A 237581-nucleotide genomic window follows, 5' to 3' on the forward strand; every position below is an offset into this window, starting at 1 on the left:
GGCGTCATTGTGTTGCTATGTCAGGTATTATTTGTGGCGTCCCGCCACGTTCCCATACAGAGCCATTATTTGTTAAACATAAGATTTTGAAAATTAAAGATTTGTATTTTTTTCAACTTGGTCAGTTTATGTTTAATTACAATGTAAATGCACTTCCCAGTATTTCTAATTCAATGTTCCCACGGAACCAGTCTTTTCATGATTATCCCACTAGACAATCTAATGAGTTTCATTTACCCCTCCTGAGAACTTTATTGGCTCAGAATACATTTATATACACTGGTCCTAGATTTTGGAACTCACTGAGCCGTGAAATAAAAAATTCCCCATCTTTGTATTCTTTTAAGCGCAAGTTGAAACTTTTTTATTAAATCCTCCCTGATATGTTTTTTTTTCCATAAACAGCTATAGTTTTTGTTAACCTCAGGGTTCATCATCCACCCACCAATCATTCAAACTCTGAATTCATTATTACGTAAAGAAGTAGCCATTACAATCCTTGCTCTGCTGCATGCAGCACCAACTCTATGAAGCATATTCTCTACCATCCTCTGTTCCATTTCCCTTGTTCAGCGTGTAGGTATTCTCTCATTCTCTCTTTTTTCTTTCTTTCCTTCCATACTTTTCATCTATTCTGGCAAGTTGTGTCATGTTGTTGTGTTGCTTCTGTTTTGTCCCGTCCTGTCGTATATAATATTCGTCACAAGTGTTTGTAAATAAGTAATTCATAGGTTTTATGAGTGGTTCACAATCTACAAGCTTTGCTTTTTAGTGGACCTCTCTATTCTTTCTTCCTTTCTTTTTCAACCGAAGCATGACTTTGTATTATTTTTTTTTGCCAGTATGCACTCCTATGTTTATTGATACCATTTATTAATTAAGACAAATGTTCTTTGTTTATGATGTAAAACTTGATCTATCTTGTGTTATGTTTTTGTTGAAAAAGAAAAAAAGAAGAAGAATGAAAATAAATGAATTGAATTGAATTGAAATTGAATTGAAGACCAACACAAGCCAGGAGCAGCCGCTGTTATTTCGTGGAAGAAGACAACACAAGACAAGTGATTAGAAGTAAAGGCAAAAGAACAACGATGGCAACAATAGATTATACAATATGGTCAAAGGCCAAAAAACCCCAACATTATGACTGCTGGATGAAGAGAATAGAAATGAAAAGAAGAGATATACAAGTATTACTTCCTGCCTCAATGTACCTGTCCTACTCCTCTTTCTCATAAACGAAGTTCGTCGTTGTGCAGTTTCTTTTTTTAATTTTGTTCTTGTTAAGGATCAACGTTGATGGAAAGGAGAAAATATCGTTAACAAAAACAAATAAGATGTCATGTTCAATCAGTTAACATTAACTTCGGGAAATTATATATACATATATATATATATATATATATATATATATATATATATATATATATATATTGTAAATATATTAATATATAATTATATACACACACACTTGGTGATCTATCCTACCATGAAGAGTGCTCGATATTCTCAAAGGAAGAGCTTTAGACAGAAGTATTGGAACAAGTTCACGCGGTTGACTGCAGGTTCATCCGTATTTATTGCAACTCTAAGTTTCATGCAACCTCCGTGAGGTGCAATCATCAGGCAATTGTTATTTCCTAGAAATAATACCATTGAACAATCAATGGTATTGTTCAATGGATTGTTCAATGGTATTATTTCTGGGAAATAATAATTGCCTGATGATTGCACCTCACGGAGGTTACATGAAACTCAGAATTGCAATAAATACGGATGAACCTGCAGTCAACCTTGTGAACTTGTTCCAATACTTATATACATGATATAAAATATGAAGAGTTTCTTCGCAAAAACCAATATGTCCATATTTGCCAAATGGAGATGTTTGCGATTAAAGGTCAAGAAAACTAAAGAAAATAATGAGAAAATTTTTGCTTCTTTTGACCATAACTTCATAAATGTACCTTTATATGTAGTGACTAATATAATCCAAATCATTAAAAGGTATCATTTTGTACTTTATGACAGAGACCGTACTTCAAAATCTTCAAATCTTCTTCAAAATATCTTATTTACTTATCGGTTTTTGCGAACAAACTCTTCATATATATATATATATATATATATATATATATATATATATATATAATATATATATATATATATATATATATATATATATATATTATATATACATATATATATATATATATATATATATATGTATGTGTGTGTGTGTGTGTGTGTGTTAAATGGATTAAGTGAATCCAGAAAGATTAGTGAATCACTCAGTCGCAATTTCAGGAAAATAAGGCAATCAATATCAAAATGCTACTGTAATGTCCCGTTCTCTCATGTATGGACTCTATAAGCTGTATAGGGTGGATATTATTATCGTTGTACGATTGATTTCACATATATTATAAACAGAATTTCATTAAAAGATTATCTCAAGACAGAAAACAACACTTGAAATGTATTACTCCTCACGCACTGGCGTAGCCAGGGGGGGGGGGCGATGGGGGCGGTCGCCCCCCCTAAGATTTGGACCGGGGATTTGGGAGGCGGAAAAAAAAATGCGTGTATACTGTATGCATGCACATGAAGCGGGTCTTTGCAACCTTTCATCAAATAAGATATTTTTTTGAATATTTCACTCAAAGTGTGCACCAGATCGTTGAATTTCAATTCAAAATATGCAAAATCTCTCGTGCTTGGGAGGGGGATACCCCCTCCCAAACCCTCCCCCTCTGTGCCTCTTTCCCTAGCTTAGTACACTTTTTAGATTTGCACAAAAATTATGAATAATTCTGAGTGCACAAGACTTATCACTTATATTCCGAAAACTCAAGGTTCCCTCATGTATAAGGGGAGTTTCCCCTTTTAATCAACCCTTTCCTCCCTCAGTCCCCCCCCCCATCAGTTGTTTTTTTTTTTTGTGTGTGTGTGATTTCCCAAATGTTGATTCCATCAAATATGCGTATACGAGATATCTCAATTTCAACCTTAAAAAGGCAAAAGCTCCATCGGAAGGGAAGGGTGGAGATAACACTCGCCCACGCCTTCTTCCTGCTCGCCCGCCCCTCCCCCCCCCCCCCCTCCCCTTCCGCCATGCATAGAAGTAGACTGTGGCTATACCCAGATCGCTTTATTTCAATTCTAAAAACGCAAAAGCTCCGCGAGCGGGAGGGGAAATCCCCCTTCCCCTAAGCTCTACCTCACTAGACTTTATACATACACACAGATGGTGCACATTCGGAATAAGAGCTAAATTCCGTGATTTTAACACTTCGATGAAAAAGTATTGCACCAAAAATGTGCACCAGATCGCTGAATTTCAGGTCTGAAAACGCAAAATCACATTCGTGTGGGAGGGGATATGCCCCTATATCTACACCCTCGTGTGCATGCTTTTTCTGTTTGATTGCTGAACAGACAGCGTTCATGATATTCAGTGAAAAGAATTAATACAAGAAGATTATTTAAATGATACCATTTTATAGGCAAATTGTTCAATAATAATCTACATCAAAATACACTGCTACCAAACAAATGTTACTGTTTCACGTCGATAAAACGCGCAAAAACATGCATCAAATTGCACCATTTGCAACATCAAAATGCAAAAAGTTCTCCCACACCTTCCCCTCCCCCTCGCTCGCTCCGCTCGTTCGGGTTCAGTCGCGTTCATGATATTCAGTGAAAAAAATTAATACAAGAAGTGTATTTAAATCATGCCATATTACAGGCAAATGATTGTTCAATGATAATCTACATCAAGATATACTGCAACCTTAAACAAGTGGGACTATTTCAACTCGTTAAAACACGCAAAAACATACATCAAATTGCACCATTTGCAACATCAAAATGCAAAAAGTTCTTACCGTGGGAGGGGGGACACCCCCTCCCACATCCTCCCCTCCCCCTTCGCTCGCTCCGTTCGCTCGGGTTCAGTCGCGTTCATGATATTCAGTGAAAAGAATTAGTACTAGAAGTGTTTTTAAATAATACCATTTTATAGGCAAATTGTTCAATAATAATCTACACAAAAAATATACTGCTACCTTAAACAAGTGGGACTGTTTCACATCGATAAAACGCGCAAAAACATGCATCAAATTGCACCATTTGCAACATCAAAATGCAAAAAGTTCTTACCGTGGGAGGGGGAACACCCCCCTCCCACACCCTCCCCTCCCCCAGCGCTCGCTCCGTTCGCTCGGGTTCAGTCGCGTTCATGATATTCAGTGAAAAGAATTATTAATACAAGAAGTGTATTTAAATCATACCATATTATAGGCAAATTGTTCAATGATAATCTACAGTAAAGTATACTGCAACCTTAAGCAAGTGGGACTGTTTCAACTCGTTAAAACACGCAAAAACATGCATCAAATTGCACCATTTGCAACATCAAAATGCAAAAAGTTCTTACCGTGGGAGGGGGGACACCCCCCTCCCACACCCTCCCCTCCCCCTCCCTTGCTCCGGTCGCTCGGGTTCAGTCGCGTTCATGATATTCAGTGAAAAGAATTGATACTAGAGTGTATTTGAATGATACCATTTTATAGGCAAATTGTTCAATAATAATCTACACTAAAATATACTGCTACCTTAAAGAAGTGGGACTGTTTCACGTCGATAAAATGCGCAAAAACATGCATCAAATTGCACCATTTGCAACATCAAAATGCAAAAAGTTCTCACCGTGGGAGGGGGGACACCCCCCTCCCACACCCTCCCCTCCCCCTCGCTCGCTCTGCTCGCTCGGGTTCAGTCGCGTTCATGATTCAGTGAAAAGAATTGATACAAGAAGTGTATTTAAATTATACCATTTTACAGGCAAATTGTTCAATAATAATCGACATCAAAATAAACTGCTACCTCAAACAAGTGGGACTGCTTCACGTCGATAAAACGCGCAAAAACATGCATCAAATTGCACCATTTACAACATCAAAATGCAAAAAGTTCTTACCGTGGGAGGGGGGACACCCCCCTCCCACACCCTCCCCCCCTCGCTCGCTCCGCTCGCTCGGGCTCGGTCGCTTCGCTCCCTCGCAGACTAACCGCCCCCCCTAAGATGAAATCCTGGCTACGCCGTTGTCCTCACGTGGGACAAAATAATTTGCCTGAACATAATCATATATCCCAGTAACAAATCAAAGGAAGCTGCAATTTTAGTGTAATAGTCTTTATTTGTAAAAATCATATGATAATATAATCTGTATAACTACAGTGTATAAAAATATAGGGACATAATATCATGAAAACGTTGTGAGATGGCGTTCCCGTCTACAGAGGGCGGCACATTATCTTTAACCCAAATCTGAAAGAAAGAAAGAAAGTAAGAAAAAAGGATTGACCGTTCTTGATGAAATCCTTACCAGCACTTCACTGCACTCATTTTAAATTTACTGAATTTACTCGTCTTAAAGGGATCAACAGTTTTGGTTGAGACCTAACTTCAGGATTCTAACACTTTGGGGTGAGATAATGAAAAACTTCTTGTGTATAATATGAAAGAGTGTGTAATTCCAAGAGGGATTCGATGTTTATTTGATGAAAATTGGTTTGAAATGGTTGAGATATCCAAAACAGAGCAATCCTAATGGAAGGTGGGACCCAGCTGTAGGATCTCTTTGTTTTACTTCGTTTTTGGATGTCTCAGGCATTCCCAAACCGATTTTCATATTCATACACTTTGAATTCCTAATGGTATGATATATGTTTTACAGTTTCTTTAAAAAAAAATGCAATCAGATTTTCGCATTGATAACACCCAATATGATTATAATGTCCAAATGCTACTTCAGGGTCTTAAGATATAACATCTAAACTCTAGTTTGCAGAAAACCCCATTCAATTTGGATAAGCGGTCACAGAGAAATATGGATTGTTGAAAAGCATGTCATGAGCATGATTCTTCCAACTTTAACACTTGAATACTCTTGGAACTGCTCATTATTGTGTAAACACAATAGACCGAACTTGGAGGGAAGAGATTTCTGACATCGTCTACAAAATTCCTCATTTCTCTTTGACCACTGGAGCAAACCGAATGCGGTTTTCTGTACATGTGGGCAATGAGTCATATATTTCATACCCTGAAATTGTATTTAAATCGAGTCACTATTTATAAATTTATCATTGTGGAGAGTCCCGTTGTATTTCTGTTTCCGGGGGGGGGGGGGGGGAGAGCATACGATATTTTATATATTAATTCAAAAGTGGTTTATTGGTATCTGGCAAAAAGTTCAAAGCCCAATCCTCATCTCCACCAATACTATTCCATCCCTTTAATGTTTAAAAGTAAGCTCTTCATCTGCAACAGTGTTTTATCTTTTCAAGTATAAATATTTTGCATTTTGTGCCCTTGCTGCCAAACTCTTGCTCCGTTATAACCTTGCTTGATACAGAGTATAGAAGAGACACACATTCTACGAATATAATAATGGTATAAATTTGTTTGTCTTATTATGTAGGCCTGCATAGGCCAAAAGCATGTTTATCGGTCCGTTTCGCAATCTATTCTGTTTGAAAGACGTGTTCTAGCTTAGTGTCTAGTTATACAGCTCTTAAGATTTGAATATTTAACTTTTTTTTTCCGTTGGTCATTAACCGTATTGTTTGATTTGCAGCGGTGTGTTAAACATCGCTTCTTATCTAAATCGAAGGATTTCAAGAGGTAACAAATTTCTCGGAAACAGGAAGATAAATCTTCGAGGAAGGTCGTTGTAGATGTACTTTGCAGAATTCAATCACTGTCTCATAACGGCAAGACATTTTTTGTTAATATTTTTATCTCTATTTTTTTTTTTTTTTGGGGGGGGGGAACTGACAAAGTAAATACAAAAACTTGCCAAGCTTAATAATATGAATCAGAAGAAGTCTGTTCGCGTCTTCTATAAATTTCTGTTTTTTAATGTTTTGTTTTGTTTTATTTTTGTTTTTGTTTTCGTTTTTTTTTTTAATTTCCATTTCATTTCATCGCATGTGTTGTGGTATTGCGATGCAACTGCGTCAGAGTACTGGGTAGTTCAAACCAGTGCCGTATCTTAATATACGACACTGGTTCAAACAACTGAAAAGCGCCCTCTTTTGCCCGTTCTGCATATTTCAGGCCAGGGACCTGAATTTTTATACACGCTGTTACTCGTTGAACGGGGATACTTGACAATGCTTGCATGAATTCGCAATTGTTACTATGCATGCATCTACACACTACATAAAGCCTGATTTTTTTTTTACTTCTATGCTAAATTTGAGTGTCATTTTTTTATGGTTTACAATTTCCGTTAGTCAATTAAATTATCGGAAACAGATTTTTTTTTTTTTCAGAAACAATATTTATGATGGAATATGCCCAGTTATGCCTTGAGCAAACTTTCATGTATATAGGCCTACCCGGTTGAAGCATATCATAATAACGTGTATATAAGTATGTGCGTGTATGTGTGTGTGTGTGTGTGTGTGTGTGTGTGTGTGTGTGTGTGTGTGTGTGTGTGTGTGTGTGTGTGTGTGTTTGTGTTTATCTGTGTATGTTAACCCCTGCAGTCTTGGAAACCATAATTTCTGGATTGATTATAAATATATTTTGGATATGTTATCATAATATTATGGTACAATTTAAGCTATACAAAATGTAATGTCGCCCCACATGGTGCTTGATGTCACATAAGATTATCACACAAATGATATTTCTTACTCCTATCATTTGTTTTTGTTATTTTCATTGTTGTCATTATTATATTTTCAAAAGAATTAGTAAACATCTGTTTTTATTCAAGAACATCTTGTTCATATAGCTTACTATTGCATGAATTAAAAAAAACCCTTAATTGCTATATAGAAGAAAATAATTACTATTCTCTAAACTTGCAACACTTTTCTTTTTTTTTTGAACTCTGGAAAGTTAAAGGTATAATCCTACATTTGTCTTCAAATTTATATTGAGACATCAAGGTGTAAACTAATTTACGTTTGGTATGACCTCTATAGCCTCAATGATTACGTCCTTAATGATGGGAATGCGAAAAAGGGCTCTCACCTTTCACGAGCAAACGGGAAAAGGTCGTTGCATGGTTAAATTGTCACTTTTTTTTAAAGGAAAGTATATCCACCTCACTGTGTGAAAAGCCCACCATCATGGCTCATGATGCTTTGTTTTGTTTGTCTTGCTTTCAGTTCTCATTCATGGCCGTGGTGGAACACCGCAGACACAGAAAACCAAACAAGGATATTTCCCCCTCCATTGAAACTGCTCAAGGTAGATGAACTACTGTCAAACATGATATATTCGTGGCATGATTTTTTTTTTTTTGCGAATTGGAGCTGATGGCCTTTTTTGCGGCATGAAATTTTCGCGAACTGCCACTGGCATTCAATGTATATAGTGTAGACAAGAACTTTCGCGTGCATTTTAATTTCGCGAATCTCGGCGCTCGCGAAATTCGCGAAATTAAAATGCACGCGAAAATTCCTCGTTTTACAGTATTCACTATCTCATTTTTGTATTTGTTTGTATAGGTGCACTACAAAACGTAATGGCCCGAATTCACGAATTAGGTGGTACTAATCTTGTCCACGGTTTAAACCATGGGCGCCAAGTGTCGCAAGGAATATTTCGTTACGAAATCAATCATTTCGTCGAAGAAATGACCATTTCGCTAACGAAATTATCATTTCGTCGACGAAATGTCATTTCGTTACAAAATAATGATTTCGTCGACGAAATGACTGATTTCGTAATGAAATATTCCATGCGACACTTGGCACTCCATGGTCTTTGTTCATGGTTTAAACCATGGACAAGATCGTCCACCCTTCGTGAATTCGTGCCAATAAGTAAAACGTCCTCTCCATGGGGTATTTAGTGAAAAGTGAAAACACTTATCTCTTCTTTCCCCTCTCATCTCAACTTGTCTGGTATATTCCCTCTATATCTATTATCCCCTCTTCCCATCTCTCTTTCTCATATAATGAAGAGCTTCAGTTTTTGTTGCTGTTGTTGTTGTTGTTGTTGTTGTTGTTGTTTATGCCATTCTGTTATATGCTCTCTTATTGTTAATCACTGCATGTGATTCAATTTTCGGGAGCCTATAGGTAACACATATACTGTCCTTTTGATCTAATAAAAATGAAAATCTAATTGATATGCTCTCCACTTTGGTTCTTATGACTACTACCTAATTACCATTTATTGCAAATGTATGTATCATTAGAACATTTTATTTGTGCATAAAAAATACAAATTTTATTGAATAGTGATAACCATTGTTACTCAATTATACGCTCAGCATTATACACTCAAAAAAAGAAAGAAAGAAGGACGTAAACACTTTTTCCAGCACATATTTTTCATAGAAGATTTAGATCAAAATAATGGTGTCACATACCATATAAAAGATCATTTAATTGGCTATTGATCTGGTAGCTTAATACAAAGGGAAATTTCATGCATGAGTGAACACATTGCAGGGGCGGATCCAGGAATCCCGTAAAGACGGGGGGGGGGGGGGGGGGGGGGCGCAAAAATTTCTGATGCTACTTTCTTGTTTCATCTCATGTTTTTCTTTTTATTTCTTTTGTTTTAACAACAAATGAAGAGGGGGCACGCACCCGGTGCCTCTGCATTGATTTTTGTCCTTCGAGACACAAAAGTATAAATTCCAGAAATTGACAGTATGTCGCTCATCATTCTGCAAACGCCCTTCAAGATAACATTGATAACAAAAGACCAGTTTAAATGAGAAACATAAATGAAATAGCAAAAATAAGTTTTCGACATCTTGTTTTTCTTTTTAGCCTTAAACACTATAAAAGTGGGAAACTAAAGGGGAAAAATTAGCGTTTTCTGTTCAATCAAACTTCAAATGATACAGGGAGTAAGCCGCAAAGGTGATAAAATGGACAGACTTTCTTTACTTTATTCTTTTGATTAGGAATTTAAGAATTCATGAGACAAATTCAAGAACCAAATATCATTTTCAAGGTTCTTAATTTGAAATAACATTTGAAGTGTCTAACATGTTTGTTAATATTGCCTTTTGCATGTCATTTTAATTTTCTCTATCATTATTCGCCTTTCTTATCTTTGCGGGCTACAAAGTCATTATAGAGATCTATGATGATTTTTGATACTTAATTTGTATTTTTTATTGTTTTAAATTGTCTTTTTTGTCATTGTTACATGGATAAGCATATAGGCATGGATGACAACTTGTCCATTTTTGCAATTGTTACTGTTGAGCTTTGGAATAGAAAAGCAAATGTGTTCACTCATGCATAAAGTTTGCCTTTTTACATATGTATATAAAACTTTAATCAGCCAACATAATCCATGAGAAATATAAACTTTTTTTTTTGCTGAGTGTATGTGTTTCTTTGTTTATGTGAACACAAAGTGGAAATCAATCTAAATCAATCAATCAATCAATCAATCAATCAATCAATCAATCAATCAATCAATCAATCAATCAATCAATCAATCAATCAATCTATCAATCAATCAATCAATCAATCAGTATAAAAAAGTCAAAAAATGAATAACAACGGGCATGCAAAATAAGATAATACTCACTGGATTCTGAAGTCTCACGTGTTACATCAAAACGGCACTTCCGCGCCCAACAGCGCCTATACGTGTTGATACAGATGACGTGATAAAAGTGTCCCATTGGCAAACACAAATTTGCACTAATTTGTAATTAAATAGTATATATAGTAGAGCCTATACTAGATTTAAACATAACGATCCTCAGAGTTGCATTGAGAGTTTTGTAGATTCATGTGCACGGCAGCCGTAACCTTTTTTCTTTTCGAAGATGACATTTATACACAGTAGTTCATGTTGTTTCTATTGGCACAGTTTATTGACCGAAACCAGGACACAACCTCTTATTTACACATTCTTACGCTTGAGCAATGTAGGCCTCATTGTTGTAATGCCTCATTAGGTACCGGTATAAAGTATACTTGGCTGCGGTTGATATCTCCTTTGTTCAAAACAGATAATAAAACGCATAGTACGATCCCACAGCTTCAATATAGCGAATTCTATATCTGATACTAATTATTGTGAGCACTAATGCTTCCATACACCGTCCCTAGTTAGTCATAGTGAAATAGAGAACTGAAAGTTAGGCTCAGTCTAGGGGAAGGCACATTATCTATAAAGTTAATTGTCTGTCAGCAATTAATCAACATTAATAACTAAGCAGTAATTGACTAATGATGTCATTAACAGAATCTTAGTTTGGAAGCTCTTTTTTTTTGTGGGAGGATCAAAGTAAAGTGAAGAAAAAGAGAAGAAATATCATTATAAACTATATGATACGTATCTATTCACTTTGTCACCTAAGTGATGATCAGGCTACAGGTACATATAGGAGTATAAAAAATCATCACTTCTAAGTCAACTTGATACATTATTGGATTGCAGTAATGACTCATGTTTTTCAAGAGTGTAGGGCCTATTCACTTTGAATCATTTTTCATGGAATATCACGCCTGTAAACACTAGTAGAATTTGTCCTGTAGCTACCCAGACGTTTGTGAAGAATACAGTACACCATTTCAATTAAACTTGATGCAATGTCTGATTCAGCCAAAAAACAACAAACAGACAGAGACAGAAAAAGGAGATTACAAGAATAGAAGTCGTCAAACAAAATACAATTAATAATCAAACAAAATTCGGACGTGCAGTCTGACAATGAAGACTAGGCACGACCGACCAGCTACACAGTAGTACGCCACAGACTCTGTAGCAGTGTGTGTGTGTAGCTAGCATACGAGGCTTCACTGTGTGGAAGGCCAAGGACTGACAAAATAAAATGAAATGCATGCATTTGGCTCGTAGTGTGGTAATCGTATGTCGAGTAAACAGAAACCTGCACATCCCATCGCGTGCATGGCAGCTAGATAGTTACTGCCGCGGTAGACTAGCGAGCGTTGCGTTGAGCTGGAGGTCGTCGTGGCGAGTCAAACAGCTGTTCCAGGTGTTCACGGTAATTCCGATACCGGGAGAGAGGGAGATCTAACTCTCTTTACGTGCCCCATCACACCAACTATATCCTAGGAGGTGCGATACAATTTTAGACTTGGAGCCTCACTTCTGCTGAATCAACCTGTTTTCTGCATCCGACACTACCAACTCAGTCAAGACAGGTAAATATCACCAATAAACGAGATAATGAAAAATTGCAAAAGCATGACTGCAACCACGTTGATGACAGTATCGGGTGTCCGGCGTTTTCGCCCCCAGAGATTTGGGGGAGGTTCCGCCGTTGAACACCCCTACCCTCCCAATTACTTAGTGGCATGTTCGTGTTTCTGAAATGCCTTTCTGAAACGTAATGATGCATGGCCATGGTTTGAAAACGCATGATGCTGTAATTGTTATTTTTTCACATTTGTACTTTGTTTGATGTTTTCTATCTCACAACAACATTACGTTCACATGTTACTTTTTAGGTCATGGTACTGGTACAATGTAGGTCGGTGAATGGCACAAAGTGAAAATTGTGATTTTAATAATCGGCTTCCATCGCATGTTTATACATTATGAGTAAATGTTAGTAAACTTATAAGTTATAAGTGAACGTTCGGTGTTCTTTATGCCCATGCAAAAAAAAAAAAGACCTTGGTTTAGCAGATTGGTGTTAAATAACTAATGTAGTAATGTAAATTTCAGGATTAAAACTAAAAACTAATGCTATCTGTGAGGAATGCAGTGTGAGGATGTGTGTGTGGCATTTAATTTTTAATTGTGAATTATTGAATAATGAGCTGGCGGTATTGTATCAATAGAGGCCTATAAAGCCAGTAGTCTCGGTGAACTGCTTTTGTCGTTGGGACATTTTTTTTTTCTCGAGTCCTGTTAGTACTAATTGTTATTATTTTTGTTTGAAGTTTAGTATTTTACCAGCTTTGATGCATCTTTGAATAAATGCAAAGGTTCCTGCACTTTCTATTGTAAATAATCCCAAACGTCACTGTCGGCCATTGACTGCACATGCTTCCCGTCCCAGTTTAGCTTCCAGAATGAGCTGCAAAAGGGATTATTTCTTCAATGTTCAAGGTTCAAGGTTGGATGCCTGTCATCTTATGTACGGACGAACTGTACATGTAGCAGTTTAAAAGACAGTAATGTAACAGCTGTGCGTGTAGCAGTTTAATAGACAGTACTGTAACAGGTTTTTGTATTTGAACCACATGTGCACCCGCTAACATTTAAACTGTCAGGTGTCTTCCGAGACAAATCCAGATGTGTTTCAGGATATAATGGATTTTGGATTTTGGATTCACAGAACAACAAATAAAGCAACTAATTTTGCTCTATCAGCTAGCAACTCATAGACTGACAGTTTCACTTCCCTTTGCTGAATGAACAAATAATGTCAGTGAGTGCAGAGTACATTTAAAGGCAAAACATGCACTTGTAGTTTTTGTTTGCCTGCCTATAACAATCTTACACTAAAATTGAGACATACTGTACATTTTGTACGGAAGTCATTGTTTACATCATTGGAAAGTGGGAAATCCTGTCTAGGTATTTGCACAGGTCAAACTACAATTAGATAATGACAGAGTTACGCATTGCATCTGATAATGCAAACGCCCAGCAACACGTGTGCTGACAGTTTTTCAAGGGCACTACTATCAATGTACTTCCCGCCAATGAATGGATTTGAATCAGGGACGTCAACATTGAGACTCTGTCGTCTTCACCACTAAGCCATTTAAAGGAAGTAGATCCACTGTAATGTGATAATGTGTGCATTCACAGAGATGTCAAATACCCCTTTCAGGTAATCGCGGTTCAATTATCCGCATCCAAATAATGCGGATGAAGTAGTCAAAATCGTGTTCATATATCCCATGAAGTGCGCACTACTTTTACGAGCACCCGTTCATATAATGGTGCGAAGGACGGAGTTATTTGTCATGGTCACGGCGCACGCCTCTATAATGACACATGCACGTGCGTGTACAACTGCAAAACTGCGTATACTATAATTCACGTGTATGCACACCTCTCGCGTGCTCAAGCTCAGCAATCAGCGGTTGTGCGGGAAATCGAGTGACCTTTGACCGAACTGTGGAATGTTAGTGCGGATAAGTCGTAAAACGCGTTCATGTATTCTCGATCTACTCCTCATGCTGCAATTATGCGCATAATAGCAGCATCAAAATAATGCACACTTTTCTACTCCTCTCCCGTTCATGTAATCGAAATTTTACGACTTAGTGCTCCTATTATCCGCATCCACGATTACCTGAAAGGGGTAAAAGATAGAGAGCAGTAAGGTATGATATTTCGCAGTGCATCAGCGTTGCCCAAACAACCAAGAGAACAGGGATGGTATGGGAGGGGTTATCCCAGAGCATTGATCAACAATAGCGGTGGCCCAGTGCCACTAAAAGTTGATGTTGGGCCACCAAACTTTCTATTGTACTGTTATGTTTCCTTTTATTTTGGGCCACTGATTCAGAAGAAAGATTACTGTCGAGCCCTGCCATGGTAAGTAGTTTGATCTGGTGCAGACTAAATGTCATATTTTGGCTTGTTCTGATGAAGAATGTACATATCTCAAAATGTGACTCTTTTGGTGATTGGAAATCCATGTTGTGTGTGTGTGTGTGTGTGTGTGCGTGTGTGTTGGGGTTTATTTTATGAGGCATGAGAAAAAGCTTGATAGACATGTGAGGGTGAGAAAGACTCCTTAGGTGTGAGACCTGGGGGGTGTTTACTGTCAGCACTGACAACTGTCAGCGCTGACAATTTCAGCAAAATCCTTGGTTTTGATTGGCTGAGATGCTCTGGTCACTGACTGTTACTATGGTGATTCAATTTGTCAGCGCTGACAAACGTTGATGAAACACCACCTGATGTGTATGTATTCACAGCAGCTTTTTGTAATTTATCTTGTTACTTGGATCTCCCACAACTGTGCACAGTTGATGAGGAAGTATAGTTGTAGTCTTATGGAGCAACAGGCACTCTTCAATTTCCTGTAGAACAGTCGTCACGATAAACACTGCAATTTATGCGATAAGGTTTTTATGCATGGTATGATTCTTCAACACTTTCCCATGAATGTATTTGTATAGATCTACAAACTACAGCTTGGCATCCTACACATCCTTCCCCTTAAATAGAGAACACATTTCTGTGAACAATGATACAGAAATGTTCAAGTTGGGTCATTTCCTTCCAAAAATATCTATGCTACAGGTCATTTGATTCCAAGATGTCTTCAAAATACAGCAGATTAAAATATTCACATTTCATTAACACTGTGTCATTTTCTCTGCTCATGATTATCGTGTATCTTTTCAAAATGTGTACATGTACCTCTTATTTTCTACACGTGTACTTGAAAGTAATATGATAAGAATCTCCCATATTTGAGTCGATCGATTGTATTTCACACCAGGCTCATATCATATTGTCAGGGTTAGTTTCACAAAACTGAATTTGTGCTATAAATCAATCATTCTGTACAGTCAGGAACCCCATCATACTGTGTAACTGTATACCTGTGATCAAATGTTTGGCCATACATCAATCTAACACTATCATGCTTACTTTCAGGATGTTGATATACAGTGATATGGTTACATGGTTCTCATCCATTCTGTTTGTGTTGAATATCACTAATCTCATGTTTTCATGTCAGATATAATAATGTACACCCCAGCTCCTCCACAATAACAAAAGAGTAAAGTCACAAAAATATAAAGCCATCAACACTAATATAAATAAATATAACAATCTGGGTCTTACTATTTTGTTTTCTTTTAGATTTTGCATTTCATTGAAAAATAAAAACATTCATTATAATACAATCTTCGAATGTTCAATGATATGCGAGGCTTCCTTGGACATTAATTTGATCAGATTGCTTCTTTGACAAATTCCTGGACAACAAATTTCTCAAACCGTACACAGTTAATGAGGAGGTATGTCAAGCAGCAGGCATTCTCCAGTTTCCTGTTTAAACAGCTGTTTTGATAAATTGTGATTCTCAGGATAAAGTCTGTTATGTTACTGATAGATTATTCATTTTTCCCATGGATGTAAAGTATACCTCCCTGAGTATACACTTACACTGTAATACAGAGACATCAACAAATCTTTCCCCTACAAACAAGGAGCAGAAAGCACCATTTCAAATTGAAATGAAGATCTATGAAAATAGTATTGTTGTACACGTACGCTCACAATCTTGTCTTCAAAAGTCTGACTTTAAAAGCAGGAAATGTGTTCTCTGGGACTATTTGTGTTGGTTTTGTGATGCAATGTCACAGTTCAATGGATACCAGACATCACTATACATTGCTGCCACATTGGATAGAGGAAGTGTCCTTGCTTGCTCAGCATCTCTCAGGAAATCTCTGCTTTCAAGTAGAGTCTATCTCTAGATTGATGGTAAGCATGAATTACAGTACAAACAGATGTTGCATACAGTCTCTCTTTTAACCCATTGAAGACGGATTGATTTTCCTAAAATACACATTCCCTATTTATATGTACCCCGGCCCAAGAATACTCAGGGCTAGTCTTTAATGGATTAAAGACTAAATAGAGAATTGAATTTTTGTGAAACAGATTCTCAAAAATCCCTCTATCTTCACTGATGTGTGAACTACAACTTGTACTGTACTACTAATATTTCTGCAGCACGTTACACAATCCATTCATTATTCATTTGGGTGTCATTTTTCTGTAAAAGATGGTCAAATGCCTTGCGCTATGGCTGCTGGAATTGCAGGCAGTTTAGAGAACATTCTACAGCAGCATATTAAAGCTGGCAGGTCTGTCACACATCACATTGTGCTTGAAGAAGCTGCTGTGGTTCAGTGGAGAGGGCCACATACTGTCAATCATAAGGTCCCTGGTTCAAATCCACAGGCCTCAGGGGCTGTGCCCCTACTCTATAGGCAAGACACTTTATCTGCCTTGCCTAGTTTTCCAGAGAGGCCTAATAAAGCTCTCCTCCCATGATTGCTTGCTTGCAGGCATTCACCGCTTGAACTGTAGTGACCATGTTTGATAAATATTATGATTCACTTTCGATATGTTTTATGGTACTGCCAAGAGTGTTATATAGATCTATCACTACCCCCTACCCTCACACTGTCTGCCTCACTGTGATTTATCTTATGAGGTTTGATAGTTTTGAGTGTTCTGTTTCAAGTATCAGATAGCTAGTGCTGCCTGTTTTTCTGCTTTTATTTTCCCTTTAAAGGCATTGGCTTGTTATGTCCCCAATAATTTGAAAACCTGAGCTGCATGATTCTACATGCTGCCATTTTTCTGTGATGTCACATAGAAATGAAGATAAAAGCAAACTTAACCGAAAGTGATTATAAAATGCTTTTTCAATTAAAATTCATAAGAAAACATGAGTGGTTGTTTTAATAGTGTAATCAAATTTTCTTTGTTGGAGAAGAGTTCAGTGTTCATCATTTTGGAAAGTGAAGTGGTTTACTGGCATGTAAATAATCATATTTGTTATTTGCACAATAAATTGCTATGAAATATCTATTGGATATACAGGTAACATAATTCTGAAAAACTTTTGTGTTTAAACATCTTCAAAACAGAGTTGAATAGTGGCTTTTTAAGACAGGTTTCAGCTGACTTGTTTTTCTCTCCCCGTCCTCATCTTTGTCGACTTCATCCTTATAGTGGATTTTGTTTTTCTTTTCAAAATTTCTTCTCTTCTTTCTACTAGCTCTTCTCTTTCAGCTCCTCTAAGTTCTTCCTTCTTAGCTAATGAACTCCATTCATTTCTTGAGCTTTTAATTTCCTCTCTTTTTTTTCTCCTAGTGATATTTGTCTAATCAGTTCTTAAAATCTAGAGGCCTTTGTACTTTGCTACTACTGTGGATCATGTCTGGTTTTTTTTGCCATACAGAAAAACAAGTTTTTTATTTTTCTTTTGGAATGCGAGTCAGTGATGGGGGCATGAGTATTAACCCGTTGAGGATGGGCTGATTTTGCTACAACACACATTTCCCATAGACACCTGCCCAAGTATACATGTACTTGGGACTTGTCTGCAACGGGTTAACAGGCAGCCTCCAGTCTAAATGCTGGCAACATTTCGTACAGGAACTAATAGTATGATATTTTTTTTTAAGGAGAGGATTAAGGAATACTGGCTATTGATTGACAGAGCAAGACTTAGGTGAATGCATGGTCTATTGACTCAGCGAAAAGCTTGTAATCCTTCGATAATTTTTGGTTCAATACAAAAACAGCAACTACAACAACAAATTTTTATGAGTAACTGACTGAATTTTGTGAAGTGTGTTGTTGTCAGCAGAAACTAGACATGTTCTTGGTTACATTGATGTTGACTAGCATATTTTTAGCAAGATTGAAATACAGACCTAGGAAATACTTGCTGCAGACTAGGGAAGTCATCTAGGCATTTGTTGTAATTGAACTGGGGTACTCTTCATAAAATGTTTGACTATATACGCTCAGTTGGACCTGTGCAAACATAAGTGATGATATCCTACTAAAAGCAGGTGGATGCTATGAACAGGTGACTACTGCTATAAAGGTTGGTTTTACTGTAATAAGCACATATGCAAATTTGTACTTCAAGATTAAATGTAAATATGTCAAGAAAGAATCTTCTTTTTGGTGATTGTTGTTATTATTTGATACTACTAGAATATAGTATTTCTCTCCACGCTGAGAATACCGATTTGCAATATTTATACTTGTACATGTAGTTGATTTTCCAAGACTACACCCAAGCTACAATAAGTATTCAGAGGAAATCATGCAAGTGAATCTGGTAGTGATGTTGGGTCAGTTGCCTTTTTGTTGTATGAAAAACAAGGAAGAAAATTATGTTTTCATTCAGTCTCGAGTGATTTAAAGATCTATGCTATAGATGACTCATCACCCAAAAGCCTGGTAGGTGGTACTTTTGCTTCACCATAAGTTCTTAATTTGTATTGTCAAATTTTCTAGACTCTGAAGCTAAGGACACAAGGCAATTCTGTTCAGAAAAAAGACAATGGAGTTTTGATAAAAAATACAATCCCAGATCTACAATTGTATGCACTTCAGTGTGCAAGAGATTAGGCATTATTTGATAGAGTCTTTACAGTATGTAATTTCAAAATGAAGTCTAAATTTCAAACCATTCTCATAATTTGAAATTTTGAAACTAACGAGTTTTTTTTTTTTTTTTTTTAGTCTCCAGCGAACACTTTAATAGATGTCATGTTTCTCAGCCAAATCACTATAATTTTCAGCTCTTTCAGGGTCTTTGTCTTTATCGGGTTAGTTTATTAACTGGACACACAAGTATAAATTCAGTGCAAAGGATGTATTGAATCGACCACTGATTCAAGCAATAAAGCAATAATTTTTTTTTCTTTGCTGGAGAGCTTTATTGTATGAATGGGTATTAAAGATCCGATGCATGCATCCAAGGTTATGGTCTTTTTTGATGATGTGTGAGAAGAATGAAATGATACCACAACATTTAATTTTTTAAGACTATTTTGGTAATGTATTCACACTCTCTGCATGTTTTATCTTTAAAAGTTGCTCAGGCCATAACAACCACAAAGCTTGCTATAGGCTTGCCCTACCTAGCAACAACTAAGAGAATTCCTAGGTGAATTTGATGGAGCAGGTGAATGAAATGCTTTGTTACCTGGCTGTTAAGGAAAAGAAATACAATGTATCCATGAATTGTGACAGTCCATTACAGAAAGAGTCTCTTGTGGAATTATGGATTAAATTCATTTAAGAGGACCCCTTGCTCTGCGTAAAAAAAGAAGAGAGGGAGAAAAAAAAAAAGGAGAAAGATGGAACAAATAAATAATACCAACCCCCTACCTCTAACAAACAGTTTTCCTGATTAATTGATGTGGGTGTCAGGACAATCACTTTGCATTTAATGGAAGAGAAAGGATTTTTTAAGCACAGCAGAGTGTGTCTATCGAGAGTAATTCCAATAGAGTTGGAGAGTTGGCCCCTTGACATTTTGATTTCGTTGTCCAAACAGCCCTCCTCAGTTTCGGGACGAGGTCCAGATGAAAACAGTGACCTGTTTGGTTTCCCCATATTCATGGACATAGGAGTCCGGAGTTGACAGAATAGCCATGATGCCATTTGCATTTGCGCTTTGTTATAAAACGGGAACCGTGTTGATCAAAAAGTGGTGAGGCCCTACTGATGAAAAAAAGGACAAATAATGCACTATTTACTTGAGAATTTACTACCCCCCCCCCCCCCCAAAAAAAAAAAAAAAAAAAAAAAGTCTAGGGCAAAGTTTGCAAGAAAATAGCACTTCTTTACACACACACAATCACAAACACACACTGCAAGCCCCCTCAAAATACTGATAAACAACAACTATTTGTACAAGAACCAAATAAATCTAATCCTTGTGTTGAAATTCTTTTGGATCACCCCAAATGCCTATTTACCATGAGCAGTCATTTTTTCTTTTGAAGGCAGCTGAGTGAAATGGAGAGTTTGGGCTAGCTTCATGTATGTTTAAAAAAAGAACGAGGCAATTTTTGCCAGTTCCAAAATTGTTGTTGCAACCCATTCTTATTTAGCTTTATATCACTTTACATACACTTCAAAATATTCATGAATGTACAGTACAAAGCTCTCTTAAAGGCATTATTTACCATTTGCAGATGAAACAAAAACCCAGCTTTAGTGCTTCAAAATAGTTCTAAAATGTGAGTTAGGCATAAAAACAACCACTGTAAAAATTCTAATCAGGATGACCAATGTTAAGTATTGTCGAATATACAAAATGTGAACAATAGTTATAATAAAATTGTTTCCAGGCTAAACCGTCTACAGTTATGGTTTAATGAGAAAAACAATGATATCTCCCTATATTTTAGGTTTTATTGCAAAATTTGTATTTGAGAGGATGTTTTATGATATAACTGACCTATGTACACGTATGCTTTAAATGTGATAACTTAAGATTTTTTAAAATCACTGCTCCCAAAGGTAAACTGTACCTTTAGCCCACATCTTCTGCAAACTGCATGATATGCTGGATATTAAAATAGATCCTATGGCAGGCCATAATGTCTGAGAGGCAAAGGGTTTAAATATTTGATGCTTCTTGCCATGGTGATTACGTGAGAATCCGCTTGAATTATCATGGACAGCTGGTCCTTCAACCCTTTGATCACAGATTTTTTTTTTTTTCTTTCTGTGGTTCAGTTTATTGGAACTGGACACAAAATAGTGGGAAGTAAGGAAGGCCAGGAACTCAGAATGAGTCTATTCAGCCAAAGGATTTCTATTTGTCTGTCCTGTACATAGTCTGCATGGCTTTGCTAGAGTTCAGATTGGAAACTATACTTCTATAATACCTTGAACTGTGCAAAATCAATATTGTTAGTCATTGCTTCATACCCATGGTTTACACTGTATGTACCAGGTATTTATTATTAACTCTGTGTGGCATGGTGTTGTAAATGTCCTGTTTACCACATTATTCTGAGACTGCAGTGCATTCATCATGGGATTTTGGAAAACATTTTGTTATTCAAATTCATTTAACTTTTTAGATAAATAAATGTCAGACATGCATGCAATGAGAAAGTTGTAGAGAAAATTCCAGTCTTTTCTGCACACTGATGTAAAATTTTATGACAGTTTCTCTTGCAATCTAATGGTCAGTAGCTACGATATTGTCCAGGTCGGGGAGGCATGACGTTTGCAGATACAACTGTGACAGAAAATTAGAAATCTCAGGACCCTATTTGCAAAAAGATAGAAAATCCTTGAAAAAGCCATACAAATTCCCAGATCACTGTACACAATTTAATCATCTGTTCCTTGTGTCATTATCAACTTTTCCTGCAATTTCATCCAAATTCATCTTTTCCTGCAATTTCATCCAAATTCATCCACAACTTTTTTGAGACAGACAGACAAATAACAACAAAAAACAAACAAACAAATGCTGATGAAAACTTACTTCCTTCCTTGGTGGACGTACTGTAAAATGAGGAATGTTCGCATGCATTTTGATTTCGCGAATTTCACGAGAGCCAGGATTCGCAAAATTGAAATGCACGCGAACGTACTTGTCTACACTATGCGCATTAAATGTTAGAGGCAAGTGGCGAATATTTCATGCCAAGAAAAAGGCAGTCGGCTCCCATTCGCGAAAATTTTATGCCGCGAAAATATTGTGTTTTACAGTACACAGCAATTAGAAATGTAATGTCTAGACCTTGGGCTAGTAAAGGTCTGAATGCATAAGACTATCTTAGAATTGTCACATTGCAATTTGTGCTGATTTCCAGACTACCATGATCCTGACAAATTATTCCTAGAATGTTTCACAATACAGCTGTACCATGCTGAACTCACCCTTGTTATGCCAGTGGTTGTAGGTGAAGGCTGTTTCCTTTTTTTTAGCCACTCCCCCCCTCAATCTTTATGAGAACAGGGGAGGTAAAAAAGAAAAAGAAAAAGAGAGCATAGGTTTTCTTATTGATTTTGCAGTTGTTGCCTTATGGTAGCAATAATAGCATTTTGTTTCTAGTAATAGCATCAGGGTTAAATTGTCGTCCATTGGGCCAGGGATATTTACTTTTGTTCAGATATTACACTTACCATATGTGACTGTGCATCACAAAACCAACAAAAGTCGCACAACCTGATTTTCCATGAGGACTTGAAATGGGTGAAAGAGGAAAACCTAGTCAATCTTTTAATCAATTTTTAAAATGTTTTTTGAGAGAGCAGTTCTTCTCCAATATGTATTAAAGTTTGGGATCATAAAGCAAATAGGAAATTGTATTTTCCCCCTTTTTTTTTAAACTAAAACACTTTGGTTCAGTCTGGCATTAAGCCTTTCTCAGATTTACGAATATGGAGTACAAGAAACCCTGCAAACACTTTTCACTTTGAACAGTAATAACTTTTGAAAGGATGATGCTGTTGCATTTGAAGTGAGTATCAGTCATGAATAGAAATGTGCAAACTTTCAGTTTAGGTTAATAATCCCCTCATTGTGGTTGCCATGGAGTTTTATATATTGTTCTTTGTGTCATTAATTGTAGAGAGAATAGCTGAGGGAAATTACGCACTTGATAGACCCTCATCTTCAAAGCCTCTTTTCTCAGTACACACTTTTCCAGAGTGTGTGCTTTCTTTCCATTTTTTTTTTAAATGGGTGTGGAAAGTTCATTTGCATTGAATTGTTATTTAAATGTTATATAATTTCAAAGCGTGGAGTCTGCTTTTTCAGAATAATATGCTATTTGCTATTAATCCATGTCTGGTTACTCCAAACGGGGATTTGTGATGCAGGGTTATCATCATATATAGAAGGGCTTTCTATGAATGATTACTAGTACATTGAGACTAGTTAAATCAAATGATACAACCTTCTGGGACAATCACAAAACCTGCCAGAGGCTTGCCTGACATAGCAACAACTAGTGGTCCGTACGAACAAACCAACTTCACACTTTTTATGTGAACTTGAATGAAGGTATGTGAACATGATCCGTGTGCAATTTGCCAGAACCATACTGAGAAATGTAGACACTATATGTTGGCATACTGCACTTGCATGCCAGCAGGGAAATATCAATCACTTCATATACACTCCTTCCCTCCCCCCCCCCAAAAAAAAAAAAAAAAAATGCATTTCTCACCAATATCGACACGAGATATAACAAGTGAAAACTGTAGGCCCTAAATCCCGCAACTTCCACATTTTATGTCTGATTTTGATGAAACTGCTGAAAAGTTCTGCTCATCCGATTCACCCTAAATTTTTATATGAGTCAAGCTGAATACCAGCAAATAGAATGTGGAGTTGCACTGTAGCAAGTTCAAAAAAATTTAGCTTACAATTTATGTCAAAATGAACTATTACAGTCACTTTGTGAAAGAGTGGAGTCAGCCCAGTGGACTGCACCAGTGAACTACATTAGCTCAGCGGCATGCATCATTGGATTGCATGTACTGTAGTTGAATTGCTTTAAAGGGACTGTGTAGTACAAATGCATGTTGCTTTGTATTGATTCATGATGATACAATCATCACTTATATGTGCTATAGATTTCATAAGAATTTACTACTATTTTTCTTCAGATTACATAGTACTTGGATATATACCAGAAATTTTCCAAACCAAGATTCTGTCAGTACCATCATCTGTCAGTCACTGGTCAAATACAATGTACCCTGTTACTTTAATGTTTGAGTAACAAAAGACATTATTTTGGAACGCATTCCCCCAGACTGAGCATAAATTTAATGTTTCCCTTTAATGTCTTTTGTAAATCATAATTAGAATTAATATAGAAACATGCAAGTTGTGCTCAAAAAGGTGTTTTCCAATGTCTTTATGTTCATCATATTAATACTTAATACTTTAAGCAACAATTGACAGATGATGTCATTAGCAGAATGTTGGCTTGGATTTTTTTTTTTTTGAAGAGGGGGGGGGGGGGGGTGTATCCAGACAATCTGGAGAAAAAAAAATGCAGGGAACATATCGTCGCTGGGGCGACAAGACCTCGTATAGATCTACAAAATATCAAATGTTCAGGAGAGCAAAACACCATGGCAGCCAAATCACTAGCAAATGGGAGAGCCTTTCCTTGGACATGCCATGGTGGCTTCATTATTGGGGTAGGACAGCTAGGATTTGGACAGGACATCACTTAACTGATTATCTGACCATTAATCCAAAAAAGTCATTTTCACCAAAATTTCAGATATGAGGTCTTGTCGCACCAGCGATGATTCCTTTGTCCACATCAATCCACACAAGTCAACATGCATGCATGAATTTGCATTGCATACTTTTCCGTAGTCTCTGGTCTTGGCTCTATAATGGACTTGAAAGCTGTGAATGGAAGATAATACCCACTTCTTTTTCTTTGTATGACGTGTATGTTGGTATTTGATATCTGTAGTGTTGTTACGAGCCACTCGATAAAGCAGAATTGGATGCTGTGAAAGCAAATACAAGTGTACAATCCAGTCATCATTGTTCCTGCTGGCTTGGTTATGAAAGTAGATTTGTTTTTGGTTTCTTTTGCCCTTCCTTGTGCTTACATTGTGCTATTGAGAGGCAATTAATGCAAATATGATCTCATGCATGGTTACTGATGGTTTTGTTTGGCAGATAGCTTTCTGCCAAAGTGAACATGTCGATGACCCATTGGGAAAAGATGATTAACCATAAACACTTAACCGCATTTGGCATGTCATACCATGTTATCTGTTTTTGGATTTCATGGCAATATCGTGTACATTGATGTCTGCACTCTGGAAATGCTTTGATTTCTAGCACTAAAGGCAGTGTTCATGGTATAAGATAGTACAGCTGCTACATGTATGTGCTCATGTTGCTGGAATTTGAGAGGTTCGATTGTCTTGACGTCATCAAAAATTTACCAGTAAGTTTACACCTCCATGACTGAGAACATTGTTGCTTCCACCAAATACAAAATGTAGGTTTTACAATTTTCAGGCTTGGTCTGTTGTAGTATGGAAGAGGTGGTTGTACTTTCATTGTGATCAAGATCATGATCTGAATCCAGGATTTGTTCAATGGATGCATTCACAGTTCATAATTTTAATCCAAAGTCTGGAATGTGTGTTTGTGGGACAGGGGGGGGGGGGGGGTAGACAACATTCTTGCTGGTACACTTCATTGTTAAATAGACAATAGCTACAGTCACACTGGCAAAAGATTGCTAAGTTTACAGGGATGGTATCGTTTTGATTGAGACCTGGCTTCAGGGTTTTTTTTTTTTTTTTTTTTTTTAGTGAGATAATAAGAAACCTCACATGAAATATGAAAGAGCATGTAATTCAAAGAGGAATTCAATGTTTATTTGATGAAAAATTGTTTTGAAATACACCACTGAGATATTCAAAACAAGTGATCCCAATAAAAGGTGGGACCCACCTTTTATTAGGATCTCTTTATATTACCATGTTTTTGGATATCTCCTCCATTTCAAAACCAATTTTCATCAAATAAACTTTGAATTCTTCTTAGAGAATGGTATTCTCCGTATCATTTCATAAGTGGTTTTTTAGTATCTTGCAAAAAGTTAAAAGCCCAATCCTCATCTCCACCAATACCATACCGTCCCTTTAAAGATTGTGAAGTCTTTGTGATCTTTGCTCATCTATTTCTACTAGCAGCCAAACTTTTGAATTTATTAATTTCTTGAAGTTTGGGTCACCAGTGGGCATGCACAAGAAAGAAGAGAGAGTATATACGCTGTCTGACAGCTAATGCTTGTAACAAAACAATGCACACAGGTCCATCCCACTGAGGCACCACCCATAAAACCATCGTTAATCTTTGTTGCAAACAGGTGGTAGACTGGTCACGTTCCAAACTTTTCAAAGTTTCAGTCACGAGCGTTTAAATAGTTTGAGTGGTAAGTTTACAAGAAGTGTTTTGAGAAGTTTCATGGAAATTTTCCAGTCATACTGACAAAACTTCAAGATCTTAAAAATGTCAATTTTGAAGGGATGGACAGTTTCAGTTGAAGTGGGGTTTCAGGTTTCCAACGGTTTTTGACGATGATTTTTTGAGATAATTTGAATCCTCTCCTGAAATATGAAAGACATAATAATTCTAAGAGGTATCCAAAGTTTATTTGATGAAAACTGGTTTTGAAATGGCCGAGATATCCAAAATAAAGCGATCCTAATAAAAGGTGGGAACTACCATCTATTAGGATCACAGTGACTTTGTTTTACTTCGTTTTTGGATATCTCAGCCATTTCAAAACTTATTTTCATCGAATAAACTTTGAATTTCTCTTAGAATTGTATACTCTTTACCATTTCATAGATTGGTTTTGAAGTATCATGCAGAAAGTTAAAAGCTGAATCCTCACTGCAACCAATACTGTATCATCCCTTTAAACTTTCTGATGTTTTGCCAGTGTGACCGCAGCTAGTGTATAAGAGTGATTTCTCTAATTTTGGCCAGAAAATTAGGGCCTCTGACACACAACTTAAAGGACAAGTTCACCTTCATAAACATAAGGATTGAGAAAACGCAACAATATTAGTAGAACACATCAGTGAAAGTTTGAGGAAAATTGGACAATCGATGCAAAAGTTATGAATTTTTTAAATTTTTGTGTTGGAACCGCTGGATGAGGAGACTACTACAGCTTGTGAGTCATATGCGTACAACAGTATAAAGAAAATATAAAAGAAAATTCAACATATTTTTACTTTTTTCGCATAATAAAAGAGCAATTGACTTGCCTCTTTCTAAAGGCAGGGGGAATAATATTACCCATAACATTTATCGGTAACGAGTCAGGGGAATGTGTACTTTTTTCAAAAGATGGAATTTTGTGAAATTCTCTTCATATTTTCCTTATATTGTTGTACGCATGTGACATCTAAGTTATTCATACACTGCAGTAGTCTTCTCATCCAGCGGGTACTGCACAAAAACTTCAAAAATTCATAACTTTTGAACGGATTGTCTGATTTTCCTCAAACTTTCAATGATGTGTTCTACTAATATTGCTACATTCTCTCAATCCTTATGTTTATGAAGGTGAACTTGTCCTTTAATAGGATTACTGTTAGAAGAAGAGTATCCCTTGCTACTAATGCTAGTCTTTGCTCTTGCAGTTCTTCTACACTAATCAGGCAATGTCAACAACAGTCTGATGCCACCTATACAAAGGAAAATCATCTGTCATAAACTGATAATTCACTGATGATAGGCAAAGACATGACTGAAGCACGCTGGTCTATGAATAATTCACAAAATGTTACTTATGATATGCTGCTCTCCTCTCGATTTGAATTAACCCTCACTCTGCCTTGTTTTCCATTGGCACATTGTATACAATTGTACAATGTATGTCTCAGGGAATAATTTTCCAACTCAAATTTGATTAGCAATTTCATCTGATGAATAATATTTTAAATGGTATTCTGTACACTTCTATGGAAGAAAACTGCTACACAAAAGTTAGTTTGTGTAGCAGTAGTATCAAAATGCATAGCAAATTGCGATGCGATACCAGGAAAATTATTCCCCGTGTCTGAAACTAAATGTCACTGAATAAAGATTGAATAGAGATTAATAATTCCCCTGATCCCTGTTTTGTCACCATGGCCTTCCCATTGGACCGAGGCACATTGCTACACCTGAGTAGGCTTGGTAATGACTTAGATCAAGTATGGATGGATTGCTGTCTGCTGTTGAAAGAGCATGGCTAGTTAAGTTAAATAAAAGGTTATAAAGACTGGATGATACGTACATTATCTTTCATTTTGCTCCTTGCTCCATTTCACAGGCGGTGTGAAAAATGAGAGTGATTATTGATTGGGTTTATGATGCTGAGTACAGAGTATGGTTTGTGGTTTATGGGCCTCATTTTGCCTGGAAGAATGCTGCATAAGAATGAGAACATGAATTTGATATGATGGGGGGGGGGGGGGGGGAGGGGAATCAAATGCTTCAATTTGTAGTTTTTACAGGGTGTGCGTGAAGACATTTTCCCAATGTTCATTGAAAGATGTGTGTACGTATTCTAAACATGTGCATACCATTACAGATTTTTCCCCCTTCACTCTTCTCTTACCTTGGATGGGTTGCTTATAATTGAAAAGTGTAATGTGCGAGCACTCCCTTACCCAATGGGTAGACGTCTGTCGATCGATTCGTGAGAGGACTGTTTACGATGCACCCATCGCCCACGCGGGGCTTGGCCTCGGTAGAAAAATGCCGAAAGATGAGGCACTCACCATGTACGCTATTCTCTCCCTGCCCTCCCTGCTTCCCCCCCCCCCCCTAACTCTGCCCTCGCTTCCCCATCCTTTCTTTTTCCACTCCTTCCACGATGCAATCTATCTGATTGAGAAAGCAATCAATTTTGTACCCCTTTGCTTTTGCCCTTAAGAGTATCAAGTGAGGTGAGAAAGGGCGTGTCCAACCAGGAAAAGACAGCGTTTAACCCTTTGAGGGTGAGTCCCAAGTATACTCGGCAAGTGTCTATGGGAAATGCGTGTTGTAGCAAAATCAGCCCATCCTCAATGGGTTAAGTACAGCTGCAATGTAACTGAAGGAAGAGGCTATAGATAGGATTGGGCAAAGTCCATACTGCAAGGAAAATTTTAGTTGCGAATGTACCTCAAACACTTTGATATTAATCGCTAATCTTGTAATAATGGCTAGATGTGGGAGGGATACTGAATGATCTTTCCAAAGGGTTTGAGATGCTGGTGGGGAAGGTTAAAAGTCCTGCAAAGGGATGTACTGTGTGTAGCCTCTGTAAAGGCATTTCAGATCCAGAGGTCAGCACACAATTGATAGCTTGACAATTATAATGTATTAAGTGTATAACTAAAGTCGTTATCTGTCATACAACATTATGATATATTAAATGGGTTAGTCAAATACCGGTTAGTGATTGGCTAAACAGAGTCATGTGATGGAGGTACATTTGTTATGTTCGCCCATGGGTGAACATTCTTGGTAATGTTCTCCCATGGGAGAACATTTTCACGTAACAAATGACAGAAGGCCTAGGACCGGCAACCCACGCGCGCACAGTGAATTTGGCTCTGCGCGAGCGAGCGATCGAGTGCGTTGCTGTGATCTGCATATCGCATGCATGCTGGTTGCAAAGATCGTACACTGTATGTACAGCGCAGTCGCTGTGTAGCGCACTGGTCGGGTTACGCTAACTATGCGTAAGTACACTGAATCTCTACGATCTTTGGTGGTTGACGTTGACGTATTTGACTAACCCATATAATATAACAGATGATGACTTTTGTTGTCGGGAACATACCAAACGTTCCACCCTCAGGGTTTGAAATGCTATTTCGGGAGGCTATAAGTCCCTCGACTTCGTCTCGGGACTTATAACCTCCCTCAATAGCATTTCAAACCCTTCGGGTGGAACATTTGGTATGTTCCCTCCCCCGTCAGTCATCATCTATATAATACAGTACTTATTAATCAAATAAGTGCCTCAAGGATGCCTGCTATCAGTTTGAATTTGCCATGCTATTCATTCTTGCAGTATCCCTGACAGTTCCACTGCGTGGTACAAGTGCAGTATTTGCATACAGTGTGTAGGCTGCCCAATTTCTTAATGTGTCACTGCTTCTTGAAATCACATCAAATTTGTATGTTACAGGTAACACAGTATTGGTCGCTCAGCTAATAACGTTTCATAGAATATGAAAATTCATTTGTTAGTTGCGCTGGATGTATGACCATTGCTCTATTATTTGATGTCTCGTCCTTGTTTCTATCATGTGATAATGTTGATCCAATCATTGTTTAGTCTCTCGAGTTACTCATTTATTGTATGTAAATATGCCGTATATTTAATGAGTTTTCCGTGAATGGTGATTTCCTGACAATTTTGCGTGTGGTTTAATTTGTGAATGTGGAGTACAGTAATGAATGAATTTAAGTGTATGAGTGCATGCACATTGCATTCCTGCCAGGACGAGAGTAAAAAAAAAAAAAAAAATGTGTGAATTGTTAAATTCCTCAATAGCACCCAACCTGTGAAATTCACAAAAATAAAAACCCTGCAAAATATACAGGGTTTGTACATGTGTGACAGATACAGTAGGCCTACTGTTGTACAGTGTACAAGTGTATAAAGTTAGCTTATAAAGTATTGCCCACATCACCTGCTATGTACTCTAAGATCACAGATTTAACCACTCGCAAAATATATCGAAGGAAGTCATCAAGCCAGGAGAATTGAAAAATTACATTTCCATAGTGAAAATTATAATGAAGAGCCACAACTGGTACCAATCGTACACATACATAGAAGTGTGGTGTTGCAACTGGGTTTGAAAAATTCCTCAATCCCAAACCTACATTTTTGTACTGCAGAGATCTGTGAAGATATCATTTTACCTTCCTGTTCATTGAGGCAATTACTGTAAAACCAGGAAAGTTTGCATTCATGAAACTTTTGCAAGTTTTGAAAGAAGCCAAGATTAGCAAAAGTAAAATGCCCTAGACATGATTTTTTGTTGCTGTACACGATGCAATGAATGCCAATGGCAATTCACGAAAGTTTTATGCCGTGAAAAAACACCATCAGCGCCAATTGGCGAAAGTTTCAAGCTGCAGAATATTTCTTTTTTTTTTTACAGTCGTATTGACTCGAACACCCATTTTCAGTATTCCCATTTAAAGTTTAATTTCAAAGTTTATAATTATGCTCTTGTGACCATCATTGGTGAAGATTTATTACTCTGCTTTCGTGTTTAGCCGACAATATTTGTTTGTCAATCTCTATTTCTTTGGATTACATTGAAATGTGAATGTGAAACAAGGAAAGAAGTCCGTGAATGAAATAAAAACAAACAAAAAGATATTTTCTTCCTTTCTGCTTGATTCAAATGCAAGTGGCGTGGAACAAATGACCCAGAAATGATTTCCCCGCAGACGTACAGTAGATGAGGCAGGCCGTAATCTAGAATGGCATGGCTAGTGGAGCGAGAGTATGAATTATGGACACATTTTCTCAGCTCAATTCTGTCCACATAATGAGATTGGAATGCTTTTCGGTGCATGCCTTAAAATTCTATTTCCTCAAGTGAGACTCAGTTTCTTTGGCAGGTCAAAATCATTTCTCATTTTCCTCTCAAATTTATTTGAGCTACATGTATCGCTGAGCAGCATTTTCTGGTACAGTTAAAAACCTGCACAAAGCTTTACATATAGTTGGCAGACAAAAACAAACAAACAAACAAACAAACAAACAAACAAACACTGTAGACCTTAGACAAAATTAAAATGATAAGTAATTCATAGAGGAGATGACGGACTGTTAATGTTGGATTTTCATACGATTGTAAGGGTCATTAAAGAATTACATTTTTGAAATCAAATTTTAACAAAGTAATAAGTGCTTTATTGAAAATTAATTGTACTCATTTCAGATACACTTCTCTCATGTATGTTGGGGATGTGGTGGGGGTGATGACATATTAATGACCACAAGTGCACAGTGAATCAGAATCATCCAAATACCAATTTATGGCGGAATAGTGCATGAGGCAACATTTTCTGTGCCTTTAGTGCATTAGCCATACTACTGCAAGTTTGCATGCACATTTTCATCAAATAGACTGCTTTTTAAATGGATACTCTTCATGACAAGGTTGATCAGGCCTGACAACCGCAGAGCTTTCCCGAGGCTTGCCAAACTGAGCAACAACTATTATGCAAATTGGATGGTTCCCAAGTATTAAAATGCATCATGTATCTGTGCAGGTTGATGGAAAAATATGTTACTAAGACGTCAGTGGAAGAAATCTCCATACATTTGAATGCATTGTAGGTAACAGGACATTGTGTTGTCGTTGCAATTGAAGCAGAAGAATTGTACAGTACTTTTCATCAAATGCATCCCAGATTGTAATCTGCTTCAGTAGGTACATTATATGACTTCGGAAGATGAGACATTTTTCCAGAATTAATGAACAGTGGGCTTTGTGTTACATTTTGGTAGATGCCACACCCCAGTTCATTGCACTTTAATCAGTGACTGGCACTTCTTTCTTGTGATTTGTGTAATCTTTGTGTCAACTAGGTATTGTACAATTTGTACTAGATGCTACAACTGTAGGATCTCTGATTAGATCACATTGAAACAGGTAATATAATCTTGTGACTGTTAACATGAAGATTGAAGATCTTGAAGATTAGTTTATGATGAAAACCATTACACATCTAATCAGGTTTACTCTCTATCCACGAGTCGGGGAGGGGGGGCACTCATAGTTTATATTGTTGCGTGAACATGATAATCAATGAACTCCAAAGTTAGTGTGACCTCTCCATGAACCCTATTCCTCCTCATCTTTTGGGTCAATTGCCTCCAGTTCATGTTGTACACTACTGCATTTTTGCACATTATCAGATTTATTGTGAGTGCTCCATCTACATATTTCTACTGGTTCTGTGCTTTAATCATCAAGTTAGGGACCCTCACTGAAAAATGCAATTTTAAGATTAAATGTCATATGGACGTGCATTGCAGTTTAAAATGGCAAGTTAGCGACTGAAGTTTTAAACTTCAAAGAGTACAAATGTTGTGTGAATGCAACCGGAGTGAAAGAAATTTATACATTTTTATATTACTGTAGACTTAAAGTGTGTTCATTAACTCACTTCTGCCATAGAATTAAGGTTTCCAAACAACTTTCAGGGAGATTTTGGGCAGTTGAAAACTGCAAAGCTGTTTCGATTCTGGGGTTAGAAATGCCATTCTGAAACCCTGAAAAGAGTGCGATCGCAAACGGGTGAGAGCCAGAAATGCCCTTCTGTGAAGATGAGAAATGCAAAGTTGTTTTGAAACGCATTTATAGCTCGGACCTGCCCACGCACCTACAACTGCCAACTGCACATGTCTGTTCCTTGGGTCAAACTGCACAATTAATGGAGCTGTGCAGTAACAAGGCCTTCTTCTGGACTCATGATAAACATAATAAACACAACAACACAAGAGACGCTATCCGAAAAGCCTCTCCAATGTGCATTTTGATAGTTGGTATTGAAACGTGTTTCAAACATGGGAAAGATGATAAACACAGCCTAAATGAATCCCCATAGGCATCATCAGAAACAACCCTACACTGAAGAACCAAGGTCCAACAAATGCCCCCAGTTTCTTCAGCATTTTCCAGCGTCTAGCACGAATCCAGCTGTATCTTGTCAGGGGCCGAGCAAAGCCATCAATCAGAGTGACGAACTGCCCAGTTCGACAGCAGCTTTGCACATCGCGCTGATGAGGTTCGTTAGGAAAATGCTTTACTGCGCCCCTATTCTATCATGGAGAGAGGACATCCACAACTGCAAGACTGAAATAATAAGAGTTTACGCTAATGAGCATCACCTCAAAATTCATGACAGTGTGAAAATGCTTTGTGCAGTAAAGCAGCTTCTAAAACTGATATCTGTAATGATGATTCTTCCTGTTAGACATATTACCACATACTGTACATTGTATACAAGAAGCTTTAAACGTTATCTGCTCATTCCTTTCTCCACTTCTATAGATTTAATCATCTATAGATATGAAAAGTGTAGTACACCTCTCTCTCTCTCTGTCTGTCTGTCTTGTCTACATGGCTACATTTACATGTAAGACTCTATTGCAGAGTGTGGTGTGTTCCACCAAAGACATTATACATGTACGTGTACATTCCCTTTTCTCATATTAAGGGCAGATTTCATGTGTTCTGCACTGACTTCACGTACATATGGTGTACCTTTGAAAATCATGATGTATAGTGCCAGTTGTGATGGAATACTTTAATACATTTACATGTAGGTTTGTTGCCATACACATGATCCAAGATGTAAAAGTGGCTGAGGACTTCATGTGTATGTGTAACCAAATCTTCCACATGACACATCATCTGTGAATATGATCAATTATTGTATGAGGTTATTGCATCAATATCAGAAAATCATTTACAAGATAATTTATGTAGTCAGCTATTATATTGATAATGATAATGATACAAACATTTCAAATGTGTCTGTATATCCATCATGAATAGATGCTCTTGGCACAGATAAATGCAGATAGAAGAAATGAAGAGCGATACGAGAAAAGGGATGAAAAGATTTTTTTTAAAAACAAAAAATGCTTTATAATGTATAGATAACATGATTTTGAGTGAAATCTTCAAGTTACTATGAGAGGACGGATTATGACTGTCTTGTGGGAGTAATATTCTATAGGACTAGACCAACATATACTGTATGTGCTGTATATTTAGCGAGCATATTTTTCATGAATCAGGACTTCCGACAATTTCACAAGTGGTTAAATTGTGATCATAGAACACAGACATAAATGGAGTAATGTACGTGTGCATGTCACATTCATGTCAAGAACAGAGTAAATTACATATTTCGAATGTTGTTAAATTCATTAAAAGCGCCAAACTCGTGAAGTTAGCAAAAATGAAAAATCCTCGCGAAATATATGGCATATACTGTAGATTCTTTAAGTAGCGGAGGATATCGTGATGTGTTTCTGTACAGTAGAGAGGGAGGCAAGAGGATTGCTCCCTGTACACACATGTGCTGTAAGATATTACAGCATAGCTCTGCATGCACTCTTCTTCGGGTCACTGCGACTACAGTAGGCAAAGATGAAATGTGGACCGGGTACGGATGATGCATGCATGCATGCATGCAGCCTTTGAGCACACAGTCCCTTTATCTTCAGCTATCATCATGTGATGAGGTGCCAAGCAACGCTCCGCTGTTCCGCCCTTGTATCATACGCATCACACCAATCTATCCATAGTTTGCTGAGGTAGAGACGATGATATCTTGGGATATTGCAAGAGACGGAGACGGAGTGTGTGATGCAAGAGGAAGACAGAGAGATGATGATGAGAGAGAGAGAGAGAGGGAGAGAGAGAAGGGGGGGGGGGGAGGGAGGGAGGAAGGGGGAGATGGAGAAAGAAACAGAGATAGTGAATCATAGGAAACAACAAGGGAGGAAAAAATAGGATGGGGAACAAGGAGATGGGAAACAAAATATGACAAAACAGAAAGAGAAGGAGAGAAAAGAAAAATGATATAAGAGAGAGAGAGAGAGAGAGGGGGGGGGGGGGAGAGACAGAGAGAAGCATTAAAGGACAGGTTCACCTTCATAGACATGTGGATTGAGTAAATGCAGCAATATCAATAGAACACATCAGCAAGTGTTTGAGGAAATTCGGACAATCCGTTTAAAAGATATGAATTTTTGAAATTTCTGCTTAGTCACTGCTGGATGAGAAGACTACTACAGCTGTGATGTCACATGTGTACAACAATATAAAGAAAGTATAAGGAAATTTCAAGATATTTTCACTTTTCGCATAATAAAAGAACACTTCACTTCCCTCTTTCAGAAGGCACGGGTAAATAATATTACCCATAATATAATGTCAGTGACAAGTCAAGGAAATGTGCACTTTTTTCAAAAAGTAAAATTTTGTGAAATTCTCTTTATATTTTCCTTGTATCGTTATATGCATGTGACATCATACACTCTAGTAGTCTTCTCATCCAGCAGTGACTGTGCAGATACTTTAAAAATTCATAACTTTTGAACGGATTGTCCGATTTTCCCAAAACTTTCACTGATGTATTCTACAAATATTGCTGCATTCACTCAATCCACATCTGTACTGTATATATGAAGATGGACTGAAAGAGTGTGAAAATGGAAGGCAGAGATAGGGAAGGGAGAGAGGGGCGAGAGAAAAAAAATATCAGGCAGGACAGAAGAAAGAAAAAGGAAATTAGAGACAGAATATGACAGAGATAGGTGGAGGGGGGGGGGAGATAGAATATAACAGACAGGGAGAGAGAGTTAGAGAAAGAAAGAAAAGGAGATTAGAGAGAAAACATAACAGACAGAGATCGTGAGGGAGATGGATAGGGTGGGAAAGGGGGGGGGTAGGGGGAAGGAGAGAAATGAAAGCTCTCGAGCCTGTCCTCTCCAATCTCCCACGAGCTGTTTGGTGGCTTTTTTTCCTCCCCTCCCACTACCTAAATAATGCATTATGAATGTTAGCACCGTCGTTTGAAATCATGGCGTACACTTCAATGTTATGAGAAGGAATGGGCTGTCACTGTGGATTCAATTCTCAGAAATATTAAGTGAGTATCTGATGAGAGCTGGATTGGAATGTACATTTGTACTTGTGTCGTCACGGTAACTTGTATATTAGGCACAAAATGTAAAGATTGATGTGCATTTATGTTGTGGTGTAACGAGTGTATAAATGTGAATCTGTGTGTTGCGTGTTTTATCTCGCCCCAAAGTGCTCTCATGTCTTTAGTAATCATGCAATAATGGTTTCGTACCAGAGCAGAGCGGGCTCTGAAAAATTCGAACGAGCCGTTAGTTTGACTCGACGCGGTACCATGACAATCAATATACACGTATTGTACGAAACCATTATTGCATGATTACTAAGACATGAGAGCACTTTGGGGCGAGTAAGTCTCACAGTGTTAGTTATATGAAAGGTACTTTAACCTGAAACACAAACTAAGACAAGGAAACTCAGGGAAACTTTTGAGGTACCAAAACTTTATAGTATCTTTAAGCATCAGTGACCTACATGTAAAATGGATGATATTTTGATTATCTATGTCAAGGAGTTTCTGTTTAGCCATCTTTTGTCTGCTAGTCTGTGAGGAGTATCAGTTGAGAAGTTGCAGATTTCTAGGAAATCATCAGAATAGATCTGTTGCAATTTATGAATAATATGTAGACTGTATTAATTAGTTTTTGATGGGGATTATTGTTAAAGGATGTGTGCTCAATTTAAATTAAATCTTTTAATTGTCTGTCATATTGCATGAAATAATCTTATTTATAAAATACACAATTGCCAGAGGGTAGTAAGTGAGTGCCTTGAGCACCATTGAGTGGATATGTTGCGCATTATAAATGTCTATATTATTATTATTATTATAATTATACTAAATGCCTTTGTCTCAGCACGATTTTGCTGTTAGCAATTTTACTGACAGTATCTCCATTGTGTGCATGCCATATGCAGTCATCTGCACTCATCTGCACTGAGACGCTGTACATGCCAGCAAGATGTGTACATGCATGGCATGCCGCCTTGTCTGTCCAATCAATGAATTATGGATAACTCTCTGTGATTTGTGTAATAGTCTTGCCACATCAACTTCTCTACTCTCTTTCCACTCTCTTTCACTCTCTGTCTTCCTTCCTCTTTTCTGCTTTTGCTGTTGTTGTTGTTGTTTCTGTCTTCCGTGATGAGGTTGAGGAACCTTTGCCGGAACAGTGACAATTATATTACAGTCATCCAGGCACAACGGTGGTGGCAAGAAGTATGTTTATATTGGAAGGTGAATTGATGCATTTCTCATGCACTGATCAAAAAGAGACCTGCGTATGGTGAAGTTTCCATTATGTGCATTCACATTTTAGTCCCATAAATATATTTATTGTATGAGCTGCCCTGGTACATGAACATGAATTAAATGTGCATGCATGGGCAGAGCGTTAAACAGAGCATCAGATATTTTGCTCGGTGCATGAATATTGCATTAGTACAAGCCATCAGTTGGTCATTACAAGGGGCCATAAACTAGAGAACAATATGATTGTGAAAGCAGCAACCTCTATAAGATTCTGCTTACCCACTGCATGCTGTTCTGAAAATATTTGACAATATTTTCATGGCAGTACAGATCGTGTCTTTCACAGATACTATGTATTCCCAGTGGTACACAGATATCTGGGCCCTGTTTTATGAAGAGCTTTAATTGATTAAATAGTTAATTTCTATCATAAGTCTATGGCAGCCTGTGGAATTTTATAATCGATTATATCTTTTGATAAAACAGGGCCCTGAAGTGATGTTATATTTCTGATATTAATTTAAAAAGGGAAGTCCTGCTACAGACGCGAACCTTTTCTTGTGAGGAAAATTGAATTTTCGATGTAACATGGCTGTCCATTGGTGTGCTAACCTTGTCTGCATCCGTTAAAGTGCTCAACAACTGAGTTTTCTGGGAGAAATTTTGAGCTGTTCTCCTCTGTTTAGTGCAAGTTTCCATGGCATTAATTAGGTGCCAAAATGTTTAAAAAGCTATGTCACTCCATTCACTATATGAGATTGATGGAGGGAGATGTGGCATGGACACAACATGCCCAAACCTGTATTGTGGCTACTCTAAGTTTCTGTGTTTGTTCGCTCCGTTGGTTGCGTGGGGAAAGATTGTGTCAAAACCACGTGTGTGAGGTTCACCACTCGTTGATGAATTATTGAATGCTCCTGTTTGCTGTACAGTGAATTGATTTAGTGTTCACCAAATGACCCATACTTAATGTGACTCTACCAGAAAATGGACAAAATATATGATTTTTTTCTAGAAATGCATGATTTTTTAAGGGTAATTTATATGAACTTGTCAAATTGTATCATATACAACCCTAGCGATGTTCTACAAACCTCTGCAGCAATGGGAAGTCATACCTTTCAGCTTTCTAATCTGGAAAGTAGCTGTAGGAGAAAAAAAAATGTTGCAAGAATTAATTGATATCATCAGAGAAACAGGTCTAAGGAAGTGTTGGGCAAAACTGGGGCAGGTATTAAAGGGACTGTACAGTCCTGGGTGAGGTGAGGATTCAGGTTTATAACTTTCCTAAGTGAGATAATGAGAAACCTCTTATGAAATATGAAAGAGCATGTAATTTTAAGAAGGATTCAATGTTTATTTGATGAAAATTGGTTTTCAAATGGCCGAGATATCCAAAAAAGTGATAATAATAAAAGGTGACAGGCCACAACTTTTATTAGGATCTCTTTGTTTCACTTTGATTTTGGATGTCTCAGCCATTTCAAAACCGATTTTCATCAATTAAACTTTTGATTCCCCTCAGAATTGCATGCTCTTTGACATCTCATAGAGTGGTTTCTGAATATCTCGCAAAACGTCAAAAGCTAAATCCTCACCTCAACCTGAACTGTACAGTCCCTTTCAGAGAATTGTACAATTTGAAATTTTTTTTTTAATGTGAGAATAAATTTGAGCAATTTTTTTTCACTCTTTTGTCGCGTAAGATGAATTTTGCTGGTTTTTAATTCTGCAGAATTAGAATGAAGAGTAGTGTTACATACAACAAGCAAAGAGTTCATGTGTTTTTACTTTTTGCATTTTTTAGTCTCATGTTGCATGAAATGTGCTATGGCTGTACAATTTCCACACTATGAAACTTTCCATTTTTTGCAGTGCATACTGTACCTGCAAAGCATACTTGAGCGTATTTTTTATTGATGCTTGTACTATGTGTGTGAGTGTATGGATTGGCAGTTTCTTAACCCGCTGGGTACTAATTTTGCTACAACATGCATTCCCCATATACACCTGCCAGAGTATACTCAGACTAGTCTTCAACGGGTTAATTAGCTGATACCTATGAATATAATTGTACATTGTGCAGATGAAAGTTTGCTGTGTTTTAAGACATGGACTCAATAGGCGTTTTCACATCAGCCCGATAAAAATCCAAGCTCGAGATATTTTTCGCAGAAAATAGTCAGCAAAATAGTGTGCTATTTCGAAACATTGGGCTGATGTGAAAACGACTAATGTATACTATGTGAGTCTGCTTGTGTGTTTTATAGTCTGTGTCATATTTCTTCTCTGCATGCCACCACTGCTGTGTGTGGAATACAGTTGTAGGTGAGTTCACATCAGGTGTAGATAACATACTAACAACTATTACTAACACTATCTCTTGTTTTTCCCCCTTTGTTTGGATTTTCATTCTGTCTCCATCGGAAGGGTAACTCTCGTGTACCCCATTCACACACGAAAATTATCCACGGGACTGTCCTCCAACTAAATGGCCAGATCGATGGCAGTGTCCATGTTCAAGCACTTTAACGACTACAAGGCAAGAGTGTGAATCTTCTATGTAGCACAGTGATGCGTCCCCATGCCCACCACACTGCATGAATCAATGGTGTGTTCATACCTGTACTTTCCATTGCGTTTCATTGTCTCATATTTTCTCTGTCACAGCAAAAGCTCTGTGCTCTGACATCATGGCATCTTAAGATTGAAATTTTCAGATGTGAACAATGACAATGCTACATGTATTTTATATCAATGTCCTGATGTAATTTTGTAATTTTACTACATGTATGCCTTCATTTTATTTTGTGTGTGTATGTGTGTGCAAGAGAATAGTGAATAATTCAGTTACAAAATATAAGTTTTGCATATGATGGAGTAATATATGATTAATATCTCTTGCATTTTTGTTTACAGTCATAAAATGTATGATAGCAATCAGTTAAAATAAAACAAACGTGACAATAGATATAATCAAACAATATCAATTAGGAAACATTCTTTGATTAAGGTTTTTGTCTCAATCAATCAGTGCCACAGTATACATACAACGTACAACTGTCTGTTGGCTGAACTACACACTGTAATCCTGTGCTCCTACAGTGTACATATGTATATCAGATGATTTATTTACAAGTGTTATGTTGTACAGTGTATGTATTAATTGGGAAAGATTCTTTCGCGTGACCTTGTGTGTGCCAGTCATGCAAATGCTAACTTACTACCAAATGGGCAAACAGTGGTGGAACAGCGTGTACTTGCTTAACTGTTATTTAATTTATCTTGAAATATCATCTTTGATACACTTTTATATTTGTGTACAGGTATGTGCATGCGCAACTTGTTGAATCAAATTACTCGATTGTCTCTTGTGCCATGTTGCATGATCTAAAAGAGTTGTCATTCTGCTCATAATAGATTGTTCAATACCTAAAAGAAAAAAAGAAAGTCTGTATCTTCATTTTTTTTCATTCAGTGTACACTTGTTGTGGTCCTCCTTTGTCTACCATTTTCTTAATTGCTCTATCTGCTGGTTGTATACTGTGAGCTACATTTGTTGAGACTCATCTGCACTGTGTTGTAGCGAGACACCACGAACAAGACCTCAACTGCAATCATTTATTCCCCCTTCAAAGCTACCATGTGCCATTGTGATGAATGATCATACATCAAACATGTCTGTGTGTGTGTGTGCGTGTGTGTGTGTGTGTGTGCGTGTGTGTGTTTGTTTGTGTGTTTGTTTGTGTGTTCTTCATGTCAAGCTATCAGTCAATAAGTTTGTGAATCAAAATGCTCAACATCTATTTTTGAAGTTGAAATAAACTAGTGTTGATTTGACATATAATGTAGGTGAAAAAAAATGATGGAACAAATTCATGTCAGGCATCACAAGTTGATTATAACTCTAATTCTCTCCATTTCATTTGACCTGAAACAAGAAAGTAATAGAATAGTTCAATACAAGTCTAAGCACCACGAACCACAATTGTTTTGAGCAATTTATCAACACCTGAAAAGCAAACTCACAAACATGTTTCAGACTTGTTTTGCCAGAATCTTCCCCTGTGAACTTTAAAATTGTCATAAAATTATGATGGACATAATTTCAGACATCAAAAGCTTCTGAAGTCTTTGTATTTGACCGTGGACTTTGTAAAGAAAGAGACAATAGTATAGGTCATTTTATGATTCATTCTAAACAAATGCATACATTTCTCATGAGAAAGGGTCAGCAGGTCATTGAAATATACCTTAAGATAACATTTCTTCCTAGACATAGAATACATGTGTGTCATAAGTTCACACCATCAAATGCCCACAAACGCAGTACAGTTAGATGTGGAATATTTCACACTGAGATGAAACAAGTCTGAAAATAAACATGTGCCAATATTTGGTTACGCTTTGTTTTATTCATGTGGATTTATATATCATTACCACTAAGATGAAGCTGGACAGTGAAATCAAAGTAATGGAAAATCTTCTTGCGAGAATGAGCACTAAAGATTAATTACATGCAAACATCACCTTTCTGGCTTTTAAAGGTCAAGAAACCTTTCTCTCTCCCTCAGTCCTTAGTCCTACTTTGACCTTAGAAAGAAAAAAAAAAAGTTGTCATGCCGTCTTGCCCTTTTCGTGGTTGTTAATGTATTCTTATTCGTGGGATGTTGCCAAACATTTTTTAATGTCTCTATACATTTCATGTTCAGCGTGTGCTTCGCATGTTGTGCTGCAGAAAGACTCTGCAAAAACTTAGTAAGCCCGCGAGCTTTGGATGACATTTCACGAGCAGACTCCCTGGTGTCATATCTCCTTGTTTTGCTGTCCCAAGTCGGGCCAACGGGACACCCTTTTAGTGGCCGACTCACACGCTGCCCTTCGCTATTTTGTCCAGCAATCAGGACACCACCTGCGCAGTATTAGAATCGACTACCCTGGCCCCCTGCTAAAGTGATGTTGATGTTTATTGCTTATGGCTGGTCATTCCCTTCATCACTCTAAAGTTCAGAAATATATCAGGAAGCGAGATGCAAATGTTAGAAAATTCAGACATGTTGGGAAAAAAAAGAGTCACAAATGGGCAAGGAAGGAAAATATCAACATTTGATACACACACTGTGACTGGTGGAAGTATAGTAAGGAGGTGTATGGAGTCACAACTGTTTTATTTCCTTTGAAACCATGTTCGAAGCTGACACTCAAAAATATTTGAAGTAGATGTAGGAAGACAGTTGATTTGTTTTTTATTGCATAATGACTAACCACTTTCTACGGAAGATATGTCTTTATGATGGTACGTACGTATGTAGCTCCTTTTCGCCTTCCCTACTTATGAAAGATGGGCATTGTGCAATGGTAAAGACATGGGGATGCATGTATAGAAATAGCATAAAAAATGATGAAATTAAAATAAAAATCACTCAACTGTGCATGCCTGGGCACTAATCTGACATATTAATATGTGAAGAACTATATTTGAGGATTGTACCATTACATCAATTTTATTTGTCAGAACTATAGTGACAAAGAGATAAAAGTGTCTTTCCAGGAAAGTAGAGTTTCAAATACTTTCACGTGAAACACCTCTGATATATACTTATGCACATATTTCTGGACAGGATTGACTTTTGTTTTATATGTTTTATCATCTGGTGAAATCTCATGTCACTTGATTAATAAACAAGCAAAATATCCCAGACATTATGTGAAGAGCTCAAAATGAGTCTTCAGATTTCTCAGAAAGCTGGCGGCTTCAAACTTGGGTCATCAAAGGCACACATGCACCTGTGAAATTCTTTTGTGTGTGCATGGAAAACTGAAAGCTCTTTAAATAATTAAAGCCAGTTGGAACTCCAGCCCTTGAACCTCCTTAGGGGATGCAATAAATTTGATAACAAACATTGCCACTCTTAAGAAATAGACCATAATACTAATATTGTTAAAACAACAACAACAACAACAGAGAGCAAACATGAAATTGTCCTTTTCCTGTTACTGTATTCTTGAATATCCATTTTTTTGTACAGTAGAGCAAAACAGAGAGCAAAATTGAAATTGTTCTTTTTATGTTTTCTTGTATCCACGTTCTTGTATTGCTGCAATGTCAATATAACCTTCCACCCAAACAATGCAATTACATACTGTCTCATTTGCTTCCTTCTGCACAATATTCTTTGCTATTACTTTTCCACGTGGAGAGCTGATGAAAAGACACTTTTGATATGCACAATCTGTGTCTTATGCAGTACAACAGCTCTGACCGATTGATCATCTCAATGCTTGCTCATATTTTTCTTGTAGAAGAAAATTATACATCAAAAGTAGAAAAGTGATATCACAGGTGTTGCTGTACTGTAATACCTTGACATGTGTGTATGTACATGTATATATACACGATGCATATTCAGTTGTATTACATTTTTTTTTCCTAAGTTGTGATTTATGTGAAAACAGAAATTAATTGCATGATAAGCTGTTTTATTATTTCACCTGTGCCAGTGGCGAAATCTAATCAAATGTGACAATGTGGTAAAGAGAAGGAAAAGAGAATGTGTTAAAACAATGTAAATAATCTTTGTTTATGTGTCAAAGCACATAATTGACAAATGACTGCAAATCCAGCATGCCCACAATGTTTGTCGATAGTGTACCATTGTGTGTGCAGTCGAGAGCAAGGTTTTGATGTTTATTTCATTATGCTGTTTGTGTGTATGTATGTGGGTGTTTGTGTGTATGTGTGTGGGTGTGTGGGTGTGTGCACATTTGTTTCTAAGTATTCTATTATTGACTTAGGTATATTCTGTAGCAGACACTATCCAGAATATTTATACGGCAATTCACAACATTGACTACTAAAACTAAGTATCAATGATTATGCTAGATGAAAGACAAAAAAAAAGTATAAATAAAAAAATCATGGTGAAAATGATACAGGGACTAGTCCAGTAAAAAGTACTTTGGAAAAAAAAATCACCCACAGGGAAGGTGAAATGTTTGACCCATAAAACAATTCAGGCAATTTGCTTCACCAGCCGAAGGGAGTGCTGTAGCTTATTTGATGTGAAATTTGCATCTGCCGATTTAATGTTATTGCTCTTTGGAGGATTTTGGAAATGGGGTTAATGTCTTTTTCGCATTAGGATACCCTTGAATCATTGTCTAGCTGCTGTGTTTTATCTGACAGACTCGGGGCTACATGAAGTCTCTACATCATGGTACGATAATGATGTTGTATACACTGCAGTAAAACCTGTTTTGTGACCACCTGTAATAGTGGCCAAAAATTTGAAATACATGATGTATACAGCCGATATATGTAGAAAGATAGATAGACATAGTACATAGTAATATCAGGTGGTGACACATCTAAAAATGATAAAGAAATAGACAAGTAGAGAGAATCAGGAAGAGAGAGAGAGAGAGAGAGATGGAGAGAGGGAGAGAAAATAAGAAAGAGGGAGAGAGAAAATAGGAAGGAAAGAAAGAGAAAATAGGAAGGAAAGAAAAAAAAATGGAAAAGAGAGAGAAAATAGCAAAGAGAAAATATACATACGGGAGAGAGAATATGAAAGAGAGAACATACATAGGGGAGAGAGAATATATGAAAGAGAATATACAAAGGGGAGAGAGAATATATGAAAGAGAATATACAAAGGGGAGAGAGAATATATGAAAGAAAGAATAAACATATGGGAGAGAAGAGAGGAAATTGGAAAGAAAAAAGGAAACTGAGAAAGAGTTAATGGAGGATTGGGGAAGAAAATGGAAAAAAAATGGGAGAGAAAATGAGGAAAAGAGAGAAAAAATGGGAGGGAAAGAAAATGAGAAGAGGGAGAGAGAAAGAGAGAGGGAGAGGGAAATTTGACAATCCTGATTTAGTACACAATACAGTAATCCATCTGCTTATCTCACTGGATTAGTATTTCCATGGAAATGAGATCAGAGTGCAATTTGTAATGGTATATACACCTGCAGATGTGGGTCCATTTTCGATGGCATTTGTAATGAGAGGAATTCACAACGAGATAGATGGATAGACCTATTAGTACTTTCACTTAAATGTATACTGCATGGTGGTTGTATTTATTTACTAGCAAAAGTGTAATGACAAATCTTTTTTGTTGTTGCTTTTTTGTGAATTCTAATTTTTGCTAGAGAAGGGATGTTGGAAATCCCTGCACAAAGTATATCTTGTATAACTAGTCATTTTTTTTTAAAATGAGGTTTCAAAATGTGTGTTTATTTGCTAATAAATTTGCCAGAAGATGTGGTTTCTGTGAGAAACTTTGAAAAGACACAAAAGAGAAAATTTGAAATGAACCTTATAGGCCAATCTTAACTTATAATACACACACACACTCAAAAAAGAAGAAGAAGAAAGAAATCTAAACACAATAAGGGTAAGATTTACATGCTCCTTTTTAGCTAGGCAAGATATAACTTGACTGAATGGAATGCCTTCATCTAATTGTCATTTCCATTCTTGGCTAATCAGAATCCATACCAATCTATGACCTTCTTCCCTCTCGCTAGATGGCAGCTAGTGTTGCTCCATAATGAGTGAGAGTATGAAATCAAGAAACATTTGCATTTTGCGGCTTGCAGCATACTTGCATAGATGTACGAGTTGTATTATTCTGTGTATGAAGGCAAAGCAGTGGGTACGTGCACATTATGCATGAGACATCACAGACCCGAGTCTGAGCATTCCCCCAACACTGGGCTATTTTCGAGCATGATGAACAGAATTTAGCATCTTATGTCTGAGCATTCTCCAAGCACTGGAATATTTTCGAGCATGATGTACAGAATTGAGCATCTTATGTTATTGGCGGTAGCAATTCCCTGTCTGTGGGCTCGGTGTCCACATATTAATGCCGATTGTGCTAAATTTAATTCTTGTTAGCATTAATGAGAAAGTAGTCAGTGTGCCAGAAGTTATCATGGCATGGGGATTGATGTTCGTTTATATCTGTCCAGAATGATTCCGGATTGGTAGCATCTGTTCTAATGCAGGATGTTGTTGATGTTTTTTTTCTTTCTTTTTCTCTCTGACGAAGGAAAAGGAATGAGTGATGCGGGTAAGGAAGAAGAAGGGAAAGATGAGAAGTCTGTGGGTCGAACATAGATGGGTTGCAAGTCTTTTAACCAACGGGCATCTGGCTGTATTGACGCACTGTGTGGGCGTATTCAGGGCCAGTATGTGTGCACACTGCTTAAAGGGGGGAACCTGGATATCCTATACGGCTCACAAATAAACATTAACTGGTATTGACATGCATTGCAACCCTGCACTGTTCTTATTGCATTGAATCAGATTAACTGCAGCAGAGTGAATTACATGTAGGTCTGATGTTGTCCCATGGCTCTTTCCTGATGAACTCCTGTAAATATCGAGAGGTTGAATCCACTGCAGTAATGAATAGTGCCTAATATGTCATTTATGGGTTTATGCTTAAGAGCAGTCACACTTTTTTTTCTTTTTTTTAAACCATTCGTTAATAGTTTTTTTTTTTAATGTAAAATAAGTACTTTTGCATATAAGAGCCCTAGTTTGGTCATGAGCCATAGATTATTTTGGTCACAGAGTAGTCAGCAGCCTCTAAATTTGTACATGAATATCTGGTCCATAAATTGGCAACAAAGTTTAATCCAAGTTCGTGTTTTTGTCTCAAGCATGCAAATTTTCAAAGTTCCATTTAATCCTCCATATGTGGATACCAAAATGAGATTCAGAGTTGCCAATTTAATGAGCCATGGATTATTTCAGAGTAGTCTGTAGCCTCTAAATTGCTATGTGTATATCTGATCCTTAGATTGGCAACATACTTTAATTTCACTTCATATTTCTGTCTCAAGCATGCAAAGTTTCAAAGTTTTATTTAATCCTCCGGTTGTAGTTACCCGGAGTGACATTCAGAGTTGCCAATTTGATGAGAAAAAGATAACAACTTCTGAAGAAAATTATACCCAGAAACTGATAGGTTTAAATTGAGTACAAGCCTTATGCCCTGCCCTCTGTGTATTGTATGTAATGTATAATGCAAGTTTTATTTACTAGGTGAGGTACTGTACACTAGGGCACAATCTCATGATTTTTATCAGTATGGTGGAAACTTTAAAAAAAATACCATGAACTACCGTACCAGAAATTCCTGTTTTGCCATTTAAGGCATTGGTGCCATTTCAAGAAAGTCTAAACCTTGAGCAGATCGATGACAAAGCATCTGCGTGCAAACCCTGTGGGAGCTCCAGCATTCGGTAGAGATTTCTCATATGAGATGTGTAGTTTTGTCCTGTAGGATATTTTTCATTATCAGACCTGGCACTTGTGACAGCAAGGGAAATTTTCTTTCAAATGTTTTAGAGAGTCTCTTTCAAATTTTAGTACGATAACATCGATAGAAGAAGAATGACTATTTCAATTTTGAAGTTAAATGCAGCATTCTGTATAAAGCATATAACTCTTCAGGGGATTGATAGTCCCACGCATGCATATTGAGTGTGGTGCAAGTTCTAATTGATCAGGCCTTACAAAGAACCACACGTTGCCTTGCATGCTGATTGTGATTTAATATTAGTTATTCAAGTATGGCAGAAAGGTGGTATGTGTAGTTTTGGTTTGGTCATAATAACAGATGATTCTACCAGCATACCGACACTAAAGCTTTAAGTCATTTGGTGCAAAACCAAATCACCCAGTGTTCATTCAAATTCAGTTGAATTTATACTTGCACTACAAACAAAATGCATGCATTGGACTATGTATCACCTGGAGCATTGTACAATGTATGCTTCATGTAAAACACTGCATTTAAAAAACTAAAATACATTGTAGTTGTTCTTTTTCTTTCAATGCCGTTGTATTTACACTTGAAAGTTGTCTTTCCCTTGCTGTTGTAAGTCCTGGGTCTTAGAGAAAATGATTCCGCGAGACACAGAATGCACATTTTGTACAAAAGATATCCACCAAATGCAGGAGCTCCCATTTTTGTAACACGCAGATGCCTTGTCGCCTGCTTGCAAATAGACTTTTTCTAGAGGCCATCAGCCCCACCCCCATGTTGGTACAGAGCCACAACGTGAGCATCTTTTGTACATTTGCATGTCATCAGTTTAACTTATAAATAATAAATGTTTGCAGGTGAGAATTAATTTGAACCACCCATTTTCCCATGATAAATGTGTTCCATTTGAAAGGCAAATTCTGCAGACTAGTTAATTTTTGTCAAACAAGCCATCGCAGAATTTATATTCTGGACCTCAGTGCACAGGGTATATAATATTCGTGAATGATTACCTCATTAAAGTCAGTTACATTTTCTTATTCTACTCCTTTGTCTTTCTTTTCATGTTCTTTTCTTTTAATTATTACTTATGATTGCAATTATCACAGAGCTACCAAGTCTCACGCGTCTCACGCATTCTGCGTGAGACTCAAGCATTTAGGGGCCATCTCACGATCTCACGCATGGCACCCATTTTTCTCACGCATCGTGCGAAGTCTGCAACTTGGGCCTATGATAATGAGCATAGCTCAAAAGATTAAAGTGATAGTTGCAAATGAAGGTATATTTCCCTTTTGTCTTTCAAAATAAGTAAGAAATAGTCACGTAAGTATGCACCTGATCGCACCATTATGAGCTAAAGATTGAAAAAGCTCCCTACCGTGGGAGGCCACAGGGGGGAAAAACCCCTCCCACACCGTCGCTCGCGCGCACATTCGCATGCCAAGATGCCGAGTCAAGAAAATCTCACTCATAAAATTGTTTTGAACTTGGCATCCCTGTTATCATTACATTAGAATTCTCCAGTGCTGCCACAGTAGGATGTTGGTGATAATGATCATGATCACTGCTAACAAGTGTTATTATTTTGTGAGACACAGTTTTCTCTTTTTAACTTCTACTACTACCAGTGCTCTGGAACTACAGGAAACTTATTCATGAAGAGACAATTACAGGACGTATTAGTGCCCCATCTATATTGTTACAACTTGCATACTTGTATTTGCATGTAATATCAGAACTGGTTGTGTCAGGATTATGTTGAAAATGCTATAAAACGTACTGTAGCTTCCATCTTAGATTCTCCTCTTTCTAGGTTCTTTTGTTGCCAACCAACCTTGCTTTTAAAGGGGAAATCCAGTCCAAATATAAGTTAGTCTGATAAAAAAGAGTAAAATCTTATGAGTTCAACAGTAAAAATTTGTCTGAAATCAGATGAAAAATTAGGAAGTTGTGACATTTTGAAGTTTTGCTAATTTCTGCAAAACAGTTCATGTATAGTGGTTATGAATATGCAAATGAGTGAGCTAACCATGGCATAACCTCATAATTTTCCAATGATCATGTACAAAAAAATGATGAAAATTCAATATTTCTGTCATTGAAGTCTGAAAGATGATGCTATTCCTGGTTGAGTAATTAACTTCAGATGATTAGATAAATGAGGATATGAGCCTCGGGCATAATTGCATTTGAGTAAAAAACTGGAAATTTCAACATTTTATGTACAAACTATATGGTAAGTTGTGAGGGAATAACGTGTTCACTTTGCCATGTGCATATTCATATTGACCGTTCAAGAACTGTTTCCAGAAAAAAATTGTGAAACTTCAAAATGTCATAACTTCCTTATTTTTCATCCTATTTTGATCAAACTAATACTGTTGAACTCATAACATTTTACTCTTTCTTATCAGACGACTTATATTTGGTCTGGATTTCCCCTTTAAGGATTACATACACATGGTGTTACCACAAACCTCTCTTCCTCATATTCATCACCATGCAAACTTTCACACAACTCAAAGTGCTAATCATTTGTCAATTACACACTTAAAAATTGCATCATCATTTTGTTGGGTTTAACTCTTCAGGTATCTGAGGAATATCTGTTATTTACCTGATGATAATGCTGACATTCACAGAATCAAATTCTGCAAATAACTGATACCCATCGAATAAACCAAAATTTAACTTAGTATACCTTGTACAGTCTTACATTCATTTTATGTTTTCTAAGATAGCATTAGTATAAGAGTTAATATGTAATGTCTTTGAGGCATAAGTGGACTTTAGAGACTAAGCTGCGTCTACTAAAAGGCTATTTAAAGGTTATCCAATCTATACCAGATGTACATTCTGCTACGGGAGGGATAAAAAGAAGACTGCACAAGCAGACTACCTCATTTCCAAAACACAAGGACGGCCTGGATACTATATGTTTGAATCAAACGAAAATAAACAGGACATTAGGTTAGAGCTTCTTAATGAGGACTGCTTGAGAGGGGAAAAAAAAATGTTTTACTCTGATTAGGCGAAGGTTAATGCATTTTGGCGCAAGCTTGCACAGTCGTTAACGATTTCTTCTCCATTATGAATGCTGTAATCGCTGCTGTCGCAAACCTTTTTTTTTTCCTGTTTGTGGCTTTCAGCAACCCTCCCTACATCTTTATGGTGAGATTATTTATGATGTCGTTACCGGCAGGAGAGACTGCAATAACGCGTAAATCACGTCAGCGTGGTTGTTTCGTTTGGTGGCTGGAATTGTTGCTCCCCTCAAATTGTGCACGACATTGGTAGCTGTCTGCGGCTCCGTGGGCAAATTTATTCATCACGGGTTTGGACGTCGGAACGCTTCAAGATGCTTTCAGTCTTCAAAAAACAAACTTTCCTTGATTTGTTTGCAATAAAAAAGCAATAAGCAATCCAGGGGCCCGTTGCATAAAACGTTTAACCTGAGAAAGACCCTGGTAAGAACTAAAAATTCAGGTTAGTATGATGCTGCCATTGACTTTAACAGATGAAAAGTTCTGTTGAAGATCAATGTGAGTTTTTCTCAGGAAAAAAAGTGTTATGTATCACGCCCCAGGAGTAGTACATCAGCGAATTTATTTGTCATGGGCCTGGGAAACAAAAGTTGGAGATGTTATGCTTTTTGTCATGAAAAAGAAAAACAAACTCTCCTTGATCCGTTTGCAATACAAAGCAATAAGCAATCCATAATTGAGCATCAGCAAGGATGTGCATGTCTTGGATGTTAATTTATATGATATTCTTATGATAGTCACACCATGGAAAGACATTTCTGGTATACTTACCATGCTAGCATCCCTTCCTCCATACAATTGTAGCTGTAAGCCTTGACTGAGGTTTACAGCTTCTCATTTTCTTTTTCTTTATTTTCTTGTCCTTAAAACCTAAAAGTGCCTTGGGCATCTCTTTGATGGATAGTTGTGTTATAGTGTTTGTAAGCATGCACTATTATTGTTGTTATTATTATTATTATTATTGTTGTTGTTATAATTATTGTTATTATTATTATTATTATTATTATTATTATTATTATCATTATTATCATCATCATCATTACAGTTCTTTCCATGTGGGTTGATCAAGGTATCACTTCTCACCTATTGTATAATACAGGAACTTGATGTCTGTGCAGTCTATTGGCATTGCAGCCTACTGCAAGGAAAGGGTTAAAATGACACCACACACAAGTGTTAATTGTAGGGTTTAGATGAGGTGTATCTCCAGTCGATGGAGATGGAAGCTATTGGTTTGAGGAATACTGTATAGTGTATGTGTCTGTGTTGAGTTCCCAAAATTTTTATGCATGAGATTTTCATGACTCTGCGTCCTTGGCGCGGGCGCATGTACGCGAGTGAGGGAGCGAAGCGACCGAGCGGCGGTATCAGGAGCACGGTACGGAGCTTTTTCAATTTGTAGCTCTTAATGGTGCGATCTGGTGCATACTTAAAAGTGACTATTTTTTACTTATTTTGAAAGACAAAAGGGATACATACCTTCAGTTGCAACTATCAAGTTAATCCTTTGACCTATGCTCCCGATGTATGAGAAAAATGGATGCCATGCGTGAGATCTTGAGACGGACCCTAAATGCGTGGGTCTCACGCAGAATGTGTGAGACTTGGTAGCTGTGTATAGATGGAGTTTGATATGTGTATATATGCTTGTGTTTGTGTGTGTGTGTGTGTGTGTGTGTGTGTGTGTGTGTAACTATCAATATATTTGTGTATCAAGTTGTGTGTGTGGGTATTTGTAGGTCGAGGGTGGCATGATGTTTCTTTGGTTAGGGAATAGAGTTAAGTTTAAGATTAGTACGAGGGAGCTGGAAGATAAAGCAGGAGCGGATCTAGGAATTCCGGGCGCCATTACAAAATTAAAGGGGGGCGCACGGCACCCATTTTCTTCTTTTTATTTCTTTTGTTTAAAAAAAAGACAATAAAGGGGAGCGTGTGCCCGGTGCGCCCCCCCCCCCCCCCCCCCCTGGATCTGCCACTGATAAAGGAGGATGCAGGAGGAAGGGGAGGAGGATGAGGAAAAAGGTTTAAAGGAAGAGAGAGGAATTAGTAATTTATAGGGAAGGGAGAAAAGTTTGTTTGATTTTACTGATATTGATTCCTATATTTTTCATTTTTTTTTCCAAAAAAGGAATATTTTATTTCAGTCAAATGTGTATCATATGATATCATAAGGGGTAGTTATATTTGTTATATAAGATTTCTTTCATGTCTGTTTATTATATTCTTTGACATGATATATGTTGTGTTTTGTATGTTATTCTTTTTTAATTTAATCATTAAAGTAGAATATACACTAGTGGGTGAAATAGAAATTTAAAATGAAAGATACGGGGAAAAATGTATATTGAAGATCAGCACAAATGCATGTGGATCTCGATAATTTTGCATCATAGCAGATATGATATAATTATACAGGATAATCTTTCTTGTGTTTGTAATGTGTCTGCGATAGTAATTCCTTGCAGAATTTGACGATTTTGCAGAACTGGCATACCGTCTGCGCAAAGTGTGATATTGAACTGTGTGCCCTTTTCATTCTTAATACCAGTGTTGATGACAGTGCATTAACAAAATGAGTCTACCAGTTGAATCCATGTATAGTAACCCTTGTAGAGGGGAAGATCAAGAAATGTACAGCTATTGATAGATATGAGAGAGAGAGAGAGAGAGTGAGGAAGAGGAGGAGGAGGAGAAAAGGAGGAGAGAGAGAGATCAGAAGAAACAGACAGACAGACAGACAGACTGACGTAGGTACAGAGCAGGAAATACAGTACACTATAAAGTAGAAGAGGTGGAATGGAATGATTTCCAGTCTTGCGAGTCCAGAAACAGCTGAGATAAAGGTCATCTAATGCAGATGTGAATTCCTTTTCCATGTACAGTACCTCCCCCTCCCCCCCCCCCCCCATATAGTGCTCTTCTATAAAAAGACAGACACACAGACATACATACACACACAGCCATGTTGGCAGCACTTGAATTTTTTTTTTTTTTGAGGTGGCAGGCACATAAAATGTGGCACCAATGGCTCTTTACCTACTGTAATTAGGTGAAAAGATATGTTTGTTGCCGATGCGTTATACAGCAGACTCTGGGCAGTATATTCCCCCTGGCTTTGTCTGTGACGAGTGGCCGTGAGTCGATATTGAGTAGGGGATGCATTTATTATTGCTGCCATTGCAAAGGAAGCCTACATGTATTTTTAAGCACGGAAGTCGTACGTGTAGTATATAATGAGACATGTCTCAGGATTATTTGGTTTGAAGGGTGTGCTCCAGTTTCGCTGTTACATATAAGCGTATGCCCTATATTTTACATGTTTCTTTTTTTGTGTGTGTCTTTGACAAGTTGAGACAGAACGGGATTGAATTAGACAGAGCTGAGCCAAATGATCTTCACTGTCTGGAATGAGGACATTTTGTGGGATAGAAATGCTAATCAGTTTCTGCACAGTCTAGACTCTGATTGTTCCTTGATTCCTTGGCTAATAATAAAGCCATTTAAGTTTACATACTAGTACTGCAGACATTTTTTTCTTTTTTCTTTACCCTTCGTATTTCTTTTTTTTTTTGTCCATGTGGCCAGTTATTGTCCATTATGCCCATGCATTTTGTAAGTGTTTAGGGGTAATATATGCAGAGCTACCACACTTTCCCAATTGATAGGAGGCTTTCTGAAAACATCTATGCCTCTTGTTGTCTAGATAAGGGATTATCTAAATCTCCCTGTCTTGGGAAAAAGTACTGCCCATCAAAATGCATGTAAAATGTACTCGAATATCTCCTTAATGGCACTACATAATGTGATTATGATGCGTGAATGCTGACAGCCCTGATGTATGACATGTAATACAAATCTACTTTAAATTGGATGTCTCATTATGAAGCTGATTAAATGACTTGTCAATGACATATAAAGATTAAGTTCTATTTTTTTAGGGGGGGGGGGGGATAAGTGCCATAGTGCTAGATACTTTAGTATGTGAATCTACTAGAGTGGACATAATGAACATATATTGGTACTTTTCCCCTGCACAAATTTTCTAACTCCAGGAAGGCTGATGTTTCTCAAGTTGTGCACATGTTTTACACATGTGTGAATTCATTCCATTTTGAGCTTGTTGCAAATTCTTGAGGATGTTGCATAGTATGTTGTTGGCTTTTGAGGATGGTGCAGAAGAGTTGAGCATGTTGCAGTGACGTACTCAAACCCCTTGTGGACCACCCTGTGTTTAATAGAAAGTGGGTGAAACTTTACCATTTTGTGACTTTCTTATCTCAAGTCTGATTGTGATGAAACTTATAGATGTTATTTTAGATTAATAACTCGTTCCAAACCACCACGTTCCCAGTAGGATTGATTAATGCAAGCAAACTGGCATGGACACTCAGAAAAGCTAGCTACCAGTTACCTGCTTCTTGCAGTAGTTGGACAATGACCCATGTGCTATTAGCGTAGAGATGTACATTGTAGCATTCTCTTTTCCCCCCTTTTTCCCCCCTTGGGATGTGGGCTGGCTGCATTCTTTCTGACCTCCAATTATCACCCGGTCAGTGTTGCAAAGAGATGGCCATGGTGGCTGGAGCGTGTCAACGTGGCTGGAAGCTTTCATTCTGCGTACATGTCCAATAAAACCTGGGGTGTAAATAGGGGAAAAGGGGGGGGGGGGGTGTCTTAGGAAAAAGGATAGTTTGTCTGCGACACCAGGGTGACAGCAATTAGCGAATGATTTGGGAGAAAGCCTTCATTGGCTGACGTAGCAATGACACCCCCCCCCCCCCCCTTCTCTGGAGGTGAGAAAAAATTACATTATGCTCGGAATGTGCAGAGGCGATGCCACTGAATGACATGAGCGCAAACAGTGTCAGTCGACCATTAATTGATGTCATAAATGATGCTGCCACCATTCAGTGTGATTTTTATGACCATGACGATAATGATGTTTCCATCCATTACACACTGGAACCAGATGTACCATGTTTAGCCTACAGGGACTTCTGTACTTCTGAGATTACCACAGCTTTCTGCAACAAAAATAATGAATGTAAATTACAATACAGATATTGGCTGCTGTTAGGGGCATTGTTATTACAGAGTTTTAAATTTGCGAAGCAGACGTTTGAGACGATGATTGCGTTGGATGTTCTTCTCTCTCCCTGCGTCGTGCTGAAAGGTAGCTTTAGATTGCGTGGAGATGCAACCTTTTAAAAAATAAAATGGCACTCCCATATGATCAGTGCATCAAGTACGTAGCTCTCTGCATCGTGAATTGAGCAGATAGAAAAATAGCCCAGAATGTGTAGTGAAAACTCAGATGATGCGAGATATAAGTAGATCACTTTTGATAAGCGATTTTGCACATGCTCAGAACAGTTTTTTTCCTCTGAATGTCCCCATCATGAAAATCTAAAGCTCCCTAATGTAATTGTTGTGAGGGAGCATGTAATCCATGTGAGTTTGATATGCTGAATAGAATTAGATGAAAGATTTTACATGGTTGATCGTGATTAGGCTAGTCAGTTTACACATTAAGTGCAGCCATGGTCTTTTGCATGGTGATGCAGTTGGACAAGAGTCACCTTTGGCGCTATATGGAAGCCAAAACATATATGTACACACTTCCGCATACAATGTACAAAAAGAGGTTATGGTACTGTGGGTCTGAAGGCACGTTTTGAGCTTATGCCCCCGATATCAACCAATCAGAATTGAAGATTCATCAAATGAGGTATATATGAAAAAATGTATAAAAATATGGGATGTCCTTTAACCCATTGAGGACAAGTTCCGAGTATACTCGGCCAGGTGTCTATGGGAAATGCGTGTTGTCACAAAATCAGTCCGTCCTCAACAGGTTAAATGAAAAAAAAAAAAAAACCTTTAAGGAGACCATCATGTGATGTTGTGTTGCCTGTATACCATGCATTTATAGATCATATATAAAGTTATAAACCTAAACCCCATTTAGAGTCCCCTGTCTGGGAGAGCCTCTGGAGGACATGCCGGATGAAAACGAACATTTCTTTTTGATAGTAACTCAGCACGGGTTGAGAGAGAACCCCATTTAGAGTTCCCTGGTCATCTAGCATGAGGTTGGCATATGTTTCTATGGAAACCAGTGAGTGCGCGTTTCTCCTCGAGAGACAAAAGAGGAAGGAAGGCATGCAGTTTCTTGTGTACACATCTTAACCGGTTGAGGACGGGCTGATTTTGTTGCAACACACATTTCCCATAGACACTTGCCCGAGTATACTTTGGACTTGTCCTCAACGGGTTAATAGGAGCTTTAGATTTTTGCGATTGGGATGTTGAGAGGGGAAAAAACCTACTGTAAAAGTGGTTTCTTTCGCGTACAGAAACTTTTGCAGTTTCCATCGGTGCCAACTTTTTCGCGTGTGTTTAAATTCGCGGTCGGGAATGATAGCATTGTAACAACCGACGAGTTCAAAACATTTTCGCGTGATATTAAATTCGCGGTTCAACCTCAAAGTGCGAAAAGCGCGAAAATAAAACCACTGCAAAAGAAACCACTTTTACAGTATTCTGAGCATGTGCAGAATCACGTATCAAAGTCAATCTATTTATAGCTTGCGTGCCTGAGTTTTTACTAAGCGTTATTGGCTATTTTGGCTACGTAGGGAGCTACTTCATGCAACGATCATAATACAATGGGGGCACTATTTTGTTTTTGATAAGTTGCGTCTCAGTGCAATCTAAAGCTTCTTTTCAACATGACGCAGGGAAGAGGAGAACGTCCAGCTCAAGCGCCGTCTCAAACATCCGCGCCGCAAATTTTAAAGCTCCCTTTTATTGACAGAGGACCTACAAGTGTAAATCTAGTCCACTCAGGTATAACAATGTGCCTCGCAATCCAAAAGGAATGGGGGCCATTGTGGTGAAACAAAAGGGATGGAGGCACTTTAATAGGTCATTTGTATTCAGTGACAGTTGGTTTCCAGACATCTTTGCCAATCAGCGAAGAGAATACTCCGGAGTGTTTGCCAGTTAGCGAACTGAGCACATTATGGAATAGTGTGCCATATTTTACCAGACTTTTATTCTTTTCGATGAAGAATATTTTGTTTCTGCTTAAACCTGTTACCCAGTAACTGTCCTTTTGTCTCAGCTCTGGCCATCTTGACATTTTGTTGTCAGTAGTCATTATGTTCATACCTCAGAGTTAAACATTAAAAAACTGAAGAAAATAAAAGAAACAGTCCAAATACTCCAAAAGACATCGTTAAAAGAAAATAATCTGATGGCATATGTATGTTTTGCAAGATACTTGGTAAGATTACAGCAAACATTATAAGATGATGAAATGTATATCGGTGAGATATGGGAACTTTTTTACCTCTTTATTACTTCCATTTCCATGTTTATTTGAAATGAGAGACCAAATGTGAATATCCATTGGGATGAGTTAAACATTATGAGCAAATCAGTATTATTTCTTCATTCTCGTATATTGTAAGCTATCTCTTATTATTCAACATCATAGGAAAAACAGAGAAAAAATTTCAAGTTCATAATATGCCATTTGCCAAGAATCCAGGCCAGTTCTAAAAGGTGATCATCATTTTCTAATGCTGCATAAAATCTATGTACAATCTGAAGATAATCATATTTTGCGCGATGACGGCGGTGACATTTGTGGCTTGCACTTTGATGTATCATCGTCTAGGCTCGGTCTGACAGGCAGTGACAGCTATCTACGGTTTGATCACTTTCTTCATTGTCAGCCCTCGGGGGTATTCGGCTGTTGATTTACATCTCACGTTACCCGCGAAAAACGCGATGTGAGGGGCGGGCAGGGTGGGTGTCTGCGCAGAATTTTTACCATTTTTAATGCCCCACATTGCATCCATTTCCTTTTAAAAGTTGTGCAATCAGGAGCACATCTGCCCACATATCTCTTTGGTTTTGTAGTTGCTCCATCTCCCTAATCATTGTGTCTGTGCTGCCTGTATCATATGTATGTATGCATACCCTATTCAGGTCCTGTGTGTGTGTGTGTGTGTGTGTGTGTGTGTGTGGGGGGGGGGTTATGACCTTGAATTATTCTCACTTTTCTTTCTCCCTCCCCTCTCAGCAGATATCAACTAGCATTTTGATTCTAGATGTTTCTGCATTAGGTTTTTGTTCCTTTTCTTTTTCTAATTTCTTGCCAATTTCTCTGACCGCATTGGTTTTTTTCTGTCCATCCCACCTGTCTGCTGCCCTCAATGTTGTATAATCCATAGTGTTTTTTCCCTCTCCATTGTCCTTGTGTCTCATACATTGTATGTACTGATCAGAAATGAATGCTATGTCAGTCACAATTTCTTGAGTTGCAGAAGGAGGGGTTTAGAAATTTTGTCACGCATTGACACGTCTGTGAGTGTGATGGTGCTGCACTGCAGAATGGAATGTGATTCTCCCGAACATTTTGAGGTGCATTCTTAACCCGTTGAGGATGAGTCCCGAGTATGCTCGGGCAAGTGTCTATGAGAAATGCGTGTTGTAGCAAAATCAGCCTGTCCTCAATGGGTTAACCCATTGAAGATGGACTGATTTTGCTGTGACATACATTTCCCATAGACACCTGCTCAAGTATATGCGGGACTCATCTTCAAACAGGTTAATAGGTCTGTTGAATACATCTAGATAGTTATTCAAGGTGTTTCAATTATTACTAGAATAATGTCTGTCACTTTAATCTTACCAGGGAATGGTTGGCCCCATGTTTGATAGCACTTTCTTTTTTATTGGGCTATCATTTAGAATTAGCAGCATCAGAATTTTGTAATTCTTGTTAAAGAGCACCTACTGCCTTCACAAGTAGATGATGGTAATACACCAGATTACAACATAGCTTTGCTTTTAATACTGCTGCTGTGTTTATGCTGTTTTTTTCCTTCGTCAGTGTTTCTTTCGAATATCAACTTCCTAAAAGCAATCTCCTTGGAATATTTATTTGATTTACATCTACAATGTGTACCTATTTTCATATTTTTGTTTTCTTACAGTAGATGTGTTCTTCCCAAAACTTAAATCAGTGTATTATGCTGCATGATACATTACCCCTTAATGTAGCATTGTAAAAAAAAAAGAGTTTATGCACATTTAAGCCTCAGTAACCATGGTGATAATGCTGTCTAGTCAGAGCCCATCACTTGATGAACTGAGCTGTGCTAGTCAACAGAGACGTTGTGGCGAGAGAGGCCCCCACTGAGCAATTTAAGGCAGGCAAGGGAGGGCTTCATGCGTGGCTGCGAGTCAATCGGCAGGTCCGCCTATACTCCCCACTGTCTCGCGGGACTCATCTCTGGTTAATTTCTTATGCAAGCCAAACTGCAGCTTAGGTTTCTACCCTCACCACTGCATATATCCAGCATTGGTTTTGACCCCAACCCATCTCCCTCCCCCCCCCTTTCTCAAATGGAGGCATCTTTTTACAATAGTGGGAGCTGCTGTTACGTGGTCAGTGTCATCTACAAACTCTACGTGCCAAATGCCGGCGAGTCGTGGATGATGAAAAAAGCTAATAGTTCACTTGCAAGAAAGTGATTAATGTGGTTGGTGTCTAGCACATTTGATCATTACTGAACCAGTCTAGTAACGCTTCTGATCAGCTATTGCACTCAGCAAGCACACCCCTCTGGAAGCATGATGGAGACTAGTCCAAATTCTATTAGTGCTGCTTGAAAGTCTGTTATTTCTCAGTTATGTATGGCAGAATGAAATATTCATAGACTTGATGGAGTAGTTGAATATGGAGTGTCATACAAGGTTGCCTTCTGTTCTTCTCTCTCTCTCTCTCTCTCTCTCTTCTTTCGCTTTGTCTCTCCTTTTTCTCCATCTCTTTCCCTTCCTCCCTCTCCCTCTATTATAGCTTGCTCTTCATACCAAGAAGCCCTCTTCTACATGTACAAGTACAGTGTACATACTGCCTTTCATGTGTACACATCCACATTATAATGTCATCTGCCAAGTTTAGCCCATTGTCCTTGCTGTGAACCAGAGGAAGGGGGAAAAAAGATAGAAGAAGGGAGTACCATAAAAAAGAAGACAAAAAGAATGCCTCTTGAAGGTGATGCATTAATAGTACCAGCTGCACTTGCACTGTATCCCGGTTGGGAGTCCAAACATTGTTTGCCTTTTGTATCTATACCAAGACAGAAATAGATATAAGGAGAGATAGAGGGAAAGATATAAATATATACATGTATATATATATATATATATATATATATATATATATATATATATATATTTTAGATTCTTTCAGTGATATTATTTTTATTTTTTCTGATTTTGTGCAGATTTATAGAATCTAACATTTTATTAATCTAATCTTTCTGCAATTTGAAATATAAAGTCAAATTCAGATGTGTCAATGAAATATGATGAAAAGAAGCACTTTCTTCATTTAAAGTTATCCAAAACTAAATGAGTTTTAAATACTGTGTAAGCTGCTATTGTCGTGTACAGATATTTTTGCAAATTAGAAGGTGACAGACACGCACACACACAGTTTACGCACACGCATACACAAGTCACATAATACGCACTTACAAATCACACACAGCACATAACATGCAGCCCCCCTCCCACACACACACACACACATACGCATAACTTACTAGTCATACCTACCCCACCAAAGCATAACACCGGAGCAACCACCCCAACCACACAATTCACAGAGCATGGCCGGCGACAATTTGTGCAGCTACGTTTCATTTTGACATCACAAATTGTCGCCATCGAGGTCAAAAATTGGGAACTGAACAAGCATCACAAACTGTTTCCAGACAACAACTTGTGAGGGGGCAACAATTTATGCCGCCAACACCATCATAAATTGTCGGGGGGGGGGGGGGGGGGGGGCGACAATTTTTGACGGGGCAACAATTTATGTCGCAACACATGTGCTGACATTTAGGCAGATGGATGGCATATATGAATGTGGCTGAACAGGTGGTCTAGCATTTGTGTGTGTGCTAGGTTTTTTTTTCTTTTTTTTTTTGGGGGGGGGGGGGGGAATGGTGGAGGAGTATTATGCTTGCCATGTAGAAAACATTAATTGCATGCCAGAACTGTGACCCAAGCTGTAATGGACATCAGTTCAGACACCTCAGTGATGAAATAATATGATGCAAATTTCAGCTGTGTGGCCGCGACACAGTTAATATGTTGTACTACAGTGTACAGGGCTAGCTTGCGATATGAGAAGACTTTAAGCATGCTCTGCTATGATATGACGTTGTCACACTGGTCTTCTAAGTGTTATAACACTATATAGGGGTTTCCATATCCACTAAATATGAAACTATTGATTTATTTATGCTGTAGATCTTGTTGGATTTTGAAACATAAAAAAAAAATGTGTAATAGTCAGGGTTGTAAGGTAATGGAGATCTCCAATCTTGATTGCAATGGTGTCTTCAAAAGATGTTCTTGTTTTGTATTATGAGTGCAGAATCATTGAGAAGATTACATTTTCTCAATTTGATGGTGACCAATACCTCAACAGTTTTTAAGATGTTTTTAATCTATTTTTTTTTTTTTTGCATCCAATCTCTTCATACAATGATAATGATAAATTGTGGTTACCCAGCTGGGCGAGTGATCCATCATATCACTTGCTCACGATGTATAGTATGCTGTTCAAGTTTGTTACAGTTTTGATACTGAAACCTAAGCCATGCTTGTGTGTTCCAATTACATTTTGATTTGCTCAAAAATCTATACAGAGGAATAATTCACGGAACTCTGTGAGCAATATGCATGCCCACACAACTTGTAGAAAAGGTTTTTGACCAGCTCACGCTTTGCTACTGGCAAGGACAGCAATACTAATCCCCAAAGATATCTAATGTCAGAAAGAAAAAATAACTGCAGTGTTTTGATATGGAATGATTGTGTGTGTATGTGTGCGTGTGTGTGTGTGCTCATTTTGTTTTTCTACATCTAGTAGACAGAAACAGTCAACTGATCAGCTCAGTTGTATGTCCCTGGTACGATAGATTTTTAGTAGGAAAAAGTAATAATACTTTTTCCTAGGAAAAAGTACATGTAATAGTACATAGTACTATCTATGTTAGATATGAACGTAGCAAAGTGTGCCAATGAAAGCACAACATATTAACACATTAATGTAGGACTGTGCACTTGCGTAGTTTCAATATTATACCTGTACACCATCTACATCCATCTTTCCTATTCCCCTCTCTTTCTTGCCATGCGTATATAGTTTTATTAAAGGACACGTTCACCTTCATTGACATGTGGGTTGAGTGAACGCAGCAATATTAGTAGAACCATCAGTGAGAGTTTGAGGAAAATAGGACAATCCGTTCAAAAGTTATGAATTTTTCAGTTTCTGCTCACTCAAGGCTGGATGAAAAGACTACTATAGCTGTGATGTCACATGTGTACAACGATATAAAGAAAGAATAAAGAAAAAATCAACATATTTTCACTTTTCTCGCATAACAAAAATACACCTGACTTCTCTCTTTCAGAAGGCAAAGGAATGATATTACCCCTAACAAATGTCAGTAACAAGCCGAAGAAATGTGCACTTTATTCAAAAAGTGAAGTTTGTGAAATTCTCCTTTTATTTTCTTTATATCGTTGTATGCACATGACATCATACACTGTAGTAGTCTTCTCATCCAGTAGTGCCTCCGCAGATACTTTAAAAATTAATAACTTCTGAATGGATTGTCCAATTTTCCCCTAAACTTTCACTGATGTGTTCTACTAATATTATTGCATTCACTCAATCCACATATATATGAGTGGACTTGTCCTTTAATGTTACCATAGATTTTCTTTTTGATTTGTCCAGCAGATTACTATTTTTGTCACCATTTTATGATACATTGCCAGCTGAGAGCCAGAAGGGCGCTTTTGCATTCTGAGATTTTGAGCATGAATAGAAATGAAACAATCAATTTTTATAAAATAAATGGTTTACTTAATCAAAAGTGAGTAGATTTTTGAAGCACTGTCCAGATATTACCAGGTAAAAATTGTGCCCGTGTAATTAGATTTTTACTGAAAATGAAAATACTTCAAAATTGACACCATAATGCACATTTGTAGAGGAAATCAAGATCTACAAAGTGATACCAATAAATAAATACCCCCCCCCCATTTGTGATACTTAGTAGTGCCCTTTTAGTTCTCAGCCGATGATATTGCAGTGTTCTCAACTATTTTTATTGTTTTACTTTTAGGAACATCTGCATTAGTTTAGGTGATAGGACTGATAAGAATACTTGTGCATATATATGAATCTTGGCTGATGGATGGTGCTGCTTGTGATATGCTGCAGAATATAGAGATCGAATTCAGGTATATCAGCATCATTACACATCATTAAATGGATATATCACTCCAGAGTCATACATTCAAGCTGTGCTGTTGTCAACCAATTAAGTATATTATGGTGAAGATGGTTATCTTGGATGTTGGATTTCTTTCTTTCTTTCTTTTTTGAAGAAGGTTTTTTGTTGTTGTTGTCGGGGGGGGGGGGGGGGGGGGGGGTTAGAATTGCTCCCCAAATTTATGGAAGGCATGGTATTTCATGTAATTCTGTCTTTGTAATGCTCAGTTTCCCCAGAAATTGATGATGATGATAAAAATGATAGTAGACATCACCATAATAATCATTGTGACTACAATGATATCAGTTACATTGATCATAGTGACGATGATGACAATAATGCCAATTATACAACACCTAAAGAGAATGTAGCCATCTGATTGGTTGATTGCCCATCACGTGACTTTTAGTCAAAAGTTCCATTGCACGCTGTGGCTGTCAGTTGTGTAATTTTGTTTGAGCAAAAAATGGATAGTGCATGACTGTCACCCATTTGCATTGACTCCGTGTTAAACTCCGGTTGACCTGAAGTTTTTGTTCCATCGCACGGCTCTGATGTCACAATAAACAAACTTTTGCCGCGCGCACTCAGCAATTACAAGCTCGTGCTTTTGTCACTCATTTTTGTCAACAACTTCAACAGATGGGCTTCGCGTGTACCGGTGTACGTACGTACATGGTGACTGGGACTGTGTGGCTACTCATTTGTCCTTCATGGAAAATGGTTGCCATTTCTGTGCTAAATTCAAGAATCTGTGTAGACCATATCCGTTGACTTTCAAGGTGTTGTATAAAACAAATTGTGTATGGTGGAGTAGAATAGAGCGCCTCTATCTTTCACCTCGTGCCAAAGCCCCCGTTCCACTATCACGATTTGGATCCCAATCTGTCCCGATCTAGCAGATCGGGAGAGAGCGGCAAAAGCGTACGGGGATTGGAAGCATCGTAGCAGCAGCATGTGGAGGTCGGGGTTGGAGCGGGCATTTTTTCAGATCGGAAGAAATTTGAACCGGTTTCAAAATTTCTTCCCGATCTCCGCCGATCAAATTGACATATTTTCTAATCATACGGCAAGCGGGGAGAGCGTAGTGACAGCGTAAACGCAGCGGGGAGAGCGTAGTGACAGCGTAAACGCAGTGGGATGAGCGTAACAAGGTCTTTCTGAGCGTAGTACATCGGCACAAGAACGGGAAGTAATTTTAGCTGTAATTTTCAAAGAAGAAGAAGAGATGAAGAAAAAGAAGAGAAGAAAGCAGCGAAGCAGCTACCCAAAAGGCTAAGAAAGAGAGACTGCGCGTGATGCTGAAAGAGGAGGAAGAGGACATAGCAGAATTTTGAAGAATATGAAATCATCTATGAAAACTGGAGGAAGACGGACTATAAAAGCAACGACATCAAGAAAAAGCCTTGGAAAATCAGCACATCTTTGTTTATACAATGCATTGCTGCAAAAGAACCGTGAGTTGAGGAGCCTCTTCGAGGTCCACAGTATATTTCTTCGGTTCTGCATGCTAATAAATTGACTGACTGCAGACCGACAGTCGAATCGGGGTACATCGGGCACATCGGGCACTTTTCAGCTCTCTGAACGGGGTAACAGCGTGATAAGATCGTATAGATCGTTCAGAGCGTAGATACAGCGTGCATCGATCGGATAACATCGGCAACATCGCACTGACAGCGTAGCTACATCGTTCTAAAGCGTACCGACAGCGGCAGAGATCGTAATGTCTCATTCCCGATCTTCATAGTAAGAGCGTAGCAAGCACTTGGTAGTCGTAACTGCAGCGTACTTAGAGCGTTCTAACATCGTACTGTGTCCAGATCAGCTCAGGTTTTACCCGATCCTTCCCGACCTGAGAAAATTGTCAAATCGCAGCGAGAACGGCATAGTGGAATGAGGGCTTAAATCTTGTACCATCGCACTCATGACCGACCATTCACTATTTATATACTATTCTATATTAGGTGTAATATCATTCATACTAATGATTGTCACATTCTTGCCCTTATTAAAGGACAAGTTCACCTTCATAGACATGTGGGTTGAGTGAATGCAGCAATATTAGTAGAACACATCAGTGAGAGTTTGAGGAAAATCCGACAATCCATTTAAAAGTTATGAATTTTTAAAGTTTCTGCTCAGTCATGGCTGGATGAGAAGACTACTATAGCTTGTGATGTCACATGAGTACAATGGTATAAAGAAAGTATAAAGAAAATTTACCTTATTTTTACTTTTCTCACATAACCAAAGAACACTAGACTTCTCTCTTTCAGAAGGCAAGGGGAATAATATTATCGTTAACATACATCAGTAACAAGTCCAAGAAATGTGCACTTTATTCAAAAAGTAAAATTTTGTGAAATTCTCTTTTTATTTTCGTTATATCGTTGTACGCATGTGACATCACACACCGTAGTAGTCTTCTCATCCAGCAGTAATTGCGCAGATACTTAAAAAATTCATAACTTTTGAACGGATTGTCGGATTTTCCTCAAACTTTCACTAATGTGTTCTACTAATATTGTTGCAGTCACTCAATCCACATGTACATGAAGGTGAACTTGTCCTTTAACATCAATATCATGATGTCTGTGTCCATCAGGGTACATTGTAGGCAACACACATCACGACATGTTCACAATGCTTGTCTTGATTTACTTCAATGTCTAACACTGCCCAGCAAGCTTCTCCTCAACCCACACACTCATCAAGACATTACATACCAATGACTTTAATGACTCCCAGCTATTGACACAATACTAAGTGACTCGGCACAACCATTTCCCCGTGACATTTAAGGCGAGCGACTCTGCGAGGCACGCCGGTTCCAGCAAGAAAACAAAGAAGAAAAACAGTTTCAGGAGAGTGAGAAATGTCAGCCTCAATGTATCACCTTGAATTCCGCATCAAGCAGCCATGAAAATTGCATCGATGTAAATTACATTACAATTTGTCAACTGTCACTTACCATAACACCAACAAAACAGTGTGCACTATCTTGATAATAAAGCAGAATCTCTCTTTATAGGAATAACAGAAAAGCATTAATTTTTTTTTATTCAGATCAACAAAGTGGGAATACCAGTAGACTTATTTGCCATGCAAAAAAATAAGACCAAACAAATAAATAAAGCACATTGTTATTGTAAAAGGATTTTTTAAAATGCATGGATCTTGACAACTTTCCATATCATCACAGAGTTAAAGTTGTTTATTTCTTGGCACATTTTTGATTCCCTTTGCTATTCTAGGAGGGTCGATCAATAGGTGTTTGGATTATATTACTGACCAACCGTAGAAACAAACAAGTACAGTGTGCTGGAAATAGCATCATCTCCTCTGTCTTTAGGATAAAATAGCAAACTAGTGAATTGGTACACACAAGATTCACACAGCACAGGTGAGAAGAGGGACTTCAATAAATGTTATTAAATTCTGTCCATATGTATCAAAGGCACAAAGCAACATGCACAGGCCATTGTATAAGTGTTATGCCAAATAAGCACTGTGCCATGGCTGTAACCTGTCGAAATCCAATCAATGGGAAGGGTCGTCTTTGCAGTGGCGGTTGGCTGACCCAAATACATCTGACGTCCGTGATCGAGGCATTTAGACATCGCAGGCAATTGTGTTAGGATTGATGCCGAGTGGGTGAGTGTGCATCATATGTGAACGTAGGTCATCAAAAACAAATGAAGAGTCAGTGGATAACTGGGGGCAGGAGGGGAGGGGAGGGGAGGGGGGTTGGGAAGGGGGTGGATGAGGGAGGGTAGTGTCCCAGAGATGGAAGACGAAAACATGGTGTGCTCAGCCATAGCAAATTTGCATGTATTGTCTCTTGCCGGGGCTCTCCATACCCCCAGGGGGTGTATACAGGATAGGTGGATTGGGGAGGAGGGGGATGGGGCGGGGGAGGGAGATGGGATGAGAGAAGGGAAAAGGAGGAAGGGGGAGGTGGCTGTGGGAGGAGACAGATACTATTTAAAGCTTCATCCGTGTCAGTGCAAATTCATTCCACTGCCATAGGTTACATCAGCAACCTGTGATAGCAAAGTGAGGATGGATTCAAGATTGATACCGTAGGTAAAAATATACTCTCCAGAGTGATGTTATGGTGCTGAATGCTTTTTTGTCCCCCTCCCCCACCGCAGATATGAAAAAAAAGACAACCTTCAAACTCTTCTGAGTGTTGAGAAAGAATATTTGTGACCTGCCACAACAAAAGGATCCGAAAGTCGCTGATTGCCGAGCCGAGAAATCGAGTTTGATGTCAGACCATCATAAATCGGTCAAAACGAACAAATTTTTGTTTTGGGCATTATGTTGTAGTCTAGTGTTTCGTCTGGAATCATCTGCCAAAATTTCGCAGCTAAATGATCAAAGGAAAGGCAAGAAACTAGCATTCTTCTTGGCCATGAGTTTCCGACTTTCAACTGAACAGAAACGTGTCCGTATATTTGGATTGATAGACTCAGCCCCTAGCAACAAGGGAGTGATCTTATTGGTCACTCGGTGGCATCCTGGTTACTGATTGGTTGTGTGTAGACAGCTGGTGCTAAGCTTGAGTAAACATTGCGGAGGTTGCTATGAACGGACCTTTCGTTGTCAAGAGGTGAAAACTGTCTTACCTCCCCTTGATCAGGGTTGCGTCGGAAAAAAACAAACAACAACTTTGAAGGCGGTTTTCTCGAAATGCTGATTTTCTGCACCACTCAACATGCTCTTATAAAATCATCAATATCTTCTCTACTGTGTTCTTTTGTGAGTCATGTTATATATGAAATTAAACCAGAAGAGTAAGGAAATATTGTCATTTCATTTTCAGAAAATTGACATCCCTCGACTTTCGGATCCTTTTGTTGTAGCGGGTCACATTTGTATTGTAAATGAATGGGTCTTCCTTCATGCTGTCAGTGATGACCTTGACTGTCAGTGTCATGTCTGCCATATGATTTTGCCATGTCAAGCTGTAGTGATGTCATTTCCATTCATCACAAGATCACAAGATTGCAAACATTTCCCAAACTCCTTTATAATAGCTATGAAACATATATATTTCGAATCCACACTCTAGCTCTGAGCAGGTATTACTTTTGCCTCTAAACCTACTTTGTGATGTTCAAATGTGGATGGAAGCGTGCTCAAATATTTTTTTTTTATAATTGATAACTATTCAAAATTGTATTACGTATCATTCTCCGTGCAAATTTCTGTTTTCAAAGTTTCAATTTCTGTAATTTTATAAGCACCCAAAGTCTTGAGGGAAGAGTGTACTAAACATAAATTAAATCGTATTGTATGGTTGTATTGTATTGAACTGTATGGTGAAACCATTCCAAAACAGTCTCATAGCAAGAATTCCCAGTTTTCTTCCACCACAGAGGTGACATACTGCATGAATCCAAATGCGGAACATACAATGTATTGATGATTTTGGGAAATATTCACCATTGTCTGCAATTGTGTATCTCATACAGTAGCTAGTCTTAGTAGTAGCAGCTCTTCCCTTTGAATATGGGGTTTGTATGACTGTGAAGACTCCTCATTAGAAAGAGAGGGTCCCTTCAATTCCAAAAGTCAGGATAAGGCAATCATTTTGAAACATTCATGTCCATGACACTCCCTCTCTTGCATTTTATTCTTTTTATAGCATGAGGAAGGAGCCACTCGACTTTATAGTAACTTGTGAAGCACTCCAGATTGAACTGCAATGCACACATACCTTGTACAATTGGGTAATTTTTTATTTTTATTTTTAAAGAGAAAGTATCACATCATGAGACAGTTTGGTGCACACACTGACACATTATAAAGCTTGTTTGCAGAGCAAATGTTTGAGGAGATGTTGAAATGTGCACCTAGCCCAGCATTGTATACAAAGTTGAGACAACTGCCTTCCATGTGGGAGGAAATGGCAAACACAAATAGAGTAGAAAAGTCAAATTAGATCATGAAAGGTAAATCTGTTGCCCATGTTTATAAAATCTTTAATAAAAAGTCCTACTTATTTGTCTTTTTTTTTGGTTGTTCCAAAAAACATTGGGTCTGCAGCCATCTAGGATTTTGTTTAGCAGGAAGTTATACAATTTCAAAAAACAAAGTCAAAAGTTTAAGCCCATATAGACAGTTTGTAGGTGGCACTGCAAGATATCTCAACATGGGCACTAGAGGGAGGTCTCACGCAGATAATGCCGCATGGTAGCTGCACCGTTACTGCACTGTCCCCACAGATCTACCCCGGCCCGTCCCCAAGAGTTTGTGCAATGAATGGCACGATGCTCCTAGATGAAGCTGAACACATACACTGTATCCCATATGTCACATATGATCCACCCCCCCCCCCCAAATAAAATTGGAAAAATGTCGTAGACAAATTTATTGCATGGTCTGAGGCAGAAGACAATGGGGTATTACTAAGAATCATGTATGAAGTTAAGGCAAATGCACTTTCATTTTGCCATTTCTGTCATTTTTAATCTAGGGTTACTTATGAGAATAGCATGGTCGTGTTCTCAATCAAGTGCTGAAAATCATTTTGTGTACACGAGTGTACATGCAATGCACATTTCAAAGCGATGAATGCTTGGGTTTGTGGTCCTAGAATTCTCTCATGAGATGTATACAAACCTGGGCTTACTGTTTAACCATGCTGAATCAAGTGTTGTTAGGTGGCATACAAATATTAGTTTTTTCATGTAGTCTTCTTGAAACAGCAATTACTTGTTAGTGCTAGAAAAATCATTTCACGTGCTCATTTTGGGGATTTCCAGACATTCATTTTTATGCCACAAAGATATACAGCTTTGGGATCATTGATACAAGTATAATTGTATCTGTGTAAGAATACACACAGCCAAACAATCTTGACTGAAGTCAATCATTACTGATGAGCGTATGCTTTGATGCACATACTGGTATTCCAAATGTATTTGCTTGCTGGTGGTGTTCAAAGTTTTCCAGTGCCACCTTAGTGGGCAGTGAATGTATCGCATTGTCTTTCCTATCCCATTCTATGACTGTGGGTAGCCAAAAACAAGGTCATTATGTGGTGTGATTACTTTATTTTTAGGCATTAATCATCAGAGGGGTAATTCTGAATATCGTGTTAGGGTTATTTTCTTTTCTTATGTCGGACAAGTTCTATTCCATAGCACTATCCTTACATGGTATGAATGAAAGCAATGTTGTTGGTCATATCAAGTGGCATGCTGCCCTCTATTGGCCGGAGGTAGGTAACTCTCCAGGTGTGGAGCTTCCTAGATTGTGATCCCTTTGTTGTTGTAGGTTCATCTTGTGATTAAATCATGGCTATGGAAAAAAGTGACGTCTGATTTTCAAAGGAAAGTAGTATTTCAGTATATGGTCAGTTTAGCATGGCCAGTATAGCATGTACAACTGTGTAAATTACCCGTAGCAAGATGCTAATTGTGAAGTTATAAGTTTGTGAATTACCACTGATAAGATTATAATGAATGTAGGAAGTATGGCTGAAGAGGGGTCTCAGTCATAGATCCTTGATCACTGCTCAAAATTTGTTATGCCTTGACATTTCCTTGACTCTTACTTTAGTTGAACAAATGGAAGTAAGCATACATACTACAGATCCTGTTTGAACCATGAAGTACGTGTGTATGTTTTGTTGATCATCTTTTGAATCCTTATTCTACTTACTCTACATATTCATCGGATCACTTTCTTGGCTGATCAGCATAAATATCTTGAGTGCTTTCTTCACTGATTGACATGGCTGACTTGGAAGTATCGTCATCCTTGCCTAACTCGAATCTGTTTGAAGTGCCAAAATAACTTCAACTTAGAGAAAGATTTGACTTTTGAGGGATTAAAATCAATAGAATATAAAGAGAAGAGGCCTTGGAAAGACCTTGAACTTCGTTGATTATTCGACTTATGTGAGGTCAACTTACAAATGTAGGTGGTTGACTGTAATTGCCAATGAAAGGGAAATTGTCTGATCCTCTATAACCTGTTGAGGATGGGATGATTTCACGACAACACGGATTTCCCACAGACACTTGCCCAAGTATACTCACAGGACTCGTCTTCAACATAATGGTCGAGTGGAATGCAGAGATGCCAACTTTTTGCATTATTTCCTTTTTCTTTTTGGTGAAAAATACTCCAAGCCTTATAGAAAATACTGTTTTTCCCAAATTTAGCTTGTATAATATGTCTATCGCAAGAAAGGTTAAAATACTGTTTTGGCAACATAAATTCTCTTTTTTTGCCCTCAAAATGCTGCAAGGCTGTTATACAAAGTTGGCATCCCTGGGAATTATGGCTAACCTAGGTCAGATTTGGAACAATTGACTGAATGCTGATGAAAAAGCATGGCAAGTATATAACTGAATGCCAGGGCATGTAAAAAGAGTTATTAAAGGTCTTGTGTACCTTTGGGAGCAGTGATTTAAAAAAAGTGTTCAAGATATCACTTTTGATGCATATTTGTAGGTCAGTTGTATCACAAAACATCCTACCATATAAGATTTTTGCAATAAAGTCTAAAATATAAGGAGATATCACTGTTTTTCTCATTAAACCATAACTGTAGATGGTTTGGTCTGGAAACATTTTTATTATACCCCCACCCACACATAGTGTGTAGGGGGGGGGGGGGGTATATAGGAATCACCCTGAGGTCGGGTGGCCGGTCGGTTGGCCGGTCGGTCGGTCGGTCGGTCGGTCGGTCGGTCGGGCGGTCGGTCGGGCGGTTGGGCGGTCGGTCCGTTGCAAAATCTTGTGGGTCGAACTCCTCTCTCAATTTTTGAGCAATCAACCCCAAATTTGGCATGTGTGACCGCTATCAAAGGTAGATGTGCAAGACACCTTTTTCGTTAGTATTGCATAATGCGTTGCCATGGCAACGGCATATTTTCGTAAAACTTGTGGATCAAACTACTCTCATTTTTTGAGCAATTATCCCCAAATTTAGCATGTGTGACTGCTATCAAAGGGAGGTGTGCAATACACCTTTTTCGTTAGTATTGCATAATGAGTTGCCGTGGCAACGGCAAATTTTAAAAAAATCTAACAAAATGTTGTGGATCGAACTCCTCTCTCTTTTTTTGAGCAATTGACCCCAAATTTGGCATGTGTGACTGCTATCAAAGGTAGATGTGCAAGACACCTTTTTCATTAGTATCGCATAATGCGTTGCCATGGCAACGGCATATTTTCATAAAAACTTGTGGATCGAACAACTTTGTCATTTTTTGAGCAATTAACTTCAAATTTGGCATGTGTGCCCGCTATCACAGGCAGATGTGCAAGAGACCTTTTTCATGAGTATTTCATAATGTGTTGCCATGGCAACAGAAGATTTTCATAAAAATCTTGCAAAATGTTGTGGATTGCTCTACTCTCTTAGTTTTGTAGCAATTCAGTTTTAATTTGGGTTATGTGATCAATATAATGTATATTTGTGCAAAACACATTTGATATGTGTGGTAATGAATCTGTTGCCATGGCAACAGTATTTTTTTTTAACCAATCATACAAAAATGTGTTGATTAGCCTAACTCCTTCAGTTTTCAAGCATTTGGCTGAAAAATTGGCACATGTGACCACTATTGTATGTAGATGTGCATACTTACTCTTTCGTCATTGTTGATCAATGTGTTGCCATGGTAACAGCATAGTTTGAATGAAAATCATACCAAAATATTGTGGATTCAGTTAACTCCCTCAGTCTTAGAGCATTTGACTTGAAATTTGGCACACATGACCACTATAGTGTATAGATGTGCAAACTTAATCTTTCGTGAGTGGTGAGCAATGCGTTGCCATGGTAACAGCTTTTGTTTACCAAAAAAACACAAAAATATTGTGGATTCTGCTAACTTTAGTCTTCGAGCATTTAGCTAGAAATTTGGCACACATGACCACTGTGGTACGTAGATGTGCAAAGGTAATCTTTCGTCAGTGGTGATCAATACGTTGCCATGGTAACGGCATATTTTGAATGAAAATCATACAAAAATATTTTGGATTCAGTTAGCTCCCTCAGTCTTTGAGCATCTGGCTTGAAATTTGGCAGATATGCAACCACTATAGCATATAGATGTGCAAACTTAATCTTTCGTCAGTGTTGAACAATGGGTTGCCATGGTAACAGCAGCTTTTCACTAAAATGCATACAAAAATATTGTGGATTCAGGTAACTACAATTTGTACCTCAGTCTTTGAGCATTTAGCTTGAAATTTGGCACATCTGACCACTATAGTATGTAGATGAGCATACATAGTCTTTGGTCATTGTTGATCAATGTGTTGCCATGGTAACAGTATATTTTGAATGAATATCATGCAAAAATATTGTGGATTCAGTTAACTCCCCCAGTCTTTGAGCATTTGGCTTGAAATTTGGCACATGTGACCACTATAGCATATAGATGTGCAAACTTAATCTGTCATTATTGTTGAACAATGCGTTGCCATGGTAACAACATTTTTTCACCAAAAAGCATGTGGATTCCGCCAACTCCCTCAGTCTTTGAGCATTTAGCTTGAAATTTGGCACACCTGGCCACTGCGGTACGTAGATGTGCAAACTTAACCTTTCATCATGGTTGATCATTGTGTTGCCATGGTAACAGCATAGTTTGAATGAAAATCGTATAAAAATATTGCGGATTCAGGTAACTCCCTCAGTCTTTGAGCATTTGGCTTGAAATTTGGCACATGCAACCATTGTAGTACAGAGATATGTAAACTTTGTATTTCATCATTGTTGAAAAATGTGTTGCCATGGTAACAGTGCATTTTAAATGATAATGATACACTAATGTGAATTCAACTAAGTCCCTCATCCTATTACTTGTAGCATTTGGCTTGAAATTTGGCACATGTGACGGCTATGATGTATAGTTGTGCAAACTTCCATTTTTTTCTTAATATCCAACATTGTGTTGCTATGGTTACACAATTTTTAATAAAAACCATAGAAATCATCAATTTATCTTGCTCACTCAGTTTTTGAGCACTTGACTTGAGATGTGGGACATTTGACTAACAGTGAGCAATACATTTATTTACTGTTGGACAGTACATTGCCATGGTATTTTTTTTTTTTTCATTAAAAAGTAAAAAAAAAAATCCTGGTTGAGCTAATTTCCTCAGTTGTGGGTGGGGGTATATTAATCACAATGAGTGATAGTTCTAGTTATAACTGTTGTTCACATTTTGTATCTTATATTTAACAATACTTAACATTGATTATACTGGTTCAAATTTGTACATTGGTTGTTTCTATCCTTAACTCACATTTCAGAACTATTTTGAAGCACTAATGCTTGGTTTTTGTTTCATCTGCAAATGGTAAATCACGCCTTTAAAGCTTGATGTATGCTGTTTCCATCAGTGCTTGAGCAACACTCAATCTTGCCTGTCGTGCTTAAGTTGGAGGGCGCCACCTGCTGGTAGTTCCAGTGCAACCATCTGCCCCTTCTCTTTTCTCTCTTCCTCTGCAGTCTCCATGTCTGTCTCTTCCTGTCCCTCCTTCTACCCTACCCCCCCCCCCCCAACAATCCAAACTGCTTTCCACCACCTTGTGATTATTCTTGACAATTGCACCTGTCTGACGGTTTGTTTGTCTTCCTGCGAGCCGATTTCTGACCGAAAAAACAGGGCGGCGTTGCCTGCCCGGCAAAACTGGCTGACAGATATTAGCTCGCAGGCAAAATCCCCATCTGTGGGGCTGCCCTGGGCGTGCAATGCTAGGAAGTGAAAGGTACAGGACCACGGGGTCTGTTGTTGAAATTTGTTCCAGGGGGAGCGGGGCGAAAGGTTAAAGAGATTCTGCTGAATGACGGGAGGTCACACATGAAGTCAAAACAGTCTATCCCTGGCCTTTATTTACAGCTCCGAGTGTGGTTGACTTTGTATTTGAGATGTTGATTTGTTTGCTTGTGATGGAAAGTTGTGAAGTGGGGGTAGGGTTACACTTGGCGGAGAAGATCACAAAGCAAACGACTATAAATTTGTGATTAAGTTTTCATAAGATATATTGCACTGAAATAAAGAAATACAAATTGTGGTCTCAAAGTTTTGTGGCATTTGAGTAAAAATTGTACATTCTTAAAGGGGAATTACAGCTCAATCTGAAAAGAAAGAGTGAAAAATTCGTAAGTGCACAACCATTAGAATTTGATCAAAAGGGGATAAAAATTAGGGAAGTTATGAAATTGAAAAGTTTTTATGATTTTGCAAAAACGGTTCTCGGACAGTTTATTTGACTGTGCAAATGAATGAGCTGATCATACCATCACGTCATAGATTTCTGTTGATCGTGTTAAAAACCTGTGTAAAAATGAATCTTTCTGCCAGAAAAGAATGAAAAATAATGTGATTCCTGGTTGCATAACTTCAAAATAATGTTCAGTCAGATATGTTATGATTTAAGATTGTGGCATGATATAGGGCCTACAGGAGCTGCATTTAAACTAGAAAAATAAAAATTTAAAATTTTGTGTATAAAATACAGAGCAAGTTGTGAGGGGATTACTTCATCAACCCACCATTTGCATATTCATATTGACTGTTCAAGAATTGTTGTGAAAATCAGTGAAACTCCACAATTGCATAAATTTTCCTTAATTCAATTTTAGTCATTTTTGTGCTTATCAAGTTTACTCTTTCTTATCAGGCTAACTTTTAACTGATCTGGAATTTCCCTTGAAATTCAGGAAAAAAAAATTGTCTTCACTGGCACTGGTGTCAGTGAATACTAATTCTATTATCATCATTCCAAGTACATATTGGCAATATTTTAGAACCTGTTGCTTGACTTAAAGTGCCATTTTGTTGTATTATAATGCAGTGATAATGACAATTCTTATCACAGGAAATATAGTACAATTTTTTTAGCAGCTATATTTGTCAGAGTTTTGCTTTGTTTCATTTTCAATATTATAGATGTTGTTGGGAATCAAAAGTTCATCTGCATGTCACTGTCATGCATAGTATACAAGATGTGATATGCAGAAAACTTTCCTCGATGATTGGGGGAAAGATCGATGCAAAGATAAAACTATTAAAGTTAAACATCACCCAACCATTATTCTCAAGAAGAAAGATTCCCTCACACCTTCTGGAGTATACATGCAGATGAAGAAAGTCCACGGAAGTGGACAAAAGCTGTAAAGCCAGTCAAATATGAAGGTTGACAGAAGCTTAATTTTGCTGTGGTATATAAAATATATTTTGTGAAATATAATGAAAACTGGAGTCATAATTGTACTGTGTGATAAGCACCATCAAGAGTACCTCTTTGTCCCTTTTTTATTTTTAGTCATGTTTGTGCAAAGATGAATGTCACTTACATCATTTCAAGATGCAGTACGTGCCGTAGTGCAAGCTTTGTGGATCTTCTATTGATCTGTGAGTTAAGATCTGAGAGAGCAACCCTACCATTACCGATCCAAAACGTGCATTAGAGGGGGTTTTTGCGTAGCTTACCTGTCTTGCCTTTGCCAATGCTGTTGTCCATTTGATATGGAGCCACATGTATATTTATATGTGTTTGACATTTTCAGCTTCTCTGCTCTTGCAATCGAGGCTTTCCCAAAATACATATTTCTGATTGATTTAAGCCTTTTTTTTTTTTACTCGAGTAATTCCAGCCCATGTAGCCGTGTACTTTTTTGAAAGCCTATTGAATGACAGGACCTGACGTAAATTGTACATTTGATGAAGCATTCCAGTCAGCAACTCCACACAGCATTTTCTCTAATAGTCCATTGTAAGAGATTTCAAAGCTGATTGAAAAAAACAAAAACAAATACACAGCAAATCAAGATACCTCAGCATTTATATAATACATTTTTATTGAAAATACTTCTGCCTATCAAGACTTATTGAGCATACGACTGAAATAAACCTCTGTAATGTCTAAGACAAATCAATTTAGAGCTTGGCTGTGTCAGGTATACTTAACCTGTTGAAGACTAGTCTGGAATATACTTGGGTAGTTGTCTATGGGAACTGTGTGTTAATGTGAAATCAGTGCATCCTCAGTGAGTTAAATCTTCGTGGGTATGGTTTCTTTTCTTCTTCACAGGTAGATTATTTGCAGCAGGCAATGTAAAGTGAGGCAGCGGAATTCATTTTGATTAACGCTGTTTGTGCCAAACGCTTTACTTAATCTTACCAAGATTTTTTGTGAGCATTTCTAATCGATCAAAATTTGACCTAGTTGTAATATACATAAGCAGGCCCGGTAGTGCAGTAAATGCTAATGTCTGTGTCACACTGTTCCCATTTCAACTGAGATTGCAGCAAAATTCATGCACATTTCCAACTTACAATGTAGCACATGTTTTAGTAGAAAAATGAGTGATGTGTGAGGTGAAAAACTTGCTTTTTCATCATGCAGGTCTGTCCTACATTAATTTTGATATCATTGCTACATTCAGTTAATTTTGTCTGTCTCATTCGATTGCACGTGGTATTGGAATTTCCATTCATTCTGTGACATTATTGTAGCTAGTAGAGGAGTATCTTTGGGAACTTGTACCCCTTTCAGTAACTTGTGCATTTTTTGCCAGTTCCTGGCCCAAGCTAAATTGGCCCGCGCCAAGCAACAAAAATTGTGTTCAGTAACTACAGCAGAGCCACGCTACTTTTAATGATGATCCATTCACGAATTCGGCCATGTAAGGGATAACTACCATGGTAACTGAACACGTGCTCCGGCGGAGGCACAACCAGGTAATTGTGACCTTTGACCATGCAAGTAATTTTGGCCCGAGCCTGGCGCTGCTACCAGTCATAAACTCTTTGATCAGCACCAGGCTTGAGCCTTGCCCGCACCTGATACTAGGCTGCAGCAGCGCCAAAATAGTCCGCGCCTTGCGCGGACCACTTCGGCCCAACCCATTCATAAACTCAAAATTTTACAACTTAGCTCAGAACAGCAGGAAGGTTACTGAAAGGGGTGAAGAGTCTCCTATTGAATCACTCAGTCCCAATCACCTTTAGACTAAAGAGGTGAACTTTTATCCTCACATTTTCACTGCTGACTTTACGTTGATGTTTCAATGAGGGCGAAAGTGCAGTCAAATGTGGCACTCCATATTCAAATTAAATTTGATTCATTTCGATGCATTTATTGAGCAGCAAGACATGGAATCATCAGCTCACCCAGTTTGTGTAGTGAGATTGTGACTGAAAAAAACAACGACAACAACACACACACACACACACACACACACACTCACACAAAATGTCTTAACCCATTCCATACTGAATTCTGAAATCCTCATCATAGACTAAATACGTAGGCCACCAGGTTCCAGTGGTAATGGGTTAAGAGTGCCACAGATTTCTTTTTTTTTTAATGTCAGATTTTGATGAAACCTAACCTGTTCCATACTGGATTCTGAAATGCCCATAGCCTTCATACATAGGCCACCAGGTTCCCGTGCGGAATGGGATAATGATTATACTACTCTATTTAGTTGACTTAACTCGGTGTATCAAAATCAGCATGAATGTGGAGTGGCATTGCATTTTACTGAGCGTGACTTTTCAGAAATTTTCAAGGACTTTTGCCTTGGTGTATCCGTTTAACCTGTTGAGGACGAGCTGATTTTGTCATAACACACGTTTTTAATAGACACCTGCCTGAGTATAGTTGGGACTGGTCTTCAACAGGTTAATTTTGCCCAGTCTGAAATGGGTACCGTAAAAGAGATATTTCCTTTCTTCCCATGAGAGGAACGGTAGGAGTGTCCTCTGAAAAGTAACCCACTTTTGCTAATAGTCTATGTGAAACAGACTCGGGTTGGATGTCCCTCTGTCTTGGCTCTGATTCTCTCCGGTGGTGTTGTTGATGTTGTTTTTAGTTTCATTGTTATTGCACATTTACATATATCATTTGGGGATGGGTTTGGTGTGTAAAATGTTTTCTGATATACATGTACTGATAGTCACCTATTTAAATGTGAGCTGCCGAAGCTAGTTTCTTTTTGTTGCTGTTTTGATGTGGGGGAGTGATATTTGGTCATGACAGAGTTTGGACCCCAGGAGCTATAGATGGGTGGAGTGAATGTGAGATACGATGTATTGATCTGTGTGTATTTGACTTTTGTAACAAGGTTCAATGGGCTGCATGCTACATACGCTGTAAGTTGATGCACATCTAACACTGTTTCATGGACATACGTGAAGACCAAGTCTTACGCCATTTCTGCTCCAGTTTTGCTGAGTCCCAAGGAGTTGGGCTGCGTGTCTGAGTCCAGTGGAGGCTGAAAGCAACTCTTGACTTTTTGTAACAAGGAAGTTTGACCACGAGGGAGCCCCAGCAGTTTGTTTGGCACTGGACACCAGAAGCCAAGAGGGCATTTGAGGAGAGTGAATACTGTACCCAAAAAGGATTAACTGGGGTTTGCGATTTGACATATTACGAGAGGTTAGCCATGAACTTACTACTGGGTGTTGTATGTGCATATACCCACTACTAATGTCATATTTTTCATTGGACTTGCTTAACCTGTTGAAGAGGAATCCCAAGAATACTCGGGCAGGTGTCTATTGTAAATGCGTGTTAAAGCAAACTCAATCTGTCCTCAATGGGTTTAACCATAAGTAACATCGAGTTGATTTGTCTCAAAAGTGATCGCACCCATAGTTAAATACTTTTTCTTTGATAGTTTTGGTAATGAGAGGACATTTTTCAAGGAAACCACTTCAGATTTTGCACTAAATGATAGATCATGTAAATTCTTGATAATGCGTTCTAGCGAAACAACAGCAGTAGTGTAACTTACGTTGTGTGCACAATTGCTGTACATGTGACATATTTTGCTGGTGTATATGCAGACTCTGAGATTATTTTCCCGCCCAAGCTGAAATGACGAGAGTTTGTCTCTAGTCTGTATCTAATTCCTAGCCCTGAACTCTTTCTGTGCCACTGTATAGTAACTGCCTGTGTGCCACATCATTTTTGTGACTGCAGCGCGTGAGTGCTGTGTATCAAAACATTCATTGTTTCAAAGCCATATAGCTTTTCACAGAAGTGTTTTTGCTTTAAATGCAGTGCAGCAAAGCTGTAGAGAAATCGCGAGCTTTGCTGTGATGTGAATTTTATGCAGAGCTGTGGCTACGATGCTTTAAAGGGGAAGGCTAGTAATCACTGATCAGTGGGAATCAGTGGAAATGCTGGGAGATGATTGTTCCAATCCCTATGGGATTCATTCAAGAGTTCATTGTATATCTATTGTTGTGTGAAAATGATTTGCTTCAGAATGGTCTCATATTCAAGTAATGTGCAGTTTAATGCTTCCAGGTTAGCGTCCCTGGTCAGTGACGGAGCATGCATCTGAACATTACTTGAATATGAGACCGTTCTGAAGCAAATCATTTTCACACAACAATAGATATACAATGAACTCTTGAATGAATCCCATAAGGATTGGAACAATCATCTCCCAGCATTTCCACTGATTCCCACTGATCAATTGCCAGCCTTCCCCTTTAAAGGACAAGTTCACCTTCATAGACATGTGCGTTGAGTGAATGCAGCAATATTAGCAGAACACATCATTGAGAGTTTGAGGAAAATCAGACAATCCATTTAAAAGTTATAAATTTTGAAGTTTCTGCTCACTCAAGGCTAGATGAGAAGATTACTATAGCTTGTGATGTCACATGAGTACAACGATATAAAGAAAGAAGTAAAGAAAATTCAACATATTTTCACTTTTCTCGCATAACAAAAGAACACTTGACTTCTCTCTTTCAGAAGGCAGGGGGAATAATATTACCCTAAACATATGTCAGTTACAAGTTGAAGAAATGTGCACTTTATTCAAAAAGTAAAGTTTTGTGATATTCTCTTTTTATTTTCTTTATATGGTTGTACGCATATATATGACATCATACACTGTAGTACTGTAAAAGTGGTTTCTTTCGCGTACAGAAACTTTCACGGTTTCCATCGGTGTGGACTTTTTCGCATGTGATTAAATTCGCAGTCGGTAATGATAACATTGTACGAGCGACGAGTTCAAAACATTTTCGCGCGATGTTAAATTCGCTGTTCAACTTCAAAGCGCGAAAAGCGTGAAAATAAAACCACCGCAAAAGAAACCACATTTACAGTAGTCTTCTCATCCAGCAGTGACTACGCAGATACCGGTACTTTAAGAATTCATAACATTTGAATGGATTGTCCAATTTTCCCCAAACTTTCACTGATGTGTTCTACTAATATATTGCTGCATTCACTCAATCCACATGTATATGAAGGTGGACTTGTCCTTTAAGTATTAGATACTACAGTGTATGTAGCACATTGCGATTTTTCAATTTGTTTATGTGTGGCTGTGCATTTGAGAAAAACGTGCAAAGTTTTTATAGCTGCCACCTGAGACGAGTGTGGAAATGTGGCACACAGAGAGTTGATGTGCATTGTTCGCTGATTGGTGCATTTGCTTGAGTGCTTTTGTGGCGTATTGACACAAGTATCTGGAAACTTTATTGTCAATGACGCACATTTCTACATGCGGGTGGACTTGCTAACTAAAATCGTTGGGTCAAGTTTTGAGGAATTAAATGAAGGCTGAAGTGAAAGCGCAGCAAGTTACAGTTTACAATTTGTATGTCTGACCACATATGGGGTGATGTATCAAGTTTTTGAAATATAGTAGAGTATGCCAAGGTCTTAGAGATTGTGTTAATTTTTTCCCCTGATTTGGAGGGAGACTATATTCTCGTTAAAAAGTACCGCTTATGTGTATGCTCTTGTGCGTAATCACTGCCTTTAAATTTTTCTTTGGTGCAACTTGGCAAGAAAATTGATGCTCCTCCTCCATGAATAGGCCACATCACTCAAGCTCTTGCCAGCTACTCCACTCATTCGCGGTGATGCATGTGTTGCCATGGCAACTGTTTCAAGCCCAAAGTGAGAGTGGGTTAAGCTCCAGTGGATCCCGATTTGAAAGTTCACCCGAAAACAAGGCCATACGCCAAGCCGTACTGTTTGTCAACCTTGTATCAATTCCCTCGCCGAACCGTAAGGAGCTAGCGGCGTGTTGTATCGTGTAGATAATGCTCGGCCCACGCCTCATCTACCCTGCTGCTTTTGTCACCACAATATTTTCTCTAGTGACATCGCCTCTCGACAAACAAATTTTCGACCGCAGCTCGCGCTAATCAAAGGTACGCCACAGTGTATCTCGTTCGCTTCCATTCGGGAACGGCAACATAAAATGTCGAATTGCACAATCCTTGATTCATTCCGCTGAAAAAGGAAACCGGCCAAAGCTTGACATTTTCATCATTGGGAATATAAACACGTGCAGCATCTTGGCATGTCTTTCCATCCCAGCAATGTACAGGAAATGCAGTAGCCATGTTTTTGTATTCTTAGAGAGATATTGGAGTTAGGATTGTGACTTTCAAGCAGCATCTTCGTTTTGCGCTGAGCATCTGATCCAAATCCATTGAGACATCCACTTTTCCTGCTGTGTGGTTTTCCTTGGCAGGAGTGCACTGACAAAAGGCCATCTTACCTCAAAAACTGATTTCTCAGTGGTCAAGAAATACCAGTGCCAAGTGTAAGTATAACAAGAAACAGAGAGAGAGAGAGAGAAAGAGAGAGAAAGAAAGAGAGAGAGAGAGGGAGCACTTGAGAGGGAGAACTATATATGATAAGAAAGAGAGAGAAAATACATCATGGTGATTACAGAGGTACATATCGGAACATCGTACTCTGTGTCCACTCAACCGAGAGCTGATTGCCGTTTTGTTAGATCGGTGCCAGCTATACGAGTCTGACATTTCTCGTCCACTTTGCGTGGAACCCAGCATGGGAGCTACCCCAAGCCGCAGACTTCAAATGGTGGTGATGCCGCGGATGGTGGAGATGTAGCCATACATGCAGCACAGAGGCGAAAATTAATATGAGTGAATTAATGTTATGCGATGAAGCAGACGAAATTGTTCTTCCATGAATGAGCAAAGTGTGAATCAATGGGGATAAAACAAACAATATAATGTACGATGGTGGGTAGTGGAATATTTGATTTCAACATGTACATGTATTAAAGCTTGTGTAGGTGCAGTGGCGTAGAAAGAAATCCGTGTACTCATACAAATCAATTGTCTTATTGCAAGTGTTGTGCAGTTGTGTAGGCCTACATTTTCATACTCATTATTAAGTGTGCACTTTAAGAAATATTGTACTTTTTTTTCTGTAATTTTACTAAAATATGTTACGATTCTTGAATAACAAAAACTATGGTGTAAATACTTTGTAATGTAGTCTTTGTTGTTATTGTTGACATCGCTATTCAAAACTATTGCTGTGATTTAATATTATTGTTAATTTTATCTATTACTACTACTACTACTACTACTACTACTACTACTACTACTACTACTACTTCTACTACTACTACTACTACTGCTACTACTACTACTACTACTACTACTTCTACTACTACTACTACTACTACTACTACTACTACTGTCATCCGATCATCATTGTTATCAATTACTGTAGTAGCAGTAACATTATCCTTAGTAGGCATGGTGTACTATAGACTTCACATTCCATAAGTGTTCAAGCACTTAAGCTGAAATCTGAAGAACTTTGTGGTTCTAATTCTCCTCAATATATCACCTCAGTTGCTTTGCAAGATGAGTGCCTGAATATCTCCATATTATATTATTTGTAGTGACAAGTAATCAGACACATGCACCTTGGCCTCACGAACTCCACATGTCCTCAGGATAGTCGTAGCTAAGACTTGTCTACTAACATTCCACGGTATCATACAATCGTAGTTCAAATGGGATTACAAATAATGATCTGGAGGTTTGCTGGGGATGAGGCTGGTGAAAATGATGTGTGAAGTCAAAGTGTGAGAGGTCACAGTAGAAAAGCCTAGTGTAGAAAGTTACAATTGTGGCTGTGAGTTGAATATCACAATATGAAAATTTTGTGCAGACTGTAGAAATATTGATTTTGGTGACCTGACTGCAACAGAATGTGTTAAAGATGACTCACGTAATGGATTTATTATTACGAAGATTGTCTTCAAATTTCTTTGCTATTCTATTTTATGAAGAATTGAATCATACAGTTATAGATGATATGTGTTACTTTTTTCTAATCAGTCTGGTGGTAAACCAGTCTATAACAAGTGGGAATTAGCTGTGAGTAGTACAAATGGTGAATGGTCATGAGTGCGATGGTACAATATTTCACACGAGGTGAAAGATACATCTCTAGAGGTGCTGTATTCAACGAGCCGAATAGGGTACCTCATCTTTCACGGAGTGTGAAATCTTGTTCCATTGCATGAGGTAAGACCATACACAATTTGTTTTATACAAACACCTCGGACATCAACAGATGTGGTCCACACAGACTCTTGAATTTAGCACAGAAATGGCAACCATTTTTGTGAATGGCAAACGAGTAGCTGCACAGTCATATTCAGCCGTCAAATGTACATGTATGTATGTACCTACATACGCGATAAACCGATCGGTTGAAGTTGTTTACAAAAATGAGTGACAAAGGTATGCGCTGCAAGCACGCTTGTAATTATTGAGTTTGCGTGGCAAATGTTTGTTTATTGTGACATCAGAGCCGTGCAGTGGAATACATGCACTATCCATTTTTGCTCAAACAAAATTGCACAGCAGACAGCCACAGTGTGCGATGGTACTTTTAACTGAATGTCACATGAATCAACCAATCAGATAGCTGCATTCTTATAAGGTGTTGTATAAATGGAAATCTGAATCACAATATAGAAAAGTGATTGAAAATGCTGCTTTTATAAAGCTGCCACAACATTTGTTTGTGGTATCATTTTCATTTTTTTTGCCTCAATACTTTGATAAGAATGAGTTTCTACAAACTCTATTAATCCCTGGAAAAACTTAAACAACAAATCTGAGAATCTTGAAGAAAACAAAATCAGACAAATAATCAGACATTAAAAACAACTTCAATATAAAAAAGATATAAAATAAAAAGGCATCAAAATGTATGGCTTGCTATCCTTACCAAAGACATGACTGTAAGTGCAGAAATATTTGCATTCCATTAGTTGTTGTTTTTTGCAGCTTTCACGCTACTTTTGGCTAACAAGAATTCCAAAAGCTGCGAAAACTTCTTAATGATTTTTAATGCAGATTTTGAATGAGTTGAATTTTGTGTTTTGTCATATGCTGACAAATGCTTGATATGCATAGCATGTGTGTATGCTAGTAGCTATTGTAAAATGGATTGTTTATGTGTCTGTATTAAATGAAATGTGTGTACTTGTGTAATTAAAGTGTGATGTGCTTTACATCGGTTTGCATGTTACGCAGTAAAGTAATTGTACATTGTTTTTCATGCATGGAAATATCAGAACAAATTGTTGGTAGAAATCATATGTTTAGGCAATTGCAGAGTGCTAATTTAGATAGCTGCAAATATGTTTTTGAGCCACTCAGCGTGAAAATGTTACCATGCAAAAGTAATGATGTGTACAGTAGATTGGAAGAGGCAGCTTTGTTTCCTAGCTGTGATGATGTCATTCTTGCGATTCTCTTTTGACTACCATATGTCTTCTGGATGAAATTTTAATGGTGGTATTTTTTTTTTAAGATTGTTTTTCTTCATCATTCCAATTATATTGGCTTCTCTTTAAAAATGACACTAAAAAACAAACAAACAAACAAACAAAGAAGAAATAAGATGTTTCCCATGCACCCAAAGTTACAATGTATCACTCCAAAGCAGTTGTGTACATGATCCAGGTAGATATCCCAAGACTTTCCAACATTAGTATTTGAATATATGTGACCCTGCACCTCAAAACAAACAAAAAGTCGCCAGATATGAATTTTTAGTCAAGACCATATTCTGAAAGAGCAGACTTTAAGCTTTAAAATGATGTATAACTCAAATCAAATGGACTCTCCTAACCTATCTAAATATTGGAAAGAAAGCACAAACTCAGGAAAAGTGTGAACTGAGAAAAGAGGCTCTGAAGTACAGTGTCTATTCAAGCGCTTAATCTTTACCAAACCGTGCTGGCTGTGCGATGAATGGGACAAAAAACAGGAAGTAAACCACCAGAGTAACAACAATGAAGGGATTATCAGATTAAACTGAAATTAAGCATGCCTCATTAACACATTCTGTCCATAATCAATGCCAACTTTCAAAGCAGTAGCACTATCCTTTCAAAAGTTATTAGAGTTGAAAGTGAGAGTGTGGACAAGGTTTTTCAGAAATGAAAAAGGGATTCTAAAGACGCACCTAATCACACTATTCTACCAAAAATGTTCGAGATAAACTGCTAAAAAAACACACTTTCCTGCCCGTTTTATGATACCAAATTTAAGCATAATGTAAAAGAAGACCCGCTCTTTCAGAAAATATGAAAAAGTCAAGTTCACCTAGGTTAACCCATTTCACTTATTTTCAGTCCTCACGCAAAATCAGTGTGTGCGACTTTATGTTCGTTTTGAGGTGCACGGTCACATATGCAGTAGTAGTCGCTCTTATGCCAAAAGGGCCTTAAACCACTTCCACTGTTATGCCAAAAGGCCCTTAAAGGGTGTGTACAGTTCTGGTTGAGGTGAAGATTTAGCTTTCAATTCAATTCAATTTATTTGTTCAATTCCACCAAGAAAACAAAGTACAGAGATTGTAATACCTCAGTATTGGGTGAAGACAAGAAATCAATGATTACACAAACATGACATAGCTAAAAAAGAGTTAACATATACTAGTACATGAGGTGGAAAAGATAGGAGTCCTGCTGAGAAGCAAAGCTTGTTAATTGCAGAAAACTCCTATTTACAAATACAAAACAAAACAAAACAAAGCTTTTAACGTTTTGCGAGATATTCAGAAACCACTCTATGAGATGTCAAAGAGCATGCAATTCTAAGGGGTATCAAATGTTTATTTGATGAAAATCGGTTTTGAAATGGCTGAGATATCCAAAAACAAGGTGAAACAAAGAGAGCCTAATAAAAGGCGTGGCCTGTCGCCTTTTATTATTATCACTTTTTTTGATATCTCAGCCATTTGAAAACCAATTTTCATCAAATAAATGTTGAATCCTTCTTAAAATTACATGCTCTTTCATATTTCATAAGAGGTTTCTCATTATCTCACTTTATAGGAATGTCATAAACCTGAATCCCTACCTCAACCAGTGCCCTTTTGGCATAACGGGAAGTTCTTGAAGGCCCTTTTGGCATAAGGCCGACGATATGTAGATACATCTTGTATGTTTGCATATGAATCAGAGGTTAAATACAGTTGTACTTGTGCACTGCACGCCTTGAAAAAATAAGCAAAAGACACACAAGAGCAAGCACGCAAAAAATGATAGAGAAAAAAAAAAGAGGCAGAGAGAGAGAGAGAATCTCTCTGAGAACATCTGATGTTCGGATGCATTAGAAGAAATGAGCAACCAGTGACATAATTCTCCCAGTTCATTTGACATTGATGAATAAGTACAAGGTACTATTGACCATTTAAAAACTACAGTTTTAGGATGAGCAGAGATGGAAGATATAGTCATCAGCTTCCTGTCTCCACTTGTGTGTGTGTGTGTGTGTGTGTGTGTGTGTGTGTTTTAGTGAGTAGTGGACAGAGGGAGATAGGGAGAGAGAGAGAGAAAGGAGCCAGGTACACTGTGGGAGATGTAGGATATCAGGCCAGTGTTAAAGTGGTTGCCCTGAGTTTACTCTCACTCAACCACTCTACCACACACCACGCTCTCTCTCTCCTGAGAAGCCATGACTTCACCCGGATTATTCCATTATTCCCAAGGGGACATTGATGATGGCAGTAAAGTCTCCAGAGGGAGGGAAAATTGATCTGCATGGAAAATTGCTCCTTTCAATATGAAGTCTCAGGCATCTGCTTGCCAAATGTTTCTTATAGATGCTTGTGAGAGCACCCTGATGTTGCATCAAAAGACTGAGAAGCAAAGGTAGGGAGGCTGCATGTACCCATATTTCCATATTACTAGTAGCAGTTACATGTTTGATTCAATAATAACAGAAACAGAAGATGTGCTTGTCCAGTTTGATTCTTTCCCATAACAGATTTTTGTCACTCCTCTTCCCCTCTCTCACTCTCCTCTCCCCTCCTTTGCACAGATGGTGAAGTATGAGCGCTCGTCGCTCAGCGGGGGTGACGATGAGGATGCAGTCGCACACACCGCTAATAACGGTGCGGCGGCCAGCTCCGCCACTCGCAGCTCAGACAAGATGGAGGTAGCATCCAACGCCCCTCCCGAGGTGCGTTTCAGGCACCTGAAAGGGAAAGGGGCCCCCGATACCAGGTGGAAAGGTGCCTCGATTGGGGTCAAGCTGTGGTGGGACCGGAGCACGCTGGAGCGCCTCCTCATCGTCTTCTGCATCATCCTTCTCCTCTGTGTCATCATTGTCTCTGTTGTCTTGGCAACCAGCAGAAAACAAGGTCAGTGGCATCCTTACAAGTATATCTAACAGACACTTTTGGTCTTTTTATTTATTGTTTTTTATCTTGAAGGGGATGATATTTGAACTATCAAAAAGAAAGAAAATAACACTACATCTTTTGCCAGTCATATCAAAAGCTTTATTCAAACATGAAAAAGATATAATAGATGACTCATATTGGGATGGTGAATTATGACAGTGATTGGATGCATCGTTAGTGGATCATTCAACTGAATCTGACCGACAAGAAACTTTGTAATCTGCCAGACAAGGATATTGTGTCATCTGTCGAGATGGATCGAGCTCGGATGTAAATATAAACTGTGTCTGGATTGGATCTGCGACTACACTTGAGATAGAGATTGATGGGTGTCCCATATTTTACATCCTTGCTAAGCTCTCTTTGCTATTAAAGGGACATTCCAGACGATTTTCATAATTTCACATCATGTAATACATAAATTGACAACTTCATCTTTATATTTGTGGAATTTATTGTGGTTCTTGAACAGAGAAACAATAGTTTGAAAAACCTTAAACAAATTACACTGAACAAGGATGATGACATAGGAGGTTCACATATTTCAGAAATGTAGCAGTGTAATTCTATTACAATACCGCTTGCTTGCGAGTTCACCTGTGTAGAATCTTTGCATGCCTTCTTCTTTTGTTCTGCTTCCTTGAGCCCCAACTCATGCATTCTTATGGTGTCTCTGCCATGTCATCATCCTTGTTCATTGCAATTTGTTCTAAATTTTGAAAATATTCTTATTCTTCATCCCAATTATCACAAATTCTGAAACTCTGTCCTCAGTATAACTAATTTATAGTTGTTCAAATGCAAAAATCTTAAAATCATCTGGAGGTGCAGTGGTGTCCTCTGGTTTATGACCTACTCATTTGTTTCTAGTGACTTTCCTTACCATGCCATGACTGTCAGTTCAGTTTAGACTCTCAGTTGATTATAGTTATTTGAATACATCATTAATCCCAGTCAGAAAGTATTTGAATGATTTAATGGCAACATATGCTTCAATCAATCAATAAGCCTTCAAATGTTTGAAATAATGTTTAGTTTAAAATAAATGTTAAAATGTACCTTGTTTTATACCAAATTTAGTCCTTGTGTGGAAATTCTGCTTTCTTTTACTCAATGTTTCTGCACTTCAAGAGCTGCCTTATGATATTTGTAGTTTAAGAGATAAATAGGTATTAGCATGACTCTTTATTCTTATTTTTCCTCACATGAATACAATCAAGGCCCTTTGTGGTATTTTTATTTTTGTTAAGTCTATTAAAGATTGCTGAAAGTCTGATAACATACAAGATTACCCATGTGAAGGCTTTGTGTAATGTGCAGAAATTTCAAATAATGGGTTTCTCTGATCATGGTTTGATTTTAATATCTTGACATGGAGATAGATTGCCATAGAAAGTAAAAGATTCCATCAAAAATTTAAAAAAAAAGTTGTGTTTTTGTCCCATTTCAAATCTACAAATACACAAACACAAGCTGAGTCATTCTGTTGTATTCACTTTTTTTTCAACGTTTAATGATAATAGTTCAGCTCCACTTGTACAATTGTATGATAGCATATTTGTAGAAAATAAGAAAAATATACTTTTTTTGTGTGTGTGTGTGTGTGTGCATTCTTATTTTTTATCATTCTTATTTTTTTACTGTGCATAAGTAGGGATGTTGATCTGCATATGTGTAGGTCACCCTGCCAAAGTACTTTGCCCACTACTGAGTGTGCGTGTGTGTCGTTGTGTGTGGTACGTGTTTGTATTGTAATTATTCCTTATTTGTGAAATTCACACTGCACTGCGTTGATTGTTCTGTAATATGCCCTAATTTCCCCACTGTGTGCCATTAAAAATGCATACTTTCCACTTACTGTGGTGTATTTATGATAGCCGATCATATTTTAATAATTATGAAAGCGCAAACTACTGTAAAACTGGAAATTGCGTGTGAATGATTAAGTCATACAAGCAGAAATTTTCTTAGAAACAACAGCAAAAGCTAAAAGAGAGCAATTACCGAGTGCTACATTTTGTATGACACTTAAAGGGATGGTATAGTTTTGGTTGAGACCTAACGTCAAGTTTATGAAATTTTTTTGTGAGGTAATGAGAAACCTCTTATGAAATATGAGAGAGCATGTAATTCCAGGAAGGATGAAATATGAGAGAGCATGTAATTCCAGGAAGGATGAAATATGAGAGAGCATGTAATTCCAGGAAGGATTCAATATTTATTTGATGAAAATTGGTCTTGATATGGCTGAGATATCCAAAAAAGCGATCCTAATAGAAATTGATAAACCACAACTTTTATTAGGATCTCTTTGTTTTACTTTGTTTTGGATATCTCAGTCATTTCACAACCAATTTTCATCAAATAAACATTTGATTCTCCTTAGAATTGTATGCTCTTTAACATTTCATAGAATGGTTTCTAATATATTGCAAAACGTTACAAGCTGAATCCTCACCTCAACCACTACTGTGCAGTCCCTTTAACTGGAGCTGGCGGCCTTATCCGTGGCAAGAAATTTTGACTTCTGGCCAGCTTCAATTCACTAAAACAAGAACAAAAAAATTGTAAGTGATGATGTCGTCACCTTATCTCATTTGCATATCATGTGACTGCTGGAACTACATTGCTACTGGGGAAAACATATTCTGACAGTTTCTATTTATGAAATTGATTGTGTGATTTTTTTTTTACTCCATATAACAAAACCGAATTCAAAAACTCACTTACCTATTTGTTGATTAATGAGGGACTAATAATGTTTTCTTACTTTTTTTTAGCGATCTGACAAGAATGAAATAGCTTCTTTTTTTTTCCCCAGGTAAAAGATACAATTTATGAGGTGTTAAAAGTTGGGATGTATTTGGTATCACAATTATAATTCCCAGAGTGCTATCAAAGCACGTACCATCTACAAAAGCGTTGTATGTTTGAGTATAAAGGTTGTCTGAAGAGTCTTATGGCTGTCAAGGGGTGAATAGATTGCTTGTGCAGCTTCTACACCAAATAATGCAAACAAAAACTTTGTGCTTCTTTGTAGGTTATTGCTATCATGTTGAAGTATAAATTTCAAATGTTTATAGCTCCACTGGGTAAGTCTGAGGTCTCTGTGTGTTTGTTTTTATTCTCCCTTTGGGCTCCAATGACAATTTATGACCATGGTGAGATTCTCAATATTCCTATCAAAGCTGAATTTGGCAATTTTGGCATTCTATGACATGAACGAACTCTGATTACAGCATATGGCTTAGTCTTTTTCAAAGACTGTTGGACTATTATTTGTACTAGCACTCACTAGCACCAACGACCAAAGACTGTTGGACTATTATTTGTACTAGCACTCACTAGCACCAATAGTCATAAGCGAAGGAAGTGGAACCAGAAATATAGTCTCTTAGATTAGGTGTTGCGTAGAGGCGGATTGGAATATCAAAACTTATTTCATTTTTCTGTTCATCCAAAAATAAAATAAAGTTTGTTATTCTGAACGTTAAGCTGTCTGAAATGATAAAGAGGTTCAGACTAACGAACCTTTGGAATATCAAATTTTATTTTATTTTTTCAGATTAATGTACCTTCTGGATTACAAACCTTTTTTCCCCCATTTTTGGACCAATGAACTGTAAGATTGAGTAACATTATTTCATTTTGGGATTACCAACTTTACGATATAATCAACCTTAGTAATAACAAACTGTAATTGTAACTATGGAGAAAAGCTCTTTGACAACGGCTATTTGGTTGTGCACAGAGGCTCAAATAGGCCTACATACAAAAATTCTGTGGCTTGTGATATGATCTGACCTGAAATTATTTGCATTTTGGACAAGGAACTGTATGTTTTATCTTTTTGGTACAGATATGTAATGTCTGTATTTGCTTTTCACCATCTAATAGCACACATATCACTGACTTTTGGTGTGCAAGGGTGATATCTTGACAGAAGATTTTTTATTTTTTAATTTATTACTTTTTCAAATTATCGATATTTGAGCTAGAATTTTTTTCTTCTGATTGACTAGTCGTGTTAAATTCATGTCAACAGATCACCTTTGTATGATGATATGGCACGCCATACATGTACTCTAGGGTTCTGTCATACTCCAGGTTACAGCGCTGTGTAACAAGTGCCATCTCATGTTTATAAAATGTGCACTGACACGTTTCTATGTTATGGTGGCCAAATCTCTAATAGCAATCGGCAATAGCAACCCCAGAGCCAATTCAGCACTAGTATGATGTGTGTAACATACTGCCCTAATACTCATTCAGTCATTGAGGGAATAATTGGGTAAGACTTAAACTAGCTCATTCGATATGTGCTGGAAGTGGTAGCTAATTTCTGATCTTTCTGGGAAGTAGATCAGGGCCCCATTTCATAAAAGATGTTAGGATAGCAACTTTTGCTGGAATGGCAACTTCCATATAGCAGCAGCAAATCAGGAAGCTGGATTCTTGTTACCATGACAATTGCCACTCTAGCAAGAGTTGCTATCATATCAACTTTTTATGAAATGGGGCCGAGGTCTGCTTCAGGTCTGAGCTAATGTCAGTATAAACGTATCTCGATTTTAGCTCAGGCTAAATTCACTGACCAATGACGGGAAAGCCTGTATGGTGCTTCTGGGTTGCCAACACTTACTACTTGTATGTCTGCAATGTCTGCTGTACTGTTGCCACGGGCGTGCTGTGTAATATGTAATGCGTGCACATACACGTACAATATTCTGTGCTGTCACTTCGATAAAACTCTTGAACTCTTTGAGGATGGCAAACGATGATTAAATCGTGGAACGTATAGACCTGTGCGGTACGTACAGCATATGCTGACAACTGGTTGAATTTCGTGCATAACGTACTACAATGAAACTGAATAAAATTGTATTCCCAAGTTAGAATGCATACTGCTAGTATAGTGCTACTGAATTTTTGCACTTGTGGGAAGCACAGCTACCTTGTAGCAGACTGATGGGGGTCGGGGGGATGATAGGTCTGGTCTCGCATGTAATGGGTGGTTGAGAAAGGCAGTATAAAACAATGTAGCCTGAGCTAAAGTAAGCGCGCTTCAGAAGCGAGCTAAAGTTGTGCGCAGTATAAAAGGGTATCAGACTCCCAAACAGGGGAAGCCTTGTCTTTGCTGATCAGAAAACTGACCACTCTGCTCACTGCTGGGAGTATTAGTACACTACTAGATAAAACAAATTTAAGAATGGAATGGTCAAATTGCCTAATGTTACTAGAATTTCAGATGGGACTGAATCTGTATCGGTAGTCAAAAACTGGGTAGCTTCAGTTGGTTTGGCAATTTTTCCCCTTCGGAGATAAAGTAGGTACAAAGGCACTATGTATTATGGTCTCCTCATCAGCACAGAGTGTAATATGTATCTCAGACTTACTGGGGTAAAAAGTAAAAAAATCCCATGAGCATGGGTAATGATACGGAACAAAATGACAAGGGAGTAGAGATTTATGATCGTGATGGAAAAAAAAAAAAGATTGATTGTGGTCACCAGTGATGCGTGACATTGGTTGATGACATTCATTCAGAATTTAGCACAGGTGGTATTGTCATTAAGAGATGTGGTTGTGTGTGTGTGTGTGGGTGTGAGAGGGGATTTTCTCACCATGTGTACTGAGTACGTGATGGGCACTGTATCATTTCATAATTGCGACAGAAAGCCGTGCTTTCAGACATGGGTAGTTCACTTTCAGTTTACGAGATCTGCTGGCTCCTTTTTATGTTGCAATTATACTTCCATGTATAAATATGTACATACATTGTTGATACTTTGTCTTTTATAAGCATGATAACTAAGCATTTTCAACATCTTGAATATTAGACTTACATGTAATAGACAATGAATGAAAAGGCAAAGGGCCTGCTAACCTTGCCATGAGCTTCTTGATCTTTTCAAAATGGGAAGCGAGCATGTTGCTACATATTGTAGATTATTATTCTGTCCCACTCTTTTCTCTCTGCCTCTCTCTCTCTGCTTCTGTCTGTCTGTCTGTCTGTCTGTCTGTCTGTCTGTCTGTGTGTCCAATGTCCTCACTCTGGCCAAGTATAAGATTGTGTAACAAATCAATATTTCAAGGGGGAGCCTGGGTGATGAAGACTAATGCAGCACTCTCAAACCCGACCTTGGGCTTCATGCGCCGGGTATCAAATCCTCGGTGGCGAATCGCCCAAGCGGGTGTCGGTGCCTTACAATGACCACGGAATTCATTTTCTTCTGCATCCTGATATATGAGATTTTCAGCTTCTTGTCGCTATCGATTTGATTCAATGCTCATCTCATCGCACAAGAATGATGAGGGGGGAAAAAGAAGCGATAAAATGGCGGGGGAATATCAGACGCAGTGCGCTGCCGCTGTCACAGGATATGATCTGAAATTCACATCACTACGTGTACATCTTTATGTACCTGATGGATAATGGGTGATTCGCCAATTGCCTCAAACACTTAATATGTCTCTGAAGAATTAGGATCCATCTTTGGCCACTGAGTACAATTTGGGAAGTGGTTTTAAGATGAAACAAATGATGGCCCCCAGCAGTCTTGTATGGCAGTTTAATATATGAATATTAATTCCCTAAATGCTCTCTTAGAAAATTATCTTCTTAACTTGCACCACTTTTTGTTTATGATATAAATTGCTTTGGGGGGAGGGTTGGGCTGTGAGCTGGGCTATGTGTTGGAACATTTGAGGGGGATACCACGTTATTCTATTGCCTGAACTAGAATAGTATTGCTCTTGTCTTCGACTTGACCAATACGAATCTAGTGAGGGCTATTAATGTTGTATCCCCCAAATGTAGCCAATTCATATCATATTACGAACAAAATCAGACATCTAGAGTGAACTTGAAAATATCAGTTTCATTGTAATCACATCTTAATGTTGTTATATAATCTATTTGAAATCATTATCGAGAGCCTGCATAAATGGCTGTAAAAAGCAGCTACTCAAATTTTGAAGTAAACTCTGCACTGCAACTGATTGACAAACTGCCCTACATCGACGTAAATAAGCACTGAATTGATCAGTGTTTTAGTAGTAGCCATGATAAAAAATCATGGGCGTACATACTCGAGCAGGATTTGAACCCACGACCTCCCGACCTCCTGATCACAAGAAAATCATGAATTTGAATAACAAAGCAGTACCCGCTGCATACTATAAAGCCCCCGTTCCACTATCACGATTTGGACCCCGATCTGTCCCGATCTAGCAGATCGGGAGAGAGCGGCAAAAGCGTACGGGGATCGGAAGCATCGTAGCAGCAGCGTGTGGAGGTCGGGGTTGGAGCGGGCAGTTTTTCAGATCGGGAAGAAATTTTGAACCGGTTCAAAATTTCTTCCCGATCTCCCCGATCAAAATTGACATATTTTTAATCGTACGGCAAGCGGGGAGAGCGTAGTGACAGCGTAAACGCAGCGGGGAGAGCGTAATGACGGCATAAACGCTGCGGGATGAGCGTAACAAGGTCTTTCTGAGCGTAGTAACATCGGCACAAGAACGGGAAGTAAATTTAGCTGTAATTTTCGAAGAAGAAGAAGAGATGAAGAAAAAGAAGAAAAGAAAGCAGCGAAGCAGCTACCCAAAAGGCGAAGAAAGAGAGACTGCACGTGATGCTGAAAGAGGAGGAAGAGGACATAGCAGATTTTTGAAGAATATGAAATCATCTACAACTGGAGGAAGACGGACTATAAAAGCAAGGACATCAAGAAAAATCCTTTGAAAAATCAGCACGTCTTTGTTTATACAATGCATTGCTGCAAAAGAACCGTGAGTTGAGGAGGCTCTTAAAGTTCAAGTTCAAGTTGATTTATTTCACTTTCAACAAACAAATTAAAAAAAAATACAAAGAAACGCTCATATACACAGACGTCATGAAACCAGTACCACAATGCGATGAACAGAATAACATTGTAAAAGAGATACAGGAAATGGAGGGGACTGCTAAAAAGCAGAGCTTGTAGTATTAGAATGCAGTCCCCTCATAGAGAAAAATATATAATTGCAAAAAACAACAACAAATTTCCCTAAGCGGTAGCAAAAAAAAAAGACAGACAGAGTAATACACACATACATGCACACATACGGACGCACATTAACAAACATATGGCGGCTCTCTTGTAAGGAAAAAATTGATGAGAGGATAGAAAGATATAGTAGTGAAGAAGGTAGTAAGTCCGAGGTGGACAAGGGGGGGGGGGGGGGGGAGGAGGGGAGAGGAGAGGGAAATGGTGGGTCATAACCAGGGCACTGGAGCCACAGAAGCACGGGCTCGCTGATGAAGAAAGAGTAGTGAGAATAACGAAGCAACAACAACTTTGAAAATCAAAAGTAAAAAAAGAAGAATGAATCTTCGAGGTCCACAGTATATTTCTTCGGTTCTGCATGCTAATAAGTTGACTGACTGCTGACCCACAGTCGAATCGGGGTACATCGGGGCACATCGGGCACTTTTCAGCTCTCTGAACGGGGTAACAGCGTGATAAGATCGTATAGATCGTTCAGAGCGTAGATACAGCGTGCATTGATCGGATAACATCGGCAACATCGCACTAACAGGCGTAGCTACATCGTTCTAAAGCGTACCGGCAGCGGCAGAGATCGCAATGTCTAATTCCCGATCATCGTAGTAAGAGCGTAGCAAGCACTTGGTAGTCGTAACTGCAGCGTACTTAGAGCGTTCTAACATCGTACTGTGTCCAGATCGGCTCAGGTTTTACCCGATCCTTCCCGACCTGAGAAAATTGTCAAATCGTAGCGAGAACGGCATAGTGGAACGGGGGCTTAAGGATTAGAACCAACACTTGCTTTCGGGCGAAAGCTCGGTGGTCTAGTGGAGATGACGCCTGTTCGGTGATCAGGAGGTCGTGGGTTCAAATCCTGCTCAAGTATGTACGCCCATGATTTTTTATCATGGCTACTACTAAAACACTGATCAACTAGAGATTGTAATTTGTCATCACTGACAAATTAAGGTGATCCGATTTTTTTTTAATCAATGATTCAAGTCCTGATCGCAATAGGCATGACCATGACAGGTTTCATCTGTGTTCAGAGACATTGGCCGTGTGATGTTTGGATTCTCATTTAGAAAAGGTCGTCATATCTGCCATCTTTGGTACCAAATCTGTATACACTATAACGAAGATACAGCAACAAGTACATATAACCTTTGACCCCACTTTGCACAACCTAGATGGCATCTGAGCAAAGAATGGTTATTTTGTGAAATGATTCTTGTAACATGATCTTTACGTGTGCAAAATATGGGAAAGATAAGACATGTATTCACCAAGATACAGGATGAAACATATGTGACCTTTGACCCTAATTTACATACCCAAGATATTGTCCGATCAAGTAGTTGTTATTTTATCAATCAATCAATTCAATCTTTATTTCCGATTCAATATATAATATACAAAATATATGTGAATATGAGCAAATTGTACAAAAAGTGAGTTTAAAAACAATGGAAACGACAACAAAACAAAGCGAGATTATGATAAAGACAAAAGAACAAAAAAAAAAAAACATCGGGAAAACAGATATCACAGGTACATAGAAAACAGAAACTCATTAACATTATGTGTTTGGTTGACCGGAAAATGGTATGCGCGTAGAAAGCCAGAATAGGCTTGTTATGTTGCACATACTCCGCGTTATAATCATTTGAAAATTACTTAAAAAAAAAAATCAAATTAATCATAACAAAAAAGAGAAAAACATTAAACACCATCATACAAATAGAAGAAAGACCAATGCATCCATACATAATAATCCAATCAATACTTACTAATCAATAACTTCTTGTACTGCCTTTTGAACATATTATTAAACTGTGTATTGAATTTGCTCAATTCTAACGTATTCCATAAAACAGGACCAGTATGACGTAACGAATATTTAGATTTATCGGTTAAAAAACGCCATCGATGAAGATGATTTGACGATCTTGTATAATAATTATGTACATCAGAGTTCACAGAAAACATATTTTGTAAATAAGGTGAAAGAGTTTTAGCATGGAAACGTTGCATAAAGGAACATATTTGAATTTTATTCAAATCTTGCAATTTAAGAGTGTGTAATGATTTAAAAAGTTTAGATGTTGAAGCTCTATAATCTGACTTTGTACAAATTCGAATTGCTTTCTTTTGTAGTATAAAAAGTCTTTGAGTATGGCAAGAATACGTGTTTCCCCAAATAGAATTGCAATAAGATAAAACAGATAAAATATAAGCATTATAAAGAGCGAACAAAATGTAACTTGGCAAATCATATTTCAGTCGATTCAAAATTCCAATAAAACGAGAAATTTTTGTACAGACAAAGTCAATATGATCGCTCCAACTCAACTTACTGTTTAATACAACACCTAAAAAATTTACAGATTCATAAAATTTCAAACGTATATCACCAATTTTTAAAATCATATCATCAGTATTATACTGCACACCTCCGCGTTTAAAAAGTACACATTGTGTTTTACTTATATTCAAAGTGAGCATATTGCACTTAAACCAATTATGTACTTGATAAAGATTTTTGTTTAAAAGTTCAATCAACACATTGATATCATTATGAGAGGCAAGAAGTGAGGTGTCGTCTGCATATAAAATAAAATGAGATTCATGGCAAGAATTGACAATATCGTTTATATAAATCAAAAACAGTAAAGGTCCAAGAATGGATCCCTGAGGCACACCCGTATTGATATTTCTAAAAGACGAATGGAAAGAATCATAAACAGTGAATTGTTTCCGCCCACATAAATAAGATCTGAACCACTTAAGACAGACACCACGAACACCATAATATTGCAATTTTTGAAGTAAAATTTCATGAGAAAGACAATCAAATGCTTTAGAAAGATCCATGAATATTGCCAAAACTTCTTTACCATCATTCATTTCTTGAATTATTCTGTCTTGTATTTCTATAACTGCCATTTTACGAAATAATGTACGTGACATGAGCTAAACATGTGCAAAATATGGGGGTGATAGGGGCTGTTTTTCTTGAGTTATTGCAAAGAAAGTTGCAGAAACATAGAAATATCTCAATACATCGAAGATAAGCTTAATTTCAACCAAGTATTTTAACATGATCCCGACATCATATGAAAAAACAAAGGGCACGTAACGATAGCGCAAAGTCTAAGTTACAACATATTAAAATCTGAGAAAAATTCACCGAAGGGTAATTGAGCTAGTGCTCGATAAAGACAATCATGTCAATTTTCACATCTAGAAAAATTCCCTCCCATAGAGATAACACGTCATAACGAAGAAACAGAAAGAAGTACATATGACCTTTTGACCCCACTTTGCACAGACAAGATGACATCTGAGCAAAGAGTGGTTATTTTGTGAAATGATTCTTGTAACATGATCTTTGCGTGTGCAAAATATTGGAGAGATAGGACATGTATTCACTTAGATACAGGATGAACCATTTATGACCTTTGACCCTAATTTACATACCGAAGATTGTGTCCGATCAAGTAATTGTTACTTTATGAAATGATGTACGTAACATGAACTAAACATGTGCGAAATATTGGATAGATAGGGCTTGTTTTTCTTGAGTTATTGCAAAGAAAGTTGCAAAAGGAAATTAATATGAAAATACATCGAAGATAAGCTTTAATTTCAACCAAGTTTTTGGACGTGATTCCGACACCGTATGAAAAAATGAAGGGCACTTTACGATAGCCCAAAGTCTCAGCTACAACATATCGAAATCTGGGAGAAATTCACCGAAGCATAAGTGAGCTAGTGCTCGAAAAAGATAGTCATGTCAATTTTCACTTCCAGAAAAACTGCTCTCCCATAGAGATAACACGTAAACTGGTCAAATTTTACAAGGATGCTTTCAATCCATTTTTACGAGGTGATGACGTCATCCAATCAAATTTTTGTAATTATAAATATGAAAGTACATTTAATAAGCTACAACATACTGAAAACTGGGTGAAAATTGGCAAAGGATAAGCGAGATACGCTCGAGTGAACTTGAAATTTGATGACGTCATTTTGAAAATTTACTTTTTTTACTTTATTAAGAAATTTGATATCTTTTAATCATTTTTTCAGTATCGCCAACCCATGAAATGATATGTAAAACTCATCAGCTTTCAAAATATGTAAAGAAAATGGGAGGTCACCGTCCATCCTGACGAGTAAAATCGGATTTAAAATTGGCGGTTTTTTGGCATTGTTGCATTGTATATCGCCATTGACGCGCGCGCGGAATTTCAACTTTGACGGGCCCGTATGACGTCATATTGAGTCGGATTGACTTGAAACTTGGAAGAAATATTCCTTGACATTTCAGGCATATGATAAATGTGAAAAAACGGGAAATTTCTATTCCATATGACCTGTGCGTGCGTATATGTGCGCGCGCGTACGCGTCCGTCCAATTTTTTCAATTTTTCAAAAAATGCTCTAAATGGTCTGAAACGTGTGCAAAAAGATTTTGAGCTCGATTGGAGCATACAAATATTTCAACGCGCGCGTACGCGCACGTTTTAATAATAAATATGAATTTTGATAATATGAGTAAAATGTGCTTGACTTGAAATATATGTGACGTAAATTTCATTGAAAATGTCCATTCCATTAATGAGATATGAATGAAAATGTGTTTTCATATAATGACGTCATAGTGACGTCACGGTCGACTGATCACTATGATTTTACTTGCGCTGTCGTCTTTGCGACATGATACATATATGGTGTAAGTTTGACATTGAGAGGCAATGCACTTTCTGAGCTAACCTCTGCACAACTTTTGAGGAGAAATAAAGAAAGAAACAAAGAAAGAAGAAAGATTCAGTACAGATACAGAAGGTGATCCGAGAGGATACTCGGATCACCTAATTCAGTGCTTATTTACGTCGATGTAGGGCAATTTGTCAATCGGTTGCAATGAAAACATCTCGACGGAAGAAAAATCATGACTTTGAAAAACTCTGCACTACTCTTTAAGTTGTGACTTGCATGTGTTGTAAGAGCTTGGGCATGTAGCGAGTGTATGCAAGTTACTGTAAAACGAGAAATGTTCGCGTGTATTTTAATTTCGTGAATTTCACGAGCGCCAAGATTCGTGAAATTAAAATGCATGCAAAATTTCTTATCTACACTGTATGCATTGAACGCAGGAGGCAATTTGCGAAAATTTCTTGCCACGAAAAAGGCCGTCGGCGCCAATTCGCGAAAATTTCGTGCCACGAATATATCATGTTTTACAGTATTTATGGCCAAGCAATTTGTGATTCACATTAAAGGACAAGTTCACCTTCATAAACATAAGGATTGAGAAAATGCAACAATATTAGTAGAACACATCAGTGAAAGTTTGAGGAAAATTGGACAATCGATGCAGAAGTTATGAATTTTTTTAATTTTTGTGTTGGAACCGCTGGATGAGGAGACTACTACAGCTTGTGAGTCATATGCGTACAACAGTATAAAGAAAATGTAAAAGAAAATTCAACATATTTTCACTTTTTTCGCATAATAAAAGAGCACTTGACTTGCCTCTTTCTAAAGGCAGGGGGAATAATATTACCCATAACATTTGTCGATAACAAGTCAGGGGAATGTGTACTTTTTTCAAAAGATGGAATTTTGTGAAATTCTCTTTATGTTTTCCTTATATTGTTGTACGCATGTGACATCTAAGTTATTCATACACTGCAGTAGTCTTCTCATCCAGCGGGTACTGCACAAAAACTTCAAAAATTCATAACTTTTGAACGGATTGTCTGATTTTCCTCAAACTTTCAATGATGTGTTCAACTAATATTGCTACATTCTCTCAATCCTTATGTTTATGAAGGTGAACTTGTCCTTTAAACTCTGTTTCATTGCTTGCTATTTTATTTTAAAATATACAAAATCCCACTGTCTTTGGCCAGCAGGCAATAAACAACATTTTGGCCCACAATTTGGTTTACTTGTCAGAAGGGGGCAATAGAATGTAAAAACTGATATTGCTGAGATATGTCTGATGTCACGGTTAATTGCAAAAAATACAGCAAGCCACAAAAATATATAGTTTGAGGGACTCGGTGGGATAATACAGAGAGTCATACACCTCTTTTCAGATGACATATGGCTATAAAGAACATGACAAAGCACAAAAAAATGATAAAGTTTTATTGGATCGTGAAAGCATCTTTTCAAAGTGCAGTCGATTTGATAGGAATCAGAAAGAACATACAATATTATGTACAATGTGTACATGTGGAGAGTGGATCGATGGAGCAGTTTAAGACAAAATATCTAGGCCTGTATGCTTGGTACCACTCATTGGGTTTGGGTAAGAATGTGAGTTGACTATTTGCTTGGGAGAAGTTGATGATATAAACACGATAAATCTAGTAGCCATAGTGGGAGTGGAGGAAAGGGCAATAAATCTTTCTTCGAATGTGGGGAATGCATAAGAGGAAAACCCTTGCTGCCTTGGGCTGCAGTGCTGCCAATGCCCTTGTAAGATGACCATGGATAACTGCTCTTTTTCTCTCCATTATACAACCACTCTTGATAGTACGTCTGTTTGTTTAAAAAAAAGGGAAAAAATGAATTCAGTAAATGGTAATGTCATTCTCGAGATCTTTTTGCAACTTGTCAAGGGGGAGGGGAGTGAAATGGGAATTGATGATGAATAAGGCTGTTTTCACACATACTGAGAGTGCATAATTCGAATCACAATTCTATTGATGCATCAATGGAATCATGATTCAAATGACACATTTTGGTCGTGTGTATTCAAACTGGAATCGTGGAGGGTGAGTAGAATCATAATGCTAATTGTTATTTCAAATGACGGTCTGGAGGTGTTTTCCAATGGCAATACTCCAGAATTACGGAACAAAACAGTGTATACAGATTGACCTCAAAATCGTGCTTTGGGAGCGGAGCCACTTCTGCAGAAAAAAAAAATCACTCTTCTCACATGCTCACACTGCAGTCAAGTGCACGCCACTATACTGCTTGATAGCAAGATCAACTCTTTATGTGCCATGATGGAAACCCCCTGTGTGTCATGTTATTCTGAGACATGAAGGTAGTCATGCTTTGAGAAAGAAATCTGTTTTTCCAATTTGTATAACTTCTACAACTTTCTGTTAAGATGGGCATAATAGTAGGCAAAGTTAACGAGGAATGCCAAGCTTTGTTTCGATGTAAATTGTATGACAAATCTATTTTCAATATTTCTTTTGAATGACCAGTTGCTACATTACGGTAAAGGCATGACTTTTGCACATAAAACCGTGACAGAAACTTAGAATGTACGAGCAAATCTAGTTGGGAACACCGCAAGATAGTCAATCACCACATAGAATGCAAGCCGTATATGAGAGGAACAAAAGCACGAGAAACGCTTTCATTGTGCCGCGGGATTAGCAGTGATTAGCGATTTATCGATCGGTTTTGGCGGCTTTGTTTGTTGAGCAGAATATGCGAAGTTGGCACGCCGTCGACTGAGTCGGACGTGCGAACGTGGCACATAAAGAGTTAATGGGAACTCAAAATGAAGCAGCACCTCCTCTCCTTGCTCTGAAATTCAAAACTGCGGAATCCGTGAAACCTTCTTCCTACATGTGTACAGACGATACATGTAATCGTAGTTGTAATCATAATTGAAATTCAGCATTGCAGTTACATTTCTCTAGTTCCATATGAAAATGGCCTAAGAGTACAATAATAGTCTCACACCTCTCGGTAATGACGGTTATTTCCATCCCTGATTGCTATGTCGTACAAAGATGCTACGAAATAAAATTCACTTGGAATCTCATCACACTTTCCTTTCAATTGAACCCTTTGTATGCCAAAGACACTCTTCTTGAACACGCCAAAGTTTTTCATTACTCAGTCAGTAATACATCCACCCTTAACCTGGTTGTAGATTTAATAGTAAGCCTACTCAAGTATAGCAATGTGCTTCATTCCATCTGGAAGGCCATTGAATCTTTTGTCTTTTTTTATCAGGACTGGCAGTTTTCTTACACCAGATATCAAATTTTCATTATAACCAAATGAAAAGAAAAGCGTACCTGCCAACTGTTCAGTTTTAATCTGAATATTCAGATTTTTCACTGAAAGAAAACACATTAACTTCGGTGTGTTCTGATTTTTTCGAAATATCTGTTTATAGTAAAGTATATGAAATTTATGAAAGTTCAGATTTTTAGATAATTTTTCTTTGTTTGTTCAGATTTATTAAGTCTCAGGGTTGGCAGGTATGTGTACAGATATATGAATTGTAGTGTTGGTACCCGGATTCTTTCTCTGTTGTTACATTTTTTTTTTTAATTACTGTGTTTGTTATAATGGGAATGTGCTGTGTTTTTCTCATTGGAGAATTATACACTGATCCTGAGACTCACTTTGTGTACCACACTCTACACCGAGGTTCTAATCCTGACATGGTGTGCTATGGTTCTATGACAGCTCTCCCAGGGATTGCGGGTAAGAGTTAATAAAGCCAACTCCTGTTGCATCTTGGGAGATATCCTATATGACGAGCTAGACGATGATGAAATAAATACTGTAAAATAAATAATAATGAAAGAGTATATTGAGTAGAATGACTGATTTGTATGGATTTACATGTCTAGGGTTTGGTTTCAAACGTGTTATCCTGTCATTTTGTTCGAGTTTGAATTGTGTGTTTCACATCCTGCTTTATGTATAACAATCTAGTTTGTAGGCCTTGATTTCTGTTATGAGTAATATTCCTACTTTTGCATTTTTTATTTTGAATATTCAATGTGTCCTCACTCAAAAATTCAGGTATCATAAGTTTTTTTTTTTCTCTTCAGATTTCGATTGCAATGCAATCTCGAGATTTGTATCCCACTTATTCGCCTACGTGTGAATCCCACTGTTATTTATGGGACCCATTACAACAACAGGATCCAAAAGTCGGGGGAAATGGCATGACATTTTTCCCTTACTTTTCCGCTAAAATTTCATATATAACACGACTCTCAAAAGTACTCGGTTGCGGAGATATTGATGATTTTATGAGAGCATGTCACCTGGTCTTGGAAATCAGCATTTTGAGAAAACTGCCTTCAAAGTTTTCCTTCCGACGCAATCATGATCAAGGGGAGGTACGACAGTTTTCACCTCTTGACAATAAAAGGTGTGCTTCTTGCAACCTCTGCAATGTTCATTCAAGCTTAGCACCCGCGGTCTACACATGACCAATCAGTTACCAGGATGCCACGAAGTGGCCAATAAGATCACTTTCTCATTGCTAGGGGCGGAGTCTACCTGTGGTGCTAAATCCAAATTTGGACATGTTTCTCTTCCTTTGGAAGTTGAAAAATCATTGCCCAGAAAATTGCTAATTTCCTGCCTTTCCTTTGATCATTTAGCTTTGAGATTTCAGTAGATGATAGATGAAACATTAGAATACAAAATTATGCCAAAAACAGAACTTTGATGGTTTTGACCAATTTCGATGATCTGACTTCAAACTTGATTTTCTCAGCTCAGCCGTCAGCAACTTTCAGATCCTTTTGATGTGGGGGGGGGGGGGGGTCACATACAGCCACAATGTATATTATATTAATGAGAAGCCTTGCGTTCCCATCTTTTACTGGAACATACATGCGATTTTACACCATGTTCAAGTGAGATTTTAACGAGCAAAGTCAATTGAGGCAAACCAAAGGGTAGACATTTCATCAGAATTAAATGCCTCATACAATGCAGACGTGGAATTTCTGTATATATATTTTATATTTTCTGGCAGTAGTGACATACATGTATTGTATATGTTCCATGCTCATCAATCTGATATTTTTTCCTTTAGGCTGTCATAATATAACAGCCTAAGAGAATTCCCAGGAACATATGATTTAATTGTCACCAACTTTCGTATTTTTTTGACAGGAAGAAGAAAAGAAACAAATTATTTCATGCATCAGCTTTATAGAGGGGAAAATGTTGTATGCCAAATGTTCAATCCCCAGAGTTTTTATATTTTTAGATCCTTCTTTTTTTTGTAAATCCTTTTTTTCTTTTACCAGGCAATGGTTGAGATGTGTAAGTTCGTGGCATCATTACCTGTACCAAATCTACATACATGTAATGCAAACATGGCAGCACTGAAACCCAAAATTTGATGCAGTCTCTTCATAGGCTTTTGGGTAAAGCTCATCACTTAACATAGCAAGGAATTACTTTCCATCGCTAAGGAAACCTGCTTAAGACTTTTCATTGATCTCACACTAGATTGCCTTAATTGCAGATCCTATAGAATCCAAGATGCAGTTTGTTGCACTGAAAGTGCAGAATTGCATGAATATGTCAATCATTGGAATAAGATACATGTGGAATTGAAAGAACAAAACCATTTGCATAATATGTCAGTCATTGGAACAAGATACATTTGGAAGAACAAAACCATTTGAGAAAATATGGATTCATTGGGATAAAACATTCAGATGAATCTGATATGATTCATGAGATGCGAGAGTCTAGGGGCTTAAGTAAATAAAGAAACAACTTGTGCATACTGGTTTAAGTGTTTGTTTGAGGTTGACATAATTCATGTCAGAGGAGGTATGTTGGATTGCAAGATTAAAGGCTAACCAGGAGTGACATTTATTATTACTTATTAAAACTCCGGTTAAAGCTTGAACTCTGATTTCCTATTTCATACCTAATTATTCACAAATTAAAAGTATTGCCTTTATAAATGTTTCCTTTCTAACCCAGAGATCAAGATCATAAAATCAAAAAAATTGTTGTCGCATATTGAAAATTAAAAGAAAGAAGTAAATCATGGCAATGTCTTCCAATGGCCAAATATGACCAAAGCTTGTAAAACATTGCAAAGAACATGTCCCCTGCAGAAGGAGGTGAAAAGCTAATAAAAAAACCCAACCGCAACAACTGAAATCTTTGAGATTCACTTGTAAACTCACTCATTTAATCATTCGTCGAATTATCAAATTGTGAAAATCACATCGCAATCATTATGGAAAAATTCAGGATTTTAAGAGGGTAACTGCATTTTTTTTTTCCTGAAACATTTTTACACACTCACACACCCTCTCTCTATCTCTCATACACACAGACACCAAGGTAGATATGACTGAGTGGGAAATTATTTGGAAACCAAAGAAACACATAGAAAAAAATAAATATTGTGACAAGACAGTGGTATCTATCTATGAGGATAAGAAACCCCCCAAACATCTGGACACAACAGGGTATATCTGGCATCGTATATATGAGTCACATCTGGTTTGGCAAACTAAATCAAAGTTAATTACACTTATAAATACAAGTGTATCAATACTCTGAAAGAAAACAACTAAGTTGTTGAAGGAGGATGTGCAGGAAGCAAAACGTGTCCGCCTAGCTTGAGAAGCTTTGCAGTGCGTACGTTCTCCAAGGTTGAAATGATATATTTGGAGCTAAATTCTGTAAAGTCAGGAAGTGCGGATGGTTGGATCCTTTTTTTTTTGTTCTGTTGCCATGGAAACAGCTTAATACGGACTCCTGAGCTCAGTTTATGGTCACGTCTTTTCATTCAGCTGTTCTTTCTGTTGTTTTTGTACAGAACTCAGTGGTAGCTGATCGAGATGATTTAATCCAGAGCATGTCACATGTTTTACGTGTATGTTGGATGCTTGCGTATATTACTTCTGTATAAAGATTTTCCCAGAAAATATTCACATGAAGTGATTGTATGTTTGAATACAATTTGAAATTCAAAAATTCAAGAAATAGCAACGACAATGGTATTAAACAGTAATAATTATAGTGAGAATAGATAATGACAATGATACTGATAGCTTGCACCAACAGTTTGGCAATGTCCAGCAACACTATGAGGTGTATTAAATGACTAAATGATGATGAGGATGATGATGATGATGATGATGATGATGATGATGATGATGATGATGTGTGACACATATGATGGTAGGGAAGATTCTACACAGATTTCATGTTTGATTTTATGATGCGATGAATGAAGATGTCCTTAGCAAATTGCTGTGTGAAAAAGAAAAATTCTGTGAAATCCACCAGTGTAATAACAGATATGTGAATTTAAAAAAATGACTTGCATGTTGTAGAATGTATGTCAGTACCAACTGCCACCTTAAAATTAGACATTTGGAAAAGTTCCAGGTTCTGGCAGAACAAAGTAACATTTCTTTGTACTCTTTGTCGCTTTTCTCTGCAGAGTTCTGTCTAACAGAAGCTTGTGTGACTGTCGCCAGCAGTATATTGATGTCTATGGACAAGAGTGTAGATCCCTGTGACGACTTCTATGAGTACTCATGTGGGGCGTGGTCGAAGCACAATCCATTACCAGATGGGAACACAAGGTGGAGCACATTTGGTCTTCTTTGGCAAGAAAATCGGCTCGTTTTGAAAAACGTCCTAGGTAAGGACCTTTGTATTTGTTTCTGTTCTATTAACCATTTGAGGATGGCCTGGTTTTTCCTACAACTTGCATTTCCCATAGACACCTTCCTCGAGTATACTCGGGACTTATCCTCAACGGGTTAACAATACAATGATATACTTTGTGGTGTATGTGTGCCAGAGTGAGACAATTGCATCAGTGATGAATGAGTGAGCAGTTTCCGGAGGTGTTTATGAATGTGAAGAGAATATTCTAATGATTATTTGAACATTAGAAAGTAAGCTTTATAAGTTTACCATTAAGAAAAATTCCTTAAGCTTTGCCATGATGTAGACCGGACTGCTTTGGTTTGTATATTATTATCACTAATATCACTTTAAAAAAAATGGGTTTACTAATCAACAGCTACATGTAGGCCAAGTTTAGATGGATTATGGAATACCGATGTAAAAGCTTGGGGCACTTTGATAAAAAAGCTTGGAGTGCATTAAGGTTTTGACTTGATGGTGCACAACTATGTGTGCATGTATGTTGGGTTGATCCATCTTCTGGCACATAACTGCTCGCATTCAGGCTGTACGTTCCTGCCTGAGGGTTCCGTAGAGAATTCAGCTGGAAAGTGGCACAAACATGACACCGTATAAGGGAACAAATATCAAACTGAAGAGCATTTCTTTCTGAGAACTGGAGTCACCCATGAATGCTTTCTCAGCTGGAAAGACATACGCCCCCGTTCATTCTGTGGTTATTGTGGGATGTTTGAATGAACGATTCAAGATATCCATCGCCATGTCACTGGCAGACACATTGAGTACTCTAGGGAAAGCTAAATGATAAACCGGTTGAAGATGAGTCCCGAGAATACTCGGGCAGGACAGAGCCTATGAGAAATATGTGTTATAGCAAAATCAGTCCATCCTCAACAGGTTAAGATTTTTTTCCTTTCTTTTACTTCCCCAGGACAAATGCAGGTCTATCAATTTTCCTGTAGATTCATGCATGTTGTTGCAATAACAGTTTCCTCGCATGCTTGGGAAATGTTTTTAACCTGTTCCATACTGAATTCTGAAATTCCCATTGACTTAATACACAGGCCACCAGTTTCCCATACAGAATGGTTTAATTGCAAAGCAAGTCATGAGATCCATTTCTGGGTCTGTTCTTTGGAAAATGTCTAAACCTTTAAAACCTATGAGATGTTTGAACTTCCTAGTCACTAGAGAAAATGCAAGGTTGCTATGGCACGAGAGATATATTGTTAAGTTTTGTCACTGCAGTAAATGTGCACTATTTGCTGTGGTGCCTGCAGCATTCAAGAGACATAACAATAGCCAGCCCATGTAGCTGCATGTTTTGTGAGTTTCCAGGGAGAGTCACTCTCGAAAGGGAAATGGAAGCTGCATTTAACAAAAGTATTGATTTTTGTGATATCACAGGTCATTCTACAAATCATGACAGCGTATGTTTCATGCAAAGTTAAGATAATTGCACCCAGTGTTCAATCCTTTGTTTTTGTTTTTTCTTTTTCGCGGGTAGAGATGCCTTGCAGCTTTTACTGAAATTCCATAATATTCTCTACCATCAGGTATGAATGGCCCTTTCATATTCATTTCAGATTCTTACACATTTAGCAACAAAATCTCACTTCTTACAGGGTACAGAATAAATACAAGTAACAACAGCAAGGTGACTTCCAGAAGTCAAAGTGAATGTAATTGTGTGTGGTCGTGATCATGTGTGATTGTGTGTTTTGATTTTGAATAATGTAATATTGATATTTGAGACTGAAAGCCAAATAAATGAATAAATGAATAAATAAATAAATAAATAAATAAATAAATAAATGAACAAATAGTGATGATGATGATAATAATAATAGTAATAATAATAATGATAATAATAATAATAAAAATAACAATAATAGATCTGTTTGAGGCAACTCTTATGATATCTTCTAGTATGTATACTATTCTCTTATTGGTTTATTAGTTTGAAAATTTCACTGGTCAGCAGCATTACAGCTGGGTCATCTTTACAGAATAAGCATAAATAACAATTGCATAATAACAGAAAACATGAATACCAATTGATGAGAAAAGAAAATGGGTAAGACAAAATATATGATAGATACAAAGGACATGAATGGCTTTCTCTAATTATAAGTTTTAGGGGAAAAAAATGCCTTCATAAAACCAGTGCACTCTTTGGTCACTTATATACCTCAGACACAAAACAAGGAGTGTAGATAAATCAATGTATCATTATAATTATTGGAAATTCCTTTGAAGTCATATTTTAAAAGAGCATCAAAGATGCTTTGGGCATACAATACACAATGTAGTTATGGATGAAGGATGAATAAATGATACGGTAAGATCTAATAATTTGTTATGAAAGATTGAACAATGTATAAGCAGTTACAATACACCACGAGTGAATATTTTGTAAAGACAAGAAATTATGTATAAAAAGTAACTTTCTAGAAGAAAGGGACAATACAATCTGTAAAATAGGAAAGGAATGATTTTCATAATTTTGCCATTGATTGTGGTCTTTGAAATCCTAGACCAATGAGCCATTGTTGGTTTGTGCTATCTTTCCTCGTATGACTTTATGGAGCCAAGGTTTTACATAACCCCCAAACTCTGGGTTTGTTGGAGTGCAACATTTTTGTGCCAAAACTTTCATAGCACGCACTTCTGCGACGACAACCAAAGGACTCGCATTCAACGGATGCAGACACCTTAGTTGTTTGCATGAAGTGCCATTGTCCTGTGTGTTATTAGCCAGGCGAGGTACACACGGGTTTTGCTACCAAAATAGAAGAGAGGAAACTACTGGCAGGTGTGCGGAAGTTTTAAGACGACAACATATGACCAACTTTAATAAATAACAAATGAAACATTTATGTGTTCTACTATACATTAAAGGGCTGGTACAGTTTCGGTTGAGATGGGGCTTCAGGTTTTTAACTTTTTTTAATGATTTTCTTTGTTATTGTTGAGGTAATAAGGAAGCTCTTATGAAATATGAAAGAGCATATCATTCTAGGAGGAATTCAAAGTTTACTTGAGGAAAATTGGTTTTGAAATGGATGAGATATCCAAAACAAAGTGATCCTAATAAAAGGTGGACCCACATTATGGGGTCACTTTGTTTTACTTTGTTTTTGGATATCTCAGTCATTTTTTTTAAACCGATTGTCATCAAATGAACTTTAAATTCCTCACATAGAGTTGTAAGCTCTGTAACATTTCATAAAGTGGTTTCTAAGTATCTCGTAAACAGTTAACCCATTGAGGACGGACTGATTTTGCAACAATACACATTTCCCATAGACACGTGCCCGAGTATACTTGGGACAGGTCTTCAACGGGTTTAAGGCAGAATCCCCACCTCAACCAATACTATGCCATCCGTTTAAAAGCACATTGTTCATCATTGATGTGGTTCAATACTAAACAGGAAAATTTAAAATGTTGATTGAGCTGTATTGTGACATTAGAATGGATATGAAAGCATGCCAGCGTACAAAGGTTTTGAAAATTATGCTGTCATCACCAAAAGATGTACAAAAACTTGTTCCATGGCAATAAACTGTTTATAGAATGGTTTATTCTGACATCATTGTCTCTTGGAAATCTTGAATGTGCGAAATAGTTAAGGGCCATGTTGCATTAACATTAGAACTGTATCAAACCAAACAATGAACCCAAAGTTTGGACAGATTCAGCTCAGATCTACAACATATAGTTGGGAAGGATACATAGACAGTGAACATGTATTTCCTCACTTCTGAGGACTGATTGATCCTAAAATTATCCCAAACAGTAGTTGAATTGAACTTGGGATTGATTTTAGAGCTTAATAGTGATACATGTACCTATAGCAGGGCTCCACACTAACTTTTATTTTTGGTGGCCCAAAGGCAAACATCCGACCTTTTTTGGTGGCCCGATCAGGCCACCAAATTCTACGTTCTGAAATTTTGGTGGCCCGACGTGCGTTTTTGGTGGCTCCGGGCCACTGGGCCACCGTTAGTGTCTCCGGGCCACTGGGCCACCGTTAGTGTCGAGCCCTGCCTATAGGTCTCTGGTCATTCACAAAAAACTGGAAACAAGGTTAAAAGGACCTTTTCAGTGCAAATGCATGTTGACTTATTTCAAAGCTATGAAATTTGCCTGCACCTTGGTAGTAGTCATGGTGCCGTAAGGCCCTGTCCACTCCTTCAGCAATGCTTTTTAATCCAATAGTTAGACTGTAGCTCGGATCGGAGTTGGGGGTGGTGCTGTAGGATCTAAATCAACCATTCGTTCAGCAACATACATGTACACTGTAGAACACCCCTTCATGTTGTATCTGTCTATGTTTGCAGAGTGACATGTTGTCTATTAAAGAAGATACTCATCAACAATATCAGATGGAAAATGAGCACCAATGGAGCCACATGACACCATGTTGTCCCTCTGGTAGTCAGTTGATTGGAATAGTCAGTTGATTGGAAAAGCAGCTTTTTGTTTTTCAAAGCCACCATAGAATAATGTTGTGAAAGCCTTTGCTTTCATCTCCCACGCACGTGAAATAATACCCTGTGGTAGTAACATCCGTGAACTGGTGACATAGAGATCAGAATGCCCCCCAAAGCCCACATTGATGACATTCAGTTCTGGTGCAATTCTTTTTAGCAAAAACAAAATTACAGCTATATTCCTGGCTTTTAAAGCTTCACTTTCCCACCTTTTCATCAGTTATGGTTAGACAAGGGTAAATTGCCTACTGCACTTTTATTTTGTGAGATTGCTTCCGATTGCTACCAACCTGTGGAATCAAGAATTGATAAGGTTTACTTACAGGTAGGGGCCTACAGTGTACTTACTATACGACTTTACATCGCTCCAAACAGACTGTGTTCAGTTTCGCAATGACATGATGATGTTTAAAGAAGACCAAAAACTTAATGTAAAAATGTGGATTGAGTGAAAGAAACACATACTAGACTTAGAGCATAAATCAAGCCCAACTTCACACAAGCTCTTTTAATAAGATATTGTATAACCAAAACTGTAGGGGCCTACATCCTACATGGTACACATATACATATGGCTACATTGTATCCCCCCCCCCCCCCCCCCCGTTAAAAAAGAGAAAAAGAAAAGGACAACAGTTTAAAGAGTACACTTGTCCTTTAGCATGTCCTTTCCAAAAACAGAAAGATGTACACATACATCGTTCAGATATAGCTTGTCATTTGCTCTGGCAGCAATTTTATTCGTATCGCAATTGACATTGGCACTGAATTGAAGGCAAATAGAGCTCTTGAAAGGAATTGGTATGACCATTGCAAACACCAAAATCAGTTTGTATATAAACAGTTGAATTTCATTTTCTGACACATACATGTACACTTTTGTATGTGTACACACACACACACTTAAACACAGACTCATGCTCAAAACAGTGAAACATCTATAGCAGGATATTCCGTAAATGTGTCTACAGTTGACATTCCCCTGGCCATGTTTTTGTTTGTTTGTTTGTTTTTCTTTTCCTCTTCTCTCTGATGGCTGAGCTTTTGTAAATGTCAGCTTTTGAAGGAGGGAGCTCCTCAGCCATAATGTTACATTGCAACTCATCAAAATTGCATGCCTGTCTCAAGCCTGTTGAAAACAGATGATTAAAGATTTAACATATAGAAATGTTACTTTGAAAAAAAGAAAGAAAATAGCTCTGAAACTAAAGGTCTACACTGTAAAACCAGAAACATTCGTAAAATTAACTTTTGCAAATTATAGTGGATGACTTTTTTTCTTGACATGATTTTTTTTTTGGTTTTTTTTTTTAATAGTTTTTACAAATTGCCACTGGAATTCATGCATTTTGTAGACAAAGATTTTTGCCCGCATTTTTAACGTTCATGAACTTTGGCTTATACTCATGAAATTTGCAACAGTTTCATGCACTCAAAAAGTTCTGCTTTTATGTACTGAAGGGCTCTGACATACTGTACATGTACAACGTGTACAAATGCGTGCTTAAAGAGGAATGGAGAAGGGATTCAAATCTCCATAGTTACTGCTATATAGGGAGTGTGCCAAGGTCATATCAAACCGAAATTTTCTTAGAACTCATTAACACCATTGTGGCAAAGATTTTTTTTCTTTCAAATTCACAGTACTGCATTATAAATGTTTATTTAAGTTCCTGGAAGGTACATATGCACAGTATCTCATAATATATATGCATGAAACACCAAGAGAAACATTCAAATGAATGGATTCTTGTGGCGAGTTGTTTTTCATTGCAACTGCTTGAAAACTGCCGTACATGCAGGGTAATTTGTCAGTGAGTTGCAGAGGTACCCAGCCAGTGATCCGCCAAACCTAAAGAATCTCTCAAATCAAAAACAAACAGGAAGACAAGATAATAAAAATGGGAAATACAAAGACATTTAACTCTTTATGTGCCATGGTGGAAACCCCCTGTGTGCCACGTTATTCTGAGACACGAAGGTAGTCACGTTTTGAGAAAGAATTTTGTTTTTCCAATTTGTATAACTTCTACAAATTTCTGTTAAGATGGGCATAAGAGTAGACAAAGTTAAAGAGGAATGCCAAACTTTGTTTCGATATAAATTGTATGACGACTCTATTTTCAATTTTTCTTTTGAATGACTAATTGCTACATTACTGTAAAGGCATGACTTTTGCACATAAAACCGTGACAGAAACTTAGAATGCACGAGAAAATCTAGTTAGGAACATCGCTTGATAGTCGATCACCACATAGAATGCAAGCCGTATATGAGAGGAACAAAAGCTCGAGAAATGCTTTCATTGTGCCGCGGGATTAGCAGTAATTAGCGGTTTATCGATCGGTCTTGGCGGCTTTGTTTGTTGAGCAGAATATGCGAAGTTGGCACGCCGTCGACTGAGTCGGAAGTGCGAACGTGGCACATAAAGAGTTAAAAGCTGTAGTTAACTGTTCTGCTTCTTTCCTTCAAGTCTAGAGAGAAAAAGGGTTGTTCTTGTCAAAAATACCCCAAACCAAGACATAAACCTTGTTGACCCAAGTCAGGTACTTTTAGGCCTACTTGAAAATCAAAGTGTGTTGACATTTTTTGTGTGTGTTTTGATGCTCGGTCACGTAAAATCCTTCTGTGTTTCTATTTCTGGAAAATGTTTGTGACTGCACCGTAATTCGTTTGAAATATGAGCACACACAGAAGTGTGGGAAAAAGCAGTTCTTGAATCACTGCATTTAGAATGTCTCTTCTTGTCTTTTATTCGAAGCCACAACCTTGTGTGATTTTTCATTGACATTTAAGAAAAAATTGGCTGTATAAAATTTTGAATCCATATACTTTTTTTTGCACATCAGATGTTGTATGACTGTTGGTACATGTAGGGAAAGGATGGGGGAGGGAGAGATTGAATTCTCAGAGAATATAATGTGATTTAGTTGTGTGTAGTTGAATGGCTTCTAACTGGCAGTCATACGATTTCGTCTCTGTATGATACAATGTTTTTGGCCAATTCAGGCCCAGAATGAGAGTGCATATATACCAGAAAGAGAACATCCAGAGCAAGGCTGAATGTGAATCGCGTGTAAAACCCGATGACGATCTCCCACCATATGTTCCTCCGACGGTAGCGCCGACGTGACCTTATCCTGTCTGCAGGTATATGCTGTGATGTAAATGCACATTGACAAACTGCCTTTTGCAGATGGCTCGTTGACGTCGAGCTCATGTTGCGCTCCGTCGACTCCGTAAAGATGCCTGACTTCACACTGTTGGGCAAGGTATCCATCTCATCTGCTGCTGGCCGGATTAAAAAAAGGAAAAGAAGAAGAAAGAAAATTAAAAGGCGCATTAGAGGTGATAGTAACAGGAAAGATTGAAATTCTGTCGTTGACCCATTAAAGGGGAAGTTCCGACGATTTTCCTAAGTTACCATAATGTAGTACATATTAATCGACAGCTCCATGTTTAGATTTATGGAATTAATTGTTGTCTTTGAGCAGAGAAAGCAATATTCTGCAAAATAAATAACACTGAACAAGGATGATGACATAGCAGCTTCACCATAAGAATGCATGAGTAGGAGGTTTACATATTTCAGAAATGTAGCAATGCAGTTCCATGACAATACTGCCTGCTTAACAAGTACACCTGTGTAGAATTTATGCATGCTTTCTTCTTTTGTGCTGCTTCTTTGAGCCCCCCCCCCATATATTCCTATGGTTAAGCTGCTATGTCATCATCCTTGTCCATTGTGATTTCTGACGATTTTGAAAACATTCTTATTCCTTATCCCAATCACTATAAGTTCTGAAATTCTGTACCCAGTTTAACCAGTTTATAATTATTGTTGGAATGTAAATAGTTTGAAAATCAGTGGGAGTTCTCCACTAACTTATGTATAGACCCATGAAACAATGATTAAATTGATGATGCTGTATTACATACTGCCTGTCCCTTGGGTTTTTGGAAAATGATGAATTTCGCAATCCAACAGAAGACTTTATAAACTTGTGCCACTCATGGTAATACATTGTAGCATTTCAGGTTCTCTATGTGTTTGTAATCTGTGCCGTACTTTAACAATCGTTATAGTCAAGGTAAACTGTAAAGTAGAATGTAAGGGCTGAAAGAAAGTTGGACATGCTTCTGTGTGCAGCAAAGTAAGAAAGCATAGCCAGGGCTGCACACTAACCCATTTTTTCTCTACTGGTCCTACCTGTTTGTAAGACCAGTAGGTACCCAGTTTTCCATGTTTTACTGGTAAATTCCTGAAAAAGTTACTGGTCCGACAGTGATTTTTACTGGTCAGGGACCGTCGTACCAGTGCAAGTGTGCAGCGTTGGCATAGCTATACCAGCTCAATGTTTCATTGTGATACTCAGGTTCGAGTTAAAATCTACATTTTATTTTATGTCATGCTGGGATGCCAAGTTCAATAAAATTTTACGAGTGAGATTTTCATGACTCGGCGTCTCGGCATGCGAATGTGCACGCGAGAGCGAGGGTGTGGGAGGGTTTTTCCCCCCTGTGGCCCCCCACGGTAGGGAGCTTTTTCAATTTTTAGCTCTTACTGGTGCAATCAGGTGCATACTTAAGTGACTCTTTTTTAACTAATTTTGAAAGACAAAAGGGAAATATACCTTCATTTGCAACTATCATTTTAATCTTTTGAGCTATACTCATTATTATAGGCCCAAGTTGCAGACTTGGCCCGATGCGTGAGAAAAATGGGTGTCATGCGTGAGATCGTGAGATTGCCTCTAAATGCTTGAGTCTCACGCAGAACGCAGAATGCGTGAGACTTGGTAGCTCTGTATCATGTCACATTTGTTGTAATAGAGTAAACCATATTGCTCGTGATTGTGTTTTGTGAATCAGGGAAAGATAAACAGAAAGAAGTCCTTTTGTTTCATTTGAGCACTTTGCTTTTATAGATCAATGGGAACAATATATAGTACAAGTTAGTGTCCCTAACCCTACCTGTGTCAGGGACATTGGACAATGTGTACAACACTGTGGGATCTTCTATGGCAATGGACACTCAAAGCACACAGAAGGTTCAAGGTATTCCTACCTGTGTTCTGGATCGACACACTGTCATTTTCTCGGGGGACATCGATTTGTAAGACTCTACCAAGTTAAGTAGCAATTTTGCACGTTTTACCACATCCAGATGATGCCGTGTAACCCTATGAGCGAGTCAATTTCCACGCGAGGGGTGTGGGTATCAAGGCACGACGGGGGAAGATTTACGCGGACGGCTCGAATTTTATTACGGAAAAATCATTGAAACGTGTCTCAGCAGCCACGGATCGCGTGCCACCGTCCTGCTTCATCATTTCCGCCTAACATCTGCCGGTGGACACCAATCTGGATGGTCACGTGGTGCAGACATTTCATTATTCCGTCCACGGGGGTGTCGGGTGTCATCCCGCCGGCTTAAGGGATCACTCTGTATCTCATGTCATACATGAGGACTGTGCTGGGAGAGGGGAAAACGGTCCAGGGGGATGTTGAGGTCCCTGGGTGCCTGTACAGGGTCAAGTGAAGGGGAAGGGATGGACATCTTTTTCTTCTTTTTTTTTTAACCCGTTGGGTCTTGGGGAAATTTGGCTGCAGAAATCATTGTCTTGCCATCATCAATTAAATCGGCAACTCTGGATTTTGTTGCTTATATCTTACCGGAAAGGATGTAAATAGAGCTTGTTACATGAGAAAGAAATTTACAGCAATATGCCCACTCTGTGAAAGAAATGAATTTCAGTCTTCTAAAGTATGTTGCCAATGTAATAATCAGATCTAGATTAAGCAAGCAAAAAGTGTTTTGAAGATTCTGCAACTGAAAAAAAAAATTGTACCTATGAATGACAAAGAACTCAAATAATAGATGATTTGTTACTTTAATTAAAAATGCACAGCAACAGTTAATATTCACTGTGTAGACTGTGCAGTCAGTCAATATCTACTAAAGATAAGATGCACAGGGGAGGTATTTCTTCATAGTCTGCTATATCTCCCATATACTGCCACATGCTTTCCTAGAATGATTTCATTTGATATTTTCTCATTTCGTTTTGTTCTGTTTTGCCTTTTCCACAGAAAGTGAGCTGAACACAACGAGTAGCGCCGAGTTAAAAGCTCAGGACTTCTTTATATCCTGCATGGATGAGGATAATATCATTGAGAAGCTAGGAGCAAAACCACTTCTGGACATCATCGCCAATCAGGTGTGTCATCCAAGAGTACATCACATATGTTTTTAAGGTGCATCATATGCAGCCAGATAGAGACAGCACTATCGGTAGCAAATTTATAATTGTGATAAGTATAAAATATATATGTACATGTACCTTTGGAGTATGTACGATGATTTTATACATGTACCATGCATCGCAGAATCTACAAAGAGGCACATGGTATGACTTTCCACATTGGACCTAAAACATTTTGACAGAGTAATACTTTTCTATCTAAATTTGAAAGCTTGAAGGCATTAAATGTCAGTATAGGTATTGATGTCTTTTAAAGTATTGAAGACTTTTTTTTTTCTAATATTGTGAACTTGATTCTTATTCATTTTGTACCAACAAGGACTGTGGATGTGTTTGCTATAACCCTGCAGAATTATTACAACGGTTCAGAAGTACATTGTTTCATTGATTCTTGGATTCTAGTCATTGATATAATGTCTTTGATTAACTCCACCCTTTGTTTGACTGATCTGAAAATTCCATCAAATTTTATATTTCTCATCTCTATCCCACACAGTCACAAATAATGTATGTTCTTGTATAGACCCTTGTCAAATTCGAAAGCCCCACTCCCTTCATGGGGCACTCCTACATGTTTGACTTTGAATCACTAATTTTGCTGGCCTAGGAACATCCACTTTTGCTAAATTTGATATTACTTCAAAAAGTGGCATTCTCCTCAGTTTAGAAATTGACCTTACTGTAGAAAAAATTATATATAAAGATAGATATTTTTTGTAAAGATAGAATATTTTGTAAAGATAGACATTTTTGTAAAGACAGATATTTTATAGAGATAGATATTTTATAAGGATAGATGTTTTATAAAGATAGATATTTTATCTGGTGACTTTTAAAATAGTTGGTTTGGTGATGCAAGGTTCACGTGATGTGGACAGTGTGAATGTTGATGACATCACATAGATCTGAAGTGTGGCCTGTGACCATGTAGTGCTGTTTTGATCAGTGCCTCTCTCCATGTGTGGACATTAAAGGTGTCCTAACCTTGGGAGGGGGGACACACCGGTGTCGCCGGACGTTGGAATTTAAAATTGAATTGCGAAAGGATGGGGGGTACATATCCACCGAATTGGTTGTAAATTGATTAACCAAATCTAGCAGAAAAATCCAGATGGGGTCTGCAATTGCATTACGGTGAAGACATGGGAAACTTGTTGAATCATTTATCTATTCCTCAACGCACACACACACACACACACACACACACACACATACACGAGCACACACACATACACACACAAACACACACACACACACACTCTCTCTTCCTTCTTTTCTTTCTCATCTCTGCTCTTTGTAATGACTTTGGATACTTTGCGTGTACATTGTCTCTTCTTTTTTTTTTACTAGCATTCCCTGCTGTAAATAAAACTTAGCAGTATACAGACTGTCAATTACAAATTGTCAGTGTAGGTCCCCTGCAAATGGTTGATATAAAAAAAAAAAATGAGCACCATCGTCATAGTAACTGCTTACCCCACCATCAGAAAGTGTTAGGTGGAGCCAAAAAAAGGGGGAAAAAAAACACCAGAACATCTTTATCCATCAAGGTAGGAGTATCTAGAATTCCAGCAATCTTTTTAATTGTAAGCTTGAAAAAGAAGAATAGTATAAAATCAAATCAGTGTAAGGGTGATATCAAAATTTGAATTAAAATGAAAAGAAAAAAAAAAACTCAAAATATTTTCCTGTGTTAATCTCATTTGCATGCAAGTTATATGATCCCTTTCTTCTACTCTTTCCTTGGACAGAAGGGGATAAAAGAGCACTGATCCAGTTATTATTTGAGTTTGAAATCACCTTTGATAGGACCCACCTGGTTTCCAGAGGGTTAATATCCAACAAAGTTATTTTGATATCCCTCAGGTCCTCAACCAGTTACAGCGTATAATAATGTCCCTGAGGTAGTGACCATCATTTGATTTGACCTTCAGCCCTAGATTGGAAGTCATCCTTCTTCTTACGGATGGCTACAACCAATTTAATTAGACCACACTCCTGATGAATGAGACTTATTTCAGGGTGACGCAAGCTGACCCAGTTAGGGCCACGTCTGCTTTTCAGTCAAGAGGCCGATGGTTGTGTGTTACCAAATCTTCCCTCTGTTTCTGACAAACTGCTCTACCCCTCAAGGAAGACATGGGATGAAAGTTAGACATGTAAGAGACCAAGACTGCATTTACTGTAAAAGTGGAAATTTTTGCGGTGTTGTCATTTTCGCGCATTTCGCGCAACCAAAGACTAGTGCGAAAATAAAAGCACATGAATATTTTTGCTTGCCATATGTTCCTGTGCGTGAAGTCTAGATTCCGCGGATTTAAAAACACACAAAACTCTTCTTACCGGACCAAGCGTGAAAAAAGTAGTCGCATGAAAATATCAACTTTTACAGTATCAACTTTCTTATGTTTGAAACCTGCTTCAATACCCACTATCAACACACGTTTGCAAACGCCTTTCGGATTGTGCTTCTCGAGATGTTGCATTTGTCAGCTCTGTCTTGAGTTGATTGGGAGGCCTTAATTGGCACTGCACAGCTCCATAGTGCAGTTTGACTCGAGGAGCAGAGATGTGTCATTTGCAGTGGTTGACGTGGGCAAGTCTGAGTATCATAAACATGTTTCAAAACAACTTTACGTTTATTGACTCTACAGACACATGTTTCTGACTCAAACATGTTTGCGATGGCACTTTTTCGGATGTTTCAGAAACACATTTCTAACCCCATAATCAAGAGAGCTTTGCATTTTATATCAACTGCCCAAAACTCCCTAAAAGTTGGTTGGAAACCTTTATAATTCTGTGCCAGAAGTGAGTTGATAAATGTACACTAAGCATGTCAAGTCCACAAAAGATCCTTCTTTAACAACCAGAGAAGAGTGTTACATCCCTCCAATATGTCCCCTAGAGACCAGGCATGTAACGTATACAAATTTGTACCTTGGTAATATCCAGCCCATCTGATGTGCTAGGGATGGAGAACAGAAGTCAGCAAACTGGCATTGCCCAGACACATTGTGCTGTACGAAAGAAGACAAAGAAAGAATGGGATAAAAGAAGAATTTGAAAAGGAGAAGAAGAAGGGAAAAAAAAAAGAAAAAGAAAAGGAGACAAAACTGAAGAAGAAGAGGAGGCAAAGAAAAAGACGACGAAATAAAGAAAGAAAAGAGAAAAAAAAGGTACAAAGAAGGGGAAGTTGGAGAAAAAGAGGAGAAAGGAAAAAAGGAGAAGAAAAAAGGTAGGAAAGGTAGTGAAAGAAGAAGAGGAGGATATAAAAGAAGAAATTTAAGAAAGAGAAGAAGACTTGTTTTCACAGATGCCTTGATCAATGACTTTGGTTGTGCTCAGTTGGAAATGATTGCTTTGTTGGTTTAGGCACATTATGAAATAAGGCAATAATGTTATAACAACATGGCTGGTGCATCTCTGTTTTCTGAATGCTGCGTCTGCATGCGCTGGTAATGCCGGTAAATCTGAAGCCCTCCAGGATGCTCACTCTCATGATCCTCATGGATTCTCAACATTGGAATCCGGTGGGAAATTGGATTTCTTGGTAAAATGAAAACGTGTCCAAACTTTGTGTTCTGAGGGATAAAAGGAAGGGGTCAATGACCTGAATCTTTTAGGCATAATATCTTACCAACATCACTCTACAGTTCTCCAATGCTTCGTGATGATGACATCTGTCACTCATCTTCTTGACAACCTCTTTTCTCCTCTGTCCTTTACATCTCACCTTCAATTTCTCTTCCATAAAAACAGACCAACTCTCATCACTCAACACATTATTTTACAGGAAGTGAATGGGTCATGCATTTTCATACTGTATTATGGGAGTTTCTTTATCTGAGAGTGAAGTGGTTAGTTGTGGTTCATACATTTACTGTATTATGGTACACATTGTTTCTTTGATATTGGAGTGAATTGGTTAATTGTGGGTCATGTCATATTTACCTCTTTACCACCACTTTCTAACCCTACTTTCTCAGATAAACTTTCATATTTTGAATACTGTGCAATCATTAGCTAAATTCTGTTGAGCACCTTCACTACAGTGTATGTAAGTGGGGAAAATATAGTACCAGGTACTTACTAATTTTTTGCCGTCCCTATCAGTTATCTTTTTTTTTTTAAGATAGCAGTTAAACAATGATTAGTACACCAAGAACAAATGTGTAGAAAGCTAGAAAATGAGAAAAGAAGATTTAAAAAAAGAAATGAAAGATTGGATGCTTGTTATCATGTTTGATAATAGTCATCTTCATATTCATATAACGACTTTCATATTCAAGACCTATATCTTGACCCTGGCATCATTAGGACTGTATGTTGTTGAGACTCTGTTCCTGCTGGTGTATTTGATTATACCCTGTGAGCTTACAAACAAAGTTTTAAAGTCCATACGGGGCTAGATTTCTAATATTGTTCACAGGTTTCAAACTTACTTCAGGACTTGATTGTGAACACATACAAGAAACATGTTTCTTTTAGGCGGATTGTCTTCTGACCTATGAAAAGTCCAGAGGCAAACTGGAATTGCTTTCTGGAAACAAAGAGTTTAGTAGAACTTGTGTTTCTTACATGGTCAAGAGTCAGGAGTTATTATGCAATATAAATTGTTTAACCTCCAAAACATGGTTGAGGAGTTGACATTTTACTTGACCTTGAATTCCCCTCCCAATCATATGCGTATGTAACTGAGATTGTATGTGCATACACTTGCTTGTAAACTATCTAGAATTGCACTTTTGATTGACTGGTCAAACAGTTTGTGATTATACAGCCTGAAGTATTGAGTATTCATTGGTTGTTGCCACCAGCAATCTTTCAGTGTTTTCAAAAATAATCTAAAAACTCAGTTGTTCCATTAATGATTTCATTTCAAATCACATATGATCATATGGAAGGGAAATGAGCTAAATAAATGTATTGTGGTCATTATTACTATTATTATTATTATTATCATTATTATTACTATTATTATTATTATTATTATTATTATTATTATTATCATTATTATTACTATTATTATCATTATTATTATCATTATTATCATTATTATTATCATTATCATCATTATTGTTATTATCATTATTATTCTCATTAGCAACTACAAGTCAGGGAGGAGGAGACTCATTTCAGTGTCTGAACATCCTGTTTTTTTAAACATGTTCAACATTGTGACTAGAAACTGGATTTAAAAAAGATAACAGTTCTTTTGTAAGTCTGAAACTTCTCAAATGTGTCATGATCCTGGGGCTCAGAATTCAAACAGTCTTTCCCCTTTCCTCCCAGTTAGGAGGTTGGAATGTGACGGGGACGTTCAACGCCAGCACGTACAACTTCAACCACACGGTGAAGGTCCTGGAGTCGCTGTACAGCGAGCAGCCGTTTTTCAGCCTCTTCATCGGCAGCGACGACAAGAACTCCTCGAGGAACATTCTCCAGGTGAGTCGCGCTCTTCTCCCATGTCGAGCTCTCTCGATATTAACAATTGCTGTGGGTCACTTTGATGATGTGCAACATGATATGTCAAGATGGAATTAATCTTACCTCAGTTGAGAATTTGTTTTGATTTGGTGGTGTTACTTTTCGTGACTGTTTTGTGTTTTTTAATTTTGTGTAGCAGTCTGAAATTAATGAAAGTGAGAGAGAGTGAGCTGGAATCAGAGCATGTATCATTTCCACACAAAGGATAGAATGACTGGTGCGAACTTTGACCTCTATGTATTGCATTCATCTGCGTTCTACTAAAATGTGAGATACTTGTACCATTCCTGTGTGATGATGATGTTTAAATGTTTTGGGAGTGAAAGCATAGTGAGCTGTCCTGAAATGTAAAAAAAAAAGACAAATAGAAATAACTACTAACAAGCAATCATATTATGTGACTAAATAACCAAACGACTGACTTACCAAAAAGGTCACACTGTTCTTTCACATGCTTTGCATTTCAGGCAGCATGTTTTCAGTAAAGCAAAAACAGTTTGGGCATTGTATTGAAAAAAATCAAGCAATTAACTTTAATTAAAATTACAATTCAGCAAAAATGGAACAAAAACAAACATATGAACTTAAACTGACATTGGTGATGCAAGTCACATGTATGCTTGGATGCGTCACTCTGTAATGTTATATGTGTACATCAGATATGCAGTCTTAACCCGTTGAGGACAGTTTGATTTGCTACAACACGCATTTCCCACGGACGCTTGCCCGAGTACACTCGGGACTCGTCCTCAATGGGTTATATGCTGGTGGGATTCTAACACTATGGCTCAAGCGCTACCTTATCATCCCTCTGAAAAAAGAAAAGAAAATGTGGGTCAGGGTTGACCACTGCCAGAGTATCCAGCACGACTTGACTGTACACAGATTCCATTTCACACCATAGATCGGGAGTTGGTCGAAATCAGTCGAGCTGTAGCATTGATCGAGGCGCCCGGGGAATGTAGTGGCACGGAATCCAATAGCCCAATTAGCATGTTTAATTTCATTATGATGGTTCTCGTGCCCTGGAATGTCGCAAAATAACGGAAGGTGATGAATGGAAAGAGTCAAGTACGCAAACAGTTGCTTGGGTGCACCACTCGGTGCCATCTCCCTCTATTCATCAGTTGGTATTTTCTTATGCAATCAAGTCAGTATACAAACTAGAAAAGAGTATGACATCATAAACAAATACTAAGTGCTTGAATTTGTGGCCTGGCATATTAAAACCTTAATGACTTCTGCAAACATTGATTTTACGACCTCGAGATATTTCCTTTTATCGTAATTAGGACTCTAATTTTTTAAAATAAATGATTTATGATCCGCAGCATTTTTTTTTTAATGCAAAACTTGCCAAGAAGAAGTATGTGAGTGAGCTGACTAGTGCAATGATGAAAGTGTGAGAAAATTAGCTCTGAAGTTAAGCTAAAATTCAAACTTTCAACCAAGAAGGAAATTTAAAGATACTATGACAAAATGCTTCAGGTGAAATAGGAAAACTTACTTGTATTTCGAAACATCTGCTAGACAGCAGGTATGCAAAGTTTTGGGTTTTGAGCTAATGTCAGATGTATTATTTTACAGCCAAATCAGGCTGTTTTCTAGTTTTCTCATCTAATGGCATTATTTTTCCTCTCTCTTACCCTTGAATCAAATGGCACTAATATTTTTACTTTGCTATACCTACTTGCAATAATACAGGTTTGATGTGTGGACATCTTGATCAGAAAAAGACAGGAATTTTGTTTCAATATGAAAGAAAGATTCAGTATCTCTCATTTTTTGGTGTAGTTATTCCTAAAGATATGCCCCAACAGTGTATCTGTGTTTGTTTGTTAGTGTGTGTGTGTGTGTGTGTGTGTGTGTGTCTTCCTTGTGTTGTCTACATGTAGTTTTGAAATTTTTGAATTCATGTATGAATGACAATTTTCTTAGAAGGGAGTGATCTGTGAGACTTCTAGAATATACTAACAATTCAAAGCAATTCTTTTTAGATAAAAAGTGATATCATGATAATTATTCCAAACTAAATTTATGAAAGTTTTAGAGCTTTTTGAATACTTTCATGGTAGCTAGTGCATTTGCAAATTTGGGATTGTAGTCTTTAAGTGCAAACTTTCTTACCCTTTCCAAGCTTCTCTGAAACTCCCGTGAATGAGACCCAATAAAAACAAGAGTCTGTGCGCGACAATATTTCTGCAGGTGGCTGCTTTCACTCAACACAAAAACATTCCTCCACAACAACCCATGAAGGCCTGGCCTATCGCAGTACGGAGTGTAGGCCAGTGAACTTTGACATGCCTTCCGTAAATTCACTTCAAAACTTTGAAAAGAAGATTTTAAAAAAGATAGGAATATCGCATACGAACCAGCGTTGGCAATTTGTCCATAGTGACTGCTGGCAAAAGAAGAGTTTTTGATCTTAAAGCATAAACAATCCATCGCAAAGGAAGAGTTTTGAAGCAAGGATAAACAATCAGTTGCATTTAATTTATTTGGTTGAGGTTAGAACTGTGACACTGTTACTTAAATAGTGGTCGGAATCGTTGAAGCAGCTCCCTCTGTGGAATTTTCTGTTAAGTGTCCGTTTCCCCTACCCCACCCCTTGTGATTTATTGGCTGTTTATGTCACTTGAGGAATTTTCATTCCTCTCATTGCTGGTAACTCTTGTCACACTCAGAAAAGTTTAAATCTTGACTCAAATCTTTTTTTTTTTTTTTTTTGTGATGGTGGTACAGTAGTCGCCGCTTAATCAGGAGGGGTCGGGACAGGTTTTTCTCATGTGTTTGAATGGGGCTCTTGCTTTTTTTAAGGCATTGGCTGGTGTTCCAGATTATTGGGTGAGGGCTGTACTTTGCTAGTGCTTTTATGGGGCAGGTTTTTTTCTTCTTTTTTTTCACATGAAAAAAACCCACACTATTATGAGAGGTGGTGGATTGATTAAGCTCTGATTTTGAAACAGAAACTGGTAACAAACATGAAATGATTTGTTGGCTAAATTTGGTTTTTGCACATGTGCATCAAAATTTGAATCAAGTTTGTCTGTTGTTGCACCTCACCAATAAACATGGAATCCAATGCCATTGCCCTTTGCTGATATCTTGTATGTGTATGTACACTTGAGACAGATGCACTCTGTATAGTAACTTAAGCAAGAAATTTTTGAAGTGATTGTCTGCTTTAAAAAAAAAATATAGTGACAACAACAACAAGAAGAATATTTCCTGTTTTCTTCCCCAGATTGCTCGATCTGGATTACTTTTACCTGATTCAAGCTACTTAGTCAACAAGACAGAAGATGATCCTGTGAGTATGCAAACTTTTGTTGTTGTTGTTGTTGTATTTTTGTTTTTGTTTTATCTTTCATTAGATTGTTGTTGTTTTTTGTTCTTGATTTTGTCAGTGCTTTTGTTGTTTTCTTAGCAAAGCAAGACTTGGAGAGAGAGAAATGGGAACATATTGTTTGACCTCCTTCAAGGCAGTAATGCCTTTATATTTTCTCCTTTTTTTTAATAGATTCTACAACCATACCATGAAGTCCAGGCCTTGAAATAGGATTTTGGAGGGGCAAGGCCATTTAGAAAAGGGCACCTTTTCCAAGAGGCCAGCCATGAAAGGGCACTTAGGTCAGTCAGAGGGGCACCAAGGCCACATTGAAAAGGGCATGTTGGGTGTTTTTTTAAAGGGCGATTTTTGCGACGTTGCAAGAATTTTATGTTTGTTTTTTTCATATTCTAACAACAACCCCCCCCCAATTACATAATATATATACAGTCAACCTCGCGTAAGTCGACATAATCGGGACTGAGCAAAACACGTCGACTTACGCGTAAGTCGACATTTTGTCGACTTATAAATGAAAATTAATTTCCTCTGTACAGAGTAAGATTTGGATCACGATGCAGATCGCTACCCATATATCTTACTCCTTTTGCCGCCAAAACATGCCTACTGACATGAGCAACAATAATGTTTTAGTTCATGCATAAATCTTGCGCGGGTTAGTAACGACGACAACGCACAATTCCCAAATCTCTAGAGAGATTTTGAGAGAGCGGGATCGGAAACCTAGGCCCGTTTCTAGACACTTAACGTTTTAAACTTAATTTGAAATATCAAAGGCAAATTCCCCAAAATTGAATTAAACTTTGCGATTTAAATTCAAGTGCGTTGCTGGGAAGATATGCGTGTAATTTTGCATGATTCTGTCGAGATTATTTTTCAGTGCCGACTGAGTTGAAATATGTGTGATTTTCCTTCCCTAAGTCGCCATATTTGTTCTCCTCCGATTCGCAACATTATAACTACCGCTCTGTACGGCGCGGGCCTGTCTGAAATAAGAAGAAGAAAAGTTTGTTCATCCGAAAACGACATCTTTCGGACTACTATAACCTCCGTAAAAACAAACCTCTTACCATTGTCGGACTAATTTAACTTTGGACTGAGATTTAAAACTTCGGCATAGCGAACTTTAACAATAATTCGTTATCATTTTTTTCATTGACATTTTGTGAAGCAGCATGCGTTTCGGTAGTTTGAAACGTGTAAATGTTGCGATGTCTTTCCTCTGCAAGTGCAGACTAAGTTCGGTCACGGCGAAAGTTCCGTTACGAAATAAAAAATAATGCGAGCCTTTTCAACAATAACGCACTTCCGTACATTTTTATGCGTTTAAACGCAGTTTCTAGTTTCGGACAAGAACCGCAAGTTTTTTCTGCAACGCTCTTGCGTTTTAAAAACAGATTTGCATTTGATTTTTAGAGTTGCGTTTAAACGCAATTGAGTTTAAATTTCATACAATTTTCTAGTTTTGCGTTATTATCAAACGCAAGTCTTTTCAGCGTTCCGTGTGATTTGATGGACTTGTATTTGATTTTCAGAATTGCGTTTAATTTTTAATTTTGCTTACGATAAGTCTTTTAAACAATAACACACTTCCGTAGATGTTTAGAGATGCGTTTAAGCGCAATTTCTTATAGTTTCGTACAAAAACCGCAAGTCTTCTCTGCAACGCTCTTACGTTTGAATACACCGTTACGTGATTTGATGAACTTGCATTTGATTTTTAGAGTTGCGTTTAAACGCAATTGAGTTTAAAAAAAAGTTCCCTTCAATTTTCTAGTATCGTGTGATTATCAAACGCAAGTCTTTCAGCGTTCCGTGTGATTTGATGGACTTGCATTTGATTTTTAGTGTTGCGTTTAAACGCAATTGAGTTTAAGTTTCCTACAATTTTCTAGTTTCGTGTGATTATCAAACGCAAGTCTTTTCAGCGTGCCATGTGTTTTGATGGACTTGCATTTGATTTTCAGAGTTGCGTTTAAACGCGAGTTAAAAAAAAAGTTCCCTACAATTTGCATACAGTTGCATTTAATTTGTAATTTTGTTTACGAAATAAAAAATAATGCAAGTCTTTTAAACAATAACACACTTCCGTAGATGTTTAGAGATGCGTTTAAACACAGTTTCTTATAGTTTCGTACAAAAACCGCAAGTCTTCTCTGCAACGCACTTGCGTTTAAATACAGCATTACGTGTGATATGATGGACTTGCATTTGATTTTTAGAGTTGCGTTTAAACGCAATTGAGTTAAAAAAAGTTCCCTACAATTTTCTAGTTTCGTATGATTATCAAACGCAAGTCTTTCAGCGTTCCGTGCGATTTGATGGACTTGCATTTGATTTTTAGTGTTGCGTTTAAACGCAATTGAGTTTAAGTTTCCTACAATTTTCTAGTTTCGTGTGATTATCAAACGCAAGTCTTTTCAGCGTGCCATGTGTTTTGATGGACTTGCATTTGATTTTCAGAGTTGCGTTTAATTTTTAATTTTGCTTATACGAAATGAAAAAAATAATGCAAGTCTTTTCAACAATAACGCACTTCCGTCATTTCCGTAGATGTATAGAGATTTATTTAAACGCAGTTTCTAGTTTCCTACAAAAACCGCAAGTCTTCTCTGCAACGCTCTTGCGTTTAAATACATCGTTGCATGTGATTTGATGGACTTGCATTTGATTTTTAGAGTTGCGTTTAAACGCAATTGAGTTTCAGGTTCGTAACAATTATTTTCTAGTTTCATATGATTATCAAACGCAAGTCTTTTCAGCAACGCAATTGCGTTTAAATGCAAAAGTTGCGTGTGATTTGATATCACCTGCATTTGATTTTTTTGAGTTGCATTGTAATAAATCTTTTTAGAAAGGGCCCTGGTTTTAATACCGCTTCGGAATAAACAACGTTAGAATATTCGGATTTACAAAAACAGGGGCAGGGGGCACATACCCCCCCCCCCCCCCCCCCCCCATTACTTTTTGGGGCACCATCAAAATGTGCCCCCTTTTCTGGAATATGCCCCTTTTTAGGAGAATGGGACCGATTTTGCACCTTGGCAACTGAAAGTACAAAAAGGGCCTGGAAGGAGCACAGGGGCAGCTCTCGGGGGGGGGGGGGGGGGGGGGGGCAGGGGTACACAGTGCCCCTCCATCTTTTGGAGGATCAACTAAATGTGCCCTTTTTTCTTTGAAGGTGCCCCTTTTTTCCTGTAAAGGGGGGCACACTTTTTCCTAAGGGGCAGTTTTAAGAACCAAAAGGGCACTTTGAGGAACAAAAAGGGCACTTTGAGGAACAAAAAGGGCACTTTGAGGAACAAAAAGGGCACTTTGAGGAACAAAAAGGGCACTTTGAGGAACGAAAAGGGCACTTTGAGGAACAAAAAGGGCACTTTGAGGAACGAAAAGGGCACTTTGAGGAACAAAAAGGGCACTTTGAGGAACAAAAAGGGCACTTTGAGGAACAAAAAGGGCACTTTGAGGAACAAAAGGGCACTTTGAGGAACAAAAATCAAAAAGGGCACTTTGAGGAACAAAAAGGGCACTTTGAGGAACAAAACTTTCAACTAACCAGCCAACCCGTGTTCACATACAGTGTTACGGGGGTGGGGGATCTGCACAATTTTTTTTACATTTCATTTCACTTTTTTTCGCATGCGTGCCCTCGATCACATTTACTTTGAGCATGCGGGCATGAATGCAGAGCAAGAGAGATGGCAATTCTCACAGCCGTCCGACATGCCTGGCACATGGCTTGCGACCACTTGCTCCAGACGATTTAATAGCCGCATTCCCCACAGTAACACACGCATGCACATACTGCACCCATCCAACGCGCTCAACCGCTGATTGCGACACTCGACGTACAGACACCATCAACGTACTTCCGTACGTACGCACGGGCACACTACGAATACAGTCCAGGAAGACTACTACCTAGCTAGTACCCCCGCTGCGCTGCGGAGGCAGTCGGAACGGTCAAAGCCGGGTGGCCATACCGTACGTACATAAGTACAAGTGTACGTACATGTCGTCTCGTTGAGTTTGAATCAGATAAGAATAGTGGGACGCGAGTGAACTGAACAGAAGGTATGATATTTGAGATGAGGAAATTTGTTCAAGCTTATTGAAGTGTAGACTTTGAGAAAGGGCATATTATACGTCATATACAAGAACTTTCATTTTAAAAGGGCACCACGGCCACAAGAAAAAGGGCACATTTTTTTTGGCCGTAACTTTGATCACGGAAGAAAGGGCATTGCGGCCAACGAGAGGGGCACCAACGGCCATGGCCGTCGGTGGCCGTCGGTTAATTCGAGGCCTGGAAGTCCTTATAATGCCATTCCTCACTGTGTTCAAGTTGGTTTTATTGAATAGAGTAGAATCAGATGAGCAGAATGACAGAAATTTCATCGAAATTGTATTAAACAACTAAGAAAGTCATGGAACTGAGAAATTTTCAGACTTCACCCCGTGATCGATATCAATTCAAACTTGGTGAGGACTTGTTTGAATGTTAAAACCCCTTCTTTTGATAATTCCAGGCTGGGTCAAACTTTACAACCTTCAGTGATATGGATTTTCTTCCCTACCCTACTAGCCATTCTCTGTAAAGGAATTCTTAAAGAAAGTTTGTGAAAATTCTAGAAGATTTATAAAAGCTTTATCTGGAATAACAGCACCACCACCAAAGTACAGTTTTAAGAAGGAGTTATGATCTGGTATCCCCATATACTGTAAAAAGTGGAAATTTTCGCACATTTCCCGCAACCAGAAATTAGCAAAGAAATAAAAGCATGTGAATATTTTGGCTTGCCTTATGTTCCAGTAGTTGATGTCTTGATTCTGCCCAAATAAGAACACACAAAACTCTTCTTGCCCTGCCTTCGCGCGAAAACATCCACTTTTACAGTAACACAATTTACTCATGCAAGAGTCATCTTGCCAGTTTGGAAGTAAAGGGGCACTGTGCCAACAGCGAAGTTCATGTACTTACACCAATTTGCCCTATAACTGATGATAACATAGGCCTACTTGGCAGTGTATCCAGTTATTTCCATACAGTGTAAACTCAAGCACGATATCCACCACTTGAAGGCAGGAAAAAAAAAGTGGAGGAGGCATATAAACAAATACTTTGAAAACATGGAAAGAAGAAGAACGGTTATTTCATCGCTCGATAGCATGAGCTGTGCCGTAACTCTAACATGACTGTTATTACCCTTACTCTGCAAATATCCAGCCAATGTTCCTCACAAAATGGTCCATAAATGTCTCGGCAAATTCTGATTGATGTGGCAACTGACAGCATTGCGACGGCCCTCAGCACCAGGGCACTGTAGCTCAGTGCTATAGGGATGTATGGAACCAATATTTGCAGTCTTCACTATGATCCTGTATTTTCATGGTTTTCATTACCGTATGGAAATATTGACATTGGACTTCATATTCACGATACTATATGCACTACATTTGTATCATCAAGTCTAGCTTTAAAATGACATGACAATTCCAGCTAGGAAGTCAAAACTTGTATTTGTGACTATCTCCTTGAACCTGTCGTGTAATTAAACATCAGTTCTTATCGATTACAACAGGAAACTCTGATATTATGAATATCTTTACTCTTATCCTAACACAAGCCATACCCAAATCTAGAAATGTCGCTATGGCGACTGATGCCTCCGCCATAATGCATGATGCTCCCAATAGGTGTATAGGACAATGTCTTCAAAATGTGTGATGACAGTTTCACATAACTGGCAAAATATTGAAATGACAGGTTTGTCAGAAATATCTTGAATGTTCACTTTCCTTGAACTAGGTTTGCTATAATTGGCTATGAAAGAGTTCAGGTACATGTATTTGGGGAATTGAGGATTTTTACTTAACTTCTGACTGACCCTTTTATAAGTTTATGCATTGAGCAATTTTAAAGGTATGAAGAAAGAGTGTAATTTAACAGTGCAAAATAGATTTTTTTTTTGCATTAAAACCTTGCTTTGACCCTTAACCTTTGACCTTTGACCTTCTGGCAGGAAATTTCCAAGAGAATCTCCATTAGGTATACATGTACATATTTTATATTGAATTTTAAGAATAATAATGCAAGCATTGCATATGTATACTAGTACAATGTATATGAGGGAAATAGTAAAAATATTGAGGAGTTGACCTTGACCTTTGACCCCCTGACTATTGACCCATGACCCCTATATTCCCTAGATAATCCCTGCCAGTCAGTACATGCATATGTACCAAGTTCCATGAAGATACATTGAACCATTTGCGAGAAAAGTGAAATTGTAACAGTTTCACCCAACCTTTGACCTTTTGACCTTTGATCTTATGACATGAAACTCTCTCTGGAGAATCTTTACGCAGTAGTACATGTCTACAGTAAGTTTCAAGAAAATACCTTTGGGCATGGCATGGATATGGGGGAAATAGCAACATTTCTAGCATTTGAACTTGACCTTTTGACCTTTGACCTCTTGCCAATGTCACTTGAATTTACTCAACTAATTGCCCCATCATACATCATCCTTGGACCAAGTTTGGGGAAAGCTGCTCCATCCAGTTTTGAGTTATCACATAAACAGATAAATTTTAGGATTTGACCTTGATCTTTGACCTTTGACCTCTGTCCGATTTAACTCAAAAATCAATCAAGTAATTGTCCCACCATACATTATATTCGGACAAAGTTTGGTGAAATTTGCATGATCCAGTCTTGAGTTATCGCGTAAACAGATACAATTTCATGATTTGACCTTGACCTTTGACCTTTGACCTTTCGTCGAATTCACCCAAAATCTAATCAAGTAATTGCCCCATCATACTTCATACTTGGACCAAGTTTGGTAAAATTCCAGTCAATCTTACTCAAGTTATCGTGTAAACGAATGTGGACGGACGTACGGACGTACGTACGGACAGACGGACAACCCGAAAACATAATGCCTCCGGCACCACTTCGTGGCGGAGGCATGAAAATAGAATTGGCTCATAGAGTATAAGTCTTCCATGTGTTTGACTTTTCAACTAGAAGGAACTGCATTGATGGATTGGAATTCCATCTTAATATGTTTCTAGATTACAAGTGCTTCGACCACCAAAATGTGAAAAGAAACCATGAAAATGTAGGCCTATCTCTGTTTTCACAGGAATCAATGAAGTCAGTTACATGTATGATACGTTGTATTTCCTCTGTACTGTATTTGTACAATTTGTATCATATATCATAAAACAAGATTTAAACTGGTGACATCTTTACACGCACATGGTTTTTACTTGAGTGACATTAGTGGTGGCCAGGGCCACTAGAAATTACTGGCGGGCTACCTTTTCATGCCTCCGCCACGAAGTGGTGTCGGAGGCATTATGTTTTCGGGTTGTCCGTCCGTCCGTCCGTCCGTACGTACAACACTTTGTACGTCCGTACGTACGTCCGTCCGTCCGCTTTCGTTTACGCGATAACTTGAGTAATATTTACTGGAATTTTACCAAACTTGGTCCAAGTATGAAGTATGATGGGGCAATCATTTGATAAGATTTTGGGTGAAATCGGCTGAAGGTCAAAGGACAAAGGTCAAGGTCAAATCATGAAATTGTATCTGTTTACGCGATAACTCCAGACTGGATAAAGCAAATTTCACCAAACTTTGTTGGAGGATGATGTATGATGGGAAAATTACTTGATTAGTTTTTCAGTAAAATCGGACAGAGGTCAAAGGTCAAAGATCAAGGTCAATCCTAAAATTTATCTGTTTACGTGATAACTCAAAACTGGATGAAGCAGCTTTCACAAAACTTGGTCCAAGGATGATGTATGATGGGAAAATTAGTTAAGTAGATTTTAGTGACATTGGCAAGAGGTCAAAGGTCAAAAGGTCAAGGTCAAATGCTACAAATGTTGCAATTTCCCTCATATCTATGCAATGCCCAAAGGTATTTTCTTGAAACCTGGTGTGGACATGTACTACTGTGTAAAGATTCTCCAGAGAGAGTTTCATGTCATAAGGTCAAAGGTCAAAGGTTAGATGAAAATGTTGCAATATCACTTTTCTCGCAAATGGTTCAATGTATCTTCGTGGAACTTGGTACATACGCATGTACTGACTGGCAGGGATTATCTAGGGAATTTAGGGGTCATGGGTCAATAGTCAGGGGTCAAAGGTCAAGGTCATCTCCTCAAAATTTTACTATTTCCCTCATATACTAGTATATGCAATGCTTGCATTATTAGTTTCAAAACTTAATACATGCATTACCTAATGGAGATTCTCTGGGAAATTTCCAGCCAGAAGGTCAAAGGTCAAAGGTTAAGGGTCAAAGGCCAGGTTTCAATGCCCCCCCCCAAAAAAAAAAAAAAAAAAAAAATCAATTTTGTACCGTCATTACACTCTTTCTTCACATCTTGGAAATTACTCAGTGCATAAACTTATAAAAAGGTCTGTCAGAATTCAAGTAAAAATTCTCAATTCCCCAAATATGTGTACCCGCACTCTTAGAAAATTAAAGCAAACCCAGTTCAAGACATTTCTGACAAACCTGTCATTTCAATATTTTGCCAGTTATGTGAAACTGTCATGGATCACACATTGTGAGGACATTGTACTATTTGCCTATTTGGAAAATCATGCATTATGGCGGAGGCATCAGTCGCCATAGCGACATTTCTAGTTTTTTTTTTTTTTTTATAAGAAAGTATATGTTTGGTGGCCTGATTTGGGTGGGGGGCACATTGATTTAAGGAAATAGATTAGGTCATCAGATGGCAATAGTGATTTTCTGGCATTTACTGTATTTTTATTGAGGTTTGTACCATTTACACAGCACCCACTACACATCTTTCTTGTTGCTGTATCCGGAGAGCAACATGATATAATCATTCAGATAAATGCGTGAAATGGGTTGTTGAATGAGGACTAACTTTCAATAGATCAACTGATCTGTTACATCAAATTCCTTAGATCTATCAAAAATGTCTAAATGTCAATGATAGTTTTTCTTTATTTTTTTTGTAATCTTATTTCTACAGTGTATCTGAAGATTTATGTTTTGTTGTGTTTTTTTTTTTCATATGTTCCATTATCACCAAGTTATGTCTTTGAGAAGACTTATATGTGTCACTAAAGTCTTTGTGGGGCAATATCACTGTAGCGCAGAGAGTTAAATTGACATCTACCATGTTTATTAGACCAGACACTTGTAGCTCTGAATCCTTGTGGCTGCAATAAACCCAATTTCGCCTAGACAGGTAGTGTTGTGAAACTCCTCATTTCCCAACTCCACTGATCTAGTACGCACAATGCAATGTATACATAACCGGGCTCTCTAGTCATTAATGGAATATTTAGAGTTAGGTGATGTTTTTACAGACGAGTTTCATGGGACATTTTCCAGATTTCGCATCCATTCCCCTTTACCTGGTCTCAAACTAGGGCTGCGTCTTTCCCATGTTTGAAACGCGTTTTCGATACCCACTATCAGAATGAGTTTACAAAGACCTTTGGGACCATGTTTCTTTAGTTCTTGCATATTTATCATCTTCATTGCCAGTCAAGAGGGAGGCGTTGCCAATGTGCAGCTCCATTGCGCTGTTTGACCCAAGGAGCAGAGATTAGACATGCAGTAGGCAGGTCCAAGCTTAAAACACATTTCAAAATGACTTTGAGTACATCATCTCTGCAAAAACATATTTCTGGCTCAAATGCATATATGAAATTGCACTTTTTTCTTTCAGTAAAAGGTGTTTCTTATCCCGTAATCCAAACAGCCTTTGGGATCATGTTTCTCAAGTTCTTGCATTTATTAGCTCACCTGAGCCAAAGGCTCAAGTGAGCTATTGCGATCGCCCTTCGTCCGGCGTCCGTCGTGCGTCGTGCGTCGTGCGTCGTCCGTCGTCCGTCGTCCGTCGTCCGTCGTCCGTCGTCCGTCGTCCGTCGTGCGTCGTGCGTAAACTTTTTACATTTTCATCTTCTTCTTGAAAACCCCAAGACCGATTTTCATCAAACTTGGCAGGTAGCATCCCTAGGGGGTTAGGAACTCAATTTGTTAAAATGGGCACCATGCCCCACCCAGGGGGCCCCCAGGGGGGCCCAAACCCCCCAAAATTAAGGAATCTGTAAAAATCTTCTTCTCTAGAACCAGAAGTGATAGAGCTAAGTTAATACTATGAGTTAGTACATTGATGACTGTAGTTTCAAGTTTGTTCATGGCAAAATTAGGGGTGCCCCCCTTGGGACCCAGGGGAGGGGGGTGGGGAGGGGTTCTAATGGGGCCTAAATTGTACATTTTCATCTTCTTCTTGAGAACCCCATTACCCATTTTCACCAAACTTGGCAGGTAGCATCCCTAGGGGGCTAGGAACTCAATTTGTTAAAATGGGCACCATGCCCCACCCAGGGGGCCCCCAGGGGGCCCAAACGCCCCAAACTTAAGGAATCTGTAAAAATCTTCTTCTCCAGAACCAGAAGTGATAGAGCTAAGTTAATACTATGAGTTTGTACATTGATAACTGTAGTTTCAAGTTTGTTCATGGCAGAATCAGGGGTGCCCCCCTTGGGACCCAGGGGAGGGGGGTGAGGAGGGGTCCTAATGGGGCCTAAATTGTACATTTTTATCTTCTTCTTGAGAACCCCATGACCCATTTTCACCAAACTTGGCAGGTAGCATCCCTAGGGAGTTAGGATTTCAATTTCTTAAAATGGGCACCATTCCCCACCCAGGGGGCCCCCAGGGGGGCCCAAACCCCCCAAAATTAAGGAATCTGTAAAAATCTTCTTCTCTAGAACCAGAAGTGATAGAGCTAAGTTAATACTATGAGTTAGTACATTGATGACTGTAGTTTCAAGTTTGTTCATGGCAAAATTAGGGGTGCCCCCCTTGGGACCCAGGGGAGGGGGGTGGGGAGGGGTTCTAATGGGGCCTAAATTGTACATTTTCATCTTCTTCTTGAGAACCCCATTACCCATTTTCACCAAACTTGGCAGGTAGCATCCCTAGGGGGTTAGGAACTCAATTTGTTAAAATGGGCACCATGCCCCACCCAGGGGGCCCCCAGGGGGCCCAAACGCCCCAAACTTAAGGAATCTGTAAAAATCTTCTTCTCCAGAACCAGAAGTGATAGAGCTAAGTTAATACTATGAGTTTGTACATTGATAACTGTAGTTTCAAGTTTGTTCATGGCAGAATCAGGGGTGCCCCCCTTGGGACCCAGGGGAGGGGGGTGAGGAGGGGTCCTAATGGGGCCTAAATTGTACATTTTTATCTTCTTCTTGAGAACCCCATGACCCATTTTCACCAAACTTGGCAGGTAGCATCCCTAGGGAGTTAGGATTTCAATTTCTTAAAATGGGCACCATTCCCCACCCAGGGGGCCCCCAGGGGGGCCCCAAACCCCCAAAATGAAGGAATCTTTAAAAATCTTCTCTAGAATCAGAAGTTATAGAGGTAAGATAATACTATGAGTGAGTACATTAATGACTGTATTTTCAAGTTTGTTCATAGGAGATCAAGGGGTGCCCCTCTTGGGGGCAGGGGGGGGGGGGGTTGGTTGGGAAGGTCCAAATGGGGACCTGAATTGTACATTTTCATCTTCTTCCTGAAAACCTCATGATGTATTTTCATCAAACTTGGCAGGTAGCATCCCTAGGGGGTCAGGATCTCAATTTATAAAAATGGGCACCATGCCCCACCCAGAGGGCCCCAGGGGGCCCCAATCCCCCCCCCAAATTAAGGAATCTTAAAAAATTTGGGCCCTTATTGTACAGTTTCATCTTCTACTTGAGAATGCCTGGTCAAATTTTGGTAGAGCTGTGAATAATTTAGATTAGTGACTGCGTGAAAGGTGAACTTGCGATACTCAGGTGAGCGCTAGACCCGCGGGTCTCTTGTCATCTTCATTGCCAGTCGAGAGGGAGGCATTGTCAATGTGCAGCTCCATTGCGCTGTTTGACCCAAAGAGCAGAGATGAGACATGCAGTGGGCAGGTCCAAGCTTCAAACACATTTCAAAATGAGTAAATCATCTCGGCAAAAACGTGTTTCTGGCTCAGATGCATTTGAAATTGCACTTTTTTCTTTCCAGAAAAAGGCGTTTCTTACCCTGTAATCCCAACAACCTTTGGGATCATGTTTCTCGAGTTCTTGCATTTATCATCTTCATTGCCAGTCGAGAGGGAGGCGTTGTCAATGTGCAGCTCCATTGCGCTGTTTGACCCAAAGAGCAGAGATCAGACATGCAGTGGGCAGGTCCAAGCTTCAAACACATTTCAAAATGAGTAAATCATCTCAGCAAAAACCTGTTTCTGGCTCAAATGCATTTGATATTGCACTTTTTTCTTTCCAGAAAAAGGCGTTTCTTACCCCGTAATCCAAACAGCCTTTGGGATCATGTTTCTTGAGTTCTTGCATTTATCATCTTCATTGCCAGTCGAGTGGTAGGCGTTGTCAATGTGCAGCTCCATTGCGCTCTTTGACCCAAGGAGCAGAGATCAGACATGCAGTAGGCAGGTCCAAGCTTCAAACACATTTCAAAATGAGTAAATCATCTCGGCAAAAACATGTTTCTGGCTCAAATGCATTTGAAATTGCACTTTTTTCTTTCCAGAAAAAGGCATTTCTTACCCCGTAGTCCAAACAGCTTTGCATTTATTATCCCAAATTTCCCCAAAAGTTTAATCAAATTGAGTTGATACCCAACTGCAGTGCTTTCAACTAAACATGTTTCAAAAGCCAGATTGTGGCCATTAACCCTGTTAGGATGGACTGATTCTGCTACAACAGGCATTTCCCATAGACACCTGCCCGAATATACTCGGCACTCGTCCTCAGTGGGTTTAAAGAGGGGCCCTGAAATCAAATGCTTGTTGATTTGTGTTGAATAATATGATACCCTCAACATCACTTTTGTGGTAAAACAAATATCTAGGAACATTCCATATATCTTTAACGATTTTTTCTTCTATTTTTCTTCAGATTACTTGGGAACGCCCACAAAGAATCCTTCCAAACCAATATTCTTGAGATGACATCATCTGTCAATCATTGCTAAAGTACTAAAATGTCTAACAAAAGACAATGGAATGCACCCTCCTCCTGACTCAGCATAACTTGCATGTTTCTGTCATATTAACGTGACTAACAAAAGACATGGCGAGGGAACATGCAAGTTATGCTGAGTCGAGGGGAAGGTGCATTCCATTGTCTTTTGTTAAACATTTCATTTTCAGTACTTTAGCAATGATTGACAGATGATGTCATCTCGAGAATATTGGTTTGGAAGGATTTTTTGTGGGCGTTCCCAAGTAATCTGAAGAAAAATAGAAGAAAAAATCGTTAAAAAGATATGGAATGTTTCTAGATAATTGTTTTACCGCAAAAGTGATGTTGAGGGTATCATAAATCAACACAAATCAACATGCATTTGGATTTCAGGGCCCCTTTAAAGCTCAGCATAAAGGCACCCATAGACATACAGAGAAATCAGCAAGATAGAGGGAGAGAATTGTATATAATGAGTATCAGAACGGAGTGAATTATACGGAGTAGAGACATGATAGAAAGTGGCATGTGATAAGACAGAGAGATATACAGACAGGACATTAGAGGGAGGGAGAGACATAAAGAGACAGAAACAGAATGCCAGAGAGACAGAGAAAGATCCATAGAAGTGTGAGAGAGAGAAAAAGAAACAGACAGACAGACATACATACAAACATACACTCAAACATACAAAAAAAAATGCAGAGGCAGAAAAATATGAAGAGAGGAAGAGAGGGGAAAGAGAGGGAGGAAAATGAAATTGGGTAGAAACTTTGAAGTGTACATACTAGAGTACAGAGAAAACCAAAGGAGGTATGATGATGATATTGTTATATCATAATATGATATAATTGTATATAATATGTGACCCTGCACCTCAAAACAAACAAAAAGTCACCAGACACGAATTTTTAGTTAAGACCATATTCTGAAAGAGCAGACTTTAAGCTTTAAAATGATGTATAACTCAAATCAAATGGACTCTCCTAACCTATCTAAATATTGGAAAGAAAGCACAAACTCAGGAAAAAAGTGAACTGAGAAAAGAGGCTCTGAAGTACAGTGTCTATTCAAGCGCTTAATCTTTACCAAACCGTGCTGGCTGTGCGATGAATGGGACAAAAAACAGGAAGTAAACCACCAGAGTAACAACAATGAAGAGATTACCAGATTAAATTGAAATTATACATGCCTCATTGACACATTCTGTCCATGATAAATGCCATCTTTCAAAGCAGTAGCACTATCCTTTCAAAAATTATTAGAGTTGAAAGTGAAGAGTGTGGACAAGGTTTTTCAGAAATGAAAAAGGGATTCTAAAGACACACCTAATCACACTATTCTACCAAAAATGTTCGAGATAAACTGCTAAAAAAACACTTTCCTGCCCGTTTTATGATACCAAATTTTAGCATAATGTGAAAGAAGACTCGCTCTTTCAGAAAATATGAAAAAGTCAAGTTCGGCTAGGTTGACCCATTTCACTTATTTTTCAGTCCTCACGCAAAATCAGTGTGTGCGACTTTATGTTCGTTTTGAGATGCACGGTCACATATAATAATTCAATAATATGATAAAGTAATCCTATCTTGTTATAATAAGATGATCATAAAATAATATAACAGTTTGTTCTTTATCCAGGGTAGACTATTCAGTGTTGCCACTGCTCTACCAGACAGCCCTGCCATTATTATTACCCTAGCATTGCCAAGTACCCATTTATAAATTTAAAAGAAAACCCAGAGAGTCAGAGAAAAATATGAAAGGAAGGATTGACAGAGATATCTAACCTGTTGAGGATGGACTGATTTTGCTACAACATGCATTTCCCCTAGACCCCTGCCTGAGTATACTCGGGACATGTCCTCAACGGGTTAAATGGTGACAGGTACAGTTCAAAGAATAAAGGAACATAGACTAGCAAACCTTAGATGATGATGGGGGGGGGGGGGGGGGGAGAGAGAGACAGGGTTAGAATTATTATAGAAAGAGAGGAAGAGAGACAAAAAAAACCCCCCAAACAAAAACACAAAAGAGAAGCAAAGAAGGTGTTCTCCTCCACATTTGCATAGAGTAAGTCCTGCTCAGGTATCTGTTCCAAGGAAAAGGGGGGGGGGGGGACAAAGATTCACATTGCATTTTAAGTAGCTATTATTAAGGAGTGGGGGGGGGGTAGTGTTATTAAGATGTAGTGATATACAGACATCAAACCCATTATCACATTTCGCGCAGGATTAGACAGTCTCCTGTCCAAGTTCCCTCGTAACATTTTGCTGCTTTATCTCCTTCTTTTCTCCCTCATCTCCTGTTACTTCTTCTTCTTTTTTTCTTCCTCTCGCCCCTGTGGAAGGGGGCGATCAGGTTTCAATTTTGGCCGGGGCAATATGATACGCCGTGATATCTACAAATATCCTCACCAGAAAAAAAAAAGCAAAGAAAAGAGAGAGAGAGAGAATAGAAGAAAATCATAAGGGAATGTAACATCAGAGCAAAGAAGCCAGTTTTATATGCAATATGCCACCTAGACAGTACTGTCTTCGCTGTGCTTCTAGGGACCCTGGACAATACTGTCATATATCTGTGTTGTTGTTATTGTCGTTGGCATGTTTCTTTTCCTTTATAACGTTCAACCGCTGACAGTTAGGGTATTACATGCATAGTGGTGGCAAAATTATATTACTTTGCTCAGAGCATCTCAAAGGTGTGAGATGTAAAGAAAAATAAAAGTGAAGAAAGTGAGCGAAAAAGAGTAATCAAATGCCAAAATGATTGCTTTGTTGCCTGTAGGTCAAGGAAGTTGTCCCTGAGTGCATAACAACCTTTCTTCCCCGTAAGCATGTCTTTCAGCAGCTTGCATTTTCTGAGACTCAACGCCAGCATTTATGATGATTGTAAAGGGAAGTCTAGAAACTGTTAAACATTCATTGTGTTTTGCCAGTGTTTTCGTGTCCCAGGCAATCTGGTAAAAAATGGCAACATTTGTGGAACAATTTCTCCTTTCTCTCTGTTCCGTTTAAACGACCAGGCATTAAACTACTTGCTCTTTTGGTATTCACAAAACTGTCCAGCTTCGATGAAATTTCTATCTCTCTGGCCATATGATTTTTATCTTTATAGTCAATTGAGCTTTAAAGGGTGTGTACAGTTCTGGTCGAGGTGAGGAGTTAGCTTTTAACGTTTTGCGAGATATTCAGAAACCATTCTATGAGATGTCAAAGAGCATGCAATTCTGAGGAGTATCAAAAGTTTATTTGATGAAATTCGGTTTTGAAATGGCTGAGATATCCATAAACAAAGTTAACCAAAGAGATCCTAATAAAAGGCATGGCCTGTCGCCTTTTATTATTATCACTTTTTTGGATATCTCAGCCATTTGGAAACCAATTTTCATCAAATAAACGTTGAAACTTTCTTAAAATTACATGCTCTTTCATATTTCATAAGAGGTTTCTCATTATCTCACTTAGGAATGTTCAAAACATGAATTCCCACCTCAACCAGTACTGTACAGTCCCTTTAATGTGTTGTAGAATTGTTAACCCCCCCCCCCCCACCAAAAAAAAAAAGAAAACAAAAGGAGGAAGCTGACTATTTCATGTGCTTCTTATGCAGAGAAAGGTCAGCCCCTTGAAGAAATGTAAATTCTCTTGGTGACATTCTACTAAGGCCAAGTAAAAAAAGAAACCAGTTTCTCGTCCTCGCGCGCATCGATTTTGGCCACCGCATCAATTTTTTTACTATTTACTATTTTCAAAATGGCGCTGAAAATACCAAGAAATTCATAATTCTCGTCCCAGCCCGCTCCCCGCCCGCATCGATTTTCAGTTGCCGCATCAAATTTTTTGACATTTACTATTTTTTCGGCCGCCGAAAAAAAAATTGACAATTCACCTACCAATCGTGATGTCTCATTTTTAATTACTAGTACGCCTTGCGTCCTCTACTTAGCTGTAAATACAGCTGTAGCTTCTGTAGTGCGTATGTAATAACGCATGCATTTCACACTGCGAGCTCGGCAAGAAGGAATGACCCAGAAAGCAGTCGAACTGTAATGGGATGGGCGCGGGGCGGGCCTGGGCTAGCTGTGGTGATGTACAGCGCACTCGGTACGTCGTGAACGCGATAGCGGCAACATTTTTGCGATCAATCGCTGATATTCCACGCATATTTTGCGCATTGTTCGTATTTTTCCCCGTTTCTCATATTTCAAGCGGATGAATTGTACTGTACAAATGCTTGTGAGGATTGTATCGAGTTTGTATACATTTTCATGTCATTGTGACTACACTTGTATGTGCATGTGTGTGCAGTGTCGGAAGGTACAGTGCCGGTGCAGTGGCGCTGGCCGCGCCGCACCGTATTGGCAAAGTGTGCGTGTTTACTTCTGTCTATCTGTCCAGGGTCGGTCACCGGTACCATCCCCTGGTCTGTCACGATCAGCTGTCTGCACGCACGCATGCATGAACACATTCGAATGTGTAGAAGCCCGTACACTCTGCTCTGTAACGTTGCATCTGACGGCGATGTATTGTTCTATTTTGAAGAGAAAATGAATGCGCTATTCCAGCAAATGTAGAATTATCAAATGGGTGTATCTACAAAATAAATAACTTTTCCACGGATTCTGGTTTGTCTCGTATTTCTGCGGGATACTTTTCTTTACGATGTAAATTCACGGACACGGCCATGAGTCGTATCATCTGTAGTGTAGTATACAATCATTCATCATCCAAATGATGAGTGATTATCAAATGTCTTTTTAGAACATGAAGAAACATCTTTAAATGTTTAATGTTATAATGCCATATCAGTATCATTTTGACATCCATCTGCAATTGTACAAGCCAGTTTCCAGTTGAATGTGCTACAATACTGTGAAGAAATGCAGATACATACCAGCTGTGTGGACACAAAAAGTCACAAGAGCAGGGACCTGGTCTCTCATAACACAGCTACCAGAGTGATATTTCATTTCATAAATTGGATATAGAAAATAGTAAAGCCCTCTCTCGTATATACCTTTCTCAGAATTACCGGATGAGAAACACATACATTGGCATATTACTTTCATTTTGACAATCCTCGAAAAAATAGTAAGATATCAAATAGTAAGGACCTCCCTCATCGCCTTGCTCAAAAAACCCGGACGAGAAACTACTATCTTTTTTTACTTGGCCTAAGATGAAATATGTCATAATGCACAGTGACAAAATGTAAAGTGTTTTTGGTGTAATGCTACTGCTCCTGGAGCATTGCCAATTGACACAAGATTCATGCAACACAGTCATGAGAACATTGACAAGGCTTATTAAACCCTTCCGATTCTATGGCAATGTGCTGGCATACAATGTCTATCTTGCATTTCCAGATTTTGGTGCTCAGTGGCTTAAACATCTTGTCATTGTTCAAATTTATGAAATTCTTCGGTCGAGATGTTGTTCATTGCAACTGATTGAACAAATTGCCTGCCATTGACGCAAATAAGCACTGAACTAATCAGTGTTTTAGTAGCAGCCGTGATTATGTAAAGAAATCATGGGCATACGTACTTCTGGGCAATTTGTCAATCAGTTGCAACTCTTCCTCGTTGTTTGTCAACCAGGACGACTGGAAGAGTAAAGCGATGCGATGAAGTGAAATCTCATTTTGTTTGGGTGCATTTTTCACAGCTCACTTGTGCCGCAGATATTTGGGCAGTTGACAGACTGCAAGCTGTTTTGATTATGGGATTAGACATGCCTTTTTGAAAAACACACAAAAAAGTGCAATAATCTCAAATATTATTGAGCCAGAAGCACATTTCTGTAGAGATGATAAGTGCAAAGTCGTTTTGAAACGTGTTTACACTGTATATCTCGGATCTACCCACGCCAACTACACAATCTCTGCCCCTTGGGTCAAACTGCATGGAGATGGCTTAGATATCAGAAAAAAACAAAACAACAGCAACACACAGAGTGGTCCTAATGAAAGGTGGGTCCTACTTTTTATCAGGACCTCTTTGTTTTTGGATGTCTCGGCCATTTCAAAACCAATTTTCATCAAATAAACCTTGAATTCCTCTTAGAATTGTACGCTCTTTCATATGATATTCGTAGGAGGTTTCTCATTATCTCACAGAAAAGTTGGAAACCTGAAGCCCCATCTCAACCAAAATTAATACCATCCCTTTAAAAACAGATCAGCATCTTGCATGGTGAACTTTAAGAGCAGAAAAAGCAGCACATCTGCACTATACGATGCTTGGATGGACAGAGATATTTGGCTAGGTATTGTGAACTCAATCTCATGTACATCCGTCAAATTGTAGTAGTAGCATTATCATTTCATATTTTGTGTTGTTTTCTAGGTACTCTCAGCGTACATTAAGTACATGGTGAAGGTTGCGACTCTGATTGGCGCAGACGAGGGCGAGGCAACGAGGCAGATGAAAGCCGTCCTGGAGTTTGGACAAATGATTGCAAACGTGAGCAAATATGCTAGCTCTAGCCTCTTCTATTACAAGTACTGGACGAATATTTGTGATGATGCAGACAGCGATGTTTGAGATGATAATGGCGGTGGTATTTGGGATGAAAGTGGTGGTTATGGTTGACATTTGAAAGAAAATGTGACGGCGTGGATTCCGGACATCTGGTGAAGTGTCTCTCTGATAAGGCAATTGAGGTGGTAACTATGGTGATATGGCAGTCAAAGTGGAGTTTGTGACAGCAGTGATGGTGATGGTATTGATTTTTTTTGTTGTGGGTGTGGTTGTGGTTGCCAAGGTGATTTTGAAATTATGTTGGTAATTAAGATGTTGAGGTTTTAGCAATGTCTCAATAAAACACTTTATTCTTTTTCATTCATTGCATTGTAAATAATATTTCATATCATTAAATTTTCTATAACTAACATTGCCTGCATCATTGTCATTATGTCGTAATATTTTTGCTATCATCATCATAATCGTTGTCAGTGATACTATTCAAATTGCTGTCAGTATACATTGTATTTAATGTTATTTTTTTGATCATTGTAATTATTGTTACTTTTGTCATAACTATTTTCATTGTTATTGAAATTATGGGAATGATTAGCTTTAAAATTGGTGTCATTTTATTGATATCTGTAGATTTCGGTCAGAGATGACAGTCCAGATGATAGTGATCCAGAAATGCTGTATCACCTGAAGACGATAGAGGAGCTTCAGACCCTCATGCCAGCGGTGAGTTGGAAAGCTTTATCCCTTCGTTCTGTGAGAAATATAGTATTAAAGGGATGGTTCAGTACTGCAGAGACTCCAACCCAAAGCACCTTCTGATCTGGAGATTCTCCCGCCTGAAACCCCTAGCAAATGGGAGACTCCAAGTTGATGTGTGCGAAGCGCGAAGTTCCTAGGGTTCTAGATACTCTCTGGTGCTATTTAAGGCTTATTTTGTCAACATACAATAGCAATAAGTAAGAAATCCTTTTCAACGGGAGACAAAGAGCCAGGGCGGGAGAAATCAAATCTGAAGCAGGAGAACGGGAGATTTTGCAAAAATGGGTTTACGGCGGGAGATCTCCCGTCGAAAACGGGAGAGTTGGAGTCTCTGGTATTGGTTGAGATGAGGATTTAACTATTTTGTGTGTAGTCCTTATATGTGATTGCTTTTATTTCCTGTTTGTCATTTCGCCTCTGACGAAAATTCTGCTAGGATTGAAAGCTCAGGCCCCTGTTGATTCCAACCGATGTATTTTGTGATACTAAGAAACCACTTATGAAATGTTACAGAGCATACAATTCCAATAGGAATTCAAAGTTTATTTGATGAAAATTGTAAAAAAAAAAAATTAAAATAAAGCAATCCGAATAAAAGCTGGGTCTCACCTTTAATTAGGATTACTTTATTTTGGATGTCTTAGCCATTTAAAACCAATTTTCCTCAAATGAAATTTGAATCCCTCTCGGAGTTACATGCTCTTTCATATTTCATAAAAGGTTTCCTGTTATCTCACAAAAAAGTTGGAAACCTGAAGCCCCATCTCAGCCATAATTATACCATCCCTTTAAACATTAGAAAGCGACAAACACAAAAAAGTGTGAACTTCATTTTGCGCTAAAAAAAGAGAATAGAGATTTAAAAAGAGTCCATCCATTTGTGCATGAAAATAAACGACAGCAACAAGACAGACATACATGTAGTCTCAGCGTTATAAACCATCGACACCCCGCCTCTACCTGCAGTCATGGCTGGATGGTTTGCTCTCTCGTTAATAGCTCCTCTGACCTTTTTATCTCGATACCATATTCGTAGCATCTCACTTCTCCCCTCTTTCACTGTGGCGAGCACACGCCAAATTGTGTCGGCAAAATTGTCCCACTTTCTGTGCTTAACTGGGGGGTTAAAAAGAAAAACAAAGGAAGAGAGAGAGAGAGAGAGAGAGAGAGAGAGAGGGAGAATATTAAGTGTGTGATGTCTTGTGTAAAATGTCAAGGTCACTCAGCACCGCTGTAAGGGGATCGCGATGGATACAAATAAAGGAAGATGTATGCGTGCCGGGCTTGTTGAAGATCGTCATTCTTTATGAAGTGTTTCACACCCCCTGTAGTGAAGTGTCATGCCGTGCTCGTGGCTTTGTGCCCTCATAAACCTAATTTGCCGGGCAGCTTCGTAGATGCCTCGACTGAGACATCTTCACTGCGCGTAGTGTAACGAAAGTGACCGTTCAAACCTTATGCGTCGGTAAATTACTCTTTTTATGATAGTAGCCCTCATTTGTATGACAATGTCGTGGTGGTGCCTGGGGGGACATTGATAGTAATAACAGGGCCATTGTGGCTTTTTGCAGAGGCTACTCTAATGTGATAAGCATTTTACAGGTGTTTCATGGCGATATTGTGACATTTATGAACTGAGGAGTGAAACCTATTCTATGATGGATTGAGGTGTTAGGGACGTGATGTCCAACCAGAACTGAGGAAATGGAATGAGAGTCAGGAACTATTCTGATTTTGCCAAGCATAATGATATGACCATCCAGCTCAAAAACCCACGAAAAGTTGCAGATTAGGATTCTCTGTCATGTACAGTGTACCTAAAAATGTAATATCGGTTGAGCAACTCAAATTGTTTATAAGTTTGTCTTACTTGGGAGAGAAAACCTTTTCTCTACCTACTGTCCAAATTTGGTGGCTTTCAATAAAATCAAATTTGAGATATTAGTGTGTTTTTTTTTTCCTGGCAGGCGCTGCTTTCACTTGGATTAGAGACCCGGTATATATTCGCTAATACCTCTGCACAGCACGCCCGAGTAACCTTAATATCTAAATCCCCTTTTCTCCCTTTTCCAAGAAACTGCACCTCCTGACTCCTCTTATTTCAATCATTTTTTTTGAGTGGATTAGGATGATCCAATCTAAAAAAAAATCATTTAAAAGCTCAGAGCTTACTCTTTTAAACTTCGTAGGGAAGGGGAATTTCATTTTGGCCTAATTTCTATGGGCTTTGAGTCAGGCAGTCACATAATGTATGGTAGGCTGTGCTTAGAGTTGGCGCATCCAATTCTGTTACAGACTAGATGTCAGACAAATCTTGGAAGAAAAAAAAATAACAAGGGGGAAGGGGTGGGATGGGGATGGGAGGGGTGGCTAACATTGCACAATCTGTGACTTTTGTTGGAAAAAAAAGAAGTTAAATCTTCATGCCAATCAAGAGACATTCATTCGAAAAGAATGCAAATTAGAACACAAATAAACAAACAAAATCAAATGAAGAATATAAAGATTGGTTCATTTTCAATATTGCCGACCGCGTTAAGGGGAGGGGAAGGTTTGGATGGTTGTGGAAAGTCATTAGCCACATACTGTTTGACGACCAATGACTACACATCTGGAGATGAACTCTAAATGAACCACGGAGAGCTCATAAAAAAGACCTTAGTCTGCAACGTCTTGGATAGTGCCAGTTAGGGATGCAATGGGATGGATGTTTGAGAGTCATGAATATAATATTCTCGCAACATGATTTCTAAACATGTTTGACCCATCAAGTCCAAGGAGCGGCACTTGTATGGTTTGATGCTGCATCTCTCTATAATTTATACATTGTATCTTTACATAATTTTTGATCATGTGACAGAGTGAAAACTCGAAATCTTTTCATGTACAGTGTACGTAGGCCCTACCATGCAGTTTTATTGTATTCACAAAATAATAATAATAAAAAAAAAACATTTAAGTTCTTGCTTGATTTATGAATGATCTTTAAATTGGCACCACATTTTTAGAAAATTAAAGATAGTGTGTCTGTCTCAAATTGACACTGTCTTCCAGTCATTCTGTTTTTAATTTGTGCATATTTAATGATATTGACCAGTTCCACCTGCAGTGAAAATCTTACAAGGTCCTACGATGATGTTTGGCAGAAGGCATACAGCACAATAGCAATCCTTGACAATTGTACATGGTTGAGTTTTATCCATCGCTTAATGTCTGTACACTGTATTGTCATTCTATTGTTCAGTCTTTAGTTGAAATGAGGCTGTGTTTTTAATACCCCTTTCAGGTAATCGCGGTTCAATTATCCGCATCCAAATAATGCGGATGAAGTAATCAAAATCACGTTCATATATCCCATGAAGTGCGCACTACTTTTACGAGCACCCGTTCATATAACGGTGCGAAAGACGGGAGTATTTGTCATGGTTACTGCGCACGCCTCTATAATGACGTAATGTTTCCGGTGATATATACTCACGTGTATTCACAGCTCTCGCTCAAGCTCCGCAATCAGCGGTTGTGCGGGAAATCGAGTGACCTTTGACCGAACTGTGGAATGTTAGTCCGCATAAGTCGTAAAACGCGTTCATGTATTCTCGATCAACTCCTCATGCTGCAATAATGCAGATAATAGCAGCATCAAAATAATGCAGACTTTTTTACTCCTCTCCTGTTCATGTAATCAAAATTTTACGACTTACATACGTATGTAGTGCTCCCATTATCCGCATCCACGATTACCTGAAAGGGATAGGCCTATTCGTTGAATTCAAATGTCACTGCTTTCAGAAAGTTGGAAAGTAATGATAGATGTGCCGTGGTCGAGTGGATAAGAGTGCTTGTTTCTGAATCACATATGCGTGGCATGGGTTTGTGGGTTCAAGCCCAACGAAGCCTGACATATTTTCTCTTTAGCAAGCGCTCACATTGCTGCTCTCCACCCAGAAGTAGGGTACCCAGTAGGACGAGAATGTGTAAGTTGGTTGATCGGCATGAGAGTTGTCTGTGAGATGGCGACTGGCTGGAATGCACCCCAGGGAGTGGACAGTGAGCACAGTCAGTGCTGGTTGGAAATAATATATCCAGTGAATGGGATAATAGTAGTCTGTAAGGTGCATTAAAATTTTTGACAAGTCTGAAATGCGCTTTATAAAAACTACAATGTAAATATCACTATCATTATCATAAAACAGTGATAGTTTGAAAATTTGTTATAGACAATTGTAGGATCAAGAGATGTTATACATGTAACTGTTGTAAGTGGATAGAAAATATCAGACTTTTTTTGGGGGGGTCAGCTCTTTAGTAAATGAACATGTGTTACTAAAATATCGAGGAGACGTTTATGGCGAAGACCCTCTCACTTCTTCACTTCCCTTAATATCTCAACAGCTGGACTGGTTAGGTTATCTCCAGTACCTCTTCAACGGCACAGATGTCCTCATCACGAAAGACGAGCCGATTGTCGTTTACGCTCCGCAGTTCCTCCAGGATATGTCAGACTTAATACTGTCATCGGATCCCATGTAAGTGGGCAATCTCGCTGTCAGAGGACTTAAATGCCGTGTATTGCTGTGCTAGAAATATTTGATGGATGTTATTGATTTGTGTGGACTCTTAAAGAACCCTCTCAAGCTAGCCGACAGTTTGCATACTAAAAGTCTGCCCCCCCCCCCCCCAAAAAAAAAAAGAAAGAAAGAAAGAAAGAAAGAAAAGGAACAGAACATAATGAAGATAATAACACAAGCTTCCTTATATTGTCATTGATACACAGAAAGAGAACTGAAAGTTGGTGGATACAGCACTGTGAATAAGAACTTGTGATCGTACTCTTCGTGTGTGGAATAGCCATCAATGATTTTGGAGTGTAACCCAGTGGTGTGCTTCTTAAGTACTGGGTACTTGAAGTCTTTAGAGAATGAGCTTGACAAAAGTAACTTTACAAAATGATGATGAGAAATTGATGCAACATTTTCTTTTACATTTATCTTTAATAGGAGTAAGCAAATTTAGATGATGATGAGGATGATGATTATATTGATGAATATATTTATGATAATGTTTAATACAAGAATGTTATGTTATACACTTGTATCGTCATAGTTTACCCAGGGTAGTTTTGTTAGGGCTGCAGTCCTCTTCCTAAATGTCCTTTTCATTATTGTTTCATAAACCTTCTTCCTCCTTCCTCCTCCTCCTCCCCCTCTTCCTTCTCTTCCTCCTCCTCCCCCTACTTCCTCCTCATTCCTCCTCTTCCTCTTTCATTTCTTCCTCCTTTCTCCTCCTTGTCCCTCCTCTTTCTCCTCCTTCCTCATATGCCTCCTCCTCCTCCTCTGCATCTTCCTGCCCCTTCCTTCTTCCTCCTCTTCCCCTTCCTCTTCCCCCTTCCTCTTCCTCCTTCTCCTCCTCCTTTTCCTTTTTCCTTCTCCTCTCCTTCCTCCCTCCTCCTCCTCTTTCCCTTTCTCGTATTCCTCCTCTTCCCCCTCCTCTTCTGCCTCCCCCTCCTCCTCTTCCTCCTCCTCCACCTCCTCTTCCTCCTCCTCCACCTCCTCTTCTTCCACCTCTTCCTCTTTGTCATCCTTTCTCGTCCTCCTCTTCATCTCCTCTTCCTTCTCCTCCTCCTCCTCTACATCTTCCTGTCCTTTTTTTCTTCCTTCTCTTCCTCTTCCGACACCACCTCCACCACCTCCACCACCTTTCTCCTTCCGCTTTCTCCTTCCTCCAGTATTGTCCACAACTACATGATCTGGAGATTGGTCACCTCCCTCCTTAACCTCCTGAGTGCTGAATTCCGGCAGGCAGAGCACGACTTTGACCGTGTGCTGTCCGGGAAGAGGGACGTCTCTGCCAAGTGGCGGTTCTGCGTCTCTGACACGGACGCCAGCATCGGGTTTGCCCTGGGGGCGCTGTTTGTCAAACATGCCTTCGAGGGCCACAGTAAAGCCAAGGTATTGATTGACATTGCTTTCAAGGTGTCCAGAGTTTGTTTCCTGTATGGAGATGAAGCCTCTTGTTGATTGTAGGTTCCGGTGAACTGGCCGTTTGCAGAAGAATGAAAAGACCCCTGTTTTTTTGGTTTTTTTTTTTGGTCTCTTTGTTTTTTGTTTTGAAAATGGTGGATGTACCTGGAACTCATGCAGCTCAGGTATATGTAAGACTACTGTACATTGCAGTTGCCAATGAAGCATGATTTCAACATGCATTTTTGCATATATGGGCTTTTCATCTCTTAGTAGTGCAGTGTAGTTGATGCCCAATTTTTGGATCTCATTATTTTTTGGGGGCAGTTTAATAGAAAGAAGTGTGAATATTTGATGAAAAGACAGGCATTCAGAAGTATACACCATACTAAAATGAAGGGGACTCGCATGGAAGCCCATTGTCATGTACCTGTAACTAACAATGTGTGTGATTTAAAGTTCACGTGACATTATTAGAGTCATGTCACATGATGATAGCAAAAGAAAAGTTCTTTCTGATTCTAACTGTACCATGGAGTATGTGAGTTGTAATTATATTAAATGTTATGTTGAGACGTGAGGCTGACTTGTGTGTGCGCGTGTATTCAGGTTTAGACAATGATTCCACTAAGGAAGCGATTTAGTGCTTACGAGCAAATGACCACCACGTGGGCATTTTTAAGTCCCCTTTGAGGGACTGTGCAATGAAAATAAAGTGTCTTGCCTAAGGGTACAACCACTGCTGCCAGCAGACTTGAACCAAGGACCTCATGTATGAGAGTTTGTGGTTTTATCCACTGGTTCACAAAGAACTCCTCAATAAAAGGCTGCTTTGCTGCTCATACAGACTGGTGGCTGAGGGCTGTAATGCATGCCTCCATCTCTCTCTCTCTCTCTCTCACGTCTCCGGAAACCAGGCGAACGAGATGGTGGACGAGGTGAAAGGGGCGTTCAAGAGGAATCTTCCCGACCTCCCCTGGATGGACGAGGAGACAAGGGTAGCTGCCAAACAGAAGGTAAGACCGGTCTCTTCCTCGTCGCCCTTAACCCTGTCTATACCAATGAGTCTCATGTACACACATTTCATACACAAACCAATGGACAGGAGATAAACGAGACACACAAGGGGTTAACCATCACTACTACCACCACCACCACCACCACCATCATCATCATCACATCATCATCTTCATCTTCATTTTCATTTTCATCTTCATCTTCACCTTCATCTTCATTTTCTCTCTTCTCCTCCTCTTCCTCCATTGGAGTGGAGACGATGTTCCGTGGAGTGCACATCGACAAAGCTCTCAGCCATGGTACGCAGTAGGCTGGAGTCATAGAAGTGCATAATTGCGCACAATGTAATTAAAACCCCATTCTTGACCACATTCTGAAATTCCTTACCTGGGAATTTACATTTATAAAAAGGGCATTGCACATTTTAGCGAAGACTGCTGGTCTGTTTGAGCTTTGTTTGTGGCAAGAAAATATGTCCTCATGTTCACAACACAGAAAAAAAAAATACTGTGGAAATGATTGCATGCATTTCATAGACGAACCTCGATGCAGGTTGATTTTGTTCATGTATTCATATCATTTTGATGTGTTTCGTGAAGTATTGAATAGCAGGTATAGACAATAGCTTAGAATTTGTACATCCAGTTGCAATGAAATGCTTTAAAAGAACAAGTATTCCAGTAGATTCAGAGACATCAACAGTCATTCAGTCACTAACCATTCATTTTTTGTTCCTATTCATGGTCTATCTCAAAAGTGTGCCAGAGCATCTTGTTGTTAACTCTTTCTGTTTGTTTGTTTTTGTGTTTTGTGTGTGTTTTAAGGATTTTTTTTTTTTTTGGGGGGGGGGTGGAGGGGTTGCTTATCTCAAGCAAGCACAGAAAACTGACCTTCAGAAGGCATCTGTTTCTTCTTGGTCAAAGCCCTTTCCCACACAATCCTATTCTAATGCATAGTGAGATAAAAGCACTGTTCATTTTGAGACAAAATGTGTGTGTCTGCCGAAGTAATTACTAGTCAACTATTAACTGTTCCAAACAAGGGACTCTTTCTTGCCCCCTACCCATCCCCCTCCCCCTCCTCCTGTCGATAAAAGAGAAAGATGGAATAAAGAAAATAATTTTGGAAGTATCTAGAGCAGAGAGCCTCATACTCCCCTTGAGGTAACTTTGAAAATGCATCAGCCAATTGGGCCAGAATGAAGAATCTCCCAGAACTACATGTACTCCTTGTAATTCTACAAGGAGTACTACTTCTACTACTCTACTACTTCAATCTTCTTTTTTCTCTCCTCCTCCTTCTCCTCCTCCTCCTCTTCCTCCTCTCTTCTTCTTCTTCTTCTTCTTCTTCTTCTTCTTCTTCTTCTCAGTCTTCTTCTATCCCCTTTGCAGCTATCTCTTTGGTTCCTGTAATACCACAGTGGCGTTATGGTGGGACTCTTTCATTATGCCACCTCAGTTGGTTGCCGTAGATAACCTTGCAGTCTAGTGTTGGAATGATCAGAATGAATATTAACATGTTGAGGAGGGACTGATTTTTCACATAGACACATTTCACATAGACACCTGCCCGAGTATACTCGGGGACTCGTCCTCGACGGGTTAATGAAATATCTTTATCAAGTTCTGGTCAAGTGCATGGGCACCGTAAGAGCTGTATAAGACTTCATCGTTAGACTACACTGGGGTTTGTAGGGCAGGTATTTAGACCAGTCTGTTGTTGTGGCCTACTTCCACTCAATTGATGTCCCCCGACTGTTTAATTCTAATTATCGTCAGTGCTGGTAAAGCCATCAATGTGTTATAAGCTCAGCTGCTTGGGACATATGAGTTTAATCAGCTCAACCTTGAACCTTTGCTGAGTTAATCTCTGATGCAGATTCGTCTTCAAGCTAAACTGGAATATAAAAGATCTACAGCGGAAATAGGATGGAGTTCTGCAATATGTGTGTGTGTGTGCGTGTGTGTGTGTGTCTTTCTGTTTGTTTGTATGTATGTATTTGTTAGTTCTTAGGACCATCACTGTAAGAATAAATTGTAACATCTTGCACGTGAGAGTATATGAAGGAACCTACAGAACACATCCACAGTTTTGACCTGTAGATTCTTTCTTTTTATAGCACACTCCCATATACTGTATAAAATTCTACATCATTTCTTGTGATATGCATATAAACACTACAGATTGTTTTGAAAATAACGAACCCACCCCCAGCAAAGTATATGGGGTTTTTTTTGGCTTTAAATTTTACACGCCCAGAACAGTTTGATAGTTACAAGTCAAATTAAATGAGACAGAAGTTGAGTTTAGAATACTCGCTCATCTGATATCCATTCCATTCTGCCTGAACTGAGACCAACACTGATGTTTGATTTTGTTGCTTTTGTTAACCCATTGTGTATGGTGAGCTTGTGGATGCTGTACAAAGTCTATGGATCTATTATGAAGATTCTCATGGAAACTGGTTAAATTTGTCGGCAAGAGTGATTGTGTCATACATGTTTCAATGAGATCTCGGTATTAATGTTAGGTGTCTGTTACTTGAATCCATAACCAGAGCTTCATCTCAGCAGGCATTAGGTATATGTATAACTCTTTTCTCTGAGCCTGACTGGGGATTGCAAGCTTATCCAGCCATCTATCTATTCATCTATCAATTTATCTATCTATTTATCTATCTATATATCTACCTATATATATCTATCTATCCATCTGTCCTGCCAATATAGCTGTCTTTCCGTTTGTTTTAATATGTATCTCCCTATCAATAAATCTATCTTTCAATCAGTGTCTTTCTATGCATCTACATGTATATATCAGTTTATCTCTTGATCTGTTCATCCATATATCCATCCATCCATCAATCTATCTATTCATCTTTCCTTTTTGACCGAATCATACATTTATCAATCTATCTGTCCGTCCATCCATTTATCCATCCATCTATCAAAAGGTATCACAACAGATGCCGTAATGGAGTTTGGAGGTGTCGGTGCTCAAGACCCAGGCACTTTCAATTTTCCCATCGAGAGGGATGGGAAGTGTCAATGACTTCATGCAATTTTGTTTCTTTCCCCTCCCCTCCCCCCCCCCCCCCCCCCCCCTTCGGCACTCTGTGATCAATCTTGGTCTGTTGCTATTGGGCTAGAAGGCCACCATGTGGATATACAGGCATAACCCTCCTCTCTGATTGTTTTGACAGGCCAACGCGATCATCGATCTCATCGGCTTTCCCGATTACATCCTGGACTCGGAGAAGCTGGATGCATCATATGCTGAGGTAGGTTGATACCCTGCACAGATTTTTTTTGTTAAATACTTTTTCCCCTTTCTTTTTCCCATGAGAGGTGCATTGTTGAGTGTACACAGCTCAACACAGTAAAATTAATTTTCACAACTTTATTGTACCCAGGCTGATCTTATTTGGTTTTAACTTGATGTTCATTTTCCAATATAATCTTAAAGCATTGCAATGAATCTCTTTTCTTATTACACTTTGTACATCTTTGAGGTTGCAATGAAGTAGTTTAATAGTAAAGACATGGTTTGGAGTGGTTTGTTGTACTGTATCTGTGAACAGCTTTTGTCTTGCTTTTTGAGCCTTGAAAGCACATTTACAGTACAATCAAACCCACTGCACCACAGAATAACGTGGACCAATAGCCTGGAAATGAATTCAATTCATTGCGGTCATAAAATGTCATACCAGATATGGCAGATCTTTCCGTCTATGTTTCCAAACATTTGCAATATACATGTACCTAAACAAGAATTCTGTCTGCGCAGTATATTTTGCAGTGTTTTTATATTTTTGTGTGTGAATTTTGTGAGATGACTGAAATTTACAAAATTAATAACAATGTTACTTATACTTGATGTGAATATGGTAAACAAGAATTTTGATAGAACATTTTTGAAAATTTATTATGTAAGTCTTTTTTTTCTCCTTTGGTTTTCAGAATTCTAGGTGTACAAATGTGCATGTTATTCAATGTACATACAGTGTAGTGTATATATCTATACAGGATATATACGAGTGCATGATATTGGGAACTGAATTTATGATATTTGTGTGTGATATTGGACCCGTTTGCATGATGTGACAAAAATTTTATCTAATATTTAGCATTTCATTTCTTGCTGTCCTTCTTCATATGGCTGTTCCCCAGCTGGAAATCAACAGCAGTGAATACTTCATGAACAACATCCGAGTCCTGCAGTTCCTGGTCAAGAAACACCTGCAGCAGCTGAGGAGAACGGTGGACAGGGGCCAGTGGGAGATGACGCCACCGCAGGTCAACGCCTACTACGCCCCGCAGAAAAACGAGATCGGTATATACGATGCGTGTTGCGTACTGATCTCCGTAGGAAATACCTGGATATAATCTCATTGGCCGAATTGCTTTGAAACCGCAGTGCCGCCATCTCACAACGCACATCACCCATACATCGTACGCTTGTGTGTTCAGCGTGTGATATCATGTTTTCTTCAATGACAATCTCTGCATGTCTGCATAGTAGCGTGGGTAGTAACATGGCGGCGTACCGTGTGGCTTCAACTGTGTGTACAATGTGAATAGGTCAATGAGATATCCAGAGATGCTATAGAGATCAGTGGTTTTGCAGCATTTTGCTCCAGCCCCATAGTCATCATGACTACAATAATATGTGACCCGCTACAACAAAAGGATCAGAAAGTCGGGGAGGACAATTTTCTGAAAATGACGGGACATTATTCCCTTACTCTTCTACTTTAATTCCATATATAGCACAACTCATAAAAGTACTCGGTTGCGGAGAATCGATGATTGTAGTAGCGCATGTCAAGTGGTTGAGGAAATCAGAGTTTTGAGAAAAACGCCTTCAAAGTTTACCTTCCGACGCTATCATGATCAAGGGGAGGCAAGACATTTTCACCGCTTGACAATAGAAGGCATGCTCCTATATAGCGGCCTCCGCAATGTTCATTCAAGCTTAGCGCCAACGGTCTACGCACGACTACGACCAATCAGTAATTAGGATGCCATGCACTGACCAATAAGATCACTCCCTCGTTGCTAGGGGCGGAGTCTAGCTGCGGCGCTAAATCCAAATCTTCGGACACGTTTCTGTTATGTTGAAAGTCGGAAAATCATGGCCCAGAAAAACGCTGATTTCTTGCCTTTCCTTTGATCATTTAGCTTCGAAATTTCGGCAGATGATCGACAAAACATTAGACTACAAAATTATGCCCAAAACAGAAATCCGGTTGTTTTGACCAATTTTGATGACGCGACTTTCAAACTCGATTTTCTCACCTCATCCGTCAGCGACTTTAGGATCCTTTTGTTGTAGCGGGTCACATATATTCACCAACCTTCTCAGTCTGTTTCTCCACATTTCCATGGAGGATGAGCTCTTTGTGCTATAATGTGCACTACCGATAGACACCTGACAGAGTATACTTGGGACTAGTGTTCAAAGGGTTAATTGAAAATAAGGGTTATTTCGGTTAGCCCTGCTAAAACATGTAGTTCCATACATGTTAGTTCTGGATCTTCATTCCCACGACAGTGGGTTGCGCAGTTTAGCTGGTCATGATGAATTTGCCCACCGATGACCATGTTGCTACTGCTGTTAGATCATACTATAAAAGTGGAAATTTTCGCGGTGTTGAAATTTTCATGCATTTCGCGCAACCAGAAACTAGCGCGAAAATGAAAGCATGCTAATATATTTACTTGCCATATGTTCCTGTGCGTGATGTCTTGATTCTGCGGAAATAAAAACACGCGAAACTCTTCTTACCCGGCCAAGCGCGAAAAATTAGTCGCGTGAAAATATCCACTTTTACAGTATACTTGGGACTAGCGTTCAAAGGGTTAATCGAAAGTAGGGTTCTTTCGGTTAGACCCACTAGAACGTAGTTGCAAAGATGTTAGTTCTGGATCTTCGTTCCCACAACAGAGGGTTGTGCAGTTTAGCTGGTCATGATGAATTTGCCCACTCATGGCCATGTTGCTACTGCTGTTAGATCATCCTATGAAAGTGGAAATTTTCGCGGTGTTGAAATTTTCCCGCATTTCCCGCAACCAGAAACTAGTGCGAAAATAAAAGCATGCGTATATTGTTGCTTGCCTTATGTTCCAGTAGTTGATGTCTTGATTCCGCGGAATTATAAACATGTAAAACTCTTCTTACCCTGCCGACCGCAAACAAAAATTAGTCGTATGAAAATATCCACTTTTACAGTTATCATCTTGAGTACTGTGATACAACGTATGTCTTCTTTTCTTTTTATTCACCTTTTATTCACTAATACCCTAGGCCCCCCCCACCCCTCCCAGTTTCCACTCTACCCTTCTCCCTCCCCTCTTTCTCCTTCTCATGCTGCTCTCTTTTCTCCCTATCACTATATCTCTCTGCTCTTCTGTCTTTCCAACTTCAACCTGCTCCCATTTTTCTTTATTTGGTGTCTGTTTCTCACACACTGTCTTTGTTTTGTCAAAGTGATTTCACCATTATATGGATTTCCCATGGATACCTTTCTGAGAAAACTCATGACCAATCTTCAACTGGTTAATACTCGTATTTCTTTTTCTTTTCTTTTTTTTTTTGTTTGGGGGGGGGGGGGGGGGGGGGAATGCGTTCCAAGCACTCCGTCATTCTGAATTACCCAAGTTGAAATAACTCATCCAAAGTATGTTTACCTCTAATACATCATTGCATGTCTAGGCAATGTTTCTCCATATTTGCAAACTGTACCTCTTCTCCCGTGCATCATTTCATCTGCCAATAAAATGTCTCCCTATCTAAAAAAAAAACCCCCAAAACGAGTCCACCCATTAACTTGAGGGGCTGACAAAGGTAGGGGAACAACTCAAGAGGAACCCTTGAGAATGATTGGCTTTACCGCCCTCTTGTGCTGACTGCGAGTAAATACCTGCAGTGGAAGCTGGGGGCGTAAAAATCAGTAATAAAACGTGGAGATGACTGATGAGGTAGATGGAGATCTAGGTGAAAGGTACAAACTATATTGATACTGTTAACCCGTTGATGACGAGTCCCGAGTATACTTGGGCAAGTGTCTATGGGAAATGCGTGTTGTAGCACAATCAGTCCGTCCTCAACGGGTTAATTAATGGTATTCAAGATGTTGCAAAAAAATACAAGAAAAAAAAAACGCGCATGTGGAAAATGAAGATCCTGTCCTCCACTTTTAAGTTCTTTATTTCATTCATCTTTTTCTTATTCTCTTCTTCTTCTTCTTCTTCTTTTTTTTTTTGCGGGGGGGGGGGGGGAGATAAATCTTTGGATGACACCCATTACTGAGTTTTCTTTGAGTTCCTTTGAAGCCTTAATACATGCATATTTGACTGTACATGTAGAAGTGATTATGTTTGTAGAGATGTGCATTTTTTTCCCAGTTGTCAAATATTACTGTGTGTTAATCAATTGCAAATGGCTTCATTTCCTAGACTAATTTGTCTATATCCATCTTTGATATCAAAACGATTTGTCTCATTGTCTCACTCTACTTTTCTTTTTCTTTTTTTCTAACAGTATTTCCAGCAGGAATTCTACAAGCGCCGTTCTATGACAAAGATTATCCAAAGTAAGTTTGAGTTATTGATTCTGTGTTCAACTATAAAGTACAATGTATATCATAGACTAGACACTATATAAATTAAACTGAAGATATTCATAAGCATTCATAATGCATGTTTCTTTGTTTGGACAAAAAAATATGAATATTATACAGTTGTACTTGTACATTTTTTTTCATATAATATTTGCATGATCACCATTGTTAGTAGGTCCATATAACACACAGTTCTGCTATAGATTGTAGTCTCAAGCTCCTGTAAAATATCACAATATTTTTTGACCTAATCCTGACTAGGACGGAGATAATGATGTTATGTAGATAATATTTTTTTCATTATTTTGTAGTAGAAAGGTTGTGAAAGAATGTAGAAAGGGAGCAAAAGTGCAACATATCTTTGTATTTTGGTGTTAATAGTAGCAACAACTGACTGGACAAAATTTGTAAGATTGAATTTGAAATTTAGAGATGCTGTAAGTAAAAATTGCTTGTAACTGGGAGCATAAGAATTGTTTATGATGCTGATAAAGAAGATATAAACTGTGCACAAGGATCGTTTTGAAATGTGAATGTACAATCTTTGATACTCCCTTGCTTGCTACCAAAGATCACTTAATTTTGGAGGCATGGGAGTCGTGATGGGCCACGAAATCACACACGCATTTGACGACGCTGGCAGAGAGTACGATAAAAACGGCAATCTGCATCGGTGGTGGAACAATGACACGATCAAAAGATTCAACCGACAGACGGAGTGCATGGTAGAACAGTATTCTGGTTACGACGTGCTAGGTTCAAAGGTAAGGGTCTGTATGTGACGTTTATACTCCCCAACAACCAAGGTTAGTATACGAATGATGCACAGGTCGGAGTGCATCAATAAGAGTTGTATGCGTAAGGTAGCTATTGAATGCTTAACCCACGAGGCGAAGCCGAGTATAGTTACTGCATTCATGCTCACTATTCCTTCTGATGTACAAAAAGACATGCTCTTCATTTGTATGACAGAATGGTGGCAAATTTTGCCAGAAATCTGTTGTGACGATGCCATGACGATGATGTTCCTCTGTTTCTCTCACCGTGCAGGTTAGCGGAAGAAGGACGTTGGGAGAAAACATTGCCGACAACGGTGGATTAAAATCAGCGTATCATGTGAGTTTAAGAAAAAAGTTAAGATGCGGCCTGCCTCAGTCTGTACTGATGTGAAGCGAAAGCTTTTCAGTTTTGTTTTGTTTTTTGTTTTTTTCAAAAGAAGTTGTATTTAATTAGAGAGTTTGGTAGTCTGATGAATTAAAAAAATGTCACGATCAGAAAACAAAAATCAAATTGAATGTTCTGTGACTGTAGCATGTTTTTGTAGCAAAGGGTTGCATTGAAATACTTTGTGCAGGAGGGAGGTGAAGATATCAACAGTCTCAATTTAACAAAGATCAGTTGAATTTCTCCAACTTTATTGGAATATTGTGGTCGTGGGTTACATTTTAAGACTAAGACATTTTAAGACTCTCGGCAGGCATATATTCAGCCAATCTTTTTTTTTTCTGTTCTTTTTTTAGCTTTATGCTTTTAAGCATTGTCAGGATTACATGGTATATGTTTTCCTTCTGCTTTTGTACTTCTCTTGTGGTATATATTTCTCATTTGATTTATATAAGTGGTATATATTTCTGTTTTGGTATTTATTGCTATTCTGATTGTGTATATTTCTATTTTGGCATATATTGCTCTTCTGATTGTGTATATTTCTATTTTGGTATATATTGCTATTCTGATTGTATATATTTCTATTTTGGTATATATTTCTATTCTGATTGTAAATATTTCTCTCCCATTTCTCCCTGCAGGCATATATTCAGTGGATTGAAGAGCATGGGGAGGAATTGCTGCTCCCTGCTCTGGGATTATCACATAGACAACTCTTCTTTGTCGGCTTTGCACAGGTGGGTGCAGTCCTCATCTAGAGAATCATTTCTGCTCCTGTCTTCTCCTTCAATCTCTCCTTTGTATCTCTCTCCTATTTTTTGTCTTTTCCTCATTCTCCTTCTTCCTCCTCCCTTCATAATATGGGTCCCGCTTCAACAAAAGGATCCTAAAGTCGCTAACAGCTGAGCCGAGAAAATCAAGTTTGAAGTCACATCATCAAAATTGTTCAAAACCAGTGAATTTCTGTTTTTGGCATAATTTTGTAGTGTAATGTTTTGTCCATCATCTGGCGAAATTTCGAAGCTAAATGAACAAAGGAAAAGCAAGAGATCAGCGTTTTTCTAAGCCATGATTTTCCGACTTTCAGCGAAACAGAAACGTGTCTGAAGATTTGGATTTAGCGCCACAGCTAGACTCCGCACCTAGCAACGAGGGAGTGATCTTATTGGTCAGTGCGTGGCATCCCGATTAATGGTTGATCGCGCGTAGACCACTGGCGCTAAGCTTGAATGAAAATCGAGGAGGTCGCTAGGAGCATGCCTTCTATTGTCAAGCGTTGAAAACTGTCTCGCCTCCTCTTGATCATAATAGAGTCAGAAAGACAAACTTTGAAGGCATTTTTCTAGGAACTCTGATTTCTTCAACCACTTGACATGCGCTAATAAAATCATCGATATCTCCGCAACCGAGTGCTTTTATGAGTTGTGCTACATATGAAATTATAGAAGAAGAGTAAGGGAATAATGTCATGCCAGTTTCAGAAAATTGTCCTCCCCCGACTTTCGGATCCTTTTGTTGTAGTGGGTCACATATCTTCTTCACCTCCTCTCTGTTCTAGTGCCTTTCTTTACATCCTGTTCTGTTAAGCGTCATTTCATTTCAAGATAAAATTAGACTCCTGCATTGAGCATCTCTATAACCCACTGAAGACTAGTCTTGAATATACTCAGGCAGGTGTCTATCAGAAATGTGTGTTATAGCAAAATCAGTCCTTCCTCAACGGGAATAAACTGGAGATTCTCTTGACCGGACCCCCCTCGCAAACTGCAGCCTCTTGATTGCAAAAAAAAAAAAAAAAAAAAAAAAAAAATGCACAATATTATGTCCCTTGAGACTAGGGTCTGTATACAGCCCTAGGGTTGTAGAAACTGCTTTCTGGTGCTATCTTAGCCTTATTTTTGAGCATATTATTATAACCAAATCAAGCTGGGTGGGAGAAAGCTGAATTTTAACCTATGTGGATGAGCTGATTTTGCTATGACACATATTTCCCGTAGACACCTGCCAGAGTATACTCGGGACTAGTCTTCAACGGGTTAAGTGAGAGAAAATACATGTTAAGGAAGGAGACACACAGCTAGAGCAGGAGAAATCAAACCCAGGTGTGGAAGAGCAGGAGATTTTGTGAAAGTGGTCTTTTTTTCTTTTTTTTTAATTACGCTTTCCCACCTTGGAGGTGGCATATGGGGCATTTTGTTTTATGGGTGGCAATATTTTCGGAAGTTGTTAATTTCATGTATATCAGTCGAATCACAAACTTCGCAAAAAAAAAAAGAAAAAGAAAAGAAAAAGTGAACACACTACGTGATATACCATGTATAAAGTATCCCGTTTTGCAATTTGGTTCATTTCAGGTCTGGTGCTCGACATCAACACCTGAGGATGCAAAGCTGCAGCTTCTAACAGACGAACACACGCCTCCCAAATACCGGTAGGTAGCACTCTTGAGTACCTTGGGGTGTGAAAGCCACCAAATTGTGAAATACAGTGCATTTACTTGGTTTAGTAGGATACACATAACACAATTTTACGTAAATTGATATCTACATTTGTTGTACCTACATTTTATTTTTATTTTTTTAATTAAATGATTCATTCCCTTGAAAAAAAAAAAGAATGGAAAAAAAGGAAAAACTGTGAAGATTTAGAAACCTGTAGTTCTGCTTAGTATCATGGTGATTGACATGCCATACACAAACTAAGTGGTTCCAGACGAATCACATATCGTGGTAAACATGAATTGAAGTTACGCTTTAAAGGGATGGTATGTTTTGGTTGATTCAGATTCAAATATTTTGCGAGATGGTAGAAACCATTTGTATGAAATATTAAAGAGCATATTCTAATAGGAATGTACTTAATTTGATGAAAATCGGTTTTGAAACAGCCAAGTCAGTCTGTCCCCAACATGGGTCAGCAAAGTAAAACAAAGTGGTCGTAATAAAAGGTGGGACCCACCTTATACTAGGACTACTTTGTTTTATTCTTTTTTTTTGCCTTTTAATTCCTCTTAGAATTATTTGCTCTTGAATATTTCATATGAGTGATTTCTAATTATCTCACGAAAAGTTAAAACCTGAAACCAAAACTATGCAATGCCTTTCGTCTGCTGTACAGGTAAATCTGTGAAGAACGTTGCTGTGAAATGCTTTTGATTTATTCAATTCAAATTTTTTCTACTCTGTTATTGCATTCGTTTTTGTCTTTGTGTTTGCTGGGTCACACATTTGCTGTTGTTTGAAATCAGGGGATTTGTTATGGAAGAGGCTACTCAGTGAGAAATGGTGGTCAGTCATTTGGTGATGCTATGTCGTGTAAGAGACAGGGAAATAATACACTTGAGGCTGTTGTTTGCAACAGCATGCAATATTCATATCCTGGAGCTAGTGTGGAGCGAACAAAATAAAGAAAAACGCCAAAATGCACAAAAAAGGGGTCACAAGAATATTATGGAGAGAAAATGGAAAACCTCACTGTTTACAAAACAAACAAACTTGGAACCAAAAATGTATGGAGGTCGGTGACTGACGATTACAAGTAGGCAGTCTGATCGTAGCCATTACATGGTCCCAGTGTTGATCAGGACGTTCACCTTGTGGATATGGATTAGATGTGAAGACTCACACACACACACACACACACACACACATACACGCATTCACATTAAGAGTAGAATGCAGGTGTAGATGAGCGACAAGTATTTCTTTGTTGTTGTTGTTTTTTATCTGGACACACCTATCATCAAACATCCAATGATGATTGCACTGAGTTGTTCCAAAGCAGCATGCACTCAGAAATTTGGCATCTGTTATGACTACTTAATACTTGACTTAGTTTACTTTTGTGATACTGAAAGAAAAAAGAACGAACAAAACAGATGGTTGCTGATTTCAACTGAAGATGTTAGCTTGGTTGGATAGGAGAAAAAAAAATGATTAGACATTCTTCACACAGATATTGGTCAAGAGGAAGAAGAAGAAGAAGAAGAAGAAGAAGAAGAAGAAGAAGAAGAAGAAGAAGAAGAAGAAGAAGAAGAAGAAGAAGAAGAAGAAGAGGACTGACTTTTCTCTACCCCTCTAAACTTATATCTTCTGTTGAAGACAGCAATTGCTTGCAGAACTTACCATAATTACAAATTAGTTGTTTTATCTCCACCTATCCAAGCTGGCATATTCCTTGACACCAGCGACTTTCCTCAAAATTTCTCAGTCCTTTCTTTCTGTCCATCCGACCTTACACTTTTGGGGAAACCAGCAACCATCTCAAGAATTTATTACACTTCCCCCCCCCCACCTTTGCCTATCCAACCTCTGACATGTCAGATCTCACTTCAGACTGCAATTGATATTGATAGTTGCCCCCTGTTCAGACGCAAGCCAGTTCATACCAAAAGTCGATGAAGAAATGATGTATAAAGAATCATCGTGTAGCCGACAAACCATTCAGATGCTAATCTTGACCGTTCTGGAAAACGTCACGTTGATGTGCAGTTTTTTCACTGCGCATGTTGTTAAGGTCATGAGTGACAGGTATAGGGTCACCTTTCATGCGCGCTCCCATTAAGCCCCACCCAATTATACTGTTCAGACACATAAAGGATGTGATGGGATGCTGATTCGTTATTGAATTCTAGTTCGAAACGATGCTCTGACCGTTGTTTCGCCTTATGTCATTTCGTTATACGTTGCTTCATTAGTCAGCGTTCAGATGTATAAATTCATCGTATAGCTGTATTGTTTCGGTATAGCTATATAGTTCTGGTAAATTTTTGCATCTGAACAGCCTTTTCTTCATTTTTCAGCATAGAGAAGTTTTGATTCTGAGGTATTTAGGATGGTAGCTCCAGGGGCCAAAAGTTGACACCACACCATTTCACAAATGATTACAATAATAGATTTCCCCCATGGCTGGCAGACTTGGTTTATATTTACAATTCTTATCTCAGTTAAATGGTGGGCATATTTTGATACTGCCACTCTTACAAAGTACATAATGAATAGGGGAAGAAGTGTAGGTGATTGATATTTGTCAGCAAGCTCTGGGGCTAAAAAAACCCCACTAAATCGGAAATGAAATTATGATAGAGGAACATTCAACAACCTAGGATGACCTCGCAAACGTTGAGCAATTCTTGTTTGGACTGCTTTATATGGAGATGTGTGATGATGTCTAATATTTCCCACTATAAATCTGGTGGTTTGATACAGCATCCAGTCAAATTGTATGCCATGACAGCTCTCCAATTTGTCTTGACTGATTGTACAACATACACAGATTTGCATCCTTAATGCTTAACAAATTTAATTCATATGATCTTAATGAATTTGATGTGAATTTCTGAAAAAAGAAATCATCTCTAACTTTTTAAACTGTAGAAAAAAAAAAAAGAAATCACACGCAACACATTAGTTAATATTCCAAACTCACCAAACTAGAAACATGAGAGGATGCTTCGTTTGAGAAAAAGAGGCCTTGAAGTCAGGATTCTTTTCAAGTTTAGCATCTATTGCGTTTGTGTGTATGTGTGTGTGTTGGGGGGGGGGGGAGGGAGGAGGGGGAGGATGTTAATATGCATCTTTGAACTCGTTCACATACCTCTTGAAACAAAAACAAAATCTTTTTTGAATATACCAAGTTACAGGCTGCCAGTTAGAATTCTCATTCATGTTTTAGGAAAACTACTTCTTAAGCCCAGTTCCAAGTGCATAATGTATTTGGTGAAACCTAGTGCCCTCTCATATTGTAATTGATTGAGGATGTTGTGGACTAAACAAAAAAAAAAAAGAAGAGAAAAGAAAAAAAAGAAAGGCCAACTTGGCATGCTGAAGGAATGAGTCAAATTTATAGACTAGACAATTCAGACATAGCCTACACACAAAAACAAAAACGAAATTCTCATCAAGTTTCTAACCATGTCCACCATTGCACAATAGACCCATTTGCCAAGCCATTACAGTAATGGCTAATTTTTGTGTGTTTGTTTGTATATTTGTACAAAGTCTAGACACTAGTAAAGAGATGGTATATATTTTGCAACCATTATCAATCAATCAATGCAAAATGTCACTGTATTTTGTTTTGTTTTGTTTTGCAATCAAAACTCAAGAGCTCATGTCTTATTTCAGGCATATTTTAGGAAAGTTGTTTCTGTACTACTTTATCCGCATGCTGGTAATTATTTTGATTGTATAGTGAAATTACTATCATGTGAACACTCCATTCTTTTTTCTGAAGCTTAAACATTCTAATGATATTGTGTTTGGTGAATAAAAACAAACATAAAAAAAAAACATATACACACAGAGAAGAAAGATTTGCTAACTGCTATACTACATGTCAGGCCAGTGTGCCACTTTGTTGATAGAAAGTTCTCACAGTCCTTGTAAGATTTTGTCTTGAGAAGTTTGAGAGTCAGGTTAGCAGAATTGGAGAACAAGATTGTCCATTTTTTTTTTTGTATTTTAATTGGGATTTATTTTGGTTCAATTAGGTGAATTTAGTGCATTCGACTCACTAGTGAAGGTAAATATTTATAAGAGAACGTATCACTCTTGTCAATGCACTCTCACAGAATGCAGATAATTGCTAAAAAAGTCACTAAAAATTTGTCATTTAATTTTATTCCAATCCGTGACAGAATAAGTTGATGTCAGGATATCCAGGAGTGTCACAGTCAATTTGAGTCATCCCAGAAAAGAAAGTTTATTTGCTCTTTGGTCCCGTGAAACATTTTACGAGGCCCATATGTTCTGAATTTTTATTTGTGGTTGCCGATCGTGAAAGACGAGAGCGTACATCGTGTTTGTTACCATCCGTCTGTTACTGAATTTCAACATGTTACGATTGTAACTCGTAGAATAGGTTTTGATTTATTTTCATGAATTTCTCATCTCAAAATAAAAAGAAGAAAACATGATATTTGAAGAAAATAACTGTAATATCATGCAGTCATCAAGAATTTGTTTGTGAAAGTAATGACTGTAATATTACTTATTGATACATCATTTCTAAAGCATTGCAGGTTGTCTTTGAAATATTTACACATTTTTAGACAAGCATTTACTCTCTAAAAAAGATCGAGTGAAATTATTCACTCTTAAAGGAGTGAATTCAAAAAAGAGTGAAATTTGAGTTAATTTTGAGTGAAAATGTTCTTTTTCACTCGTTTAGAGTGACCTCAGGGATCACTCCAAAATCTTCGAGTGATCCCTGAGGTCACTCCAAAATTAGTGAAAATGAACATTTTCACTCAAAATTCACTCCAATTTCACTCTAAATCCACTCTTTTTTAAATTCACTCCTTCAAGAGTGAATATTTTCTCTCGATTTTTTTTAGAGAGTATATTTTTAAACTAGAAGTGAATGTCTCATCATGGAGAGAAATGCACTAGCATTCACAAGGAATTGAAGAAAGAGCAGAGAATGCTGAAAAGAACTGTCTGAATCATATCAAAATCACTTCCATTACAATATGTACATACTGTCAACAATTACTTGATTTTTTTTTTTCAAATCTCGCAAATGATTATGTCAAGGATGATAGTTAGTTAGTCATCCCATAGTCATGCAGTACTGCATTCACTCTTTTTCATGTTTGTACCATGATATGAAGAATTGTTGAATATTTGTGTTTAATCATGATATCTTGAATGGCATTGCTGCATGAGTCTTGCTGCACGATATTCTAAAGGCAGCCATATCTATTGCATCAGCAGTGTGAGTAAAGCAAGCTTATGTAATGTTTACCAAATGTTTTATTTTTGTTTGTGTGTGTGCATGTTACATCTCATTTTCATAGTATCATTTTGGAATTGCATCACATATTGGACAAAAATACTTGTACTACATGCTCAGGAACAAATATAATTCAGATTTGTTTGTTGGCAAACAAAGAGTTGGGTTTTGTTCAATTTTGAATAACAGTTTTTTCTCTTTCCTCTTCTTTCTTTCCATTTCCCCTCCCAATACCTCACCTCTCCTCTCTCCTACAATTCTTTCTTTCTCCCCTCCTTATACTCCTCCTCTGTTTCTGACATTCCTCCACTGAACCTCTTTTCCTCTCTTCTATCTTCCCCCGTATCCTCTCTTCTATTTCCATCTATCTCTCTTCTCTCTTCTCTTCTGTTACTTTTCTTCTCTTGTACCTTCCTCTTTTTTTTCTTCTCTCAAACTTACCCCCACCATTCATCTCTTTTTGGTCTCTCACATTCACCCACTTTTCAATACTTCCCTTTTTTCCTCTTCCTCTTCATTCTCTTACTGCTTCTTTCTCCATGCTATATTGTTTCCTTGCCCCCCCTTCTCTCTCTCCCCTCCTTCTCCCCACCCCCAAACCTGGTTGTGCCTCACCCCTGCCTCTCGCCCAATCACAGGGTGATAGGGACGTTATCAAATTCGTACGAGTTTGCCGAGATGTTCAACTGCCCCCTCGGGTCGCACATGAACCCCAGGGATAAGTGCGAGGTCTGGTGAGCTCCCGCCGAGGTGGGGTCAAAGGGCGGCGCTTCGCGGGCGGGATCTCATATCTGATTTACGGAGAGCTTGTACATATGTCTAAATCTCTATTTGACTGTAAAATGTAAAGTAGTAACTATATTTGTTATCAAGAAATATTTTCCAGTCTTTGTATGTTGTGTTGTTTTTTTTTATGCTGTATTGTTTCATTTTTTTTTAAAGACCTCTTCCGATGATGACAAATTGCAAAGATTTCACCCCTACATTGTAAAACTGGAGTCATGCCAGTGATGGTATAGAGGAGAGGTCTTTGCCCTGTTCATTCTTATGACCCCGCCTCCAAAAGAAAATGAAAATTGATATAAAAAAAAAAAATAGAAAGAATTCTTCGGTTCATGGCCACTGCGGCTAATGACTGCAAATTGGGAGTAGCAGTTCTGAGTGAATGAGGGGTGATGGCTGAAGTGTGAGTACTGTGCAAATTGAATCTGTAGTGAGAATGGTAAGACTTCAGAGGAGCAGTGAATATTGGCAGATTTGTTGTTTTCATCATGTGAGGGAGGGTTCTCTTTTTTCATTTTTTTCTAATTCATCCATTTGTACAGGTAAATCAGAGCTACTAAAGGAACCAGACCCTCATGTTTTGATACTCAAAGGTGCGTTTGAGCACACCTATATTTCATTTCCGTCAGTACACTGCAAAAAGTCCGGTGTTAAATATGAAACACCGAGCTCATGTTAAATTTCCGGTGCTCATTCATGGTGTTAGATTAACACCTCCGGGTGTCATTTCAAAATTTAAAATTGTTTTTTGAATAGTTTCTTAGTTACTGCACTTCTTGTTAAATTTGAACTTCAACAAGACGATAAAGAATTTTCCGATAAAGTACTTGATTTTTGAAAAAATGTGTAAACACATGTACACCACAGTAACACCAGTTGGTGTGGTCCCCTATTGAAGCTGGACGGGTGTTATACCATTGAAATTTACACCACCAATATCAAATCAACACCATGCGGTGTCATTATTGAATTGACTCTAGCGCAGTGTCAAAAATATCACCAGCCACAGTGTCAAATAAGCACCACGAAGTGCCAGGCGAACACTTTTTTAACACCGTCACAATACATTTTCAACACCTGTGGGTGTGGTCCTCTATTGAAGTTTGATCGGTGTTAGATTTAACACCCATGGTGTTAAATCTAACACCGATGTTTTTACAGTGTAGTATTGCAGAATAGACAGTCCATTGTGTCTGTTTCCAGCACTCTTGCTTTTGCGAGATTATGAAGCCTTTTGTTTAGAATCAGAGGACTGTAATCTCCCTTCCCCCGTAAAAAACAACAACAACAAAAAACTGAAAGGATAAATTTCCAAATTGCTCAAAAAAAAGAATCACCAAATGCGACTATATCACAAGGCTCCTTTGTACAGAAAAGGAAACCTCTGTTCATAATCATAAGATGTTAAGTCTAGATTTTATGAGGTAGGTTGTGTCTGCCAATGAGATGTACAGAAATTGGCACATGACCAAGTGAAAGATGCCCTGCAATTTCATGGAGAATTTTGTACATTAGCTTTTTAATTACCTTGCTTGTGAAAATAGAAACAGTACCCTAATTATACGTAAAATAAAACAATTGTCAAGTCTATATTGTTACATTGCACCTTCTTAAAGAAAGTTGTACAAGTATGTTTCATTGTTATCACTTTATAGGTATCTTTACTCCATGTAGTCACAAAGTTGTGTCATTGCCTTGGCCTGTACAGCAAATTTCACAATGTTTAACTATAATGTCTGAGTGAATTACATCTAAAACTATATTTTTCATGCAGTGTATACCTTTCTCCTCTTTTTTTTTTTTTCCTGAAGCATAAAAATATGAAATATGCTCTTACCTCTTCTTGAATATAGTCTTTTATGGTGATGTCATTCCGTAGGCACCTACTTAGTGTCTCTTCTCCAGCTGCTATTGCTTTACAGTAAATCCGAATTTGATACTTCATTCCTCGTATCTTTCCACAAATTTGCTGCTGAGATTTTATTTTGCGGATTTAAAGCAGCTCATTTCTCGTTTCTTGTAGCTTTTTTTCCTTCTTCGTCTCTCCCCCCCCCCCCCCCCCCCCCCCATTTACCTGCATTTCCTTTGATTTGCTGCCACCATGTGTGCTTTGCTTAGTTTACAGTCAAGTGTTAACCCTAAAAGGGCCGGGCTTTTTTGGCTATGCTCAGACCGGTATTTCCTTGTTTTTCAACTTTTGTTTTTTCTTTGTTTTTTCATTGGAAATTGTCACTGACCACTTTTCTACCATAATTAGCACAAAATTAATCAATGAAAGTGATTAATTGTAAAAATAATCAGGTTTTTATGATTTTCATGACAGAGCACTGTTTTCCATAGGAAATGTACACAAAATTGTGTCCGTTTTGAGGCGACATTCCGTTACAAAAATGGGCGTGGCTTCGCAAAAGTATGCGCGGACGTCACAAATTTGGTCTCAAAAGTTGCGCGAGACTTGAACGAACGAAGTCAAGAAGCCTCGCGACGAGGCCTTCTCGCATTACAGAATTATAGCGCGCAACGTCGAGGGGGGGGGGGGGGAAGCGAATTCCGCCCCCCCCCCCTCCGGGTCCTTTTAGGGTTAAACCAGAGATAAATGCGTCCAAACATATTTTTGAATTAAGATCTACACCATCCTTTGTCATCCTCATACTTCAAATCTAAGCTTTGTCTGTCTCTTTGTTCTGTCTTTCTTTCTTTCTTTCTAAATAGCGCTTCTCTCGTTTTCTTTTCTTGAATCATGTCTATACAGTGGATTCCCGTTATAACGAATACCTCGAGATCAACAGCTCTCTTTGGTTATATCGAAATTTCGTCATAACCGGATAAATGAATGATGAAAAGCATAGAGAGGGCAATGTTGTGGCCTGAATTTGTCTTTCGTTGTAACGGGAATTTCGTTATAATCGTGTTCATTATAACGGGAGTGCACTGTATCATACCAATAACAGTATCCAGAATGATTACCTCAGATTGTATTTTACACAGTTTTTTTTTTCGCTTTACCGTCGTGCTAGAATCATATCTTGAGTTGGAAAGCACACTGTATACCCCTCGTGGACTACAATTTGAGACAACTTTACATTGTATAAAATGTATATAGCATGATCTTGTACAGAGTACTCAGAAGTTCTATGTAGTAATGGTGCAAAGTGGTATTATTAAGGCTTAGTCCATGCTGAGCTGTTGAATTCTAAGCACACGTTTTTATGAGCATCGGGGGTATGTATGTCTGTTTTAGGGGAACGTAAGGGCGGTTGTGAGATATTGAATGTTCGTTCTCCCCTTCCAAAGGATATTATGTAACCCGTCATCTCTTCACCCCCGTGAAAATGCAAAAAGAATCCACAATGACAAACTAAGGTGATTTTGATGAAGCATAAGAACTTTTAATGGTTTTTAATACTCATCTGATACTACCTCTAAGAAATCTAAGTCTAAGAGTGTTGTAAAATTTATATGATTTCATAGTTTTTTTCCATTTTTTTTAATTCTGAATAAGGTGTTGTTCTTATTACAGTTTATTTCGTTGTTATCATCATACACTCAATGCAATGATAACTTTAGAATCCAGCTGGGTTTTCCTGGTGAATTCTTGGTGAAATGTAGGCCTACTAATTTTATATTGAAGTTATGAATTCTTAACTATAAGCCCTTGCAGCTGCCCAATTATATAACTCATATATTGAATATTATGTTTTGTATTGTTATTTTGATGATTTTGAAAATGTAAAACTGTAATGATTTACTTTGGATACACTTAGTACTTTTTATGTTCGAGAGAACACATTCGCAGGCATTTTTTAAATCTTATTTATTATGACGTAGTGTGCCATTATACTTCACAACGTTTGCCAAATATACAGTCCCAACATGGCCGGGATAACGTCTTCATGATTATGATGAAGCTTCAATTTACCTCAAAGAGCTGTAAGTAATATCAGGAAAAGAAGAATTCAGTCGGGATAGACTGTGAGCAAATGTCTGTGCGATATTGGACAAACAATAACGAGGGCATTATACGGTTTAGATGTGTGCTCGTTTCCATTGCGTGGCTTTCTGCAATGTGCAATTTGTGAAAACTTCTCAGTTAGCCACTGAAAGCAAAGTTGGATTTTTATAAAATGTTTTGACATGAACGAACTTTCACTCGGGACTACTAGTGTACTCGTACAATCACTGAATGTGTTAAAAGCTTCGTGTGGGTAATTGATGCACGTTGGCCCTTACATATCTTGTGCATTGAGAACCAGCATCTTAGAACAAGAGTTTGCAAACTTTCAGGTGTGTTCAAGATTCCATTCACCAAAGATTGTTGCGTCATACCCGGACCGAATGATTGTCAGTTTCACGTAGTTTCCAGAGTGTGTATTTTGTACAGACTACGTGGATTTCTGGTCCAGTTGTAGCATAATGTACCCAAGTCAAAAAGAAAAGAACTCTGTTTTCCTTCATCATGTCAAGAGTGGAATGTATGTCCAAAATCCGCATTCCTGTCCTTAATTTTGTGACGGTTTTTGGTAATTCATACATGCATGGTAGTTCTGTACGTTCAGCTCAAACATGAATTTTCGTGGTTAAGAACAACAAACAAACAAACAAACAAACAAATAAAAAACAGCTGCGATATGAATTTACATTTAACAATGTTATGATATATGTACGTGGTCAGTTTGTATGAGGTATTTGAGGGAAGATAGAAAGTTAAGGAAGTATCTATATTCTTATTGACAATGTATCTGTCGCAATTGTTAGAGTACATACGCAAGCGTGGTCAGATTGCGGCTGGTTGTAATTTGCACCGCATTAGCGCACATTGCATGTCAAATCTGAAGTGGGTTCGTAGTACTCTCCGACAAGATTTCAGTGCATTTCTTCAATATGAAATGGTAGGAATGGTATTGCCTTGGTTCTGCTAATAGCTCTGTGCTGGAAGAATGATCAGTCACACTGCTGAACCTCATACCAGAGTCGTCAAATTTGAATATACCCATTGAGGCGTGTTGCTAAGTTGTGCTAGTAGTAAAATCTCAGGATGTCTTTTATCAGGGGGTAAAGTAAACAAATTGTGCGAAGCTGTCAAAACGGAAAAATTGTCAATTTAGGAATGTATTGTTTAATGCCTGCTATCAACTTTCTCTGTTTGTTTGTTTGTTTTTTGTCTCAAAGAGCGAACGGTAACAAAGAACAATACCTTGTCACGTGCTCCACTCTGAAAGACGTAGTTTGCCGCCGTACACCAGTTTCATGTCATTTGAACATTAAAGATGTAAGAAGACTGTGGACACCACGACTCCCTCTCCCGAGCCCCATGCCTGCTCCTCTCAATTAATATCTCTGACTTACACTGACACTGTGATGCCATTCCTATCTACTTTGGTCTCCATACCAAAATTTGATGCGTTCCTTGCGAAGGGGCGTGTCCCGTCCTCACCCGCCACACTCCTCCCCCCCCCCCCTTCCCCCAATCTGGTAGACATCGGCATTAAACTTGTGCTATAACCCTCCCCATCCCATTCCAAATCATTCCCTCTGGGTTAAAACCCAGGTACCAATGTAAAAACGCATTGTTCGTGTGCGTGCATTTATGAAGTAATAGGGGCAAAAGGGCGTGTCCCCACCATCGTTCCTTAGACCAGGAGGACACTGGAATCCGGCTAGTTCATCCCCTCCTCATCCCCATCACGCTCACAACTTCTTCCCTCTCTGTGTTGAAATCCCCTTACTATTCGTAAAAGGCAGCTGAATTTCAATGCTTTTGACTGCTGAGATGTGACCTCGAGTTAGCATCATATCCATGAAGATTCACCCCAAGAAAACTGTATTTGAACAATTATCATGTGTTGCTTTGTGTTTAAGTCGCAGTTTTTTCGTCGTATACATTAGAGATTATGCGGATAGTATAATTGTACTACCGATGATGAAAATCATGGACATCCATGCAAATATTATTGATGCTAGTCATACTTTTGATCGTCTGACAGGGATGAGCCCGAGAAGTATTGTTGATTTTTTTTAATTAATTATCTTAGATATTCGTTGTTCCGATGAAAATAGCAAGAAAAGCGCTGCGACGACATTTATCTTCTCTTCATAAGACGTGTGTGGAGAGGGGGAGAAGAAAAAAATCCCTCCTTACTTAAAAGCACGTGGATGTTTATTTTCTAGTGTGCATGACACTATGTCTGTGAAAACACATGTGCTGTCGAGTACGGAAGTGTCCTGAGCCATTTATGATGATATTCAGCAATTGTTATATGTGTGCTATCATGCAAATACTGGTAAATTATGGTATGAGGGATAAAACTTTGTATGATAACCCAGGTGGTTGTCTCAAATAGAAAGTAAAAAGTATAAAAGTATAAGCATATTCACTCTACAACTTTTACGATCTATGTCACGTACTACGTAATTGTTAACAAATGTTGCATCTATACGTCGTGTCAGTGCTCAATTTCTGTTTGTGTAGGTCATCTTTAAGGTACAACTCGAATTCATGGCCACGTACAGTAGCGCACATTTGTCCATCCATATATTTGATTTGTGTAGTAAATAGTACTCATTGGCAGAAGAAAAATTAACAGTTGCGATCATTTTTGGTACTTTTGTAACATTCCTATTTACTGTTTGTATATGCTTTTTAACCTTGATAATGGTCAGATGATAATTGTACTCCGTTCTCTATTCATATTGCAACTGTTTATTCTTATAGTAGTGGATCGTTGACTTGTTAAATAAATTATTGATGTGCAAATGTTGTGCTTCTTCTGTCGTCATTATTACAAAGTGCAGTTACGATGTCGCACAGTCAAAGAATTAGGGGCTTGTGCGAGGGAAACATGATAGCTGCAAGATGTTTTGTCCTACGATGACCTTTGCGTTGACGCTGAAACTGTCTTAGTTTTCGTCATATCGAAATATGTTGTGTATATTATATTCCTAATGTTACAATATATCACGCACACACACACTTTTGATATTATATCTATATTTACATATATAATATCAAATTGATAATATGATGTATTGCAATACTATATAAGATATATTTTATTATGTATAATTTTTACGAATATGATATTTCATTTTGTTTGCTTTTGAGAACTGATTTCGATCCGTCCTCTTACAGCCAAACTTTCTCCCTTTTTTTTTCTCTCTCTGCAACAACCCCCCCCCCCCCCCCCACCCTCGCTACCATCACCACTGCCAGGGTGGTATTTTCTTCTTGACACGGACCTGCTTTTCAGTGTCGGCATACTAGTACCTAGGCACTCACTGTCGTCCGTATCTCATCTCGTTAACGATTATCGACACTCCAAACATTGACTACCCTGGGCCAGGTAAAGCGCTCTGTCTGTAAAGTATGTACAAGCCGCTACTGTAATGCGCACAGAGAGATACCCGCGGATTCTATACTTTGGTCACGTCGTTTCCCATAAATCACGCGGATGATTACGCGATACACTTTACGGATAGATCCCGGCGGATGGAGGAGGAGGACCGGAGCTTGCTGGTCTTCAAGCAACGATGACGGTGATTACGGAGTTGTGGATTTTCTTCGATCAACTTTCCAATCCCCAGAAAATCAGGGAGGGGGGGGGGAATCGACAAACCACAAAACAAAACCTTAAATAACTTAATTCTCTTTCGGACTGTAATTAGGGCACGGCAGGGTCTTCGCAAAACCCCCAGATTCTAATCGGCATGTCGATTACAGCGTTCAAGATTATTATTATAGATGGGAGGGATAGTCACTTTTGAGAGGTAAATCAATAACTATTGTCCAGGTGCGGGCAACTTTGAATTTCCCCTCTCAGTCTTTCGACCCATCTTCCCTTTACATTTTTGATAAAGTTGTGTGAAGTATACGCCCTGGTTGATTCTTAGTTTCCCAATTTCGCCAAGTGCAAGTGGTAAATCATTCTTATGCAGTTCAATTTTTATTCAGTTTCTTGATTTTGCGGGAGGGGAGGGGTATGTGGATTTTCGTTGAACAAAAACTTCTTTTCTTTTCATTTGATATCATCTACCCGTACACTAGTATGACCAGGGAGGTGACTCACCTTCCTTGTGTAGTGCGAGCATTATGCTCAATCCCGTGCCGATAACATGGTTCGCAGGATATAAGAATCGAGTGGATGACTACGGTACAGTTGACATTTATTACTATGTTACTCAAAATGTTTCCTCATTGAGGTGGATTTTTATCACGGAATCATTACAATTGAGAGTTTACAGAGCCCGTTAGTGTCACTCCAAGGGGGTGTACTTGTGTTTCGAGTCAATGTTTGTACACAAACCATTACGATCTCCTCAAAGGCAGTGAACAGCAGCTAAGCTGCAGCTTGCATCTCAAGAGCGAGATACGCATCTTTACAACCAGTCCTTTGCACCCGAAATGTAACCCTCGACCTTAATAACGTCAACAGAATCTCTGCTAATGCATGAGCGTTCACCTATCATCTTTTCACCGTCTAGCGTTACGGGGAGGGGCTGCCAGGGACTTAAAGTGAATGCAGCAATATCAGAAGAACATAGTCTACTATTCAGGGAAAGTTTGAGGGAAATCTGACAATCCGTTCAGAAGTAATGAATTTTTGAAATATCTGTGCTGTCACCGCTGGATGATAATACTACTACAGCGTGTAATATCACAAGCGTAGGACAATACAAAGAAAGTACAAAGAAACTTCCACAAATGTCTTCTTTTTCTTTCCTTTTTTTTTGGTGAAGACATTACACATTCTCTCGTTCTACACATGTGACGTCACACACTGTAGTATAGTAGTCTTCTCATCCAGCGATGGCGGCACAGAATCTTCAAAAATGTGTAACTTTTGAACGGAATGTCCGATTTTCTTCAAACTTTCACTGATGTAATCTGACAATAATGCTGCATTTAGTCAATCTACATATCTTGTATATAAGATGAACTATAATTGAACTTGTCCTTTAAAGATGCGCAGTGCTTCTTCGGTAGGAAGGTTCAGGTTTCGAGCACTATCACTGCGCTTGTGTCCCCATGGTGGGACATCATTGCTACTCCCCATATACCTAGGTGTATAATCACCCGGTAGGAAAGGGAACATTTTTGTAAGTGGATCTAAAGGCCGTGTCACACCTTTCCGGGCAAGCTACGCGGGCTTGTTGCGAGTAGGGATTTTGCAGCACGCAGGATAATTTTCTGCGGGCGGACAAGAATGTTGCGAGTTTCGCACTTTTATTTTACCAGCTAGACGCGTGCTACTTACCTTCTACTTGCATGTAGTCCGTGTGACCTGCTTGAGAGCTTTAAAACCGATCCGTTTTCTGTTACGAGTGACTTACGGGTACTGCGAAGTACCTGCGTTGGAGTTGCCGGCGAGGTGCTGCCGGTATGGGTCTTCTACTGGTGTTACGCGTGTACCTCTGCGGGCGAACCCCCGCGACTCACTCTGAACAAGTTTTGAGCATGCTCAAGGCCTTGTCATACCGTATCTGGGGAAGTTTTGCGGGTTGACTTGCGGGGAAATACATTTGCTACCCGGAGCTCTCCGCAGTTGGTCCGCACCTGACAGTACCCTGCGCGTATCTTGCCCGTAGTTGGCCGGAGGTGCGCACGCAAGTCCGATTTACCCGCAGCCAAGTTTTGAGCATGACCATCCCCCCCCCCCCCCCCCCCGGGTGCGTGGCGGGGATTCCCCACAGAGGTCCACGCAGAACGCCAGTAGGAGGCCCTTAGCGGCAGCGCCTCGCAGGCAACACCCACGCAGGTACTTCGCAGGCCCCGTATGCGGCAAAGATAATGACATTCTGTGGGACTTCTGCCATTTCTTCAGAGGAATTCCATTACTGAGTTGTCAGCCCCCACGCGCCTGGCACGCAGGTCACACAGAATACCCGTAAGTAGAACTTAAGTAGAACGCGTACACCAAGTAAGACACATGCAAAGCTCGCCCAAATCCTTGTCCGCCCTCAGAAATTGTCCGGTATGCTGGAAAATCCCACACTCAAGAAGCCCGCGTAGCTTGCCCGAAAAGGTGTGACAGGACCTAAACATGGTTGCGGGTAAAAATGATTTGCGTGCGCACCTCCGGGCGACTACGGGTGCGATACGTGCTAGGTACTGTCATGTGCGGGTCATTTGCGGGGACCTCCGGGTAGTGAAACATGTTCTTCGCAAGTCGCCCGCAAGGCTTGCCCGGAAGCTTTTTTTTAAAGACGGCACAGATTGGGGCATGGCGCGTGTTAAACCTATGGGAAAAACGTTGGGTTAGGGTTTTTGGTTGGGGTTGGGGTTGGGGTTGGGGTTGGGGTTGGGGTTGGGGTTAAAATTGGGGTTGGGGTCAAAATTGGGATTGGGGTCAAAATTGGGGTTGGGGTCAAAATTGGGGTTGGGGTTAAAATTGGGGTTGGGGTTAAAATTGGGGTGGGGTTAAAATTGGGGTTGGGGTTAAAATTGGGGTTGGGGTTAAAATTGGGGTTGGGGTTAAAATTGGGGTTGGGGTTAAAATTGGGGTTGGGGTTAAAATTGGGGTTGGGGTTAAAATTGGGGTTGGGGTTAAAATTGGGGTTGGGGTTAAAATTGGGGTTGGGGTTAAAATTGGGGTTGGGGTTAAAATTGGGGTTGGGGTTAAAATTGGGGTTGGGGTTAAAATTGGGGTTGGGGTTAAAATTGGGGTTGGGGTTAAAATTGGGGTTGGGGTTAAAATTGGGGTTGGGGTTAAAATTGGGGTTGGGGTTAAAATTGGGGTTGGGGTTGGGGTTGGGGTTGGGGTTAAAATTGGGGTTGGGGTTAAAATTGGGGTTGGGGTTGGGGTTGGGGTTGGGGTTAAAATTGGGGTTGGGGTTAAAATTGGGGTTGGGGTTGGGGTTGGGGTTGGGGTTGGGGTTAAAATTGGGGTTGGGGTTAAAATTGGGGTTGGGGTTGGGGTTGGGGTTGGGGTTGGGGTTGGGGTTAAAATTGGGGTTAGGGTTTGATGGTTATGGTTAGGATTAGGATTAGGGTTAGGTTTAGGGATAGGGTCCCCGATAAATTTTTAGTTTCCCCAATCTGTGCTGTCTAAAAAAAACACGCTGCCCGGAAAGGTGTGACACGGCCGATCTGAGGATGAGTAGTTTAAAAGTAGGGGATACCTTTTACAGACCTCCTAAAATGCAGCAAAACATTAGATATGAACCTCAGGGGACTTGTTTAGGCCACTGCTGAGAAATTTGGAAGTCAACAGTTATCTACAATTTGAATAATGCACAAAACTCAACTACTCAGTAGTTCTGTGTGTCAACCACACTTAAGCCTTTTTGTTGCAGTCTTCTGTATTTTTTATCTATGATACAAATCTAAAAGTATAAGCGCTGATGTACTAACATATAGAGTGTGTGGCAAGAATGTATATAGAAATGTTTGTAAGTTTTGATGAACTTTCTTCACAAAATATACATAATGGACACACATGCAGTGCATGGGTCTGCAAAGGTAGCCTAGTAATGTACTGGAATTTACGGCGAGCCCCGAAAAAAATTCAATTCAAAATCTAACGGTCAATAAAAATGTACTAAATGTTACCTTCCACTTTCAATACTTTATTGGAGTTTCTAAAATGATGCTCTCTTCAACATACCACTGTATTTATACAACTCTTCATTTAAGGCATGCAAATGGGATTCCCTACCTTTAAGGTCGGCGGGGGCGCTCTACAGGGGTTCCATGAGTGAGTGCACTGTAGGGCTCACACGGGTAAATAATTTCCCATCGGGACGTGTTTTAAAATTCAAAATTCAAAAAATTCTGTAAAATAGCTGGGAGAAATGAGGTGTTATATCTTCACTAAACTGGATAGGTGAGATATATCCTTATATCCATCAAATTTCCAAGGCGGGTTCTTCAGCTCGATCTCTGTCCAAGGGTCCGCAAAGCCAGACTACGAGTTCTTTTCACTCAAAAAATCTCCTATTTTCTGTACATGCACCCAATGAAATATAGTCCCTTCAAATTCCACCAGAAAAGCTTTCATCTTCCAACCAAAATGCAGCTTATAGAGGAATTCATACTCATTATCTGCAACTATTTAGTTTTTTGCCAAACTGCATTATTGATTTTTGATCACTTTTTTTCTTCATTTATTTTGGTATCTTTGGTACGAATTTGTGAAGGGGTCTGGGACATTCCATTTTATTTACAGGTGTGAGCCCTGTAAATGCGGATGGGTTACGCAGTGACCGCGGTGAGAGCAGCGCCTTGAGCAGAACGACGTTGTAGACAATTCAGTGCTATGTCCTCTATACTCAATGATTATATTATTATACCAAGATTCCTATATGAAGTGGATGAAAGACTAAATCAGTTTGACCTTGTGTTAGAATGAGTTAAAGTTTGTTGCTTCTTAAGCCTTTCTTTTCTATCAAAATCAAAACAGAGATCCAAGCCATTGTTCTGGATTAACGCATCCTTTCGTATCATATCGTTGGGGGCGGGGGAGGGGGGGGGGGGGGGGTTATTGTCCTGATACGCTAGATAGTAATGATGGGCACAGTAGCTTCTATCGCCAAATGCGCCACTGCCACTGCCCGTGTACTACCGATGAGGAAAGGGATGGTTGGGTAAGCTTTGTGGAAAAACACTCTTGGGCCAGTTATCATATTTGATGAGGGGCAGAGATTGATGCTGACCCAGACCCCCCAAGGTTATTCTCTCCAGTAGCCACTTCTGGACTCTTACGGGGATCACTCAATGTTTTTCAAGAGTTACTATCGCGCAGAAACCCGACACGGTGGAGTATTCGGGGTTTAGAGACCAACGAGGAGAACGAACAAGGGTATCGGGAGGAGGAGGAGGAGGAGAACGAAGAAGAAAAGAGATGGGGACATGGGGGGGGGGAGCGAGAGAGAGACAATGCGGAATTAAAGACACAAACAAGAGAGAAGATATAACATGGATATAGGTAGACACTATAAGGGCAGGCCTAGATGGTTCTTTAATTCTGAGTACACTGTTTCCATTTAATTCATAATTATATGGTGTATCCATGTGCTGATTCATGAAATAGTGAATCCAACTCATCTACCTATCGATTCATTCATCAGTCAATTACAGTTATAATTTGACATATTTATGTATAATGATGAAATTATCAATTGATTGATTGATTAATTCATTCATTTGTTTACAAAACAGTCACCTTCAGTGTAGAAAGGGAAAAGGGTAAAGTCCGCACCAAAGTACTTACACAAAGAGGAACTTCAAGTTCTTATGCATGCACAGAAATATATACAGGGCCTAGTTATTAGTCAATGTAATTAGAATCCCATTTCTTTCTTCTTTTTTAACACAACAACATCAATGTACTTTTATGTTATCATTGTTGCCTTTTGTATACTGCCGCACTGTGGTCCTTTATGGAGGAATATACCCCTCCATCTTCAAATGAGCTTGAACAGATGACGTAATGAGAGGCCAGCCATAATAATGATAAAGTCTGAGTAAAAACCTGACATGACTACAAGGAAAGAAAAAACCCACGAAATTCAAAGGTTCACCAGATTTTAAACATACAGGAATATTGATGATTATTTAAAGTAATACTAGGCAAATCAAAATGCGGTGATTATTTCAGCACCAAAGTTTTTTTTTTCTTCTAAACATGTCTTGGCAAATACTTCCCATATCACATAATATGGAAAGATATGTGCATCGTTTCCACTCCTTTAAATCTCTTCACAGTAACGATTATTGTGACTGGTGAGTTTTTGAGGGGGCAGGATTATACAGTTATGTAGCCTACTAACTTTAGTTATTTCATTTTGGGAAGAACTAATCTCATTTGCATGAATGACAGCAACAAAATAATATCTCCGTGTCATGAATACAGATGAAATTGTGCCGTGCTAAGATTCGCTTTGTTTTGCCCAATTTTACTGACGCTTTTTTTTTTTCTTCCGGCTGTTACATTTTGTTCTCTCTTAACCAGTCAACTATCATTTCTACATCCAGGGAACGAAACGCTGAGGGCGCTATAATCTCATCAAATTTCAGTCATCTGAAAGGCTCGGGTTTCGGGTTGGAGCCTTGAAAATTTTGCCGAAACCGCCATAATTTGTCGTTTGGACTCGTACGCGGTATCAGTTTTCCAATCATAAAACAATCATTCCCCCCCCCCCCTAAATTCATTGTTTTTCTTCCATCTTTGAAAAATCTGCTTCCAAACACGTCGTAGCATAAGAACAAACGCACCATGACAATATTGAGGTTCAAGGAGGGGCCGATGTTCGAGATGTTAAGAATAATTTAGTGAAACCCGGGAACAACTTCCCAATTTCTGCGAAGAGCAGCTGTAAATGAGGTGAGGTAATTAAATTCGTCGCCATGGATGCTGCTTTGGAAGAGTATGATTTTTTAAATTATATTCTTTTTAAAACAAATCGCACTATAAAATATACCTTGTGTAGTTTCGCTTCGTTTTGATTTGATATTTCGGCGTCGTGGTAGTGCTTCGCACGTGTTGTCTTTGTTTTATTTTTGTTTTTGTTTTTGTTTTTAGATTCTAAAGTTCGTTTGGAGTGAATGGTATGTGTTTCCGATTTTGAAAGTAGCGCTGATGCTATCTAGTGAAGTTTAATGCACTAATGTATGATACAATTTACTTGTGAGTAACATTTCAGAGAGAAAAGATGATTTGTTGCTCAACATCAAACCCCAATGATGCTATGACGTCGTAGCAAACAATTGTATTCTATTCACCCTTGATGATAGTATGTTAAGCGAAAGTCAGCCACGAAGATTTAGGAGAGTAAAATGAGAGGACAAATGACGCTGAGATTGTGGAAGAGGAGTGAAATAGAAGGAGAAAGATGAAGAGAGAAAGGAGAGAGCAGACAGGAACAGAGGACGTGAAGGGAGAGAACAGAAGAAGGGGGAGGGGTGGTGTCGCACATTCCGCGCACTATCCAGCATCTGCGATCTGCACCCAACACAGGGGGCGTTACCCCCTTGTTGGACATGTTGGAGATCCGCTCGTCTCCCGCGTACAGACACGCAGAAGTTCTCCCCATATCCCCCACCCACCCCACCCTTCATCATTTCGATCGGAGCATCGTTCCGCCGCAGCGCGATGCTGTCGTCCGCGTTGACGCTTGGCGTTACTTGGAGTTGGCGATACGGTGCGTGGGTGATGTGGTAGCAATAGTGGGCACTGCGCTCCTATCGCTCTTCATCGGGGGTTTTTATCCTCGCCAATTACCCGGAGTTTGCCGGCTGGACCCCCGAAAGGGATAATCATCACACATTACGGGGTAAGTCGCATCCTCATTTGTGCCATATCTTCGTTCATCTTATTTCGCACTGGATGGGGGGGGGGGGGGGGGGGGGTAGAGAGGGGGCGGAGGAAGAAAGAAAAGAAAAGAAAAGAAACTCAGAGGTGATTCGAGGAGAACAGAACTCCTTTGTTTCATGTTATTCATGTTGTCGTATCCAAGGCAATGTTACAATGTATTCCAACTCTGATTTTGTTTTCTTTCTCTTGATTTACTTGATTTCCTTCATTCGGCCGACGGTAGCACGACAGTAAAGGTACTCGCACAGCATGGCCAATCGCTTTCACTTCAAAATGTTTGTCATCGGTTGAAAAATTTAAAACCACCAACCAACAAATTTCCTCCCTGAGCTCTTACAAGGGGACCAACCACAAGTTTATCGTGCTAAATTTAGATATACATGCAATCGTAAGCTACCCAGCGAATGATATTGACGATGAATGCCATCATGCCTCCTACGTTTCTCGTTATCACCTGCGTTAAAAGGATTTTAAAACTCAACTCAATTTGTGCGAGTCAACCAACGTCTTTTTGATGAAACGTCATGCGATCCGCACAGAGAACAAAGGAATTTGTCTATTCCTCCTCCTCCTCCTCCTATTCTCCTCTGTTTTCTCTTCTTTCTCTTCCTCCACCTTCCCCTAAACTTCGCTTCCAATGTCCCTTTAATTTCCTCCTCGTCACAATCTTCTTTTCTTCCCTTCCTCCATCCTCTCCATTCCTTCTCCTCTCCCTCGTCATCTTCTCTTCTACCTCTTCATCCACCATTCCCACTTTCTTCCTTCTTGATCCTCCCATCCTCCCGGTTATCCTCTCCTCTTCTACCAACGCCCATGGCAGTCTATTCCTTCTCTTCCCATTTTCCTACGTTTTCTTGATAACATTTTCCCCTCTTCCTCTTTCCCTATGCATGTTTTTCTTCATAAAGTAATCTCATCGACATCACAATTGTCTCCACGTCCCTTTGAATGATCGCATAATATATCGAGCTGAAGCGGATTAATCGGCATCGTGATGTATTAGTGCTGCCATCGCATATATCACTGTCATGATATTTTTCGTCAACGCACCATTCCATCGACTATGGCATATTTTACAAATTTGAACTACGAAATGGATGATGATTTCGACCTTGACGGCTTTCTATCATCGATATTGAGAATTCATTGTGACGGACGTATAAAACAAACCAGGGAGAATGTCCCATTATGCAACTTATCTAAAGGGGATATCGGAATAATTATTTTGAGTCAGTTATTATATATTCACTTGTCTCTTGTATTTAAGACTAACGCAAGGCAACATTTGTCAATGCCCCCCTCCCCCATTGAAAAGACCCGCCATAATGTTGTAAAGCTTATTCTGTTTCTTGCGTGCAACAAGGAAGACAACAAACTGAGGGGAAACATACCGCGCGATATGGTCAGCTTCTGTCACGAAGATATAATGTGTAATGATAATTATCGAAAACCGATATGTAGCGTGAATATGATTTAGCCTACAATGTACGCCTTGCCGTAAGCCATGCTCTTTCAGTATGGCATCACATATAGGCGAAAACAAAATTTGCATGTTTGGTGTGAAAGCAGGTAGTAAAAAATTGACGAAAAACATTAGTTCACTGCGATAGTATAGGCCTAAACGCCAAGTCCTTTATTACTGCCTGTCTGTCTGTCCGTCTGTCTACAGCCTTTTTTTTTTCTCGTGCGATAGATCTTTCTCCTTCCTTTTCATCTATTCCATCTATCATTTATCTATCATTCTTTCTGCTTGTCCATTTGTCTGTCTACCAATCTACAGTATATTCTGCGTATATATATGTCTGTATGTCAATACAATTATCAATGTATGTAGTTCCGTTAATGTATATCTATCCATTCATTTACCTTTCTATATTATGTATGTATGCCTATCAATACGTCTTTCTACCTTTCACTATCCATCTTTCTATCCATCCTTATCCCAAGTGTGACTATCGACAAGGTCTGCGTAAGTGGGTCGTCTGAGTAGGAAATGTAAGGCTAAATAATTTATTTCTCAGGGCAAAATTCCCCCATCCATCATTTCGTACTCGACGAGAATCAAATCACCTCGTTGAGGTGAATATGTAAAAGCCAGAAAGTGCCGAGTGTTTATGCACTGTATGTTTTTTGTTTATTTTTTGTGGTTTTTATTTTTCTTTTCCACTTGGTTTTCCAAGTCTAACTCGAGTACACGGAATGAAATATGATAACCGATGCACCAATGTCGGTTATAAGGAAAGAAAAGATGAACAGAAAAGCAAAACAAAAGTAATTTGATCCATTTCTCGCCCATGGGTGAAAAGAGCTTGCCTGGCCGGCGAGGTCTTATAGAACTCAATAGCGGCCCCTGGATCGAGTGATGTAACAAAATAAACCCCGACCTAGGTGCGGCGTTAATTTACCGTCCTGTTTTACGGAGCTAATTGTCGTCAGGCCTTCAAAATGAGGGGAAAATATAACCAGCAACAATACAGCCACAATCAGGTCGGAGGTACCATTGTTAAAAAAGCTGCAAACGATAATGTGTGTTTTTTTATTTAAAGTTTATTAAAGCAGACCAGACACTTTCGCAATCGAGGTAATAAAGAGATTGTGAAAGGTTCCACATACTCCACAGAAAGGGTGATCCAGTTTGCAAACTCAAGTGCGGCTGTGCTTTGAAACTTATTTCCCAACCAAAATGTTCCACTTATGCGTCGACCTCGTAGTAGTGGGTTAAGGGTAGGATTTTCATTTTACATTGTGTCTGTAGGCAAAATAAAGTTTAACGTATTCAGAACCAGCGTTTTGTAAAGTTTTGCATATCATTTCTGTTGGAGAAGAAGGCGTTGATATAGTGGGGAAGTTGTTGATTGTTTGACTTTCCTTATTGCTTTGTTCTTGTGTAATCTGACGAAGTGATTATGATTATTATTTCGTGTTTATATTTTTCGCTCCTTATTCTCTTTACAGCTTGCAATTTCTGCTCATTTTTTGAGGGGATTACTTATGAAATAGTGATTTTCCAGTAGTGGTGCATTCTAATAATAAAAACAATAAAAAATAGGATTACTTGAGAAACAAGTCACGTGACCAAATGTAATCACAGTCTGCCATAATATTGTGTAATGGCAAACGCTCAATTTTACGCCCGGATTTCTCGAGGGGGACGATGTCCTGGCCTGCGCGAGACACATGGCCTGCAGTGAAAACGTGTCGGGGGACTCTGGCGCTGAGACGCGAATACGTGAGCTGATTTCACGCCACCACAACGTATTCAACAACACGGCGGCCACATGATCCTAGCAACTATAATAGCGTCCACAATAATGTTCCCTTGCATAACCCTGTCGAAGAGTCAAAAGAGAACGGGCGCGAAATCTGATTTGGCGCCTTGCCTTGCGCAATTTTTTCTGATTGTTCATCTTCCTTGTATACGATTTCAACCACTGTAATCTTCATTCGCAAATCATACGGGGGCACCTGGAGAGTGTGAAGATAAATGACGAAAATACCTTAGAAAAAAAAAGAGAGAACCCCAATCTATTCACATTATTACAAACAAATATCAGTGGAATAGCGGGTTCAATGAATTATGAACACTATCAAGAAGACGGTTTGAGTTTAGAAACATAGAGATATAATGAAGCAATTAGGAGGTATGTGTCGACACGTACGACGATTACGCGGTTCAAAACGGATAGAATATCATAAAGGCAATCTGATGGCTCTCTCACGGGGCCTGACCTGGGTAGAGCGATGTGGTGCAGATAAGGCCACCAACCGACAGTTTCTTCTCGGGTTCTTATCACCTGTTTTGCCCGAAACGCCCTTTTCATTTCCAGTTACATTTCTCCTAAACTTGCTGTTATGAAGTCAAGAAAATGTTTCCGAAAATCAGGACATTCGATACAGCCAGTGTTCAATTGATTTTCTTCTACATTTTTTTTTTTTCGTCTTCTTTCATATTTCGTACAGTAAAGCGTGAAAGTGGTTATTCGGCTGTAGATGTGTCGGAATCGCGCTATGTCATCAGCGCGTGGTATACATTTGTACCCTACCTTACCCTATCTCCAATGCAAGGCTGGTCGTTTCATTATTATCATACTGCAATTAATAAATTTTTGCACGGTTTGATGAGCCAACCAAAGAGTACAGCAGAGATATATGTAATATGACGTTGTGTTAAAAAGAAACACTAAAATGCAAGATCAAATGTACACAAATACAACAAGTAAATAATATTGAAATTGACATTGTTAAAATTACTACATGTACTGCGCACAATCTGGCGTCAGATGATGTGAACTATGGGGGGGGGGGGGGTTGGAACTTGTTGGATGTACTTTAATGCCGATATGATTATCAATAGACGTCATCAGACCAACAAGTGTGGAATATTTATGTTTGTACGATAATAGTATGATTACATACATCATCTCTGAACACGCTGCGGTTTTCTGCGCCTTAACTTGAGGTCGCACGAGTAGAGTGCATGTTTGTTGTGAAAGGTGAGTGAAGTTTGTTGAATTACCATGTATTCTGAATGAATTAGATTACAATATACCGACATGGTAACAGCACTCTATTAGTGATTGATGTCATGGTATACAAATGGTATAAACGAGGTTCCAATGACGTCATCAAGCCTTGCTGAGGAGCGAAAAGTGCGTGTGGGGAGGGGGCAATACGCGTGGGCAATACGCGTAAGCGTTACATCGCACATCGACTCGGTGGGTATACGGTACGCCTACCGCGCGCTGGAGCTGTATGCACTTAATACAGACATGATATTTTGTTTTTGCCCCTCAAGCAACGGTTCATTTGACGTCACGGAACCTCGTCCATTCTTCAACGTGAAGCGAGTAGAAGAGTGAATCAGTCAATCATATTTGAATTTGTATAGTTTGATATTGCAAAGTTATTAGAGGACAAGCGTACTATGAACTGTAGAAAAAATACAGGAGGATTGTGTCACCGCAAGTGACCGTGGTCACAATGTCATGATAATAATGAACAACAACAAAACTTGCAACCAGTCCTTCATGTTGTAAAGGTCGTTCATGGTTTTAAGGATTGCCTTGACAATAATCTGCTCTAACAACGAGCGATCATATTGGAATTTCCTCCAAGATAATTCATCTGATATGATATAAATGCTGATATAAATGTTCTTTATATTAGAATGAACCTTCAACTATTGAAATCAAAGTGCGTTCTAGTAGATTCAATTACAAGTCTAGAGAAAATCTCAGCTTCGATATATTGGCAAAGTCGATGTAGGTATTAATGCACAATGCGACGAATTCCTGTGTCATAAGACGCTCATGAATATGTATAAGTCCCTCAGTTGTACAAACTTTAGCCGGGCCTAGCCATGTGTACATTGCGCCGAATTCATTCGGTAGTCTGCGAAAAAGCCCCGCCTACTCGTACGACGTCTAGATGTGAGGGCATTCAGACACAAATATACGCCGTATGAATATAGGCCTACGTCGTACATTGAAAAGATGATCAAACCAAGAACGACTAAGATCACCTTCAGACACATCAAGTCTCACGTCGTATTGATATACGACGTATAACTATACATCGTATCGACATACGACGTGCTGATATGAGGCCATTATTCACACCGAATTATCGTACGAGTACATCCATGCAACGTATATGGTTACTGTAAAACATGATATATTCGCGGCATGAATTTTTCGCGAATTGGAGCCGGCAGCCTTTTTCGTGGCATGAAATTTTCGCGAAATGCCACTGGCGTTCAATGCGTATAGTGTAAACAAGGACTTTCGCGTGCATTTTAAAGGGGAAGGCTAGTAACTGATCAGTGGGAATCAGTGGAAATGCTGGGAGATGATTGTTCCAATCCTTATGGGATTCATTCAAGAGTTCATTGTATATCTATTGTTGTGTGAAAATGATTTGCTTCAGAATGGTCTCATATTCAAGTAATGTGCAGTTTAATGCTTCCAGGTTAGCGTCCCTGGTCAATGAGGTCCAAGCAGAACGCCAGTAGAAGGCCCTTAGCGGCAGCACCTCGCAGGCAACTCCCACGCAGGTACTTCGCAGTCCCCGTATGTGGCCAAGATAATGACATTCCTTCAGAGGAATTCCTTCACGCGTCCAGCAAGTAAGACACATGCACCGACTCGCCCAAATCCTTGTCCGCCCTCAGAAATTGTCCGGTATGCTGGAAAATCCCCACACGCAACAAGTCCGCGTAGCTTGCCAGGAAAGGTGTGACAGGGCCTAAACATGGATGCGGGTATAAAGATTTGCATGCGCACCTCCGGGCGACTACGGAAGAGATACCTGCTAGGTACTATCATGTGCGGGTCATTTGCGGGGACCTCCGGGTAGTAAAAATTGTTCTTCGCAAGTCACACGCAAGGCTTGCCCGGAAAGGTGTGACACGGCCTTAAGACAAAGATATACGTCGTATATCGAAACAATGCTCAAAGCTTCGTTTATATAATAATTATATGACGTATCGTCGTATATCTTCTCTCTGGTCTGAAGGGGGGGGGGGGGGGTGGGGGTAGACAACACCATGAACGGTTCTGGAATAATTACCCCAGATCCTTCCCCTAACTCTACCTCTAATCTTAATCTTGAACCTAATCCTGACCCCAAACAAAATTTGATTACCATGATCTTTACTCTAACCCTATCACTTAAACCATTATCCAGCTGGGGGTAATTTTCCTTGGGCAGTAATGGTCCTGGTACGCCATCAACGTTATCTGGCTCTTAGTTTGAGATGGGTCCGCAATATGTGACGTAATACTCAGAGAGATAGATAGAGAGAGAGAGAGAGAGAGAGAGAGAGAGAGAGAGAGAGAGAATATACTACATCAAAACTTCTTGCGGTCAAAGAATGACGTGGGTAGAGGACTTGACGCAATGGATACCCCAAAGGTGGTAATCGCTCCTGAAAGCTCTTTCAATGCACTCTTCAAGATTTCAGCTGCGATGCTAAAAGTTAACTTCCGTTTGTCGTCTCAGTGATGTTGAATGCACTTGATAATGCATCAGTCACAAGGGCTTTAGTGTTCAGGGACCCTCTCCCCATGTGTGGGGGCGGTGTGGCGTAGTCGATACGACTCCCGATTCCCCAGGGGAAGACCCGAGTTCGAATCCCTCCCAGTGCTTATATCCAAGGACAAGATGTTTTTACACACCGTGTCCGTATGTCAGGTGTATAAATGGGTACTCGAAGCGCCTGGCAATGCTAGGGCAATAATATTAGTAGGGCCCTCTGGTAGAACAGTGGAAACACTGAAGGGGATACCCTGGATGAATAAGGCCTTATTATTATTATCCCATCCCTACAAAGTAACCCAAGAAAACAAACATAAAAAGATACTTGCAAATAGAACCTGCTACTCGCCAACTGAGACATAACAACGGCCTATAATCCTATAGGCACTTGCAGATTTATGAAAAAAAAAACAAGAACAAGACACATATTTTTCTCTACATACCAAGTCACAACTTGATGCGTACGGGCCGCTATGGATAGAAGAGGATAAAGCTACAATGCACAGAAGTTCATTTGTAATATTCTTTGTCTCAGCAGTGTGCAATATCGTAGAACAGCCCACTTTTCGGACATTAATAAATTCTCAATCTTTGAATTAATGGCTCCTGACACATGCCTTCTATGGTAACGTACAATCAGACGACATCGCTCTAATTCGATTTTGTTGAAATTCTTTAACCTCATTTTTGTTGCCCTCCTCTTTTCAAATTAAATGTAACCTATAAGCGCAGAGGGGGAGACAGGGAGTTGGCGCTGAGAGCGGGGAGCTCACCTGTTGCGCTGTGTTTCCAAACTCGTCTTGTCACTCGCATGGGGACGGCTGGAAACATTCTTGGAATGTTGGCGCCATTTTGGGGTTTCCGCTCGGCGGGGCAGGAACAATCCTCCAATGATCTCGAGGTTCTCATAATACGTATTTCTGTGTGTGTTAGTGTGTGTGTGTGTGTGTGTGTGTGTGTGTGTGTGTGTGTGTGTGTGTGTGTGTGTGTGTGCGTGTCTGTGTCTGAGTGTGTGGAGGACGAGACGACTGTCGTTCAAAAAATTCAGACAAAATAAAGATTTTGACAAGCTTGTAACAACATCCGATTTCTCCGCATTTGCCAAAGTTGTGTCACAGTCACAATTCACCATTACGACTACTACTACTACTACTAGTAGCACTGACTACTACTACTGGGCCTGCTGCTGCTACTACTACTACTAGTACTATTATCACCACTTTTATGGTCACTCTCTATCAATTGAAATGACTCTATCTGTTTAAATTAACCATTTCTTGTCATTCATCATGTGCTTCAGTATGCGCCCTATCTCTATATCCTTGATTGATAGCCGCATCCGCCCCATCATTTCTTTGCCTATGCCTCTGTTTTCCCTACTACTACTACTACTACCACTTCTACTTCTCCTTCTTTTTCTGCTTTCCTTCCCATGCAAAAAGGTCATTATTATTATTACTATTATTATTATTTTATTAATTTTTTTATTTTTTTTTATTTATGTATTTTTTTTTTTTTGGGGGGGGGGGAGTCAATTATAATAACAGATAATAGGTAGGTAGATAGATTGATAGACAGGTAGATAAAAAGATATGGAGAAGAATGGAAAGTTACCCCTCCTGAAATTCCTAACCCTTTACCTACGACAATTCCAGATTTCTGAAGATTTCTGCAGATTTTGAACATCAAGTTTCAGTAAAGTCGTATGTATTGGTTTTGTACACGTTTGTTGGTATGTATGTGAATCTCTGGATTCTTTTGTGCGTGTGTGTGTGTATGGGTGTGCATTTCTTGTTGTAAGAATGTGTTTGCGTTTGGCTTTGGTTCTTTGCTTATATTGTTGTGTTATTTTTTTTTTTTTTTGGTTGCTTTTTGTGAATTTGTCTGTTTCTTTGTTTGTTTGCCTATATTTGGCACAAACGTCAATAGTACATGGAATATATTTTGCTTGCACCAAATGTCATCTCCGGGAGACATGTTTAGGAGTACGTGTAAAAACTCTGGCATTCAAAGAATCCTGTGCCAACATCCAGAAAATGATGTGTCGTTTTAGCGCGGTGTGGTTAAAAAAGGATGCCCCCTTGCTGGTCATCCGTTCAATATCACCATGGTAACGAGAAATCGTGAACGGTCCGTTCACCAATTGCGGCGCTCCCGAATCTTTATGTTTGAGTTGACATCCCAGCATCACGCCAATACAATTTGCGCAACCATGTTCATCGTTTACTCACCGAAAGACGAAACACGACACAAACACCAGGGAAAACAGCGCGACAGCGACCTTATTCTGTACTATAAGATTACTTCTGAGAAATAGAATTTAACGTAATAATGCCAAAGGGTGTCGTGGGAGGTTGAAGTGGTGGAGATTGCGTTGCCACTAGCAACAGTGCTTCATCGTGCAAACAGAGCTGCCTGAGACGCCACACAGTACTATGAGATCCTTCCGCAGAACATAAGCGCGCAACGCAAACAGATGCACGGATAATTAACCCTTATGGGACCATCACAATCATACAAGTTCTTTGGACATGGTATGGAAAGAGGTTGCGGGGGGGGGGGGGGGTGGGGCATGAGGGACACAGACTTAGGCATGCGAACCAAAAAGTGCTTGTGCAATGACGTTGAAAATATTGCTTTCTGGCAGCGTATGGTTTTGAAAAACGTGTCATAAATCGTCGGTGTTTCCACAGACATAATTCGATGAAGATAATTTCGAACATCAGACTGCAAACCACGAAGGCATTGTCGGCAGAAAAGAGATACATATGAGCGAATACTCACATGAAGAGAGATTTTGAGAGTGGAATGTACGCACATATATACGAACCACCTCCCTGCCTAAAAAAAAAGATAGAAAAAGAAAGAACAAACAAAACAGAAAAAATACAATATACAGGACTTCGAGCAAGAATGATTGCAAATAATTCTTAATAGTTCTTTTGTATGCTTTTCGCAATATTCACGGTGGCAATACTGAATTTCCCATTTTCGTCAAACAGCAATATACGACTTAAACAATATGTATACTCAAACTTGAAGGTAATCCCATGAAATAATCTAAAATACCACACGTAAAAACCTCCATATACTGCTACTATTACTATGGGTGTATCATTATATCAAAATGAGATACTGCAACTATAATGAACGATGACAGTGCCCTATTCTCTGGGTGTTTATTTATGCTTTAAATGGACTTGTTGTTGTTTTTTCTTTGAACTGTAACGTGCCTCAAAAGGAATGTAAAGACACATTTTCGCTTGCGTATGAATACCCTGCACTGCAGAAATATGAAATGAACTAAAAGTATAGCACTTTATGACTCTAGGTAGCGAGTGAAATGAGACCGTCCTCCGTCGCCATGGTAACATATCGCTTATGATGGATCTTACCAGCCTCCGAAATAGATCCACTTCTTTGTAAATTGCATCACAAGTGGTGTTTGAATCGCCCTCAATTCCTTCGCGAGACGCACAGATTGACTCCTCGGAGCTTCTTTTTTTTTTCTGCTGAGAAGTGATTTCAATAAGGCATAGGCCTATACACGCCAAAAAGGGCATTTGTACTCAGACGAGCCAACACAGATGATAAGCTCAGGGTCTATAGCTGTTTCATAGGCTCAGGTATTCAACAGAGATATCATCACCATATTGTCTAATTCCATATTTTCCTTTTTATATCGTTCTTTATTTCACTTATTATAGGACTAATAAAATATGATGTGTGCATGTAAGTGTGTTGTGTGTATGTGTTAATGTGAGTGTGTGTGTTTGTTTTCGTGCGCATAACACACTCTTAAAAAGAAAAGGATAAATCAACATTTAAAAGGGGCGAGGAGTGACAGCGTTTTTAAAATGTTGTATTCACCCTTTTATCCAGCTGAATCCATCAGTTAGATGTGCTAGATACAGCAAGAAAAGGGGTGAATACAATATTTTTAAAATGCTGTCACTCCTCGCCCCTTTTAAAACGCTGATTACTCTTACCAGTACTGTTTTTTCTTATACTTAATACAGTGTTATTTCATTTTAATCGTCATCTTTTTCGAAGACCTGCTTCATTCCTATCTTTATACCACCATGGTAGAATTGTCTTTGCACTTTAACATTGGTTCGTTTGGCTCCCACGGCAAGCTCCAAAGCAACAAGTGATAGACGGCCAAAATGTAAAATTCATACAAGGCATGAATCATATTTTTCCGACTGGCGGCTCATAAGTGCCACAAGCATTTGCAGGAAAACTAAAAAAAGCAAGGAAGAAAATGATATACCTTGGGAACAATATATACTCCAAACATATCAGACACATAAATAATGTGCGAGCGAAATGCTAACACATGTCTCTTCCCATTTATAATGTGACATCTGCGTGGGAAGACTGGAACGGCATACAGACAGACTCCAAGTTAAAGGGATGGTATAGTTTTGGTTGAGATGGGGAATTCAGAATTTTACTCTTTTTTTGCCAAATAATTAGAAACCAAAGCATATGAAATATCAAAAAGCATACAATTTTGAGAGGAATTCAAAGTTTATGTAATGAAGACTGATTTTAAAATGACTGAGATAACAAAAATAAGTAAAACAAAAAGGTGCTTATGAAGGTGGGTCCAACCTTTTACTAGGATCTCTCTTTGTTCTTACGATTTTTCAGCAATTTTGAAACCATTTTTCATGAAATAAACTGTGAATTCCTCTAAGAATTATGTGCTCGTTCGGAAGGTTTCGCATCATCTCACAAGAAAGTGGAAACCTGAAGCTCAATCACAACCAAAACCATACTATCCCTCTGAAGTAAAGAAATCATAATAAATGGCACATTATGACATTATCATACCGTATCGAAAATGACAGTACACTCAAAAAAGTCTGGTGTTGAATATGAAACACCGAGCTGGTGTGAAATTCCGATGCTCATTTTTGGTGTTAAATGAACACCTCCGGGTGTCACTTCAACATATAAACTTTTCTCCCCTTCTTTTCAGATAGGAACTATTTTTAACTATTACTATTTTTCTTGATTTTGAACATCAACAGGACGAATAAGAACTTTCTGATAGAGTACTTGATTTTCGAAGAAAAAAGGCTATGAACACATTTACACAACAGTAACACCAGTTGGTGTGATCTCCTATTGATACTGGGTGGGCACTATACCATTGATATCAACAAAAGCAATACCAAATCAACACCATGTAGTGTCGAGTCAAGATATCACCAGCCACACAGTGTCAAAGTAAACCACGAAGTGCCAGGTGAACACTTTTCAACACCATCTCAACATACTTTCTACACCTGTCGGTGTGGACCTCTATTGACACTTGATAGGTGTTGGATTTAACACCCATGGTGTTAAACCTAACACCGCTCTTTTCCTGATGCTGCTTGCAGCTCTCCTTTCTTTGTGTTGTATTTGGAAATTTCGAACAACCTGAATGGCTTTGTCCTCCTATATCATTTACTGATGACCATGATCCATACAGCCATATAGATCCTCACCCGACTTCACCAAAAATTGAAACTTATCGTACAGAGTTTTTGTGTTACGTGAGTTATTTTTTATGCCCTATATATCATTATGTATTCTTCATTTATATACATACATATGTAATTTTTTGTTTTCTCACGTCACAATATTGCAGTCTAAAGGAAACTTTTACTCCATTTTCAAGTCGACGTTGTTAATAGAATACCATAAAAGAAAGGGTTCCAGCGCATGACATTTGCTCCTGCGACAATTGCTCCCATGAAATATCTGCACGCTAAGCCAAACCTAAATTCTACCCACAAACATAATTCTAATCCACTTATCAAACTAAACCTTAAAAACCCCATAACCACCCTCACCATAACCCTAAGTCCTTGGTGAAAATGGGAGTAGTGTCACCAGAAGAATTAAGATAAAGAGTTTTTAAGAATGTGGAAGAAGTAAATTATAGCACTTTTAAGGGTCACATATTTTCAAAAAGAAAAAGAAAAAGAAGAAGCAAAAACAGAAAAGTAAATGTCTATCACAATAACAGAACTTCAATTTTAAAGGTATACAGTTTACCATTGCGAGCAGTGATTTGAAAAATGTTTGGATCATCACATTTGATGCATATGTGTAGGTCAGTTGTATCACAAAACATCCTACCGTATAAAAATTTTGCAATAAAACCCAAAACTTATGGAGATACTTTTCTTACTAAACCATAACAGTAGACGGTTTAATCTAGAAGCAATTTTATTACAGCTATTGCTCACTTTTTGTGTATTCAACAATTATCCTGGTTAAATCTTTTACATTGATTGATTCTATCCAAAACTCACTTTTTAGAACTATTTTGAATCACTAAAGCTGGGTCTTTGTTTCATCTTCAAATGGTAAATAATGCCTTTAATTCACTGCTGATGTTTTTCTTTGTCTTCCATTGGTCTGTAACAGAGAATATTATTCAAAGGTTCTTTTCAAAAGCTACAAAAAAAAGAAGTCCTTTTCTTCTTTATATTTCATTTCTAGTTGTTGATAGGTTTTTAGCAGTAAACAACCCTTTAAATGATGAGGTATAACCCCATCCCATTCCCTTGTAAACTATGTCACAACTTTGAGTATGTAACCATACCCAATACAGGATTGTCAACATCTTTAAATTCTAGCATGGAAGAATCAAACAAAAAAAATCTTGATATTTAGCTGGAATTTATTGCCTTTAAAGAGGAAATCCACCACAAAAATAAGTAAAACTAAATAAATATTTCTTAACCAGTCCTTATGAATATTCATATCAGCAAGTTGACGATGCCGTGCTCTCACAATTTCTTATTCATTTCATGTACAGAAACGACGAAAATCTCATATTTCAGCTGTATGAATATAAAATTGTCTTAAAACCACTCAAAATGATATAATGAACAAATGTTAACTCTGATATATCTCGGTATGGGAAAATGCTTTTACTTGTATTAGCTTAAAAAAAAAAATCAACATCCGAATTTCATGCATAAAAAATTGCATATAATGATAAGCAATTGTGAGGGTATGACATCATCAACTCGCTCATTTGAATATCAAGGACTGATCAAGAAATGCTTTCCGAAAAAAAAAGATTTAGAATGTCATATCTTCCTTATTACATATCCGATTTTTGTCAGGTTTTTTTTTCATTGTGTGTACGGAATATTTTTCTCTTTTTAAAGTTTGTTTAATTAATTACTTATTCCTTTATATTTTCTTGGAATGGGGTTCGGGGCGTGGGGGAGTGGATTTCTTCTTTAAGTGTGTACCATGTGTGTCATGTGTCTTCGAGATCAATGAGCTAATGAAGAGCCTTTAGAGGCTCTAGACTCTTTTTAGATGCTCCCTCTGCCACCCTAGCCAAATTTGTTATCATAATGACGACAGTGGATGAGCTGTAATCCAAGGACAAAAAAATCTTACGCCACTTTGTTTTTGCCAAGTTTGCGTGTGCGGACACATGTGACTCATGCGAAAATTCTATTTGTTTACTTATTTTTTTGTTTTGTTTTATTTTATGGAGGTGGGGTGGGGGTGGGGGAGGTGGTTACAGTCTGTTTATCAAAAAATACGTTAATCAGAAAATTTAAATTCGTAAATTCCTTTGTACATAGATTATACTGTTAGGTTTCGGATTAACGAACCTTATTTCATTTTCAGATGAACGAACCCTCGGAACAAAGACCCTTATTTCATTTTCGGATTAACGAACTTTTGGAATAACGAAACTTATATAATTTAGGATAAACGAGCCTTCGGAATAACGGGCTCTTGGAATAACGCCACAAAGATGCAGATTAATTAACCCTATATATTCTGTTTTCGGACAAAAGAAACTGTAGCTACATATTGTAATGGGGAATTCGTGTGTTTCGTAATACCGAACCTTGGGAATAACGAACCTTTGGAATAACGAACATCATCAGTTTTAAACGGTGTTCAAATGTGAAGATGCTTTACCAAAGTAAAATGAAGTTGGATTTTTATTCTGAATTTGCTCTTAAGTTTTTACGATTAAGATTACATAAAAGAGATACCAGAACAATGCCGACCCGTCTTGAGCGAGACTAGGAGCTTAATGATGACTAAACTTTTGGAAGTGACTCCGATGCTCAAGTTTGTCGTGCACACAGCGTTCATTAGAACTTTCACGAGTATGATTCCGTGCGCGCAACGAGCCTCGTTCCGTTCGGAGCGAATCGCCATGTGTTTAACGTAATGACACATTCACTATACGTTACTGGTGATGCAGGGTATAAACTTACAGGATTTTTGTCCATGAGCAAGCAGCAGTCATCTATAACGAACTCTCCTCTCGTAGGGTCAATGGTCAACGATCTCTAGAAAAATACATTTCACCTCTGAAAGGAAGTCGCCCACGGGGTGCTGACTTCCACGGAAAGTTGTTACAGAAATACAACAACAACTAACTGCCCCCCTGCTGTAAGGCCTGTGAGTGATATCTTGTGCGTTATATGAAGGCCGACCTTATCAAGCTTTTGTTGTTGGTGTTGTGTTGCTCTCTCCCGTGAACAGATCAAGAAAAGTGAGTATCGATCTTCCTCAACTTATTCGTTTCATAATCACATCACAGTTGTACAAGTGGAAGATAACTGTAGTTCCCGCTTTGTGTCTGTGATTGATCAAACGGTAAAGTTGCTTGATGTTCTTCTTTTTTAAATATCGTTAATCTAATACCCACTACAATGATGATGGTGATGATGATGATGACGACGACGACGACGACGACGACGACATCGGTGATCATTAGAGTCACGGATGCTATTATAATTCTTATTTTTTTTTTGTAAAGGATCATAATGACTATATATCTATTACAATCATTGCTATTATCATTAACGTCGTTTTATCGTCATTAATTGTTATTGATTTTGTTTTATTCAGCCAAAAATGATACTTCAAATTCCTGCTTTTATGGAAGTTTAGAGATAATACCTTTTTGCGATCACTGGTTTAAGGCCTTTTGTCGACTGGACAAACTTATACCACGCCAATAATTGACAATAGTCATAATGAGTACTGCAACATTTTGAAATGCCAATAACTGCTCCAGTGGAAAGAACACAGTGCCCCACAGTGTGTTCACAATGTGTTCATCTAGTCGACTGTGTGAAAATGCTAGAATTTTAACAGTGTGAAGATGATTATTCACACTGTGGTGTGGTTATCACAGAATGTTCACATAATAATGCTTTGTTTCATACTGGGAATTGACGACTCAGATTGTGTTCACACTGTTAAAACGCTAAAACGTAGAGATTTCACACTGTGTTCACAATAACTGTGGGACACTGTGCTCTTTCCAGCGGGGTGACCTCCCATCAATGTGATAGTGCGTTATAGGTCCTATCATGGAGCGCGATAGCTCCCTGGTCCTATACTCTTTATCTTCTGCTCCACATTACACTTTCTCCTATACAGCATGACTTTGGCTGGACTCGATCGGCATTCCAGTAATCGTCTGTGCTCGTTGTGATGAGCATAAGACAAGATCGAAATTCGAAGTTTAGTTTTGTAGGGCCCATTTTTATTTTTGATTTTTTTTGAGGGGGGGGGATGGGCACATTTTTGAAGCTTTATTAATGGGGAACGGAATTGTCAGTATCTCGATACATAGTCATACATAAGCTGCCTGTGTCAGAACAAATTTTTGAATTTCATCGCAAAATATAGCTGCTCAATTTGGAGATAAAAGAAAAAAATGAAAGAGTAAAAAAAAAAAAATGAGAGACCATGGAAAAAGGAGGAGTAAGAAGAAGAAGAACAAGAACAAGAAGAAAAAGAAGCAGAAAAGAAGGAAATTGAAGAGGAAGACGGAGAAAGTCGGAGAGATAGAAAACAAGGGGCAGGAAGAGGAGGTAACAAACATAGTGATGGAAATGATGCTTAAAATTCAACTTACTTTATGTTACTGTACCTGCACGCACCTATAGACTCCACGCGATACTTGCGTAGCTCAAGCACGGGGGAGTTGGGATGAAGTTTTACCCCCTTCTTTATTTATGTCTGCAAACGACTCAGGACTCATTTGAATCCCCCATTAACACAGGAAATGCATAGCTATTTGAGAAGAGGCGACCATCATGGCACAGTTTTAAGTGTTAAGATTTTCAAGGGGACCCATCCCTGTGTGCATACCAAGGAATATAGAAGCGCTGTTCATGACGTTTGCTCAAGCGACAATTATTGCTCCCATGAAATATTTGCACGCTAAGCCATACATAGATTCTACCCACAAATAAAACCCTAACCCTAATCCTAATCCTTACATCAAACTACATCTAGAATTCTATCACAACCTTCACCCTAATCGTAAGTCCTTCAAGAATATAAGACCGGAGCAAAGTCGCAAAAGCAAATGTCGTGTCACTACACTGTAAAAACATCGGTGTTAGATTTAACACCATGGGTGTTAAATCTAACACCGATCAAACTTCAATAGAGGACCACACCCACAGGTGTTGAAAATGTATTGTGACGGTGTTAAAAAGTGTTCACCTAGCACTTCGTGGTGTTAATTTGACACTGTGGCTGGTGATATTTTTGACACTGCGCTAGAGTTAATTCAATAATGACACCGCATGGTGTTGATTTGATATTGGTGGTGTTAATTTCAATGGTATAACACCCGTCCAGCTTCAATAGGGGACCACACCAACTGGTGTTACTGTGGTGTAAATGTGTCTACACATTTTTTTTTCTCAAAAATCAAGTACTTTATCGGAAAATTCTTTATCGTCTTGTTGAAGTTCAAAATTAACAAGAAGTGCAGTAACTAATAAACTATTCAAAAAACAATTTTAAATTTTGAAATGACACCCGGAGGTGTTAATCTAACACCATGAATGAGCACCGGTAATTTAACACCAGCTCGGTGTTTCATATTTAACACCGGACTTTTTTGCAGTGTAGAATCGAACACAGTGCTTCTACACTCTTTGGTGTACAAGGGTAAAAGAATAACGACTGAGTTTGAGTGCGAGTCAATTTATTTATAACAACAACATCAAAATTTGTACGAGAAAATTTGAATACCTGATGGTATTTTAACACTACACTTTTGTGTTAATATTAACAGTAATACATAACACACATAAGAGTGTAAACAATCTAAGAAACATATCAAAAACACAACGAATGACTGATTTAGTAATCTGAAACTGTTTATCCAAAAAAAAAAAAAAGCTTCATGGAAAAGGCAATTCATGGCAATAATGTACACAATGACGTTGCTAAACGAACCAAGAGATAGCACCAATGCTAGGTGTTGGTCCTTTAACACGTATTATACATAGTGAACAAATAACTATCTATCAAAATGCTTTTATAACGTTTTCGATTTACAGTACCTTGTCTACACTGATTTTATGTGTTTTGCTAGATTACTTCGGAAAGATTTCCAGGTATTAATTTTCCTCACTTTTTTTCCTGGGGGGGGGGGGGGGGGGGGGGAGGGGGGGGGGGGTGCTGAGCGTTCGACAATTGAACTCCTATATAAGAAACTGAGGCGGGAGTGCATAAATTCATAAATGCAACTACCTCTCATGTTGAAGAAACCAAGCGGATAATGTTACGATGAATACCGAGGAATATCGCTGTGAAATTAGGGAAGGGAAACGATTTTCCAAGCACTTATACTACAATTAACAAACAGATGCACCCCTATGGATATCATAGCACACCCTAAGTCGATAGTCCCACGCGCAGATATTTGTGCTGGCAGTTGTCGGAGCTCATGTAACAAAGGCATGTTTTGTGTGAATGTGTTGTGTGTCTATTGTGACTTTCTGTTGCTATTTTATTTTTTATACGGCATTTTTTTTTATCACATTGCCGAGGAAGTTATCAATGCAGAAAGAATGACAAACAGAAGACGAGGAAATGAGAAGAGGAAAGATCGAAAGAAAGTGGGTCATAGTTCGATAATGTTTAACAGTAGTCCTCACATTTTTATCGTACCATTAACACGTGTCTGGCTATGCTAGCTTTCCTGCTGGTTTGGTTGAGAGGCGGGTTTGAGAAGTTGGATACACGCCAAGAGCAATCCTAAGGGGGACTTTACCTCAAGCAGCCATACATCATGTGGACTCATTGAGTTTTATGCGGAAAATCGGACGATGCGTTCAAAAGTTCTGACTTTCTACAAAGTTTGGGCTACTCAATAAGTCTTAGAGATGTCTTCTGGTAAAATCCACGCCCCATCATCGCTTGATAAGGAGATTTCACTACAATATTTGTGGTGTCACTGTATAGAGTAGCGATAAACAATAAGAATATAAGGAGAGTTTCATACTCTTCACTATATTCTGCTACCTTGGATGATACCAAAAACAAACAAAAAAAATCCCACAAAAATTGACCTTTTTCCTTCAGAAGGCAGAGAAAATGAAATAAACCAAAACACATATCAGTTACAAGTGCAAGAGGAATTTACTTTGTCATGAAAAAAAAAGTTCGGTCTCTGCAAATATCTTTATATCGTTGTGCTATCATGGCATCACGTCTTGCCCTAGTCTTTCCGTCCAGACGAAACTACGCATGGATTATGAAGTGCGATAAACGATTACAGGTCATCTTTTGAGCGGCTGGTTTGAATCTCCTCAAACTTATAAGAGTTGCTTCCTATATTGTATTTTGTATACACCGTGGTCCGTAATAATGTCTTGGGTATAATTCCTCATTAATATCTGGGTGGAATAGATAGTATATACGGTTTTGACGTATACAATAATTACCGATGAGATATAATTGACTTCAGTATTACACGAACTGTCACAGGCAACATGAATTTAACACCAAAAAAAAAAAAAGACACAAGAATTACTTCTATAAATTGAGGTCAAGCGTATATTAATGAAATCATTTGTTTCTCTCTCTCTCTCTCTCTCTGTGTTTGTGTTAACGCCATATCCTGTGCACCTGTTAAAGCCATGTCGTCGTAACCACTTCGGTTCGCAAAACGTCATATTTCACCTTGCAACCTAATCAGCCTATTAGTTTGATTTTGAATTTAGTTTCCGCTGACAAGAAGGAGGCAATTAGATTCACTCCCAGTTACCATTCAGGGGACCGATGCTTTGAATCGTTCCCTTCGAAAAGCTATACAATCAGGGCTAATTAAAGAGGAAATCCATCCCAAAACTGAATAAACTCTAAAAGAAAGAAAATCCCTTACAGAACGTTCTAAAAATTGCAAAATTCGGATGACATTTAAGGATGTCACATTATTCTTCGGAAATCTTTTCTTTTCAGTCTGATCAGTCTTCATGAATATGCAAATGAGGGAGTTGATGATGTCATGCCTTCACAATTGTTCATGTATATATGCTATTTATGAAATTCGGATTTTTTTAAATATTTTTTTTAAAGCTAATACAGGTAAAAAATATTCCAACACCATAATGTATCAGAGTATAAATTTCTTTCTTTTTTTTTGTTTTGGGTGGTTTTAAAGGGGATGGCTAGTAAATGATCAGTGGGAATCAGTGGGAATGCTGGGCGATGATTTTTCCAATCCTTGTGGGATTCATTGAAGAGTACATTATATATCTATTGTTGTGTGAAAATTGTGTGAAACATTAAACTGCACATTATTTGAATATGAGACCATTCTGAAGCAAATAATTTTCACACAGCAATGGATATATAATGTACTAGAATCCCAAAAGGATTGGAACAATCATCCCCCAGCATTTCCACTGATTCCCACTGATCATTTACTAGCCATCCCCTTTAAGACATGTGTTATATTTATACAGCTAAAACACTGTAAAATATTAGTTTTTCCTCTCATTTCTATTTATTACATAAATAAGACATTGTGAGAGCAGGAATTCATAAACTTGTTGATTTGAATATTCATAACGACTGGTCAAGAAGTGTCTTCCGAAAAAAAAATATATATCATAACTTCTTTATTTCTTATCCGATTGTGATTCTTTTTTTTTTTTGCACTTTTCTACAGCTTTTCTGCTCTTTCTTTGGAAATTGATAACATTTTGGAGCTGATTTCCTCTTGAGAGTGTTGCCTAAAATGGCGCGATGTTATAAGGGCCATGCGACTCGAACCGAGATCGAGCGCCTTATCCGTTGAGCCGGAACAGATCTAGGTCAGTAGCCAGTTATCAAGTGTTGTCGATGAAACGCGAGCAACTGGGCAATTAAATTTTAGCGAATTTGTCCTAAATGTCAACGGATTTCTATCCCAGTAAATGTCAGTGAGTCACCCCGAAAAATGCGTTCTGTTGGAATTTAAAAGAAAAAGGAGACGCGTGTTCTTCACGTGACTGTGAAATGGCATAAGTAAAGCCCCCCCCCCCTTTTTTTTACTATTCCTTGTGTTAATGATTTATCGTGTAAATGCAAATGTTGTGGGTGTTTGTTTTCTCTTTCATTTCCAGTTACAAATAAACTGCGAATCGTGTCAATTTGATTATTTTGCGGTCTGACGTCAAGGTTGTTCCTGAGCCTACCTTTTGGATTGGAGTGGATTTATTCATTCAATACTTCATAAAAACCATATAAACAAACAGAGAAAGTACACAACATACAAAAACAAATACATTCAGATTCATGTTGTCAAGTATAGGCCTACATAAACTTATTGACATGTCTGCAAACGGATGCAAAATATAAACATCTACGTCAGAAATTGTGAAGCACTAGGAACTTTTCAGGAAGGCGGGGCCTTTGTATTATGAAGCCAATTAGTCCTACAACATGTACCAAATGGACAACGTATTAGCATAGACATTACCAACAGCAACAACACCAACAAAATTAGAGACACACGTACAGAGCACACAATTATGCACACAACGAAGATTCACAAATTAAACCAAAACATTAATCTTAAAATAATCATTTTCTGCGATACATAATCTTATTATTATTCTAAAGATTGTCTCTCACTCAAATACTGCTTAAGATGGGTTTTGAAAACCCATCTTTTCCAACACACGCAAATTCAATGTTCAACAACATGAATGAAAGAGTTGCCAATGGTAATTCGAAAGTGAAAACTTTGACCATTTCTTCATAATTCACTGATGTGAACACACACACACACACACACACAAACACACACACACACACACACACACACACACACACACACACACACACACACACAAATGTCCTTACATGCGATTGAAAAGAAAACCCCCATTATTGTAATATCCATTTTCAACATCTCTCGTCAGCTTACCAACTCGAGATGAACGGTGATACAGCGCCCATTTCTTGAATGGCTCATTTTTATTGACTTTGCACGCGCAGCATGCAGCGCAACATACCAGTTAGGGAGGTTTCCATTAGGTTAAGAGGTTTTTCACAATGTACGGGAAACCAAGCCTCAGCTACTTTACACGATAGTTCCGCCCTCCCAGCAAAGTAGTTAAGTGGATCTCTTTTCCGCTATAGGACGGTGCTCGCGTTGATTCCTCGTTTCCCCGGTTCCAGTGTTTGTAAACTTTTTTTTTTCAAACAATATTGTCTCACGCAACCACTTGTGGCGCTGCTCCAATTTCGGACGCGGCTGCCAAAATATTTGGTGTGTTGACTAACCCATGAATCGAGGTCAAGATCAGAGTCACGCAGTGTGCCTCGTCTAAGTCATTAGCCTTCGAGCTGGGGCAAGCAGAAGATTTTGTTGATGATGTTAACATGACCCCTTGTTATTTTTTTTTTTTAAAAGGCTGGAACATTGCCTTGCCATCAAAGGTAATGTTTGCTGATGTTTCCCCCCCCCCCCCCCCCCCCCCCATGTATTCAGGTTTTCCCAGGTTTCATCTCGTTGGTGTTACTTCAAGCGTAGTTTTTCAAGACCCTCTTTTTCTTTAAAAAGAAAACAATACGCGAATATATGGACAAAACGCTATGATAAATTTTGCAACATACTCACATGATATGATGTCATGCATCGTAAATACCCACTATACGCATAACGCATACCATCTCTCTCCCACATACGCACACAATATATACCACTAAGATGAAATCATTTACATGAACTACAGTTATGACGCAGATAATCAGTATGGTATACAATAATAGTAGATTATAATTTTATATAATTGGTATAGTATAGATGCATGCTTCTATACCATAGACAGACTGGCCGACGGACGAGCCCTGACAGGCAGAAATGTTTCAAAACAATGGACATATGAATAAAGAGATGAATAGGTATTAATAGTTTGGTAGATAAGGAGAAATCAGGCGGTATAAACCTAAAGGTCTAAATAATTGTTCATATAACATGTATAACGCAGTGAGACAATTATGATTATGGTACTCATGGTATTTTGCCAGGCAGCAAAGTGTACGATGTATCCAGTAATACAGAAATGACCACATCACGGGTGAGAATAGGAATGGTCATACCAATCCTATTTATAACCAGAAAACCACACAGGAAACTACAAGCGCTAATCACGCCGGATTAATTTAAAGCTTACAACAGGCGCGTGGCTGTCTGTGATTTTACGCATGCGTGGGGTTGGCTGTGTGTAACGAGGTAGTGGTGTACAGTGGGAATAGCCCTTCTCAGGACAGAGTATTATGTATTCAATTCAATTCAATTCAATTCAATTCAATTCAATTCAATTCAATTCAATTCAATTCAATTCAATTCAATTTAATCCAATTCAATTTAATTCAATTCAATAGTTTATCTATTTCCATCATCCAAAAAAGAAAGAAGAAGAAGAAAAAGAGAACTTGTAAAGAACAGCATATCAGAAGATCTTTATGCATTTGGCTATTGTATGTGTTATGTTATTGTTGTTTTTGTTTATTTTTACCTATTCTTAACACATCCAAGGACAGGGTAACTAAAAGGATTGGTGTCGTTAGCTAGAGTGAACGCCGTCGGTCCATGCTTCCGCGGGCGCGCTTGTGTAGGCCTATATTGTATGTGATGCAGTTTACTCATATTGAGGGGTGGAAGATTATAACATCAATACATGTACGCTATTTTGTGCACTAGCAAACTGAGTACTGTGACGTAATGATGATGTCAAGGCAATGTACATGATTGTATTATAATGGTTTTAGCGGAAGATAGAGGGTCCAAATTGATATTTTACTGTCACTTATACTCTGTTCTGTTGTTTGTGAAAGGAACTATACTTTCTGTGATGTTGATATTCGCAAACACAAACACACACACACCCATATATCTATCAATCTATGTATTTCTTCATCTGTCTATCTATCCATATACCTATTTATCTATCTAAAATATGTATGCATATGAAGAGTTTAATAGTTTTTACGGATATATTTGGGATTGGGGCTGCTTGAAAACAAAGAAAAAACAATTATTGAAATATATACGATAATATACATTTGTACTTTTAATGATATATCAACTTGTTATGTAACAAGTGCAGAATCATAAAGATTTACTTTTCTCTATGTAGATGATGACCTTACTTAAAAAAACTTTGAAATGGCATTTATCTGTTTGTTTGTTTTTTTTGCATTCAAACTCTATACATTACGTTGAAAATAACCGTACACACACACACACACACACACACACATATATATATATATATATATATATATATATATATATAATGCACACACACACACACACATATATATATATATATATATATATATATATATATATGACAAGGGTTACGAGCGTGTGTGTATGTGTGTATTATTTGTATGTATGCATGCGTGGATATTTTGGGCGGGGGTTCGTAATTTCTTGTAAGCGCCGTCCTATTATCCCCTCTTCCGAGCGATGTCAGGCTTAATTTTCGTCTGGGATCGCGTATACAGTCGCTTAACAGCCCGCTGCGGAAGATGTGCATGGAATTTGTGTTATTGTACGTTCCATACGTTAGTCTCCCATCAAGGCGCTAATGTTCGCTATCCTCTTTTTGAAATGTTTATTTTTATTTCTATTATTTGTGGTGAAGAATCTGAAGCTCCCCTGTTTATTGGTTTGCAGAATAGGCACTGGCATTTAATGCGCCTTTTTTCTTTGAACTGCTAGTTGGTTTGTAAAGCTTTTTATGCTGGTTGAAGATTTCAAATGTACTTGAGATAATGTTTTATGCAAATGTGATGAAAGAACAAAAATACATAAGGTGAATTATAAATATGCATATTTTTGCAACGTTGTCTAAAAGAGTTAAAACGGTTTCACCTCACGAGTTTCCAGCTGATTTGTACACAGATATTCAAATCATGTCTTTTATCTGTCATTGCGCAACTGTAATCTCATTTAGCCTCAACAAAAGTCTTTGCTAAGTTATGATTAGAATATGATGATTTAATAATATAAGATATATAGTTTCCTTATTTGATGTGATGTCATGTTTGAAAAGAAATCTAGTGAAGATGTGTGCATACTCGTAACTGTAAAGCCAAATCTTAAAGCCAATTTGAAAATTGTGCGGCATTGCATCATGTCCAAAATTTGTAATCCCCATACCTATTAATGACTGAAATTGCGTAATAACAAAGACAAAAGGTTTTTATTTTAAGGGATAAGTGATGAATGATTACAAGCATTAGGAAGAAATTGCATTGCTCAAATTGTTTTTCGTATACTGTCTTTCATGGAGGCTTATATCATAATCCTCATCAGCATTAAAATCAAGACATTGACCCTTTCCGAACTGGTATTGGAGTGTATCTCCTCAGTATTTCACACCGGCCATAACAATTATTAGGAGTCATGACCTAGACGCATTTTGTTTGTTAGTTTGAAAAGTTTTTAGTTTGCTAATGTGGGAACATTCCATTCAATTTATTTGGAAGCTGTCTAGTTTGTGTTCTTTTTTCTTTTTAGTTCCGTCTTTTCACTGGTTGTTTCGGTGTATTGCACTTTGTATTTTTACTACTGTTCTTTCCCTTTTAGCGATAATTTTTGCCTCTGGCAGACTTGTTACCTTCGATACAGGCACTACAAATTTCCTGTACCTCCCGTTAATACCAAGGGCGCTGAGTAATCGAGTGCCTATGTATCGCATGATTGCCTTGAACATGTATGCGTCTTACGTCACAGAGTGAAATGACGACTGTCAAAAGAGTCTATCCAGGGCACATGAACTCCAAAATAACCCATGCTTAAAGATGGTATGTTTACGTGGTTGCTCTTAAATTTTCTGCTTAATTTCTTAGTAACATTTCCAAAAAAACAAAAAACAAAAACGTACTTTGGATAAACAGCCGTGTCAGGCATAAATGACGGCTTTACTCACCGATAAGAGTTTTTTTTCTTTTTTTTAAGACTTGTAAACAAAAATAAGATGTTCGACTACACAGTTTATCACAGAATCTGATATCTGAATTTTTAACGTTTCGATGAGTAAACCAAATTGAAATTCTAGCAAGTTTCCGAAGAGCGAATGTGTATGCATATATAATTGTGTTATATATATGTGTAAAAAAAAAGACTTAGTACATTTTGACTCATTCACATACTCAAAAGACTGTTCAAGAGCTGTTTTATGAAAATTGGCGAAAGTTCACAATTGAACTGTTTTAACTCTTGAATTCTCCTTTAAACAGAACAGAACATTCCGCCTTAGTCACCCTATTAGTCATCTTAACTATACCTTAAAACACCATTATTTTGTAAAACATCAACCTTAAAGTAAAAAAACAAACAAACAAACAAACGTCTGAAATCACTGAGGATAGCATATTGGCACTTTTACTTACATATTGAGCAACAATTATTACTTACCTTTTTATCAATATAATTGGAATATGAATTTGTGGTACCTGTTGATACACAGGAACAACAGCAAAGAAACAAACAAACGAACAAACGAAAAAAGAACATTTAAAACAACCATGAATACAAACGCTGAATTGTCTGTTATACCAACTGAAGATATTACAACTGAGCAATTGCACAAAATAAACAAATCATATAGCAAGCCAACAAAATGCACACGCCAATGCTCGAGCTCCGAATGTGCGGTTGCCAAACTACAGGTTACGGGCGGAAATGGCGGTGCGGGGGTGACCTCAGAATGAATGGTTCTAAATTTAGAAAGACATTCGTAAGGTTTTCTTCCGTCGGTTTTTTCTTAATGATTAAAACTAAATCTGGCAATGAGGCAGCAAAGAACAATTGCACAGCAACATTTTGACTCTTAATCAAAAGGCTCCTCTCTTGTAAGGCGTGTTTTCACCTCCGGAATACAGGCTTGCCAGAATATGACACAATGGTGCGTGCTTGTGGGAACTACGTTTTCTGTATGTCGTCTGTGGGTCATTCCTTATTGTTTCTCATGTGAAAGAACGTGGAAGGCTAACGTATTTATATCTACATCCTGTTAACACTGCCGATGTCACTGTTTCGTGCGCTGGCAACAACCTCATTAAATGGTTGGGGCTATATAATTGATTTCATTGTCTTCTGAAAACAAGTAAATACGTAATTTCCCCCGAATCCCTTTATATTTGTCGGGTATTATTGAAAGGTTCGTTGTGTTTGACTCAATTCTCTTTTCTCAAGATTCTCAATCCATGTCTACAGTGAACATTTATTGAACTAATTTTAGTTCGCCTGTAAAGAGAAATCTCTTTCAAAACATCCACTCTCCGTTTAGAAATTTTAAACACAATGGCGTCTTAATGTCCAGTTTTCAAACATCCAGGCATTAAGAGCTTCGGGCTGATCCCTACAACATCTATATCCTGATAAAATGAATGTCATCCGCTATGCTAGAATTCTTTTTTTTTATAATTTATATTGACAGCAGAGCTCTAAAAGCGACAGAGGACGGCTCGTGAGAAAAGAAAGAACAATGAACATGTGTTACAGTTGTGATTTTGCTTGCTTTACTCGTTGTGACAGATACGACGGCAAGAGGAATTTAGATAGAAGATTATCTTTATCAACATCACTTAAAATGTATCCACGCTGAGACTGAGTTGTTTTTTTCCCACCTCACATTGAACATATGCGACAGTGAGGATTGACTGTACTTAAGGCTCTAACAGGAAGCCATGTGCGATGGCTCGCAAACGTTCAAATTGTAGCAATTTCCATGGCACTAAGTTCGTGTTTTGCTTAAATTCTTCCTGTTCACAGTCCATCAATAATGCAGTCACAGTCGGTTTTTAGGGTGAAGTGTATTCTGTTTTATAGGAACAGATCACAATATACATTCATATAAAAAGAGAACACTTCAGTCGAATGTATCGTCAACCCTGGGATGAAGACCTCATGAACACAGGTGAATAAGAATTAAGTGTGATGATAAAAAGAGGGATGCAGCTTTTTGGGGATAGATTACTCTATCAATCACAGCATTCATCTTTTCAAGAGAGAAAATTTATTTGTCGAGACCCCTTTTCACTTTGTCAGTCCAAAAGCGATATGGGAGGTGAATTTTTATATGACGAGCTACGAGTGATCACTATGATCATAATAACTCTCTTTTGCTTCTCTGTCCCTCCTTTTGTTGTTGTTGTTGTTGTTGTCGTCGTTGTTGTTGTCGTTGTTGTTAGTTTGCAGCAAATGATATGCACCGTTCCCGGCGGTGATGGGTCATTTTCACGAATCCAAAGGTCTTTACCCCCAGGAATCGACTTAACGTGATTTCACTGCTCGGGTTCATAACCAGGTGCCACATAATAATCTTCAAAAGAAATTCTAAAACTCCTTCTGTCGGCAGGGTCGAATTTCGAGATTCATGCCGAGCTTTACGCGTCATGTTTTCCCTGATCCGGTCAATCCGTTTTACCAGATCGCAGAATTAGGGCTAACTACCTTCCGAGGACACCAGTCATGACCCTGTGTCCCTCCCACCGTTCGGAGCCTGACGTCATAAGTAAAAGAGTCTGGTGGGCAAAATACAGGGGCGAGGTCACTGGACGGGGTAATTGCCACCATCGCCAAAGTCGGGCTCCTTAATTGGTAACAGTGTATCACAAGCAGTGTCATCACAACTCAATACAAGTCAAACTGGTGACGAAGTTAACATATCAAGATGTGAATATACTATTCCAGAAGACACAGGTAAAATTATGTGTCAGACAGAGGTAGATGCTAGCGGTAACTATCACAGTAGATGGTTTTGACTGATATTGTTTTATTCATTTCGATCTACGATGACCTCTTACCGCTTGCATTCTAACCTCTAACATTTCTACGTCTGACATTTTGACTCAGAAGTTTTACTTCAGACGTACTGTGAAGATATTTTACTTGCACTTAGATGGCAGATTCACCTTTTCATAATAATTGTCAACATTTTTCCCCCCAGACTTGCGCCACTCTCTGCAGCATCGACTTCAAAGTGAAATCGTTTGTTTGCCTAAACTCTATAATTGTTTGCTTAAAAAAAGTGTGTCAGAGAGAAAAATAATATTTTACATTTTACAATTTTACATAGAATTGTTTGTGTGTTTCACATGTGTGTATATCGTACTGTGTATATGTATATTTGTTATCCACGCTGTAAACACGTTAAGCGGGAGGCCACGGATTTCCGCAAACATGGTCACGCTGTTGCATGTGAGTCCGCCGAATGCAGAGAGCTATCTATTTTTACTTCTTTACCGCAATCAGTTCTAGTTGCAGATTTCATGCGTGCGTTAGTCAGAGCAATATAGATAAACCTTCCGTCTTCGTCTGTCCCTCACTCATTTGGGAATTTAAAATGTCACCCGTTTTTTTTCCTTCGAAAGCGGCAGCAACCATGTGTTAATTATCAATCGAATTCTCATCAGCAATCTACAAACACGACAGATTGATTGAAATGTCCTTGAATCTGTATCTGTTTTAAACCTGTCCTGGTATTTCGAAATGTGGCGTACTTTTTTTTTTTGATGGCGTTTATTAGAAAGTTACATTCATGATGTATAGGCGTCTGTCGAAAGCTTATTTAATCTCTATGAAACTTGGATACCATGGATTGGGGAGAGGGAAATAGTTAAATTATGATCCTTTTATGATCCTTTGGATCCATGGTGTTTTATGTCTAATGCCATGGCAGAATGAATTGTTTTGATAATGATAAGAGTTTGCGTCTAGCGGCTAGATTGTTATGCACTGAAGGGAGCAATGAGCGTTGGGGGCTTGTCCGGGAAGTAGTCCTGTTATGTGTACGCAGTATAATACTCGAATGAATACAGTTATCGCAAGTCACTATGTAGCAGTGCGTTAGTTTTTGATGGCAATGCATCTGTATGCCAACTGAGGAGAAACGACAATACTGGACGCTATTTTTAGTACTTTTGTAAATTTGAAGGGACTTTCCACCCCCCCCCCCCCCAAACAAAAAGAGGAAAATGCGATGAATTCAGCGACTGCTTACCAATTGCTAAAAACCCTGAAGAAATTTGGGTAAAGTTGGACAGAGTGTTCAGAAATCATATATTGATACATGTGTAATATATATATATGCATATGTATTCAAAGAGGTTTACTTTCACGGGTAATGTACAAAAGGATATGGAAAAGAAAGGGACAACGAAGAAAAGAAATTGAAAAGGAAAGAAGGAGAAGAGGGCAAGGGAAAAAAAGAGGAGAAGACGAGAGGAAAGAGAATTGAAGAGAGCCAAAATCAAGGTATGAACACCAAGGTTTTAGCTCTTAGCATTGGCAAATGGGTGTAGCTTGTATAGTTTAACGTATTGAACATGGTATCTTTACCTTTAGTTCGATGTAAATAAAGAAATCTAATTTAATTTAATCATCACTGTTATTTAAGAGGTCAAACGTCCACGCATAGTCATGATAGTGGTATCTCGGCATGCACAACTCAGGAAAAAAGATTTATCGCCTGTGTCAACTGTGTGTGTGTGCCAATGGTTTGAAAATTATTGGGAGTTCAAATTATGGCCCAAAACAAACACAACATCAACAACAACACATAACAACATTGAAGAATGACACAAGCAAAGCTTAGCATTTTTTTTTCTCCATATCACTCCATGTTAAACTTGCGTTGTTAATATCTTCATCGTTCTCATCATTCTTTCTAGTATTATCACAATTGACATAATCTGTGGCAATTGTATTATTCTGGTAATTACCATGATGTTCGCACACGACAAATATTATGCATTAGATGTGTCAAATGCGTAAACATGGTCAAAACGATTAAACGCCAAATCATACAGTACATCCCGGCGAGTAAAATGAAATTTCTCGAAAGCTCTAAACGCTATCCTAACCATTAATAGGGGAGTCTTCATCAGTAGGCAATTATTGATGTAGCAACCACAAATAGCAATCTGAAGTGTTTTTGCCATTAAGTTGTGCAATGAAATTCCAACTTTTATCGTGCCATTAAAGGAGCCTACTTGAATACTGACTTGAAAATAATCAGCTGAGACAAAAATGATAAGTATACTTACATCCACTTCAGCATCAAAGTTGTTTTGAATCTCTCTTTGTAGACAGATACTAGTAGATAAGGAGAGAGAGAGAGAGAGAGAGTGGTTGATAATTTCAGCTTGTTTTGTAATTTCTTGGCCGAGCTGATGCATTAAAGTTGAGACTGAACATAAGAGTGAAAAATTCAACATAAATTTCTGTATACCCAATTCTGATTGGCTGATGCCTGACTTATGTTTTGCTTTCCAACTTATGTTTGATTGCGTCTCTTTATGCAACAGGGCCCTGATTATACTCTTCGTTACGTTTCTCTAGATTCGGATGTACAACGATTGATGCTAGTCAGCTATATAGGAGAAAGAAGGAGATAGCACGAGTTCACATTATGTGTGTGTCGGAACATTTAAATGGTCATTATGTGTGTGTGTGTGTGGGGGGGGGGGCACATTGTCCTCATATCTCTACACGTCTTAGATCACCAGATATACACTAGTGTCTGTTCTATTTGCCTGTTGCCATGGTGATGAGCCGGAAACATCTAGTTTATGGCTTCCATAGACACTGCACATTATCGGCTATCTGTTATTCATAAGCCAAAGAAGATAGCGGATGCATATGGAATCTTTTGAAAGTCGATATTCACAGTCACGAAATTGTCCTATTTGGACATGTATTTGGATTATCGCAAATGGGAGGATACCCGGTAACAAATGGGATGTCAGTGAAACACGGTTGATCTATGATCGGGACACTGTAATGAGTAAGGCAAATATAGATGCCAATGGAAATGGGAAGACAAATGACATGGTTATATGCACAACGGGCGCTCGTTGAAAATTTGTTCCGATTTTGAATGGAATGGTTGTGTAATATCGCGCTCCTGTTCTGCACACGTAGACAAGATGGAGTGCAGCATTCTTCATTGATGAAATTGAAAACCAAATGGACCCCAAAATTGTACACAAATTTGAATTTTCATTGAATATCAATCCTAGAGTGTTTGAAGACCACTCGTTTATTTGCATTCTATTTATTTCGTTGTGATGGCTAAAGAACAGAACAGTTAATAAGTTGAGTGATTGCCACACATTGAGAACATTTTGTAACTCCATGAATATTACAAAAGGATTCCCCCGACGTACGTGCGAGGGTGGGTGGAGTTGACTATGAGTTACTATAATAATACAATAATACAATACATTTATAAGGCGCTTAATACCGATGTTTCTAAGCGCACAGTTTACCGGAAAATTAATATCTATACCAGAATAATACAAAAATACCAAAATACAAGTACAAACATACCAAAAAGAAAAAAAAATAGATACAGAGTATAATTACGATAAATAATGAAAATCAAAACCAGTGTGCACCTCCATTGACCGACCCACAACTGGACTATTCCAAAGAACTATCTACTAAAAAGATAAGTCTTAAGCAAAATCTTAAACTGATTAACGGAAGTGGCTTGATGTATATAGGCGGGTAGAGAATTCCAGAGAGAAGGGGCAATTGTAGAAAAAGCACGATCACCGTATTTTGTGGAAGTACGTGGTCCAGGAGTCAATTGCATTGTAGAGGAGGAACGGAGGGGTCTTGAGGAAGTAATGGAACGTAAAGAAACAAGATCTGTGAGATACCTGGGGGCTTGCCCATTCAGAATTTTGTACGTAAGCAAAAGAACTTTAAAAGATATGCGGTGATGTATGGGAAGCCAGTGGAGAGAACGGAGGATTGGAGTTATGGGCTCGGATTTCCTGGAGAGGGAGACAAGTCTTGCGGCAGAATTTTGTACCCGTTGAAGTGGGAATATATGTGTCTGAGGGAGGTTAGAAAATATGGAATTGCAATAATCTAGATGACAAGAAACAAATGCATGAGTTAATTTGGCAGTTGTAGGTCGGTCAAGTAGTTTCCTCATCTTCCCAATTTTGAACAATCCAAAAGATGCTGCCTTACAAATGTGCTTAATGTGGTGTTGAAGGGTAAGATTTTTGTCAATGATCAAACCAAGATCGCGTACCCATTCACTACACTTGGTAGAAACATTATCAGAAACTAAATCTGGGAATGGATTGGTGTTTCTATGTTTGGAATATATATGGATCATCTCTGATTTTTGTTCATTGAGGCAAAGCTTATTGTTTGAGGACCAGATTTTGATGTCCTGAAGACAGTTCTGAAGTTTTTGAGCTGCTTCAGCCGTCTCATTTGGTTTGAGTGTAACATAAATCTGTGTGTCGTCAGCATACACCAAATGCTGAACGCCTTGGTGAGATTCAATGACTTTGGACAATGGACTGGTATATAGAAGAAAAAGGAGTGGCCCAACCACAGAACCTTGCGGAATCCCGCAGGTCAGGGGGAATGGTGAAGACAGCGTGTCATTGATGATGACTCGTTGAGTACGGCTGTGAAGATATGAACGGATCCAGTCAAGAACAGTTCCGGATATCAGGAAGTCTTTTTCAAGGCGGCGAAGTAACACACTGTGGTCAATAGTGTCAAAAGCAGCTGTGTAGTCCAGAAGTATTAACGCTGCTTCATTTCCCTTGTCTACTGCCAGTAGAAGATCATTGAAAAGTTTAACCAAGGCAGTTTCTGTCGAATGATGATTTCGATATGCGGATTGAAAAATAGGAAACATGCCAGAACTTTCAAGGTAATCTTTGAGTTGTGATGACACAATCCTCTCCAAGACCTTACCCAAAAATGGAAGATTAGCGATGGGTCTATAATTGTTGAGTTCATTTGGGTCAAGTGAAGACTTCTTCAGGAGAGGGAGGAGTAGAGATGACTTAAATGGTTCTGGGACGAGACCAGTGGACAGAGAAAGGTTGAACAACTTGGTAATGACAGGAAGAATATCATCCAGCGTGTCCTTCAACAACCAGGTAGGTATTGGGTCCAGTTTACAGTACTTCGGTGGTAGTGATGCAATAAGTTCCTTAACTTCCAGATCAGATACAGGACAGAATTCTGAAAGTTGAAACTGAGATGGACCAATCAAAGCTGCGGTTGATGACACTGGAACAGAGTCGGGGAAGGCAGATATAACGTTGGCTACCTTCTCAGCAAAAAACTTTGCAAATTTGTTTGCAAGTTCAGAGTCCGACGAGCGTTCAGGAAGAATCAGTGAGTGATTTGATGAGGAGAGTGATTTCACAAGACTGAAGAGTCTCTTGGTGTCAGCATCAGCGATGAGATTCTTAAGGTAAGTTGACTTAGCCTTGAAGATGCATTCGTAGTATGATTCACACTCGTAACGATACTGTTCCCGATCAAAACTAAGTCCTGACTTGATCATTCGACGTTCTGCCCGGCGTCGTCTCCTCTTTGCCTCTCGAATCTCGTCATTGAACCATGGTGCTTGAGGTCTGATCGTTACAGTTCGCACCTGGAGAGGAGCGTACCTATCTAGCAGAGAACGGAGACAGGTGTTGTAATGATCAGCAACTTCAGTAGGACAAGTCAGATCAAGAGAAGAACTGACTAACAAGTCAATGTCACTACGTAGAGAGTCCATGTCGATGTTGCGAAATTTTCTGTAGCTCACTTGTTTCTTGGGATTCTGCGGCCTTGTGAGGTTTGCTGAGGCAACAATTGCAGAATGATCTGAAGGTAGCGAAGATAACATGCTGACACGGCGGATGATATCAGAATCTGAGTCTCTAGTGAAAAGTAGGTCCAGCGTATGACCGGCGCGATGAGTGGCACCTTGGACATGCTGCTTGAACCCCAGAGAATCAACTCGATCCATGAAAAACTTTGCAAAATTATCATTGGGATCATCTACATGCACATTAAAATCACCTAAGAGTACAGGTAAGTAATCACTAACACTTGCGCCTTCAAGAAGAGTGAGGAACTCTTCCAAGAAGGTCCGACTTGAGAAACTGTTACTTGTAGAAGGAGGAGGACGATAGATACAATATAACCTAACTGCAGAGGATGAAGTAAGGTTAAGTGTTAGATCAAGCAACTCAAATGAAGAAAAAGTGTGGTTTGTATTAACAGTGCACCGTACTGTCGATCTATAAAGTACAAAAATGCCACCACCTCTAGAGGATACACGGGGTTGATGAGTAAAATCATAATTTGGCAAAGATGATCTAAGGTCTGCCAAAGTGTAAGCATCTCTACTGCTATCCCCAGAGAGCCATGATTCAGTTATGACCACGACACCAAGCTTATTGTCTACAACTAAATCAGTAACTGCATGAATCTTATTGGTCAAAGACCGTGCATTCCACAGGCCAAGTTGGAGGCCCGTTGGAGACACAGTGGTAGATACCGGGGTTTGCGACCTTGGGATCCTACGCCTACGTCCGCGGTGAGTTGGACGCTGACAGCCGATACCAAGCTCGCAAATCCTATTCCACACAGGCTGAGGCAGCAGCTGGTAAGGCTGGCTGTTCAACTGATATAGGGTATTGACATTATAGCAAATACGATTTGAAGAAACATCAGTATGTGTATAATGAAACGTAGGGTCGTGGACAAGATCAGAACGATGAGCACTGGGTTGTTGTGGGCCTGGATTGGGTTCAATATCACCAGAAGTTAAAGAACATAGATGAAAACAAGCTGTTGTGTTGCTGTAGTACAGTACTGGCTTACTACAAAACTTCAACCTGTTATTAGTAGCGGGCTGTGACTTTAGCCACCATTCCTTACATGCAAGAGACAGGTCAACATCACTGTCAACACTTAGAACGGATGTAACAAGTGTAATGCAAATGAGCACTTTCACATAAAGTCTAGTACCCAGCATTGTCATGATATGCCATGTCAGGCATGCACAAAAGAAGCAGGAATGCCAAGCTGACAATTCAGCTGGAATACAAAGAACACACAGTCAATGGAGTGATGGAGAGTGCAACAGGATTGACAACAGAGCCACTCATGTATGCACTACATGTACAAAATGTATTGGCAGTGCAGAGCAAATCATATAAAACCAATGACAAAATTATCTGTCAAAATACACAACAATTAGACCAAAGTAATACTTACAAATTGTCTACAATGTTCCATGACCAATAAGATATCAATCATCAAAAATAGATGACAAAATACAAACAAAATCATTACCTAAAAAGACAAACTTCAGAGCCTAGATGGGAGAGGCTACCACTCTATGGAGGCGCACACCAAAAAAAAAGAAGTTACTAGTCACGCTAGTAAGTGAGAAGAGAGAGGGGGGACAGATGAGACCCCTTTTCACCTCCCTGGTGAGACTGGGGTCCTTCCTAGGTGGTGTACGATCGGATAGAAGTGGGCATCTTTACTAGTGAATTGGTTGGTATCCCTTGATTTCGGACTGCTTGAAACACAGCTTCGCTTCCCGTAGTGATCGTACGGGATCGCATTTCTTGGCGCTCTCCTGCTGCGTGTAGTTATTATGGTCGCAGCTTCCGGTCAGCGCCGAGATTGCCAAGTAGCTTGCGTCTACACATCTGGTAACTGTTGCCAATTTGCGTATGTCAGAAATCTTTCTCTCTGTATCTCTCTCTCTCTCTCTCTTTGTGTCATAAGTCGTTTTCGGCCGATATTCGAGATATTTGCCAGAGGGAGGACGATCACCCTGACTATCGGTTGAACGACCGCTGGTTCACGCCCCCAAAAGCTCGGTCGTGTTCCTGGGCAAATCCTGTCACCACCTTACCCGTGTGGACGCCGCGTGTGTGTGACCCACGACCTGTAGATTTGGTGTGTCCCAAGAGATTGTCAGCTACTGACGTAGACGTGTAAAAGTATAATACTCCATCAGTACTCTAAGGCACTTCTGATGAGTACCCCTTTCCATCTGTAGCGCACATACGCACACACTACTTAATACAGATACTCTTAAATGAGAGAACGGTATACAGAGTAAGAAAGAATTTAACAAAGTGAGAAAGAATGGTAAGTCATAGGGAAATACAGATAAAATGCATCCACTTGATGTCTTGCAATACATCAACACGGACGTGATGTTATATTAAGGGAACCCATCAATGTTTCTGTTCACCCTGTAATTAATCATGTTGCTATGGCAACGGTACAACATTGTCGTCAGGCTATGCTTTAATATCCGTTGCCCTGCTTGGAGTCAGTCGGACAGTGTTGTGTAGTGGTGCGGTTCATTGACTGAATATTGGATTATAGTGGATGATGCCCGTTATTCCAAAAGTTCGTTGTTCCGAGCTCGCAATCTTTCTATACCCTTATGATTCTCATTCTGAAAATCAAATAAGGTTCGTTCATCTGAACATTTATTTAATAAGTCCGAAGGTTCAGTTCTCCGATTATGAAATGGGGTTCGTAAGTATGATGATAATACGACTTAAAGTTCGTCGATCCGAAAATGAAATGCAGTTCGTTCATCCTAAATGAAGACTACGTTGGCTGATTCGACAAATGAAAGAAGGTTCGTAGGGACCTAAATTTGGAAATTGAAATCAAATTCGAAAACCAAATGAGGTTTGTTACTCCAAAAATATATGAAGCTTTAATAAACTAAAACTGAATTGAAACCCTATTGCATGTTGATGTTAGGGTTAACGAACTTATTTTCATTTTGGGGAAATCGAACAGTATAACAATCCTTTCAAACGACGATAAGGAAATTCATAAAAGCTTCATCTCATTCATTGCTCTATGATGAAGTAAACGACGGACTTTTTGAAACGAGATTTCAGATTGAAATGTGATGGTTTAATGACTTCCGGCAGACCTCTACATAAGAAAGATGGAGAAAAAGAAAAAGCAAACATATGGGGACGGGGTGTTTGCAAACGTAAGAATCACCGTTTGGTGAGCGTCTTAAGAACATCGGTTGACACGCTTGCGCACGGAACGCACCTGTGATTTAGTCACATCATTCATGGTGCATTCTCGCAGATTATGAAAGGGAAGGATATCAGAATATATTGTCAGAAAGGATTCGCAATTGAAAAAAAAAAGGAACAAAACAAAAGCGAAATATCGACACAACAAACTTGGCTGTGTTTGTAAGGTATAATTAGGAGGATTGAAAGGTGCTTCAGTCTCCCTTGGGTGAGCAAGTCTGTAATGTGACCTCGGATTTCGCCTTATTCTCGACTCTGGACGCCATGGAAGAACAGAATCATTGCAATAATGAATCTGAAATGGGCAAATCCATCCATTTTGTAGTCTTTCTTTGATTTATGTATGATTTATATATTGTTCTGTGTATTTCCTAAAGTGGAGAATAAACAAACAAACAAACAAACAAACAAACAAACTAAAACCATCTTTATGTCCCAGGAGTCGAGAAGACCAGGGGCCCATTTCATAAAAAAGATGTTAGGATAGCAGCTCTTGCTGGAGTGGCAACTTCCCATTGCAACAGCCAATCAAGAAAGCATGATTCTTAATTGTCATTACCATGACAATTGCCATTCCAGCAAGACTTGCTTTCATATCAACTTTTTTTTTTTAATGAAATGTGGCCCTAATCTCATATCGCCCCTTCTGGCCTTCTCGGACCAGATAAAGGTCGAGAGGGCGAGGTATTATCTCGTCTTCTTTAGATAACCTCTATACAAGCTTGAGTAGAGAGTGGGAACGATCTCTCTCCAACCTCCCTGATTGAAGGCACTACAACTATATGTAGTCGAAGGTAGTCGAGAACGGGAAAGAGAGAAGCGGCCGTGGGGTAGTACATGACGGTGAAATATCCGGTTCTTCTTCTTCTTTTTTTCCCCTTCAGACCGGTTGAGGGAGGGATGGGGACAAGATTCTTGACACGACATTCATGTTGTGTTTAAGCATCGGGTGTTGATCGTCGTGATTGCCAAGGAATTTCGACCTCAGCGGGCGAAGGGTTAATTAATTTCCCCGCCAGTCCTTAATGGTCCGAGCACTAAGGATTCCCGGCTTTTCCCTATATTTGCTCAGCTGGTGCGCGTGAGACGTATAATGACATGTCTCCGTCAGCGGGAAGCGGGATGCGTAGGAGTGTGTGATTGTGCGTGTGTGCACGTGAATAAAGGGCGCCCTCAACCAGGTGCTTACTACTCACTTCCTTTGAGAGGGATCTCCCCTCGTGTTGCCCTGCCCCCGCATGCGGCTTTCATCAACACTATTAGAGCTTCCAATATTCTTATTCGTGTGTCATAGTCGCAGCCTTTTCGTCCAGCTACATAATTCCTGTTGAGAACTTGACGGATGACACAATAATATCATTTCACAGATCAGTGCGCTCATCTGACTCCAAAAAGATAGGTATCGTAACATTCTTAGTAATCATCTTTGTAGTTCTACCTCTTCTTGTTGTTTGGGTATTCATCAGGGCTATCTGTCGCTTTACAATTAGATTGAATACTTTTCATGGAAATAGCACATAGAGTTCATGACTGTGTCACTTTTGCAATGCTTTGCACTGGACAGTTTACCATAATCGCGGGACCGCCATGATTTTTGTACAAATGAGAGCTACCATAGACAAATGCAAAGATGCATTCAGTTGATCTTTGCAAGGAAAGGAATATCACCTGCCTGATATTCCGTACCTTTCTTTCTGTGCGATTTTAGTCATGGTAGCTTTACCAGGGTAGAAAAAATGAAAATTATACGATGACCAATTTCTGATGTTTGTTACTCAGAACGGTTAAGTGCGCAATGACAAGCACAATTTGAACGGCCTGTGATAGATACATCGGCATTTGCCTTCATCCGGTTGTCAGCACTGATAGATCAAAGAGAATGTTGAACTCCATCACAAATTACAGGGCATAGAATGGTGTAGGGAGGGGGGGGGGGTGGTTCTGGGGCTGCATCCCTCAAACACACACCTTTGGGCCTTTAAGCACAAAACTATGCGTAATGGAGATTAATTTGTTTAAACACACACATACAATGTACTTCCAAAGGGTTCCCGAAATATTTCCTGTGACCCAACAAATTAAAGCCCCCCCCCCCCATACACACAAATAATAATGATGATGTAAATGATTGAAACAAAAAGAGAAACAAAGCAAAAACAAAAACGTTTCGCTGCTCCTGAATTACATACGACGTGCAGGGCCTGTGACACCAGGGCACTGTCATTTCGTTGGGCATTTTGACGTAACGGTGGTTGAGAATGGGAACTGTGCATTTCCGACACGACGCCCCTCTCTATCCAATTATGGCGTATAGTGGTGGTTACTACTTGACACCTTTGCTTTTTTGTGTGTGTTGTCGGTGGTTGTGGATGTACGCATTCATTTGCAAAAGGATAAGGTCTATTGTTTCGTCAAATGTAGGTTTAGTAATAATGTAAGGGCAACTATGCAAGGTTGTAGGTACAGGTGTCCGGTGGTGATAAAAGTTGTTTAGAACTAGGAAGCCCCTAGCGGATGCCATCAACGAATTTTTCTTACGGATTACGCCATCTGAGGCATTCGATTTCGACAGTGAAGTGCATGAGTCGGGTTCGGCATTGTCTTTTCAGCGGATGTTGTAGGCGTATAGTTCCAGTTTCGAAGACCTGCGACACTGTTCCCTCCAACTATTCAGGTATGTAGCTTGATCAGTCGTATGAGAATCGATTACCTTCTCCTCGTTAAAGTTCGAATGTTATTTTACCTTTGTTTGAGACAGATGTTAAAGAACATCAAACACGATCTTTTCCACCGAGGACTATTCTAGTGTAGGGGAATAATAACCCGGAGAGAACAATTCAGCACGAATAGGATAAACGTTACGGAATCATCTTACCCGACATCTTTAATACCTGACGCTGTCGGGGCCGCTGTCAGCTATACGACCCAGCATGGGCGGATGCAAGAATAGAGCGTTTAGTGCAATGCAGTTTAATGACAAACTCGCTGGAGACCATTGCGGTATCTCGTAGGCAGCCGTTTAAGAGGGGTTATAGTTGATATATTGATATTAGATAAATAATGTGGATCTTGTTCTTATCATTCAAAAGGAAACCACTCACGGTGTGACCAAGCTAAACGTTTGGAAGTTTATTGTAACTGATTTCATGCGAAATCCTTGATGTTGCAACACTTATGCCTTTTTAGTATAGTTTTGTCCTCACAGTTCCGCTGACCAAAGGAAAAATAAAAAAAGATATGTCGCGTTGATATCTAAATAAATAATATAAAAAGTAAAAGAGAGAAAAAGGCAGCAAACGAAAATGTCCACGCACAGCATAACGATAAAGGTTATATCGAATTATGAAAACTTTTGCAGAATGCATTGTTTTCTATCAGATTCCATGATTATCACTTTGAAACTGGATGTTTTAATGGTTGTAGAAAATGGATGGAGATTCTCTTCTATAGGCGGAATCTGACTCGATGTATTCTCCTAATGAGAATGTAAAGGAAAGTGTAAGGAAGACAGTAAATGAAGAATTAAGGAACGGGAGAAACTGCAATCCGAATCAATGATACAAACCAAACATTTTAAAGCGACTTCAGGTTAACCCATCGCCCATAGGAATGCGTAAGGTTCAGGTTCAGTTCAATTTATTTCTGTATTCCGTTTTCAATACAATGCATCAACAGAATGTCATAAATTGTATGGATTGTTCCTATGCATGTATACGCATTATGCAGTGAAATCGTACGAAAGAAAAGACATGATATACAGGAAAAATAAATCTAAACATTGGTGACGAGAGGGAATACTGCGAATTAAGTTTTGAGAGAGAAGATATGAAGGTGTGAAATAAGAATGGCAGGGGACCATCTTCATTAGTAGATCTTGACTTGGAAGATGGGCCCAGGTAAACTTACGACTTAAAAATAAAGCAGGGCCTATCTTTAAAGTAGGCCTACATCATAACTGTCGCCATTCACTGGGAGTTCAGAGGGTTTGCAGTTATGTAAAGTGTGCGGTGTGCCGTAGTCATGATCATCTGTAGAAGTATATTCTACAAAGTAGGTGATAGACAAAGTCTGTAGGAGTGTTTGAATATCGCAGACAAGGGGTTAATAGTAACCTTAGATATATTCGTACTCAACATGAAAGGTAGCAGACGAGCTGCTTGTCTGAAACGAAATGAGCGCGTAAACCTAAGGACAAGTTGATCGTGTAAACGGGTTGCAGACGACGCGCGGGCTGAAGCAAACACATTGCGTGTATGCATGTGTGTGTGCAATTGTGTATGTGTGCATGAGCTTAGAGAGAAAGCAGAAGAGTAGAAGAAGGGCGAAGTTAAGGCAATTTACGACGCCATGACTAAGGAAGAGTGAAGAGAAGAGAGACAGGCAGACAGGGAGACAGACTAAGGGAAACTGAATAAAAGTAGAAAGGCTCCACCTTCGAGGAAATTGGCCGAGGTAGGAACTAACCCCTTGAAATAATGTAATACAAACCAAACAAACCAGGAACAAAGAGAATATTAAACGATATGACTTCCCTGATGGTCTTTCGCTCGCATCATAAAATCTCTAAGTGCTATGTCCGTTATATTTCGTGAATTAATGATCTGAAAATTGATATGTGCGGATAGAGACAGCCATATCTTCAGCGAACCCATCAATCATAACAGGACAGACACTACACAAATAGGAAATATCGATCAGCAGACGCGTGCCGCAAATCTTCTTCCAGGAGTACGTGATTGAGATTGTGCACGATTTCGATCCCCTTTTGTACGTGACTATGTTAAAGTCACTTCCGACGCGCTATTCCTTCTAATGGTTGTGGAGATTACGTCTATCCGGCGCTAATTAAAGACAGCCGCAGTTCTTCCTTTCACGCGTGTTCGTTCATGCCGAAGTGTGGGGAATGTTGAAGACGTATATTTAGTGTAAACAGATACACGACATTCGAGACAAGACGAACGTTGTAAGACGGGGAAGACGGGGAAGAGTATAGGACTGTAAGATTACCAGGACACCTAAAGTTTGATAACCAGAATACAAAAACAAATTTGGTTATGTATTTTTAGGCATTCTACAACAATTTCCTTGCGATCGTTGCAGAAATTATTCAGGTTTAATCACATTGTGTATGCACATTCTTTTTTCTTTAAAAAAAAAAATAATTTCCCTTCCAGCCCCTTGGAAAATGTGTAGTTCGTAAGTTTGCCAGCTTGTACAACGAATTACGTCAATTTCTTTTCTATGAACTCTGCCACTCACCAAAGAAACTTTCAGGCTATCCTTTATCATAATTGCTGCTCTTGATAATAAGTTTTTACGTTACTCTTCGCTACCCTTCAAACTTTCCCCCTCCCCCTCCTTCCTCCCTCCTCCTGCCTTCTTCCTCGACTTCCTCTCGTTTTGCCGAACATATAACTCACACTATCTTCAGTCAGGGAGACATGCCACATTAGTAACGATTACCGTGGTATTTAGTTAACAATCGACAGGGAAGTTAAACTGTGTGTCCCAGATGCAATCGGCAATTACGACGAAATCTATAGCTTTCTATTTCGACAGATAAGCAGGCTTTGGTCCTTCGAGTATTGTCGAGTTGAAATTTGCCTGGCAAATTAGCTCTATTTTGTGTGTAGCCGGACGTTCGCTGCGATAGGCCGCCATCCGGAAACGGAGCAATCGCGAAGTTGCGATAATGAATTTAATGGGGGACAGCGGAGTAGCGTTGCCATAGCAGCCAGCCTGGCCAAGACGCAGGCGAGGTAATGGAATAGAGTTAACGTGTCTCGCGACCCAAATCAATGGCACTGTCGAAGAATAGTATTACATCCACACACCGTGGTAATACCACGGAAAACAAAGCAGGCTGAGCAATAATTTAGCGCTTTACTAAACTTTACGACTTTTTTTGACCTGATATCTTTCCATTCTCTCGACACTTTTTCTCTGGAATCACATTTAGAAAATTATAATTTCGTGATTTTTACTGGGTTGTTATGTCATGACGTTTTGTTTCTTTGAAATAGTTGAAAATATCTATAAAAATATAATAATCACGGGAGGCTCTTTCAACTGATCAGTACAGGATCAATTGTTGATCAAAAATACTGTTGTAATTATGCTTATACTGTTCCATAAAAAAGTAACAGGAACTTCCACGTATCTTCATTTATGTTACAGGTCTTGATTGTTACATTGAACGTGAACAAAGTGTGCCGTAAATGTAGAACACATAGGCCATACATACACATACACACATACACATTATACGCACGCACACACAAGCAAAATATACACAAGCATTCACATACGGTTGACAATATTATCTCTTAACTTGGGAATAATTTGTTTAGCCTTGACACAGTTTCGTTTTATGACCGTCTGGCAAACTGTTGTACTGTTATATTATTATGAGGACGGCAGAGAGATCTAGTATGCCTTAAAACTCTGCATTTCTTTGGATTTCTCTCGGATTCGGGTTTTTACCTGGCAACTAAGAAATCACTCAAATGCTTGTGAGCAAGCTATCACAGGACAAAGTGGCACTCTGAATGATCAGTCAATGAGGATAAAGTGCCTCGAACTAGGGACCCCAGGATTAAAAGTCTTTACTCTTAGACCAGGAGCTGGCTGCTGGTCAATTTACCCCATCAAGCCCAAAAGGTTTGACCCCTCAAAGTTACTGGGGCCACCCCCCTCATTACAAAACTGGGCGTCAGCCTGATACCTGAGGGCGGGGTCGTCCCCCAGGGACCCCCCCAAAATGGCCCCCGGCGGGTGTAATTTACCCCATGGAGCCCATGGACCAAACCTGGTCTAAAAGAATGGCCTAGGGGTGTACATAATAAAAATATAAAAACTGACAAAATATCTGGTCGGGAAAGGGGTTGCCAGACCGTCCCCCCCTGGGCCCCCCCTGGCGGGTGTAATTTACCCCACGCAGCCCATGCACCAAACTTGGTCCAATGAAAGTACTATAAGTTTACATAATGAAAATATAAAAACTGACACGATATCTGGTTGGGAAAGGGGTTGCCAGATCCCCTCACCCCCCCCCCCCCCCACCACCCATTACGCCCCTTCGTGGGTTTAATTTAGCCAACAGCACCCATGGATCAAATTTGGCTGGGGGAAAGTAGGCCCCACTATGGGTGTGCAAAAAATAAAGATAAAAGCTGACAAAATATCTCACTTACAAAGAGTAATCAAACATATCCCCTACCTTTGCTACCCCCCCCCCATTTTTTAGTGTGAAGGGCCTATACGGTTTGGAGAGGTATGAATGAGCGTGTCATAAAAAGTAATAAATGGAACTTCTTGAATTAAGATGAAGTTATGACAACAGAAGCATTGTGTGTGTACATATATCCACATGCCCCATCCCACTCCCTCCCCCGAAAGAATGGAGTTACTGGTCGGTATTGATATCTACACTAGAAACATACTCAGACAGTGCAGACCTTTGCCAAGCAGCTCATTTCCACCCATCCACACATGCTAAAAACTGCCAAATTTCCCATATAAAAGCCTTTTGCTTTTAAATGCCATCAACTTCCAGGTGTGTGGTAGTGCATTATACCTTGAGCACATGCCTTTACCTTTAGTGCGCATTGATGCAAACCTCAAATTCATGCAGCTTGAACTCCCAATTCCATTGATCTCATCTGCCATAAGATAAAAATCATCAAAATTTCATAAAGATTCCCGCATCACTACCAAAATTTATATTTATCATCTGTTTTTAAAATGTAATTGTGTTATTATCATCTTTTCATACAAGTTTCATCCAAATGTGTTCTCAACCTTTCAAGTTGTTTTGCATACAAACAATAATGCAGACAATACTATATATAAGTAACATAAAACCTCAAATGGCAGAAATAATCACAACTGTATGCAACATCCTACAGTTCAACTGTGTTACCATGCATGTGGAGCAAGCTCATGTACAACAGTACAAGAAACTGTATACCTGTGATACAAAATTGTACATGCAGTGGGTGCATAGGCCATAGTGTGTTTAATTGCATGCATATATTTGTATGTTGTATACATTTTACTTGTTGCATGCAATTATACATTTCGAAGATCGGCAACACGTGTATCATCAGTCTGCAAACAATAAAAAGGCGGTGTTTTCCTGACCTTGGTAAGTGAACTGGGCTTTCCTATTGTAGGTACTATACTGGTAGGCCCCTATGACAGTGAGTACATGTATTTCATCACTGGATGACAATTGGTGTCAGTAACAAAGCAAACAAAGAAAGGTCAAGAGTCTAGATCTTGGACTAGATCTAAGTCTCAAATATGCTATGATATGGCTAGATATCTAACGTTAGGACCTATATTTCCTATACATGCTATAGCTTGTAGAGTACCTAGTACTATTTGGCGAAACCAAATGAACTGGAACAGGGGATGGATTATCAGCGAGATGTAGTGTATTATGAGTCATAACTGAAAAACCAATAAATAGAACATCAATGTTCTCAGCCTATATAGGTTTAAGTGTCAAAGGTGTGCATTGCTTTAAATTTGCATAGAACACTTAAACCCTGAATTTGTTAAAGTCACTGCACTTCCTATCACTCATAGCTAGAGTCAAAAAGGCAGAATTATACTACATTTCAATTTCTCTATCTAATAGACAACTTTGATTTTAGGATTAGAAATAGCCTTATTAATAGCTATATGTATCATAAGTGTTGAAGATGCAGATGTTCCACTGAATGAATACTTGCAGAATTTGGTATGAAGATTAGGCAAATAATCTGAAACTCTCTTTAAATATAGCAAAAGAAATAACAAACTGTCCCTGTGTTGTAGCCTCTCCCCTGGGAGAGGCTGCAGTGCCAGTGTGGTGCATGTAGTAGTCTTTGTGCAGACTCATTGACAACCAACAAAGGTTTGTACCTGTAAACTATGAGAGCTGCACAAGGTATAGAAAACAAACAACTGAAGTGAAAACAAGCTTATGTGTACTTTCGCCTCATACATCAGTGTAAACAAACTCAGAGTTGAGCATAAATACTGTAGCAATGCACAATTATAGCTTTGGCTCTAACAGAGGTGTAAGTGAATGACCTTTGGTACAGATTCCTATATTTTTGCAGGTATTTAAAATATTATCTTACTACCAATGGATTTGATTTGCAATTTAAGCAATTTGAGGCTTCATTTGGTCACAGCTCTTCAATCTTAAGGCTCTCTGTCCATGTTTCTGGCATGGTAGACAT

The 237581-nt window shown here is 38.7% G+C and overlaps 1 protein-coding gene across 1 annotated transcript; it reads left to right on the forward strand.

Moving 5' to 3' along the window:
* Positions 1-11899: 11899 nt before the first annotated feature.
* Positions 11900-174876, forward strand: LOC139742629 (endothelin-converting enzyme homolog). The gene is made up of 20 exons (XM_071653154.1): positions 11900-12177; positions 40395-40575; positions 89832-90153; positions 110446-110649; positions 121253-121380; positions 126721-126873; positions 130160-130225; positions 149648-149764; positions 150413-150505; positions 154934-155067; positions 156267-156489; positions 157419-157517; positions 160721-160798; positions 161688-161850; positions 165061-165112; positions 165711-165903; positions 166190-166255; positions 166948-167043; positions 168661-168737; positions 174679-174876. Exons 2-20 carry the CDS (start codon positions 40549-40551, stop codon positions 174776-174778), a joined length of 2391 nt encoding a protein of 796 aa, XP_071509255.1. The 5' UTR covers positions 11900-12177; positions 40395-40548; the 3' UTR covers positions 174779-174876.
* The last annotated feature ends 62705 nt before the right edge of the window (positions 174877-237581 follow it).

This window comes from Diadema antillarum, unplaced genomic scaffold (assembly GCF_040938485.1).
Source record: "Diadema antillarum isolate AM-2024a unplaced genomic scaffold, OU_Dant_1.0 seq00001010_RagTag, whole genome shotgun sequence".
NCBI lineage: Eukaryota > Metazoa > Echinodermata > Echinoidea > Diadematoida > Diadematidae > Diadema > Diadema antillarum.

Bases quoted from the DNA above. Each gene is read 5' to 3' on its own strand.
- LOC139742629 (XM_071653154.1), top strand. From the start codon at position 40,549: ATGCCCACCACACTGCATGAATCAATG. The intron at 156,490-157,418 runs GTATTGATTGAC...TCCGGAAACCAG, and splicing joins AGGGCCACAGTAAAGCCAAG to GCGAACGAGATGGTGGACGA. The intron at 165,113-165,710 runs GTAAGTTTGAGT...TTGCTACCAAAG, and splicing joins TATGACAAAGATTATCCAAA to ATCACTTAATTTTGGAGGCA.